Raw genomic sequence first — 288,358 nt, 5'->3', positions numbered from 1 at the left:
CCACTGTTTTTTATTTAATTAAACTATTATTTATCCTTACCAGTACTTCTGGTGTCATTTGGTTCTCCTACCACCTTCTGTTGTAGTAGATTACAATCTTGGCTACTCAAGTTCTGGAAAGGATCTGAGGTCCCCTAATGAAGACATCTCTGCTGAAGCTTAGGCCTTCTAAGAGGGACGATAGCTCAGTAATAGAGCACTTGCTTTGCATGCAGAAGGTCTCAGGTTTGATCCCCAGCATCTCTAGGTAGGGCTGGAAAAGCTCCTGCTGGAAACCTGGAGAGCCGCTGCCAGTCAGTGCCAATAACACTGGGCTAGATGGACCAATGGTCTGACTCCTTATAAGGCAGCTTCCTATGTTCCTTCCTATAATTCTGTGATTATGTTGTTGTTAAACTCTTTTATTTGTTACAAATGTGTGTTGAGGGTTTTTTTTCCCCTCCAGTGGATGTAGTTAGGTCATCTGTGCAGTCAAGAAGAGAAATCAGGTTATCCTTTGGCAAGCATAACAACGGAAAATGCAAACAATGTCAATAATGACCCAAATTAACAGTCCAGTTTTGATGCTTTGTCACCGGAAGATCTTCTAGCTGTGGCAACGCATTCCAGAATTAATTCCTTCCCAAATAATGACACCGAGCAAAGAAAGAAATGCCGCTTCTCTCATCCTGCTCCTTCCCCCTACAGTTTTAATAATGCACGTCTGACATGTTAACAATCAGGCACATGCTTGTTCATTGTAGCCTGATCTCAGCTGTCTGATAATGGCTTAAGAAGGATGTTGAGTGGAATCACACATCAAGGGACTTCTTTGTTGATGGAGGCAACCCGTAGGAGTGCATTTCCAATTTGCAGTTTGGAGATGAGGCTTCAGAAGCACTGTTTATGTTTGATACCCACTCAGTCGTTACCACCAAACTACCAACCTCAGAGGTCAAGGATTCTTTCATATTGGATATGTATAAGTGCCTAAGTAGATTTTCTTGAAATATTGGGAATTTCCATATAGAACGGGGGGGTGGTGGTGGTGGAAGTGTGGCTTTGGTTGGAGGTAATTTGGGTGAATCTGTCACAATCCTGTTTATTTGCATCCTTGTTTTTAGAACAAGGGTTCTCATCATAGTGACCATCCCCAAATCAAGAGAGAAAGAAAAGTCTGTGCCTCACCAACTCCAAAAAGGCCAAAATAAACTGACTGTGTAAAGAAATAAGAGACTCTGCAGTCTTCCAGGAACTCCACCACTTCAGACTGCTAGCATGGATTTGAATGACTGACTACTGCTCTTTGCAGGGGGGTGGGGGAAAACCTCCCTATAGGAATTAAAATAACAAGTCAGGTGGGGAAAAATCGTTCACCTTAGTTTATCCTGACTTACGAGTTTTCTTTTTCATTATTAAGCTTTTAGTATGATTTTAAAAAGCCTTCTCAAATATACTCATCTCTACATGCAAACCAATAATCCATAATCCAAATTTAGTTTGGCTTTATGTGCTGCATTGTTTTTGCCCTATGCTAGTGGTTTTATCTTGGTTTCATTTTGTCCTGTTTTTAATAATTGTTTATTGTCTGCGTTTTACATTTTAATTTACCTATACAGTGTGCAGAGAATTCCAATTATTAGACAGTCAACAAATATGTTAAATAAATAAATATGACCAATTAAACAAAGTGTGATATCCGTTGATGTATGAGCCTTATCGTCCCAGTATTCTTTAAACAAACTCCATTTCTGATAAAAGTATGTTCTGTCAAGTTCCTTCTTATTTTGATAAAGCGAGACAATTTTACCATAACAGAATATTTGTACGTTTTCATTTCCTACATCAGAGTTGTTGTTGTTGTGTTTTCTTATGGAGAAGCACTCAGACAGACAACCTCCATCTGTAGTTTTGAAATGATGCAGTCTGTAATGATCTGGTTCGCACATTATGCTAAACCACGCTCAGTTGTTAGGGTGGCTTAGCATGATGTCCAAACTCAGACCAGTTTTTCTGTTGTAGGGTGTGTGTGTGTGTATGTGTGTGTGTGTTTGTGACAACTGAACCAGGCAGGGCGATTTTATCTTCTTGACTGTTAGAGCAGTATGACAATGGAACCAATTATCTAGGGAGGTTGTGGGCTTTCCCGTGTAAGAGGCATTCAAGATGCAGCTGGACAGCCATCTGTCAGGTATGATTTAAGGTGGATTCCTGCATTGAGCAGGAGGTTGGACTCGATGGCCTTATAGGCCCCTTACAACTTTACTATTCTATGATTCTATGATCATTGTTGGGAATGGCTAGAGTGCTGGCTGCCAAGAGTGGTGAAAAACCCTGGCACTCCATGCAATCTTGCTAGCACCGCTGCCATCCTCCCCTATGCCTTCTCATTGTCCTCCACCCTGTGCTCCTAAAAATCCATAAGATAGGACACCAGAGAGCATCCTGAATGTGTTTGCAAGTTTTTGAATTTTATTTTTATTTTTGGTCCTGCACAAGTGCGCAGGAGTGAATGTCCACTACTAGAAAATTTGCATAATTTCATTATTCCAGGAAGCCTTTCCTTAATTTACAGCCACGGTTTACTGTAAATTTTGCTTCTTTTAAAATCTATTTTAAAGTGTTTTATTCTATTATTTTATCTTATCTTGTTCACCGCACTGAAATTTTCAATAGGGAGCAGTATATAAATATTGTAAATAAATAAATAAATAATTTCCCCCTCCATTTATTGCTCTGCCATGACATTTTCGCCTTAGTTTACTGCTTTGCCATGAAATCTGTACAATTTCCCCTTAGTTTTACTGCTCTGCCTTGAAATTAGTGCAATTTCCGCCTCCATTTCACTGCTTTGCCATTATATTTGCATGTGTTTACTGATCCCCGCTCACTGTTCTGTAACCCATATGTAGATGTGACAGGTAGCAACAGGGACCAGTGGAGAAGTGACAAAGAAGAGGGATGGGGGGGGGGGCAAAAGCAGCTGGCAGCTGCAGGAAAGAAGGAGCTTTAGGGGAGGTTGTTCTGACTTCAGTGGGATGTAAAGCAGCCTCTTTTTAAAGGGTATTTGCTAGCAAGGGAAACCCCAGTGAAGGATGAAATTGACAATGTCAATGACAAAAGGGAGAAATGGCTATGCTGGGCTCAATAGTCTTGTGGTAGTCACAAGAAGTCTTGTGGTTCTTGTGCATTTGCGCAAACCCTTTTGGGGGGGGGGAATTGGGGATGCTTTCTTGCATTCATAAGGATTCAAAGACTTAACTCCTTTTGGCAATCTGTTTTGGGAGGGGAGGGGAGGGTCCCCCAGTAGCCAGGAGACCAATTGCAGAAAGGGCGCTTACATAGGGAATGAAGAAACAGGGATTTCTGCAGCAAAGGCCTCTGGGATATGTGACAGCAGCAGCCGGGAGGCCTGAGAGGAACGGAGGGAGAAACGAACCATGGCAAGCTGCTGAGCAGGTGATTTTCTGTTGGGAGTAAAGGACAAGCCACTCACCCACCATAGCTTATTATTATCAGAGTGGCTTAGAAGTTACCGGCACGATCTACACCACTGGTTTATAACAGTGGTGACAACTATTGGGGCCCAGGACACACTGCATATACAGTTTTCAAAATGTTTTCAAAGTGTCATATCCTGCTTGGTGTAGATCTGGCCACCCTCTGGGCCACTTGAGATTGGCCTGCACACAAGCATTAAACCTGAACAGGGTACATAAACTCATGAGTAGGGACACAAGTGCCGACCCCTAAAAGTCAGCATTCCGGTCCCAGCCCCTCAGTTCCTGGCCTTGCCACATTGAGGTCTAAAGAGGGGTTTGCTTGAATGTGTGTAGAACTCTCTGCTTGATCAGGGATCCTGATAAAGCTCACTGAAAAAACAAAAACTGGCCTGGGGGAGAGCGAGTTGGAATGGGTTTACAGCTTCTCTCTCTGCTTCACTGACCGGTTCTTCACTTTCAGTCAGCTCTACTAACTCTCAAGTACTCCGTAAAGCTGCCTAAGAAGTTAGTTTACATATTTTCACTGGAAATGCAGGATAAGTTGCTGAACTCCGGCTTGGATATGAGCTTTGGGGTTTTCTAAAACTCACTTTGAAGAAGTAGCAAGTTGCACAAGGTCCAAAATTGTGCTCTGGCTCAGTTCAAAATCCAACCTGCATAAGAATACTTAGCTTCCTTTCCATATATCCCAGCAACTCTTGTGGATCCCTACAACATTCTCTCTGCCAAGGCCCCCATTCTACAACCTCCTGCCCTTCATTTTTAAAAACTTACTGGCCATCAGGGGAAACAGAGGCCAGGCATAATGAGAAAAAAGGAGGGAGAACTGTCCTTTCTGGGGCACCCTGCATGGAAGCACAGGAAGACTCTCAATCATACAGCTGCATGCATCTAGGGGCACCTTCCATATGCCCAACCATATGTGCAGAAAAATGGGGGGGGGTCAAGGACAGAGACTGCACCAGTGTCAGGGACATGGCTAGCCAACCTGCTCCTCCCACTGAATACATGAAGGAGAAGGGAACATAGGAGAACTTAAGAACTTAAGAAGAGCCATGCTGGATGGGACCAAGGGTCCATCTAGTCCAGCATTCTGTTCACACAGCAGCTATCCAGCTGTTGACCAGGGACCCATGAGCAGGACATAGTGTAACAGCACCCTCTTACCCATGTTCCTCAGGAACTGGTGTATATAGGCTTACTTCTTCTGAAACTGGACGTAGCACATAGCCATCAGGACTAGTAGCCATTCAGCTACTCCAGAAATTAATCCAACTCCCTTTTAAAGCCATCCAAATGGGTGGCCATCACTACATCTTGTGGTAATGAATTCCATAGTTTAACTATGGATTGTGTGAAGAACTTGATACATAGATTGCTATTCATTCAAAACTATTGTGGAGATGTGAGATTTCCCTTTGTATGCCAGTGTGTGTGTGCATGTTATACAACTATCTCATGCTGTCACTTAGAAATAATATTTCAACAAATCAAAATAAATAAAATCCAGAATTCATATGCTGGTGTAAATTCTACAACAGAGCTATTCAATTTATAAGTCTGTTGCTAATTTGTTACCTCAGTGGAAATTTGGAAATGAATACTGATTTTCCGGGGCTGGGTGGGGGGAGTTAATTGAATACCTTTGTTGCACTTTCAAGGATATAGGCTGGAAGGAGCCCATTGCATCAGTTTTACATTCTGAAGTCATCCCAACTGCAGAAATGCTTTAGAAGTGTAATCAAGACCTTTAGTCTTTTCACACGCCAAATGATTTATGCATAGCCAGGATGCCACTCATCCACCGAAGTTATCCTAGATGATAATAGTGAACTCATTCTCCAAGTATGGATCATTATGTAGCTAAAATGGCAACATCCACACAGAAGAGGGCATTGTTAGCAAGCTTGGGGGTAACCCAAGGGTACCAAAAAAAAACAAAAAAAAAACTACTTAAGACTCTTAAGTAGTCAGGAACCCAAAACAGCCTAATGAGGGTGGAGCATTACAGTGGCCATGGAACTCTGACTGACTGTTGTGGGGGAGATAAAAAAGGGTGGTGGTGAAATGGAATGGGGTATTCTGGAGGAAGACATTACTGACTAGCTGGAATTCTGAACAGGAGCACTCCAAAGAGATCTGTCTTTTCAAACAGACAACTAATGAAATTGATCCTGAGTCATGTACATATATATTTCAACTTCAGTATAATACATTGTTTAGTCAATAGTGCAATGTAGTTGGTTCTTTTTTTGTCATGTTCTGAGGGCAAATGATGGGCTTCTTCTACAGACAACAATTTACCAAGGGGTAAGCCTGTTGGCTGTATTGTTCAGCCATACTGGAAAAGAAACTTTTGCCATGCTTCTATGCCTGACCAGGTTGAATTCTGCCAATCACTACCTTGTGGTCACTTCCCACAGCATGCAAGTAATCACTAGGTAAGCTGTTATGAATTATCCTGCTGAGAGATGAGACCAGCTACATGTAGAGAGCTATGAGCTGTTCAAAGGAAGAGCAAGGATGTACCTATAAGAAATGATAAAATATTGGTGTCATCACTCCACTTTCACAAGTGATGGAGACAGAAGGATAAGGTTTCCAGAGTTTGTTTCATTCACTGGGCATTGGATTCAGTGCATTCCTTTTGCCAAAAAAGTTGTGTGTGGTTCCCCCCCTCCCAGCATTCTTTGTATCATTACAGCATTCTCTCTCTCTCTCTCTCTCTCTCTCTCTCTCTCTCTCTCTCTCTCTCTCTCTCTCTCTCTCTCTCTCTCTCTCTCTCTGTTTTCTAGCCACCTTTCAGGGCACAATTCCTTCTCAAGGTGTTTTTTCACGTTGTTGCCCACCCACATCAGAGTCATAAGAAATATCACCAGAATACAAATATAGCCAATAAACTACAAAATATCCGTTAAAAGCCAGCAACAGCTAGTTAAACAAACACGACCTGAGATAGACACATCTTTAGCATTTTCTTGAAAGCTGGCTGTGATGAGGCTATATTTCCCTAAGGAAGATAATTCCAGATGTGCGAAGACACTGGTGAATAAAGGCCCTGTGTGAGAAGAATAAATGCTTGACACTGGATGTTTCTCTCTCCTGAGCTTTTGTGCAGTCACATTTCGACTGTGTGACATCACATGACATCATCACATAATATTGCCATACCTTGCCCCCAGCCAGCCAGCCTGCCAGCGATGAGCCAGGAATGGCCTCCTCACCCCTTCCTGTTGTGTGGAACTTCCACTGGATTCTAGTGCCTTCCAGGGGGGTAAGAAGCACTTCTGTTCACCAAACAGCCAATCTAGACCCCACGCAATGGGTTGTATCCAATGTTGGTCTAACTTAAATCCCATTCATTTCAATGGGTCTATTCTAAGTAGGACTAATATTGAACATCTCGTTCAACCCTTAGTCTTAAACTGAAAGCTTTCAACTTTGGATCTTTATCTGTGCAGTTGATCTGTGGGATGGCATCTTTAATTTAGAGAACCAGGGCCAAAGTTATAGGACAGGCCAAGCAGTGTCAGGCTCTAGTGAGTCATCCGAAATGTCACGTTATTTGCAAAAGACTCCCCACATGGCAGGATTTTGTGCAATTAAGCCTTTCTGTTAATACAGACAAGGAAATGGCACAGAAAGAAACTGCTCTTGTTTTCCGATTGCAGGAAACAATCAGGGCACAGGGCCTGACAGTTTGGTTCATCAGGCTGAATAAGGGAGCAGTGTTAACTCTTGATTGCAGACCTACACAACTGACAAAGGTTGCCAGATCAACATTTCCAATAAGAAAGGACGCAGCAAAAGCTGTGGTGTTTGTTCTATGGATTTCTATAGAGCTACAGTGTTTTGAAATAAGGGAGGTCCATTATGTGTTGTGGAGATGTGATATTCCGGAATCAGGGACAGTTGTTTAAAATAATGGGTGTCCCTGAGAACAAGAGCCATCTGGCAGCACTAGCACTCAAATACTTTACCCATAAAAACAAAAGGGGCAGAATACAGCAATGCAATTTGGGAGACGGCAGTGTGGGAATGATGCACAAAAGCGTCATTGACGGGCCGGGGAGAGTATATGGTTCAATGTGATGTTGCTTTATTTTATTTTACTATTGCAGGAGTCAGGCGGTGTGAATTGGGAGAGATACAGTAAAGCACCTATCTGGCAATGGCTTCTCAAAGACAATAGGAGAAATGAAGGAAGTTAGTTACCCTTCACAGGCCTTTTCCAGTGGCCTCCCAGTGGCTGCTTTAAGAATCTGCGTAGATTAACATCCAAAGAGGGAAAGCATGAAAAATGCCACTCCTGGATTCTTGTTTCCACCCACCCCACCCCTTTATTTTACAAGGTGGATGACTGAAGTGCAAATGCGCTAAGGTCTGTGAGTGTTTTTCAGGAATATTACTTTACACTTCAGAGAGCAGATGCAAAACTGATGGGTTAATGCTTCTGTACAGAAGCCCCATAGGCCGACTCAACAACAACAACAACAACAACAACACATCTTGCCATTTACTCTAAACTTGGGAGTGTGCAGAGGCTCTCCTTGCATGAAAAGTTTCCTTATCCTAGTGGACTAGAGTCTCCCTGGCAGAATGAAGGAATAAGCAGTGATATCATGACTGGTGATGTCTCTTCCTGGGCAGCTGGGTGGGAGAGAATCCAGCCTCCATTCCTCCCCCCCACCCCACCCCGATCCTTACTCTGAACTGTGTACGTTCACTTTTGCTTTAGACCATTCCAGAAAGTTGCTTCCAATCCCTGCGGACTTGGGAAATGCTAAGAACAGTGCTGGAAAATGTCAGGTTGGTAGTCGGGCATCCCTCAGCAACTTTTAGATTAGGGGTGAAGAACCTCAGGGCTGCAGGCAAATTCAGCCTTCCTATGGTCCCAGACCAATCCTTCAGGTTTATCTTGAAGGCCACACCCCTGCCCTTTTCCCTGGCCCCACCCTTTTCCCCTGACACTAATCATTTGGTGGTTTCTCACCTTTTGTGCAGTTTCTTTCCCATTCTAAATGATTGAAATACTTCTCTTAAGGCTTAGTTACTGGTAGTAGATAGTCTGAGGGTCAAACTAGACATAATATGCGGAATTCATTTCTGGCACTCCCAATACATTTTTTTCCTTCTGGAGAAAAAGCAGCTATGGGTGCCCCTAATTTGGATCATAGCCATGGAATGGAGGCAAGGGGATGGGAATCTAATCTTTTGTCCCCTTTTGTCCCCAGTCCTAGTTGCCACCAAATCTTTTCTAAATCATGACAAGGAAAATGTTTAAATTTAATAGTGGTGTTGGGCCAAAGAGATAGATATCCTTCACCAGTGGCATGGACCTGATCCCAAATGACCCACCACCACCACCACTGCTGCTTTCTCAGACGGAAAAAAAAATACATTGGGAGCTCCAGACATGCAGTTGTGTCACATCAATTCGACCCTGAGAGTCATAGCTTTAATCAGTTTCTGTCTTTAGAAAGTAAGCAAAAGGGAGTGGAATAATTCTCTTTTTGCATGCTTCCTATACATCTACCTGAAATATGTCCATTTAACTTTTGTAAACCGCCCATTAACTTTTGTAAACTGCCCAGAGAGCTTCAGCTATGGAGCGGTATATACAGTAAATGTAAATAATAATAATACACTTATGATTATGAATTCTTTTCATAAATATAATTTATTGCAAGATGTGCTTAGTGTCATCTTATTCTGAAAGTAAGAGCAAGAAAAGGGGCAGAGGTTCAAATAGAACAAAAGGAGATCCCTTGCATGTTAGATCTCATAGATTAATAAACTTGAACTAGACAAATGTCCAGATGCATCATACATGCCACACCGCACAGCCATGGGCAGGCACAGTAAGCACAACAGACTCAGACATCCTCTTTTGCTGCTGGTTTGAAATGTCTGTAGTGACAGTGAGAGCTAATTCTAGATCACCAGGTGAATCTCAGTGATCACTAACCAGAGGGTTCTTGTGAGGATAAAATAGGAGGGATAGTATGTACCCTTGCTTGAATTCCACAGAGAAAAGGCTGGGGGCCCAAATGTCTGAAGGAGCACCTCCTCCCATATTATCTTGCCCATCTATTAACAATAACAATAACAATAATAATAAATTATTTCTTACCTGCCTCTCCCTCTGGATCAAGGTGGGGAACAACATTAGATACAAATACCATAAAATACATAAACTGATTAAAACCATATAAAACTGATACAATATTAAAATAACAGTCAAATATCTTAAAATTCATCTGGGTAGGCCTGCCACAAGAGATCAGTCTTTATAGCCTTCTTGAATTTGAAAAGACTATTTAGTTGACGAATCTCTCCTGGCAGGCCATTCCACAATCTGGGAGTGGCAGAAGAAAAGGTCCTCTAGGTAAAAGTTGTCAGCCTAGTTTTGGCTGACTGTAGTAAATTGTTCCCAGAGAACCTAAGTGTGTGGGGCAGATTGTACAGGAGAACGCGATCCTGCAGGTAACCTGGACCCAAACCATGTAGGGCTTTAAAGATAACAGCCAACACTTTATACTTCACCTGGAAACTAATTGACAGCCAGTGAAGTGATTTCAGAGTTGGTGTAATATGGTCACTCCTAGGTGTACCCGTGACCAACCTGTCTTCAGACGAGACCCCTCTCTGATACTATCAATGGGAGAACTACATGACACACTTACAAAAGAGAGGGACTTCTCTGTGGTGGTGCCCTGACTTGGAATGCTCTTCCAAGATAGTTATGATGGGTGCCAACTTTGCTTTCTTTTCAGCACCAAATTAAAACATTCCTTTTTTGCCCAGGCATTTTAATTAACAAGAAAGAAAGACTGGTTTGTTGGTTGCATAATATTTATTTATTTATTTATTTACTGTTGTTTTTATACTGTTTTTATGTTTTTTAAATTTTTGTATACTTTTAATGTTTACTATTTTTAATTGTTGTAAACCGCCCAGAGAGCTTCGGCTGTGGGGCGGTATATAAATGTAAATAAATAAATAATTTTTATGCCTTTTATTTTGCAATATTATTGTTTCTGTATTCTATATTACCTACAATGCCCTAGATCCCTTGTGCATGAAGGACAGTTCATCAGTCTAATAAATAAATAAATCTCTTTGTCAGCCCCTAGTTGGCTGCAGTTCCCATGGCATGACTTGAAAGATAAAACTAATAAGTGTTCTGTATATGACTGAGTCATCCTGTGCTGGTGTCTTTTTCTTTTCTTTTCTTTTTTAATAAATAATTGAAAAAACTTAGAATAGTAACTAGCATCTGGCATCAAGTCAGTCATGCTGTCACACCAGCAAAGTGGCTTCTGCAGCCCAGGTGAAACCGGTATAATATCAGGGCGAAATCCAGACAAGCCTGCTAGTCAGGTTTAGCTCTCCTATGAGGTTGAAGGCTGCTCCTCTCCTATTCTCCATTGCTGGATACCATTCAGCCTTTTTTAAAAAATGTGCAAGCATTCTGCATCCCCATAGTAAAGCTGTTTGTAGGCCTGTGAACTGCCCTTTCCTTTCTCATTGCACATGAAAGAGGTATTGCACTGACTAGAGGAGCATGGGGGAGCATCTTTGCAACAACAACGAAAAAAGAGAACGAATTAGACTTTGTTTAATCATGTGGAAAAGCCTTTAGAAGGCCTTCTATCTGATGTTAAATTCAAGATTTGCCATGGTTACAGCAAACACTACTTGCAAAGAATTTTTAGCATCTCTGCCATTGGAAGATGGTTCATAACCTTATAACAACTGCAGTGTGCATTTGAAGCAGCAGTACTGAAAATATGCTCCGAGGAAAAGGTGAGGTGGAAAGGCAGGTTGTGAACAGTGGAAGGTAAACCTGGTAAGGAGGCAGCATCCAGGTGCTTTCTGAAAGATGTGCAAGAAAACACTTTCCAATATGCCTTTCATCCACTACACAGACAAAACTAGATTTGCCACTGTGTGCGCACTTGTTAGACAGGTGATGTACATTACTGTACATTAATGGTGCTATATAAATAAATAATAATAATAGTGAGGCCAATCCTGGGTGTCAGACTACTGTAACTATATGTTCCCCATGTTTGTTCATTTAAGTTTGTCACATTCACACTTTACATTTCTAAACATGCATTTAAATGCTTGCTCCAATAGTTGGTGCTCCAATGCTAGTAATGGGGGGAAAGGGGACGTGTTGGGAGCAGATCCAGGGATATTTTGGGCCTGTCAGATCTAACGTTCTCCCATTACCCCAACACACACATGCCCCAAGAATGGGAGAAAATGTATTCCTGCTCTTGAACTGGTGAACTTTTCTCTACAGATGGCCACCCCTATGATCCACCATGATAGCACAAGCCTGTCAGGGCTATGGATCGCTCTGTCCTTTATGGACAGATGCGGTGGTAGAGAGTAGCTTAGATACTGTCAAAATGGATTTGAATACATTCATGAAAGATAAACCATATCTAGTTTAACTATGATAGCTAAATGGAACCCTGAGTTCAAAATCTGTGTACCTCTGAATACCATATTGTCGGCCAGGGTGGCTGACAATATGGGAAGTATTTCTATGCTCTCTTCTTATGAGCTTCTATGGCATCTGGTTGGTCTCTGCTGGAAATAAAGACCTAGATGGATGCTTAAGTCTGATCTAGCAAAGCTCTCCTTATGTTGTTCATATATGAAGAGGCTCAGGAAAAAAATCATCATCATCATCTATAAAATCTAGCTATCTGTTCTAGGTTACTTGGAAACACCAGGAAGAAAAACAAACCAAATGTAAATGAATTGTATAACAGCCATCCCAACAAAATTCCCAAGGCTTTTGAAAATATCAGTGCTTTAAAAACTTATATGAAAGGCAGACTTCTCTTGATACTTTTCTTTTTTAAAAGATAAAAGAAAACAAACAGCCTTTGTATGTGACCAGAGCAAAGAAATCAGTGATTGGGCTCAGCAGGACTGAATTAGCACTCATGGGAATGGAACTGTGCTTTTAAAAGAATTTTCTGTGTAAAATTTTCTGTGGCAAACATTATACAACGATGCCACAGGAGATTAGTGGGGAAACAAACAAACGTTGCTTCACAGCGTGCAATTTTTTCCAACTCAGCTCAAAATGGCTGCTGCCCAAGGCTTTAGTTCTGCATGGGCGTTCCCCAGAACTCCTTTCACCATGACCCACTCATGGAGGAGCACTTAGGCTCTATAAGCACCTCAGTGTCAGAAGAGAAACAGAAAGTAAAAGAGTGAGTTGCAAATGGAGGAGATAAAAAAAAGATGGGAGGGGGCTTCAGTAAATACTATTTATTCATGTGGCAGGGGAACAAGCACATTTCAGATACATATAAAGATCCAAATAATCATATAAGGACTAAAGTTAGAATCATGATTATATATTTTTTTCTTGAAAGGAATCCAACAGGTAAAAAGGTAAAATATTAATAATGGCAACAAGAAAAACAACATTTTGATTAATAAATAGGAAGCATGCTCAGAACCTGGAAGCAATGTTAAAATATGAAAGCTACAAATTCTTCACTAGGACTCAGAGTGAAGGTGGATGTATAGATCCATACTGATGGATTTGCAGCACAATCCCATGCATGCTTAAGCTGGCTCTTTATACTTACAGACTGCCAAAATAGAGGAATTGCATCATCAAAACAAAAAAGGGCAAAAGAGGACACCAATTTGCATAATATTTGCACAGGCCAGGGGTGGGGAAGCTCAGGCCCAGTGGGGCCCCCTCAAAGCTTCCTCAGAGACCCACAAATCATTCCCCCTAGCTCCACCTCTATTCCCCCAACCACACCATTTTGTGATTTCTTGCCTTTTGTGCAATATCTCTCCCCCCCCCCCCCATTCCCAACGGCTGAAATTACTGGCAGCAAGAACTTTAAGCTGCAATATGCTGGTTTGTTTTTTGTATTTTTCGTCCTATTCCTTTGGCCCGCCACTGGAATGCGACCCCTCAGAGCTTCTCCAAAATTGAATTTGGCCCTTGGGCTATAAGAGGTTCCCCATCCCTGGTAAGGCAAACATATATGCATTGGGTGGGGGCGGAATTCCCAAGGCAAAAACATCTTTTATAGAAGCAGAAATGGATGAAAAACTTTGTGGTATTTTTATTGGTTCATTGGGATTTTCCCTCCTTGAAGGATTATTTGGATTATTTCAGAAGCAATCACTAAACAGTGGATTTTAAAACTGACATGGGGAAACAAACGTAATGTCTTAAAAAAACGTACATATCCCTGGAACCTGGACTGCTTCTCTATCATCTCATCATATTTGGCTCTTTACACAGCCACCATATCTCGGTCTTCCTAAGCCACTTTTCTTTAGAGCCAATGACCCCTTGTTCTTCCACAATTGCTATAAATAGTGAAGAAAAGTTAATGATTGTATGAAAAGGCAATATTGCTAATGGTAGTTCCCCTAGGAAAGAACAGGACCAAATGGCATGTTGGTTGAGTAGATAAATGTTGTGCTCAGACAGTGGCTGAGTAATTCTCCATGGATTCAGCTAATGTACTAGTTCACCTGTATACAATACTAGTGAACTAACTAGCTGGATACAATGTTTTGGGCTGTGGTGTGAATCAATGTGGGTGGAGGTTTGAAGTGGGAATATGACTGTCACACAAGGGAGTTACTGCATTCTGTGTCCTGTAGAACCCTCCCCCCCCCCCACACACACCTTAACTCATATTTTCACCATGGCAATTTGCCCCAAGGTATTGTTTGTTATTATTTAGCACTATCAGGGTGCATGGATATCTTCAGGTACAAGAGGACTAGTCCCTGCCCAAAGGAGCTTACAATATAACATCCAAAACAGAGGAAACCACAGAGGAAGGGCAGGGAAGTGAAAGCAAGGGTAAACAGGGAAGCAATGGGTGATTGTTTCTATTGCACATATTTAGGCTGAGTTATAGGCTGAGTTATAATAGGGTGGGTTGTGCAAAAATGGCAGGAGGAACTTGGTATAATACTACTGAACTTCTTACATGGAGAATGTTACCACTTACATTTCCCCACAAGCACCCTTTCAGAATAAAAAATGAATCCAGAGCTTTTAATTAAAAAGGGGGGAAAGAAAAGTAGTGCCATTTACAGAGATTTTAAAGCTCAACTATTGGAGGCTATGTGTGGTGCAATTAATTAAAAGTGCAAATCAAGCTCCGTAGACATTAAAAAGCCTTTTTGGAATCAGACTGTGACTTTGAGCCCCCAGGGACAGGGTGATTGATCACTTCTGCAGTTACTTTTAATAATCCCGTAATATTTTTCATCACATAGAAAGTTGCTTTCCTATTTTGTATTCAAGCATGTTGTCACAGCACTCTGACCGTGTGTTCAGAATTTTCGATCTTCCACTCCCAGAAAGGTGGTGTCACTTTCTGTTTTAAGGGAAGAAAAATGTGCAATATAAAGTTTGTGTTTAGTAAGGATTTTAATCTCTCTCTCATATATATATATATATGTGCAGCATCGGCAGGATACTATAAATCATAGTTACAAGTTTCTCCGGAATGGTTTTATGGAAGTTGGAGTGGATAGATTGCATTATCCTGTAATACAGAATGCCAGAATTGTCTGTTCTTATTCTTCAGAGATATACTGTAACAGCAGATTACTCTTAGCAGAGTAAATACTGTGCACAAAACTGCCATTATACATGCAACAGTATGATGGCTAGAATATGCACAGAAACTTCATCACTTTTTGGTCTTTAAACTTTGGCTTTCTATTCCCCCCCCCCTTGCCAAAAAACTTGTTTATTTTCTATAAAAACTAGAGACACACAGATTCTCCCTGAGGGTATTACATTTTGGGAAACACTAGATTCCTTCTGGCAATATCGTTACAGAGTCATTTTTCAAGAATATTCACATAAAGTCAATACACAGATATGGAGACATGTTGGATGAAATATCTCTGTAGAATTGAAATGAATGCAGAAAACTCAATGTGTATTTACAACTGGCAAATAGCACAGCTTAAAGTTTCCCAAAAACAAATTTCATGTAAAAACTTGATTCCTTCACGGTTCTAGTAGAAGGAAACTAGTTTTGTGATTTTTGGAATGTTCTTCTATATACCTGAATTCCACTTCCATTTTGATTTGTGAATATATGCAATCTATCCATTCCAACTTCCATAAAATCATTCAGGGAGAAACTTGTGCCAGTGATGTAGAATATCCTGGTGAAGTTGCATGTGTGTCAACCTACTCTCTGGAGCAGAACCAATGGGTGGAAATTTTAGGGAAGCAAATTTCTGCTAAACATTAGAAGAAACATCACAATGGTAACACTATATGTTTGGAAGGAAAGGAATGGAATATGGGGTTGTGTGGTGCATACACTACCTTTTCCACTTCACTACTTGACTATTTAAATTTACAATTTCCTCCCTTATTCCATTTATACACAATGAATGTGAAACATGGCCATTTGAGGGCCTCTCCTTTGCATTAACAATTAGTATGAGTAAATCTCTCTCTCTCTCTCTCACACACACACACACACACACACACACACACACACACAGCGCGTGAGAGAGCTGGTGCTTACTGATTGTGAAGCTAATAACTTAAATGAGGTTCTGTTCTATTAAATTCATACTCTGATTTACAGCAATGAGTATTCCAGCTGGGCCATCAGATCCATGGGTCAGGCCCTCCTGACCCGTTCTACCCCACAGATCACTGTGTCCTGGTATTGTGCACTCCAGGACCTTGTCCCTAAACTGTAGCATTCACTCCCCCTGCCAGTGCGGTTGACAGAGAGTTTGGAGATGTTCAAGAAAGGTTTGAAAACCTTTCCCTTTGAATAGAGGGGTTTGGCCATTTGTTCCTGTGATAAAGCATGCTGGTAGTTTTTGTGGTGGTCACGATGCATTTTCTATGGGTTTTAATGTTTTATTCTTATATTCTTTTAATTTCAGTTAAGGTTTTTTATTAGAATTTTTGTATTTATTCCATTTTTGTAAACTCGTGACCTATTTTATCTCGTGTACTGCACTTCATTAGAAAGCGCTATATAATTTTTAAAATTATTGTTATTATTAAGTATACAAAGATGTGCAGACAAAAGATTGCTGACACAATATTCAGGATCCATCGTGGTCTAGGTTCTAGAGCTGTAGTGCATGGATAGGTTACAATTGCAGCCTTAGGCCACTAATCATTGAATACAGGATTGACTCACTTCATGAGCCAAGGATAAGATTGCTGCTGGCTTCAGTCCTTGAAGTGAAGCGACTTGAACCATGTATGAAATTTATGAACTGCCTTCCCAACTGAAGTTAGTTCATGGATATGTACCTGAATATCAAAACATTCATTAAAAAGCACTACTTAAAATTTAAACATTAAAACAGTGACACATTAAAGCATAACATAAAATCATAGAAGCATGTTGACAATCATAACAATAATTATTATGCATTTATTTTTATATGCAAAACATAGATGCAGCTAATTTACAATAACAATTTGCTAAAAGAAATTTGTAATACAGAAAATGTACTGAAGGCTGGATCTTGTTCTGGAAGATTTAAAACAACAAAGTTAAAAAACTAAGATGATAAAATGTTAAAATACTGGGAAAATAAGAAGGTATCGAAAGGTACCTGGCATCGAAAAGAGTATAATGTAGGTGCCAGGTGAACATCTCTAGGGAGCTTATTCCACAGCCGAGGTACCACAGCAGAGAAAGACCTCCTCCAGGTAGCCACCTTTCTCGCCTCCTTTGGCAGGGGCTCATGGAGAAAGACCCCTGAAGATGATCTTAGGGTCCAGGCAGGCACATATGGGAGGAGGCCACAAAGACTACAATGCTATTTAACTTAGAAAAAGGGTGAGTAAGGAGGGAGGAGGTGGCGACATGATAGACATGCATAAATTTATGCATGATGTGGAGAAAGTGATCATACTACAACCAGGGATCATCCAATGATGCTAAATGGTGAGAGATTCAGGACAGAGAAAATAAATATTTCTTAACAAGTATTTCTTCGCACATATGCTTACACAAGCTGTAGTGATGGCCACCAATGTTGACTGCTTCAACAGAGGATTAGACAAATTCTTGGAGGATGAGGCTACTAATGGCTACTAGTTACGATGGCTATCTTACCTCCAGTACTGAAAGCTGTATGCATCTATATACCAGTTGCTGACGAACATGAGCAGGAGGGTACTATTCCGTTCATATCCTACTTACGAGCTTCCCATGAGCTTCCCATCTGGTCGGCCGCTATAAGAACAAAATGTTGGACTAGATAGGCCTTTTGTCTGATCTATCGGGGCCTTTTATATTGTTACGTTGTTTTTTCCTCACATGTAGGCCACAGGCATGTATCCATGTTTGGAGGCAGGGCCAGGAATGTGGTCCCACCCCTGGTAATCATGTCATACCCCCTTCACACATTCTGTACACAGTAGCTTTCCTGAGGCTACCATTTGAATTAACTGTTGTGACAAGATTTGAGGATATATATACAGTAAAATAGTATTTTATGTACAAGAATAAAGTTAAAATTAACAATAGTGTTGCATTAAAAGTGCAATAGCATATTGCACAAAAACAAATAACGTAGAATAAAAAGGCCAAACGTGTTTCAACAAGAAGTCTTAGTCAGTGGCCAATGCGGGCTGCTGTATGCTCCCTGGAGATTTAATTGGGCTGACTTTACAATTCCCACAGTTATGTGGTAGAGGGTGTCACTCCCATTTGAAAATAATGCAGGGCCTCAGCCTTTTCAAACTGCCTAGGTCGTGGTCTTTAGATAAAAGATTTGAGACAAGAACATCCAAGCCACATTCTTTGCTACTATACTACCACAGCTCTAAATCTACACCTGGTACTGATGGACAAAGTTGTTCGTTGTGTACATGAGGAAGTGTGTCATATGAAAAAGTTTTATCACTGATTCCCCTCCCTTCACTCAAACTGGCAGACATATAGAATAGCACTAATGAATCCCAGCAGGAACAGCATTTATCTTTCCTGTAGCAGCCCTTAGAATGACTTCATTTGAGGCCTATATGACTAGATAAATGGAGCAGAGGATTTAAGCCACAGTCCTTTTAATGAATTCTATTAGAAACATGCTTTCTGAGTGGAAACTATGAGAGGGTGATCAGCTCCACAAAATAAACGCTTAGTGCCAACAGAATAACAGCCATGTGTGTAGGAAAGATGAGGATGTAATGTGCTCTAGTTTGCATAGGACATCTCCAAGGGACCATAAGAATTTCCCGGGGTGTGAATTATTATCTTAAGCTTCCAAATTGCCAAGTTCCTGAAGCATAAAGGGCTACAATTGCTCTCTGTGGCAAAGGGAATGAAATTGACAAATTCTATAATACCTCTGCCACAGAGTTACTTGGGTTTTCATAGCATTACTTAGGGCTGCAATTGTGTGTGAGCTGGGAAAAGAGCAGCAACGGAGTATTATCAGATTGTGAATGGCCTGAAATGTTGAGGGAGAGGCCTAGGTTTTCTGTGAATTATGCCACCTTTTATAGTAAGACTCCCGAAGGAACTGCTAAAGCTGCATGTGTGTATGGGGCAGGGTGGTTGGGGAAGGGGAGAGATGGCTCTTTTGTGATTTATTGACAGGTACTTAGCAGGAGGTTGTTATATCATCCTTATTTTTATACACAGCATCACAGAATGAATCCCCACAGTGAGGTGCGACAGGCTGAATGATATGTTGTTGAAGAGATTTCTTGTGTGACTAGCTGGCATTGAATGGACATCATTGTCTTTACAAGGGCTGGTCCAATTCACACAACCTTGAATGTGAAGCTACAGTGCCAGCTGCAAAGGAGGACAGCAAGGCAGCTAGGAAAGGACTGTGGCTCAGGGGTAGAGCCCCTGCTTCGCATTCAGACGGTCCCAGGTTCAATTCCCGGCAGGGATAGAAAAATTCCTGCTGGAAACCCTGGAAAACCACTACCAGACAATTTTGACAATACTAGCCTAGATGGACCAATGGTCTGATTCAGTATAAGGCAGCTCCCTATGTTCCTGCGGCTTCCTATACTTTTAGGAGGAAATAATGTTTATATACCACCCCCACCACCCCATTTCCAATGCATGCCAAGTAAGAAACTTACTTCCCCCCCCCTTTTGCAAAAAAATAGCTCTGGGGCCATTGAGTTGGTGTCCTCAATTTGAATTGGGTCCATGGCATGGCAATTAACACCCCCATCACCCCACAACAATTTCTTTATGAAAATTGTTCCCATAGCACTGCTGTTAGGCATGGAGAGGGGGAAACACACAAGCATAATATAAGTTTCACTGTATGCTCAAATCATCAAGCCTTGATTTTTAAAAGAGGTTGGCATTTTATCATTCCACTTGTAATGGAATTTTGGGAGCTTTTGAGACAGCATAATAAAATGTCAGGCTGCATTAAAAATGCATATGTAATAAAGCTGGCCATTCAATTTGCTGCAACGTTTCCAAAATTACTGTGCACAAAACATGGCAACAATACAGATAAATTCTGCCCATGTTAACTTAGAGCAAAGTCCTATACACATCAGAGAACAAGACCCATTGAACTCAATGGGACTTACGTTTGAGAAGACATGTATAGAATTGTGCTGTTAGTCTACATGTCAGCCTACAGAGAGGGCTAGATCTAATCATATAACTACACTGCCCATAACAAGCCACTGCTTCTCCTACCCTGCCTAAATTATGTTAGGTTTGTGGTGAATGGGTTTTTTGAACAGTTTGTTGTTAACACAAAGCATGATTCCTCCCTCCCTTACAAACCCTCCACCTACAAATGTAGGTGAATTTATAAACAGTAGTTTTGCACCCCACCTACAAATTAATATACAACTGGAAGGTTTGTGGAGGGGTGCAAAAGTACATTTCATATATTCATGACAGAACTATTCAGATTATCTGTTTCCAATTACCAGAGTACAATGCAGTGTGTGTGTGTGTGTGTGTGTGTGAATGGAGGTAGGAGAAAACCCTACCCATGCACAACAGGCTTTAATCCCAGACGCAAGGTACAATTTTTCACAGGGATCTACACTCTTTGTATTCTCAGAGACAATATCTTCTTTTAGTGGTTCCCAACTGAGGCCAACACTGAAATAGATTTCAAGGTGAGTTTACATATTATGGGTCTGACCGAATGCCATTGCCTATCCTACCCCTATACTCAAATCAAGTCCTCACAAGTCTGGGATCACAGGAATCTGATGGAGAACAAGAGAAATTTAAAATCCTGGCAAATAGTTCTTTACTGTGCCTGAGTAACAGTCCAGCAGACTTCTGACAATGCCTGCTTCGCAAAGCATTTGTATGGTCTAAAGTCTAGTCATGCCCCTCCCCTCAAAGGTGGGGAGAGAAAAGAAATGGGGAGTGTCTGATGTAAAAGGGCTAAAAATAAAAGGATTCCTGCGGGAGCATGGCTAGCTAGCATCCCGAGTGGGTGCACTAGTGCTTGTAAATAACACATACATTATCGATTTTCTACTTTCATTGATGATACAGCCACCTTCCTCTCCTTCTCTTCGTAGCCTGCGCTGAGATATAGAGCTGATGGAATGAAGTTTTGAACTATGGTTCCTGCCTTCCGCAGCTGAGGTAACACCTCCCCCGCAATCCACCCTGCAAATGAAGGTTGCAAACAATATTCAATCCAAGCTATTTGCTGCAACCACTCTTTACTGAGGGGCAAACGACACCTTGCACACTCCTCCCCTTAAAACCCTGCTTCATGCTGAGTGGCTGAGTTCGGCTTACCTGAGTTCTCCTGGAACTCAGCAATGAAGGTTCAGCCCAGTAATCCATATTCTTCCTGCTATGCCTCTGAGACATTTTGAGCGACTACTCATGATTTCAACAAGAAAGTTTGGGCCAGGGATAGTTGCCGCCACCTCCGATGGCTCACCTCTATCTGGAAGGGTCCACCTGCTCATACCACCCCCTCCCCTTGGGCTGTGCACTATTAAGAATCGGGCCCCGCGGGGTCATCCGAAGGGACTGAGCATAAATTGCAGCACAGGGGGGGGGGGAATCTGGGGGTAGGGGCACAGAAGGGGCAAAGTATATTTCTAAGGGTGCGAGATGTGTCCCATATGTTAAAACTTCTGAAAGAAGAAAAAAAAGTATATTTCACATTAAAACTTCCAGCCTAAACATATTTCTGAAATAAATGGGGGAAAGGGTTACTTGAGGCCTATACCACAGAAAGGAAATTAATTTTAATTTTGGAAAAAATAATTTGTTTTTTTTTTCTTTATTAGGCACCCTGTAGATAAATATTAAATTAAGCTAATTCTCTCTCCTGCATGCCAGATGTTTCCCGTTTTCCCTCAGTGTTTTGATAATATCTGAATGCACTTGTGAAAAGTGCCTTTCCTTCAAATTATGACAGTAGTCCAGTAATGGGGAGAGAGCAAGCTCCTTGTCTGGAAAGGTGCTTCTCCCGCCCCCTTCTAGTGCTACCCCTCAGCCTGGCTGCTCACACGTCCCCCTGGCTAAGCAGTCTAGATTTGTTAGACCCAGCGGTTGCTGTTTACTGTTTGATCCCCACACCACTGCAGGGGCGTGAATGAGAGAGGGTGCACTGGCTTCTCTTTCCACAAGGACCAGTCCTCTATGCTGCACTGCACGGACTGAGATGATGAAACAGGGAACAGGGCCGGCTGCTCCTGCTTTCTCTCTATGTCCAGAACGGGTGAACATAAAGGCCATAAGAAGAACCATGTTGGATCAAATCAAAGGTCCATCTAGTGCAGCATTCTGTTCACATGGTGGCCACCCAGCTGCCCATGGTGAACTCCAAGCAGGACATGAGTGCGGTCCTCCTGCACCATCAAGACAAGAGAAGGCAGGAGCAGCGACTGCCTTCTCTTGCGTCTTGCACGTTTCAGCCTTTCCTCCAAGCGGCAGAGCTCAGGGCCAAACGCAGACATCGCTTTAAATCCTATATAGAAGTTACTCCCCTATTTTCATTTTTATTCTAGAGTAGGCACAGGGGGCTCGATCTGGATTAGATCGGTAGAGGGGGAAGAGTTAAAGCTAGGGTCCTGATCTGGATCGGTGTCCTTGCGGCTACTCGAGAGTAAAGTTTGTGTGTGTGTGTGTGTGTTCAAAAGCTGCTAGATACGTAAGGTCTGTTTTGGCCCTGAGGTAGAGAACCCTGACTGGGCCGGGATTCCCTGTTTATTTCGAGGCTCTGTCTTGGGACAAGAGGACGGGAGAAGAGGACGCTGTTTATTGTTTGATCGCCTGATCAAAGGAAAAAAATGCAGATGATCCGCTGTTGTCCATTCAAAATAAAAATTACAGCGACAACGTCGAACACGCTTAAAAAAAAAGTGCTTAGGAGAAATTGTGGTACGGCTCCGACTCTCCGCACCCACTCCCCACTCCCCGTTTTGTGAAAATGGCTCCTCCTTCGGCTAATCCGCCGATCCGTGCAGGCAACCCTTTCAGCGTCCCTCGTGCCTTGTGCTCTTGGATGGTTGGGAGGGCGCTAGGACCCGGCCCGCAGCCCGGCCAGCCGCCGGCAGTTCAGGCAGCTCGGCAGACTCCTCCTTATCTCCAGTGTCAAACTTGACATCAGGCTGCGAGCGGAGCATGGTAACTTCTCCTGCAATCAGAGCGCTCACATCAGTGGCATGCTTCAGGAAGATATGCAGCTCGCGCTGCCCTCCTCTGCACCAGCAACATGGATTGTCACCTCTCCATCCTCTTCCATCTCCTCCTCCTCGGATCTGCTCTCAGCTGCTTTGGGGATCTGAACCTTCATCCTACCAATGAAGGTAAGCGCAGCCTTTCGAAAGCCCGGGAGTGCCAGAACTTGCCTGGATCCCGCCGGAGGAGGAAGCAACCTGGTCCATGGCTTTAATTTTTAAGGTGGTCCAGGATGGCGTGCTCAACACATATTTAAAACTCTCTCTTGATATTGCGCGTGGCTGGTTGGTTTGCATGCCCTCATGATCATGGCACAAGGGTGCCTGGATGTAACTTCATTGTTAGCTGCGATGGACGCATATCGGCAAAGTTAAAAAGAGAGAAGGTCGCTTTTTTCCGGGGCGGGGTGTTTGAAGATACCCTAGTAATGTGACAGTAGCCTGCCCACCCCTCCCTCTGTATTTATGGATGTAACCAGGGCGAGGATGCAGGTAGAGGGCACGGTCCTTGCGTTTTGCAGCAACAGCAGCAGCTGTTGCCAGGAGCTTGGCTCATGTATTTTGTGCAAAGTGACTTGGGTCCAGCTTATAATGAGCAGGGCGTGTATATTTGATTATTACCATAAAAGTGATGCCAAGAAGCCTTCCAGGGAAGCCCCATGTGTTTGCCGAGGTAGAAGGGAAGAAAGAAATGCATTCTGCATCCTTTAACTATTTTGTGATTGGAGAGATCTAATGAAATGAAAAAGGAATGAGTGGATCAGGAGAAATAGGGCAACGCTTATAAACCTATACTGGTTTTCTATTGACTTATTTTATTCAATAGCTATATTATTGGTTTTGTTTGTATTAACAATCTAGGTGACTAATTTACATCTGTTATTGTGACCTATAATTGCATTGAATGATTGTACTGGAAAAACAATACAACCTCATGGCTCACATTCTTTAGAATGTGCTTGTTACTGGGATTAATAATCCCTATATTTTATGCCATGAATTAATTTTGTTAGTTTGCATCACAAACTTTAGTTGTAATAAAAGTATAAAAGTCACCTGTGTTTGATGTGATTTATGACATATAGATGTTTATCTTTGTACTTACATAAATCTATTTTATTATAAAACATTTAATTGAGTTATGGACTATCATTAAGAATGTTAAACATTTCATGCATTTTTATGAGTGGGGGGAGGTATGGATATTTTTGTGTTGAAAAATAATTGAAAGTGTTTCTTTAAAAGGCACACCCAATAACTATGGGTGAAGTCAGACTACTGAACGTCCAACCTTTGACACAAGAGTGTTCAAGCACACTGACTTACATATAACATTTGAAAGCTAATTTTCATGTGGGAGAACGTGTAGTATCAAATAGTTGTGCAGAACCTTGTACCTGCTTGATTAGTACTACTTATTAAGCAATTCCTAATCACTTCACTTAGTAAGCAAGAATATTTAATAAACTACACAAGTAACACTATCAGTGTTTTATTTATTTATTTTGGAAAAGAGAAGGCAGTCATATTGATTTTTAAAGCATATTTTGGGGGCAAATGCAGATTTAAAATATTCAGCTGGTTTTTTCATCACAAAAATAATGAAATTATTCAGTATTTTCAGTTCTGAAAATAATAAATCATCTGATTTATGAATGCATATTTCATGGTGTCTTTTTTTTTAAAAAATGTATGGATTGTAGAATAATTAGTAGAACATGTGTTGCTGATAGGAAAACTGGTATTAATCTGGTTGTTATACTCTTCTTCTTCTTGGGTAAATAAAGCATGATTATCAGTGAGGCGAGTTTGAAGTATGGTGCAGGTCTTGGCAACTAAACTCATTGATAATGTGCACAATAGAGTAGTAATGCCTCTAGCACACTGCCTGGCAAAGTATACTGTGCATTAAGACAGTAACAGAGGCAATGTAAGATTTTCTGTATCTATTCCGATGTTTTTTGAAATCAACAGAAAAATATACTGAACATCACTGTCCATAAAAATATGCTATCTGAAGAGAAGACTTCTTTACTATCCAATCTGTGTTGTTTAATTATTATTATTTTTAAAAAGTTTCTAAACAGTTTTTCATTATATCACAAGCGTTTGGTTTTCTTGGCGTGTCTTTAATTTTTATTGTAGTTCACCCAGTGGTTTCAAACTGCCCGTCGTAAATAGCCATAAATGCTATAATTGTATAATTATGTAATTATAATTAAGCAGTTATAAGGAGACTTCGAAACTTAGAAAAAATTACAGGAAAATGTGTTTCTGTTTAAATATACAGAGTTTTCCTGAGCACCCTTAAAACAAAATGACTTTTTAAACTGTACTTTTTGAAACTATTTCAATATATTTGAAATGTATTTCCCTTTAAAATAATATATCTGGATGGATAACATGGACTTAAAATTCAATTTTCCATAACTTGTAAAAATTCAAACTGTTTGTATTTGTGACATGTGAGTATGATAGTGAATTCCTTACTGGTTCTCCAATTGTACACCCACTTATCTTGAAGTAGGCCCTATTGAATTCAATGGGACTTTGCAGACATGTATAGGATTGAGCTGTTAAAGAGTAGGTTAACCAGTCCTCTTCCTGCCACCCACTGTAACCCCGACACATAATCTTCAGAGAAAAATAATAATTTGAAGTTATAATAATAATAACAATAAGAGTAAACTCTTTATATGACCTGAATAAAACAAACTGTGAATTGAGGAGCTAATTTTACCTCATACAGAGTTGTGGAAAAGAACAAAGCCATTCCTCTAGCAGCATGATTTGGGGTATGTTTTTAGCTTACATTTATTTTTTAAAGATACTTTAATCATTTGGGTCTCAACATATTTTAAATGCTGTGATATTATTCAGAGAAATAATAATTGCCATTTTTAGATCTAGCATAAAAGGGTTACCTCAGGTTGTATTTAATGCATTCACTCTTGTGTTTTTCTGCTGGGGGTTGGGCACATGATGTGTTTCACTGAAGCTCCAGTTAAGCAGAGAGGTGATGAAACAGGTAATTTTCATCTAGGCAGTTTCTAAAGAGAAAATCTATCTCATAGTTGTGCATGTGTGTGAGTGGAGTGACACAGCCCTTTAAGCAGTCTCAACACAGTAGAGTTGTGAAGTGTGAGCCATCTATTCAATAACAGGAAAATGTCAGGAGGAATTAACATCTGAATAATGAATGGATTTTGCTCCATGCTGAGACTTGAATAGATTTTTTATATGTACAGAAATTTCGGGGCTGGAAGTATGCTGTCTTGAATTCATAAGTCACCACTTTATCTGTTTGGGGTGAACTCTTTTAAAGGAGGATTCCCTTTTCTTACAGAAGGTGTTGTGACATCTTTTGAAACTGTTCTTGCCGAATCGAGAACCAAATGAGTGATATCATCCTGCAATTTAATAGTTTTTTTCTAATCCATTTCTGTAATGATACTATTTGCCCCAGGGTACCAGCAACCTTAATTTAACTGTTTTATAACCTGCAACAGTTAACACTTGACCTAGGTCATTAACAGGATTATCAGCAAATTTGTTTAAGCTTTTACTGACAACCTGAATTGCTTCAATAATATTTTGACTGTGCAGACAGGAAACTTCTTTTAACCTCTCAAATCTCACATAAAGAATTTCTTATGAACACAACTACCCCAAAAGACACCAAGATTGTACATCTGTTCATGGTTACCTACAGGCTCCATTTTGGTAAACAGCGAGAAGTATTTCAGACGCTCTGTTTACAGTGTGCGAGTTTTTCCTTAAATGACTTCATCATTTCTTCTTACCATATCAGAACATTTGTTCAGTGGTTAAGTTACATCTTTTTCATGGCAAACATATTTTAAAAATTAAAAAATATTAATGTACTTTTCAGTGATGTCAGTAGCTGCGGCATTTTGAAGTGGATCGGTAGATAGACATAGTGCTCCGTATGCATAACTTTCCCATATACAATTGTAAGGTTTTATTCCTTGGTATAAAGTGAGCCTTAAAAATGATTATTGGTTTTCTTTTAATGACAAATGGCTTTTTACAAAACACAATTTTAAAAGTATTTTTGAATAAAACAAATACTTTCAATAAATGTTGTATGTTTTATATTTGTTTATGTACTTAAGGCACAGTCCTCTTAAAAGTATCTACACAAACTACACTGAAGTGAATTGGAGCAATACAAGAGCACATTAGTGTTTTGTGTTCTTATTAATGTTTACATTCATTTCAAGGAGGGTTTGCACTAGAGAATTTCTCAGGAGATTGTGCTTCTAGACTTTTATTCCACAATATTCTAAAAGCTTGGGGTGGTTAAAAGATGCTCCAAAAACAGACGTCAAAACTCTAAAAATATCACATAAATGACAAGGCAAGCATCTATGAGAACTCAGCATGATTAAAATTCCAGCTCTAGTTCCATCCACCCACTCATCCACTCACCCAACCCTTGCTGACGCCAGTTTAACCCCAGCCATTAAGTTAGCCTAAATAAAATGGGTTTACTATGCTTCAAGAGGAAGTTAGGTATGATGACATGACAAATCTTGACTTTTAATGATAAAATTCCTGGGGAGTTTAAAGTTTAGCAACTGTTACTTTAAACAATAGAACTCTAAATGTGTGTGTGTTGGGGAAATTGCTTTAAACCAAAATAAATTGCCAGATTCTTAAGGTGGACTTTAGACTGAAATAAAGATAAGGTCTAAATAGCTGCCTCTTATTCAGTGCTGAATTACTTTAACCTCTACTTATGTACTAAAAAACAAGTAAACCGGTATGCTCCATAATGTCCATTATGACAATTTTAATACAGTTATTACGGAACTAAAAAGTTATATTGATCTCTTAGTCTCATTTCAATACTTGATTGGTACATTGTAATGGTCTGAATATTTCTTTGGTTTGGTTTAATATTTTCTAATGAAAGATTGTTCATTGGTTAATCTTACAGTCCTGCATAATGACACATTTTTAATGTGAAGCCAAATTAAAGAAGCCAAATCATGTCTTACCATAACCTAGGTGCTTGTTCTTTGACGCATGGAAGAACTGGGTTAATGATAGTGAAAGAAATTAGCGTGTGCATATTTACACTTTGCAAGTACGTGGAACTTTAGAAACTGAGCAGCTTTAAATAATAAGCTTTCCCTGAAAACATGTAAGGATATCAAAGCACATTCAAAAAATTAGGCTGCTACATGAACAAAAATCTGTATGATTGGCATAACTGAATATTATCTCTGCACTTGTATTTGACAGAAATGTTGGGATTAAAACATTATCTCCCTGGATAATACCATGGTGGGAAAATGTTGTTTCTGTCCAGTATACTTGCTTCCAGTTTTGTTCCAAACTGTACAACGTTTCTTCAAGGCAAGTTACATAACCATTCTTGTTTGCGTAATTGTCATTGGATGAAAGGTTTAGCAATATAGATGCAGGTGTTTCTTCTTCTTCTTCTTCTCCTGTCAGCAATCTGGACTTTATCACCAGCGAGGGTCACTGCAGAGCTGTTACTAGAAGCAAGAGGAGAGGTAGGCAGAGTTTTTGAAAGTTAAGGCTCCTGTTATTCAGCTAGACACCCGTTAGATTACACAGCCTGAAAGTATATTTATATAACAGCCCATCCTTTTATTTTGTTTAGCTTTTCCTTTTTATAATGAAGGCTTAGATAAGCCGATAGGGTAAATACACATTATCACAGAAGAGCAGAAAAGGTTCAGTAAATAGGTATCAAAATTATTTTAGTGGGAAGTATCGAGTGCCACAGTATCTTGTACTTTCTATTAAAATAATTTTGATAATACTGCAATCATAGACCTTGGAGATCATCTGGTCCACCCCACCTCCCCTTGAAAACTCTGCACTGCAGGGTGCAGCTACAGCATCCATGGCAGACAGCTGTTCAGCAGTTGCTTAAATACCTCCAAAAAGGAGAATCCATAATCTCTTGAGGCAGTTTGTTTACCTCTGAACTGTTCTTTTCACTTTTAGGATGTTTCTCCTAACGTTTAAACAAAATTTGCTTCCTTGAAATTTCTACCCATTAGTTGTAGTCCCACCCTAAGGAGCAACAGGGAGCAAGACTGCTCCATCTTCTTCACAACAGTCTTTCAGATATATGAAGACTGCTATCATGTCTCTCATTAATCTTTTATTCTCCAGGATAGACATAACTAATCTTTTCAACTATTGCTCATTGGATTTGGTTTCCAGACCCCTCACATGTTTACTCAGATGTAAGTCCCATTGTACGCATTGGGTCTTACTTCCTGGGCCAGATCTATACCAAGCAGGATATAATACTTTGAAAACGTTTTGAAAACTTTATATGGAATGTATCCTGGGCCAGAACAGTTGTCAAAACTGTTACAAACCATTATAAAGCAGTAGCATAGATCCTGCCCTAGTAAGTGTGTTTACTTTTTTCTGTTGTCTGAGATTTCGACCACAATACTACACTAACCCATCTATTATAGAACAGTCCCGTTTGCAATAATTTCTTTGTATTTAAGCAGATTTACATGCCAGTCCTAAGTATATTTACTTTGAAGTCAGCCCATCCAAGTAATTCAGATTTACTTATACTGTAAGTAAATGTATTAAGATTGGGTGTTTCTATTGCTGTATACGGGGCTGGGGCTTACATGGGAATCCCCCATGTACACTTCTGTTAATAATTCTGCATCATGTACCCCAGTCATAAACACATACTCTGAAATGAAGTACCATTGATTTCAGTGGAGTTGACTTCCACATAAGTTAGAATGCAGATTTACTTCCATGTAATGTGTTCTGATTTTGCTTAATTAACTATTTATATACAAAGCAAATTAGCTACAATTTAGAATGTTAAATAGAGAAACTATATGAATGCAACATGTGTGTGTTCCGTGCATCGACAGCTGATGGAATGCTACACAGCAAAGGAGACATTAAATATCTCAATTTTCCTGTACCACAATAAAAACTTCATATAGCTCATAGCCAAGGAAAGAAAAGAAAAATAGTTCTGTTTCATTTTTTCCATAGGAATTTTCTTTATTTGCAAAGACAACAGTTTGGATAATCCCCAAAGTTTCTATTTCTAATAAGAATGCATTTCAATTCCATTGATTTCAAATGAGAAATAATTTAAGTGCACTTGAAAGCAGAACATTTAACAAATACACAGTAGTACTTAAAGAATGCCTTAATTTGGCTGGATCATGCCCACTGCACTTCCCAAATGTTAAACTGAAATGGGTTATACTTTAAAAAAAATGGTTAAAAGAATGACAGTGCAATCCTGTACAACCCTACTCAAAAATAAGTTCCCTTGAGTTCAGTGGAAACTATGGGACTGCAGCATAAGAATTTTTAAGAGCAGATTTTAATCTGGTCCTAGTATAATTAATGACCAATGCTCCTGAAATCGTATTGATTGAACTCTGCAAGAGTTGAGGCGTTCTTATATTTCAGCTTACTTGCAAAACTCAGCACTAGTGGATGGGTTGGCTAAAAGAAATGAAGATATAGAAATACAGATCATTGTGCTTGAAAGGAATCGTTGACAAAAGAATAAAAGGCCTAGCCTGCCAGGCCCTTGTTTAGGATTAATGAAACCACACCAAATTAATTCTTTAACGTGTGGAGACATTATTCAAGCTGATCCACTGTAAGTGAAAACTTTTAAGCAACTTTTCTCTTTCTTTTGTAAACTACTGTATATCCTGCTGTTACAGGCAGAGTGAGGAGGAAAATCCTATTAATCTGGTAAAAAAATATATTGGGAAAAGAATAAAAGCATGCCAAACAAACAGCGCTGGAAACGTACAAACAGTTCAACAGTGAAATAAAAGAGGGCTTACAAAGTAAGGTCCTATTTGGTAAGCTCAAGTAATATTCTTAATAATACTTTGGTTTAATTTTTAGAAACCAAATTTCAAAAGTTTTCCCCAGTTGTATTTTGAAAAGAAGCATACTATTCTTTGATATTAGCTTGTATATTTCATAATTTTATTCATTTTTGAAAAGAAGCATGCTATTGTATGATATTAGCTTGTATATTTCATAATTTTATTCAATTTGCTTAATGAAAGTGAGGCAGCTTCTTGCTGGAGTCAATTCATGCTGTTTTTTTCAGTGCCCCCACCGCTTTAAGAAGTATTCTATAAACTTCACTATGTAGAAATTTTAATGCACTAAAAATACTTAAATCCCAAATAGCAATTATTTCTTGAAAGTGCAAATGGTGTTTGTACTTGCAAAATTTACAATTGTAAGTTTTATAGCTGGGAGAAATAAAGGAAGACAGACAGAGACCAGGAATTTTGCTACCCCGTTGAAGTAACAATATTTATTTCAGTTTTGAATACTCTGCCGGTTTTAATAGCCGGGTGTAAGTAATTTCATAGAAATGTTTATGATAATTAGTACCAGGGTCTAATCCTGTGGCCATAATTCTCCCCGAAAATAGACAAAGGAAAGTTTTGGTTTCTCTAACATTTATGAAATGAAATGTTAGAGAAAAGGAAGAAGATGATTTGGGGAATATTGTGGGAAGATAAACTCCAACATCATAATCTCCACAGAAACCTTATTTGTCTCAGGTTTTGTACTGTGTTCAACTCTACAAATCCATGTTCAGGTCTACAAATCTATGCACAATACAACTTCCGCTTTTGAGTTTTCCATCTTATCATGCAATAGTATGTAGTCTCTTTTTTTTTTAGTATATTTTAGTCTTTCAGTTTCTGTTGTTTTAAATCGGTTACTGTATTTTAAATCGTTGCCTTGCTGCAAGGTTATATTTTGATTGTTTACTGTTTATATCTTTACTTGATACTGTAGTTTTAAATTTTTATATTGTATTTTATCATGTTGTATTTTATCGTTTTAATTGTTGTGAACTGCCTAAAGAGCTTTAGCTATTGTGTAGTATAGAAATGTAATAAATAAATAAATATACGTATCTTACTCAGAAGCAAGCCCTGTTGAATTCAATAGTACTTACTCCTATGTAGGTGGAGTACTTAGTTTTTCCAATCTCTATATTTCAATATACTGAGTTAAATTACAACAGCATTATGCAAAATAATAATAATAATAATAATAATAATAATAATAATAATAATAATAATATCTTTAAAAACCAACAGCCAAAACCAAGATATTTTTACCAAAGAATTTTTGTTTGATAAAATATTTACTCCTTCTAATTTTTTTTACTGCATTTACTGTAATTGTCTTCATTTATTGTTAAACGTTACTCTTGTATTTCACACTCATTCCTCCCTTTTTTGTAACAAGTCTTCTGCATTTATAGATTTTTGTAACCTTTACAATTTGTGTTCATTTGAAAATTGCAATATATTTTACAGATTTTATAGTTTTCTTTTTGTACACTAACATAGAAAAACTTTCACTTACTAATATCTCTAATATGTAGCTACCAAAACTACTTTTTCACCTTTGTCATAATTTAAAAAATGCCTTCCACCAGAATCTTGGGTAGAATTGTTGTTTCAAGAAGCAGTCACTGGGCTGGATCCAGACATACTCATACTTTGAGTAACCATTGACATTTGTGGGATTTAAGTTGGTCATGTCTGACTTGTCCCATAGATTTCAATAGGTCTGCTCTTAGTATGATTAAGACTGGATCTAACCCAGTGTACATAACTCTCTCCTCCCTTTGGTGCTGTCTTTTAGCACCATTACGGCTTTTTCTAAGACCTTATATCTTCACTGCTCAAATAAACATTTTTCACATTTTTGTTCAGATGCTGCAGCCCTAGAAAATTCCTCCCATCACTGCTGGATGTTAGCAGTGCGCAATGCTCATTGGTGCTGTGCCAGCCCCATCAGCTCTGCGCCCACACTGAAACACCCACAGGTGATAATGTTGGACGTGCTGAACTTTATGTTCCATTAGAGCCATCTGCAAATGCTTCATGAGTTGCATGGGTGAGGGACTCAGTTAGGAAACAATCACTTTGGGACACTGAGGTTGTCTTTAGGGTATTGTTGAGTTGTGGAGGAAATGGAATAAGGCAGAAAACACCTGCTCACTAGTGAGGGAAAACCGAAGAATGCACAGTGGGATGTATGCTCGCATACTATTTTTGGAATCTTAGAGAGAAAAGACATAAAATATGATGTATCTGTATTGGGACAGCAAGGTGATGGAGCAAGAGACACTTGACACACAGAATCAAGGCAGATGGGGTGGGGAAGACTACAGTAGCCAACGTTAGTGTTTATCTTATCTTACTTAATTAGTCTGTTTCCCATGAGGAAAGTGGGAGAGAATGTGTGTGAAATTTTGTATGGAAAGGCAGAAAATTAAGCTGGGGCAAATCAAGTTTTTTTAAACGAATACTGAAGCACACATGTTCTGAATTAATTACCTCCATAAATTCTGTTAAACAATAAAAATAGCTTCTTGGTGACATCAGCAAGTTGGAAAATAAAGCTGGATTCCTGTTTTCCTCAACATGACACTTAGTGGAGATTTCAGATTCTAGCAGCATGTTTTCTCTCCTCCCTGTGTTCCCACCAAAGTACTTAGCTACTTGCCCTTTAATTTGTTACGTATGAATGAAAAACCCAAGGACAAGCAGAAGCATTATTTTGTTTATCTGTAGCTGTAGCTGTAACTAAAAAGTTGGACCAGGCCTTGTAATGGTAGTTCTTTGAATTGAGTTAGGATAACATTTAACAGTTACTTCTAACATGCTATTAAAAACCTAGTGTTTATGCATAAACCATGTTTACTCTAGAGCAGTAACACTGTGGGTCTGCTCCAAAGCAAGTTCTTTGCAAAGTGTAGTTGAATTTGTGCAGTCATTAAAATCTTAAATCCCCTGAAATGTGTCATCTGCTGTTACTGAATACTATGACTCAATACAGAGTCATTTGATTATTAGACAGTAAGTAGTGACTAAAATGGTTGGATTCTTTAAAAAAGAAACTTGTTTGAAACTGATGTCATTGTAAGAATTTCCAGAAGGGTAGCGGTGTTAGTCTTTTGTAACAGACACAAAGAGTCTTGTGACACTTTAAAGACTAACAAATGTATTATGCCATAAGCTTCTATGGATTAGAGTCAACTTTGTCAGATAAAGTAGACTCTAGTCCATGAAGGGTTATGTCATAATACATTTGTTAGTCCTAAGGTGCCCCAAGAGTCTTCGATGCCATCATGAGGTCTATTGGAGAAATGCAACTGTGGACATCTGGGTATTCAAGACCATTGTGTTCAACAATGGACATTTTAAGCAAGTTCTGTAACTTTCTCCTTTCCATGCTCCAGCCTCTCTGGTCTCCCCTCACTCCCTCATTTTTGGGAGGGAGTTTGTTTGCTATTATTTAATACCTGTTCCATCAGTTTGTTGACACTGTTAGGATGCTTTATTTATTCCCTTTTCCTATCACATATGCCTCTCACATAAGTTTTGGTTTCCAAAGAGCTGCTCACCTATCTTCAAAACCGTTACGAACTGCTCACGTAAGGTGTGCCCTGTATTAGAGCCAAACCTGAATAACTTTCAGAGAGAGAGAGAGAGAGAGAGAGAGAGAGAGAGAATGAGAGAGCACGTAACAGTGACTAGAAGATTTTTCGTGAATTTGAGTATCAACCTAGGAGGTGTGGGGACCACTCATTATGTCTTGCAAAATAATTTGCATGGATAAGGAGTCAGATGTAGGAGTCATATACAAATGGCAGTCCTGTCTCAGACATAGGCTTCTTCTATTGAATATTAATGGTTATATTTGAATTCCTGAAAAGACAATAAGAGGGGAAGGAAGGAATGTTCCCAAAGTGGCAGAAAATAACAGTATTTTCTTTTGGTTTTGAATACAGAACAGTGTAGAAATGCAGTTATGTTACAGGCAATAAAATACACAAAAGACTACCTTAAAACAACTTTCTTTCCCAGAGCAATTGAGTGTCTCAAACTACTTCTGAATTGAAATCATTGGAATCTGAAATTATTTATTTTGGAGGGTTATAACATCACATACTTGTTTCTTCTTTCAATACTATATTAATATCATAGAAACAAATTTATATGTCTGCTTAAGTATATTTAGATTTGGACAAACATGTATATGGCAATGCAAATAAAAATATGTTTGATACTATAGGTTTTAAGCCATGCTCTAGGATAAAAAAAATCGTCTCTAACTTTACACCGGAAAGGTAAAACACTGGAATCTTATTCCAATTTACCTGGGTGTAAGACCTATTGAACTCACTGGGACTAACTTATTAGTAGACATATAGCATTGCATTGTTAATAAATTCAAGCATTTAAATTGAGTTTTTCCATATAAGAAGAAAAGATTGTGTCCTAGGCAACTATTTCTCAAACACCAGGAAAGACGTGAGCCAGATACTTTTGGAGTGCTTCATGCTGGTTCCTAAATCAAAGAATTTGATAATACTTTAGTTTTAATATAAGTGGTTAACTATGTACCACTAATGCCATTTTTTCTTCTCATAGCTGAGAAAGTATGATTACAGTGTGAGTTTGGGATCCTGATGTTATGCTTCTCACATGTGAGATCGCTTGTGTGGGCAGTTTAAACAACAACATGTCTGGGCTGCTGACATATTGTCTGAATTGCTTACAAGAAATAAAATAGAGGAACACAAACATGTTTGGGAGAAAGATCTAGGAAAGTTCTGTTTTTAACTGAAACGCTTAAAAAAGTGAAGTATTTTATGAAGAATCCAGTTCACCCAATTGACAACTGAAATCATGCAGACCACAAGAAATAACACGAAGTTGAGCTTGAGGACAATATCAATATATCCTGAAGCTAAGCATGCTTCAGATGTTTCGTAAGATCTTGTTCAGTGTGGCATTCAGTGAAGGAAATTCATGATGTCAATGGATTTACATGGGTTTTTTTTTTAATTACATTGGGGTATTTGGTGTGCTTTTAAACTTTTGGTGTGCTTTTAAACTTGTTGGTACCAAAAGAGAATTTTTGAGATTGGATGGCTTCAAAAGTCTGTATAAATAAATACATTTCCCCAAAGAAAGCAGGATCCTAGTTATGAAGTTGCTTTCATGTTTCCCAGTGCTAGCACATGCTGGTTGAAAAACCACCTACCTCCCACTGAAGTCACAGGCATGAAATCAACTTAGTCCTAAGTGTTCCCACTCTATTTGCTTGTGGTTCAGCAAGTTCAGCTTGCACGGGATTGGGCCATTCGTTATGGAAAGGCAAATGTTCATCTCCCTCCCCCCTCCCCCTCCCGCTTCATTTCAGCGCTTGAAAGCAGGACTGGATTTTTGTGCTTCAGGTTTGCCAAGAAATTGTCCTGACTTTGATTAAGCAGAGCCATGAAAATATTTTCTCATAAATGGGAGAAGAGGGGGTAGAAAGACTGGGAAGGGCAGGTGAAGTGTTGAAATAAAGGCAACAGGTGCGGGGTGGGTGGATGGGGGGAATTTGCTGAGACTCCTCATTCTTTCTATAGTGTTCCAACTGACTCTACTATTCCAGCTGCTGGTGCATTATATCCTAGTGGAGAAGGAGATTGCTCATGTCTTGCTACTTGGAAAGAAGGTTGAGTTTGAAGAACAAGTATTCTGTGCTTTGTGGAGTTGAGAACAGCCCGATACAGCCTTGCAGTTTGAGGCTCTAAATGCGCTCATGCACACTTAATGTAACAAGGGTTTCTCTTTACTTCACATCTTTATTTGTCCAAATCAGATGTTCTATTACAGTGCACAGTGTAGCATTTTTACTTTTGTATAAAGTTTCCAGATCATACGTTAAAAAAAAAAAAGGGTGAACATTTTTATTTTGGAATGCCTGAGAGCTCTAGCACACCTAATTCTTTCTCCTGATATGCACCCTCAATTTTGACTTCCATTTCATTAGCGGGGCAAGCGCTGGTCCCTTTCACGATTGTCGCTATACTCTCTTTTCACTTGTTTGCGTAACTTCTACTTGTATGTTCTATGGGGCTTAATTAGAATAAACTTGCAAAAAAAAATACAACTTGAACAAAATATGCCTTTAATAAACATCAGTTTACAGAAATATGCCACAAATTGGCCTTCTATGTGCAAACAAGCAAACAAAAATATGGATCTCTTGCTTGTAACCGAGTCCCACGTGATTCTGTATCTCCAGGTGCTAAGTATTTCAGAAGTCCCTTTTGTAGATTTTTCTTAACTTTAATTTCACAGGGCACTCCCAGTCAGTAACTCAACATTGTAGTTCAAAGTATTAGCCCTTATAAAAGGTGATAAGAGCCCATAATTAAACAGCAATCTTTCAGCAGAACAACTGGTTCTCTTTTTTACTTGTTTTTTCGCCAGCCCTCCCTCTGAGTGAGAGCCCCACCCAAGGGATTAAACCATCTACTCCATAGGGGTTACATTTGCTCTCCCGCTTTGCACCTGCCCCACCCCACCCCTTCTCCTTCCCCTCCAGTTCATTGGTTCTTGTTGGGTGATGGACATGGGCGCCTCCACTCTGGACCTGATTTATTTATTTATACAGAGCCTTCCCAGCATCAGAGTGACCACAGTGGTTAAAGTTTGGGGATTACCAGGCAGGACTTCTATATGTCATGGAAGTCCCCAAAGTGTTTGGGAAGCACTGGAGGAGGGAGAGTGAGGAGGACTTTAAGACAGGCACAGAGTCCTCCTGACAGCACAGGGGTGACTTTCTTCATCACCTCTTTGCTTAACGTCAAGGCAGCTTTCCAACTTTCACACACTCTTTTCCCCATGCCTTGTTGGAAAAGCATTGCCAAGCCTGCCCCACCCCTTTGGTGTCCCCCTTTCCCAACCCCAAATAATAACACTTAACAACATAGGATCACCACACCCGTTCTTCCCAGCCAAAGTCCCAACGAAACAATAAAAAACTTTGTAGGTAACCGTGGAAAATCCCAGACCCATCAGCCAGTGTGATGGATGTAACTGAAATGCTTATAGCTCCCTCCTCTTTGAAGATAAAGAGATGAAACCTGGAATTATGATAGGTCTTAAGTAGGGCTTTAGGCATGCCAAGTTTGAACGAGATCCCTTCATCTGTTGATTTTTTAATGATTTTTTTTAATTTCCCCCCTCAAACCATGCACCCACATAAACACACACAAACCTCTCTGATTCTGTTTTAATCAACCACTGCACTTTTATGGAGGGAGCTTTTATCCTCCTTAAATATCCTATGGGTTCTTCTTTCCTCTCCCCACTGAAAGGTAAGTCAGCTAAATGGCCTCAGAGGGTTGTCTAGCTGTTTTTTGCATTTTAAATTGGGAACCCGACACAAATTCTTCTCTGTCTTCCTCTTTCCTTGTCTGGCTTTTGCTAGCAGGGCATAGGATTGCACTCTTAAGGACTTACAGATTGTTCTGGCATAAGCTTTCATGAAAACTTAGGTGAGAATGATTTTTTAGTCTTTAACGTACCACGGGACTCTTTGTGGTTTTTGCTGCAACAGACTACCATGGCTGCCCTCTGGAAAATTTTGCTTATGGTTTTCTTGTGATATGCACTCCACTTTTCTCAACAATCCTTTAACTTGGGTCTGATTCTTCAAGGGCATATGATGAAAGGAGACTCTTACCACCAAGGTTATCTACTTCAATTTCAGCTCCTGAGAGAAAATGAAATTGCTGTTCTTCCAGTGTAAGAGTGCTGGGGAGGTAGGTAGCTGTTGGAGCCACATTGTCCTTTGACTGATCCACATCAGTTATTTTCATGGGCAATGACACAGTAATATATTGTATTACCTTTGTGTTAACCATTCTTTCTGGATTCATTGGGCCTGTTCAGAAGACACCTTAAACCCTGCTGGTTAAGTCTTTTGGTTAAGCAGCAGGGTTTAAGGTGTCTTCTGCAATGCGTTTTGCTAAACTCTGCTCATTCACTAACCACAGTTAGATTGTCTGCAGCAGGGTTAGCGGCTCTAACCATGGCTTAAAGTGTTGCATGTGACAGCACAGCTTGTGGTTAGTGCTAGAAACTACAGTTTCACTAACTACAGAACTTGGTGTCGTCTGAACAGGCCCCATGTAAGGCTATAGGATGATTCATATGGAAGAACAAGAGTTGGCATAGGATGGGTGTGTGTGATTTCTGGGTCAGGGAATGAGACTAGACAGGTGAGCCCCAGACAAAGGCAGAATACTATTTGGTTGATCCCTGTGGTCTGCTATGGTAATTGACTGCCATCTTGTTTGCTTGTTGAGCTGTCTTTGTCTTTTTTCTGCTGTTGGGGAAAAAGAGATATCAACTCTTTATGAATATTAATGAAGAACAGGTTACCTTGCCACCAAAGTAACAGATTTGATCGTCAAGTTTGTACCCAAACCATCTTTTTACAGGACATGTTGACATTACATAAAGTGAAATGCTTTTCTGTAAAATAAACTTTTGTTAGGTAGCTAGATGTCTGAATATAACTGGTCCATTACAATTTACTGACAGTACTGAAGATGAGTTAATACAGAATTCTTAAACAATTTTTAACTTTCTTGTTTAATAGACCAATACCATTTTCTTGTTTTTTATACCGTATCATTTTATTTTACTACTTACGGTCATACATGAGAGCATATTTAAAAGCCTTTTGAATTAAAACACATTTCCTTCTACATCCCTACATACCCCAAATATCAGATATGTAAGGAATTAAGAGGGAAAGAATGTACAAAATTCTGAGAAGCTGTTACTAGGATTTGTGCATGAACTCTATCACTGAAATGTATGCACACATGGGGAAGAACCATGCACATAGCTATGAGGATGCTTTGAAGTTTTCACTACAGTGCTAGCATGCCTAAGACACAAACCATTTTTTATTTTAAATTTTAATCACTGTATTTGTACATTGTCGACAGCCGACAGAAAGCTCTGGCGTGGGCTGGTCCATGAAGTCACGAAGAGTCGGAAACGACTGAACGAATAAACAACAATTTGTACATTGCCTGATTTTCTGGATGCAGGGTGAATTTCTCATATCCAGAAAAGGCTAATCCAACCCTCTCTGCAAAGAGGTTTTATCTCAGGCTTTGTAGGAAATAGACAATGGTCTTGTGGCATTGATGCTTTTTCTTGCCTGCTTTTCAGTTAAGCAGCCTTGTTGAAATCAAATTGCATTTGTCCCTTCTTCCACCCAAACCCAGTCTGCCAGCAGTCTAGAAGTATCTCAGAGCCTCCAAAATACTTCATGCTTCCGGAACTTGCTTAAAATAGTCTAGGGCTCATGACAAAAATCAGTTTCAAATTTTGCTGTCAATGTCAATGGATTAAGAGCCATAAACAGTCTACAAAGTGAAGAGCATGTTATTTTCTGCACCTCCGCATCCCTGACGTTTGGATTACCAGTTCTAATTTCAATAATAAGGCTGCAGAACTGTGGTCTTCCATAATATGGAATGTCCATTATAATACAGGATGTTTGATGGGCTGCGTTGACATATTCTTTGCAGTGCGGTTTGTTGGGAAGGAAACAAAGATAGAGACCTGGAGACTGGATAATTGTACTCAGCAAATATCCTCTGGTCATTTGTAGATGGATTATGGTCCATTTTGTGTTGTTCATAATGAATATGTTGCATGCACACTTGCCTGTTTTGAATGCAGGTTTGTGCACAAAGGGGGAGAATGGAGATTAGGGTCTTCTGTTACCTTCTTTTTCTTTAAAGGTGGTAATTCGGTGATGCTGAAGATGAGCTAGCCCTTTATGATGAAAAGCATGGTATAGAACTGTTTTTGAAACAATTTCTAGAGTTCTAACGTTCAGGATAATGTCTCTTTCTTTTCTTTTTTTTAAAAGAACCAGCTGGTTCTTGGTGGGTGGCTAGGCATGGTGAGGGACAGACATTTCAGAATCACAATGTCCTGAACGGTCTGGTCTCTTGGTTGGGTATACTTCTGAAAAGCACACTGTAGGTGCAGCTGTGAATTGCCGAACCTCTAACTCTGTTTTTTGTACTTGAGTTGCGAGTTGCCTTAAAAGGAGCAAACACTCAACTTTGATTGCATTATTGAGTGAATGTATTAAAGAAACCGGGTGCAAGCTGGCCCATGTGGTCTATAAATGTATATCAGCTTGTGAACAGTCTCCACGTTGTCCCACCCCAAAACCAAAGCCTGGCTGGATTTCTGCCTCAAAGTGCCTTCTGGGCTTCCCAGATTTGCATGACATGTTTCAATTATGGGTATCTTCATATTTTTTTGTCCTGGATAGCAAAACTCAGTTTTTCCCTTTGTTAGCATTTTCCCCCATATGCCAGTTAGTTTATGGATTTAACTTCCAAATTAACAGTTAGTTGCTTAACGAAAAAACCTAAACAGGTATTCTACCTTCCCTGCATTTTGAAATTAAAAATAATGTGTCTTCTTAGTGAATGTCTTGATTTTTTTCTGAACTAAAAAGGAATTCTTAATAACTGACTAAACTAGTGTTTTCAACTTTTTGGTATTGCACAACTGAAAAGTTAATCATTAGAAGGAACTTAAACAAGAATGAACTCTATGGTTCTGCTTTTACTCATTTAGATTTTTATCTCATCCTATCCTGCTTTAGGGCAAGTTTTAAATATGTAACATATGAGTTAGGTAAAGATCCCATAGAATCCAAGTTAGATTAACGTTCCAATAAATCAGGGCAATCTTTAAAAAATAAATAAATAAAATAAAATAAAATAAAACTTTAAAAAATCAGTTATAGTAACTCTTTAGAAATGAAAGTTTTAAATGAAATCCTAATTTAGTAACAAGCAAACATGTTAAAATCTACACTTAAAATATTTTAAAACAAAATCATGACCATCTATTATACAAGTGGAGTTACAGACTTCTTTGTGTGAAAAAGAACAACAGGGGGAAAATACTTGTTTTCAGAGGTTAAGCATTATAAAATGCACAATTAGGGCACAATCGTATACAAACTGCCCAGAGAGCTTCGGCTATTGGGCGGTATAGAAATGCAATAAATAAAAAGATAAATAAACTTGCCTGGGAGTAAGTGCCATTGAATTAAATGGCACTTATCTCTGAATAGAAATGTATAGGATTGCACTGTTAGTCTTGCATTGATTGGATTATTATAAAATTTCTACTGGACCTAGTAGGGAGTCCAAAGTCAAGTTATCTCAGGCATTTTACTCCATGATCACAGAGCCCATCTGCCCTGGTAAGGATGCAGCTATAGGCATGAATAGTGGCTTCCCTTCTGCGACAAATAGCAGTTTCTGAGAGAGGGTTATAGGCACAGCAGGCGGATTAAACACCCTTACCCCAACCCCATGTGCTTGATCTAGATTGAGCCCTTGCTCAGCTACTTTATATATATTTATACATACACACACACACACACACACACACACACACAAACAAACACACACACGCAAAAATCAGTAGTTCATTTAACATATTACCTCGTTTTTGTCTGGCTGACCTTTTCTTTTTCTTTTGGGGCGGGGTATTCATGCATTGACAGAAATGAACAAAAATGTCTTTTGTCTCTAAGATATTATAAGGGCCAAACTAGACATGATATAGGAGATCTGTGATCAGACTCCCTACGTTTTCAGTAAAAACAATAACAATAAGCAGCCTCATGAAGCGCCTTTAAAGGTTGGTGCTGGGGCAGGAAGCTTCACTCTTTTGACCTCTACTGTTTGTTTAATCGAAATCGTCCCGTTATGATCCTACAATTTCATGAATATATCTGAAGTTTCACCTAGTTTGCTTAGTGAATACAACTCAGAAATGGCTTGAAATTTCCAGTTACATATCTGAATAAACAGTCCTTTGCTCACTGCTTAGTAATTCCCAATAACAGATCCCTTGTTTATTCTGTGCTTTGGACTGAAATGCCATAAATAACTCACACAGGTTTTCAGTCCTGTGTGCTGTGTTTCTATTTCAAGATACAAAATTAGGCTTATTCTTATGACATGGCATAAACCTGTTTTAAGGCAGCTCATTATGGGTTCTCTTAAATGGTAAAGTTGGCTATTGCAGAGGCCACAGTAGCCTAGCTGGAAGCAGAACTCTTAGAAAAGGACATGTTAATAATAGGCAATGTTCTTGGTATGGCGCACTGGACCATAAATAGTGATGGTGTGCCATGCTGTGGGCAAACCTGTCTTTTAAAATTCTGTAATGGGAAGGAAGCCAGGTTATTTTCATTGCTGGATTTGCAATGAATGCTGCTCAATCCTATTCATGTTTACTCAGAAATAAGTCCTAATGATTTCAGTGGAACTTTCTTCCAAATAAGCACAGCTTAACTCATTTTTTGTAGGACTCCACAGTGAATATTTTGGGCTCTAAGTTTCAGATTTGACCTTTATATTATTTATTTACTTACTTACTTACTGTATTTTTGCATCCAAGGAACCCAAACACTCCTGTTCTCCATTTTATTCTCACAACAACGACTCTGTGAGGTAGGTTGGGCTCATGGTCTGTGACGTGACCAAAGTCACCCACTGAGCTTATCCTGTGAGCTTCCATGGCTGAGTGGGGAGTAGAACTGAGATATCCCGACTCATAATCCAACACTCTAACCACTACACCACACTGGCTCTCTCATTGCTCTAGGATTAACTGAGATGATCTTCTTTACTACTCTGGTACTATTCCTCACCACACAGACAATTTGAATTACTTCCTCAGATGATTCAACACATCCCGAATCGAGTAATCCCGTACGTCTATAGGCTTTAGATCACTATATTTTATATTTCTTCGAACTTTGATTTTTCAGTAAGAAATACGGCAGGGGTCCCCAATGCAGCACCCAAAGGAACCATGGCCCACAAACCTCTCATTTCCCTGCCTCCTTTAAAAATGTTTTAAGAAAGGCCTTGGAAAATGTTAGTGCAGCCATCTCTCTCTCCCTTCCTAACCTCTAGCTTTGCTTTCTCATGCCCCTCTAGCCCTTTGCCTTGCTGTTTCCCCTCCCTCCCAATCTCTAGCCTCACTATTTCTCTCCCCCACTACCACCTCTTTAGCTTCCTTTTAATAGCCAGGCCCCCATGGCAGCCATTATGTGACTAGCCACATCCTCAGTGGGAGAAACTTTACATTTTATGGTAGTGCCCACAGCAGTTTCTCAAATCCCCAAATGTGCCCATGTTGTCCTCCAAATGTCCTCCATTGCCCGGTGTGCTAAGTCCAATAAAGCACACAGGGGTGGAGGATCCAACTTAATTTTATTTTCTCGATCTGTGCAGAAAGGGGCATTCGTTCGCAAAGCAAGCACGCACACCTCAGCATGTATCATGCTTATATAGTCTCCAAATTCAAAAATACATTTACTTTTCTATTGGTTAGCTCTGCCAGTATACTTGCATCTAATTGGTTACAGATTGCTCATACAAGCTCCAGGTTTTTAACCCTTCATGTGACTTAAGCAAGTAATGCTTGCACAAGCTGTTTGTTGATTGACCTGTCTGGTGTCTGCTTCAAACGCCATGGAGACCTCTCTGCCTTGCATGTAGCAAGCATAGACAATAGGGCACGTCAGCAAGCCGGAAATCCCCCCCCCCCCCCGGCACACATCACCCATGTGTTCAAAAAGATTGGAGACCCCTGAAATACAGCATACATTCTGACAGTGCAGGCCTGACATTGAAAATCCTTCTCCCCACACTGCACTTCATGGTTGATTATCATGGCCATCGTCATTCCATCTGTTACAAGTGGGAGCTGCACCAAAACTTTGCCATGTGGAGTGGAATACTTTTAACAATTTTGATGTACACTTTTTGTCCCCGAAAAGTTATTCTGAGCAAGAAGACTTGTAGACTGGTATCTTTTAAAAAAATTATTTTCAAGCACAGAATATAATGTTTGGTAAGTTTTAGAATCCTTCATAATTTAGTCAGTTACATGTGAGGAAGGCATTGCATGTACTGTGAATAATACGTAGAATGTGTTTGGTGAAATTTACTTTTTTAATCTTATGATATCTGATCTTTGTATTATTATTTTAAAAGTTAATTGGTTCAGCTTTGCCAAACCAGAATGTTTTCTCATTGTAACATTGACCATAGATTTGTTAAAGCTAATGAAAATATTTAACTGTGTTTAAGTAATATATAGTGCAATTCTGTGCATGTCTACTCAGAAGTAAATCCTATTGATTTCAATGGAACTTACTCCTGGGCAAAGATGTATAGGATTGCAGCCTTAAACATTCAAATAACGGAATTATCATTACAGATTGTATGTAATCATCTCCTTGTTGTTGTTACTTTTTCAAAATGTATTATATAAAGGTGTATAATTGTTGCAGTACCCCTTTATGTTTTTTGTATAAATAAATACAAAACAAAATTAAGTAACACAAATATTTAATTATGTGGGTCAATAGCCTTTCTGTATTCTGTCATTTGCTATTTTTCTTAACCCAGTATTAATTGCTTGTAAAAATGTTTGTTTAGCCAACAAGTACTTAAGCTACATCTTTTTCTAGTTAATCCATTGTTGCCGGTAAACTTTGTATTTAGGTGAACAGTCTTTTCCTCAGATACTTAATACAATGATGGATCATGTTGTGACACAGTGTCCATTTATATCAATCATTTCCTCTTATGTGCCTTTGAAAACTCTATTGAGGTTGTTGGGAAAACTAATCTAATTGTACTACCACGATTGTTGTGTGCTGAGTTTTATGCAAGGTGATAGGAATGGGATCCAGGGATTCTCTTGACACAAATGGGAGCCCCTTATTGAGCAAAATATTTAGATTATAAAATGTTACTAGGGAAAACAAATTAGCTGAGCTACCCCTTAACAAATGGGTTAGAGAGATAATTCTTTTACCTAAGTCATATTTTTGGTATATTTCTTCAGTAATGGATATCTCTCCTCATCTCATCCCCGGCCTCTCCTTCAGAATATCAAAGCTAATATAATATACTCTAATATACTTTAAGAACACAGAGCCTCTTTAAAAAGTAGTCAACTCTGATCAGGTCCACATCTTTTCTTTTACCATTTTTATGATTTTTTTTTTTTTAAATTTACTCCTCCATTTAAAAGGTTTCTGACACTTGAAATTGATCTTGACATTCTTTGAAAGTGTATCTCTATGCATACAAAGATATGAATGGAATTCTGAATATTATACAAGTATTTATAGCATTTGGGTTCATATTTTTTTACGTCTTTAGGATTTACTCTCAGCAATTATATTGCATTTGTTCTTTGTTCTTTAAAATATTAAAGTCAGTACATAATCTATTAAATATGATTAGTTTTTAAAATTATGTAGCTGTAAAGGAAATTCTACATTTTAGTTGACTTACTCCATAAGAGATGATTTAGGGAGAAACATTTGTTTTGTAGCTCTTTGTTGAAAGAGCATTACTTTGTCCATTATGATAGGATTCTAACTTCAGTCGCTGTAGAATGAGAGTTGTCATAGCAATTATCTTCATGATGGTTCTAAATCTTGGCTCTAAAACTTAAATATTAGAGCTTAGAGAAGATCATTAAATCTTTGCATACTAAGATCAATAATTCTTATTGATTTGTGCCAGTCTGGAAACTATCACAATGATTTTTTTTTGCTGCAACTGTATTACTGAGTCAGTCCCGCTATTTTCCATTGAAAAAAGAACAAGCAGTTTATGGAATCATGTGATCATTCAACAGCAATCAGATCAATATGCTTATTGTGAGAAATTGCAGACACATCAATTTTTTTAGCAAGCATTGGCCAAGTGTAGATTTTACTGGATCTGTTTTCAACATTAATTCCAGAGTTTCAAAATGTACTTAATTGAATTTGCAATTTACACTTCAAACATGCCTCAACATATGAGATCTGGTCTTTCCTGCTAGAAGACTAGAAGACTGTTAAAAAGCTTGAGGTTATCTAGGAAAGAAAAGTCATATTTTAAAAGCTTTACTTGAAGTTTCAGGGTGGTGTGTGTGTGTGTGTGTGTGTGTGTTTTAAAAAATCTGTCTAATCCATATGCCATGCAGCAACTCAAGATATGCATAAATGAATTAGGCAGAAAGTAGAAAGGCAAAGCCTGGGGTCAGCATTAATTATTATACATCGCATTATAGTTGCAAAATATAAACTCTCTTTTAAATTACAATTTGAATATTGTTGCATCTCCCACCTGTGTGTTTACTTGTGCTCACATCTGAAACCAAATTTCAGATGTGTTAAGTGAGGGGGGAAACTGGCGTGTGAGAAGCTGATAAGAACTGTTTTATTTTCACCCCTGCTGAAATTAATTTGGAGATAGATCCATTGCATTGTTTTGCTTTGAAAGCTCTGCTCCTTGTGTACTTCTGATAGTTTAACGGAGAACCAAACAAACCAATTCCTTTGCAAGGGACTATTGCATGTAGAGGCTAACTGAGCAGAGGTAAACAAACTCAATACTCTTTATTTTGTCTTCTTTTCACAGTTAATCTGTTGGATTCAAAAGCAATTCAAGGAGAGCTGGGCTGGATCTCTTACCCATCACATGGGGTGAGTTCATTAGACTGTAAAATGTGGAAATGGTGCTATAGATCAATGTGCTGTTTAACCATTTCCCCCCCTCTTCAGAGAACACCAAACTAGAGATGGGGTTCACTTGAGTTTCGAAATGGTGGTTGGTTGGTGTGTGTGTGTCTCCTTTAATAATACATTCTACCTCTTAAAGCATGTGCTTGCAAGCATCCATATTTGCATGTGCTCTGTAATTCAGATATTGTTCAAGTGTAGCAAATGTCCCTTTCAACAGCATTAGAAATGATAGTAACTGTTTAAGTTGTCATTGCAGAATGTACTGTTTACATAATAGGTATTTCAAAAAACACGTTGGGATTTTTCACATGTGATGTTTAAGTTATGTTTGAACCTCCATCATATGGTGTCTGTGGAACTGTATGTATTGTTGTGGCAAAAGAGAGGAGGCTTTTTTTTAAAAATGTGAATGAGCATTCTGGCCAATGTAGGTTTTAAATTCACATTGCAAACATGATAGTAGCAAGAGCCACTTTAAACGAAGGCATCAACTTGAACCTTAACCAAAAGCTGGACTGAAGATTTATTTTCCCTCAAACTGGAACAGAATCTAAATTCTCTCTGTTGAACCTGGACTGGAACAGAACTGGGAGAGGAAATACAGGTTACCAGTTTGGAATAAAGTTTCAACCAAACACTTCATTAGAATAAAATTAAAACATCGACAGGATAATATATTTGTCAGAACCGAACCCCAAATTACATAATAGTCAGCAAGCTTCACAGGAACCTTCTTCAGGCTGGGTGTTATGCTAAACAAAAATAGCAAAAGGGGGGGGGAAAGGGGGGGAAGGGAGGACATGGTAGAAAAGAGTTGGGCCATTGTGTAATTTCCAAAATGAAGAAAATAAAATATTAAAACAGAAGCTTTTCTTTAATTACTCATGAGATTGCATGAATGGGATAAGGACATGGTAACTGTGTGTGTAGATGAAGGCTCCCCAAAATGATGCCCCCTAAATGCTCCCCTGCCAAAATGATGCTTTAGCCCTAATGTAAGAAACTTATTACCAGAAAATGTGGCAATCACCACTGGGTTACATGAGGCTAAGAGAGGATTGATACATTCAGAAAGGATGGATCTGTCAATGGAAGAACCTCCATGTTGAAAAGTAGTATATCTTAGAATACCAAATGTTGAGGTTGGACAGTGTAGGGGTGGGCAGGCAGTTGCTTGTAAGCATCCTAGAGACATTTGGATGGCCTCTTGCTGGTTTGATGAAGGAAGGCAGTTCTCATGTTCACAAAGATGCGTCCAGATGGACAGCTCCTAGTACTACCAATCAAAACACAGATTTTTTTGTGGCTAGAAACACACACGCAAGAAGCAGTGGAACAACACGGGAGGGTTACAAATGAAAGATGACACTTCTGAACCCCTAATTGCACAATAAAAGCCTTGTCTAGTAGCGTCTCTAGATTGCAGAGCATGCTGTGTCAGAGACCTTTGTTAGACACACAGGGGCAGAGGAGAATGACTAAATTGTTTTAGTATTTATTTTATTTTTTGTTAACTTCAGAAGAGGATAGCGGAAGGTAATAGCACATTTTCCTTGTGGAGATTGCCCCAATGCTGTCAAATGAGACTAATCTCCCACATTTTTCCAGCTCATCTCTTCTCGATAATCTCCAGCTGAGTATCTGTGTAATTTTGCAGAGGCTCAGTTTTGCTCTTTTGGCAGGCACTTTTGCTCCGCTCCCCTGCTTTGTTGGTCTCTCTTGTTGAGGCTCTCTTGCCCCAGATACCTATAGTAGCAAGAGGCAAAGCAGTTGGCATGGGCTTGAAGCGGAGCATTGTGAGTGTTGTAAGAAACAGACATGACATATTAACCCATTAAAAAGACCCACGCAGCAATTTGGCTAGGCTTTGGAAGACTGTGTTGATCTGGGTAAGTTTTAGCTGTGCGTGCTTTTCCTATCTACCAATTCTCATTTCTTCAGGGAACCAGCTAAGAATAAAACTCTGTACCCATGCTGATTCTGTAACAGGATAACAAGCTACTCGCGTTGAACAAGTTTTGTTTATACCAGGTTTTGTCATACCAAGAAAGGGAAAGAAGAGAGTGCTCTCCAGCTCTTATTGAATTTAGGAGCAAACCTGCATAGATTTTACGAAGCTGAGTGGTCTGGCATTTAAAACTCAAGCATAGAATAGTTCTTGTTCTTCTGCACTTGTGTCCTTAAGTAATTGTGCTGCAGAAGGAACTATTGCTAAAAAAGTGAAAAGAGCTAGGCGAGAAAGACAATGTTTTTATAGTGCTTTACTTCTACTATATTAATTAAAACTCTGAGGAATCTGCGTCTGTCTGAAACCTAGCTAAAATATGAACTTAAACTTCAGAGGGAAAGCATTATAATAAAGATGTCACATCATATTGAAACATTGCTAATAGTGCTAAGGTGATTTACAAGCCAAAGTTAATAGAGCTACACTCGAAGCTGTGACTCACAAATGAGGGTGTTGGTATGATGCCAGCCAAGTTCCAAGACACAGCAATATATTCCCATCACAACCTATAAGTGCCAATATGCTGAGGCAGGATACTTTATAAGTAAAAGAAAAGAGTGTTTTTTCCTTCCCTTAGAAGACATCCAATGAAGAGCTTTCCAATTCATTGTTTTGTATGAGCTTTATATAAGGGGTTAATTCAGGAGAGTGGGGAGACAGGTTTTTGTTCAGCTGCTTCAGGTTTCTTTAGACATTTTTCATTGCGATTATCTGACCTGATTTGCAGGTATACAAAATATTCCTGAATATTCATTTTGTGAGTTACCCTCATCTGTATTCCCAGATTTATGTTCCACTTGACAATTCGCTGATGTCAGTGGTTTAACCCTGGATTCAATATAATCATCACCCTCAAAGAATGTCATAGTTTCATCCTGCCCTGGCCCCTCCCCCATGCCTAGCTATCCCACACATTTATAATGTTTGCATTCGTAATACTAGGATCATCTGGTCAAGCTCATTCAAACCTTTGGGGAGTTTGGGCCCCTCCAGAAAGCAGAGCAACGGAACGTGTTTTTTTTTAAAAAAGTGCAATAACTACATTTATGTATAGTTGATTGCAAAATCCACAGAGATAATATCCTGCACCAACACCTGCATTTGCGCAATTTTCATACTGTCAATCAATCAAATTTGTGAAAGGGTCTGGGAAATGAGAGCCACTTAGTCTTTGCTGAGCATATTATTGATATGCTGATTAAGCATAACGCAACTGATTATTAACTGCAATTCACATAAATTACAACAGTACAGATGTGGAATGGAGAGGGGGGGAAAGCAAGTCACTTCAATCACTAATACGGATCTGAGCACATTCATACAGGATAAAAATCTTACAGGGGAAACCACACTTCGCTAACTCTCGTGAGAAGTTGCTTCGCTTCCAATTCAGTTCATTGTTAGATAAAAATAACTCAGATTGCAGGCACAGGGTTTCCAATAAGCATCGGGATTCTGCATTCACTTCAAATGAAAGTACAGCTCTGTGTGGACAAAGGAATAGAACTGATCCCTCTGTTGAATGGTGTAGGGAAAACTACTTGCACACTAGTTCCATGTATACATACTCAAGAGCTCTCTGTGTTAACTGGCACATGTAGAGCTTTAGACTGGCTTCATGACACTTTAATTCCAGTTTACATCACTGAACTTCTTCATGTTGAGTTCTTACTGCCTATCAGCCCTCAGCTCCCATGCTCACAATGATCATCATGGTAAGGGCATGTCCAAAGTTCTAATAACTACCATTTAATAACAGAAAGAGGTGGGAGCAAGGTCAGTAAGTGCCTTTTTAATGATGAATAAATGGGCACAATGGGTACAACAGTACAAGCTGCTTTACTGGGGATGCTTTACAAAAGGAGGCAAATCATTGGTCAGACAAGCTTCCAAAGTTCAGCATTACATACTACTGTATGTGAGTAAGCTGACCAATGTGCGGATGTGTGTGAAGATCTGCCAGACTGCAGGCTCATCTACACCAAGCAGGATATTGCACTATGAAAGCGGCATGAAAGCAGTATATGGTACATGTCATGGGCCCCAACAGTTGTCAGTGCACTTCAATACCGCTATAGAAGCAGTAGTGTAGCTCCTGCCTTTTAAATACCGCTTTCATACTGCTTTCATAGTGGAATATCCTGCTTGGTGTAGATGAGCCCGCATGCCAATGTGAATAGTCCTATAGGATCCCCACTGGTCTTGTACAATGCAGAGGAAGATTTCCATTGGTCTCACAATGTCTGTCCTCATAGACCATCCTGAGATAGTACTGTGCAAAGCCTTCCCCACATTGCTTGTTGCATGCAGTGCCTTCTTGAGTACAACTATGTCTGGATTGAGGATAGGATATACATATTCTGAAATGTTCTTTCCCTAAACCTAATGTGCCGTTTATCATGGGTTTAACTTATTGAGAAAATATTCAGAATTTAAATGCTTCCTGAAAATATCTAGAGGACGTCACGTATCAAAGGTATAACAGTGTAGAAGGAAAAAAAGTGGAAATCTCTTTTTAAGCATTGACAATAATTATGTCTCTTCCAAATGCTTTTAATAGAAAATGACCTACATGCAAGGTTACACATTTTTGCATTTGAGAAGTTGTAAAGGTTAAAATGAAAAAGTCACAACAGAGTGGTGTATTTTATTGAAATCTATTTCCACTTCATGTCCAAGACTGCAATACATATCTGAGTAAATCCCACTGAACTCAATGGGACCTGACTTTGAGTAAACCTGTATAGGATTGTGCTGGAAGTTGTCAGTTAGCTAGTTCTAAGCTTGACTGACCAATAATTTGCCTCCTTATCTAAAACACTATAAATAAAGGTTTGTGCTTATGGAATAGCTGTTGTCTCATGCCATACATCTTAGACACTTGGGGGTGCTATGTTTTAGACACAGAAAAAAGTAATGTGTAGGTTTAATACACTGGGTGTGTATATAGATGTGTATCCATCCATCCACCCCCACACACACACAAATGAAGTGTCAAGTACACCAGATGCTGGGGAACATGGGTGGGAGCGTGCTGTTGCACTCGTGTCCTGTTGTGAGTTTCCCATCAAGAACTGGTTGGCCACTGTGTGAATAGAATGCCGGACTAGATGGACCCATGGCCTGAACCACCATGCCTCTTCTTAAGTGTAGCAAAAATGAGAAGCAATCTGCAACACATCTGACCTTACTGCTCATTCTGTCTCCAAACTTTAAGAAGGTTTACCTCTCATCTTAATCTCTTATTCCATCTAGTTCTGTGATTTCATACTCTGTGTATCACTAACATATCATGACATATGTAGGCCCCCAAAAATCATAGTGCATATATGCTTACTGATATTGAGATACTTCTTTTTAATTAAATCACCAAAGTGAATGGACATATCTATCTGCTTTCTCACTAAATTGTCTTAAATCCAGGCATTTGAGCTTAACTGAATTGTGGCTGAAACGAATTATGGTATCTAAAATCTGTTTGATCCTGCTTGGCTATCATATTTACTTTCCTTGCCAAGAGCTTGTATGGAGTTAAAATGGGGGAACATGTTTACATAAAAGTGAAGTGTTACATATTAGAAAGAAGTACCAAATCCACAAGTATAAAATAGGGAATAACTGGCTTTCTAAGAAGGATTTAGGGGGTTACTGTTTGGAAAACAAACAGGAATATGAGGTGGTAACATATTGTAGTAAAATGACATAACCAAGCATAGATATGATCTCATTTGGAGTTCTCTGTTCCTGTTTTGAGGATTATGTGTAAGGAACCCTTTGATAAATGGTAAAAGATTCAAAGATTATGAAGATGGGTAGAGATATAGAAGGCAGGTTGTCTTAGAGAAATCTGAAGGATAATACATGTTCACAGATATATTTTTTCTTTTCCAAATTTTAATGAGAATACCCCAAAGAGGAAAAATTCCCCATGATATGTAGCTAATAGTGAAATCCTATGCATGTCTACTTAGAAGTAAGACTCATTGAGTTCAATGGGAACTACTCCCAGGAATGTGTGCATAGGATTGCAGCCTCACTGTGTATTTTCTGGAACCACTAAGAACATATGAATTGACTTGTTGGACCAATCCAGTCCAGCTTTTGGTTTCTGACTACAACCAGCCAGTTGTCTACCAAAAGTCACAAGCAGGGCATTACACTTGAGATATTTCACCTGAAATAATAGATATTGTTTTCCTGTTTAGCGTTGACTCTGTATCAAATTATAGATGGTAAGTTATTTATGCAGGGACCTATTTCTTATACATGGAAACATGCTATTTAGCAGTTGAGAGTGGGTATTGCGAGTTCCTACCACCAGGAATGTCCACCCAATGTGCGGCTGCTGTAAAGAAGGCAAACTCCATGTTAGGCATTATAAGAAAAAAAATTGAGAATAAAACTGCCATTATCATACTCCCTTTATACAAATCTGTGGTGCAACCTCACTTAGAATACTGTGTACAGTTCTGGTCACCACACCTAAAAAAGGATTTTATAGAGCTGGAAAAAGTGCAGAAAAGGGCAACTAAAATGATTAAGGGGCTGGAGCATCTTCCCTATGAGGGAAGGCTACATCAACTAGGATTATTTAGCTTGGAAAAAAAGGAGGCTAAGGGGAGACATGATAGAGGTGTACAAAATTGTGCATGGTATGGAGAATGTGAACAGGGAGACATTTTTCTCCCTCTCTCAAAATACTAGAACCCAGGGTCATCCCATGAAGCTGATTGGTGGGAGATCCAGGACAAATAAACGGAAGTACTTCTTCACACAGCACATAGTTAAATTATGGAACTCACTACCACAAGATGTAGTGATGGCCACTAATTTGGATGGCTTTAAAAAGGGGCTGGATAAATTCCTGGAGGCAAGGGCTATCAATGGCTACTAGCCCTGATGGTTGTGTGCTACCTCCAGTATTTGAGGCAGTAAGCCTGTGTGCACCAGTTGCTGGGGAACATGGGTGGGAGGATACTGTTGTACCATGTCCTGCCTTGTTGGTCCCTGGCCAATGGCTGGTTGGCCACTGTGTGAAAAGAGTGCTGGACTAGATGGACCCTTGGTCTGATCCAGCATGGCACTTCATATGTTCCTATGTCCTTATGTTCAGGATGTTTCAAGCTTTTGGACATTTTTTTTTTATCTTGCTGTTTTATAAAATTTGCACCTTCAATTTGTTTTTAGATACTTTTAATATATTTTGTTAGTGACCTCTTTGGTTGTGGTCAAAACTCTGTACACAGGATAGGATAAGAAGCAACGAATTTAAATTGCATGTAGGTGACATATGTATGTCATATCTAGGAGAACTATTAGTTCAGTGAAGAAGCAAGCAACCTACCATGATTGTGAGCATGGCTGGCAGAGTGGCCCCATTCAGAAGACACTTTAAACCAGGTCTTTAACCATGATGAATAAAGCAAAAAGCCTTATTCACTGTGGTTAAAGCCATAGTTTAAGGTGTCTTCTGAACACAGCCTGGCTTTCTGGCTTAACCGCCATGATTAAAGCCATGGTTTAAAGTGTCTTCTGAACAGGCCCAGTGTGGCAATAAACACAGGTGGCAGATATTAGAGGCAGCAGGAGCAACCCCCTGGTCACTTGAAGTGCTGGTCCAGTTTACTTCTGTGCCTGGAAAGAGGTGCTATCATTCCTTTGCATCAAGCAACCAAATGTCTTGGGACCATCCTAGTTGTGAGATCTTCTTCCTTTGAAGAATTTGCTAAACATACATCAACTAAGGATGCTTTAGGAGGAGTCAGGTGCACTTCTACAACAACCCCGACCCCAGTTTATTTAAGTGAGATCAAAATTGATTAAATAGTGTCAGAGAAAGAGGACAGGATGCCAGATGGAAAGAACTTGCTTGTATCTTTTGGTGATGCAAGAGTGTGTGATTTAATAATACGAAGTTTGAATAGTTAAAGACAAGGCAACTGCGACAGTGATTCTGTAACACCTTGAAAATAAAGCATTGTGTGGATTCTTGAAAGTAAACATCCAGTTATGCTGCCAACATTGACATAGCTGTGAGCAAGTTCCACACAAGTGACTGCTGCACCAGTTTTTCTTTGATGCAGCCTACTGGTTAATTTAAAACTGGCCAACTGCCCTCAAGCAAAGATACTTGCCAGACATTTTCTCATGGGTTGCGTCTAAGGTAGCAAGGTCTTTGCCATCCAGCCCGTGCAACTCCATTCCGTGCTCTGTTCTTGAGTTCTGGGAGGTGGAAATGGAAGACAGCCCTTTGGAGAAGTGACCCCAGGAACCAGAGAAGCCTAAAGAGCTGCTTACTTGGGCCACAGGATCCCTGGCTGCCTAAGCCACAGGATCCCAGGCTGAAATAATTCTAAGGATAACCTGGAACAAATGATGGAAGAAACCCAACTGGCTGATTTGTGTCAGTATTGGAACATTTGGTTGACATAAAGCTCTGGTATCTCCATTTCTGAGGAGAATGACAAATGGTATAGCTAGAAGTGGCAGGGTGTAGGACTTCTGATATATGTGGGGAAACAAAAATTCTATAATAAAGATATTAAGTAACCTTACTGGAATTCCTCCAGTAGATTTCAGGGGGATAGAATAGGGTGGGAAGAAGAGCACCCCCTTTTTGGGAAAGTCCTTGGTAGGTTGAATATGGCTCTATGATTGTAAACATGGAAATTAATTTTTCAAGACACAACTCACCCCCACTGCCTGCATACCTGCCTTTTGGAAATGATAACTTCATAAATTCAACCAGATTTTGAAATTTGTTTCTAACTAAATTTTAAGTTGATAATAACTCAAAGCAGCATGACAGAAAATATCAGATTGTTCCAATATAAACCACTGTTCCTCGACTAATCCTTGCCCACTTTTCATATTTTGAATATTTCCCTTTTCATTTTATGGCAGTGATCCTTAGAACTTTTGCAGCTCTGCTGTTTAAAATAATTAAAGCCACCACCAACTTAAGGAAAGCAGTTAAGAATATAGCAAGTATGCTGCCATTTCACATTTGAGGAGAAGGGGGGTAGTACTGAAAGACCATCTTATTTAATTACATATATAATCAATCATTCTGCCATTTGCAAAATAACTTGTTGCAGATTGAGTATCATTTTTCTGTGGTTTCCAGAAATGTACATTTCAGCTCCCATTCTGAGGCCTAAATAAAGATTTTATTTAGAACTTGTATGGCGTATGTTCCAGCTTCCCATTTTTCCTTTTAAGTTCGACGGTTAGAAACAGTATCATTTCCCTTGTGGGTAGGCATTTTATTTCTGTCAGTCTCTCAGCATAAATGCAGACCATTTGTGGAAAGTTATCGGAGATGAGATCACATTGGATGCTCCCTCCCCCACCTCCAAACTCTAAAAAGAAAAGCTTTACCGTCATTTCTGAGTTTCTCACTATTCTCTTATGTGGAATTTATTTGCATAAAATACTGTAGTATAAAATGCTGATGCTCACTTGGAAATAATGGTTGAATGGTGTCCTAAATGCAAATATCAGATACTTTGTTAGATCATATTTACGAGCCAGGAGGCCTTGGAGGAAATCATATTTTGTAACTCATGTGAACCACAAATACATTGGTTGTAAATTTCTTCCTAAGACCTCTTATAAGTGTTGCATTGCCTTATAATCCTGTGACTTTGATTTTTAGAAGAACTATAAACACACACACAAATCTGAACAAATTAGTTCTGAGTTTGCCCTGAGACATTTATTATGAAATGTGCCTCACTTCCTACAGTTACTGGAAAGGGAAGCTTTTGTTGTAAACTAACATACGGGCTCATATTTTTGGTGTTTGGTTATCATGTGGCAAAAGTTGCTGATTACTCCCTGAGTGTCCCTGAAAGAAGTAATAGCAATGCCCTGTATAATTTACAACTGGTGAAGGTTGATGAGTTGTATAGTGGAATGGAGAAGATTCCATTTACCAATTTCTCACTTAATGCACTTTTTGAAAATGGGCAGACTTGTTAAAACTATCAAGTGACTTATGATGTGACAAATAGTATTTATGTTAGCAGCTTAAAAATTAGCTGAATCTGTTTTTGGACTTTCAAGATTCTTAGAGCCAGTGTGGATTAATAGAGTATTGGACTTGGACTGAGAAGACTATCCTTCCTGAGCCATGAAGCTCAAAAATAACTTTCAGGCCTTCTATGAGTTCATACAGGCAACGATAAACACTTGTTTTCCAACAAGCTGTTGCTACTCTTCCATACACCTGACATCATGAGGGTGATTTTGTGTGTGTGTGGTTAACCTAAATAATAAGAGAGGAAATCCAGAAAGTTTAGAATAGGTAGCCTGAAATCCTATTGGCCTAGACTAGTGAGATACTTCTGAGTAGACATGTAAAGGGCTGCACTGCATGGTTATAATCTTAGGCCTTAGCTAGACCTAAGATTTATCCTGGGATCGTCCCTGCCTGCTCCCAGGATATCCTGTGTGTCATTTACATGAACAGGGATGACCTTGGGACAATCCCGGGATAAACCTTAGGTCTAGCTAAGGCCATATACTCGCTTACCTAGGAGTATGCCCCATTGAACTCAAGTCAATGGGACTTATTTCTGAGTAGACACATATAGGAATGCACTACAAAACATAGATTCTAACATCAACCATGCATGCAAGGCTGTTAGCAGCAACCGTTGTCAGTATAGATAACAGTCTTGTAAAAGGATCCAGTATGCAGACAGTTTCCCACCTGGTTCAATCACAAATAAACAGGGTTAAAAAACAGTACTTGTACCTCTTTTAGCACCTGAGAAAGTATTCTTTAAATCAGGGTTGGACAACTTATAGCCCACCAGATGTTTTGGTCTACAACTCTCACCAGTCCTAACCATTTTAGCCAATGGTAAGGGATGATGAAAAATTTAGGCTAAAAAATCTGGTGGGCCACAAGTTGCCCACCCCTGTTGTAAACCAACATTTACTGCAGCCTTTAAAATAATATTATATTTCCTCAAAATAATGATAGTTAAACTTTAATCCTTCCATTTTATATTTTCTTGGAATTTTTAATCTTTTTGAACACTCTGCCATTATCTTTCCAATTTTTTTTCCTCTTTAGTAATGAAGGCTAGAAGGTTAAACAAAAAACAAAATAAAGAGTTTCAAGGAAGTTAATGAGAAAATTATATAGTTTATATTCGAGACAATCTGTGCTCCAAAGATCCTGATTCTACATTATACAAAACTGCAGCAGATTGATTGGAAATATAATTGTGTATACATAACGGGATGCTACTCCAATATGTTTGAGTAATCTTTTCTCATTCTTTTGCCATTCTCTCATAATTTCAGTGTGGAGCAGAGATATTAAAGTATGGGATTATCAGAGGTTGGTTTAGGCTTTTCAGTAGTCACCTTAAGAGTGATTTATGTTTGCTATGTAAGTTAAGTACTAATTAAGGTTATGAGTTACAACATTACTGTTGATGTTAGGGTTGGGAACACCTTAACTGAACACATGAATTTCTTTTAGTTCTATGTATTTCCCAGGTGCCTGTGCTTTCATAGGCCAGAAGAAGTGGCTTATTCTTTCTAGTTTTGCATGCTCATCACTATGGCCATTGCTGTAAGTGGATGCACTGATGTGCAGAAAATCTCAACTGCCGTTGCCTAAGGGAACACTTCACAAGGTTTGATGGGGCCACAAAGGGCTGGATGAGACATCTAGCTACTCTGAATGCTGCAGTTTCTGAAACAGAAATCCAGTTGGGAGTTACAGCTGTTGAAATATTTTTAGCCACAACAATTCCAATGGGTATGCTGTCTGTCACTGCTGTTGCTTACCTTTGCGGGGACATGATCGACAGCAACCTTGCTCACAGATTCTAAGAGTTTTTGCTAACAGAACAGAATCAAGACATTTTACACATCCCAGAATGGAAGATTTTAGATTGTGTTCCAGGTAATGCAGAAATATGCTTGTGCCGAAAACTACACATGCAAGATACTCACTGCAGTATGGCTTACATAAGTACTCTGTTTGATCAGATCCAAGGCCTATCTACCTCTGCATGTTCATTGGCCAAAAAGATGCCTTTAGCAACCCCACAAGCAGGACTTGAGTGCAGTTCTGCCCCACACTCCCCTGCCTCCCGGCTCATATTAGCACTTGGTATAGAGAAGTGTACTTCTTCTAATATTGGAGCTAATATATAGCTATTGTGAGTAGTAGCCATCGATAGCCTTTCTTCCATGGATTTGTCTTATCCCCTTTGAAAGCCATTCAGGTTAGTGGCCATCACTGCATTATGTGGTACTGAATACCACGTGTGAAGAAGTGCTTTCTTTTTTTTGGGCAGAATCTACCACTATTCAAGCCAAGTTTCTAATATAATGAGAGAGGAAAAAATATACTGCCCACTTTCTCGGCACCATACATAATTTTGTACACCTCAGTGCTGGTAGTCTGATAATCCAAATCTAAGCATGTCTGTTTAAAGGAAAGTCTAAATGAGTCCAGTAGACTTCCATTATAGGAAGTATGCAGTTATCATTAAAGACTAATGTGAGAAAATAGTGCCAACTAGAGAAGCAGGTGGGCCAAGTCCTGTGTGTAATAAGAATTAGGACTCTGGGGTGCTTTCTAAGATTACATTCCCACCTGATCCGCCTCCTGTATGTTTGGGGGGCTGGGGATCAGTGATGGTTCTTTTTTATAGTGATATTTTGCTGTAGAAATGAAAAGAATAATGCAAGATACCCATAATTTAAAACCCCTTCGTTAGGTGTTAATTAAGATGCAATGTCTCACTAAGTCCCCAGCTGTGCTGAAAGAATAAAAGGGGCAGAAACTGCAAGGAGGAAGCTACTACTTAACCTTTCATAGAATCATAGAATAGTAGAGTTGGAAGGGGCCTATAAGGCCATCAAATCAAATCCCCTGCTAAATGAAGAAATCTACCTCAAAGCATCCCTGACAAATGGTTGTCCAGCTGCATCTTGAAGGCCTCTAGTGTGGGAGAGCCCACAACCTCCTTAACTAATTGGTTCCATTGTCATACTGCTCTAACAGTAAGGAAGTTTTTCCTGATGTCCAGCCGGAATCTGGCTTCCTGAAACCTGAGCCCATTATTCCATGTCCTGCACTCTGGGATGATCGAGAAGAGATCCTGGCCCTCCTCTGTGTGACAACCTTTCAAGTATTAGAAGAGTGCTATCATGTCTCCCCTCAGCCTTCTCTTCTCCAGGATAAACATGCCCAGTTCTTTCAGTCTCTCCTCATAGGGCTTTGTTTCCAGACCCATGATCATCCTTGTTGCCCTCCTTTGCTGAATAGGAATTACTTGTGAGTAAACTATTAGGAAGGATCTTGGCCATCATAAAGAGTACTGCTAAAAATACAAAACTCTGTTAAGTACTTGGAGAATAAACAGTTTAATTCTGCTTCCAGATTATTGGAAAAGCAGAATTATTCAAAAAACTCTTAACTTAGTCATCTTCACCACAACCTGCTGATGGTTAGTTTTGGGAGAATGATGAGATCAAGGTCCCCGTGAGCTCCATGGCTACTTAGAGAAAATGTGTTTCTGGGAGGTTCCAAAATCCAAACCCAACTGTAATCATGATCTACAGAAACCCTAATACTTACCATTTTAACTACAAAGAATAATATTCAACAGAATGTTGAAATGTGCCCTTGAAGGGCCATATCCAATTATGTAGTTTCAGAAACATTTGACAGGTTGCTAATTCTTTACATTTGATTTTTTAAAGAACTCTACACCTAAAATATTGCTTGTTTTTAATTATACTAGGTTTATTTTAATTTTGATTAAACAGCATCATCCTCTGGATATGAAAAAATAGCTAGATGTATTGGACCAGGCAAATATAAAATGTGGTAATATAATATTGAAGTGCATCCTTGGTCCTTCTGAACGGTCAGATGGAATTTAATGCCATTGGGAAAGGGCTGCCATATATATTTTTTTACAGTGTGTGTAGAATTTCTGTATAATTATGTCTGACATGTTTGGAAGTAACTTTTTAAAACCACATGTATTGGAACTAGTACTAGAAGGTATTTACAAACATTGGTAAAACATGATTTGGGTGTTTGTTTAGCCTGCTTTAGTAGTTGAGTTAAATGCATCCCTTTTAATTAATGTAAACAAGTTTGGAATGCAGTTGTAGTGCTTAGTATGTAGGAAATTGGTTCATTTGGTCAGTTTGGGCCTGGTTTTCATCTATCTGGCTATTTGTCATTTATCAAAACTGATGGTTACATACAATCTGATTTCCTTGGGAGTTCTTAACCCAAGGCAGGTCTTTCTGCAATTAAACATTCACACAGTTCCTTTTATGCTCAAGGACAAGATATTAAGTCAGCCAACAAGCAAAGCATATCCTGCTCCTAATTTTCTTTGTGCTGTGAAATTCACAAATGGCTGCGCTTATTCTGTTATATTTGTACTAATTATTTTCTCCTGGATGACGCCTGCAGCCTTTGGAGAGAGCTCTCTCCATGTATAAGTGTATGTGTGTAGATTTTATTCCAACTTTCAAATGAACATCCCCTAAGGATCTGTATTTGGACCAGCGCTTTTTAATTTGTCCATAACTGATCTGGAGTTAGGAGAGAGCAGTTAGGTGGACAACTTTGCTCATGATGCCAAGTTATTTAGGGTGGTTAAAACAAAAGAGGCAGTGAAGAGCTCCAAAATGATATATCCAAATTAGTGGAATAGGCATTGAAATAGTAAATGCAGTTCAGTGTAAGCAAATGTAAAGTGACGCACACTAGGGTAAAAAGTCTTAATTTTATGTGTATGCTGATGGGTTCTGAGCTGGTGGTGTCTGACAAGAAAGGACATCTTGGATTTTGGTGGATAGCTCAATGAAACTGTTTAATTAGTGTGTGCTGTTGTGAAAAAGGCAAATTCTGTGTTGGGAATCATCAGGAAAGGAATAAAAAATGAAACTGCTGATATCATAATGTCATCTACGGTTCAACCACACTTAGAATATTTGTACAATTCTGGTCACACACCACAAAAATCTCTAAAACGTTTAATGGAACACAACTTATCTTTGCATAAGCCATGCTTATTCTTCTTTAGAACCATACTGCCTTTAAACGTGGAAATTTCTTTTAGCCCAGCAAGGCTAATAGTCATTTGTAGAGTTATCCTTCATGATGCTCATTCCGTGATGCCACCAATGGAGGTTACGACGAGACCTAATACAATAAACCTTATTGTTAAGCAGGGTTTTTTAGACCCAGGCTTGCCATGTCCAAACCCATAACTATTGTCCTTGCACCAGACATGTTCTTCATAGTATTCATGCTTTTTGGATATGACTGTGATGAAGACAAAAAAAGTATAGTATTTTTAGGTGGAAAATTGATATTGGTTCTTAAAGGCAGTTAAAAGAAAAGGCAAAGACAGAATTAAGTGTCCTGAGATAATTTATTGGTCTCCGTTTGCTGTAACGGCAATTTCTGTAACAGTATGATGAACATGGAAGAACAAAAAGCCATCAATGATTAATTGAATAAGCAACATAAAATACAATGGGTGATTGAAAGGTTACAGGATGGTTAATAATATTATTAAAGTTGTTAATAAAGGAAGAGTGTAGAAAAGGTCATAATAAAGAGTACTTGTATTAAATTACTTGAGGAAACCATGGTCAGTGAAGGAAATGATGTAGATCTGATAATGGCAAGGATTGTTTAAAGCCTATAAAACATTGCTTCAAACAAAACCATTTTGACTCCATTTTTGGAGTGCTTTGGTCGTGAAGGTGACTGTGGAAGAATACATTCCTGAAAGAATAAAAGAAATAATTAAAGATGCTTCTAGATTGAGCAATTGCAGTCCAGTTCAATGTTAATCAACTTGCCTGTTGAGCAGTTTTTAACCTTGGGCAGAAAAAGAATGGAGTCAAACGTTACAACAAACTCAATATCATATTGTATAGACTAGGCCTGTACAACTTGTGCAGCCAAACAGCACACCAACCAAGTGTTGACCCACCAGTGTCCCCATAAATCTTGTATTTGTTCAGCCAGCCCAGGCCTGCCAAGTGAGAGGAGTTGCCAAGCACCTCTTCAGCCATATTACATGGCTGGTGGTCTGCTTTTGGCTTGATAGAGCATAAGTGTCAGGCCTCCTGGTCCCCCAAACAAGCACACATTCTGGCAAACTGACACGGGACACCCAATTCAATGAGACTTCTTTATTGCAGGCAATCCCACAGCAAAAGCTTAATGGTTACACACTTCAGAAATTCATATAGCTGATGGTCAGACCTTTAGGCACCTAAAAAATTCAAAACAGTCAAAAGTTAATCACTAGAATAGCAACATGGTATCCCTGTTGCCATCTCAACGGTTCCATAAACAAGTTCCAAACCTGGACAAGGGAGATAAAAGATTCCTGATATGTTCCCTCAGGCAATCACAGGGGGAAATTCTTGAAAGGCTTAACAAATCACCCAAGGGAGCTAGTCCAACCGTGGGTCATCATTGGTAACTTGAGGGAACATGGTCAAAGCCTAAACAAGATCACAGGGAAGGTAAAACCTTAGGCACAAGGAGTCCCATCCTTCTGCTTTAGCACTGGGAACTCCCCGCCATCTGATTCAGCAGAAGAAAAGTTTAACAGTCATAATCAAGCCCAGTCTGCCACTACACTGAGTTGTTGACAAATAAAAACACACAATCCACACCAAACAAAAGTTCAAGTCTATGAAAAGCTTCTCACTACTTTTCATGGCAAGTTCTTAGTAATCCAATCCAAAGCCGTGCAGAGTGTGCAGAGTGCTTTCAAAGTCCCAAATGGTGATGGATCCAAACAGGGAGGCTTTTCCAGGAAATACAGCACAGATGTTTCTAGCAAAGGCCCCTTGCCTTTGCTCCAGTTTAAAATGGGAGGCATAGGCCTATTCCAGACCACTTGACAGCAATGCCCCTGTCCACACAGGGTGGCACTGCTCAGCCTACCAAGATGACACTTCAGCATGGACAACCCTTCTGTGTGTGGAATGTTTGGGGGAAAATGGGTGGGGGAGGTTTAATCGTCTCCTGGACAAGATGGTCCCAATCCAAAGGGAGCTGCATGTGCTTACATTAGAGTAAAAAAAAATAGTAAGCCTCAGCTGCATGGTATGCAATTAGTGTAAAATGTAGTTTGTCTCTTCAGTGTGGAATGTGGAAGTTAGCGATCAAATCCTAGCTTATTTTCCTGGTTTGTGAAGTGGCATTAAGCCCAAGTTCCCTGGTTTGGATATAATAGGATATAAGAGAGAACTCTGGCTTAAGTCAACACATGGTCTTTGCACCAAAGCCTGTGTCAGACACTATGGGGGAGGATGAAGAAGGGCAAATGGGGAGAGAACACTCAGCCCCAATGCTTATAACTGGCTTCATGAACCATAGCTTTTGAAGCCCATTCTTTGGACTAGGCCAATATCAATGCAGCAACAGAAAGTATAAAACTCTGGTATAACTGGGAGTAACTTGTATTAAGCTTGCAAGGCCAATCGTTTTTATTGATATTAAGTTTCTCATGATTAATGATGCTAACATGAATAACAAATTAATTTAATAGCTATTGATTCCATACTGTTATATATTGACAGTGTTGTGTGCACTGTTTTTCCTCAGCTGGATTTATTCCTCATCTTTTGTAAGACATAGGGAAATGTTTACGTAGCGTTAGATCCAAATCATAGGGTTGGATCCAAAGAACTGTGAGTGAAAAGAAAATAGTCACAGAAGTTTTACCATATAGAGGAGTCATTGCTTAGTGGTAGAGCACCTGCTTAAAACACCTGCTTTGCATGCAGAAGGCACCAGGTTTGATCCCTGACATCTCCAGGGAGGTCATGAAAAACTCCTAACTGAAAAACTTGGATAGCCACTGCCACCAAGCTTTGACATACCTGGGCTAGATGGACCAACAGTCTGGCACAGTATAAGACAGATTCCTATATTGTTCTGCAAATGTTTAACAGCTCACGCAGTGACCAGGTTCTCACAATCACGCTGGGAGAAATAAGCCATGGTGACTTATTCTCCCTGCCATACATTCTGATGGAATTTGTTGGTGTGGGTTGCCATGTCATGCAACCCAGGATGCATGGGTTGTTGAGAGTGGGCAGCAACCCTCAAGTAAGCCATGGGGTCTTGTTGGGTTGCTTTCCACTCCCAACGAGCCATGCAACGTGGGTTCACATGATATGGCAAGCCACAGTAAGCCAGGCACCTGTGGACACCATACAAAAGTGATGCTCGCGGGTGCCTTGCACATTGTGATAGCCCCCCGTGGCTAAATTAAGCTATGGTGGCCTGTGGTTTCATGAGAAATATCCCAATGCTACATATAATTTACTTCTCTGATTGCGAAAAGGTGTTGCACAAGCAGAACAAACCCTTTGGATTGAGTTTTAACCTTTCTACATAATGCTTTTAGTGAAAAGTGTATAATACCCATTCCATAAGCAGAAGGGCACTTTCTGTCAGACACCCCACTGTGTCTGACTGATTAATTTTCCAAGAGACACTATATACAGGTTTCAGGAGTAGAAATGTAAAATTTCTGGAAATTTTGAAGCCATGGGGGAAAACATTTTTTTTTCTTGGGGGCAGGGGTTCGGAAAAAAATAGAAAGTTTTGGGGAAATTGAAAAAAATGCAATATTAGCACTTGCTTGTCCTCAGTGCAGAGAAATTGTAATAATCTGAATCTGTACATAGTTTTTAGAAAGCATTTGGAGAAGTATATGAAAGCCTTGTCTTAAACATCTTATTCATCATGCTAAAACAAAACATTCCATAATCCATTTTTCCTTCATCCCCCCCAACATTTTTTTTTCAATTTTTCAGGGAAAAACAAAAAAGGCTTCAGAAAAAAATGGGGAAAAATCTCCCCCCCCCCGAATTCCCCCCCCCCCCAGCCTTCACATCTCTATTCAGGTGTGCACATAGCTTTTTAGGTTATGCAGGCGTCTGCTTGGTGTGATTTCCCTTTGAGTCATTACTGTTATATTCCGAGAAGTGGAAGTGCAAGGCACATCAACTGGAGCACTGTGGCCAGTTTTAGCATATCAACAAGCTGAAACGTGTCTAAAGGAGGGTGGCAGAGTTAGTGAGGATACTGGAGACAAAATCCAATGAGGAAAGGTTAAATTTGTTGGATATTTTTTTATCCTGGAAAAGAGACTATTAAGAGGTGATATGATAGCCATCCCCAAATATTTGAAGGGCTGTCACATAGATAAGGGAGCGAATTTACTCTCCATGTTTCCACGGGGTAGAACCCAAAGCAATGGATTCAAATTCCAAGAAAGGGGACTTTGACTAAATATTAGGAAGAATTGTCAATGGTGGAACAACATACCATCTTGGAAGGTGGAGGATTCTCCCTTGTTTTTAAGCAGGCAATCTTTCAGGGATGGTGTAGCAGACTTCTTGCATCAGCATGGAGTTAGACTAGAGGACCTTCAATAAGCATGATTGATTGTATATTAAAGATAAAGTAATCAAACCATTCCAGCTCTATTACTCAAGAAGGTAGGACCCAAACCAATGGGTTCAAATGTATGAGAAAGGGATTTCTATGATCTATCTGTTGGTTCTTCTTGCGGGGTTAGAAATTGCTTTTGACATGTATGCATTTGAAGTGAGGTGTCTATAGTTGCTGGACTAGACAGACCCTTGGTCTGATACAGCACGGCTCTTATGTTCATGTGACTGTATGAGACACAGGACAGGGCCTCTCCTATGGCCATGCATAGATTATGATGCACCCTGCCTCAGAATAACCACTTGATGCTCTCTCTCTCTCCCTGTCTTCTGGAGTCGCTGGTAACAAAAACATTTTTACACTGGCAGGCATTTGATCTGCCAAGTTGGGGAGTTTTACTATTTTAAGACTACTTTTATCTGTGATACTTTGCCTCTGTTTTCCTGTTTTATTGTGATGCTATTTTTTTATTTATTTAGTATTTTTTATATATGGTTGTAAGCACACTGGGAACTGCCTCTGATGTGAAATGGTTAGGAGAGAGATTTTTCTAAACCAAATGCCCCAGCAGCAACAACAAAAACTGATGAAATATCATAAAAACACCTACCAATAAAGCAATATAAAAACTTAATTGAACAAAGATGGCAGTTAAAACATCAATTAAATTAAATGACAGCAGCCAGCAAAGGTATCGTCTGACCTATGAATCTCTTCAGATGCAACCTGGAGAAGAAGATCTGTTCCCCAAAGTTTTCATAGGGGGAAATAGTCATTTTATTTTTGTATTAACTTAATATTCACCCATGAAACTAGCTGGTAAATAACAAAATATTATTTGTTTTACTAAACTAAATCAGGTGTCCATCTCTCTGTTGAACCAATTTTCATGGAGGGTCCTGGGTTCAAAGTACCCTTCCCTTGGGCAAAAGGTGGGATATAAATAAATGCTATAGTATATAAAAAAAGAACCCTTCCCTCCAGAACCAATGACAGTGACTAGCAGATTTCTTGGAATCTTTGTATGTAATTTTGTGTATTTGTATCCATGGAATGAAGACCTCACCAGAAGGTATCCTTTTACAGGCCTTTGAGCTACTTTAATTACACCCCATTGGGACAAAACATATGCCTAATTAAGAATATGTAATTTATTCTGCTATTAACATTGTCACTGGCTTTGATAAACCAAGTTTGTAGTGTACGCTTAATATTTTGTTCACACCAGTAACACTGGAATTGAGATATTTGTTTTAATGAATTGAGAGCATGATTTGGCTTCCACACGTAATATTTCTCTCTGTTTGGGTTTATTTAATCCAGATGTTTTGCAATAAATAATTTACAAGATGTTACTTTACACAGGCATCAAAGGAATCTCAAGGGTACAATACTGACAGTAGCATAAACTTCCCTGATCAGACAACGAAGGGGAGAAAAAAACACATTACTGACTAAATGTGTTTGAGTGGATTTTATTGACTGCGAATGTAGATGCCATTCTTAGATACTTAGAAGTCCTGGGAGTTATAATTCAACTCACATACAATATTTCTTCTATACAACATTCAATTCAATGGATTTCTGCTGCTGGGAACTTGCATCATTATACAGATCGTAGTAAGTATAAAATGTTCAAAACAAAAGTACTGGTTTGTTATATTTAACACAAAAAGAGTATTGAATAAAAGAAAGGATGGAGCTACATAGTCCATAGGTTGGTAAGTGGTAATGATCAAATAACGTTGTTCTTGTTTTTAAGTGTTGTATGTTTTGCAAAATCTAAACCTAGATTCAGGAATCAACTGAGAAATGCAGGCATTGGTAGAAGCTGATGAATAAGTATTTGAAATAAATCTGAAATAAATCACTGAGTAGTAGACATGTGGAAGAGCGCAAGTGTGCACAGCTTATTCCCAACCATTCATGTCTGCTTTACCAATCTGTATTCACAGAGGTGGATTGTCCAATTGACACCTAATGGTGTACAAATTATATAGTTGATTTTTATCAATTGTGCAATTTGTACATGTGTAGGCAGCAATTGGATTATCTGACCCTGTGTGTACAGCATGCCAGGTGGACAGGGAGGAGCTCCACTACTCTACACATTGGGCCGGGTTGGAAAGAGAGGTATTTTCCGAACTGCCCCAAAGATAGGTATGCCTTTCTCTTTCCATACTCAATGTGAAGAATTATGCCCATATTTGTTTGTTTAAATTACCTTATACCTATTCTTTCCTGTTAGTCCATTTATGTGTTTAGTTTAAGGATATGCACATTTGTTCTAGCCTCTGGCAGCAAAGCACTTTTCATTATATAAACCTAATGACTTGATTGGAATAGGCTGCAAATCATCATGGTTGTGTGAATTAGTTCTTTCTCTTGCTGAGGACTGGGTGTTAATGTATATTCAGAAGCAAACATATTTAAAACAATACTACTATACAAGTTTCAGGGGGAAGATTAGAAGTGATGGATAGGATAAATGAAACAAATAAGTAAGAGAGAGGAAAGGATTCTTTTCTTCTTTTTTGATATAAAAAACTTGAATGAAAATGTTTCCCATGACTCAAATTAAGACTTTCCATATGCATGTCCAAGATCAGGACCTTGATTGGTTTTGATAAAATGGAAAAGTGCAATTACTTGCAGCTGTCTTCTCACATAAAATTCAAAACCAACAGCCCAGATAAATAAAACAGAATTATGAAGCAATGACCAGGATATGTTTATGCCTATCAGAAATGGGTGTTTACTATATGATGGAAGGAAATAGCTGGTGTTTGTGGGTTTTTTTTAATCACATATGAATTGGTGAACCATTGCAACAAGGGGTTTTGTGTAGTTGTGTAGAGAAAGGAATTTTGGTAGGTGCAGCACTTTGTCATATTCTAGTATGGCAAGGAAGAGAAAAACTGGATATAGGCTTAAGTCTTGGTTGCATCTCATTATCGTACTGTTGGAATTGAAAATTCCTCTTCCCCTACCACTTTAATATTTAATTTATTGTTGTTGTTGGACACAGCTTTTTTAAGTGTGTGTGTGCGCACACTCACGCATAGATATGCATTAAAATATTATTTCAGTGTATTTAAAATAGGAGGGGTTATCTGGAAAATGCAGTACTTCCCAGTAATGTTTAAAATCTCAGAGTGGATTCAGATTCATGGACTTGATGGTTGTTTCTCCAGGTCAACAAAAATGGAAACGATGGTAGTGTGCAAACTGTCTCCACATTAAAATGTCCCACACATTCCTGCTACTAGTGGGGTTTTCAGAAGCATCTGTCTGGTCTCCCATGGAACTAGTATGTCTGACTAAATCACTAGAGACATTCATGAGGCAGCATCTGTCAGGTATGCTTTAAGGTGGATTCCTGCATTGAGCAGGGGGTTGGTCTTGGTGGCCTTATAGGCCCCTTCCAAATATACTATTCTGTGATTCTATGATTCCTCAACTTGGTGCCTTCCAGATGTGTGGGGCTGCAACTCCCATTATTCTTAGTTAGATGGACCGTTGGTCTCATCATCAGGGTTCTTGTAACAACTGTATAATCTGCCTGTTCAAAACATTTTTCATTTGTGTTGTCATTGCTACAGGCTTAGATTATATCAGAGCACAGATCTCATTGCACTTGAGAAATTAACATTGATTTGTCACACTATCCTTTGCTTTAAAACACACACACACAAACACCAGTGTTTGAATGTGGGTGTAATCAAATTCTTTTGGTACTATAACATACAGTCTTCTCTATCTCAGTAGTCTCATGACAAGAATAATCTGGGACAATGGATAAGATGCAGCTGGTATGCGGAAAGTCTGTCATAAGATAAGTGTATGGTTGACTCATCCCTAGTATTTGTGTCAGGTGTTGTGAGCCTCAAACCCTGGCACTGGCTCTTTACGCTCTGTGCTACTGTGACAGCTGCTCATATGAGGAAATTGAACGCCAAAAGCTGCGTCCTGAAAATCAGGAGCTGAATTTGTGGAGGGAGGAAGACATGTGACCATCCCCAGCTCTGATGGCACACCACTCTCTTCCATCTACTGCCTGAGCAACCCATCACACAATCTTGGCCAGGAGCCATCTTGCTGCAGTGTTGATCTTCCTTTCTAACTTCTCCGATTCCTCCTGAACCTTCCATAGCTGGCCTTTATCACAGAGGGTCTTTCTCTGTGTCTGAGCAATACTTGGTTGTGCACGTTGCCTGCCTGCTGCTGGGATCCTGTGCAGTCTGCTGACAGTAACTACTGACTCGGAGAGAAACAAGTCGCAGTGCAGCCTTACAGGTTCATTTTCTATTTTAATGTCCCATTTTTAACAATACATGATTTTCAAGAAAGACGTAGAGTTGGCCAAATATGGGAAAGAAATGTTTTTGATTCTGTACAGCCCACCACAGAACGTGTAAAACCATTGTCTGGAAATCATCATTGAAATCAAGAAGAGAAGCAGCATGCATTTAACAGATGAAGAACCTGTCTGCTGCTTGTGTTCTCTTATTCTGTTCTATCTAAATGGTTCCCCTTTATTGTGCCTGATTAAGTACACATCAAATAAATATAGTAAAGACAGTGTTCTGGGTCTTTTCTTTTTCTTCAATGCATTTATATGCTTTTTACAACACTTTGTACAAGTAGTGGTATTGCAGGAGTAGAGCCAATGGACTAAAACAATCTACTGTAAGTTATTTCCAGCATAAGGGATCGGCATCCACTTTAAGACATTGAAAACGACTTACCACTTGCTGGAGAAACTGTCTTTTTAGTTTTAGAAGGAGGGGATTCTCACCACAAGGTCACACACAGTGACCTTGTCTCTGCAGGATTTATCCTATTAGTGAGTCTGAGAAATAAAAAATAATAATTTTAAAATAATTTTTAAAGCATTTAAAGAACCGGAAAGCCTGTAAGAGAGCCTTCCTCAAACTTGTGCCCTCCAACAGTGATGGACTAGAACTCCCGTCATGCCCAGCCATGGTGGGAATTGTAGTCCAGCACATCTGGAGGAGACCAAGTTGGGGATGGATGCTCTAACAGGAGAACTGAAGGACTACAGCAGTTTGTTTTTTTGGTTTTTGAATTGTTTTGTTTTTCAATCTTGAACTAATTTGAAGTCTGAAATTAGTGTGGCCCACAGGTGGCAAGTAAAAGTGTTAATAATAGACTGGCCCAGGCCTTGAGGTAAATTATGCATAATTATTCATAACTGCTATTTTTGGCTTCCCTGCATTTGTCCTAGACCTCTGCTGGAGGAAACAATTTGAAATAATTAGTGCAGTGGCGTGTTGACAATGATGAATGAATCAAACATGTCTGATGCCAAACATGGAGCTCGATAAGAAGCAGATAACTTGGGTAACTGTGGAAATCTTGTTTTGAAATCTTCAAGACTGGAAACATTTAGCACATTGTAGTAGGTGAGCAAAGCATAACGTGCTGGTTTACTTTTAAAATCCAGTGTGCTGGAATCTGAGAGGCAGCAAGCATGGACTACATTTGCCTTATTGGAATATTCAATGCTTCCAGATTTCCTCATTTTCAATGTGCTATGGTATGTTTGTATTTTTATAGGTATGGTCAAATATTGTGTCAAGATTGTTTTTTAGATTTCAGTTGCATCTGGAGTGGGCAAACTGCTGTTGGACTGGTGCTTTTCACAGAAAATATGTTATGTGTGAGAATAACAGACGGATATTCAGAGGCCATAGCTAGATGGGGCGATATCCCAGGGTGATCCCCGGGTTCTTCCCTGTGCGTTCACATGACGCACAGGGGATCCCGGGATCAGGGAGGGATGATCCCTCCCTTGCCCCGGGATTTCGCCCTACCCTTTGAGCTCGGTTTTTCCACGGTCCCGGGCTGTGTGGCCCAGTGTCGCAGTTTGTCCTGGTTTCTTGTGGTTACTTGCAAGGAGCCAGGACCCGTGCATGGGGCACAGAGCTCCTCAGGAGCACTGTGCCCATTGGGGGTGGGGTAGCGGGAAAAATAAGTTTTTTTTTTTTTAAAAAAAAAACCTTATCTTTTGCGCACGAGCTCTCGTGCGCATCTTCCGCTTTATGAAAAAAAATGGCGGGCGCAATGCCTCTCCCTCTGAGGTCATCATGCGCCACGTGTAAACAGAGGGGGGATCTTGCGATAAAAATATTGCGAGATTTTCACCCCTCCGTTGCGCAATAACAACTAGGTCTAGCTAAGGCCTTACATAATTCAGGACTCCTGGAGGGTTTAAGAACATATGGGTTATATGTATATTTTCTTGCCTTGCTGTAGGAAACACCACACCAAAACTACTGTTGGGCCAAAAGTTTGAAAAGCCAATAGTTCAGGTTGAGTTGGGAAGGGGTTCAGTGGCAGAAGGAGGAAGTTAAACTGACCTCCATCTTTCATAATTTTGTAGGTAGGGGTGCAGTTTTGGGAAGAAACTGATTGCCATTTTTTGTGTGGTGGCCACTGTTCCCCTCATCCCAGTGCCCTTTGAAGTAGGGCATCCTGAGATGTTAAAATAAAGAGTTTCAGCAATTTCTTCCATCGATCACCCGACCTAGCTGAATGTCAACAAAACAGAACCCCTACATTTCATGGTGGATGGGGCTTCAAACTTGTGTGTGTGTGTGTGATTTTATCTAGCACTAGTCATTAAACAATTGTGATGTGATATGCAGAATCACTGTCATCATAGATCAATGTTGTGTAAGGGCACTCCTGAAACTTGCTCACGTATCAATACACAGGGGCAGCAATTATCCAGACTTTTTCTGCGTTGCCTAAGTGGCATCCTGTAGTTGAACATGGTCGAAAATACATCGAGCAGATGTGGGAAACTTAACATTCTGGGCCTAACTACACTATACAGTTTTAACCCAGTATAATTGTTGTGTCTTCCCTGAAAGAATATGACAAATTTAGTTTGAAAGTGTTGTGAATTATGTGTTAGATATCCTTGGTCCCACTCCCAGAATTATAGGTCCCTGGAGATACATGTCAGATTGGCTCGGAATACCTGCCTGAACCATAAGATTGTCTTCAGTGGTCCTTTCCTGGGAGCCCCTGCTAAAAGAAGTGAGGTGGGTGAGGGCCTTTTCTGTTGTGGCACCTGGGCTGTGGAATGAGCTCCCAGAGAGGCTTGCCTGGTGCCTCCGTTGTAGTCTTTATGGCACCAGGTGAAGATCTTATTTTCCCAGGTATTTCAGTCTTTCGGTTACAGTGGTTTTAAATCTATTAAATATATTTTGGATCTTTGCACTGATGGTTTTATTTTGGTTTATTTTTATTTTATACTGTGGTTTTAAACTTTTATATTTTAATCATGTTTTATTTTATAGTTTTAATTATTGTGAACTACCCAGAGAACTTTGGCTGTTGGGCGGAATAGAAAAGTAATTAAATAAATAAATAAATAATCACATCTACTTCCCTAAAATTCTCCCCCAAAAGTGAACCTTATAAGTCCCTGAGACTTGTATTTCCCAACCTGGAAATATGTGTCATGGTGACATCACTAGTTACAAGTATGAACAAGCTGGAAGACAATTGCATGCCAAGAAATGAGTCAGGGCTGCCATGTGTGCACGAGCTCTAAGACTCTCAAAACTCTTAACACATTTTTATGGTGTGCGGTACTTACTTACACACAACAAGACGAGAGCACTCTGTTCCCTCTCTTGGTACTACACCACACAGAGAGCACCTAGCATTGCTTCTTGTTTGGGGGAGCCATTGACAATACTTTAGTGTGCATTCTTAACTTTGCCTTATTTATTTATTTATTACATTTATATACTGCCCCATAGCCGAAGCTCTCTGGGCAGTTTACAAAAGTTAAAAATAGTGAACATTTAAAATAAATATACAGAAATTTAAAACCATCAAAAGCATAAAAACAGCAATATCCATTTAAAACAACCTTTTTTTAGGGAGTAAGAAAACACCATCATTTTGTTTATTTCTTTCAAATAAAGCCATGTTGCTTAAAAGTAGAATATATGTATATGTGCCTTTATGCTTAATGTTTCTTTTAGTGCAAAATTTGATGTGGATACAGCAGGAACTCTTTGTTCATCCTTAACAGAATTCCTGCAAAGTTGGGGAAACAATCAACTTCCTGTTTGCCCACTAAATTCAGTAGAAACTGCTTCAAGTCACTTAGGTCATTAACTGTGGTGTAGAGTAAATCTCCTCCAGTTAACACACAACCAGGTATTTTATCTCAACAACTTTGATGTTAGAATTATAAACTTACCCATACAAATTCTTTATAGAAGTCGATTGTTGGTCCATGTAAGTCAAACACAGTATTTTATGTTGATTATTTATAAGGTCACTTCCTTGTGGTAGAGATTAAAGCACATGAGCAATGTCAAATGCCTGTTGCCTTGGCCAGTCTGTTTTTACAGGTAGGTCCCCGGCAGCTTTGATTTCATTGTGTCACAACATAAATGCAAACATCAGTAGAAACAGAAGCAACTGTCGAAAATGATCAAGTGCCGCTAATCAGAATTAATGACAGGTTTTGAGTGTCAAAAGTAATGAGCACTGCTGTGCAGGCTAGTAAGCAGTGTGGTTTGTTCCCCCACCCCCCAAACGTTGGAAAAATGCTACACTAATTGGTGTTTAGTTCTTAAGGAATTTTTACCAAATCATTGATACCAAAAGTGGATTTGCTGTAGTGCACTTTGAGCATTTCCACTGTCTTGTTTCTGTCAAGTTTGTTGTTTTTTGAGTTGGGAAAACAGAGAAGAGAAAAAAACATGATTCCATGAGGGAAAAAACACTAACATATATCAAATGTTGGATTAAAACACACGGTAAAGTCAGCAGACCATCATGGATGTAAACAATCTAGTAATGAAGAGATAATCAATTGAAAGATGAATCTAAAACTAACCAGCTTTTCTACTGGAGTGGAAAGTATCATAATTATTCCATTCTACACACACACAGCCTGTTTTCCTTTCACATGCTCACATAAAATTGTACATACTGGCCAGAATCCAGCCATTTGGAACCACCCATTTTGTCTAAAGTGAAGGACCTATAACTCTGGAGGAAAGTTTCTAGGAGAGGCTTACTACATCTTCTTCACTGGGACCTTTTACAAGCTCCAAGTGTACACCTCAAGATTTTAGTTATGGCATTTAAGGAACTATACATTTGTCTTTATTGTTTTAAAATATGGTAGTATTTTGGGTTTTTTGGGGACACCCCTTTGGTTATAGGCCCTGCCTACCTCTGGAATGCAACTCCCAAGAGCTTCTCTGAGTCCTCTTACTGAAAGTGGTTCTGCATGCTGCTATAAGAGGGTCAAGGATCCTGTACCTGTTTACCACCATGCTTTATTTCACTTAAGTGTTCAAGCTACACTGCAAAAATAAACACAAAGTGATCATCTCTTTGACAGGATCTACACTACAGCTTTATAGTGGTATTGAAGTGCACTGATAATGGTTGGGGTCCATTGACACATCTACACCAAGCAGGATATAACTCTATGAAAGCAGTATATGGCATATGTCAATGGGCCGCAACAGTTGTCAGTGCACTTCGATACTGCTATAAAGCAGTAGTGTAGATCCTGCCTCCATATACCACTTACATACCACTTTCATAGTGCTATATCCTGCTTGGTGTAGATCTGGCCTTTGTCAGGACTGATGACCAAGACGCATACCAGCCATGTGCTGATCCATCTATGTTTGGTACCCCAAAGCAAGGTTGCAGAACTGCAAATAAATCCAAGTGAGAAACTTGATTGAACAAGGGCTATTAATAGATGGAGGCTTTATGATGCTTTGCCTCCAGACACCCTTCCCAAGCTTTGGCCTTTGTTCAAGTAATAGAGACTCTTAAACACTTGACTTGGAGGCAGTCACTTCTTCTCCGCATGGTGGCCTCCTGCCTGGCATGCTTTCTACATTGTGTTGGGCAGGCATAACAGGGCAGAAGGCACTTGGTCCTTGAACAAAGAGGAAGGAAGGAGTTGTGTGGTTGTGGAGGCTCTTCCTTGGCTGGCTCAGCATCAGGGACCTTTTCCAGCTCTTCAGCCAGTGGCTTGGCCAGCCTTTATTACAAGCTCAACACCGGGGCTATGATAAGGTGTTTAATAGCTGTAGGCAGCATTTTCTAAACAGTTGGCGGCCTCTCAGCCTGCCTTGATTGCTCAGACTGAAGAGCTTGATTAGACACTTCAGTTGTATAAGGTCAGGTGGGGACCGTATTGCCTCTCCTGATCCTGCTGGGTGTGAAAGCTGCAGTACATCCTCTGGCCATCTTCTGTTGTACACTAGAAGAGATCAGGCCAGCAGTTCCCTTTGTTTGCTAGCCAGCAGGAAATGCTGGATATAAGCAAGCTGTGCTCCAGTGCCAGAATCCCAACTTGAGAGTGCTGACACCATTGATGAAGCACAATTTTGTTCTACACTGGGAAGAGGAGGAGCTGTGCCCTTTACTAATACGTGTGTGTGTGTGTGTGTGTGTGTGTGTGTGTGTGAGAGAGAGAGAGAGAGAGAGAGAGAGAGAGTTAGAGTTAGGCAGTGGGACATCAGTGTTCAGGGCCTGACATTCAGTGCTGTCCTTCCCATGGATTGCACAATTATCCCCTTGCTTGTTGGAAGAAAAGGATGGAACACAACACCCTAATGAATAAATATATTTCCAGTGTGTGATCTAAGACAGACAGACAGACATCTATAATAAGCATGCATAGCTTTATTGCAAGACATAAAGCCAAAGCAAACAATGGGATGGGGTTGGCTATCAATTATGCCTACATGGAACTGTGTAGGGGAACTAACCCTAGCCTGCTGCTTTGTTATTGATACTATCCCACACTGGCTGCAACCCCCCCCCCCCAGCCCCCATACCCTGTTTAAACTCCCAAGTCCATTTGCAATCAATGGCATGGCTTAATAGCTGGCTTGCAGGTTATTAGCATCTTGTTATAAATGTTAATGGCCACAATGATGCCGAGGATGGCTCTTTGTTGTGGATAACATCATGACTAAATGGAGAAATCTCCCTATTCAGCTGGTAGCCCTCTTCTTTATTCAGTTGTCAGAGGCCTATTGTGGAAGGAAACACTATCAGACCTTACTCCTTGCTTAGTAGCAGCAGCTTGCCATTGAAGGCTGGGAAGTGGGAGGGTAAGGATACTGGCACCAGCCACCAGGTGGTGGCCAACTGGCCGGCAGCTCGCACACATTTGAACCTAAAACAAGCTACATTGGTTCTGGCTACAAAAGGCACACATGTGTCTCCTTGTAAGCTTCATTAACTCTTTTGGAGGAGACGAGTACCTTTCTGACATATTAATTAGTTGCTGCGCTTTCTTTACTCCCAAGTTTAACCTTTGCAGTGGTCACTTGATTCAAATTACTAATAATTGCAAGGCTGTTAGAGCCCTATTTATGCAAAGTGCAGTGAAAGCTTTCCCAGGCGGAATGAGGATGTGAATGTTTCATATCATTGTAAAGCTGATGGGTACTGTTGTGGGGGGGAAAAAGGCGGGGTGGGGGGAGGAAAAGGAAGAAACAAGAAGAAAGAGTAAAAAGAAGGGGAAAAAAGGACAGGATAACTAGTATTTTAAAACCCAATAGATTAAAGATATAGCTACCCAGAAAGCCAGTCTATTGGAGTAAAACCATGGGAGTTTAATAACAATAGCACTGGTTTTGTTTTAACATTGATTTTTTTTATTTTTAACTAGATGCATAAAATTAGCTATTCATCATGCTTAGCATGTACACCACCTTGATGACTGTTAAGCAGATAAGGCAGTATATAAAAGTTAATAAATTAAAGTATTTGACTCTGTAATGCCAACAACCAACTTCTTTGGTGGCTCAGTATCATTATCCCTATACTTCACAGAGTAGGGTGACCATATTTTGGAAACCAAAAAGGTGGACAACATGGCCACCCCCAAGGGAGAGTGCCCACCAACATGTCCAGCCCCCGAAGGGGCATGCCCACCAACATGCCCAGCCCCCAAGGGGTTTTTCCCACCCAAACATAGCCTTGGTCATATGTCTGATTTCACAGCACACAATTAAGACAAACCTGTTCTACATAACATCTTAATGTTAAAATCACTGGAATAAAGAACAAGTGAGACATTCAATGTATCTGAAATTAACTTCACTTGTTCCTACTTTTGTAGCTTTTGCTGTACTTTGAAGCTTTTGCTATACTCTGTGTGATACAGTCTCCCCTTCCCTCAAATATCTTTTCTGACTGCAAATCCTTCACTAAATGACTATAGTCTAACCTTTCCTAACATTTAACACTCTTTCCCCATCACCTTTCTCACATCCATACTCAAAGATTCAGCATACTCCTACCATTGAACAAAGGAAGCAGTTGATAAGTACCGAAAAATCTAGTACAACAAACAAGCAACTAAGCATTCAGAAAGAGTATAAACTACTATTACCCTGAAAACATTAGCTATGGAACATAATGGACTAAAGGCTAGCACCTCTTAACTTGTTTCAACTTCAACCAGACATAACAGTCAAAACCAACAAAAACACACCTACCTCATTGACATAGCAATACCTAATGACAAAAATGTTGGAGAAAAGGAAGAGGACAAGAGAGAAAAACATACACCACTGGCTATGGAAGTTAAAGAACTATGGCAACAGGAAAAAGTTACAATTATTCTGTTAGTCACATCAGTCACCAGCATCACATCAAATTTTTAATTGTGAATTGTGATTTTTTAAAATTTTTTACAGAAAACCTTCTGAAATTAGGCCTACCGAAATACATGCACGCCAACATCCAGAAAGCAGCCATACTTATTATTATTTATTACATTTCTATACCGCCCAATAACCAAAGCTCTCTGGGCGATTCACAGCAAATAAATGCATCCTAAATAAAATATAAAATTTAAAAGCTTAAAACTGCAACATAAAAGTACAGACCACAATAAAACCAAGCAATAGTGAAGACATTTAAAATACAATAACAGATTTAAAACAGCAGAGCTAAAAGACTAGAATGTATACATACCACCACCTATTGTTATCTATGTCTAAAAAGTATATGGCTTCAAATCCCAAGAGGAAGGGGCTAATTTTACTGCCTCTACAAGTCCCCCCCACAATTAAGACCCCCACATAAATTAACATAGAGCTTAGCATATTCCAATTTTATGCACGTCTGTGTCCTCTTTTGTTCTCTTTTTGGATGACACATTCCTATGTCAATGCGTAAGAGGCCACCTTAGAGTAGGGTGTCCAGATACAAGAGAGACCACAGCTCCTGTACCTTTAGCAGTTGTGTAGAAGAGGGAATTTCAGCTTGTCATACAAACTAGCTATGCCTCCTGAAATCCCCTCTTCTACCCCAGAGATAAGCAGAAGGGAGATCAGGATTGATTGGTAGATCTCTGTGTGGTTTACAATAGAGCTGCAAGGATTTCTGACTTCCCATAGTTTAACAAGAGCAACAACAAAATGACTCCCCACCCTCCTCTCCTCATATTAAGACTGCTAAAATGAAGAAAACCTGCTGGGCAGGCAGGATAGGCAGGAGTGGATTTTTATGTGGAAACATGTTCAATAGTCAGGAAATATCTGAATCGGTAAAAGACAGCGTGACTTGGCAAAGCCCATCATGTTCTTCTAGAAAAACCACCATGAGCAAGAAAAGAGAGATAAGTGATGATGATGATGATGATGATGATGATGATGATAATAATGGCAACCCTGTTATTTTTTTAAAGGTTTTTAAGAAGGATGAACAATTACCAGCAATTTTTACAAAATATATGTTATGCCAATTATATCAAACGAATTGGAGAAGAAGGTCTATGGGTCAAAACACATTATTTAATAGGAATATCACCTCCAAATCATCCCCCAACTCACACACAGAAAACTACAGCCCTCCCCCCACACACACACACTGCTAACATGCACATGCATCCATTCATAGTCAAGCAACCAGGCATCCCATTCAGACATCATCACATCAATACACTCACACACTCAGGATCAACCACTCCAAAACACACATCCATTATTCACTCAAACAACCATGCACCGCATTCACCCATACACTCTCTCTCACACACACCTCAGTCTTATCTCCTACTTGTTTCTTCTCTTGCTTCTTCCTTCATCCTCCATTCCAGCCCCCACCCCTTGGGCCGATCTGGGCCTTCTCGTTGGCCGGCGCGATCTCCTTGGCCTTTTCCCTGGTAAATTGGGGTCCAGCTCCAGTTGCCCCAGAGAGCCCCGTTTTTCCGGAGGTCTCTGGGTCATCTGGTCACCCTAACAGAGAAGGATCTGACGCTGAGAGATGGTGAGCTCATGACAGTAACAAGATTTGAAGCACTAGCCCCTGGGTTTCACATAACAGTCTCTAAGCCACTACAATATCTTACTATTGTCTGATATATTCAAATATAACAAGAGTACTTGGGGGTGAGGGTATTTTCCAACTTGGAATAGTTCATGTATGTATTATATGATTATATGTATGTATAATCAAAGTAAAGAAAGTTTGTCATCTCTTTGTGTGGTCCATACTTAGGTTTTCTTGTGTCTCCCTCTTTCACAGATTTGTATTTCTTTTTACATTTGTCATGGCATTCTAGCTCAGTATTGAAATGTGAAAGGACACGTGGGAACTGCCGCAAATTGTAGCAGAGTGGAGTGTTGCATTCCAAACAACCATGCCCTTTTGCAAGAATCTCTATTCCATGTTTTTGTCGCACAGGTTTTGGGCACGTGGGAACTGCAGCAAATTGTAGCAGAGTGGAGTGTTGCATTCCAGCCAACCATGCCCTTTTGCAAGAATCTCCGTTCCGTGTTTTTGTCACACAGATTTTGGGCACAATTACAATGGTTTGGATCTGGAGTTTGTCTTCCAGACGTGGGATGCCTCTTACATCCCTGGAACACTTCTGATCCAGTGGAGCATTTTCAGTGGTGGATCAGAAAAAGAGGTGGTCTTTGCTGATTTCTCCTTTATCCTGCAGTCCCCTATATCTCCCCAGAAATCTGGTCTGCACTGCTAGGGGATCCTCCAGAACGATGTGGGAGGTGGTGCTGGGGTCTCCTAAGGAATAGGAAATTGGCCCCCACCTTCCTGCTGGCCCAAGCATCCTGAGTGGAACTCCATTCAGAGACTTCCTACTACTGGATGGAAACCTTGAATCCAAGCCATTGCTTATAGACTGAAAATTTACTCCTATTGCGGCTGTCTTCAAATGGGCCAATCTGAAAATGTATGTATATATTCTGCCTCCAATCCAGAACATCATAGTTGTAAAAAATGGTATTTGTATATTTTCTAAACTTGGCTAAGTGATGTAGAATGAATCATGGGAACACTTTCATACATGGACCAACAGCAGAGATGAAAATAGTACATTTGAAATGAATCACAACTGTTACTCTATAAACTATTAGACATTAAGGTTATAAAGAAGATTATACGCTGTACTACAATCTTTAAAAGACTGCAGAACATTCAATATTTTCTGTTAAGAAACTTGATACATATTTTTGGGGTGTGTGAAACTTAGCTTTTTTGAAAGGCAGAGGCAATCAGCAAACTCCAAATGTCCTGTTTTATTTATTAATGTGGAATATAAAATACATAGAATGTTCAAACATTGTGAGGCACATAAATTAGAGAATTCAAGCATCACAACATCAGCGGCTCCAGAAGAGATGGTTGAAGATACCCCTAAGTTATGGCTGATTCTCATTTTACGTTTTGTACTTGGCAGGATTGTATCTTCTTCTTTTCAAACTCAGAATCAACAGTCAGAGACAAAATCATATTGCTGCTTCCAACTTTTTAAAAGAGACACACATTTAATTCTGTGCACGCATGCCCTCCATGCCTGACAGCACAGGCATGTATATTGTACTGGACATGCATCCTCAGCACAGCTCGAGTCGGCCCTTAATAGTAGTGTGCCTGGTGCTTAAAATCAATCGATTGGCATGAAACGTGTGATCTAAAATGAATACAATTGGTTATTTTGTTTCTATCTTGTTTTGTTTTTGTTTTTAGTACATAGTGCTGTAATTATAAGTCTGAAATGATTTCTTCGTAGCTCTGCTTGGCGACATCATTTGTTCCCAAATGGATGAGAACAAATGATGTCGCCAAGCAGAGCTATGAAGAAATAATTTCAGACTTTGAAGCTCTGGGAAGGAAACTGATGAACTTTGGGGCCCAGGTAGTTTTCTCATCCATCCTCCCGGTTCTTGGAAGAGGATTAGAAAGGGAAAGAAAAATACTCTGGATGAACGACTGGCTACGAAGGTGGTGCTGACGTGAGAGTTTTGGATTCTGGGACCACGGGCTATGCTACTTGGAACATGGACTGCTGGCAAGGGATGGGTTGCACCTCACAAGGGCTGGAAAGAATGTGTTCAGCCACAGCATGAAGAACTTGATCAGGAGGGCTTTAAATTGAATCTTACAGGGGCAGGCGACATAAACTTCGAGGCAACAATGGATGAAGGCCAATGCACCATAGTACAGAGAACAGCACCAACAGTGCCCCAAAATAGTGTCTGCAACAATGTAGGAACAAAGCCAGACTATAAAACACATGGTCTTTGATGTCTATATACTAATGCCCAGAGCATGGGAAACAAACAGAATAAACTTGAACTCTTATTACATGAAGGCAAATACGACTTGATAGGTATAACTGAAACTTGGTGGGATGACTCCCATGACTGGAACATAGCAATTGAAGGATATAACTTGTTCAAAAAGAACAGAAGAAATAGAAAGAGAGGTGGAGTTGCACTATATGTTAAAAATACCTATTCCTGCACAGAAATATAGGTGGATCAGACTGGGAGCCCCATTGAGAGCATCTGGATTAAAATAAATGGGGCAAGGAATAAAAAGAACATGATAATCGGAGTTTACTACTGACCACCCAATCAAGGAGAAGACGAGGACGAAATCTTTGAGAAACAAATTGCCAGTGTTTCAAGGAAGCGTGATGCAGTAGTGATGGGGGACTTCAATTACCCTGATATCTGTTGGGAGACAAATACTGGCAAAAGCGGCCCTTCCAAGAAATTCCTGACATATATGAGTGATAACTTTCTCCTACAGAAAGTGGAGGAAGGAACTAGAGGATCAGCAATCCTTGACTTGATATTGACCAATAGGGATGACTTAGTGGATAAAGTGGCAGTTACGGGAACTCTGGGGGAAAGTGACCACGTCATACTTGAATTCTTGATTATGAAGGAGAGAAAAGTTGAGTGTAGCCATACACGTACTCTGGATTTTAGGATAGCTGATTTTAATAAACTCAGAACTATGATAAGTAAGGTCCCGTGGCAAGTGAGCCTAATGAGAAAAGGAGTGCAGGATGGGTGGGAGTATTTTAAAAAGGAAATTTTAAAGGCACAGTTACAAACAATTCCAGCAAGGAGAAAAGATAGAAGACAACAGAGGAAACCAATGTGGCTCCATAAAAAGCTTAGAGATGACCTGAAAACAAAAAAGGATACATATAGGAAGTGGAAGGAAGGCCAGGCTACAAAAGAAGAGTACAGACAGGTGGCACAGAAGTGCCGAAATGGTGTCAGGAAGGCTAAAGCTGAGAATGAGCTGAGATTAGCAAGGGATGCTAAAAGCAATAAAAAGGCTTTCTTCAGATACGTGAGTAGTAAAAGACAGAGGAAAGAAATGGTGGTTCAACTGCTTAATGAAGATGGCAAATTGATAACAGATGACAAAGAAAAGGCTGAAGTGCTCAATTCCTACTTTGCCTCAGTCTTCTCCCAAAAGCGGGTCTATGACCCCCCTGGAAAAAGTGAAGCAGAAGTTGAGGGGGCAGGATTGCAGTTTGAGATTGATAAACAAATGGTCAAAGAACACCTAATTTCCTTGAATGAGTTCAAATCTCCAGGGCCCAATCACCTGCATCCTAGAGTAATGAAGGAGCTAGTGGAAGAACTCTCAGAACCTTTGTCTATTATCTTTGCAAAATCATGGAAGATGGGTGAGCTGCCGGACGACTGGAGGAGGGCTAACGTTGTCCCTATTAGGGGTGTGCACGGACCCCCCGCTCCGCTTCACTTGCAGATCCGCGATTTTCGGAGCGGGCCGCTTCGCCCCGCCCCCGCTCCGCCCACTTCCGCTCCGCTCCGCTCGGAGCTCCGGATCCGGATCGGAGCTCCGTTTTTCCCCCCCATAGGGTTGCATTGAAAGCTAAAAAATTATACAACTTTTTTTTCTGTTCAAGTTAGAAACCTCATGTTTGGCACCATGACACCTCATGGATGTATACACATGCACGCCAAGTTTCAAAGCAATCCCATCATCCCCTGAATTTTGGGGAATTTTTGAAAATCGGGCACCCCATTCACACCCCTTTCCATAGCTCCGTCAATTTGCACGTTAGAAACCTCAAACTCGCCACCAGGACAGCTTATCCATGTGTCCACACGCATGCCAAGTTTCAAGCAAATCCCATCATCCCCTGATTTTTGAGGAATTTATGAAAATCCAACACCCCTTTCCATAGCTCCGTCAATTTTGCACGTTAAAAAAACCCCTCAAACTCACCATCATGAAAGCTTATCCAGGGATACATACGCACGCCGAGACTCAAGGCAGTCCCATCATCCCCTGTTTTTTGGCAGGGCTTAAACCTGCAAAATTTGGAACTTCCAAAACTCCAAGTGAGCGCAGGAAGGACTTCTCCCCTGAGTCAAAGCCACACACACACAACATCCCTGCAAGGTGGGCGGGGAGGAGGGAGGGAAGGCAGGCAGGCAGGCATGCAGCTGGCATTTCTGGGGGCATAAGGAAGTGAGCCAAGGATAAGCCAGTAATGCATATAAAATGGAATAAATAAACAAATAAATAAACGAAGGAGGGGTGGAATTAAAAGCAGCAGTGTTGCTGAATAAACAGCAAGAAGAACTTTTTTAAAAAGGCTATATCTATCTGTCTTTTACCAGCAATAGGGGGACGTGCCCGGGGCAGAGGGAAGCAGCTGCCAGTTCAGCTCAAGAAAGCCATTGCTTCACCAACAGCTCTGAGAAGTAAACGCTCACTTCAACTCGTAACAGGCATCGCTCCACCGTTTTACTCTCTTTGGAAGGCTCTGATGGCCTTCCAGTGCAGGAGAGAGTGGGGGCACGTCCACGATGAGATGCCCTAGGGGAGCTCATCCCCTTGCACCACATCTTTTCAGTTGTTCCCCAAAGTTAGGGTGGGGAGCAGTGCTCTCTTATTATTGGCTTAGTATATGATTTCAGGTTGTGTTTGTGCATTTGGTGGGGCTACTGTTTTAAAAAACACTGGGAAAAGTCCGTTCAGATTAAGAAAGAGAAGTTTCCCAGAATCCCAAGTTACCCGTTTTGCCTATGCCCTCCTCTGACTTTGGGATCATGTGATCATGACCGGGAGCTGACTCTGCCCCTCAGCCCTTTGAAAAAGGTATTTTTCCCGCCGATTTTTTAAAAAATTCTAGCGCGCGACCCGCACCACGCAGAGAGGTGAGAGTAGTCTCAAAATGACCCCCATCCACGACTCTCTGTGCACAAGAATTTTCAGAACGATAGCTTAAAAATCAACCCAGTTATCCCCGATTGTTTTCCTCAATGCAATCCTATGGGCGAAAACCGCCGTTTGACCCGTGCTGTCCGTTTGTTGACCCGATTTTTAAAAAATTCTAGCACGCGACCCGCACGACGCAGAGAGGTGAGAGTAGTCTCAAAATGACCCCCATTCAAGACTGTCTAAGCACAAGAATTTTCAGAACGATAGCTTAAAAATCAACCCAGTTATCCCCGATTGTTTGCCGCAATGCAATCCTATGGGCGAAATGTTTCAAGATGGCGATCGGAGCGCTCCGCCTGAACTAGGAGCTCCAAAAAATGGCCGCTTCTCTTCGCCTTGCTTCTAGGGGTCCGCGGTCCGCTTCTACTCCGCCTCTGGGTAAGGCGGAGCAGGCCAATCCGCTACTGCTTCTCCGCTCCTAATCGGAGCGGAGCACATGCCTAGTCCCTATCTTCAAAAAGGGCAAAAAGGAGGAACCTGGGAACTACAGACCAGTCAGTCTGACATCCATCCCTGGGAAAATTCTGGAGCAGGTTATAAAGAAGTCAGTCTGTAAACACCTTGAAATCAATGCAATGATTACTAGAAGCCGACATGGATTTGTCAGGAACAAATCCTGTAAGACGAATTTGATCTCATTTTTTGATCGGGTAACCTCCCTTGTGGACTGTGGGAATGCTGTGAACGTCATATATCTTGACTTCAGCAAAGCTTTTGACAAAGTGCCCCATGATATTCTGATTAACAAACTAGCTAAAAGTGGGCTAGATGGAACAACTATTAGGTGGATTCACAGTTGGCTACAGAATTGGATTCAAAGAGTACTTATCAATGGAACCTTCTCAAACTGGGGAGAGGCAACGAGTGGGGTACGGCAGGGCTCATTCCTGGGCCCAGTGCTCTTCAACACTTTTGTTAATGATTTGGACAAGGAGGTGCAGGGAACGCTTATCAAATTTGCAGATGACACAAAATTGGGTGGGATAGCTAATACCCTGGAAGACAGAAACAAACTTCAAAGTGATCTTGATAGGCTGGAGTGCTGGGCTGAAAACAACAGAATGAAATTTAATAGGGATAAATGCCAAGTTCTACATTTAGGAAATAGAAACCAAATGCACAGTTACAAGATGGGGGATACTTGGCTCAGCAATACTACAAACGAGAAGGATCTTGGAATTGTTGTAGATTGCAGGCCGAATATGAGCCAACAGTGCGATATGGCTGCAAGAAAGGCAAATGCTATTTTGGACTGCGTTTATAGAAGTATAGCTTCCAAATCACGTAAGGTACTGGTTCCTCTCTATTCGACCCTGGTTAGGCCTCATCTAGAGTATTGCGTCCAGTTCTGGGCTCCACAATTCAAGAAGGACGCAGAGAAGCTGGAGTGTGTTCAGAGGAGGGCAACCAGGATGATCAGGGGTCTGGAAACAAAGCCCTATGAAGAGAGACTGAAAGAACTGGGCACGTTTAGCCTGGAGAAGAGAAGATTGAGGGGAGACGTGATAGCACTCTTCAAATACTTAAAAGGTTGTCACACTGAGGAGGGCCAGGATCTCTTCTCGATCCTCCCAGTGTGCAGGACACGGAATAACGGGCTCAAGTTAAAGGAAGCCAGATTCCAGCTGGACATCAGGAAAAACTTCCTGACTGTTAGAGCAGTATGACAATGGAATCAGTTACTTAGGGAGGTTGTGGGCTCTCCCACACTAGAGGCCTTCAAGAGGCAGCTGGACAACCATCTGTCAGGGATGCTTTAGGGTGGATTCCTGCATTGAGCAGGGGGTTGGACTCGATGGCCTTGTAGGCCCCTTCCAACTCTGCTATTCTATGCTTCTATGATTCTAAGTAAATAGGAAATAAAATTGAGCACTGCAACCTCACTACTTTGTTATAGTTATGCTTCTTAGAAGTTTGGGGCGTAGGGAAAGGAATAAAGGCACTTTAAGTCCAGGTTAGATTTTCATTATTCTTTTAAAATCTACTCACTTTAAGTGTGTCTTGAGACTTTAGAGCAGGGGTGGGGAACCCATGACCCCCTAGATGATGTTGAACTATAATTGCCATCATCCCCATGCTGGCTGGGGCTGATGGGAGTTGGAGTTCCAGCAACATCTGGAGGATCATAGCTTTCCCATCCCTGCTTTAGAGACACAAAACTGGTAATGTTATTAAAGTCACCCAGTGTTGGAGAACAAAATAATCTTTCAGGCTGTTTTGCAAGGAGCAGTCAATCCAATCACTTTGTGCTTTTGTGTCTTCTTCTGTGGAGTGAATGCATGAACCGTTCTTCAAATCAAATTCTTGAAACATACCCAAAGTCTACCATCTGACCCTTTTCACAGGCTCTTTTCTTTCCCGTGCCTACCCTTTATTTGATTGTTTATGGTGAAAACCAAACAAAGCAGTTGCAAACCAAACAATGCTTAATTAACATGACAGCTGGACTGACTTGTTGAGACTTCCCCCTGAGTACTGACAATCAGTTTGTTGTTGTGTTCTCACCTTGCATCCCCTTCCCAGTAAAAACTTACACATCCCACCCTTGTTACATGACAAAGGAAGTTGTGATAGATGGCCCCAGACTGAAACCAGTAAATGAGAAGTCCCAGTGGAGCAGTTGTGGCTGAGGTTCTGCATAAGATACTGCCCCTTAAAACTCTATGCTGTAGTGTTCTCCGCAATATTCCTAGTTTGAGACCATTTCAGTTCATGTTTCGCCAGAATTTACCCCCCCCCCCCAGTTCACATATCCCAGATCTGAATACAGACCCTAGCACAATCTGCAATCAAATTTCCATTGCAATTTGCAGAAAAAAAATTGTTCAAAAAGTGCAAACATTGGAAAATACAGCATGAAAAATGTGTACTTTTGAAAAATGGATGTAAAGATGTTTTCATAAATGGGAGAGAAAAATCATAGATTACAAAAGTGTGCAAAATTGATGTGTATATATGGAAAAATGTACATGACAACATGCATGCATTTTTATGCAAAAGTCCCCCCCAAAAACATCGCAATCTGATAAGGACATGCATCAGAACAGGTTTGAGGTGGAACTCAGAGAAACCCAATAAACTATCCCTGCATTAGTGGACCTGGCTCATTATGTTAGAAATGCCATTTCACCAGCTCGTGTCACTGTTGTGGCATAGGAAAATACAGTCCTGGGTCTAGAATTGGGTCTAGAATCCCTATCCCCTATATGGGCTAACACAAATCTTAGCAATTAAGTCTGTATAAAATTGGCTGGGGATGGTAATTCTGGAAACACAACTAATCATAGGCTGCTGTCTCAGTTGAAGAGTCACAGAGCAATGTGTGAGCTAGACAAGCAGCTACAATTTGAGGCCATAGCTAGACCTAAGGTTTATCCCTGGATCGTCCAGGGGTCAAACCTGTTCATCTAGGTGACACACAGGGGATCCAGTGCTCAGGCAGGGGTGAACCCTGGATGATCCCAGGATAAACCTTAGGTCTAGCTGTGGCCTATATCACTCTTTGCAGGAAAACATGCAAGTTTTTTCTTTGGACATTACTCAGAAATTTGGAAAGAGGATATACAAGATGCTTACACATCCTCTATTTGCTGCTTCTAGGCAATGAATTCTGCTCCAAACCTTGTCCAATCTAGCTTTGATGCTTCACTACTAAACCTCAAGTCAGCATGGACTGAATATGGATATGACATGGCTCTCAGGGAGCACAGTTGGACCATTCGTTACTTAGAAGCAGCAAACAGAGGATATCTGATCTTTTCAAAATGTCATACATTCCAAGATTAGAGATGTCTTTGGAACCAGGCTCGGGTCTCTTTAAAGCCTACTTCAAAGGAAAGCTGAGCTTTACAAGATCCTGATTCTTATTTGGCTCTGATTAAAATCCAAGCCAGAGAAGAACTGGCAGCTTCCCTTGCCTCTCCATTTCCCCCTATTGACATCACTCCATTACATTCAGTGGGGGAAATTAAGATATTGCACAGGCAAAAAATATGATGTAATGCAGCCACAATACTACACACACACACACACACATTAGGAGATGTCAGATAATTTCTGAGTTAATCTAAAGTGACCCTAGGAGAGTTTACCCATCTCTAGTCAAGATAGGGGCACATTCATAGTACTTTTCCTGTGCCCACACCTGAAATTTTCCAAGAACATGGTACAGAATTATTCTCCATGTTACAGCATCATCACATGGAGGAAAATCACATTTGCTTACCGTTGCTTCTCTGCCCACGAGTGTGTCCCTCATTACTTCCTCATTTGAAAGAGGAAGTAAACGTGCATGTGGCCCATTCAATGGGCCGTTTTGATCGTGTTGCTTCTCCTGCACACTGCAGGAGATAGCGGCAAGTTTCATCTTTAAAAATAAGTTGAATTTATTGGGGTGGGTTTTTTTGTTGCACAAAGAAGGCCAGAAGGGGCAGGAGGTGCTCAGGAGGCAGACAACATTTTGAGACGGACCCGCAAAAATCTGTGAGTGCCCAGTAATGAGCATGCAATAAAATGCTCGTCTGATGGAGCTCTTAAGATGTCTGTATTTCAGATTTCCCAATGATAGCCATTGTGTGATAACAGGTACAGCCATTGTTTTGTGAGCCTTGGGACATGTTCAAAAAACCAACACAGATTGGTTAAATCCAGAATGCAGTAGCAGGAGGGCTTTCTTATCTCTCATCTGCTTGGATTCTTTCTAAGCATATTCTCCTACCTTATTCTACTTTTTAATTACATACTCAGAATGGCTTTTACAATAGACTGGCCAGGGAAGTCCTGCTGGCTGCGTTTCCTTAATGGCAGCTTCATTCAGTATAGATCAGGCTCCATTTTAGTTAATGTTTACGCATTATAAAAACCTTCTCTGGCTTTCATAAAACACATCAGGGACTCTGCTGAACATGCCACCCATAGAGTATCAGAAAGAAATAAGAAATAGATTGACTAGGAAACAAGGCTTATATTGTAGGAACAAAAGGGGAACCCAGTTTTCAAAATCATAGCTAGACAAACTACATAATTTTACGTTGCAGCCACTGTCTGATGATACCCCAAGTAGCACCCACTGCTGGTGCAACAGGAAGGTAGTGCTTCCTAAAGCACCAGAAATAAACCAAACCAGCAAGGAGCTCCACTGCCCTGTCCTGTTTTGGAAACAAGTGCCTTGGATTGTTTCTGGGGTTGCCCTCAGGAGTGCTAGCTTCCTATTTCTCCAGCAGTGGGTGCTGCTTGGGGTATCATCAGACAGGGGGAAATCGCGTTCCCTTACCGTCGCTCTTGCTTCCTGCTGCTCTTCCACTATAGGGACCAGAAGAATCATACAGGAGAGAAAGAGAGAAACAAGCTGCAACCATGTGGCTCATTCAGTGAAGTGGGACAGCGCCCTCTAGTGGGCATTTTAGAGCAAAACTTTGCGGCACACGGAAGGAAATGGTGACTAATTTTGTTATAACTCAGGAGAGTCGCATTTTGTTTGGACTATTTTACTACGAAAATAATGGCAGAAGGAGTGGGAAGCCAGTGGAAGTTGCGCAGGAGGTGGACGGCGCTGTGAGAGAGACCAGTGAAAATCTATGAGAGCTCAGTAACAAGAGGGCTATAAAACACTCGTCTGATGATGCTCATAATCAGTGGAAGTGCATGGACATAGGTCTAGTATTACATAGCCTAAAAGGAAAGTTAAGCAAATGCTGCAGGATTTTCCCATTCTTTGTGAAAAGTATCCCTCTCGAGGTGTTGTGATGAGAATCCAAACTAGGTATAGTGTGGGAAGATCTGGATTCTTCATCAAGAATTTTGAATAAGGGTTCTTACCATCTGAACAGTGAGAGTCACATAAATCAGGGTTCCTACTCCAAAGAAACTAGAAGAATTCTTGACAACCTGAAATGCAAGCTTTTGGCATGTGTCTTTGAACTGTAAGCATTGTTTAAGGAGAACAAGTGAGGAAACGCTGCCATTTCAGAGAGAGAGAGAGAGAATTATGCACATGCATCTTTTTAAAGCATTTCTTATCTTACAGTATACAGGGCTCGCTCCTGACATCTGAGACTTTAATTCAAATCAAATGAGTTTGGTGGTCTTGTCTCAGGCCCCTGAGATTGAGTCGTCTTTATCAGAAACACAAATAATTTGACGTGTAGTAACTCACAGGCTAACCTTTGGGCCAGGGAGATCCCATGAGACTAAGAGAGTCTGAAGGTTAAACCTCCTCCTATCCTTGGAGGAGCGTTCCTGTTCTGGTGCTGAGGTCATAGGCAGGGCAGTGTGGAAGATTGCACGGTTACCTACAAGAGCTCTGACTGGTGTGCAAATAGAGACTTTCATTATGGTCTTGTGATGTCTGTAGTTTTGCCATGGAGGTACAATTCATCAAAAAGTCAAACAATGAAATCTTTGTGTGGCTTCCTCCTTCCCCAGTGCTCCCTTGTGCAGGCTCAAACACAGAGGAAAGAGTTAAACACACTTGTAGAAACATGCTCCCAGCAGGGTTACAGATTTGTTTAGAGCTGTGTGTTAGTGAAGGGGAGGTGGGGAATCTCTGGTGTGCAGTTCATTTTTTTTCTGACCTTGATACAATATCTAATCAGTTTCTTAGTGAGAGCAGATTAGATGTTTTTTAAAAAATTGGTGCGATCCAATATATGGAGAACTTTGAAATATGAATCCCACGCCCCAAAGAATGTTTTACTTTTAGCCCATTTTAGACGAATTCTCCCCCTCAAATTGTCCACCTTAGCCTGAAGTATTTCTACAGGCAGGGGAAGAGCCTGCTATTATTTCAGGTGAACATTTGGCCCAGTTTATGTTGTAATGCAGCTGGTCACTTCTGCTTTGTATTTGTTATGTTAGGCATTAGGGCGAGGAATAGTATCATTTCGATGTGTTTTTGGTATACTGTTCCATTGTATATTGTGGGTTGACTTTGTGCTTTTAAAGTTGTGTTGAGCAAGTTGGGTAAAGACATGTAAAGATATTGTAAATACATAAAATCATTCTCAGTACCATTCTTGAGTCCCAGAGTTGGACAGTAACAGGGCCAGTGAAGGCTAGTGGATAAATGAATATGGCCTTCAGCGGCCTAGATTCAAATCCCAGCTGGTGGTCCATTATTATGGTGGAAGTGTGCTTTATGCTGACCCACCTCTCCCAGATAGCATCTAATAAAAGAAACATATAGTAAAAGAAACATTCAGTAGGCTGAACCCAATTTGCCCTTGCATGAATGGAAAGTCCATGAGCTGGCTCCATATTGAGAAGGGGGGGGGGGTAAGGGAGAGAATTTAATTTTGTTGATGCCCCCTTCCACCTGTAGCCCCAGCACTTCCTCCCACACTATTCTAGAGCAGTTTTTCAGGGAGCACAGAGGGAGACAGGTGAAAGGAAGAACCAGTGAAAATTGCCTCTCACCCTTTTTCCAGCAAGAGCATTCTATATGTAGAGTTATGCTCATAGAGAGTCTGGATCCAATCCAGTGTTTCCTTGCCCCTGCTAAAGAATTGTAGTGGCAAAGGGAAATGGCATCAAGCCTTTATTTTAATGGATATTGTTAAAGGAATGCCTTGGGACGTGTAGATGTTCTCCCAGAACATCTAGTTAAGCCCTGAGACATAAATCCCTTCATATGTTCAAGCTGAACATGCTTGGAGGGGGTGGAAGAATGGGATCTCAGCAACCATCCCCATGCCCAAGTTTAAATGGGACTTGTTGCTGATTTATCCCTTTCACTCCAAGCACATTCAGCTTGTGTGCATTCAGTGTCTGATGAGGACTTCATGTTTCAGTTTCTCAATCTAAAATGGAAATGTAATTCACAGGGTTGTTTCGAAGGATAAAAGACACACGGATGCCAAATCATTTTTCAGATTAATAATTTTACTTAAGCAATTAATTAAGCAGTGTTTAATTTTCTTTAAATATAAACTCTGCTTAAAGGAGCCTTTTTGCACCATTAAAAACTGAAGATCTATTTCATTCTCCATACTGATGTCCACCCAGTCCCTTTCTCTGTCTGCCTGACATTTCTCAACATCTAACTCCCCACTGATTCTTCTGCCGCGAAACTCCTACATCTGCCTCTCTCAATCCATGCATTTCTTGCTTCTACTTCATTTTCCTTTATCCATTTGTAATAATAACTTATTTCCTTTTTCCATAGGCTTGCTGAATTTAGGTTTGCTTGCTAATCTTGCCAGTCTAGCCTGCAGTCCCTAGCTACTTTTTCCACCTTCTGAAACCTTTTGTTTTGGAGAATAGCTGTTCATTTGGGAGAATGGCCTAGATGTGACTCTCTTCTCCCCACTTGCCAATAGAAGTGGGTGAAGCCAATAACCCTTCCCACACTTTTTTAAAGGGCTCTAATATGCTTAAAGCTAATAAGTTGTATCCAGTGGTTACACAAGCCTGTACAGAAAGTTGATGCCACTACAGAGAGTTTGGGGCCTATAAGGCCATCGAATCCAACCCCCTGCTCAGTGCAGGAATCCACCTTAAAGAATCCCTGACAAATGGTTGTCCAGCTGCCTCTTGAATGCCTCTAGTATGGGATAGCCCACAACCTCCCTGGGTAATTGGTTCCATTGTCATACTGCTCTAACAGTCAGGAAGTTTTTTCTGATATCCAGCTGGAATCTGGCTTCCTGTAACTTGAGCCCATTATTCCGTGTACTGCACTCTGGGATGATCGAGAAGAGACCTTGGCCCTCCTCTGTGTGACAACCTTTCAAGTATTTGAAGAGTGCTATCATGTCTCCCATCAATCTTCTTTTCTCTAGGCTAAACATGCCCATTTATTTCAGTCTCTCCTGTGTTTGCAGACCCCTGACATTGCAGTTCAATGTGATAGAGCCCACACAGCTTAATAGGGCCTCCAGTACTTCACAGAGATAGAAGGGAAGGATTGGTTGCAGAAGCTGCCTTCCACTTAAACCACCCAGAGAGCTTTGGCTATGGGGCAGTATATAAATGCAATAAATCAAATCAAATCAATCAATCCATTGGCTACAACCCAATATTTTCAGCAGAACCAAGTGTATGCCTCTATTTTTGTCACCACTGACTGTTGTTCCATTCATACTCCCAAACATAAACTGCATTTATTTATTTATTTTGGCTGCATGGTAGAACTCCATCAAAGGTATGGGGTCATCCTGACTATCCACTTATTATCTTATAAGGTGTCTATTAGATTAGAGCGTACAGATGACTTCCATCTGTCCCATGTCATATGAGAATATGAAGAGTCTGGCGGTGTCTGGTGAGCCTGTTTCCTGGTGCCGTGATAGATCCAGACAGAATGCAGACATGGAGGTTTTGAGACTACTCTATGAACAAGTGGTGGTGGAGGCTGTCTTTCTGTGAACAAGTGGAGAGAGATAGAATTGATGAATTTGCAACTGGAAGCATCTCTTGATAGTCTGCTGAAATAGTTTGATGACCTTTTCGTTTATTAGCAGCACAGTCAGTGAGCTCTTTAATTCTTTGTGATATGGCTTAGATTATTTTGTTACTGAAGCTATGTCAAATCCATACATTTTTGTCTTTATGCCTTACTTGAGCAAAGCAGTCATTCATACACACACATCCATACACAAGCACATATACTTAGGTCCTGATTGAGCCTGGGCAGGAAAAATAAGAGCCAGTTAAATTTGCAGTTGGGAAGGATTTTTGAGCATATTTGTGTTTGTGGCTCTTTAGTCATAGGACTGCTGATTATATTTATTAGCTCTAAATATTAAACAGCCGGCAGGATTCCATTGTATATAAATAAGACATTTGAGACCTGGAAGCAAGCCATTACTGATATAGCCAGCTGGTGCTTTTTAACAGTTTTATTTCAGCACAGCATTAAGGAATCTCACTGTACATTTGATGCTGTTTAAAATGACAATAGAAACATACCTACTCATTTGAGATTTCTGTAAGGAATTCCATTGTGTATTTTCAGTTTGAAAGTAGGTTGGATGAAATATATGTTGTGCACCTGTTTGATGTAACTGCATCCTTCTTTTCAGTCAGTAAGAATATCAAACTCTAAGGTTTTTCAAATGTGAAGTTTACAGCCACATGAAATTGTGATCATTTTTTTTATTTTGTCCTACAATCCTTCCATACTTACTTGAGTTTCTCCCTCAAAATCCCCATTAATCAATGGTTTCATTTAGCTAGATTGACATCTTTCTTAAGTACTGGAAATATTAAAATTGCCTTGCTATACCTAAGGAATGCATTGCTAACCTAAGTACACGCTTCAATGTACCATAAAATTAACCTCATTATAAAGAAGAACAAGGAAGGAAGGAAATTATATTCATTTTCCTTTTTATTACATTTCTTTACTTCAAGCTGATCAATTTAAGGGGTTGCAACCCACTTCAGAAAACTAAAAAATGGGGGAGTATATTGGCAGGATCCAACAATCCATATATGTGTGGGGAAGTGCTCCTGTGCACACACAGAACATTTCTATATGGCAGGAGTACCTCACACCTCATTGGGTGCCACTTTGGTGCGCTTCTCGGAGGGTATAGGGATCTGGAAACTCCTATGGAAGAAGAAGGACACCATACAGAGTATTTGGAAGTGGGACTGTATATGCTTTCAGCATTATCTAGTGATAAAAATAAGCAGTGTGTATTAGGATCTCTGAGGTTTGTGAAAGCATGTATATTATTGATCAGTGTTCAGTGTTACAAAGGTCTGAATTTCTCTACCAGTGGAACAAAACCAACCCATCTGTTCTTGATTTTGTGTTGAGGTGCCCACCTGTTGTCTTCACCTCTGACCCTGACATCATGCATTCATTAGATCCTAGCACAGCATTGTCTCCGGCATTCATTGCAAGCTGCCCGGCAGCTCATCTGCAAGGCGTTTGCACCCCTCTGGTGGGTCACAACACAGCATTTCGGAGTCACTGTGTTAAAGGGTTCCATGTTTTTTTTGTTTACCATTTGTTAGGGCAATTGCTTGGCAACAAAAAAGTGATACGATTGGTTCTTTTCTATTCAGCTAGAAAAATCATGATGTTCTCATGCAGGGCGTCTGTAATGCGAAATTCCCTTTGGAGGTATCGTACCATTTTGTATAGGAGAATTAACTGAGTAGATGTCAAAAGGCATAGAAATACAGATAAGACTGAATCTCCGCTCAATCCCCATTAAAAAAATCCTATTGAATGATATCAAATAGAGTGGGAAGAGTCATAATTCTGAATGTTATCAAGTGCTCTTTACTGTGATGTTTCTGTAGCCTGAGTGAGTTCACAAGGTGATGTAAAGTAATTAGATTGACAACAAGAATGCCATGCAATCCCCCCCTCCCCCGTTGCCTATTTGGAATAAGTGATGATATGTCTACTTCCAACTGTGTATCTGGAGCTTGTTAGCGCATGTAGCAATCTTCATATTATATCAATATCTTCCCATCCGATTGTCATTTTTCTTCTGATATTTTCTCAGCCGCATGTTCACAGTATGTTTTCTATGAATGTGTCAGGTTCAGTTAAGTTCAGTCTATATTTTGTCGCCAACTGCTTTCCGCACATAAGTCTGAGATGAGTATGGAGATAATTGGAAGTAAGTCATTCTGTCAACTCAAAGCAACTGAACAATCCTCTTGCAAGGAATTCTGTGTTTTGAATTACAGTTTAAATCTCTCAGTTGAAAAAGATGTACTTAAGCAAATATTTATACTAAATACTAATTGGAGTTGTGCTTTCCTATTTCAAAAAAATACCAGGAGTATTTTAAACATTTGTGATAGCTATTAATATTTACCGTTTCTTCTAATTATCTACACCAGGGATGGGCAACCAGTTTTGGCCTGAGAACTGAATTGGCCCCTTGCTGGGATATCGGAGGCTGTATGCCAGCTGTGGGCGGGGCCACTACTCAAAGTGGACATAGCCCCTGCTCTCCCCACATTTTCAAAGACACACATTCTCTTTCTCTCTCACACACACAATGCACTCCTAGTCGGCCTTGCACCTGGCTTTCCTGGGTGCCAGCTGTGCAGAGAGCACCCAAGAACCCACAAGGGCTGACCCACTTTGGAGGGAGGGCAAACTTCACTTCCGCTTTAGTTTGGAAGTGAAGCGGCCAAGCCCTGAAGCACCCCAAGTTGAATAGGGGCTGTTTTGGAGGCTTCAAAATGTGTTTACAAATCTGAAATGTGTTTTGGTATTATGTGTTGTCCCATTTGTAATTTTTTTACTATTAAAGATACGCCCCCCCTGAAGATGGCCCTCAAAGGGACAGGCTGGAATATGTTGCACTTTTTGTCAATAAATGTATTCTTGCATCCTGAGAACATGTTTCTTTTCTTGGTGTACATTCTTGCAAGGAGAATCAAGGCCGCCACTGCCCCTTTCAATTCTTCTCCTCCACTGCCTTCCCCTGGCTCAGGGGCCAAAGGGTACAGGTGGCACTGGCAGCAAATACTAATTTTCCCACTGGGGACTGAGACTACAAATTCCAAAATCCCCTGCAGAGCATTATGCTTTTCATTAGCTTGAATCATAGCTACATAGCTACTTAGGAAGCTGCCTTACAGTGATTCAAGACCGTTGGTCCATCTAGTCTAGTATTGTCAACACTGACTAGCAGCAGCTGTCCAGGGCTTCAGGCAGGATTCTTTCCCGTTCTACATAGAGATGCTGGGGATTGCACCCAGGGCCTTCTAGGTGCAAAGCAGGAGCTCTACCAACTGAGCCCTGGACCTTCCCATGAGCACTTACCTCTTCGGGTCAGTCTAGCACATACTGGGATCTTACCTTCAAATCTGGATATTCAGAACTAGGCTACATATGCTAAAAAGTGGTAGGGGCACATTTTAACCAATCAGTTTTAACCAACTAGTCTGTGCTTTCAAGACTGTGTACAAGGTTTCCCCTCGAAAGGATATTAACAAATGATCCACACAGTCATAGAATGTAGACACATTGATTGCAATTATTATACAATAACGGTGACAACTTTATCACTTCTTAATCTGAAGTGGTTGCTCAAGATAATGCTAATATCTCATCTCTGGTGATGTGATAGTAGTCCATAATACCAGCTAACAATGGTGTTGACAACTGTTGTCATGATGATTAATTTACTTAGTTTGTCCTCTAAGTATATTTTGCTAGACTTGAATTGCTTTAGGGCACAGAAAATTGATTCAGTCTGACAATTTAGCATTGGACGTGATCACATGGAGTTCTTTCATGAACTATGCAGTTATAGAGAAAGATTCCTGTGCTATCATTATCCATTCAGGCTCGGCACCACCTTTTCTGGAAGGAATCCCATCTTCAGCCAGTTATGAGGATTGTGTGATTACAACCTGATCTATGTGTACTTATTTGGTCCCATTTATTTCATTTCAGTAGGGTTTAGCATAAGTTTTCCTCCTAACCCAAATATGGTCCTTTTATGTAAAAAAAAGTCGTCCCTTTAATTACATATGTGTCAGATTAGTTTTGGATTCGTTTTAATGGCTTTTCTATTACAATTTTAATCGAGCTGAGCTAACCAGTTATTTTGCTTCTTACTATTTAAAAACGCTTGACAAAGACAAATATATTCAGATTGTAACAAGAAGTTGCTACAATGAAAACTTAGGAGGAGGGGTTATCTAAATATATGTGGAAGTTCAAGATAAGGATAAGGAATTCTAAGGAGTTGCAAGTAAAGTCAAGATTGCTGTGAGATAACCTAGACATCAAAGGAAGCTTAGTTTTTATATTGGGCCTGTTCAGAAGACAGGTTAAACTCTGCTGGTTAAGACTTTTGGTTAAGCAGCAGGGTTTAAGGTGTCTTGTGGGATGTGTTTTGCTAAACCCTGCTCACTCACTAACCACAGAGCCTGAAGTGTCATCTGAACAGTGTTTGTTTGTTTTTTATGTAATCATTGCAGCTACCATTTGATTGCTTCAGCATGTGATGGCGACATCATAGATAAGCTGTTCTTGACCCTACTCTCATCACTTCAGGCATCTACTCAGTGTTGGTGCACAAGCTGGCAGGTGATACCTGCTTGTTGCCTCTTTGCTGTCAGTGTGACTCTGAGAACTCACCCCACCTTCCACTTCATTCTGAATTTGTGACAAGAGTTCTATACCACACTACATCCAGTAAAACATCCAAGCGGTGAACAATACAAAGGGGAGAAATCATCCTCATCGAAATACAGATTTAAGCACATATATGAACATCAGCTTCAAGTTTGCAGTCTTTTATCAAAGCACACAAGTTCCTATGCATATCAATAAAAGGCCTCACAAAATGGTTACTGGTGCAATCAAAATAAAATGGCATTTATTTAATGTTTTATTAATCAGTACTTCTGCATTGGTGATGTAAAATGTGAAGAAGCCATGAATGAACTGAAGGATCTGAAAGCTCTGGCAAACTGCATGCACATTGTACAAAATTTAGAAACCAAAAATTGGAAATTTTACTTCAAAAACATACCGCAATAATTTGGAGCACCAAAATCCAGAGATAAATTTAGATGAATATAATTTTGGAAGTATCCCTGTTGGTTGTATTTTCAAATAGAGCTGTGCATGCCCACCCCCTCCAGATCCGCTCTGGATCCTGATCCTCAACTTTTGGATCGCGTTCGCTCCACTTTGGGATGACCTGCCTGCGCTCCGTGGCAGATCTGGATCTGGAGCTCTGTGTTTCCCCCCCATAGACTTGCGTTGAAAATGTCAAATGCCTATAACTTTTTTAGTGTTCAATTTAGAAACATGAAAATGGACACCAGGAGAGCTTCTAAATAGATCCTTAGGCATGGGCACTTTGAAGGAAATCGGATCTTTCCCAGATTTTTGGTGAATTTTTAAAAGATTTCCCCCTATTTACAGAAATGCATGTATCTCTGTTATTTTTCCAGATACACACATGCAACTGCCCACCAGGATAGCTAATAAATACATCTTTATTCATGCCGATTTTGAAGGAATTCGGATCATGCCCCAATTTATGGTGAATTTTCAAAAGATCCCCCACATTTACAGAAATGCATGTATCTCCGTCATTTTTCTAGATACACACATGCAACTGCCCACCAGGATAGCTTCTAAATAGATCCTTATCCCTGCCCATTTTAAAGGAAATCTGATAATGCCCTGATTTTTAGCGAATTTTTAAAGTTAAACCTAAATCAGAATCTTCCTCTCAGGTAACCACATCAAAAATGAACACAGGGAACTTCAAGATAGAAAATTATTAAACTGGGTGAGCGTACAGCACATAGCTGTTCATGGGATAAACAACTCAGACCTTGCGTTGCCACACTTGGGTCGCAATACTTCTAAAAACTTATCAAAGTGCTATAATGTGTTGGTTTTCAAGATGCACCCCCCCCACACACACACCCCTCCGTCACAGTTCACACACTCCAGGATATGCCCAGCCAGTAATTGTAATAACAATAATAATACTAATAATCACAACAACAAGAAGAATTAGAACAAAAAGGCTGTCTGACTTTATTAACGATAAGGGGAAAGTGGACGTGCCCAGTGGACTGTGCCAGGCCACCAGTCGTTCTGCTGGTCCTGTCTAGGTACCTGCCTTTGAGAAGCCACATCACACATCAACTCATGCAAATCATTGGCTTCCTTCCACTGGTTTCCCTTTGGAGGATTCTGATGACCCTCAAGGGCAGTGGGCCATGGGCACGTCCACATGCTGTACAGCACATTATCCACTTGCACCTCATCTATTCAGTTGTTCACCAAGGTTATGGTGGGTACCTTGCAGTGCTGTGTTGCCTATCTATTATTTTACTTTGTATATTATTTAAGGTTGCGTGTGTGAGTTTGCTGGGTCTACTGCTTCACCAATCCACTACAAACTGAAAAAAGTCAGAGCCAAAGACAAAGAAAGAAAAGTTACTAAGTATCCCGTTTTCCTTATTCCCCCCCCCCCTAACATTGGGATTGGAGGATGCTTCACATGGGCTGATCACTTATCATGATTGGGAGATGAACCCATCAATCATCGCTAAAAAAAGAGGGTCCACCCTCCCGCTTTACCCATTCAATAAAAATTAATTGCAAGCAAACCGCACGACGAAAAATTCTGAAAATCAACACAAATGACTCCCAATCTTGAAATGTTTATTTGTTGTTTCAACCGTCATGGTCACTTCAACTTTACAAATGCATAGGTAAGTGCACACAAAAACTTTACAGCACAAAGAAGTAAAATACAAAAGATACTAAAACGGTTTTTATTAAAAGGTGCCCACAAATATGTAAAAGTTAGTTTTAATACAAAGAATTAAAATAAGACACTAAGAAATTACATTAAAAGGGCCATAAATGTATAAAAGTGAATACTACTGATATATTAGAACATGTTAAATTTCATCATTACAGTTCACTATATTGACCTCTATGAATCTTCTTCTCAATTTTTGGGCAGCCACTGCGAATCTTGCAACTCTGTCTGTCACAAATTTGTCAGTATCAGAGAGCAAATATATAACTTTAACTTGATCATCACTGTTAGATATATCCTGTAACAGATTCAAAATATTTTTTTCCTGGGTTCAGAATACAGTGAGCAATATAACAAATAGTGGTTGAGGTCCTCTACTATTTATTTATTTATTCATTACAATTCTATACAGCCTAATAGCTGGAGTTCTTTGAGCGGGTCACAAAAATTAAAACGTTCAAAGTATGAAACAACAGTATAAAACCATAATATAAAATACAATATAAAAACTCAACCAGACAAAAACAGCAGCAATGCAAAATTACAAATTTAAAACACCAAGTTAAAATTTATTTATAGACTGTTAAAATACTGGGAGAATAAACTGGTCTTCACCTGGCATCTAAAAGCATATAATGTAGGTGCCAAGCGAACCTCCTGAGGGAGCTCATTCCACAGCCGGGGTGCCACAGCAGAGAAGGCCCTCCTCCTGGTAGCCACCTTCCTCACTTCCTTTGGCAGGGGCTCACGGAGAAGGACCCCTGAGGATGACCTTAGGGTCCGGCCAGGTACATACAGAAGGAGGCGTTCCTTCAGATAGCCTGGCCCCAAGCCGTTTTGGGCTTTAAATGTTAATACCAGCATTTTGAATCGGGCCCGGACCTGGACTTGAGCACCACATATACTTGAGCACCACATATACAGTACCTCTGTTTTACAGGTATTTTACAGTAACGGCCCTCTAAGTATTTCGAAGGCATAGTTTGGAAACGCAATGCCAAAAATGCCTTTCTAAAGGATGCTACTGGTAACTATATAGATAGTGCTCAAATCCGTGAGTTGATTTTAAAAGACGCAGATGTGGCAAAAATGATGATTTTTTAATTACTTCTAGATCACCTTGGGAGTAAAACTCGCCCACTTTATTTTTTATGTGTCTCTGAATCTGATCTCTGGGCCATTCTTTGAGAACCTGGGGAAAAGCAAACTGCATGACAAAAAATTCTGAAAATCAACACAAATGACTCCCAATCATCAATGTCTAAGCACAGTAATTTTCAGGGATCTAGCTTTAAAAACAAAGAAGTTATAGGTGTATTTTTGCCCAATGCAATCCTATGGGGGAAAAGTCCAAAATGGCGGGCAGAGCCCCGAAAACACACGGAGCACTCCGCAAATGACAGAACCGCTCTGCATTGCTCTGCTGCCCCCCAACCCACTTCACCTCCACCAAAGGCGGAGGCAAAGCAGGTCGCTCCGCTCCCACTCCTACGAAACGGAGCGGAGCACAGCCCTATTTTCAAAACTATGTCTGTCTTGAGAAGCATTCTAAAACACTTTCAAGTATCTGTAGAAAAATAGTCTAGAGACTGAAGTCCAGCAGTCATATAAGATTGCTGTGATAGTGGAACATTTAAACAGTAGGGTCTCCCAAGTATGTCAGACCAATTGATCAAATAGTCACCATTGTGTACCAGGAGGCAACATGATTGAAAGTGCTGCTAGGGTATGAAGCCTCATAAAAAGTCCTATCAATAATGAATGAATGTCTCCTCATAATAAGAAGCTGTAATTTACATGCCTGTAAGTCAATTTCAGCATTAAGAACGCTAGGATCATTAACAGGCTTAAAAGTCTTAAAAGCTCTTTTAGAGTTTACAAAATTATTTGTGCACCATCTGAATGGGAAACAGACACAAGTGTAAACTCTCTATTACAGATAAGATCAGAACCTTGTGTTGTATTTAGCAATGCTTCAATGTTAACTGCTAGTTTAGGGTGTTTTGCTATCTGTGCAAATGCCTGAAATCTCATTCTGCTATAATTTAACAGGCAATTTGGTCTTCATTACAAATTAATGCAGTGATAATAGCTCATTGCTACCCTTTATGCAGAACTTATAGTGGTGGTATTTGGTGTATATGCAATCCATATCTTGATATTCACCTCCTCATGTCAACTTGGCAAATCTAAAGATGTCAGGAACTCATATATATTTTAGTGTACATCAATAACATTACTCTATAGTGTACCCTTATGCTGATATAATAAAATAACTCTAAATGAAATTCAGTTTTGATGTATTAGAAAGCTAACATGGGATGCCTGTTTAGATTTATTCTCAGGTATAATTGCTCTCAGAAAATAAATAATGTACAAATGTGTTAATATCAAGAGATACTTGCAAGCTGCAATTAAACTCAAAACATGGAATCACTCAAGCAAGGGAAAACACTGGTTAGCAAGTGCTTAATAATTGCTTTAGAATATATTTCCTTGAGCCTCTTGAAACCCTGACTGAAAAATAAGATTGCACGTTCCAAGGGTGAGTCATCCAGCCTCAGTCTACTTCTCTGTGGGTAGGTCAGTATTGTGGTCCTGCCATATCAACAGCTGCAACACTATGGCTAATGCTAGCTGACATACTCACAATCCTTTGATGCTCAACCAGCATCAAAGTCAGAAGCACAAAAATAGCTGCAAAAACAAAAAGCAATGCAGCAACCAACACACTTGCCCAGAACCGCCTGATAACTCCACTGCCACCAATCAGTCACAAAGTTCCTTGCCGACTTCATGCCTCCATGTTAGCCATGCAGGGAAGACAATAATTCTAAACAATGGGTCTCAAATAAAACAAGGGTTAAGCACCTCCTTTGATATTTGCTGTCTCCTCCTGCTGCATTTAAATGTAAAAAATAATAATCCACAATCAAAAAAGCAAGGAGGCTGCTCAACCATCATCAGTGCATCATCTTGTTTGGCCCTTAGACGTTCTGTGTAACTAAAGTTGCAATTCTGTACCCATATATCTGGAAGTAAGTCTCATAGAAGTCAATGGAGCTTACTTCTGAATCTTATATCAGAATACAGTACTCTAAGGCTTATTACTAGAGATCTACCAGACAGATTTTGCTCGTCTTTGTTTTAAAGTGAAACTTAAGTAGTATAGATGTGCAGAAAATTTTTAAACTTCTAAAAAGTTCAACGGTCAAGCTTTAATAGCAAAATAGTATGTTTATTTGCAGTGGAGGCTCATGGTTTCAATTTTGGTGGGGGCTGTGAATCCATTCTGGGTTTCAGTCACAACCAGCCAGCTAACCAAGCTCAACCTATTTTAGGGATAGGGTCCAGCACTTTGGATAGCTCATTTAGAGCTCTGGCTGGTTCTGACTAAAACCCAGAATGGATTCACAGCCCCACTGAAATCAAAGCCATCAGCCTTCACTGTTTATTTGCTCCATGCCAAACAGCAGCCTATTGCTCTTTGGTTCAGTGCCAGTTTATTTGCTCTGTGCCATATGGCACCTGATGTGACATCACAAATTTTCAACCTGAAGCTTAATGGTAAATGATATTTCTAAAAATAACATCTCCCCCCCCCCTTTGCCAGGTTATTTGTGTACCAGACATGTGTTGCCCATTTTGATTTTGTTTTCACCTTTGAAAAAACAGGATTCAATGCTGGTTTTCTATATCACAGATTAAGCTCATTTTTGTTTTGTTTTCTCTCATTACTCCACCCCATTTCATTTGTGTATTGGATTGATTTGACTAATTTTTATTTTGTTTTCACTTCTTTTTTAAAAATATATATTTTTGTGCCGGTTTTGTATATTGATTTACCAGCCGGATTTATCCCAACATTTACCCCTTATATTGTCTTCCCAGAAGTATTACAGTAGCTTTATTTTAAACTTTTGTTTTAATGTTAATTATTCAGTTTATTTTAAAAATTACATCAGCGGATCCCATGTAAAGTTGTTCCAGTCAGAAGAGAAACAGCCAAACATATTTTCATCCAATCATTCTCAGACTACTAGCACCTGTGGTGACAAGTGCTCTACACTAGTAATATACAGGATTGTGCTGTAAATGCATTTTGAAGGCCACAACCCAATACTGAGTTAAGTAAGTTTAAACCCAGGCCTTAGCTAGGCCTAAGGTTTATCCCGTGATCATCCCGGGGTCATCCCTGCCTGCTCTCGGGATATCCTATGTGTCATTTGCATGAACAGGGATGACCCCGGGACGATCCCGGGATAAACCTTAGGTCTAACTAAGACTCCACTCAGAGTAATGGATCTAAGGTTACAATCTTGTACCTACTGTATTTACCTGGGAGTAAGCCCTATCCTATATAGCCTCGCGTGGCGCAGAGTGGTAAGCGGCAGTTACTGCAGCTGAAACTCTCCCCATGGCCTGAGTTCGATCTGGTTCTCAGGCAGCCGGCTCAGGTTGACTCAGCCTTCCGTCCTTCTGAGGTCGGTAAAATGAGTACCCAGTTAGCTGGGGAAAGGTAACCGCGACTGGGGAAGGCAATGGCAAACCACCCTGCTACAAAGTCTAGCAAGAAAACGTCAGCGAAAACAGGCGTCCCTCTAGGAGACAGCAATGACTCAAGTGCTTTGCAAGAAAAGTTCCTTCCCTTTTTTTTTAAGCCCTATCCAACTCAGTGGGACTAACTTTTGAGTAGACATGTACAGGAGTGCACTTATCTCAGTGTTGGATCTTGGCCTTCTAATTAAGAACTGCATAAATGTTCTCTTGTAAAAAGTATTCAAATACGTTGTCTGTATGACAACTGGTAATTCAGGAGACTTGATTGTGGACTAATTGTACCTGCTTTGGATAGAGAGAGTCTATTTTAAGTCTCAATTTATGTGTAAGTGCTTTTTTTAAAAAAAAAAACACCACAAAAACACACACAAATGTTTTACTTTTCTGACTACATTGAATTTCAGGAACGTACCTTTGTCATTACATTGTAACATGCAAGAATGAACAAAAATAATGTAATTCACTCATGAGAGAAATAATTGAGATTAGTGGATTATTGTTATTAGGACTGTGGTTTAAGTATAGCTCAATGGTGGGTTCATTGGTTGAAAGATCCAGTATGAAAAAGGGATGATGAGGAATTCATTGTTTACAAATTCTGATACAAAGTGACCTGAACTGTGAATCAGGATGCAATTATCTTTTGAATTTTTCATTTTTTCCAAATTTTGTGATGCAACTGTCACATCAAACAACATACCAATATATATATATTTAAAAATGTGTGTTTTAGGATAAAAAACATTTTAAAATGTGTACTTTGTGGTGTTTATAAATTTGTACTTTGAGAGAAAATATGTCCTCAGAGAGAAAATCGCTCTGAGGACACTTGGTGGAATGGATGTATGAACAAACACGTACAAAATTGACACCAACCAGAAGTAGACTGCTCCACCCATCCGTAGTGTGAAATTAATATTGATTAGGCTCCACATAATGTTGTTAGATTTATGGAAGAACTAACCAGGAAGGAATTTCAATTTATTCTGATGACACTTAATTCTATATAATTGCAACTTTTTTTTTATTTTCAGGAGTTCCTTTTAAAGGTTTGTATGGTGTACTGTATTTCATGTGTCCATTGTAATGTCTTCTAAATTTTGAATCCTTTTGCGTGACAGAGAAGTATTGAAGATGGACTTTTTGTAGCTATAAGATGAGACCAAATACTTTGGCATTTGGTTATATTATTAGAGATAGATGAGTTCTCCCAGCTTGTTTTCAGATTGAAAGCAGCGTTTATGAGCAAAAGTGAAGAAGACTTGGGTGGGGGGACTTCTTTTTTGTTATTGGTCATTCTACATTTGTTCATTGTTGGCGTTCTCCTTCTTCTCCCTCTTTCTCTGGCATGCTCAAAAATGCAGGGTCCCCCCACCCCCGCAAGTGGGACCTTGTATTCACATCTCTGTAGGAGGGAGACACATGTAATGTTATCCCTGTTTTAAATTGAGTATTATGAATTGTTGAGTTTATGTTCCAAAGCAAGGAATTATGAAACAGCAACACCTATCTATATTATACACATTCAAACAAGTTGAACTTCTTTTAAGTCTATCCAAATCATTCTTTCAAATCTGGGGCTGAGACAGGGAACTCAATGGAACTTAGATGTAACTCAATGGAACTTACACAGTAACTTATTGGTTTGCAATGTAAGTCTATAAGGAGATGGTATTACTAAAATATTTTCTAGTGTTAAAACAACCCGTGAAGCAAATACATTACTACTCATTGATAGCTAGGAAAAGAGCTAGGAAAATTAGACATCTGAACAGCTAGAGAGGGTTCTTTTTCAGACACTGCACATTGTCACTGTTTTCTACTATGCACTGTGTGGTAATCCCAATACTCATTGCTAAAAATAAGCATGGATAAGTCAACATCACAATTGCTTTGCATAGGTTAGCCAGAGGAGAAAGTTGAGAATGAGGTGAGAGACAGTACTAGGTCCAATTTTTTAAAGATAGTATTATATAAAATATTGTATGCTTTATTTAGGAATATGCAAAATCGTGAGAGGAATTTCATTCCTTCTTACCTTAGACAGTTAAGAAATGCAATGGAAAATATTTATATTTTGGTGAAAATCTTCAGTATTCTATTACATTTCTTTATTTGCCAGTCTGCCTAAGACCAGATAAATGGGAACTTCTGTGAGCATTTGTGTACTACAAGGGAGCAGGAAAATATCCACAACCCTTTTTGTTTCAAGATGGTATCTTCTATCACTTTTGTCCAAACTTACTCCCTCTATTCAAGTTTAAGTAGAATGGTTCAATATTCACAATGTGCCACAAGCCAAGAGCAAATAAAGGTGCCCCCAAACAGATATCTGTTTATCTCTTGGTATTATATTTGACTGTAAAGTGACTGTCTTTATATTTATGTTCTCAGTGGGAAGAAATAAGTGGTGTCGATGAGAACTATACTCCAATCCGAACATACCAGGTTTGCAATGTAATGGACCATAGTCAGAACAACTGGCTGAGGACAAACTGGATACCACGTAACTCAGCTCAGAAGATCTATGTGGAGCTCAAGTTTACCCTGCGGGACTGTAATAGCATCCCACTAGTCCTGGGCACTTGCAAGGAGACTTTTAACTTGTATTATATGGAATCTGATGACGATCATTCTGTCAAGTTTAGAGAACACCTGCTTACAAAGATTGATACCATTGCTGCCGATGAGAGCTTCACTCAGATGGATCTTGGGGATCGAATACTTAAACTCAACACAGAGGTTCGTGAAGTGGGACCTGTCAGCAGGAAAGGATTTTACTTGGCTTTTCAAGATGTGGGTGCTTGCGTTGCCTTAGTATCTGTGCGAGTGTACTTTAAAAAGTGCCCTTTCACTGTAAAGAACCTGGCCATGTTTCCAGACACGGTACCTATGGATTCTCAGTCATTGGTGGAAGTGCGAGGCTCTTGTGTTAATCATTCCAAAGAGGAAGACCCACCCAAGATGTACTGCAGTACAGAAGGAGAATGGCTAGTTCCGATAGGGAAGTGCTTGTGTAATGCCGGCTACGAAGAAAGGGGCTATGCCTGCCAAGGTAATGTTTGTCTAGTACTTTTTACCTTTTCACAGTGTTTGATAATTGTGTTGTCTGCTGTAAAGTGCTTTGACAAGCAAGTGAGAGGATAAGTATGTGATCAGTTGTAAAGGGAATTATCATAAATCAAATCTATTACTTCCTAGAAGTCCGTAGCCAAAGAATTAGCTGGTTAGTTTAAATTAATATAGCAGATTTAGCTCCACTGCTGCCCACCACTTCATATTCATTCTGGGCTCTTTTATCTCTTTATAAAAAGCCAACAAGGGAATTTCCATCAGGGGTCTAGACCAGCCTATCCCAACATGGTGCCCTTCAGATGTTTTCAGTTAAAGCTCCCATCATCTCTGACCATTGCTCATTTTGGCTGGGGCTGTTGGGAGCTATGGTCCACACATTTCGAAGGCCCTGTGTTGGCAAAGCTGGTCTCGATCCCAGACATTGATCTAGCTCCCTAGCCCACAGTCCTCCAAATTCCCTTGTTCTTTGATAAAAGATTCATTCTAAAATATGAATATTTTCTGTGTGTAGTTTTGTCTCATTTCTGCTTTCTCCTAGACCACACTTCTTTCTTCAATCCCATGTTTCTACCAGACATTGTGTCTTCAAATGCTTGCTTTTCATCCTGTTGCTTCCTTTGACTTCCTTGCATTATTTTTGACCAGCCTCTTCAGGCTTTCTCTCTCACTTCGCCCTGGTCTCAAGTGGTGTAGAGTTTTTCAGAACTCCATCTTTCGATTAACCCCTCATCTTCCTCAATTCCCTGTCTTTGCTGTCCTTTGCCTTAAGACTCTTTACCCACTCACCCTTCCTTCAGGATCCTTTTTTCTGTCTGTTTCCTACTTGGCATCATTCCTTTATCCCCTTGCCAATGGGCTCCTGGACTCTTTGCTTCTCAACTTCCAGGATCTCTTTCCAGTGCTCAGTCAAACTGCCAATTCCTCTTCCCAGAGACTTTGAGCATTCTCTGCTACTGTCCCAGTTCACTGCCATAAGTGCTGTACAATACAGGTTATATTATATTCTGTGACTGCACATGTGTTTGTCTCAATGGAACATACAGAATGTTCTACACTAAATTCCTTGTTTAGTTTCTAAATTCCTTCTACAGTTGTACCTGCTGTTTTTGGTTCTAAATACATGATGTTTAGTTTGATCAGCTTGTACACAAAGGCAGGATCTACACTACTGTTTTATAATGTTTTATAACAGTTTTGATATACAGTTCTGGTCCAGGACACAGTTTTCAGTTTTCAGTTTGTACACAATATACAGTTTTCAAAACGTTTTCAAAGTGTTATATCCTGCTTGGTGTAGACCTGGCCAAAGATCTGTGAGTGGATATTGTGCAATAGAGCATTCCTTCCCTCATTATGCTCCCCTTGCACTATCAAAAAGCTTCTCCTAAGGGTTGAGGGACCCTCCAAAATGGCTTACAGTGAAGCATGAGGGGGTCACAGCTGGGGGAGTAGTTCACAGAAGTTGGAGACCTAAAGAGAGAAGTTGGAGTTCCCACCCTCAGAAGAAGTACTTTCCACTCACACTCGTTTGTCTTAGGATCCAAGCCACAGTTCCATAAGTCATTGTTATCTTTATCTTGTAACGTGTACTGTAAATGTCAAAAGATTTAGGGCATGCTCCTTTTCAAGCTACTATCAGTCAGTGTACTTGTACACTGTGACGAAGTTACCCGAGGCCTGAGAGCATCAGATCACTGTAAGATTCCTGTAAGAGAGACAAAGGACCTTGGATTATCAAGACTATATCACACCTACCTATGGGTTATGGATGGAGGGGGAGGGTCACTTTCCCATTATTTAGGAACAGAGCAGTATGCAGCATAATCCCCTCTTATGATATAATTGTAATCAGTTTCAATTTAAATACTTATATTCTTGAAATGTGCCCTTTGAATACTTTGACAATGTGAGATGGAGGGTTTTATACTGTAATCAGATTTAGGAGTTGTCTAGGGGACATCTTTTTGGATGTTGATTTTTTCCTCTTTCTATCTATTTTATAAATGATAATTCCTAATGAAATTTAGATTATTTGTATGATTTCTTCACTTTTGGATCTTACCAGATCACCAAAACTGCCCCTTCTACTACATTGCTGTCCACCCCTCAAACTCCTGCTGTTACTAGCCTGCCAGACCGGTTGTCTAACTCCTGTGGCCTTGAGCGTCTCTGATCTAACAGCAGCCTTTTATTCATGCAACTAAAGGCAGAGCTGTCTTTTTTTTTCCTTTTGAGAAACACAACATGTAGACAAACTTCACCCTCTTCCAGAGCTGCTACAAGTTTCTTTGCTGCCACAAGTCAATTATAAGAGTCAGTGTGGTGTAGTGGCTAAGTTGTTGGACTGGGAGTCGGGAGATCCGGGTTCTAGTCGCCACTTGGCCATGGAAACCCACTGGGTGACTTTGGGCCAATCAAAGACACTCAGCCCAACCTACCTCACAGGGTTGTTGTTGTAAGGATAAAATGGAGAGGAGGTGTGTTGTGTACGCCGCCTTGGGTTCCTTGGAGGAAAAGAGATTGGATATAAATGTAATAAATATTAAAATAATAAATAAATAATGTGTGATCTTGTGTGCTGAAGTATAAAAACAGCTGTGTGTATTTCACATAGCAGGACTTATATCAAAATAAACATGCCTGGGGTTGGGCTTCAAATGATCAGCAGCTGATCATAGGTATGTCTATACCTAGGGAGGGAGCGGGGAGGATCTCACGATATGCTGATCGTGAGATCCTCCCCTTGGGTTCACACGCAGCACACAACGTCCAGGGAGGAAGCAGATGTCGTGCCCACCAAAGTAAGTAACCCCCCCAAACCCTAACCCCACTCCCAACCCACCCCCAATGTCCCTGGACTCCCCCCATCCCACTCTTTCCCTCTGCTGACTCCTGCTACACACAGGGAGGAGGGAAGAAGCTGGGATGGGTGTCCACACTGTCTGTGGTCCTCGGGATCGTCCTGAGACCGCAGGAAAAATGGGCTAAAAGTTTTCACGGATATCCCAGGGAAATGGAGGGATCATCCGTACCTGCTCCCTGGATCCCCTGTGCCTCATGTGGACACACAGGGACGATCCAGGGACAATCCCACGGATAAAGACTGGTGTAGACAAGCCCCATGATAATAGTTTGTCATTTCGGTCATGGTGTCTGTTGTTTCTTTGCTTCCTCCTATTTGTCTATATCTTAGCAGCGAGTGTAGATCAACAGGACCTTGATTTTGTCTGCTGGAATACAGGGGACACCAACCCAACCCCAAAACTACCTCTGTGCATGCCTCCTCCAAAAATGCAGTCAGCCTAATTTGCCTCTGTGTTTGGATGGGGCCTTCCCTCTTCTCACAAATCAGAGTCAGATCTAAATGGTTTCCCTTTGCCCCCTACTGATGTGGCTTGCTGTCCAATGCCTACCACTTGCATTACAAAACTAGCTCCCAGTGGAGTGGTTGTTATTGTTGTTGTTCTGCGCATTGCAAATAGCAGGCATGGAGGGCCCAGTTGAGGTTGGGGTGGCAGTAGAGGGCGAAGTGTTAAAGCTCCCTACACCCCACACCAGAGGGTTCCATTTTGGATTTATTTTTTCTAAAGGTTATTCGTACAATTACTGATCTGGAAATGTGATTCAAGGAAGTGGTTCTACAAGTTTTGTTTGTTTTTGTTGCAATTATCAGAATTTAGATAAAGAGACACAATTTCAGATAACCCAGATTTCTTTCTTTTTCAGAGAGGTTTAAAGCTGAAAGTCTCATTCTGAATTTCTGAGAAATTGTAAGGAAATAATAATACTAAGGGTTCCAGTCTCCAGGATACAGGTCATTTTGGTAGAGAGAAGAAAATATGTTTTGAAAGTGCAGTCCCATATAAGCAAGGCTAAAGTCATTGCTCAAACATTGATTTGTTAAAAGTGTCTGTATGAAAAGGAGGACAAGCATATGGAGTCCTAAATGTTTATAACACCGGATGAATCCTATTTGTAGACACTGCATAAACGTGCAATTCCTGCTGACTTCAGTCAGCAAGAGATTACTTGTGACCATGGATGTAAAATGTAAAAGCAGACTCTGATCCTGCAATCATTTTTTGGCATCCAGTGGAGCTGCCCTGCTTTTTTCATTGCCATTCCATTTGTTCATCAAGAGAGCATTGTATGAGCAGACCATTAACAAAAGTGACAGGGTGTTCTGGTATGATCTGGTTTTACATACAACGTCCTGCTGTCCTGACAGCTTTTATCAAGACCCAAATTTGTCAAATATTTTCACTGGGGTGTGATTTAAGTGGCACTTTAAAAGCAGTTGGTAACCCAATCCCCTCCCTGCTGTTGACGTCAGTAACACAGCAGGAATCGGAAGGCTTAGAACCAAGTTCAGTTTTTCACATACTTCTTGACTGGTCAGCATGGCTCAGCATGGTTCCTCCTATGCTGTTTACGCCCTAAAAGTCGAGATGAATATAATTGTGTTTCTTTATGCAGAGAAGGCAAGAAATGGGCATGCAATCATCACAGTTAATTATTAAAAGTTTGTCATGAGACAATATTACCACGTAACCCAGGTGCTCAATGAGAATCACTGGCAACAGAAAACATTGCCATCATATCTCACTACCACTATGTACCTTTCTGTAGGTATTTTTCCCCTTTAGCTCTCAACCGCATTTATCCAATTTTGCATTTTTGTACATCCATCTTTACAAGGATCATATGGCACATTCTCTAATTTAAACCAATTAACGTTAAAATAAGTTATAAGGAAATATCCATAGAATGTGGGCGTGGGGGTGGAAAGCAATATCAGTATCCAGAGCCAGTTTTCATATAATCAGGTTATGACCTGAGGATTGGCTTTCTTAATCCTTTTTAAGAATTAGGCATTGTGATTAGTCCAGGCTGAGAATAATGGATGGAACTTAGAATTGTATTGAAAGAGGGGTATAAAACAAACTTGGAATTTTACGTGTAGTTCTTTTATTTTGTTGCGTTCACTCAACTTTTGAGGGACATTTGTTCCTGATTTGTAACAGCCTTCAATAATCAACAACGCTAGCATTTTCCGGTTTAAAAATAAACGGTGTGGGTTTCTTTCCTGATATTTGCTGACAACAATATAATTTTGCATAAAAATCAAAGACTGAGATAAAGATATGTTTTCAGGAGAAGTTTTTAAATTGCCCAAGCTGTTATTAATTGCCTGAAAGCCTCATCGCCACTTCTCATCATTGGAAAGCATTTTGCAACCAGATGTATCTCTGTTGTAAAATGTCTTTTAATCACTTGGCTCCTCATTTAAAATAAAATCTTAGCATTCTGAGCCATGTTTTCAAACTATACTGGATTAATCTTTCCCCCTTGTAAATAAATAAATAAATATCTTCCAAGCATTTGTAGCTTATCTGTTCGCATGTCTTCAGAGCTTAGATAACTTGGATGCAATTGGCACCTTTAATATAGTCAGTTTTCCAAACATATTATAAAATCATTAGGTATGCAAAAAATAATAAATTCATTATTTATTTATTTATTTATTTATTACATTGTTATACTGCCCAATAGCCGAAGCTTTCTGGCGGTTCACAAAATTATGTTTAATATGGTGTACTAAACATAAATTCTGTGTTTAGTACACCATAATGCATATCAGTTTGTTTGGACATTTATTCAAAAATCTGTTTTCTGCAAATGTCTATCTGATTGTTTTAAATGTCAGGGTGGATAACGAATATTTGTCTACTTAGTTGAATAAATTGAGATAATATTTTACGTATGTTTGTGTGGGTGGAGAGAGAGGAAAAGGGTCAGTCAGACAGATTTATAGCCTATTGTGAGTTCAAATTACCAAACACTGCACATATGCTCTGCAAGGCACACATTCTGGATCAAAATATAGACTTCTAAAGAACTTTGGGATATATTTGGAGTCTGTCAATAATGAGAATTTCAAATAATCTTCAAATAAACACTTACAGTGGACTACATGGCCCTCACATCTCCAGATGGGTTGGATTACAACTCTCAAAATCCTAGCAGTACACAACATAATAGGTAGTTTGGGAAAAGTTATTTTGCTAATAGGTTTGGATAATATTCTGATCTATCAATAAATACAATTCTTTACTACATTAGTCAGAATTGTGTGCGGAAAGTTGTGTTTTTGAGGACTGTCAAGACACTTTATGCAACAGAGATTTAATGCTTATTAGAACACTAACCTATTCCACATTTGTTGATCTGGCGTGCAAGCTGAGACTTCCTTCTTGAATTAATACAACTGTTGATTGTTTTACAAATATTTCCCATGGCAATGCCAAAAATATCTCAAGATCTTATGATGAGGCTGTGTCCTAAGTAGTTTGGATCTTTTTGTAATCACAAAACAAGCTGCCTTGGGGCCTTTTTCTAGCTTGGAAAAGGCAGGATATTAACTTAATAAATAATAAATAAAATCCCTGGACAAATTTAAACAGCTCAGTTAGGAAAGTAAAAGAGAATGTCCAGGGCATTTCTCAGTACTTTGTAAAAGAGAATATTTGGGAAGGTACTCAGTACTTCCCTGCCTGCACAGCAGGTGGTTGTCCAGCTGCTTCTTGAATGCTTCTAGTGTGGGAGAGCCCACAACCTCCCCAGCTAATTGGTTCCATTGTCGTACTACTCTAACAGTCAGGACGTTTTTCCTGATGTCCAGCCATAATCTGGGTTCCTGTAACTTGATCCCATTATTCCGTGTCCTGCACTCTGGGATGATCAAGAAGAGATCCTGACCCTCCTTTGTGTGACACACACACTGCACATTTACTTTTTGGTGAGACATTCATGGAGCAGAATCTGATGCTACTAGGAGTGAAGGAAGGCTAATTTTTGAAGCGAATTGCATTTTTATTGGGGTGTGAGTGGAAATTGTCCTGGAGTGTGCTATGCTGTAACTTGATTGCACCATGATCTTACTAAAACATGTTTTACTGAAGAGACAAAAGACCAACTGGATCCTAAATCATTAGACATGAAGTGTGTGGCTCTCCAGTTCTACACACAAGTATGCTTTTAGTGCTAAGAACTGGATGTGTAGTGGATATGAAGTGGATTTTCATTATATTCAGAAGGCTTAATAACTAAGTCATGGCAGGCACCGTGGGGAGACAAGCATATGGATGTGTAATAATGAAGATCAAAGCTATAAAAATATGAATGAAGGAGCCAGATTATTTATTCATTCATTTATTTTAGATATTTAATCCGCCCTATCCCTGCAGGGCTCTGTAATATTAAAAATAATAATGCAGCATTTAAAGGAAAAATGTTATATTTAAAGGATGATGCACAATGTTCTCAAATCAAATGTCTGATCTGATTTGTTGTTTTTATGATTGTAGAAATGGTTTATAAAGTATGTGTACGTGTTTTCAGGAGCAAAGCTGCATCAGTTGATAGACTGGTAAAGATTTTCTTGTGATAGTTTTGAAATCATTTTTATGGGGAGCTTTACTAAGATTTTAAATAATTCTGTATCTGGTTTTTCTTAGTGTTTTGTAACAAGAAAAAAGTCTACAGAAGCAACCCTATACCAACTATGAATAAAAACCTAAGGTTTCAATTTCTTCTTCTTTCTTGTTTCTAATCGCAGTAGCTTCAGTTTTGTCATGCTGATTTTGCTATGTATATCAATCCAAATCATATATGAATGAGCAGTGGTTCTGAATTGTAAAATTGTTTTTCTCAGAAGATACATTTATGCAAGCTAGATTTATGATTGGTTTGGATAGGTGGTTTGCTCTTGCTGTGAATTACTGGAATGTATTCTACAAAAACCAGCTGTATCACCAATATGTTTGTCCTAGTTCATTCAATAAAAACACCAACAAAAGCACACAATTTTTTTCTTGGAAGAGGGAAGTAAAGTTGGTGATCAGCCATTATTTGCTCATTTAGGGAAAGGGGGAGGGATTGTTCATTAAAGTACCATGCATGATGTTTTTATAATGGTAATAATTATACATTTTTAAACTGTATAAGGTACATCTCCTTCCAAAAATGGATTCCATGGCAATATACATAAACATTTGAAATAGTCAATACAGTGTTAAACCAGCATAAAGCATCAAACAATAATACAAGAAAATCGAGAGTAATGAAACTATTAAACTAGCTGAAAATAAAATAATTTGCACATTGTATATAGAATTTCACTCAGGATATTTAACCTGTTTGTAAAATAAATACTCTTTAGAGAATCACTTCAGAGAATCATTTCCTTTCCCTTTTATCCTAATGGTAAGAATAGTGGACAAATCAGTCAACATTTTAAAGTGTCAAATTTGTATTTCCAAAACCATATGCAAATTCAAAAGTAGTTACCCTTCATATTTGCACTTTTCCAATTTTTGTGATCCAGTTCTCTGCTCAAAATTTGTATACAAAAATGTGTGTATTAGGAAGAAGTGCACACAAAAATGCATATAAGTATAAACAACAAAATTTACTAAATTGGGGGAAATTGCCTGCAAAATGTGTATATTAGGCAAATTACATACAAAAATGTGAGTATTAGACATGCACATGAAAATATCTATGAATTTCCATGTAGACATGAAAAAATTGCAAACTAGTGCAGAAACAGGATGGAATGAATTTAAGACTGAAAAAAGGCAAAAGTAGTGGAAATGAAAATTGAGATATTTCTCCATTTCTACTTGACAATGCTTCTTTGTCTTAAAAAAACTTTGACTTTAAAAGTGCAATCCTATATATGTCTACCCACAAGTAAGCCCTATTGTATTTAGTAGTTCTTAAATCAATACATGCGTACACAATTGCACAAGTCTAAACTTTTTATGTTTGAAAACATTTTCACTATTTGAGGTAAAAACCAAAGAGACTGAAGATTAAGATGTGAGATAAAGTTCATAGCTGCACTAAGGTTGCGTTGAGTCATGCAGTTCATGCATCGTTGTGCTCTTCCCCTTTCTAATAGGTTCTTCCTCAGTTGTGCCTATGTTTAGAGTTACTGGACGATCCCTCATTAGTTCCAGTATGGAATGTCTAGGAACTAACAAGGGCTTGCATTACAACATTGACAGCTGTTACAAGACTTTGATAGAGAGTGATTGTAGTGAGCAGTGTATGTTTTGATAATTAATGAAAATGCTGTTATGGTATGAATTGTCTTGAAAGATGAGCACAAGTAGGTAAAGTATTTCCCTTCTGCTCCTTGCTTGAAGTACATAATGTTGTTGAAATTTGGTGTTGCCAGACATCTAAGGCCATAGGTAGACCTAAGGTTTATCCCTGGATCATCCAGAGGTCAAACCTGTTCATCTAGGTGACACACAGGGGATCCAGTGCTCAGGCAGGGGCGAACCCTGGATGATCCCAGGATAAATCTTAGGTCTAGATGTGGCCTAAGTAACCTAGAACTGTGTTGACTCTTCTCAGGATAACTTTTTTGGTGTAGTCATAGGACTGGGAGGGGAAGCAAAAAAGTAGGAGAAGGGGACATATATTAGCAGTCAGAGACTGTGGCACCATCAGAAACTTCTTGTTAAACTTTCCCCCTTTCTTTTAAACAGTTTTTGCAGCTACTTTCCAGTAGTGGGAACAATCCTCTTCATCAGGGGCCACTGCATCCAACAATGCAATTGAAAGTTCCCCTTCTTTTATATCATACACTTTGTGCCAATATTGTTCATTAATGGAATAAGATGAGTATATAATTACTGATCAATTTATCAGATTTTCCGACAGTATCAGACTAGGTGACCTGAGATATGTTTGCAGTTCCACCAGTAAAGGCTAATAAGCTTAATCTTCTTTGCAAATCTGTTTGAGCCTTAGCTGAATGAAGATGGAAATGTCTCTCAAACAAAAGCATGTACAGATCCTTTGAAAACCATTGAGAAAAGGTATCTTATTGACATACATCTATGGGTTTCGTGGCTGCTCACTGTAAGGTTAAAGTTTGATGTGATCAGTTAGAGCAGCTGCTCTTTGACAAGAAGATCCACTCTCAAGAAAGAAAGGAAAACATATGGTGACACTGAGCATGAATGAGAGAGGCTAAATTTCATTGATGGTGTGGATGAAGAATCACCCATTAATTGCCGCTGGTGTTTTCAGTCTTTTGTATTGCTAATCCTGGTATCATGTCTGCTATGCTTCTCCTGAGGTTGTATACACACAGGAACATATTTTGGTGCCTGATTTTATCCAAATAAACTTAAAATCAGCAGGGCAGGGAGGAGTTCACACATTCCCTAGGAATGGCTTACACTTTAGTTGTTAATCCTGTCACGACACAGAACGAGAACCTTGGGACAATGGACTATGGGAATTCTGGGGCTGTAGACCACAACACGATAAGATAATGCATTTGAAATGAATACAGCTGTTTTAGTGTGGCTGGAAACATAAATTAAGATGTGTACAAACAGATCCAAGATTATAGAGGACCATCCAAGTTTTCCTGGCTTAGCATATGAAGCAATCAGAATCTCTGGTTAGAGTCTCTGGCTTGATATAGAAACCCGCCCACGGAGGGTTTTTTATATTATTATTATTTCCCCAGGCTTTTCATTTTTAAATGTTTTAATCTGGGGAAGAATTGTTTTAAATAATGCTTTTATTTTTCTGTTTATTCATTTTTGAGTTGTTTTTAGTGTACTTTTTCTAAGCCACCCTGAAAAAGCTTTGTTTTTTGTTTGTTTGTTAGTTTTACATTGAAGGGCAAGGTATAAAATACATTTATTTAATCAAGCACTTTTTGATATTTCTTGTAGGGATTTGAGGGTGTTCCCCCCGCCAAACAGCATTATGAAAATATGAAAATAAAAATCTTGAATACATATCAGAGAAACCCTGCCTCTTTTAAGATATCCTATCCACGTTTATACAAAAGTAAATTGCATTTTCTCAGACTGGGATTTACTAGAGAGAATTGTAACCTTAGGCTGCAATCCTATACACATCTACCTCAATGGGATTTACTTCTGAATTAACAGGTACAGGGTTGCACTGTTAGATATCATTAAGTACCACAAACCAGAAAATGTGCCTGTTATATATTTAGAATTTATACACCCATGTGAAATTAAGATTCAAGTTTATCACTGTATGGGAATTTGGCTCATATTTTGCCAAATTAAAAATGGACATAAAAGATGGATATTTATTCAAAGGGGCTTGTAATATTTGAGTAAAACTATATTAATCAATTCTTTGTAATCAAATATATTGCAAGTTTGGACAGTAATCATTTCTGAAGGGTCACTATGTCACTGTTTAGGTTACTGCCTTAATACCAGACATGTCAGCCATCCAAATTCTTTCATAATTAGGGATTACTGCATAGCACATCAGTTACCCATCTGTCAGGAAAACTGCCATCTTATTTAAGAAATTGTTACAAATTCTTGACAGTAAAGATTTAATGAAGTTAAGAAACCCCCAGACTAAAATCAAGATAATTTGTACTTTCATTTTTATAAGACATGACATATTGGACAATATAATACAGTCCAGCCTATATTAAAATTGTGTGATTTCTTTACAAATGTTTCCCTGTTACTTGATGAAGAAACAAATTGCAACTATATTTTTGTGAACCGTCCAGGGAGCTTCGGCTGTTGGGTGGTATAAGTCAATTGTACCCAATCTATTCTACCTTTTCTTATTGCTAATGAACAGGTTACATAACATACTCATAAAAGAGTATTAGTTTCAAAAGGGTGTCTAACGTTCCCCATTTAAGTCCTGTGCTGATGTAGGTTGTACAAGAAGCGTGCCTAGGATACAGTTGTTCCGAAAAAGACTGTGGTTTAATGACTCAATATAATCCTCCCCAAATGGCTCTGTCTCATTTTTTATTTTTTTTTAAAAAATCTGGACTGTACTTTGGGTAAGGTGCAGGTGTCATATCAAGCTCGCCTTTCAATAACTGAACTTAAATTTCCCTATTAGATTGGGGGCGGCCTGATATATAATTTCTTACCATTCCTTCTTTAAATGGGCTTTATTAGTGCAAAGGTTCAGAGGATTCCCTAATAGACCAGCCTTATGAAGCCAATGGCAACTTTTTTAAACTGATGTTCCTAACAGTACATGGGTGGGCTGGGGTGCAACTAGGGAGGGAAGGGATACGCCTCCCTCTCCCTGCATGCTGTGCTCTGCCACAAAACAATCTTCCTACACCTATGATTAGTTGTAGGAAGGTAAAGCTGCACACTGTGGCCGCTTTTACACCTGCCTTTTTTCCAGGGATTGTCCCGGGATCATCCCTGTGCATGCAAATGACACACAGGGGATCCCGGGAGCAGGCAGGGACGATCCCTCCATTTTCTTGGGATAATCCTTAAGTGTAGAAAGGGCCTATGTGTTTTTTGTTTTTGAACCATCTTCAGACCTGAAATGAAATATTTATCATCAGCTCATTTGATAAACTAACAGAAATAGGTCTCCTATTGACCAAGCATTAATCCTCTTCTTAGGCTTTTAGTTATAGATTACCCCAGAGCCAGCTTCAAGTCAGGCTGCCAACAGCTTTAGTCTGGTTCTGTCACTATATACATTTTTCTTTTTAGTATTGGGTTATCTAAGTCATCCTTAGAACGCATGATTCAATTGTGTCTAGTCTGACATGATATGTGGTTTAATTAATGTAGATGTATATCCTATCCTTTCTGTTTCCTAAAGTTGGTGGCAACTTTTCCTTAGCATCAGCCTCAGAATAAAACTATGATTAGGTGACAATTGTACCTGTTTTATAGATCGTAGATCAAGCAATCAAAACTTGTGTTTAGATGGCATAAGATTTAGTAGAGGTAAGTGACTTTCCCTACTGAAGCCAAGCTTGCACAGGACTTAAGGGAAAATACAGTGGTTGTCAAGGTTAAAGGTCATGTCCCCCCACCCCTTTGAATAAGGCAGTTCCCATAGGCACAAAATGCTGTATAGACAAGGAATTGTAATGTGACACAAACTGTATACTGCTCATATTTTTATTCTATTTGTTTTCTTTTGGGGAAAAGAAAGATGATTGACAGTAGAAGATAGGGTTTCTATGGTTTTGCTCTGAATTTAGCTACCGTCCGGAAGTTTATTTTAAAGATTCATGGATGAGAGGATTTGGGGGAGGGGGCTGGCATCTTAGCAAGTAAGTATGTGTTTACTCAATCTGTTTGTAAGAAACTATTTGCCAGACAGCTGAAACATAACCCTGACATTGATGTGAGACACCGTGAAGGCCATTGCTTAGTGAACTGTTTTCCCCTTGAATGATTTAAAGCTGGTTTCTGAACTGAAATAAGGGACATTAAAAGAGTATTTTTCCTAAAAGACCCAGGATGTTTACACTTTCTCACTCCCATGTTCTTGCATCATGATGTTTCACATGGCTAAGTTATTTGCATTCTACTAATTGAATGAGATGGGAAAGGAGTGAGGAAGATCTTCCTGTTTGGCCAATAGCTTTTGATTGAGATCTTCTGCTTTCCCATGCGGTGGCCAGGCCTTCCATAGGAGCCAGTTAGCTGAGCTAGGTGACTTCTGAGGCAGTGACCTTTTGAACAGATTAGAAAGAGAACCTTTCCTCTCTGGTCTTTTCCTAGACCTTTGTTTTCTTTCCAGCTCATCTACCACTGGCGTTTATCACTTGTTACCTTGCTATTGATAAAAGTTCGTCACAGCATTGGTTAGGCTGGTAAGGAATTTCACTTGTATTCCTGACTGGCGTTGCAGTGATTATGGTTTGTCTTCAAATTGTGTTGTTACATTTTCTTGTTGCAACTTTTTGCTTGGTCTGGATCCTTAGCAAGGGTCAAAAAAGTAAGCTCCCTGCTTCTTACCCCATTCTGGGGTATCACTTCAAGTCTCCAGTTTATCTCAGGTGCTGGTGTGCCTGCTACACATCCAAATCGCAGGAGTGCCTTATAGTATTGGTATGTGCCCTGAGATTCCTGCTGCTCCCACAAGTGATATCCCAGCATGCAAACTGGGGTATTATAGGTCAGCAGTCAGGCTGCCCAATATTTGGATCCTTACCCTGTGCCGTGCCACAACTCAGAACTGTAACCAATAAAGTTTTCGCCATTTTAATACCCTTAAACCTATGCAAAGCCCTTGCCCAGATGCCCTGCCCTGCTCTTCAGTTAATATTAAGAATCCACAATTGAATGCACAAAGCGCAAATGTTAGCCACCTAAACCAGGAAAACACTAGCTCCACAACTCCTCCCCATCTCTCCCTAATATCTAGTACTACAAAAACATGATGCATCCCTGCATTGTGAATTTTTCCTCTCCTGCAAGCAACAGATCTAGAGCAAGGAAACTTGTGATATGACATGACATCATTCCATTTTATTTCTTAGTATAGATGTTACAAGGGAAAGATGGGCAGGAGGTGTGGATCTGCTGCATACATACAAGATCAATAACAACTAGTTTCAACTTTAGATTTTTAATATTTAATTCTCTGGTATGTTGCATGCCATTTCATAGTTGCTACAATGGAAATACAAAGAACAACTAAGAGAGAAGTGTACCTATTGTCTAGAATATTGTAGAAACAGACAGCAATGCACCTGTGAGGAACACTGCTGCTTATTTGTTTATTTAAGAAAATTTCATCCAACTATTCTGGTGTTGCTAGAATAGCCCTCAATGTAGCCAACACAATACTGTCACAATAAACCATTAAGAACAAACTGAAAAATAACTGACAGCAGTGGGATGTTGGAGGAATCTGGTTTGGGGGTAAAACTCAGTGTGTTTTTTCTAGCTTGGCCTCCCAGACCAAGCTAGCTCGGGGATCCCTGTGGTGGCTTGATTCGGCACGTGCTGATATGAGCAAGCTTGCAGATTCCCACTTTCTTAAAAAATGTGCAAATCAGGATTTGAGCAAAATTGCAGCTTGGAATATTTACAGAAATCAGGATTTGTGCAAAATAGCAGTAATAAATAGTGCAATTTCCACAAAATTACAGGTGTAAATGGTCCTTTATACCTGCAATTTAACACAAATTACTCTTATTTATAGCTGTGATATTTTACAAATCCCAATTTCTGTAAACATTCCCAGATGTGATTTTGTGCAAATCATAGTTTGTGGACCAAGCAGCAGCAGCAGCTCTTACCAGGCGCCTGCAGACCATCTGGCCAAGCGCAAGCAAGATGTGGACGAGTTCGCCCATCCCTAGAAAAGAGCATCAAATAAAAATCTTAACTTATGGGTACTTTCAATTGGAAGCAGGCAGTCCTTTAAATAGCCTTCTTCCAAACTGTTTATCTACATGTCAAGGGCAGAGGTTTAAAATTTGGCCTGCAAACTGACTGTACTGTTTAGAATCTGTCATTCTTTTTAAGCTACTTCTTGAATTTATAAGCAATTCTAACTTAACAGGAAGGTTTGATAGTACTTAAAAGGTTGTCACACAGAGGAGGGCCAGGATCTCTTCTTGATCATCCCAGAGTGCAGGACACGGAATAATGGGTTCAAGTTACAGGAAGCAGATTCCATCTGGACATCAGGAAAAACTCCCTGACTGTTAGAGCAGTGCGACAATGGAACCAATGGCCTAGGGAGGTTGTGGGCTCTCCCACACTAGAGGCCTTCAAGAGGCAGCTGGACAGCAATCTGTCAGAGATGCTTTAAGGTGGATTCCTGCATTGAGCAGGGGGTTGGACTCAATGGCCTTATAGGCCCCTTCCAACTCTACTATTCTATATGATTCTATGATGATGCTATTGTTAAGCTATTGTTACAGCCACAGGAGCAGGTACCTGTAAAAAGTTGGCATCCCTATGCTGAATGTTAATGTCATTGGCACCTTAGCATGCATCTAGTAGATTGTTCGTGATAGGCCAAAATTCATCAGGACAAACTTTCCCTGTCTGTAGATGCAATGATAGCAAAAGCTTCACCAGTGGAGTTCCTGTCTGCCAAAGAGCTGTAAAAGGTATAGGAGCTCTGGATGAATGAAAAGATGGCAGCTCCACACCAGATTTTCCCAGCATCTCTACAAATTAACAAAAGCATTCATTCATTCCCATAAGTAATATATCTTTCTGTAATTCTCCAATTCCAGCTTAAAGATATAATAATAAAACAACAGCAAGATAGACAGTATTAAAATAATATCAACAAAACAAAGTCCAAAAGGTTGAAAAGGCCTATGAAGAGAGAAATTCTTTTTTCCCCCTACCTCTTTGGGACAGGTTGGACCTAGCGATGGTCACACTCACCATAGTCCGGGTTGCCACTGCTCACTGCCCCTCCACTGGCTGCCCTTCCCTGGTCTGTGGGTGAGTGGCGCATGGCTGCCCAATTCCTCGCAGGCTACCATTTTGCATAAAATGGCAGCTCATTCTTTTTCGTAAATGCCCTTTAATTTTGTGTACATGGCCCCTTATGGCCGCCAATTGTGTAAATGAGCATTCATGAAAAAGGATGAGCCATCATTTTTACACAAAATGGTGCCTTGGTGGACCAGTGGGGATCGCTGTGCTTGCCCGACTTGGTACATGCTGATAGTCCAGGAGGCTGAGCAGGGGAATGTTTACCAAACTCCACCCCCTTCATGCACTCCTGTTACATCCCTAGTTTGATCTCTCTTGGCAGGCAGTTCTAGTGATTTTAGACATCACAGCTGAAAAACCTCTGTCTCTAGTATTACACCAATTTATCTCTGAAAGCAGGGGACTCAGAGCTAGGGATGGATGAGAAATTTGCTCTTTTTTTTTGCTTTTAATGGATTTACCTGATCGACACCACATGGCAACAAAGATAGAAACAGATGCAATCTGTGACCAGAAATCTGTGTATTTCTAGCCTTGCAATACATTCAAAGAAAAAAATGTGCAGCATTTGAAAAATGTGCAAAAACTGCTGCGTACATTTCGAATATGTGCACCAACAGGCTTTAGTCAATGGGGCATATGCCCTTTAATGTTTTATTTGAAAAAACACATACAATAATACATCCCGTGTGTGTGTGTGTGTGTGTGTGTGTGTGTGGAATATGCATGGTACCAGCTTGAGACAGACATGGAGGTGGGAAAGGAGAAAGTCTGCACAAATGGACTTCTCAGATTAGCCCATCCTTACCTGGAACTCAGGGTGGGTGAACTCACCTGCGTTCACCTTGCCACCGCAGCCATCCGTCCCCCATGCCGAAGAGGCTCACAAGGCCTCAGTGAGCACTTGGCAGCCGCCTGCACAAATGCCGAAATTGTGCACTTCCCCTTCCTGTATAGTGATGGCCTTGCGAGTGCTTGTGTGTGGGATTCTACTGGACTTAAAGCTCCAGTCTGAGGTTCGTGGCATCCCAACCCGGAGCACAGCTGAACAAAGCTGCCAGGCATGCATATATGGAGGTAGCCACAGATGATCACACTCCAAACAGTTTCAAACCACACAGTTCATCACGGCCTGGCACTTCAGTTTCTCACTGTGGGTTTTAGCTACTGTGGCACAATTCTAGTACCTCACCTGTTGTAGTGTACTTTTGATAATGAATTAACTGACAATATGACAAAGTGCTTAGGCTTCTCCCACCTAAACTCACATGAAATGTCACTGTGTAGAATAGATATATTGGCATGAGCTGTACAAACCATCAATGCATATTTTTTTATCAGGGAGGTGGTATTTTAAAGGGGGGGGGGGAAGAAGCTGAAAAGATCGAATATAACTAACCAGATGTGGCACTTACTCAAATCCTGTTCATTGAATGTGAGCTTGCTGTATTCAAGTGAATGCCTATTTTGCTCTCTCTTTCTCTCTGTGTGTGTGTGTGTGTGTGTGTGTGTGTTTTAATGGGGGAGAATGTTATACCGTGGGCAATGTGACTTGTATTAGTAGTTATTCATAAGATCAAAGCATTCCTTCTGTGCTTTGTTGCTGTTGACATGACTTCTTACTTCACCTTCTCCTGCTGTTATGGACCTTTGGACCCTGCACAAGCTGCTATTTTTTCTCAACCACCATGATGCTGTTTGGTATGACATAAGGAAAGGACATAGTGGTAGCGGCAGGAGAACCCTGCGTTTTTCTTTCCTGATAGCTGTTGCTGGCAAGGAATTTGACTTAGGATTGATGTTCAGATGTTTAAGACTGAGATGTTTAGTTTGGGGTGGGAGTTGGAGGGCCCCCGCATGAATAAGATAAATGAGTGCAGGTTAAAGTCCGTCAGCAGGAAAATACCACGAAGTAAGATATGGGGTTTTCCCCATGCCCTGTTTTCCATTCTCATTCTCCAAAGTGAAAAGACGCAGAACTTGATTTCCAAAAACTGCTTTTCCAAGGTTGTACAACTGATCATCAACTGTTCAGATTAAAGTAAAGGTCCAGCTGTTTTTGCAAAATATTAGGAAGTAGCTATTTTAACAAATGGCTCCCTGACAGCCAAACATTTACACAATAACGTACTAAATGAGACTGCTGTTTGAGATAGTGTAAAAGTGTTGTGAGCCCTCATGCAAGATATGGTGAATTTTGTATGGATAATGATCCAGGTAATGGGGGTTCTAACGTATTAACCTTTCGAAATAGGAAAGCAGCTCTATGCAACGAATATGGAGGACAAAAGCCATTTGCATAGGATAATTTCTGCCTCTTGCCTTTTTAAATAAAGATTTATTGATTGGTCTTCAGTACAATAATGTTTCATCTGCTTATCCTGGAAGAATAGTATCAGACTATATTCCATTTATAATCCAAGGAGGAAATTAATTGAAAACTGGAACAAGTTCTATTTCAGGATAATAAACCTATGCTTGCAGTCTGAAGTAATAGTGGAAAGTCCAATTTAAATATAAAACATGAAGCTATTAAGGGGCACATAGGGCAGAAAGATGGGAAATCAATGTTAAAATGTAGTTTTTTCTGTCTTATGAAGCCCATAACAATCTTCTGGTTTCCAACAAAGAATGTTTGTGTTTACCTTGACCCTAATTTAAAATATGATTCAATTATGTTCACTGTGGAGCAGACATTTCAGCTCATTTTACTCTGCTGATGGTTTGTTTAACAATAATCATTCATATAGTACTTTGAATTACCACAATGTAAGTTGTATAAATGGCTTTCATTACTGCTTCAGAGATCGCATGTTTTCCCTCTTTTTCATAAATTGAATATTTTCTTTTTCTTAGCATTCTAAAAATAAGTAAATAAATTATACTTCAGCATCTTTCTAGTATGAGGTATTTCATTCATCTGAACGTTTTTGAGGGCATTGTTTGGCTCTCAAAATATCTGGGATAATATGATGATTCTAAGAAGGCAGCAATGATGTCACAATGGCATACGATTCTGGAAAGTGATCCATACTTAAAAACAGTTAATTAAGATGTGTTACCATTAGCACATTGAAGCCACTTTCTTTTACAGTCAAGGTGATCAGACTAATGGCAATGTGGGGCTGTTTACCATGCTTTTCAATATATGTTAATAGGTAAAGAGAAATTTCCAGGCCACATTATTTGTTCCAAATTAGCACAGTTCCAAATTAACAGTTGTTCCAAATTAACACAGAATATTATGTTCCCTTGTTTGCGCCCTGAGAGTTTTTACTGAACAACAGCAGAGAAATCTTGAAAAACTAATAAAATACCATTAAAAGTGTGATCTTGTGTATGAAGCACGGAAGTGGAGAAAGAGACAGAACAGACAATTTTGAACCACAATAACTGCACTGGATTGCCTATTTGAAGTGGTGAAGCCGTAATGGTGTGTGTGTGTGTGTGTGTGTGCGTGCATGTGTGTGCATGTGTGGTTACTTGGTTCATATGAAGTGGAGTGCAAAAACTGCATAAATCCAAAAATTGGTAGACGGTTAATCATTCTGAATGAAATAAGTTCCAAATGCAAGTTCCACACTCATAATTCTTAACTTAGATACCTACCCCGTGCAGTGTGTGTACTGAAATAATAGGAGGAAAGCCACCTTTTCACCAATCTTTAGCTGCAATTCTAGTTGTGTGCACAATAGGTGGTGAAAGGTATTAAGTAGTATAAAAGCAATTTATATGATCTTGAGTATGCCCATTAGGCTTTCCTTGTGATGTGGGAATAAATTTTCCACACCCTTCTCTCTCCCCCACACAGACTTGCAAGGCTAAATGTGTTCAACATAATACCAAATTACTACTGTAATTAACACCATTTAAGTACCTGAGGGAGACAACTTCATGCAAATTGTCCTGTAGCTGAAGTGTTGGTTCTGAGCCCACCTACAACATGTTAAACAAATTACTAAGAAGGGGTGTATTGAGCAACTTTGATACAGTTAAAAGACTTTGCAGCTTTCCAGTCACATCTGGCCCAATGATGTCATTTCTGGGCTTAGAGAGATAGCCATTAACTATGATCTACGTTACTTATAAACACAGGGCTTCCTTTCTTGGAGTCATGTGAATGCTTTACATATAATTGTGCAATTAACTTTATATAAGACAGACATCTTTCAGGCCCCCCACATTGATGCAAGGCCATACCAATGCTATAACTTCCCAGAATGCATGGATATGAAAGAGAAGAAAGAACTCACTTTCACTCACAGAACATAGTATAGCTCATGAAGCCATATAACCAGGTGTCTAAAGTTATTATACCATTCAAAATCAAAATCCTGCGGTAAGAGACTTAGCATGCATTGATTCTCAAAATACTGTTTGTAACTAATTCAACCTCCCCCACTCTCAAGAATTTGGACACTTTATTGCTGTCTAACAGACAATTAGAATCAGCAGAACACTCTGGTCTCTTGAGCCATACAATGCGATCCAGTCTTATTGTTCTTTTGGGTGCCCCCCCCCCCCCAAGATCACAATGAAAATAATAGCAAAAATCTGGAAGTGGAGGAAATTAATTTGATGTCTCCAACACATGGTATAAAAGCGGCATCCGACTTTTCAGTTTAAATTTATGTATCTTTAGCAGTATAAGTGACTGCAATGGAAGTGTCAGAGAAAGCCTTCATTGTCTGGATTTGTTCATCATGCATGCATATATCATTGGTGGAGTATTGCTACAAAGGGAAATCTCTGATTATTTTTAGTTTTTTTAATAGTTTATTTACTGTTTATAGCCTGCTTATCTATTAAAATAACCAAGTCTAGCAGCTTGGAGGCCTTTTAAATGCTGTTTTCCTAAATCTATTAGTTGATTGTCAGTTGTTAATGGACTATTTGTGTTAATATTTTAAATAAAAAAGATAACTTTTTTATATAAAACACATGGTTCTGCAGAGCCATGAAGCTAGCTTGAATGCTCTGGTGGTTTATAGAGAACAAGCAAAGCACAATAGTGGTCAATGCAACAAAGTTTGAGAACCGCCGATCTATAAATTGTGGGAATATACAGAGATTATATTGCAGTGAAAGTGCTTTTTGGCATAATTTTAAAATAAATATAAGATCAAAGATTTGTCTTCTTGTACGTTCTCCAGTTACTTGCTATTCTTGGTTCCAGCAGTTTTGCCTCAGTTGAATATGTTTTATTGATGTGGTGTTCTCACTGAATGCCAAATTGGTGTATTGCATTAATCTACATCTTACAAACCCGATTTATCTCAGGTTTTATATCATCTCCAAACTAGCCAAATATGTGTAAAACTGAACATCTGGATCTGTAAATTTCAGGGCCAAATTCCAATTTGATATCAACATGAAACTCCAGTGACCTGGGTTGATTTATGGGTATTTAAACCAGGTGTCACTTTGGAACTCATAGTTTAGCCACCCACTACTACTAAATCTTCAGCCTCAAAGCACTATCAATTTGGTATTTTTAAGGTCCATAAATAAGATTGCACCATCAAATGGTACTAACTTAATCACAAGGAATGGTATTCCAATATGGATTTAATTCAAGTATAACACATGGTAAAGAATTAGAGAAATATTTTGGGGAATTAATGTGTCAAGGGCTTAAGAGGAAACAAAATAAATTAGGTAATCACCTGTCAAATTCTAATACCCCCAGTTCAAACAAGAATGTAGCATAGGCCAGAAAACCTCGTGGTGCACCATTGTTGCAAATATGGTATGCCAACATTAAAGACCAATATTCCAAGGCAAATGTTTTGATCAGAGTACTTTTAGTTTGGTTCTGCTTCAGAACTCTGCAGTTGCATACGCTCAAGCAGATCAGTGGTGTGAAAGCTACCACTGCTACATACTAGCCTTGAGTTATATTGTTTTTCGCTGGCTGTTCACTGCTCTTTGTGCATAATGACTTTGGTTGCAAGGGTTAACTTCATAACACCTTGTATATGATACTGTTTGTATTTCAGTGTTTTTAAAGATAATTAAATAAAGAGTTATTTAAAGTGAAAGAAATTAGTTTGCCATCAAAGAGCAATCTTGAATTCCAAATCCTGGATAAGTGGGCTCACAATTGTTGTAATATTATTTCCTGCTTTGTGACCCTTTAGGTACAGCATCATTAATGAAGGCAATGTTTTCTGGATAACATATATACACAGAGTAATTTTTCCTTGTCTTCTCAGTAACACGGCAGGTTGTTCAGCCTGAGCTTCTGATCAGGTGCCCCATTGACAGACAGTTTCGTATTCCAAGCCAGCCTTTCTATAGCCAGCCTAACTTGATTTATAATAGCCGAGGTAGGGCAAAATTAAAAATTAATTAATTTGAATGAATCTGTAATCAAGTGGACCGGACAGAGCTATAGAGATGCTAATAGGTCTATTCCCTGGCCTGCTTTGGCCAGCTGATCCCCCCTACATGCATATATGTCAGCTGCAATAGGCAAAGCTGACAATTCAACATTGCCAAGGCGAAGGGTCAATAGTTTTTGCTTTTAACCCCAAACAAGGGAGCAGTTCCAGCTTGGCATTTAAAATCATGGAGATAACTAAAATAATGTTAGTGTTGCAGTCAAGGGTGGAGGAATACTGCCCTCCCTTCAGCAATGGCCATTTTTCTGGGGTTTTCAGATATGCTTAAAGAATTTCTCCCTGGACAATGGCATTATTATTAATGTTTAGAGGTATTATGCTATATGATACTGTCCTCCATGATTTTTTAATCGAACATGGCATTTTGCGATAAAGTATGTGAGTGACATAGAACATTTGAGAGGTCCTTTTGTGTTCACATTCTGTGCAAGTCATTCATGCTGCCAGCAGGGAATTGAGCTCATATATTATATGAACCATAACCCCTTTCCTGCCAAATGGGGTAAAGCGGAAATTTCATTGAAAGGTGCCAAACATGCTCTGTAATAGATAATTAGAACTCTTTTCAAAAACGCATTTGGTTTAGTAATGCAAAATTATTTTGTTACACAGCCTTGCTTTGCTCTCTTATTAACTTATAGGCAGACATTCATGCAACTAATGCAGGCTTCCTCTAAAACTGCCTTATCTGATGCAGTAGTTCTAGTGCCATGCTGATAAAGAATGGGCAAGAAGAAAAATAAGTAAAATAAAAAATAACCTCTGGCGTGAGAGAATAGCCTTCTCACTCTTATTTTCTCTCTCTCTTCTTAACTATTTATCATTAGGTGCACAGTGTGAAATCTATCAAAGCAAATATCATAACTTGAGATTGCTGTTCGATAATATTTATTTCATCAACATTTCATAAATGTTCTCATTTCTGCCAGAGTCAAATCCAATAATCAAGTCTGACGTCACGTCACCACTAGCTGTGGTGGGGCAAATACTAGTTTCTAGTGTTCAGTCCCCCTACCATTTTTTTTGTAGGGTGGCAGGATGGTAGCACTCAGAAATGAAGTGCCATACAAGGCTGCAGTTGACAGCCATCTTCATTTTCCCTGAATTCTTCTGATTTACTGATACTGATTTACACAAATGAGTATCAAAAAATCATAATAGTATGGTGTACCAGTTAGAATGTTGAATTGGGACCTGGATTCTATTCCCCACTTCACCATGAAGCTCACTGGGTAACTTCGGGTCAGTCACTCACTCTCAGCCTAATCTACTTCACACTGTTGCTGTGAATTTCAAACGGAGAGGAGGAGGACTGTTAACACCTTGGGTTCCTTGAGGAAAAGGCAGGCTGTAAATGTAATATATAAATAATACATAATAATCTTATGGCTAGATAGTTAAATGAGAGAAAAGCCTGCAACAAGTACAAGAAGTCCAAGGATTAAGGGAGAAGAAAATTGGGAGACAAGAATTCAGCAAGTGTATTTCTTTGACATTGTTATTTAATTTTAATTGAATGACTGGTACACAAACCTGCTCTTGTTATGATTCTTTGTAATAATTCTTTGTCTTGAACTCCTTTCAGATGAGACTAGTTTGCAATCCTATACCACTTGGGGGAAAGCCCTAGTAAACTCAGTGGCACTGGCTTCTGAGAAGACATGTATAGGATCCAAGCATAAACCATCCTACTGTGCTGCGCTGCAACTCCCATGTTATGGTGAGGACAAAAATCATTTTCATCAATCTTTTTTAAAATAATCCTTCCTTAAACATGAATCTATTAGGTGGTAGCTCTGCCTTTGATCTCACACTACTGAACACGTAAGAAAAATCCTCTACGGTCACAGCATTCGCAGCATTCTTGATCACTGTCCATGCTGACAGAGACTTTTATGAGTTGAATGCCAAAACATCTAGAGAGCTACATTTTGCCAGCCCTTGCTCTAGAACAGCATTCCCCGATCAGTTTTCCAGAACCATCACAGTCACCTCTCCACATGTTTGAGAGTACAAGTCACAGCATTCCTGTCCATGGGACATACTGACTTGCAATGATGGGAGTTGTAGTCCAACACCTTTGGAGGGCACCAGGTTGGGGAAGGGCTGCTCTAAACCGCCCAGAGAGCTCCGGCTATTGGGCGGTATAGAAATGTAATAAATAAATAAATAAACAAAAAAAGAGAAGTAGGTTTCCCTAAGTTGTTCGTCATCAGTTTTCCACAACCCCACAGTCACCTCTGCATATCCTATTCTCCATCCTGTCCTCATGGTTCATATCTGCTTTGGGAGAATGAGAATTTCATTGGCACTTTCTGCCTCCTTAGGGAAGATGTGGCGTTATAGGCCTGTGACCCTTAACTCCCAATTTCCCTGCTTTTTGGAGTTTGGTTGAAAACTGTAGAGCCTTTAACTTTGTTTTGTAAACCTTAGGTTTTTTGTTTATTGAATTACATCTTTGCCTTCCTGTTTTGTAGTTATTTTTTAGGGTGAATAGTGCCTTCCTCTTTTCATTAATAAAGTAGACCTCTAGAATGGTACTTCCTCCCACCCCGCCCCCCCAAAATCCATTGGAAAGTTTTGTTTCCATAATTTTTGAAGCGTTTTGACAGTGGATCAAGTTTCCTTATCTGATGGAAATAATATTGAACATCATATTGAAACCCCCTTCACTGATACAAAACTTAGCAGGTTCCGCAGCTTTTCCCGCTATGCAGCTTACTCGCAAGTAGCCGGGAGAAGCCGCGTACTGGGCACAGCGCTCCTATTGGGCCGGGGTCGAGGGAATCGCGGGAGGAAAAGATGGGGGCCGGGGGGTGAGAGGATGGGCAAGTGGGCAAGAGGGGGGAGTGGATGAGCGAGCAAGCGGGCGAGCGGGGGGCAGCAAGCGGGCGAGTGGGGGGGGCGAGCGGGGGGCGAGCAAGCGGGCTAGCAGGGGGGCGAGTGGACAAGTGAGTGAGCGGGGGCAGCAAGTGGGTGAGTGGACAGACAGGGGGCGAGTGGACAGGCGAGTGAGCAGGTGAGTGGGGGGTGAGCAGACAGGCAGGTAAGCAGGGGGAGCGGACTGGCGAGCGGGGGGCATCAGACATTGGGGGGAAATCGGGGGCAGGGGAAGCAGGGAACTCTTTATTATTATTATTTTTAAAAAAGCCTTACCTTCTCGTTGGTGTGCTCCTGCGCACATGGCCCTTTAATTTTTTTTAAAAATGGCTGACGCGACGGGGCTTTCCCTTACCCCGTTGCGTGTTACATCTAGCTAGGGGCAACGGCCCATACTAGCTGCAGCGTGGCCTCACCCCTACTCCCCACTGAATTACCAGGTAGGTCTAGCAAGGCCCTCAGTTTTCTAGTGGCCTTTCTGCATTTCCTCTTTCACTCGCTCCCCTCAACCTCTATTCTTGCTCTCCACAGGTGTCATTTAGCTATTTCTAGTGATAGTAGAAGATTTATGTGTTGACAAGGGGTGAGGAGAAGCAGTGGTTAAAGCAGAGGTGAACAGATATGCCTGATCCCAGTGGGAGTTGCTGGCAATCTTCCATCCCCGCCCCCAACCTTGTGAATTACTATAAATTACTTTCTAGACAACATTTAATGGAGGCTAATATCATCTCCATTTAGACTTGCAGATTCCTGAGGTGCATGGTAAAGGCTAATCCCAGAAAACATATACTTAGCGGAGCCTGTAGTGTTTTATCATTAGATGGTTTCTAAGCTTATACAGCCTAATCAGTGCCACTATTTATACTAAAAATGCATCATAACATCACTTTTGTATTCATATCTCAAAATGCTTTTCTTTACTCCATTTCCTTATTTTTCTTTTCTTTTCTAGAAGGAAAGAATTGATCAAAATTGGCTTATAATTAGCTAAAGCTACAGCATTGGTGGTTATTATTTTTGTTGTTTATTCGTTCAGTGGCTTCCAACACTTCGTGACTTCATGGACCAGCCCACGCCAGAGTTTTCTGTCAGCCGTTGCCACCCCTAGCTCCCCCAAGGTCAAGTCTGTCACCTCCAGAATATCATCCATCCATCTTGCCCTTGGTCGGCCCCTCTTCCTTTTGCCTTCCACTTTCCCTAGCATCAGCCTCTTCTTCAGGGTATCCTGTCTTCTCATTATGTGGCCAAAGTACTTCAGTTTTGCCTTTAATACCATTCCCTCAAGTGAGCACTCTGGCTTTATTTCCTGGAGTATGGACTGGTTTGATCTTCTTGCAGTCCAAGGCACTCTCAGAATTTTCCACCAACACCACAGTTCAAAAGCATCTATCTTCCTTCGCTCAGCTTTCCTTATGGTCCAGCTCTCTTAGCCATAGGTGACTACGGGAATACCATTGCTTTAACTATGCGGACCTTTGTTGTCAGTGTGGTGTCTCTGCTCTTAACTATTTTATCAAGATTTGTCATTGCTCTCCTCCCAAGAAGTAAACGTCTTCTGATTTCCTGGCTGCAGTCAGCGTCTGCAGTAATCTTTGTGCCCAGAAATACAAAGTCTGTCACTGCTTCCACGTTTTCTCCCTCTATTTGCCAGTTATCAGTCAAGCTGGTTGCCATAATCTTGGGTTTTTTGAGGTTTAACTGCAACCCAGCTTTTGCACTTTCTTCTTTCATCTTTGTCATAAGGCTCCTCAGCTCCTCCTTGCTTTCAGCCATCAAAGTGGTGTCATCTGCATATCTGAGATTGTTAATGTTTCTTCCTGCGATTTTAACTCCAGCCTTGGATTCGTCAAGCCCAGCATGTCGCATGATGTGTTCTGCATACAAGTTGAATAGGTAAGGTGAGAGTATATAACCCTGCCGTACTCCTTTCCCAATCTTAAACCAGTCCGTTGTTCCGTGGTCTGTTCTTACCGTTGCTACTTGTTCATTATAGAGATTCCTCAGGAGGCAGACAAGATGACTTGGTATCCCCATACTACCAAGAACTTGCCACAGTTTGTTATGATCCACACAGTCAAAGGCTTTAGAATAGTCAATAAATCAGAAATAGATGTTTTTTCTGGAACTCCATAGCTAAATTAAACAATAGAAAGAGCACATATTGGAGGCTAAAGGGTAACAATGACATTTTAATGTATTATGGGAAATGATAAGGGCCAGGTTTCATGGTTTATTTAAAAATATAGCTTCTTGCATGTCAGGAAAAGAGAGGGGGATTCAGGGAGATTACAGGATAACTTCCCTGTAAGCATTTACCTTGATTGGTAAAGGCCATGCCGTGTCTCCAAAGAGTTGCGGTTTCAAACTAGTTTCAATGATTTGCTGATAGCAACAAGACAGAGATTCTTGGAAGGAATAGCAAACTAGGGGGAAATTCAGGGCAGGGATGAATAAGCATCCAGTCAATGCATGGCTGAATAAAGTTTGAGATTCATTGATTCCCATCTAATGGAGCTTATCGGACAATTTTATGCAGGGCAGTTTTGTTTTTCTATTTAACAAAATAAGAATCTAAAATAGAATAAAATATGCTTTAAAAAATGTTCTGCTTTTGGATAAAGGGAACATGTGAAGAATATTCTGCCATTTACATTCCAGAATCTGAATTGTTGGCTGGAATCAAACCAAGGTGAAATTAACCTGGTGTCAGAAATCTGGAAAACACACACACACACACACACACACACACAGAGAGAGAGAGAGAGAGAGAGAGAAAGTTACTGCTCTGTTGCATTCATCTCTGCTTTTAACATATAGAGAATGAGTTTTCTACGCATGTATTCCCAGCTGGATAGGAAATCACGTATGGGATGGGAGCTGTGTACACAATCCTCCATCCTGATAAAACAGCCAGAGCTGCATGCATGTAACCCTTAAAACAAACAACCCCCTCTAAAATCACACCAACCAACTGCCCTTTTCACCACACACAAAAGAAGGCAGGGTTCCTGCAGCTTTAACTGTTGTGCTATAGAGGGAATTTCACCAGGTTCTGCATGCATACCAATGACACCTCCTGAAATTCTCTTTTCTATACAAACTGTTAAAGATACAGGAGCCCTGTCCTTTTCATATGGTGACCCTAGTTATATTGAGCAGCCGTTGCTGTTGTATCAGGCTGTGGGGACTGTATGCATAGATCACATTAGTGTGGCGAGTTCCCATCCAGCTGTGAATACATGCAGGGTAGACTTGGCTTTTTATGAAATCTTAAATTAAAAAAATTGCAAAATAAAATTCATCAAACAGTGCTACAGAATGACCACCATCCCTTTTCTCTACACCCACATTTCAACACATGAAACAGATTATGAATGCAAAAAAAAGTAATTTAAAAAAATCTTGAATACAGTTCAAGATGCCAAGTATTAAAACAGTAGATAAAACAGCTGAGTTTGTAAATTGTCTGATGGACCATGTATATAAGATCTTGGCAATGTTTCTGTATGTATAAGATGTTGACAATGTTTCTATTTCATACAGGTCCTTATTTAGCTTTTGAAGTCAATCATTGGTAGCTGACCTTTGACATCATTATTTAAATATATAAACCTTATCAGATTTTTAGAATGAAATTCATGTCCCGTCAGAGTTCTTAAGTGTTGCTTGCCACTTGAATATATTAATGTCCTTTTGCTGAAACAGAAAAATAACTGATCTCCCCCTCTCCCCGCACCCCCCCAAAATGGTAACGGGTTGAAATGAAACCAAATCAAACATGTAGCAGAAAATTAGTGAGAACTAAACTGGATCAGGAGGGAATGTAATCTAATATTTTGAAAGCTGAAATGTGAACACTGTAGCAAATATTACAAGTAATTTAACCTACTGGTAACTAGTGTTCCTGTTTGCATTGTAAATGGATTTTGAAAGAAAACTGGCTCAACTATAGACTGTCTTCTGATACAGCATCTTGAAGTTTTAATAGGCATTATTCTACGTATTTTCTAAAAGCATGTAATTTAATTGTCTTTGGCTAAATTGCACTGTAGCTTATTTTGATGCTGAAAACCCAGAAAACTGGAAAGTACTATACAATATATTCAGTTGTGTTGTAGTATGGATGATGGACTAGAAGGCCCCAATAGGTCTTTTCAGTCTAGTTTCTATGATTATATGAAACAGATTTGTGTAGGCCACAGCACAGTTCACATTTTTAAAAAGTGAAGAGTCAGCAAGATTGCCTCTTGGTACAAAAACTCACAACAGTCCTGCCATTCCTGTTGGTATTAAGAGTGTGGGATGTTAAGATTGTTGGAAACATTGATATGAGATCCAGTTATTCATTTTAGATGCTGTAAGAGCTTTTTCAGCAAGCAGAAATACACCTCAAGGTTCAGTGGGGGAAATAGTTTCATTGTAATGTCATTCTAAATGTGCACAGAATTATAGCCCAAGCCAAAATTTGATAATTTGAACCAGGTCACTAGGATGCAAAATCCAGTCCAAAATAGGCATGTGACTTATTCCCTTCATCTTCTCCATAAAGACCCCCAGACCCCTACGTTTCAACACTTGACACAGGTTATGAATGCAGAAAATTGTTTAATATTCAAAATGGCAATGGAACATGCCTGGCATGTGCCCTAGCAAATTGTGAGTTAATTGTGGGTTAACTGGGTCACAAAGGCAACCTTGGACAAAAGCCTTTAGTCCCCTCTTTTGTTATCAGCTTAACTATTAAAGGGTCTGTTCAAAAGACACCTTAAACCCTGGTGGTTAAGGCTTTTGGTTAAGCAGCAGGGTTTAAGATGTCTTGTGCAATGTGTTTTCCTAAACACTGTTCACTCACTGATCACAGTTCGACTGTCTGCAGCAGGGTTAGCGGTTCTAACTCTGGCTTAAAGGGCCTGTTCAGATGACACTTCAGGTGCTGTGGTTAGCGAAACTGTGGTTCTCTGGGGTTAGGACTAACCACAAGCTATGCTGTCGCACACAACATTTTAAGCCATGGTTAGAGCCGCTAACCCAGATGGTCTGACTGTGGTTAGTAAGTGAACAGGGTTTAGCAAAATGCATTGCGCAAGACACCTTAAACCCTGCTGCTTAACCAAAAGCCTTAACCACCAGGGTTTAAGGGGTCTTCTGAACAGGCCCAAGTGTTGTGTCCAACAGCATGGCTTGTGTTTAGTGCTATCCCCAGAGAACCACAGTTTCACTAATCACAGAGCCTGAAGTGTCTTCTGAAGAGGTCCAAAACAATTTTAGAGCAGCTATATGTTCTGTTTTTCTTTTGTTTAAAAAAGATTAATAAATCTAACATAAAAGAAAGGAGAACTCTTTATCTATCTAATCCTGTCTTATAATTGTCTCCTCAAGCATCTCATTTTTTTATTATTTTGTTGCAGGAAAATAAAAAGTAGTATAGTTGCAAACACATTTTTGTAACTTCTTAAACAATTTCCCTTTCATTGTTTGTACCACCTGGTGTGTCACATGTTAGAATTTATTCTAATGAATAAATTATTGAATTTTATTCCTCAGACTTCAATATATAATATATTTGTAGCATATTTACGGAAATTAGAATGCATTTAAGCATATTACAATTTTGACAAAGTCCTGCACAATTCTGAGCACTGTCGCCTTCACTTTTCAAATAAGTCAGGCACCTTAAAAAGTATCAGTAATGGGGGTACCTTATTTTTTATCAAGGGAGCCGATTTTACCTAGGCTACCCAGGTAAGATAAAGTGTCCTAGTGATCCTCCATCTGGTACCCTCCAGATGTTTTGGACTTCAACTCCCATCAGCACCAGCTAGCATGGGCAATGGTCAGGAATGGCTGGAGTTGTAGTCTAAAACATCTGGAGTGGAAGGTTGGGGAAGGCTGAAGTACCACAAATCTGATCTCCCAGAGCATAACATCACTTGAAAAACACAAGAACTGGAAAACTGTTGCAACAATGATAGCTATGCCATTTTACATGTCCTTGAACTATCTGTATTTGTTTAAATTCTGAAACACATAGATCAGACATTGATTTTATTTATTTATTTACAATATTTATATACCGCTCCCCATTCAAAATTTCGGAGTGGTGTACAAGATAAAATTCAATAAAAACAAAATAAAACACCTTAATCCATTAGGACTGTTCTTCTGTGTAGTCACACATATAATCAGATCTCAAAGAAGAAGCTCTTTGCCTGTAATAAACTTCCTTTTGTCAGGATTATTATGGCTATTTCATAAATTACATATTTCCTGGATAAAGGAACAATCATCAATGCAACGTGCGGTTGTTTTTTAAATTGTCGGTATGCCACTTCTGTGTTTATCCAAGACCATGAAGCAGAAAAGTGGAAAACTCTATGGAAATAAAAATATACACACCTACAATGTACACATGTTGTCCTACCTTGAGATAATTACCATGCAGGGGAAAAGTAGCACACAAAGTACCGTGCAGAAGATAAACAGATGGTTTTGGGAATGGAGACAGCAGGTCCAACAAGCAACGACCCTCTTATAATCTGAGGTTCTATTGCAGTCTACTGCCATGATGGTGGGCTAGTATTTAAATCTTTTCTTTGGATACACACAGTTTTAGCCTCCAAGATTGTCAATCTGTTAAATTTCACCCTTGCTTTATAATTATATGTAATAGACTTGTATGTTTGTATTTGAAGACCTTGTATGATTTTATGGCCAGAATAACATTTTACTTCAGAAACCCTTCTAAAGAAAAGTTGTAAGTCTTATCCAGACTGTTTTGCCTGCCTTCTTTCAAAATTCCTCAGATATTTCACCCAAGAAGGAAGTTTCAAATTAAGGGAAATGAATAGCCCCCATAAGAAAATTCTCACGTTTTATCGAAATTGTTTTGGCTTTCCTCAGAATTTCTCAGATATTTTGCCTGAAGGAGAGTCCTGGATCCTCTTTGGTGTTTTGTTTTATTTTATAGTTTTGAATTAAATATAGGTTTTAAAACGGTGATACATGTAATAGTGGTGATTGCTGCAAACTGGCTTTTATTCACCAGATGGGGCATAAGGACCAGGTTGCAACAGATCTTATGCAACAGATATAATGTGTGGTTTACTGAGTGGAAAGGGACAAAACAAATAGTGGCCTAATGTTCAAAGAAATGATATTTTAGGACTTTTATATGAAATAGGGTGTTTCACACACAGCTTTATCAGTAAATGCAAGCATAAGTGGTAGCATTTACATGGTTAAAGGTAATGGTTAAAATCGGATATTCTGTTGGATATGGCTCCATATCTAATCATGGATAATTGAATCATGGATAAGGCTAGAAGCTATTTTAGTATTTAGAATAACTGAACATATGAAACTGATTTATGTTGATTCAGACCATTGGTCCATTGGTCTCAGAGTGACTACCCTGACTGGTGGCATCTCTTCAAGATCTCCAGCAGAGGCCTTTCCCAGCTACTGGAGATATTATTGACTGAACCTGTGACATTTTGCATGCAAAGTAGTGCTCAGCTGTTTACTTATGGCCCCTTCCTGGGCTATCATAATCATGGGTACTGTTGCCTGCTGTATATGTGGTCTCACAATTTACAAGTTATGTTTGTGCATGTGACACCTTCTCAAAGACTGTTGGGACTACTTGTACAAAAAAGTACTGTGTGAATCACCCAATGACAAATTGAAGCTGGTTCGCTAATGTATGCTATGCTCATTCTTTCTTCTATGTTTAATCTTGCAATGTTCAATGTGCATATAAATTAAAGTGCACAGGAGCCAAAAGCAGCAGAAGAATTATATAGCACCACTTCTATTCTTGGATGTTGTTTGAAAAAGGCATCATGAAAATCTTTGATTAAGTGAGAGAGTCTTAAGTTTTACGAAGCTTTCTATGTTGCGGATAAAGATTTATGACACTATGCTGAATGGCTCTCTCAGGAAGCCAAGGTTCCCACCGAATCCAGGAAATGATGTATTTTTCTTTCGCACTAAAGAGCACATTATGTATTAAAGGAGGATATCGGAAAGTCCATGCTCTTTTGAGGTAATGCAGCTGCAGTGTTAAGTAATATAGATTGCAGCAATTGTGTTGAGAGGTTGAATCTTATGTTGAAGAGAAAGCTGAAACAACAAGTTTTTCCAACAAAATATATTCATTTTAATTAAGCTACCAATTTGGTGGTCATTACATATGATTTCTTTCTGAAAGGATTTTTTTTAAAAAAAATGAGCTGGGGGCATAGGTTTCGGTGCTGGAAACTTCAAAGGCCACTATGGTGCTTTTAGTGCCACACAACAAGCTTTTATGCGCCATGAATACCTGAAGAATGTGAAATTACATGCTCATTTTGAGAAATGCCGTGTGCCCTTTCTTAATACATTAATCTTTCCATCTTGTGGGTTTGGAATAGAATCTCAGTAGATTACTCCAGAGCTGAGGTTTAAGTATGCCCTGGTTCTTAAGAGAAGGTTTCAGCTTTGACATTTGTAAGATTTACTAGTTCAAAAGATTATGTTTGTAATAAAACCTCTTACTTGTGCTCACTTCATTTCAAGAAGTGGAGCACAACATCCAAAATGCAATGTTTTAGATTGATGGGTATGATTTTCTCATGGATTTAAGAATATCCATTATTGAAATTTGGAAGTTCTACCTATCTGTTTATCTGCATATCTATACAGATGGCAAATAAAATGAGTGAGGTTAGAAATCTGGTACATTATAAGAGAGTGCAACAGTTTGAACTTAACACTGAACTATAATTTAGCATTACAAGCTGCAGCAATCTTTGGGCTCACATGCTTTCTCAACCCACCTCCTCTTCTGGCATGGCAGCAAGGAGTTCAGAAGCTTTTACTTCTGTTTTAGATTAACTGGCTTGCTGTGCTATCTATAGGTAAGAAAAAGAAAGCATGCAAAATATATTCAGTGAGACAAAGGCTGGTTTCAGAAGGTCATGGGGGGATTTTCCTCCACTCGTGCTGTGCATGCAACTGCTATTTGCATAATTACCTGTGATACTGCACGAGTTGACATGTGGTCCAAACCCGCCACTGTGCATGGCGGGGATGGCAACCAGCGCAGCGGCGTGGGTAATTATGCAAATGGCAGTTGAGCACATGGCACACACAGGAGCAGCGGAAGAAGCCACGTGGCTTCTTTTTCTCCCATGATCATCCAAATTCGGCCAAGGAGATGCAATCAGTGCTTCTAAGAGTGAATCAGTGTAAATAATTGTCTATTGAGTTGTAAACTAACATGGTTTAGTGGTCAGATTCACACAATTGTTTGGGAAATGCATGAAAAGTTTGAATGGGAAGCTTGATTTAAATCCTCTGCAATGATGTTCATTCTTACATGAATGCACAGAAGTATAGATGAAAGGGAGCTGTGTCATCCAGCCATGGCAATGAAGGAGAGATCCCAGGTGGCAATTCCTGGGGGCCATCATTCCCCCACCCCCCAGATGGTCACCAGGAATTGTCATACCAGGAATCCCTCTTCCATTGCCACTGACAGATGGGGTATTTCCTTTTTATTCATATTTCTGTACATTGGTGTGAAAACAATGAAAATTAAACCGAGTGTGTTCAGTTGTGTTCAGTTTTTCATTTTCAAATGAATACACAACTGTATGGCCTTATGAAAATAAGGGGGGGCCAATGTACACTACAAATTTGTTTATGTTTATTTCGAAGTAAATCCACCTATACTCCATGGATTTACACCCTAGTTAAGTGTGTTTCAAATTGCAGGTTTAACAACCAAGTAGACATAGCATTTAGTCACATGTATCTTTTCTCCAGTTTAAAACCAAACAAACCAACAACCAAAAGTTGCCTCTGGAGTCTACAAGACTGAGCAGGGGAATGGCAGGAGTGACAAGCAGCTTAGTATTTCTCCTCTGACTCTTTTCCCTCTCAAAAATCATCCCAGTGGTTTTTCAGCTTGCAGGGGGAAGATATTGGTAGTATGAACAACATAGGAATAATCCTAATAGAGCAGTTTAATGTTTCATTCATGCGTCTACATCCTGGATGTAGGACAAACTTATAAAATAAAAATGAATGATTAATAAAATACAATGGCATTGACTAGTAGTAATAGATAGACTTTGGCAATTTGAAGTTTAAAAGATACTATTTGTGTCAGAATAGATGCCCTAGGTTTATTCTCTCTTATCTCGGGCTAAAAATTGCTAAAAATCAGACAATAATCCAGAGTAAGTTAGTCATTGCTTACCTCCCTTATAAATGATACCTAAATTAATCAGTTAACTTGTCCCATTGATTTCAATTCAACATTAGTGAAACTTTTTTCTGTATCAGGACCAGAATGTACAAAAAGAAACCCTAGAATTGTAAATCAGTGTAGTCTCTCTGTCTTTTTTCTCCCTTTACTTTTAACTCTACTAATACTTGTTTTATAGTCTGCTTAGAAGAGACTAAAACCTTAATGCAGAAAAGACTTTGAGAACATGGTTAAATCTGGCCAACTTTAATCACATATTTCAAATTTATGAGTTACAAAATCCATAGCCAGGCTTCACAAATTGTCTTATTTTTCCTGAGTTGTGGCTGAACATTGTGTATGAGTAAAGATTCCTTAATTATACTGGATGGTATCAAATGTATACACAAAGAGGGGAGAAAAAGAACAACATACTAAAAGAAAAAGCATCAAGAAGAAGTTAGGTACAACCTATACATTTAAAACATACATGACATGCTTTTTCTAGCCTTTAAGAACACAAACTTCTCTTGAAAATTACAATTATTTAAAAGGGAGAAGGAGGAAGACAAAAATCACCTAAGATAGTGCTTGCTGTGTCCATAAAACAAACAGGTGCACTGTGACACCAAGAAATGTGGCACACTGATTTTTTATTTTTTATTCATCTAACTCTGTTTCAGACCTATATTTTTACATCCAACCAAGGGAGTAAATCAAAATTGTTGTTGTTTTTCCTTTTGATTACTGAAAGTTTCAGTGATACTATGGTTATGGCTCATTTTGCTACAGGCTTAATCACATCCCATACTGTACCAGAAGTTTGGCTGCAGCTGCTTTTGTAGAGAAAGTTCACGAGTTTTCCCTTGATCGTATTTCAGTTTTCCTCTGACAGTGATCTTCACTTTTAGAGGCCACAGGATGACTTCATATGCATTTCTATACTCTATACAAATTGCTTATCAAAAGGCATGGTTTATAATATCCCTGAGAAGCCTTTTAAAAATGGATTTGAGATGCTTTTCTGCTAAATGAGAATTAATCTGAAAGCTTGGAGGTACAGTGGGGTGGGGGGAATATAGTTTTTTTCTGTTCACCATTTATTTTTTGAAAGATTTACAATATCTACTCAGAAGCAAGTCTTATTGAGTTCTGTGGGACCTACTTCCAGGTAAGTATATATAAGAGTGTAACCCTAGGCATACTAGACTACTGTTCAGATCAGTAGCTCTTGGTTCTTCTTCGTGGTCTCTATGCATCACACATATGGGCTTTGCGCCTGCGCAGAGACCAGACCGGAACCTTCTCTAGCTGAGTGGAACGTTTTTGGCGGGAACCCCTCCCCCCACGCTACCGCGCATGTCCATGGGGTTCCCGCCCTTACCTCAGTTCTTCGTCGTCCGCCGTTGTGCCTAGACCGAAAAACTTTATCTCTAGCGTTTTCTCTGTTGATCTATTTAAAATACTTTTCTAGCTTACCTTTTCTTCAGCTTTCTTCTTTTTCGTCCTTTTTCTCTCTTTATCTATATAAAAAAAAAAAAAAAAAAAAGATTTTTGTAGTTAGATTTCTCCTCAGCGACTTCGGTCGTGTGAGGCCTTTATGGCAATCAAAGCACCATTTAGAAAGTGCGTCAAGTGCGGAGCTAAGCTCCCTCCGTCTGACGGCCATTCTTTGTGCATTATCTGTTTGGGAGAGGGACATGTGGTAGAGACCTGCCACCATTGTATGTCTTTTACCAAACAAACCAGAAAACACCGAGCAGACCGACTCCGCTCCGTACTTTGGGAGAAGGCTCTCAAGGCCACAGAGGCCCCTTCGATGGAAAGAACGGCGGTTCATAAGTCTGTTGCCCGTAAAACGGCAGTTACAAAGACTGTTGCGGAGAAACCGTCAGACCATAGCACTGAAGTGCAGACCAGAGCAAATAGGGCTGAGATACCCCTCACGCCTGGTCGGTCTTTATCGAGTTCTATGGCTAAGACAATCCATAAAACAGCCAGAACTCTGATATCTTCTTCTGAGCCGGAGAAGAAAAAGAAGAAGAAGAAAAAGAGGGATGTGGAGAAATCCACCGTACCGTCACCTCGACATCGGGAATCGGCCAAGAGCCATTCCACGCCTCCTGCCGTACCGACCACTTCGATACCGAGGTCACCTTCGGTACCAAGATCTATGTCAGTACCGACGGCCACGGTACCGACATGCCCTCCAAGTTTATCAGAGGGTGAAATTCGGGATTCAGTGTCGGTAACGTCCGCTCGGCAACCTATGAGGCCGCAAGAACTCGTACAGCCTTCCCCAAGACGGACCTCAAGAACAGATTGGGACAGAGCATCGCAGTACTCTGATTCCCAGCCTAGATATTATGACTGGGAAAGATACCGTCCTCAACAATATTTTCAAGGGGATCAAGGTTACTACCAGCAGGAAGGTTATTATGCACAACCTCCTCCAACAACAAGAGTCTGCCAGTTGCCTCTGCCTTCTCCATCCGCTCAGTTAATGTCGACGGTATCGACGCCTCGACACCGTGCACAGCAAGCAATACCATCTGCTGCATCCGCTACTGTGCTACCGCAAGATGATCAACATGGTCTGCAAGTGGTGACGTTATCCTCACCAGAGGATAACTATCCTTCCGATTCTGAATCTGAACATTCAGTTGCTCCAGCTGCCCCTTCACCTGACGATGTAATCGATGATACAGACCCGTCCTCTCCTTCGGACGATATGGTTCGTTTTTCGGACCATATGCTTAGGATGTCCAGAGCATTGGGACTTGACATACAGGAAACAGATGAATCGGTAGTCGACCCAATTTATGATGTCTTTCAGTCGACAACGAACCAACGTTTGGCCATTCCTGTTCCTCAAGCCTTGAAACAAACGGCTCAACTGTCATGGAAAACCCCTGCAGTGACACAGGCAACATCAAAGAGATTGGAGACACTCTATAAAGTTAAGGAAGAGGATGCACAATTTTTGCTTCAACATCCTAAGCCGAATTCCATTGTAGTGGAATCGGCACAGGGACAGTCACAAAAGACTCATTCTGCACCTGTCGATAGAGAGGGGAGGAAATTGGACCAAACTGGCAGGAGAGTTTACTCGTCCTCATCTTTGGGCATCAGAGCATCGGTGTACGAGGCAACGATGGCGAGATATCAGATTTTCCTTTGGGAAAAGATGGGTTCTCTATGCGAACATCTTCCGGAGGATAAGAAGGAGCTCGCAAGAGTATTCCAGAATGAAGCGACAGCCATAGCAAGGCAGCAATTGTCTACCGCTCGACATCAGGTGGATTGCCACTCAAAGTCGATGATGGGGGCCATTTCTTTGAGGAGGCACGCTTGGCTTAGATCAGCCAATCTTACTCAAGAAACGAAAGGGAGGATAGAGAGCATGCCATTCGATGGCGAAGGTCTATTTAATACAAAGACCGACGAGACGCTGGACTCTATCTACAAGGCGAGAACAACAGCCAAAAAGATGGGGTTTACTGCTCCTCCTCCACAGACTCAATACCGACAGAAGAGATGGATAAGACCTCCTCCACAACAACGGCCCCAATACCAGCAGCCAAGGCAGCAGCAGCAACAACTTCAAAGGAAGCGGCCTTATCAGAGCCGTTTCCAACAGGAAAAGCGTCAGCCCGACTTCTCTAAGAAGCAGCGGGTTTGACTCCTCGGCTCCAGATCCACCCCCTTTTGCGAACCGCCTAGCACCCCATTACCATCAATGGGAGTTAATAACAACAGACTCCTGGGTGCTCACTATCATCAACTCGGGCTATGCCATCGAGCTCGATGCCCTCCCTCCTTTTTCCGGCGTGAAAGTAACGACTCCATCCCCTCCTCTGCTACTCGAAGTACAGACTTTGCTATCGAAAGGAGCCATCTCTCCCGTGCCCGCAGAGGAACTCAATCAGGGATTTTTCTCTCGTTACTTCACGGTCCCGAAGAAAGATGGAGGTCTTCGACCGATCATGGACTTAAGACAGCTGAACAAGTTCATCACCCCGAGGAAGTTCCGTATGACAACGGTTACTTCAATTCTGCAGCTTCTACAGAAAGGAGTTTGGTTTGCAGTGGTGGATCTGAAGGATGCGTACTTCCACATTTCCATCAGGAAGTCGCATCAAGCTTACCTTCGGTTTTCGATCGGTGCATCCCAGTACCAGTTCACCGTTCTTCCGTTCGGGTTGGCCACGGCGCCGAGGGTCTTCACGAAGGTCATGGCGGTGGTATGCGCCCACCTAAGGCAAAAAGGCATCTATGTTTATCCATACCTGGACGATTGGCTCCTCGTAGCGGACAGCAGCGAGGCGCTCCAGTCGGATATACTAGCCACCCTCAACCTGTTGGACTCGTTGGGGCTGTGGGTCAACCACGAAAAGTCCATTTTGACTCCACAGCAGAGATTGGACTTCATAGGGGTAACCCTATCCTCTCGAGACGGGAGAGCATACTTACCTTTAGCCAGGGCAAACACCTTGCAGCAGTTAGCCATCGACATCGAGAGCCGGCGGAAAGTATCGGCTTGGACAGTCCAGAGACTATTAGGCCTGATGGCAGCCACTACGGCAGTCATCAGGTTTGCAAGACTCAGAATGAGGGTATTGCAGGCCTGGTTTTTAAGAACTTTCGATCTCAGGCTCAATGCTCGACGAACTTACCTTTCGTTACCGAAGCAAGTCAGGGCATCGCTGAAATGGTGGTTCTCGATGTCGACTCTTCTCGAAGGCGTTCCATTCCAACAACAGGCGCCTTCGGTAACGATCACCACGGATGCATCCTTAGAAGGATGGGGAGCCCATTGCAGCTCCTTAACCTCTCAGGGTCGTTGGCCTCGATCACAGACGGAGCATCACATCAACCATCTCGAACTCCTGGCAGTAGAAAATGCAGTAAAAGCATTCGCACAGATGATCGAGGGCAAGAATGTCTTGATCGCGACAGACAATACTACTGTAGTGGCATACATCAACAGGCAGGGTGGAACAAGATCACACCCCCTGAACCGTTCTGCACTCAGGATATGGAACTGGTGCATAAAGAGAAGGACTTACCTGACTGCGATCCATGTAGCCGGCAAGGAGAACGTCGTTGCGGACTCTCTCAGCAGATCCTTCCATGTCGACCACGAGTGGGAGCTCGACGTAGAAGTGCGGGAAAGCCTTTTTCGGTACTGGGGCCGTCCTGTTGTCGATGTCTTCGCTACCAAAGACAACGCAGTCTGCGCCAAGTTTTGCAGCAGGGCAGGAAAAGGAAAGCGCTCTCTAGGAGACGCTTTCACCAGGACTTGGAGAGGAAATCTTCTGTACATGTTTCCTCCCTTTCCACTTTTGACAAGAGTGATAGCCAAGATCCAGATGGACAACTCCGATTGCATCCTGATCACGCCGTGGTGGCCTCGACAGACGTGGTTCTCCCACGCTCTTCGGTTATCGAGAGGGGATTACATCAGGCTCCCGTCGACACCGAAGTTACTGTCTCGACACCAGGGCAGGGTTCGACACGCAGATCTGTCGACCCTCAAGATGACTGCATGGAGGATAACAGCAACTCCTCCTCTGCAACTAGAACTTTGACTGTGGATCACATTATATTGGCAGCGCTAAAGCCTTCCACTAGGAAAACTTATGCAGCAAAGTGGCAAAGATTTCGGAACTTTGCTTCAGTACAAGATCAAACACCAGAATCTTGCCACTTGCCCTTCATCCTTAATTATTTATTGACACTTTTCCAGCAGGGACTTAAGCTCGCATCCATCAGGGTTCACCTTGCTGCGATTACATCTTTTCACCAAGGTATAGATGGGTTTACACCTTTTACCCATCCAACAACCAAGAAATTTCTAAGAGGTCTGAAGAACACGATACCGACTGTGAAGAGTATCGTGCCGCCATGGAGCCTGTCAGTTGTGCTGCAAGCACTGACACGCAAACCCTTCGAGCCTATGGCTTCGACAGACCTTAGGCTACTTACTTTAAAGGTTGTCTTTTTAGTAGCCATCACATCAGCAAGACGTGCAAGTGAGCTCAAAGCTCTTAGGATAGATGTTCCATACACTATCTTTCATAAGGACAAGGTTGTGCTACGCACAGACCCAGCTTTCTTGCCAAAGGTAGTGTCTACTTTTCATCTGTCCCAGCATATTTCTTTACCTGCTTTCTTTCCTAATCCAACTACACCTCTTGAGTCTTCTTTGCATACTCTGGATGTAAGAAGGGCTCTTGCTTTTTACAAAGACAGGACAGAGACATTTAGAAAGACAAAGCAACTGTTTATTTGTTATGGTGAGCCTTCTAAGGGACTCCCTGTCTCCTGCCAACGACTGTCACGCTGGATAGTGGAGACAATAGAATTGGCCTACTCTATTGCTAAATTAGAGTTAGTGAAACCTGTAACAGCTCATTCCACCAGAGCTGTTTCAACGTCGGTGGCTTTCACCAGAGGTGTTCCACTGACTGAAGTCTGTAGAGCCGCAACGTGGTCCACTCCATCCACGTTTGTCAAGCACTACAGTTTGGACACCCGTGCGAGGCAGGACTGCTCATTTGGGAGGACAGTGCTTTCAGAGATCTTCAGATGATGCACCAACCCACCTCCAAAGGTATGTCAGCTTGCTACTCGCCCATATGTGTGATGCATAGAGACCACGAAGAAGAAATGCAGGTTGCTTACCTGTAACTGTAGTTCTTCGAGTGGTCATCTATGCATTCACACAACCCACCCACCATCCCCACTTGGTGGTGTGAGACTTACAAATGACACTGTTTTATTGTGGAATGTACCTTATTTTATTTACACTCATGTTTATGGGGGCACAACGTCGGACTCCTGTAAACTGAGGTAAGGGCGGGAACCCCATGGACATGCGCGGTAGCGTGGGGGGAGGGGTTCCCGCCAAAAACGTTCCACTCAGCTAGAGAAGGTTCCGGTCTGGTCTCTGCGCAGGCGCAAAGCCCATATGTGTGAATGCATAGATGACCACTCGAAGAACTACAGTTACAGGTAAGCAACCTGCATTTATTTCTCTAATTTTAATATTATATTAATAGGTATGGTGTTTTCCTTAAACTTAAAAGGAAACTTAAAGGAAGGCAACACTGACCATGTGGTCTCCTTGATCTAACTGCAGCCTTTGACACGGTTGATCATGATCTTCTCTTAGATTCCCTCCATGACCTTGGATTTTGTGGCTCTGTCTATAACTGGTTTGCCTCCTATCTAGCGGGTCACTCTTTCAGCGTGTTGGCTAATGGCACCTCGTCTTCCTCCTTTCCCCTTTCAGTAGGGGTTCCGCAAGGCTCGGTGCTTGGCCTGTTGTTGTTTTCCTTATACATGTTGCCCTTGGGCAAGCTTATTCAATCTCATGGCCTCCAATATCATCTGTATGCCGATGATACACAACTATATCTCATCTCCGGAACTTTCTCCTGATGTTCACGATTGTATCTCGGCATGTCTTTCAGATATCTCAGCTTGGCTGCTTCATCGTCGTTTGAAACTCAATATGGCAAAGACTGAATTGCTCGTTTTTCCTCCTAAACCTTCTCCTCATCTCTCATTCTCTCTTACTGTCAATGATGTTACGCTTACTCCGGTCAAGGAAGCTCGTAGCCTTGGCTTTATATTTGACTCCTCGCTCTCCTTTATTCCTCATATTGAGGCAGTGGCTAAATCTTGTCGATTTTTCCTGTATAATATTGCCAGGATTCGATCATTTTTGTCTGTCTCTTCCGCCAAGACGCTTGTTCATGCACTGGTTATTTCACGGTTGGACTACTGCAACCTTCTTCTCTCTGGCCTTCCTTCTTCTCACATCAGTCCGTTGGTTTCTGTTCACCACTCTACCGCAAAGATCATCTTCTTGGCTCGCCGCTCTGACCATGTTACTCCGCTTCTGAAATCTCTTCATTGGCTTCCAATTCACTTCAGAATCCAATATAAACTTCTCCTGTTAACCTTCAAAGCTTTTCACGGTCTAGCTCCTTCCTATCTCTCCTCTCTCCTCTCACACTATTGACCCGCTCGTGCTCTTCGCTCCTCTGATGCCATGTTTCTCGTCTGCCCAAGGGCCTCTACTTCCCTTGCTCGGCTCCGTCCATTTTCTTCTGCTGCCCCTTACACCTGGAACGCTGTTCCAGAACATTTGATAACTACAAGTTCAATCGCAGCTTTTAAAGCTCAACTAAAAACTTTTCTTTTTCCTAAAGCTTTTAAAACTTGATGTTGTGCAGACTTTATACTGTTAGTTTTACCCTACCCTGTGCCTGCTTACCCTACCCTGTGCCTGTTTGCATTCTCTTCCCCTCCTTATTGTTTTACTATGATTTTATTAGATTGTAAGCCTATGCGGCAGAGTCTTGCTATTTACTGTTTTACTCTGTACAGCACCATGTACATTGATGGTGCTATATAAATAAATAATAATAATAATAATAATAATAATAATAATAATAATAAATGGTTACACAGTAGGTGGTTACAGGCTTAGGCAGTCCATTTTTTCCAGGTGTCAAAGCCTCCTGTCAGGCTGAGTAATGGGTACACAATTGCTCTACTGAATTCATAAAACGAAATCATTGGGAATTACATTCCTCTAGATTAATATGTTGCCACGGTGCTATCTGTGGTTGTTGCAGTTTATGTGAATAGTACAACCACTCATGTTTGGGACTGATCATCAGAGAGGAAGATGTTGACTTTGTTTACCCACCCAGTGGGTCCTGGTCACGTCATTTTGGCTTTCACACTGTCAAGAGCTGCTGGACCTGTGTGCAGCTAAATTGCAGGTGGTAGCAGCTTCCTTGTGAAGTAGATTCTACCATCTACTTCAGGACTCTATTTCAGGACTGACTCTAACATCCCTTGCTGACCATTGCATCCTCTTGGACAGGAAGAAATATAAGAGGGCTTCCTGTTCTATTGTACTTCACTTAAGCAACAAGGTCGTCCTGAGGTGGAGTGTGATCCTTGGTTATTCTTTGTCCTTGACTTCTGTCTTGTGCTTTGCTTCTGTCTCCTGGAGTTTGTCCTTCAGTCCTGAATTCTGCCTTGCTCATCAACCCTGCCTTCAGGTTTGTCCTTTGCTTCTGACTTATTCTTCAGTCCTGCTTGCAGGCTTATCTCATAGCTCCTAGCTCACTTCACACTGCTGGCCACAGCACACACATCACAGCTGCTTAGGACACCACCATGGAGAAGCAGTTCTTTGTGGCTTGTGCATGTGAACAGAGCCTCAGGCATCGAGGATTTAAAGCACATATACTAAATTAAAATAATTGTACATGTGAGAAAACCTCACTGGTTTCTGTGAGTGATTTCTGGAGTACCATTATATCACAGCACACCTGGATTCTTGCTTAATGGGGTTGTACAAGGATGAAGACCACCAAAATTCTCTTCTTGCCAGCTTGAAGTATTACTCTGTGGGCCCGTTCAGATGACACTGAGCCAAAGTTAGTGCCACTAACCCTGCTGCATAACAGGGTTAGTGAAGCCGCCCATGATGTGGTTAACAGGGGCACCTGGTTAAGGAAAACACATTGCACATGACACCGTTAACCCTGCTGCGTAACCAAAAACCCTTAACCAGCATGGTTAACAACGTTGTCTGAACGGGCCCTCTCTCGATCTTTCTTGGCATGGTACTAGTTTACGTTGTTGGGAAGGATCCAATGGTATCCGGCCACTTGTGCTAATGATGTTGCCAGGGCCAGCACTTTGATAAATAGCGCCCTGGGCGAGAGTCAGTTTTGTAGGACTACCCAGAGAATTTATGGGGCCTGGTGCAGGTGTGATGTCCATTGAAAATGACATTGCTAAAAACTTTAATCTCTCAGCCACTTTGCAACACTTTGTACAAGCCAAAGTTCGAAAAGCCACATTACAATCAGTTCCAGTGCCCTGTGCAACCCTGTAGAACTATAACAGCTTTTACTTAGAGCAGTTTTTGCTTTGCAGCAGTTCCTATCTTTTGGTAATTATTCTTTATTTTAGAATAGCCATTATTTTTATCTTTAAAAACAATAAAGAAAAGTTATAAATAAAAAAGGTATCCAGCTGACCTCTTACAGCTTCTGGTTTTATTTTATTATTGTTGTGTCTGTTCTGTTTATAGTACTTGAAGTTCTAACTGCTCAGTAATGTTCCCTGAAAGTAAAACTGTGTTCCACTGATTTTTGCCTAGCACAAATGACATCAAAGTGGAAATTTTAAAAAGAAACGTACTTTAAAGCTAATTAAAGGAAGATCATTTTTGTAGTTAGCAGCCAAGCAACCTGTAGAACCTTGAAAGAAAGGTTACAAACATTTGCTTTTTGTCACTCTAGATCACTGCAAACAGTACATTTTTTAAAAAAACAACACCCAAGAACACAGCCACGGAGCTCAGCTCAGCATCCTGGGCCGCTGTCCAGTTCGCCTATGCCTAAACCTGGCCCTGGATGTTGCGCTAGTGTAAACCAATACTTGCACAATGTAACTAGCAGCAATTTGCTACTGAATTTCATTGTACTAGTTACATTGCGCAAGTGTTGGTGCAAGTGCAATATCGTGCCTGATTGCCACTTGTTTATAATAAAGTCTGGAAAGAGTCCTTCACATAGAACCTTCCCCTGCCATCATGACTCCTGCTTTTTCTGGAGTCCTGAAGAGGAAGTCCTCCACGAAATCAGTTGTACGTTCCAGGCTCTTTTTTCAGATTTTATGATGACTCCATAGAGGTCAGGTACATGCGATCCAGCTCTGTCTACCCATCCGAGCATTCGTATAACATCTGAAAGGCTGTACAGAGGGGAGAGGACAATAATAATTTTTGCTACATGGACTAACAATTAGAACATTATGAAATAACAAGCCATTATTTTTATGTACATCTTAAGAAATGCATATGAATGTGCTGCTCTGGAAAATATGTCAGCGTTCAGCTGCTTTTTTATCCATCAAGGAGAATGTTAAAAGAAGAAGAAAGGTCACTGTGGTACAATTGCTGAGCTATAATATTTACAGTTAAAATTCTGGATAAGAGCTCATTTATAAAAGAGGCTTTCTGAGCTATCTACAATTAATTAATGTCATTCTTGCCTTTTATTTAGCTGTCTAGAGATAATTGGTTAAGGTCTTAAAGATTTGTTTAATAAATGCCTAAGGTAAATGGAGCTGAAAATTCAGAGAAATGGCTCAATTTGCTTAGTATTCAGTGAAGTAAGCTGGTCTGTCACCCATTCATACATGGAAGCTTTTTGGTTAATTGATTACAAGTGACATCCCACTGTTTCTTAAATGGGGCAATTCATCTTCAAAAGACTTCGCTTAAAATGTATACTTGGTGCAACATAAGAGTGTAAGTAAGTCGAGACATTGTGCATTGTCGCCTCTGCTTTTAATACTTAATAAGGAGCAACTTGTCAGTGATAAGTAATGATGGTAAAAAGAACACATTTAAGAAATCCTTGATATAACTGCAATACTGGATTGCAAAACAAATTCATTTGAATCCAGTTTGTGATGTGTTGCACAAGAAGACTATACTTGCTGGGATATGCTACAAATTGCTTAGTCATAGATAATCAATAATATTGCTGTTCTCCCAACATTAGCTATATTTCCAAGATGTAAATTGCAAGTAGCCTATTCCATTTCCAGTTGCTGTATTGGGAAAGCAAAATCAATGAAAATTGTGTTCCTTCACCCTCTGAAGGTGTGCTCTCTTATTTCATATAGTATGGATTTAATAAAAAGCAAAGTGGAATAGATTTGGATATTCAGACTCCAAATAAGAGACATTAAGAGCCCACCTCACTGATTTGCAGTCTCGGGGAATTAAAAAGTGTTCCTTTTTCCTTTTCTGAAAACTGCTGCCAAGATACTAAAAATGATAGGTCAAAGGGGAAGATAGCAGTCTATTTTCACAGGCTGGGGGCAAGTGCTGGGATAGACAGTCAGTCTGCATCTCAGTGACAGTGGCAAAGAGAGAAAGCTTCTCATATTTAACACTAGATCGATTGGAAGGCTGCTGAAGTATGGTGAAGAGAACCAGGGGGCATATTGTCAACTTGCCTCTACTGCCTGTTGTACTGATCATACAAATCAAAGTGCCTCAGCAGTGACAAGTGATGTGTCTATTCCCATTGATCAGGGATGGATGAGCTACTCTGGAGGGGTAGGATGGCAATTCATAGAGCCGAGTAGGCAGTCATCTGGTTTCGGATGTGTTAAGAACTCCATTAGTAATGGCTACAGAAATGGTTGTAGTGCTTAAAAATACATATTCAGAAACACACCTTCTCTGATCAGCAAAAGAAGACAAAGAGATCAGCACTCTGGTCTTAACGAGTTATCACATGCTGTAGTGAAAAATCCAGTTGGTAGAAACTGATGCAAGTTCCAAAGACATAAGGTTGAATTCTGAGCAATTTAGGGTGGAATCCTATGCATGATTAGGCAGGAAAAAAGTCTCACAACTCACAACATTCCCCATGATTTGTTATTGGGTTATTCAAGGTGGCTTGTGGTGTCCAAAAATGGCATGGCAACTTCCTCGTGGGTAGTTGGGAATGGGTAGAGAGTCACCTAGCAAGAGTGGCAAGATCGCCATGCAATCTCGCTAGCGCTGTCACCATCCTCTCTCATCCCTTGTCACCGCCCTCTGTCCCGTGTTCCTGAGAATCAAAAACAAAGGATCCTGGAGAGTGTCCCAAATACATTCACAACTTTTTTTCTGGTTTTGTACAGGTGGGCACATTTGAATGCCCACTTCTATGAAATATGTGTAATTTCTCCTTCCGCTTTATTTTTTCTGATCCCCCTTACTCCCTTGTCTGCCTTAGAATTTGTGTATCTTTACCATTCCCCATCACTGCTCTCCCTTGAAATTTCTTCTGTAACCCATATGTATATCTGACAGCTTACGACCATGGAGTGAATTGACAAACATGAAATGGCTGGTGGCTGCAGGAGAAGGGCCTTTTCGGGCAGGTATAAATACCTTTAAAAAGATGTCTAGCAAAGCAGGGATGGAAGTGAAGGATGAAACTGACAAGGGCATTGACAAGAGAGGGATATTGGCATGCTGGTCTAAATAGCAGACAGGTTATTGTGCAGGACCCCAGGTGAAAAAGTATGTGAATGCATTGCCATAAGGGCTCAGAAAATGATTTTCCTTTTGTGATCTCATGGAGGGGTGGGGTGGGGGTTCCCTTGTGAGCCAGCAACCCTGGCAGACCCATTGCAAAAAGGTGATGATGAAGGGAACAAAGAAATGAGTTGTGGTGCAAAGACACCTGGGATACATGCCAGGAGCAGGTGGGAGAACTGATGGGGAAACAGCCCATGGCAAGCCACACCAAGCCTGATAATCTGTCAGGAGTAATGTGAGTTATCCAGCAAAAAAGAAAAAAAAGCAGCCTACTATGGCATATTTTCAGGGGATCCTGGCCTACTTGGTTCAAGGTACTCAGAAACCAGCAAGTTACGTACAAGAAAGGAGGGTCAATGCAAGTCCAACCTCAGGGCAAGTCTGGTCACATCCAATCAGGTCAGGTCAAATGGATTCAAGTCCAATACAGCAGGTCAGGTCAAGTGAGGTTATTCCATGGCATCAGGTCAGGTTTGGTGTGCTGAATTGCAAGAAGGTTTAACCAGGCAGGGTCTTTCAGGGCCTTGGCCAGCTCCAAGTTGGCTGAGACTCAGTGAAAGTGAACTGTTGACTCAGCAACAGTAGAAGTCTTTCTGAAGTCTTACACTGTGAAAGCCAGCAGCTCAAGATCTGCAGTTAGCTCCACCCCTCAGGGAAGCACTTTCTTTCTTAAATGGCTACTGCCAGATTTATAGCCGTTGGCTCCTACAGGATGGGGGTAGTAAAGTGTGTAATGGGAAGTTTCCTCTTCATCTGTGGAGTCATGTAGAGGAACATCCTCTTGCCTAGAATGCTCTGGCATAGCAGAGATTGGGTTAATGGTAGTGATGGGCAAACTCATCTGGATCCGACTTACGCGATGCTCGCCCTGCCACCATTTGCTCCCACTTGTGCTGTGCAAGCTTCTTTGACAACTCGGTGAGCTTCTGAAGAATGCCCAGCAGTGGTCCAGAAGCTCCATTGTGCGCCGCAATGGAGTCTGTTGAAATTATGTAATTCACCCTACTGCATAAATGGCAGCTGTAAAGGCCCAATTTATGCAAGAGTAAAGGCACGATTCCTCCTTTCAGAAAAGCACAATATAAAATCAACAGTGCACTCCTAAGTGGGAATGGGAAGGAGCCAAGTGATGGATTTTTCATCTCATATCAAGCCCTGCTGGCTTGTGGTGGCCACGGTAGAAAGGTCGAGTGCGGTTTTGCCAGAATTTTAAAACTGGGGTTCTTTTTTTTTATTTTAAACCCCATCTCCATTGACAGCAATGGAGTAGGAGTTGGAATTAGCTACAACAGCTTCAGGATACTAAAGTTAGGGCCTCTCTTTAGGGAAGGGAGCACATTAATGTTCATGTTGCTTTTTTGATGCTGTTGTTATGATGAAAACGTCTGGGCGGTTTAGTGGTTTGATTATTTATTGATTGTAAGTTGTTGGAAGTTGTTCTGGGACCACTGTGAGCAGTCACAGATGTTTGGAATGCGTACTTTAATAAAACAAATATGAATAAAAAGAGAACTTACATCCATACTTAATCTGTAACATATTAAGCAGCAATGTGTAAGGCATGAGCCTCCCAGAGCCTTTATCTTTCTGCCCCCCTTCCATCAGAATGAATGTAGAGGTGCTGATTTCCAGCTGTCCAGGTGAGGAGGCTCTCCGTTGCCAAGGACCAAAACATCTGGTATTACCTGATCCTGGCTGCTAGGTAGCACGTATTGGGGAGAGGGAGCCATTCTCCCTTACACTCACCATAGAACCTCTGTAGAGCAGCTGTTTGAACAGCTGTAACAGTAGCAGCAGCAAAATCAAAGGCCCAGAGAGTGGATGTTTTCCATCACTGTCCTTAGTCAGCATTGCCTTTAAAAAAACAATCTTTTGTTTATTGTGTATTATCTTTTAGTTATTGTCAGCCGCATTGGAGGCCTGTTGTCAGGTAGAAAGATGGGATATAAATATTTTTAATTAAAAAAATTGATACTGAAATATGAAATAGTATCTTCTTAAAGCAGAAGCTAGTTGCTACTGTGAATGATGAGCAGACCATTGAAATATTCTGTCATGGCATCATCCTGTTGAAAGGCCTCTTCCTACTTCATGACCAAAGTGTAAGTTTTGTGCAACCTATATGGTTAACTAATTCTTCCACCACCCACTTCTTGTAAACATAGGCATCTTTTTTATTATTTATTTTCATTGATAAAGTAATATGCATTGACACAGTAGGAATCCTAAGAGAATTCTGTCTCTGGATTTTTGACTGACTTTATTCTGAACAAAAAAGGCAACAGTATATCTACTGATTTTTTCTCAAGCCAGATGGCCTGAGATAAGCATAAAAAGCTCACTTAAAAATAGTAACATTAGTGGAGCAATCAGCTAGAAGAAAGGCACACAGAGATTTCTTATTGTAGAGAAAGTCATAGTTTTATCACTGGAAACTTGCAATATGCAAGAGGGGCAAGTGAGGGAAAGCCTACAGCATCATAAACAGTTGTATTATACAATAAAACATAAATTCACAAGCCAACTTTAAAAAAAAATGGACCAGCCCGTCTTGTAAAGTTAAACTTTAATAACATACTACCCAATGGACCCAAAGTGAAAATCACTCTGGACTAATGGATTCACATAGGGACTATATAAATACATAAAGATCCAGAACTATGTATAATATATCCCCAACTTAAATGCACTATATGACAATTTACCTGTGAGCCTGCACATTTTTACAGTTTGATGTCCAGGTGTTGATGGATAACTTCAAGGGAGGATAAAAGAAGGCAGGAATTGATGTCTGTCTAAATGGTGTATCAAGATCATCTAAAGTATTGGACCTAGCAGTGTGTGTGTGTGTGTGTGTGTGCGTGCGCGCGTGTCCATCCTATTTTGGCTCCACTTCAGTCAACAAAATGTCTTCAAACAGTGCTGGGCCATGTTTCAGGGAAGAATGACACTGATGGCATCTTTCCCCCTAGATAGGATTCCAAGATGGTGTATTGCAAGGGAAAAGCAGCAGACGAAGGAAGCCTAAGCATACCAACATTTCTCCAATACGTAACAGAATGGGGATGCTTAGTTCCATTCTGTCCTAGTCCATACAATGGAGAAGGAACAACCAGGTTCTGATAGTCCTGTTTGTTCTGCAAAGAACACAAGAGTCTCATAAACTTTCGGCTCTGGTATATTTCTCTGAAAGCAATCTCAGTGGCTGCAAGGTAACATTCTCACCCATCCTGTAAAGCAAGGGTTGATATCTTGTGCCCCCCCCCCCAGATGTTCTGACCATTAATTGGCTATGCTGGCTGGGGCTGATGGGAGTTGTAGGCCAAAATATCTGGAGGGTGACCAATTTCCCACTCCTGCTGGAAATCAACCAGAATCTGGCATGAGATTTTAATCTCAAATCAAAACTTCACCTGCCTTTTTCCAGGCCATTGGGACTCCAGAAAATACCTTTACTACCCCTATACACGTAGTGGTGTAGTAGGAAGGGGGGTGTATTTTAATTTAATGATATTTCTTGTTATATTTTCAAAACAGTGTTGTATCAAGATTTGTAACCATTTATTATTCATGGCATTCTTGTTTTTTCCCTAAGATTTCCTGTTTCCATGGTGTGTTTTTTTTTTTTTTAAGTGAGCTTACTAAGGGGGGGGGTGTTTTAAAAAATGAAGTAGTGAAATATGCCTAGGATGTTGGATACACTTGTCAGAAATGATCACATTATGCAGTTTTTTGGTGGTGAAAAATAAAATAAACTGACAGATTAATATACTAGGAACTTTTATGGAAACAGAAGGTTTTTTTTGATTGGCACTTTTCTTTCTCGGTCTTCTGGAATGGAAATACATTAGAGACTGCTGAAGTCTGAGGCATGTAATGACATCTGTCACAGTACATTTATTTTTGAGCAAACAATCTGTGCACAAAAAATATGCAGAATCCCATCAAAATATATTTTCCACAAACTGTACTGTATCAGGTATATGCTCTTGGTACTGCGGGGGAAAGAAGTGGGCTGAACTGTTCACATGAGAGCACTATTTCACAATTGTAATTTGAAGTCTCAAAGTTAATATCACCATTCTAATCCAAAAAGAGAACAGTTCTTTTAAATTCAGGTTTATTTCCCCCCAATTCAGTGTATGGAAATTATAATAGCCTCCTAGGAGTCTTGTAAATAAGAAAATATATGACCATTGTGTAATTTTGTTAAATCTAACTTGGAACCAGAGCAGCTTGCTCGGATTTAGATGGAAAGGAGAGAGAGAGTTGGGTGTCATCTCCAAACTCCACATGCAAAACCGAAAGAGATGAAAAATGGACTGATCTGTCCATATCTATTGAGGGGGAGGGATGTAGCTTAGCCAGCCAGCAAGAGCAATTGCTTACTGACCAGGCAAGCAGCAGCTACAATTTTCCAACCCAGAAAGATGCTCTATGTACATTAGAAAGATTTGACTTAGGTAGGAAAATGGTAGGATTTCTGGCTTTGTTCAGTGAATTGGGCTTTACTTTTGCCAAGGTGTATGCTACAAGAAAATGTTAGAACAGTTTTTTGTTCTTAATATGTCATAGCAAACCAATTAACAGCTAGCTGCCCATATCAGTGGGGTTATCTGCAGGCATCTGTACATGAGTGCACCATTAATTGGTTCATTGGGAAACTGTAATCACCTTTTGATCTAATTTGATAATACAATTACAGGGTTATCTGACTGGAACCCACTACAATGCTGTTGGGCCTATGAGCAACTATACAATATAATTTTGTGTTATAGCACTCTATTCTGAATCTCTTTCACTGTTAGTGTAGGTATAGATACAGACAACCATTTACCAATAATGTCCCATGGTGTGCAGATAACCACATGATTCCCTGGCTGCTTGTATCATCCTGCCTACTGTTAAGGTGTTTTTTTTTTAGCACACATCATATGTTGGGCCCATTCAGACGACACTTCAGGAGTTGTGGTTCTCTGGTGTTAGTGAAACTGTAGTTCTCTGGGGTTAACACTAACCACAAGCTGTGCTGTCACACACAACACTTTAAACCACGGTTAGAGCCACTAACCCTGCTGCAGGTGGTCTGACTGGGGTTAGAAAGTGAACAGGGTTTAGCAAAATGCAATGCATACAACACTTTAAATCCTGCTGCTTAACCAAAAGCCTTAACCAGCAGGGTTTAAGGTGTCTTCTGAACAGGCCCGTTGATATATAGTGAAATGTGTCATAAAAATGGCCACTCCTTTACTGCTTTATAAGATTCCAAAAGTTTGCTGGAAGTTATCACTAATAAAACTGTTCCTGCAATAATTTGGACACATCGAATAAATTCTTTCAAAATACAATATTGACTATGATTAACAACTTGCTCTTTCTGTATTTCAATAGTTTCTCATCTTCCCCTGGGACTCAGCTGAACTGTTTATGCACATACTGATTGGCATGTCTGAAAGCTACTTACTTTGGGTGATCCATACAAAAGTGGGTTTGTTGCTGATTCGTTTTGAGATACGCATTGTCAACAATATAGCAATCTCTAGAAAATTAATATGAATACAGCTTCGTGCTTTCTTGTTAAATCAAGCTGGAGTACAAAATGTCCAGCAATTTCCTAACCTTACTTTGGAATGGACATGGAATTGGGTTGAAAATTAACCTGCAGTAGTCAGTGGAACGTGGCTTATCTCATAAACCCAGAGTGACTGCTCATCAATGTTTTGAAGAATACTAGATACTAGTTAGTTCTTTAGGGTGCTATTAATTACCTGTGTACAAGTCTGAAAGGGATAATGATGTATGAATAACGCTTCAGGATTGCATTTCTATAGGTTAAAAACAGTTTGAAATTTTGTTTCCATACTAAATCTTACAGCTGATAGATAAATAAATAAATAAATAAATAAATGTCTACTCAAATGTAAGTCCCTAGCTTACTCCTAGGAAAGTGGATACAGAATTGCAACCTTAAATTATGTTCTGTATTAAGGGAACAAGAAAATAGTCTTTTGTTTTGTGGTGTTCAGTATTATTTAGCTTTGGTGGATGTGTTAGACAAGTAATGTATAGAGGCTGCTGTCATTAAGAACATTTGCCATGCAAATATTTGCAGCATTTCTTTAAAAATAGCTAATTATATGAGTTAAGAATGTATTATTGTTTACAGTACCCAACATACAATATACGGCATCCATTATTAGTAGTCAGTGTGAACTTCATAACTGGTTGCTGAACCATCTGGTGTGTTGGGAATAGAACAGCTCTCTTTGATTGGAACTGAAATGTGTTATGGATTTTCAAACTGTTCTTGCACGGTTTGCCATGAAGCACTACCATTGTTTTGTTCAAGCCAGTTTTAATGCTGATAGTAGTCAATGCAAGCAAAGGGTGTACTTTCTTGATACTTCGGTTTGAAAGCTTTATTTTGTGTACAAGTTGCTCATTCTTCAATTGATAGTTTCAGTTCAGTAATGGAGAAAAGAGCTGCCTGGCTATGTGTGTGAGAGAAAGAGGGAGAGAGTTTACAGACATGATCAATACAAGTGGATAGTTTTGAAGTACAAGTTGAGGAATGAGCTTTCAGAGGAAATAATTGGATATGAAGAACTGGAAGTTACAGAAATAAGTGATTAGAAGATTCCCATGATCTTGATGTGTAGCTGGATGGAATGCTCTATGAAGTATATGACGATCCACTGGGAGATTGTGGAGAAATATTATTGTTGTTATTTATTAATACTTACATTATTAATAAAATTGAATATATTTATACGCCACTTGTCAGCTCAAGACCACTCTATGGCTTATATCAATAAGAAACATAATATAACAATTATAATACAATTATAAAACAATATAAATTAAAACCAACAGAATCTAAAACAACAATAAGTAAGAATCCTTTATTTAAAAAAAACCCACAGCAGCAGAATCATACAATAAAAGTCTGTTGAAATTAAAACATCCAACATTTCTGTGTTGAAAGGTAATAGTGAAGGAGCAAACTGAATCTTAACATTGAGAGTATCCCAGAGCTATGGTGTCACCACTAAGAAGGTCCTAATTCAGTCAGTCAACTCAAGACCTAGGAAGAAGGAACAATAGGTGGTACAATCTAAATAGATTTTAACAACAACAACAACAACAACAACAACAACAACAACAGGAAATTAATGTTGATCTTAAAACATTTTTTAAAACCATCTTAAAACAACCCTTAAAAACTCTTCAAATGCCCAGAAAAATCAAAAGACCTTCACCTGGTGACAAAAGGAAAGCAAGGTAGGAGCCAAGTGAGCCTCACTGAGAAATGCAGAGACCAGCTGTTTTGGACTCAGGTTCTTGATTGTTTTCAAAGGCAGTACAATACATTGCGTTGATCCAAATGGGAGATTACCAGAGAGGATAGATAACAGTAGCAAAGCTATCTCTGTCTAGGTAGTTTGTATATCACTCTAAGCTGATAATAGGTATTTCATGTTACTATGAGCACCTGTACCTCCAGTGACAGCGACCAATGTAGAAACATTCCCAAATTGTGAGCCTGATCCTTTAAAGGGAGTGCAGCCTCTTCAGGAACAAGTAAAAGACCACTAAACTGGACAAAAGAAGCACCTAGCAATAGCATCTCCATCTTGTCTAGCTTGATTCTCAGATTCCCCCCCCCCCCCCATCATGTGCAGACAGTGATCCAGAATATACATTGCCTCACCTGAATTAGATGAAAAAGAGGATAGAGCTGGTGACACCCTATTCCAAATTTCTGGATGAGAGCCAATGTGGTGTAGTGATTACAGTGTTGGACTAGAATTTGCAAGACCCAGGTTCTAGTCCCAAATCAGCCATGAAGCTCACTGGGTGACTTCAGCCTAACTGTCATGATCAAGCTGATCTCTCTAATATGGGGGAAGGGGTTTGGGGTGGTCAATCGGACTCAGAATCTGAAGAAGAAGAAGAAGAAGAAGAAGAAGAAGAAGAAGAAGAAGAAGAAGAAGAAGAAGAAGAAGAAGAAGAAGAAGAAGAAGAAGAAATTCTTTACCAGCCAACACAAAAAGCAGGGGAGGAGATTCTCCAAGACTCTTCAGGAGTCAAGGATGAATCTTCCCAGGGGCTTATTGATGAGAATGCAGACGGCTCATAGCCAGCCCCACACACATACTCCTGGGAAATCAGCCTCTGTTTGAGGGGGAGGGGACATCAGAGTTCACAGATACCAGAGTCCATTGCAGAGTCAAACAAGGGGAGGGGAGGAGCAGTGAGAGGCAGTCCCTTAGGGTAGCAGATTGCGAGAAGCTTCTCCAGAAAGACCCTCCCTGAGTTAAAGTGTCTGTTGGACTGTAAGAAACAGTCCTCCTTTAGTTGAAAGCAACTGTGTAGCTTTGTTAGCCAAATTAAACTTAGAAAATAGCTCCTAGCATTCACACTCCCTTCAGGTGAGGAGAGATATTTATGTATTGAATAAAGCTTTGTAGATTACACACAGACGTCTTTATTGTCTCACATCAGAGGGAGGGCTTAAAATCATGACACTAACCTACCTCACTGGGTTGTTTTGAGCATAAAATGGAGAAGGAGGAAGATCATGCCTGCTCCCTTGGATTCCTTGGAGAAAGGCAGGATATAAACATAACAAGTCATAAATACTCATCCAGTGGCTTCCTGTAAATGCTAAACAGCATGGAGAATAAAACAAAGCATTACAAAACCCTGTAGCATAACTGTCAGGGGCAGAGCAATAATCCCCCAGCATCATCTTCTGGAATCGTTCATCCAAGTAGGATTAGAAGCACTATGGTACCCTCATATCACCACTCAAAAAAAGAATACCATGGTTGAAGTTTTGAAAGCTGCTGAGAGAGGTTCAAGACAATCAACAGGGTCTCACTCCCCATGTCTCTGTTACATTATAGGTCATCTCACACAGAGTGACCAAAGCCGTTTCTGTTTCAAAACCAGGCCTGAAGCCTTACTAGAATTGCTTTAGAAAATCTGTTTCATACAAGAGTGTCTGGACCTGGCTACCAGTCACATGCTCTGTTTAGATATGTATAGGGTTGCATAATTAAAGCTCTAAGTTGAATGGAGTGGGACTTGCAACAAAATATTGCAGAGTGGAGAGCTTCTGTTCTGGATTCCAATCATCCAGCCTTCTCCAGTCCATACTGACCCCAGTGTTCAGCCCCTGCTTCCTTCCCCGAATAGACACTGTTGACCTTGCTCATATATGCTTTTGTAAAACTTGGGATTCTTTGAAGTCTCCCTCTTGTGTATGGTTGGTGCCATTTTGGCTACATAAGGATGAGCACTAGGATAATTAGATCTCTATTAGTGTGTATTATATTCTTAACTGGTGACTGAAGCATAGTTCAAAGCCAGCTGGAACTGAATTATAAGAACTCTTAGGAACCAAGACCTTGACAAGATAATTGTCCATGGCAAGCACTCCACTATGACCAGAGTGATAGAACCATTAGACCAACCTTGTTCCTAAATTTTGCTTCCTGTACTTTAGGATTTCATTATTTTCTGAGCTTTCTACAAGGCCTGGCACCTAAAATGTGCTGTTGATACCTAGGGAATTAGTATGCTTTTCTACTCCTACATGATACTAACCTTGCTTATATATCTATATCCACTGTCTAGATAAACTAACATATTTGAAATTAAGCTGATTTACTCTCACTGTTTACTCTCAGGATCCATTTGTTGCCGTGTTAAAATCAATTGTAAAACTACTTAATTAAAAAAATCAGACTTGCATGCCTCCAGGTAAAAATGATGTCCTACAAAAGCTGAAGTTATTATTAAATAAGAAAAAACAGAGAGTGCTATTTCCATCTTTCAGTACTAGACGTTTGTTCATTTCTTTTTGTGAGCCTATTCTATTCTCACAGCCGGTTGTTTCTTTTGTCTCTTTTACTGTATAGAACATCACCCATGGCACTCAGTATATGGTATTTCCCTGTATATTGTCATTGTAATTGCATCCAATAAATTTCAGGGTAATCTTTGAAAAAGGACTGTAAAAATAATATCCCATTATATCATGATGCCACCCTCCATGAATTTGTGTAATCCATTGTAAAGTGAATTTTTTTGAAGACACAATCCACCAGGAACTTCCTTTGTGCAAGCCCTTTGGAATGTGTGGGAGCAGTTGTGCATCTCTCATTCATTTTCAGTGGGCTTGTTCAGGGAAAAAAATCTCCTTCAAATGATAGATACATATGAACACATAAACTTCTGAGGTTGCAGAGTCAGACCCTGTACTGTCCACTCCCAGCTAGCCATGGCTTTCCAAGGTTTTGGAAAGAGATATTTCTAAGCCCTGCTACCTGACGTCTTATTGGAGATGTTTGAATTGAAGAAGGGACCTTCTGCATCATCGTCATCATGAACAACAGCATTTTATATACTGTCTTATTTTCTAAAAAGCGACCAGGGGAATTTGCAACAGTTTCAAACAATTTTAAATAATAAAATCTTAATGGTGGTGGTGGTGGGGGGGAACCCAGGAACATTAAAAAGGACATTAAAACATCAAAACATCAACAGAATTTAAAAGACTAAATTTAAAAGACCTGCCTTCACATCCTATTTAAAGGAATACAAAGCAAACACTTGACCAATGAGCTGTAGCTTCAGGAGCTAAGACCCCAAGTAGAAATTCGGACCGTCCAGTTATTGTCATTTCATTGTGCTACTTTTTTATGCCAAGAGAGACTGAAGTTCCCTTAACTGTCACTTTCATTTCCGTGGTGATTTGTCAGGGCTTTGGAAGTAAATATTCAGCTAAGCGAGCAACCAAATGAGACGCTCAATTCCCATTACACACTAGAGGACACAACCATTATGTCCCTAATGTTCATTTATTGGGCATGTCTCATTTAAGTTAAAATAAGCTTTTCTTTTTTAATAGCGTGGTATTTAACTTCTACCAGTGTCCTTGATGAACAAAGTTATGAGAACCCTTCGACTTCGTGTTCGCAAAGTATGCTTAAGTTAGAGGGAAAATTGCAGCATTCCAGAACTGCAGAACCCTAATTACATAAAACAGTTTGGAACAGTTTGATGTATATGCTGATGCTGAGATGTTTAAAGACAGTAATGAATGCAGTTCTACTTAATTTACTCTTGAGGAAAGGCAACTGGCTGGGGATGGGACTGTGGGGGAGAGAAAGTTATTTACAGAGTATTTGAATAATAAGATCAATAGGAGATTGCACATCTAATATGCCTCATAGGCAATTTAGGTACTTAAGCTTGAAGAATTATTATTATGGTCCTAACTGAGGACCTTGAAGTGCACTGTTGCATGAGATTATGTGCAAGGATCATTTACTCCACTTTATAACTCTGTCACTTACTGACAGGAAGAGGAGCAAAACTTTCTGTCTTGTATGGCAAAAAGTTTTGGCTGATTTATGCAACGCATGTGCCAGTCTGGCGTGATGTATGAAAATGTCTGTTCTCTTGATGAACCAGTTCGTGTTCCAGATGAGGTTCGATGTATTTTGGGCAAGTTTACACTGTGCCTTATGACAGCTTCGGTACCCAGTCAGTAGAGATAAATGGGAGGTGACTGGCAGTCAAATTCTAACAAATGTGCTGACATCCAAGCTGAGCCACAGGCATCCCATGTGATTGATTTTGTCGTCCTTTGTGAACAGGGAAACTTGCTGTCACTGGAGGTTCCACTGTCCTGTAAATCTCCTGAGACAAATTCTGTTGTTTTGATTTACGACCAAGAAAATGACATTGTATTCAAGAGTAGCTATCTTTCTGTAGTGAATATCTGATGCTCCTTCCGTGAATGTTACTAACTCTCCCTTAAGCATGTAGCTTGTGTTCATAGGGCAGCACAATGCAATTATCTTTGCACCAAAGAGTGGGCTATTCTTGTGAGATTGTCCAGCTCCTAAAGGACAATCCATGGGACTGTTAAATTGACAGATGGGAATGTGCAAAACCTTTCCTTTTGTTTCTGCTGCTATTTCTAACCTTCTGAATGCTGCTGCCATGGGTTTTGGACACTTACGCTGTTTTCACAATGGAGATATGAGTCATTGCTGTACATTATATGTGTATTACTATTCACAATTGGCTTCCATGTTCACAAAGCGCAAGATCTGTTGAGTATCACATCTACAACTGGCTAAATTTTTCAACAGCTTGAGAATCTAGTTGGTTCTTTTTCATCCCCCGCAATAATATTCTCAAACCTGCTGCATGTGTCAGATATGTAACTGCAACAGCAAATCTGTGGGTTCAGATTGGGAATGGAAAGGCACAGATATCCTGGATCTCTATTGTGAACATGCTGTATTGGGGACAATATGTCATGATTGGCCAGTGTGAAGTAACTTTTAGGCATAGTGAGAGAAGATGAAACAAGACTAACGTTTTTTTGTTAGACTCTCAATCAAGCATTTGGTTGTCACTACATTAAATTATTCTTAAAACGTGTCTTAAGTTGACAAACTTTTTCCAAAGAACAAATGCAGAATGGTGGCTGAAAAAGCATTAAATAGAGATTTGTGGGTAAGGGATCGTTAAAGGGTATACAGTTCATTGCTGAATAAGGATTCTAAATGGGGAGAAAGCCCAGATTGCACATGCACATTTTCTTGTGAGTGGAAAAGTTAGGATCATAGAGTTTGGAATGTGTAGCTCTTACTTTATATAGTATTTACAAAGACCTCAACATATTTTACACTCCTTCTTTTGGAACACAGGAAGCTGCCTTATACTGAGTCCGGCCATGGTCCACCTAGCTCAGTATTGTCTACAGTGAGAGGCAGTGGCTCTCTATGGTCTCAGACAAGAGTCTTTCCCAGCCACACTTGATGCTAGGGAATGAATCTGGGCCCCTTTGCATGCAAAGCATGTAGGTTATCTCTATCACCGTTCCCTATGGCATTGAGCTACAGCTTTTCCTTTGCTTCATTTCAATACCATCTTTGGTACATGAGAGAGCACTTTCTCCCCTAACAACCTGCCCAGTCACTGAGGTCATCTGAGGGCACGCTCCTGGTGGTTCCACATAGACCCATCCTCCGATTGGAGTCCACCAGGGGAAGAGCCTTCAGCATGGTAGCCCCCCTCCTATGGAATTCCCTGCCTCTGGAGGTCAGAAGGCGCCAACTTTGTATTCCTTGTGGCGCCTCCTAAAAACGTCATTATTCCAGGAAGCGTTTCCTTAATGACCAGCCACAGTTCACTGTACATTTTGCTTCTTTTAAAATCTATTTTAAAGTGGTTTATTCTGCTTTTATTTTATTTTATCTTGTATACTGCTCTGAAATTTTCAATGGGAAGCGGTATATAAATATTGTAAATAAATAAATAAAAATAAAAAATTGTAGAATTTAATCGTGGACAGATTCTTTGCAGACAGAAGCAAGCATTGATAAGAGGAGGAAAAACCCTTACTTTCCTTGATGATAATCATTTCTACTTCTGCAAGGTGATTAAAAACGATTTGTGCATTACAAGGCCTGCTATTTGCCTGCTAATTGAGCACTTGGGGCCCTTTCCACTTCTCCAGTTGGGCTTTTTGTGTCTGCGTCTGTCTGTGCAATGAATGTATATTTAGTTCCCATTTGTACACAATGCTCACATCCGGGGAATTAAGTACCTACCAGTCTTTTCTAGTTCTTTTCATACTAATGTTGGCTGCTTTAAACGTGTCTTGCCTCAGCCTCTTGAACTAATGGGATAATGTTTAGTTTTTGAGATGGCACACTGTGGGCTAGTTCAAACAAGCAGTGCTTCTTTCTCCAAATAGTCATGTACCAAATGGAATGTCCACTTAGCTGAGAACAACCACATCCATATGGGCAGCTGGTGTTCCTGAGAAAATGATAACATTGTTTGTCTGAAGTGGCAAAAAAAGATACATTCCACATTTATTTATTTATTTAGACATTTTCACTCCGACTTTGTATTTATATTGTTATTCAGCCTATTTCCATAATTGGTGAGAAGTTCCAGGGACAGTGCTATCAGGTTTAGTTTTGTTTGAATGAGACAGCTCTGGAGGTTTATGGTTTTGTATTATTTAGTTTATTTACAAAGAAACAGAGCATGGTGGAAGCAAAAAAGTCATATAAGCAGGCATTACAATAGCTAATCCTGAATCAGTCCCCAAGAAGACCTCTCTCTACCCCCACCGCCCAGCTAAATCACAAAACCAAACTACAAATTCTATTAAACATACCTTCATTTTGGTGTATTATTAAAAAAAATGGAAAGAAATGGGAGCAGTAAAAGACACCAACCTAGATTAGGACCATGATGCGTATTGATGGTGGCATAATCTACTTTTAACAGCCCTCACCCAATTGCTATTTGCCCCTGGAGTAGAGCTATTATTGGCATCAAAAGCAGCTTCTCTCCAAGGGAAAATAGCTTGTGACTGGCATGGAGAAAAAGCATTAAACCCCTTCCATCTCCATTGTGGCCCAATCTGGATTGCCTGCATAACTGCTGTTTTAAAACAACAACAACACAAGCAAATCTGAAGACATTTAATGTAACATATTGCTTGTCCCTTAGTTTCAGCTAACTTCATCAAGCTCTTCCTTTTTCTCCCTTATCTTCTTTCCATTCAAATTGTAAACTGGCTCCATACTCTTTATCTGACTGTTCCCTTAGCAGGAGAGTGTCAAACATCTCCAGGTTGCGAAGAGAATTACAATCCAGGTCTGGAAACAGATTCATAAGTACCAAGGAACAGTAACACCATTTGGTTAAGGCTCTAACTATCTACTGAATGAAACGTTGGCCAAAATTACGGAGATTGATCCATTAACACTAATCAAGATGGCAAACTCACAAAAATACAATAGTCAAAACATTTTATATGGAACGGCATTAATGAGCTAATAAAATATGTCTGTCGTCAAATCAAAATCTGTGATTGTACTTCACAGAAGTTCTCATCCAGGGACCAGCATCTCTCCACCTCCTCCTTTTCCAGTATCAGCCCCGTGTCGTGTAATTTATATTTGAACCCTTAAATGAATGATGTACATTTTAAATCTGTATTGTCTTTGACAAGGTTATGTAGAGATGGTATACAAGAAAGAAAGATCACAATGCTAGGCACCCATTTTATCCCCATGTTGCTCTGTGCTTTCTTTGGAGCTTGTGGATGTCGTCAAGAAAAGGTCCAGATTAGATTAAGTGTCCAGGTAATTACAGGATGATAATCAGTGAAAGCTCAGGATGTCATGTGCTTTTTTTCCTGGCACCAGGTGGGGATACGAGTTCTTAATCAGCTCCTCTGGCATGAGTTTGGCTGCCCAGTGCCAGATCTGTGGAAAGCTGCCTTGATCTTACTGTGCGATGTCAGTAGAATAGATCATAGTAGCACCGACATCCTATCAGTGGAACATCATTTCACATTAGGTATGATTTAATATGATATTTCACTAATGCATTATGACAGTGTCTAATAGTAAGGACAGCTTTCTCTTGCCTATTGTAATTGCTTATTCTGCACTGATGAAGACATGTTCCTTTCTCCTCCTCCTCCTCCCACTATCAGTATTTCAGAGCATAATATTTTATTTCAAGGCTTCAACACATCTTAGGTCCACATTGTTAACATGTTTATGGAGTGCCTGAGTTATCAAGACTATATTTGCATGCAAGGGACTTGAGTAGTAACAGGAACATCTGCTGTGGAAAGGACTTTTTAAATACTTCAAAATAAGTATTTTTAAATTTGTGGTGTGTTTTTAAAAATCCATTGAATCAGCACTGCCATATGTTCAGCAGAATGATGACATTCTAAAAAAAATAATCTTTAAAATGTTGATAACAATGTGCAGGAAGATAATTTCAGTTTTAAGCATTATAAAATACAATTGAGGACTCGTTTTTCAACTATGTATGAAAAGCTTGTTAAAGCCCAGCATAAGCTAGGGTTTCGCATTTTTAAAAGTGGCAATAGAAAAGGCTTTTGCATATGTGGCATTTATAACTTTAAGAGAGCAATCCTATGGTCCATAGACAGTCTGGGGTGGTGGGTGGAGATAGGATACTTTGGATTCCTGGATCCGAGGTCAGACGCAGCCCTCGGACCAAGGAGTCCACGCTCCCCTCCCCCTTGCAGCCAACATGGAGAGAACCACATCAGCTGTCTGTCCAAGATTGCACAGGTGACCTTGGAGAGACAGAAAGGGCCGTTCCTGTGGACAAGGAGGGATGGGGACTGGGGAAGCAGGGATATTTCCTGACACCACACCTGGATGAGTGAAAATGCCCATCCAGCTAAAATGCAGAGCAGGGGGAGCACAGAGGTGAAGATTCCCCCCCTCCGCTCCTCCCTCTCTGCATTGAATGGTCATAAGCCTCTGAGTTCAGAGACTTATGGCCATCCCCATAGAATTGTGCCCTAAGAGCATATTTTCTATATGTCTAGGGGCCCTAAGAGCATCTTTTCTATATGTCCCATAGGAACATAGGAAGTCACCTTACACTGAGTGAGGCCATTGCTTCATCTAGCTTGGTATTGTCTAGACTGAATGGCAGCTGCTCTCCAGGGTTTCAGGCAGGAGTCTTTCCCAGCCCTAGTGAGAAATGCCAGGGATTAAACCTGTAACCTTTTACATGCAAAGCATGTACATGGCCACTGAGTTTGGGACCCTGGACTGGCAAGAGGCGTAGGCAAGACAATGTCCAACAAAGTGGTCCAATTCACACATCACAGTTAGCCATGGATTGTTGTTGGATTATGCCTTTGGCTTGCTTGGGGATAGACAAGACAGTATCCCTGATTCAGACATCATAATAAACAAACCAGAGACAGAGGGCCTGTGGTTTGTTTGGTCGCTCCTGCTGGCGGGAAAAGCCAAGCAGGAGCAATTTGTCAGCATTGGGCGGCTGTTGGGTGGTATAAAAATGCAATAAGTAATAATAACAACAACAACAATAATAGAAACTATAGGGTTTAATTCAGGTTAAGGTTACTGTCCTAAGCACACTTATCTGGGAGTAAGTCCCACTAAACACAGTGGTACTTATTCGGAGTAAACATACATAGCATTGCACTGATAGTTTCATGTAGTTCCTATTGAAATCAGTGGGACTTAAGGCTGCACTCCAACTGAGTCTGGATTCAACCCAATATTCTGTAACTGTTATGGTTTGGCAAACACACTACTCAGGGCAGACTTTGACTTTTGAAATTTTTAATACTTTTAATGGCAGCCTTTTCATTTAAAAACGCATGGCAAATTTTTTTTAAGACTACTTTAAATTAAGAATATTACTTCTTTTATAGTCAAATAAAAATGCTTCTGTATTCAAACGACCTGCTATATTTTGCTGAGGGTTAACTGTACTGGCAAGGCAGTAATTCCTTCTAATTTCCTGCATTTGACATACATCAATATTACGCTATATTACATACAATCCTTATAGCTACAAACTGTCCTGACCCCATCAGATTCAATTTGGGCAATCTTCTATTATATAACTTATTTTAATATCACGTTTCAGCATTAAATTTCATAAGGTGACCTCGTCACAGAGAATATAATAATTATAGCAGTTATAACAGAAGCAGTACATCTTATAAACGAATATGATGTATATTTGAAGTGGTCGTCATGTAAGAAATGTGAACAGATGGTAGGGCAGGACTAAAACTCTTCCAGATTATTCCCAGAACAAATATTTTAAACAGCAAAATTTAAAGGCTGAAATTCTTGGGAAAATAAAAATGTCTTCACATGGTGCCAGAAAGAGCACAACATGGATGCCAGGCTCATTCTACCACAGAGGTACCACAGCAGAACAGGCCTTTTTCCTGGCAGCCACCTGGGTTCAAAAATAATGACCCAGTTTGCATGATTAAACAAACCCTGGTTTTGTTAACTGTGGGTTGTTTTGGAGGGTGTGGGAGTGAACAAATGCTAGGTTCCAACTGCTCAACCACTTCCATTTTGCTAAACAACCCAGGTTCTATGAGTCAAAGCTGGTGTGCCATAGGACGAAGAAATGGGAGAGGCACGGGAGGAGTTCTTGGCCTGAGTGATTGTCTGAACAGCCTCACTCAGAGAAACTAATGGCACAGTAGTACACACATAGGATTGAAATTCTACAATTTAACCTGTTGTCACAATATGCATTATTTTGTCCTTGCTGAAGCACCTTTTAAAACTAAATTATTTTCCATTATTACTGTGGTAATGTTCTTTATAAAGAGAGATACAAACACATGGATAACTATAATGTGAAGCTATTATGAATTACAGTTGAAAAAGCACACTGTTGTTCCCCCGGGTTGCAGCTATCTCTTATGTACATATAATTAATATGTCTGCCAGTAAGGGTTATTAAACAGAGGGGAGGGATTGTTTCTGTTGAATAACCTGACCTGGGACTAATGCCAATGTAAAAGGCATGTGATTAAAATGTTAAGGTCACCGATCAGTGTAAAATATGATGTGTGGGAAGTAAATGGCAGAAATTCACTCATGGATAAGATTAAGAACAGTTGGAAAGGTTTTCCTCACTGACAACCATTTTCAAATGTAGCATATGCAATGTCACCACCCTCAAGGTGTTCATCTTTTTGTTTCACAAAATTCTGAAATGTCAAACTATGCATATGCTGTGTTGAATATTTATACTGTATGAAGCAACTAACAACACAATCCTATGCATGCCTACTCAGAAATGAATCCTTTTGAGTTCAGTGGGACTTACTCCCAAATAAATGAGCATAAGATTGCAGCCTAACCCTATCATTACAGAACAAATCATATTGTTGGGAAAGGGTAGGCAGCCGATTTAAGCTGTCAGATTTTGGTATGCCATTAAAGGAAAGCAAGTTGTGAATTACTTAGTTTATTTTTTATATTTTTACCACCATGCAGGTGTAATTTACATTTTCTACATCCAGCACCAAAAAGTCTTCAGTTGCTAGACTGGAAGTAGGACTGTCATATTCTTACAGATTACAGAGTCTTGAGGATGGGTAAAAGCCAATGCAGCAGAGAATGCTGAATATTGTATTCTTTATCTTAGCTGTGCCGTCAATCTTCTTCAGTGTGAAGGATTTCCTTACTCCTTTGAATAAAAAACCAATTGAATTTGAGCTGAACTTATTTAATGCTGTGGAAAGTGCAGCAGAACAGTATCTGCTTCAGTTTGTTAGAACCCTTCTCTGAAAAGCAAGTATGCTGAAGCTGCTTCATTCTTCCGGCCTTGTGCTCTGCCCTTGACCCTCCTGTTTGCCAAAGCCAAGTCGGAAATGTTAAGTCTGCTATTTATTGAGGTGTGAAACAAATGTTTCCTTACAAGGTAGCTGGGGGGGTGGCAATGCAGGTGGTTCAGAAAAAAAAGAGTGTCATGTTAGTGTGCAGCTGCTGTTCAGTAAATTGTGATATATATATATATATATATATATATATATATATATATATATATATATATATATATATAATGAGGTCTGTTGAAAAGTGTTCTGCAGCATGAAAATCTGCTTTATAAGACATTCTCGCTGGGAGCGATACCTTGTAAGAAAGGGGTAAAGAGCTTGGGGAAAAGGCGAGTAAGGGGAGATGTGATAGAGATATACAAAATTATACATTGTGCAGATGATGTGGATAAGGAGACAATTTTCTCCCTCTCTCAAAAATACTACAACACCCAGTCATTCCATGAGGCTGATTGGTGGGAGATTCCGAACAGATAAGAGGAAGTACTTCTTCACACAGCACATTGCTAAACTATGGAATTCACTACCACAAGACATAGTGATGGTCACCAGTTTGGATGGCTTTAAAAGGGGTTTATACAAATCCCTGGAGGAGAAGGCTGTCAGTGGCTACCAGCCCTGATGCCACTATGCTACCTCCAGTTGCAGAGGCAGTAAACCTATGTACAACAGTTGCTGGAGAACATGGGCAGGAGGGTGCTGCTACACTCATGTCCTACTCGTGAATTTCCCATAGACAGCTGGTGGAACAGAATGCTAGATGAGATGGACCCTTGGTCTGATCCAACATGGCTCTTCTTATGTTCTTAATAACTTGACAGTGTGAAGTGACTCCTGCTAATGCATCAAAGAATTTTTCATTTGCTTTTTCGTTTGCTGACCTTGATTATGTAAGATGGATCCTTTGGGGGTTACATATCCATTATTATGATTTTCTTTAATCAAGCAACTGTATTACTTTCCTTCATTAAGTACTTCATTTCTTCCAATCCAATTCTTCCAGTGCAACTCATCTGTTTTGCCTTTGGATACACTCCAGCCCAATTCTGGTGCAGCTGCTGCTCATGTAGAATCTCAATAGGCTCAATAGAGCCAAATGTAGATGTAGTGCAGGCTTATTCTCAGTTGTTGAAATGATGGTTGTGATGTACTCTTCCTTTACATCTTAGCCTATTTAACTTCCTGTTTTCTGTTTTGTTCTCAAATCAGTAAAATGAAGCCTACCACAGCTGTTGGGATCCTATGAATTAATTGAAAATTGCTTCTAAACCCATACATTATATCTCATGATAAGGATCTTCTGGCCTAAACCAGAAAAGTTAGGTGGAAGAGAGACAGCATAAGTTCTATGAGAGAAACTTTTAAATCCATAATGCTGTAGGATATAGGTCAGTGAAAATGGGGGAGTTGCTGCAAAAGTGAAAATTAACCCTAGAAATAGAACAGCTTGTACTTTGTTATAATTACCTTGGCTTGGTAGACAATTCAAGTGACAGAGCAAACCCAAACCAAAAATGGCAAATTTCCTGAGAACTGAAGAACACGAAGCATGAGTAGTATCTCTTGAACATTCGGAGTAATTTGTAGCTCAACTCCAGTCTTGAGGCCCAGTGCCTTGCTGACTCTAATGAGATACGGTGCATCTTATAGTCTCTACTGTTGCCCACATACTGTATGCAGACATCACTGCAGCTATGCAAGATAATTGTTCTTCTACCCAATCTATGATTGCAGAACATTATGTTTTACATCAGCAACATAACAGAAGTGGAGGATCAGCGCACTAAGGAAGATGTCAGACTACTGTCAACTTGGCAACTAGTAAATGATGCCTTGAGAGAGAGATTTGATGCTGGTATATATAATGACCAGATTTTTTTTTTTAAAAAAGGCATTGGCTGTCTCAACAGTGATGCTCCTTATATTTTCCTTCTGGGTTTTCAGTAATAGCAATTTATTTCTTTGAACATGTTAAAAATGTGGACAAGCACTTTCTAATTTATCTGATTATGTTGTCTATTTTCGGGGGGGGGGGGAGCTTTCTGGTGATATTATCAAATGGCAGCCTGATTTCCATAAACTATAGGCTAATCTTCCCCAACCTGGTTCCCTACAGATATGTGGGACTGCAAATACCATAATTCTGAACCAGCATGGCAACAGCTGAGAATTATGGGAATTACAGTCCAACACATCCAGAGGGCACCAGATTGGATAAGGTGTTAGAGGGATTTGCTTGAATGTTCCATTCCCCCTTTCTTTTCTTCTGCAATGTACCCTATTTCTTCGATTCTAAGACACACTTTTCCCCCCATATAAACATCTCTAAAAATGGGGAGCGTCTTAGAATCGCGGGTGTGTCTTAGGTGTTTTTTTTTTCTGTTGGTGGTACTGAAATTAGTGTGCGTCTTACAATCGATGGCGTCTTACAATCGAAGAAATACGGTATTTTGAAACTTAGCAGAATGTGAGCCTTACTCAAATTCCACTGTGTAATCACCTCTCATCTGAGTTAAGGCCATGGCTAGACCAGGCGATTTCCCGATGTTTGCCCCGGGATCATCCCTGTGCATCCACATGATGCACAGGACATCCCGGGAGCAGGAAGGGATGACCCTTCCTTTAGCCTGGGATATTGCCCTACCCTTTCCCCCCATTTTTTCTGCAATCTTGGGATGATCCCAAGACTGTGGAATGTGTGGCTGGGCATCACGAGTTGTCCCAGCTCCTCACAAGTAACCATGAGGAGCCGGGAACTGGGCATGGAGCTCCTCAGGAGCTCTGTGCCCATTGGGGGGGGAGGGTTGTTGTTTTGTTTCAAAAACACACCCTTACCTTTTGTTCAAATGCTTGCGCTCCTTTTCCTTTTTAAAAAAATCCAAAATGGCAGCTGCGATGTCACGCGCCACGTGTAGACGAGGGCAACAATCTCACGATCATAAAATGGCGAGATTGTCGCCCTCCAACCCCCTTGTCTAGCCATGGCCTAAGTCATGCTTCTCTCCTTTTGTCTATTCACAATGCTCAGCTACTATTACTTATCCACAGACTCTCCAATTGAACAGATGCAGACCAATTCATTTTCATCTTATTTCCCCCCTTTTTAAACAATGTGAGTTTCATCCCCATTCCAGGATTTTGTTGTATGTCTCCCAGGACTATCTACAGGGAGTAAGACTGGGCAGAAAACTCTCACCTGATGCTTGCAAGCCTGTTAATCTCTGTTAAAGTAGCAGAGATGAGGTGGGAAAAAAAATTCTGTGGTTCAGACAACACACTAAGCCAGGTTAAGCCACAAGTCTTTTGCAGCAAATGGTTAGTGAACGTGTTTAAACCATGGTTATGTAGCCACCATGGTTAGGAATGGTTCACATGACATGCTAAGCCATAACGTTTAGCTCAAACTGCTTAACCACCGTGGCTTAGCGTGTCATCTGAACGGGTCTATGAAAGTTTGGGATATGGGGCTCACCTTAGTTTAGTACTTATACAAGGTGGTTGTGGATTTAATTTATTTTAATTTGATGACATAGCATTTTTACCTGCCCTCACCACTGTTGGCCAAAAAGATGGGCTAAAAGACTCTGACCAGTATTAGCCAAAACTGGCTTGCCACCTGCCCTTCCTCATACATTTTGGTACCCACTATGTCTAGATGTGGGACACCCCATAGAAAAAGAAAGGGGGGGGGAAATACTTTGCAATGGCATACCCTGTAGTAGTTTGTAAATTGGAATCTTTTTGTATGTTTATTTTCATCTAACAAGTCTGAAAGAGTAGAGGGCAAAGTAAGAGTGATGGTATGCTAATGCAATTAGACTATAGGTGAGAATGTTATGAGCTTAATCATGTACCAGCAGTTGTGTGACATACATTAAACATCATATTGTGTGAAGGGGACTGTTTTGCATGTGTTTTATATGCATCATGCCTTTATAAAAGGAAGGAGATCATTGGAATACCACATTTTAGTATCTATACAATGTTGCAAAAATAATTTGAAAAAGGGAGCCAAATTCTATTCTGGTCTATTCTGTAACATTCTTTCTTTCTGTTAACCTGTAATGCACAATTGTTGGTTCTTTGCTACTGGAAATTGCACATCCATGTGTGAAAGATCATAATTTTGCATGCAGCCCCGTAAGCTACGATTAAACCAGAAAGTTTCCTATTTTGTCTGATCCAAGCGAAAGGCTTCTATGCATGAACCAAGGGCTGAGTAAATTGAGATAAGCTCATCCAAACAGAGTCTGAGTCTTTAATTAAAAAATGAGCCATTTTATCCCTATCACAATTGGTTCAAATATTTGGTAGTGTACTTGTACAGGAAAGTGGTGTGAGAATGTAAGAACATAGAATAAAAAGTGCCATGCTGGATCAGACCAAGGGTCCATCTAGTCCAGGGAGTGGCCAACCAGCTGTTGGCCAGGGATCAACAAAGCAGGACATGGTGCAATTTTCTTTGCTCTACAAGTATAATACCAAAGTTATTTCATATCTATATGAATCCTCTGGGAGCAGTCATCAGGAGATTTTGGGCAAGGTGTCACCAGTATGCTGGCAACACCCAGCTCTACTTCTCTATAACTTCTGAATCGGGAGAGGCCATGTACGTTCTGAAATGGTGCCCGGATACAGTTATGACCTGGATGAGGGGCAAATAAACTGAAGCTGAATCCCAATAAGACAGGGACCCTGTGGCTTGGTGGTTCCCAGTTCCAGGAATTGGGGTGTTTGCCTGTTCTGGATGGGTTGCACTCCCTCTGAAGGAGCAGGTCCATAGTTTGTGGGTGCTCCTGGATTCATCCTTGTCATTGCAGGGCCAGGTGGCATCAATAGCTCAGATTGCCCATTATCAACTTTGGTTGGTACACCAGTTGTGCCCGTTCCTGGATAGGGATAGGCACTGGTAACCTCACAATTAGAATATTGTAAAGCACTCTATGTGGGGCTACCCATGTGCATGGTTTGGAAGCTGCAGCTAGTGCAGAACGCAGCAGTTAGGCTGCTCTTGGGGACAATTAGGCCCTTTCTACACCTAAGGATTATCCCAAGAAAATGGAGGGATCGTCCCTGCCTGCTCCCGGGATCCCCTTTGTGTCATCTGCATGCACAGAGATGGTCTTGGGACGATCCCTGGAAAAAAGGCAGGTGTAGAAACGACCTTAGCTATGCTCACATAAAACCTGTGTTAAAAGAATTACACTGGCTGCCTGTTAGCTACTAGCCACATGCAAGGTTATGTTATTATCCTATAAAGCCTTAAACAACTTGGAACCAGGATATCTAGTACACTGCCTTCCCTTACCTAGCACACCCAGACAACATTTATGATCTTAAGAGGAGATCTTGCTAGTCATTCCAAAATGAACGGAATATTGCCATGAAGAACCATGGCAGTGGGCCTTCTCTGTAGTGGCACCCACTATCTGGAAAACCCTCCCTCATATGGTTCAGGAGACGGAAAATGCAACATCCTTTGAACACCACCTGAAAACATATCTTTTCACACAGGATTTCCCTAGACTGTAACTTCATTGGTTTTATATAGCATTTTTAACTTTTGAAGATTTAAATTTATTCTGACTTGTTGTGTTTTATGGTTTTAACTGTGAACTGCCCAGAGAGCCTTGGCTATTGGGCAGTATACAAATGTAATAAATAAATAAAAATTCTTGGGCTGTTGTCTTGTTAAAACATGTAGTAGGAGGAGAAAATATCTGTATGAGGTATGCAGGTCAATTCCCCTTATTTTTAAATCACTGGTCTTTAAATCAGCTGAAGTATTTTCCCCCTGATCCCTCCCCTCCTTTTTTAATTGAACACAACACAAGTAAACATAGGATCTATTTGTACTTCCGGTACATTGAAATGCTTCAAATTTTGCCTCAAAATATTGTACTTCCATTTGGAACACAAAGCACAGAGTTCCTGTTGGATCATACACACGGCTCATTTCAAAAATAAACAGGCTTTGACCTTGCACAGAGAAGTGGACCTGGAATAGCTAATCCAGGAAATCATCTTGTTTATGTAGTGCTGCTTCATGTCTTTAGTTTGTATTTACAACTGGCATAGCTGATATTGCTCTTTCTATAAAAGGCCAAAAGCTAAAAGGTGGTTCATTTATGACAGGTGCAAACCGGAGAGTATTAGGAAGAGGTGTGGTCAGGTGCAAACTAGAGGGAATTGAAATAAGTGGAACTTAAGTGCTTATTCTCCAGTTAATTCCCTTTAAGAATATAAGAAGATCCTTGCTGGATCAGATCTAAGATTTCTCTAGCCCAGCATCTCATTTCCCTGTGTGGCCAACCAGATGCATATGGAGAAACTATAAGCAGGATACAAGGTAATAAACCGTCCTACTCTTGCTTTTCAGCAACTGGTATTTAAAGCAGTGCTGCTGCTAATCCTGGAGGTGGAAATTAAGTTGCAAGTTAGTCATGACTGATTTAAGCCCCACTAGTCTCAGTGAGAGCCACATGTAGCTTGTTGTTGTTTGTTCGTTCAGTCGTTTCCGACTCTTCGTGACTTCATGGACCAGCCCACGCCAGAGCTTTCTGTCGGCTGTCGCCACCCCTAGCTCCCCCAAGGTCAAGTCTGTCACCTCCAGAATATCATCCATCCATCTTGCCCTTGGTCGGCCCCTCTTCCTTTTGCCTTCCACTTTCCCTAGCATCAGCCTCTTCTCCAGGGTATCCTGTCTTCTCATTATGTGGCCAAAGTACTTCAGTTTTGCCTTTAATACCATTCCCTCAAGTGAGCAGTCTGGCTTTATTTCCTGGAGTATGGACTGGTTTGATCTTCTTGCAGTCCAAGGCACTCTCAGAATTTTCCTCCAACACCACAGTTCAAAAGCATCTATCTTCCTTCGCTCAGCTTTCCTTATGGTCCAGCTCTCGCAGCCATAGGTTACTACGGGGAATACCATTGCTTTAACTATGCGGACCTTTGTTGTCAGTGTGGTGTCTCTGCTCTTAACTATTTTATCAAGATTTGTCATTGCTCTCCTCCCAAGAAGTCAACGTCTTCTGATTTCCTGGCTGCAGTCAGCGTCTGCAGTAATCTTTGCGCCCAGAAATACAAAGTCTGTCACTGCCTCCACGTTTTCTCCCTCTATTTGCCAGTTATCAATCAAGCTAGTTGCCATAATCTTGGTTTTTTTGAGGTTTAACTGCAACCCGGCTTTTGCACTTTCTTCTTTCACCTTTGTCATAAGGCTCCTCAGCTCCTCCTCGCTTTCAGCCATCAAAGTGGTGTCATCTGCATATCTGAGGTTGTTAATGTTTCTTCCTGCAATTTTAACTCCAGCCTTGGATTCGTCAAGCCCAGCACGTCGCATGATGTGTTCTGCATACAAGTTAAATAGGTAAGGTGAGAGTATACAACCCTGCCGTACTCCTTTCCCAATCTTAAACCAGTCTGTTGTTCCGTGGTCTGTTCTTACCGTTGCTACTTGTTCGTTATACAGATTCCTCAGGAGGCAGACAAGATGACTTGGTATCCCCATACCACCAAGAACTTGCCACAGTTTGTTATGATCCACACAGTCAAAGGCTTTAGAATAGTCGATAAAACAGAAGTCATGACTGATTTAAGCCCCACTGGTCTCAGTGAGAGCCACATGTAGCTAACTAACTGTTATTCTGTTTCAAACCCATATTAATCAAACACAGGCAGAAAGTATTTTATGCAAAAGAGATCCTATATATTACGTGTGACAACTGCTCTAAATCTGCCTGACTTCTGGTTCCTATAGGCCTTAGCTAGACGATGGGTTAGCCCGGGCTGATACCCGGGATAGCCCCTGTGCATCCAGGTGATGCACAGGGGATCCTGGACTCAGGCAGGGGTCAACCCTCCCTTGCCCCGGGGTAATGGGCACCACTTTTGGCCTGGTATTTCCCATGGCCTCGGGCTGAGCCCGAGACCGCAAGCGTGTAGACCGTTCCGCCACTTTTCCCGGCTACCGCAATTACTCGCGAGCGCTGCAGCCATCAGGGCTGGGGTGGGGGGAACTGGGAAAGCCATTAACTTTTAAAAAAAACAGCCACGTACCTGAGCGCAGGAGCATTTGTGCGCATGGCCCCTTTAAGATAAAAAAATAGTGGACACGACGGGATCCTTTCTTGACCTCGTCGCACCTGAGGTGTAGACTACATCGAGAGCCTGCGATAGTTGCATCGCAGGCTCTCCCCTCCTTACCACCAGATTATCAGGTAGCTCTAGCAGAGGCCTTAGATTCTTCTCTCTTTCCCCTCTTCAGCTGGGAAGTGCATATTCCCTCTTTAGCTGGGGTTTTATTGTTGTAAGCTGCCTTGTGAGGACTTCTGGCCTGAAAGGCGGCCAAGGAATGTTTTAAATAAATAATGAGGGCTTCTTGTAAAAAAAAAAACTGCAGGGAAATCCAAGATTTTACTGTAGCTATGGTTAGAAGGGCATCCCCCTCCAAAATGATAGATAGCAAAGACCAGAATTCCTGTATTTGGCATTCAATGTGAACTTGGACATTCTTCTAGCTCCAGGCAATGTGGTATGTTACTGCAGTATTATCCTTACAGATTCAACAGCCATCAACATTCTATGAATCCTGGTAGCTCAGTGGGCCTTGTTGTTTTAGAATGTAGAACTAGCATCTCATTTTTGGGTGGGCCCATTTCCCTTCCAAACTGATAGGCATTCAACCACTGAAGTGGGTTAACTGAAGATATTATTATTTGCAGCCTGTAGTTAGATATTTTGTGGTGATGAGACCTAAAGGGAAGGAAATCATTGCAGAACAACACTGGAGTAAATACAGATAGCTATAAGATTTTTTAGCTTTACTATTATTATTTATAATAAATAAATAAATGGCCCTAGTACTCATAACTTATTCCACTACATAGCTCCAATAAAAGTACAGTTATGGGATGACAGAAACCCTACCTATATTCTGTGGCATGTTTGCATCACTCATCATTATGGCACAAGTCTGCGTAGCCAAAGATTCATGGGGTTCAAGTGACAGGAATATCTTGCCAATAAGGTCTGCTCGTATTATACTACCGAATGGCATTGTATATTGGTCAGAGTTATAGCATAAGTTATTGTGGGTGCTAAGAGTTTTGGCTGTATGTTTTATCAAATTTCTTAACCCCCTTGTGCCTGTGTGCCACTTCATAGGTTAGTCAGATGGCTGGCTGGGGAATCCTGGAAGTTGTAGAACTTTTTTCTTTGTTAACATGCATAGGATTTCACCTGCCATTACAATTATAAGCATACTTAAAACAGATGGAAATGTTGATATCTCATAATCTACTAGCAAAATAAATAAGATAAATCTCATCTCTCTATTCCTGCAAAATAAATATGTATTCAAATGAAGGCTACCATTCTTTCTTGCACCTTACTTTTTTTAATGCCGAGGAAATTTGGTATAACCACCTTTTCAGGCTACTCTCCTTCCAGAGTTTAATTTACAATATAATTGCCTGCTTTGTTTTTCCCCCCTCCGCCTGAGGGCTGTGCCACTGAATAATCTGACGTTCACTTGACACGCAAAGATAGAAGAAGTGCAAGACAGCCTGAGGGGAAGATACAAATCAGAATCGTCCCACTAGGGCATGCTGGGACAGCAGGGTTCTAACTAGCTCATTTCCCTCAGAGCTGCTACCTTCACAGCACTGTAGTTGAGCCATGCAGAAAACATAAAGACATTGCGAAGTTTTTGCCTCTGGAGACAACAAACGGGCTAATCTGGCTTTATTGTGATGTTTCCTACAATGTTCTGCTTCACTTTTTCTTGTCTTCATTAAGTGAAGTCTTTGGACAGCTCTATCCCTCTTTTTTTCATTTTCCACCTATGCTCATTTGTTTATTCATACATATATTACAAAGAAAGAAACACTTATTTCGACCACACATTTCAGTACTCAAAACAGTTCTCAAGGCGGTTTACAATATCAAAAGTATACAATGCAAAGCTAAAACCAGAAAATATTAAAACACAACCAAAGCAAAATAAAAAACAACTCTGTTTATTATTCAAGAATATAAAACAAGTTAAAGGCCTCATATAATAATAATAATAATAATAATAATTATTATTATTATTATTATTATTATTATTATTTAACTAGAAGTCATCAGTGACCTAGAAGTCAACAATGAGGAGCCAAAGCAGAGCACGCTTGGGATGTCACAGTTGAGATGGAAAATAGTATTATAGGACTACAAGCTGTGATGCAAACTGTTCTGCATGAGTCATTACAACTTAATTAGGTGGGTTTTGCTTCCACTAGTTCTGCTAGTTCTGATAACAGTTATGCAACTGTTAGAGGAAAAAATGCCAACTCCTGTAATTTTCCTGCTATCATAACCCATAGCTTGCATGCTGTATTGCATTAATAAGACAACTCCATTGCCTGTTTTGAACCTGCAATCAAGCTTGAGAGAAAGACATGAAAAAGAGGCCAGTGCTTTCACAGTGGCAGGCAGACAGATTTCTCAAGCAAACTTGGAACAGGCCAGGGCAAATAGCCTTACATAAATAAGTTCCTCTATCCAGTGCACGTTTTCTATCAGTCTGTGAAAGAGAAGCTTCTCTGCTACTATCCCAATCTTTTTGGAAAAGACGCCATATGCGGCTTGTGCAATTTATGGCCCAAGTGTGTTGGGGGCTTAGCAGCCATTTCCTTTAGGTGGAGCATGGGGATGGGCTTCATCTGGTTTGTGTCAAGTTCAAGGATGACCCCAGAACCAGTTCCTTTACATGACTTGTGCCCAGGTGTGACATGGAACTAATCCTTGGTCAGTTGCACCTAGGCTGAAATAACTGTGTGCAGATTGCCTGTTTCCAATTTTAAATAAATAAGAGATATGCATTGCAGTGCTAGAGAAAGAGAAGTCTGCATTATTTGTTGTGAAACACCCAGTGAGCTTCAGTTATTGGGCAGTATAGAAATACAATAAAGGAGTAAATAAAATAAATAAATGAAATATTCAAAAAGGAAAAAAGGACGTAGGACAAAGGACAGAAAATGGCACTGAAGGCAATGCTTTTATACAGGATGAAACAGTTTTATAGTCTTTTTTTTTCAAGAGGTTGCATAACAACTCATCTGCTTGAGTGCAATAATGGGCATGATATATGACTCTGTTGCTGTTGATCATAGTGATGATGAAAGCCAATATCATGTTTTAGGTATTGTTATGGGGAGCGGCTTCATGTTTCTCATCAAGAACGTGATAATCATGGTCACTCTCAAACCCTTGCACAACCAAGTGAAGCAAGTTAATATAGCTGTTTTCTCCAGATAAATTATTCCATAAAGAAGGCTCCTAATAAGGAAGAGTTTATCACAGAGCAATATGTGACAGTAGCAGTCCTGAGTGACCCTATGTCCACTCTCTGGTCTTATCAGTTAGCTACTGTATATTGTATTTTTGCAAGTTAGTGGCATGTAAATTATTTGCAGATCAAGTCGTACACACTTTTTGCTATGTATTAACACGATGTGTGTGGTTCTGACTCAATCTGAGCAATGGGGAACACTAGAGGAATGTGCCAATGTTAATGAAATACCACCACCTGGAGTTTGTCACCAGCAGATTTTATAAGCTGAAGCATCATGCCTAGCAGCCTCTGTTAATGCAAGATCAATTATTGTAGCATATATTGTGAGATAATTCACATTATAACCAGAAAGTGTCACTCTGTTTTTATTTCTATAGATTTCCAGAGCTGGATGAGCATTCCACTGCTCACATTTTGTTTAAGTCTTTTTGTGTTGCTTGGATATCCAGAGATCAAACCAAAATGTGGTTGCTCATCCATCCACAAAGGAAAATCTTTTGGAGAAAAAGCGTAGAGTTAAATTCATGATAGTGCTAGTATATATGATGAAATCACGTAAATCTCTGAAAATGTATAACTGGCAATGTTCTGTAATGCTAATACAGCAAAGGATTCAGTTTCTAGAGATGGGTTGATGGTTCAGAGCTTGCAAGCCCCATGATCTCCAGCTGGAGAAGACCTGCATGGAGCTTTCACTCTCCTGCAACATGTGGTTCCTCCCTTCGCCAATGCAGAAGGGCTGCTTGGAAACACCCATCAAGGTTTTTCAAGGGTTCCGTTTAAATACTCAAGCAGTTTATTGGGCCAGTTGAGCAGATTATTGAGTCAATCAAATGGCTGTTCACCCATACCTATTGGGTTTGATGGACTTCACACTCTGAGTCCTGCAGATTAGATATTGGCTCCCTGCCCAATTTTTGGTCATAGGAGTGAGATCAGCTGGAGGAGTGAGACTCATGTCTTGAATGTTGACTAACAATATAGGGCCAATCTCTTGCCCCTAGCTGTAACTAAACCTTCTGGTCCTTTTAGGAACATAGGAAGCTACCTTTCCTGATTCCCATTTGAACTACAACTCCCAGATTCATGATCATTGGCCATGCTGGCCAGGGCTGATGGTATTTGAAGTCCAAAACATCTGGAGGCCAGATGTTGGGGAAGGCCGGTCTACACTGACTAGCATTACCTTTTTAATAGGGATGTGCTCCGCTTCTAATCGGACTGGCGAATTAGAAGCGGAGCGGGGGGCTTCGCCTGCCCTTAAGGCGGAGGCGAAGAGGATTGGGGGGCCGGCGGAGCGTGGCGAAGAGGATCGAGGTGAAGGCGGATCCTTCGCCTCGATCCGGAGCTCCGCCGGAAAGGTAAGTGGGCTTTACCGGGCCCTGCCGCAGGGCCCGGTAACCCCCCCTCCTCTCCCTTACCTGCATCCATCCGCGGTCCGTCAGCTTCTTCAGTTAAGCCCGCAGTTCAACTTGCAGCCCAGACTTCCTGGTTGAACCGCGGGCTCAATTGAAGAAGCCGACGGACCGCGGACGGAGGCAGGTAAAGCCCCCCTCCCGCTTGGTCCCTTACCGGGCTCTGCCGCCGTCGCTGCACAGGCGGCGATGGCGGCAGGGACCGGTAACCCCCCCGCCTTCCTCTCCCGGCCTTACCTGGTGCCACTCCCCTCCACTGTGGAGCTCCGATTCGGAGCCGGAGCTCCGCAGCGAAGAGGAGCGGAGTATGGGCGGAGCGATGCGGAGCGGGCCTATCCGAAATTTTCGGATCAGCCCGCAGGGCGGAGCGGGGGGTCCGTGCACACCCCTACTTTTTAAGATTTCAGACAGGAGTCTTTCCCAACCCTAACTGGAGGTACTAGCAATGAAATCCAGATCATTGTACATCCAGAGCATATGCTCTATTGCTGAGCTATTGCCCTACCCGCTCTTGAATCTGAGTGCCTAAACTTCCATAATAATAATAATAATAATAATAATAATAATAATAATAATAATATAAATTAAAACTAAAGTAACAGTTCTAAGTGGATGGATTGCCAGGAAGTTAATTTAGAAACAATATTTTTTCCAGCAAGCCCTACGTAGCTAGCATAGCATGAAAGCCCTCATCATGATACTCAGAGCAAGGCAAGAAGTGCCACTTTTCTGCAGCATATTCCGTTTTTCCATATGGACTTAAAATTCCCTTATGGCTGTCGTACCACAGAAACCATTCCACATTTACTTCCATGAAGGGAAATGTTAGTGACTGTTACCTATTCTCAGAAAAAAAATACATAAAAAAATGACAGAACTCTGTTCTATGAGAGATTGTAACTTAGCAATTGCTATTCTTTTGCAGCTTGCCGACCAGGTTTTTACAAAGCCTTTGCTGGAAATATTAAGTGTGCCAAATGCCCACCCCATAGTTCTACGAACATGGAGGGATCTATGAACTGCAAGTGTGAAAAGAATTACTTCCGATCGGATAGAGACCCTCCATCTATGGCTTGCACAAGTGAGTAACCTCAGTATGATCACATCTGTGCTAGTATTTCACTGTCTGTTGTAAGTATAGGGTCCAATTTTGTTTCTGCCCCAGTTCTTTTCACAATTAAAAATTAGTTTCATTTGAAACCAAAACTCTTTATACTATTGTATTCTAGTCTTCTTACGTTGCTTTTTGTTTGTGTACATTCTTGAACCAAAAAAACATGCATGTAATAACAACTTCATAAATGCATGGTTTTACATCTTTAGAGTATAATGTTTTTGAAGCAAGGCTTATGTCTTTTTTGCTGTTGCTCATCTTGCACTGTAATGTGCCTTCAACATTGATTGTGCTTTGTATTATCATTATCAACAATAGTAATAACAGCAGTAATAATGATCAAGCTTTGAAAACTGCACTGAAAAACAGATGAATTGCATTCGCTTTTTCATACTGGAAGTCGACATTTTCAGTCACTGTTGTGCGACTTCAGTAAGTCAACTGTGGGTCTCTATATCCAAAAAATGTAAGACCATGACTTTAGGATCTGCTTTGTATTTGTTCTTTAACAAAGCACATAGCATGTTTTTTTTACATATTTTTCTTACTTCTGCTTCCCTGCTGTTTTCTGTCAAATATAATGAGTAAAAGATATCGACATTTGTAAAACTGATACTAGTCTTTTCAAACCAGTATTTCATGAGAGCGTTTGTGGGGACTAGCACATTGTTTTAAATGCCTTGAAAGAGCAGTCATAGCTTGAAGATTGTTACTTTGAATGAGCATTTGTTAAAAAAAGATATATTTAGAAACACTTATCTGCCTTTGAAAATATGAGACAGATAATAAAAACAATATGGTGCCTACCATTCTCAAATGCATGTTTGAATGGCTTTATTGTCTTACTAAAAACAGAATAAAAAGTATTCGTTTGGTTTGCATTTACTCTGCAGGACCACCTTCTGCTCCCAGAAATGTTATCTCTAATATCAATGAAACATCAGTCATCCTAGATTGGAGCTGGCCTTTGGACACTGGGGGCAGGAAAGATGTCACTTTCAACATCGTATGCAAGAAATGTGGAGGAACTACAAAGCTGTGTGAACCATGTAGTGCTAATGTAAGATTCCTTCCACGTCAGATTGGACTCACCAACACCACTGTGACTGTAGTGGACCTCCTGGCTCACACAAATTACACGTTTGAAATAGATGCAGCTAATGGAGTGTCTGACTTGAGTACCTTCACAAGACAATTTGCTGCAGTTAGCATTACAACTAATCAAGCTGGTGAGTATTATAATCCCATGGTTCTTTTACTATCTGAGCCTGAGAATTGTTCCAGGCTTCTTTCCTGCATTCCCTTCATCCTTCATAGTCAGCCTTCCATGTCCCAAAGCATCCTATTTGGCCCAAGGTGTGGGGTCTTGTCTTAGTCAAATGTTCTTGTTTATAGACAATGGTTTGTCCTTGACCTCATGCTTCCTCTTTGAAATAGAGTATTTATTTCCTTGATTTGTACCAACACCAAAAAATGGCACTGAAAGTGGCTTCAAGGCACAATTAAAATTGACTAAAACAATAAAACAATACATTAAAATGCAATAAAAAGTAGTGCTGTGCTGAAAATTTCTTCCACGAAAATTTTGACCATTCTCATTCAATTCCACTATGTGGAAAAGTGTCTTCATCAGTTTAGAACACAATTCTATGTGTGTTTAGGTAGAAAAACGTCCTACAACTCCCAGCATTCCCCAGCCAGCATGGCCGGCTGGGGAATCCTGGGAGTTGGGAGTCTTTTTTTTTTTGTCTAAACACCCATAGGATCGCACACTTAATTTCTTTAGCATAATGTACTTTACTGCTACTAATGTACTTTAGTGAAAGTGAACAGCATCCGATCTTCAGTTGTTGGATAGTTTTATTGCCAAGGGGTTTGGCACAATAACTATTCGGATTAACTCCTACTCCCCAGTCAGCAGTGTCAAATAACACTTTAGTGTGTTGCCACAGAAAGAATGTGTTTTATTAACAAAATCAGATTTTAATGAAAGGCTCATTCCAGTAATCTCCAATATAAATTACGGCGGTCATGTAAGTGATTAATTTTGATTTAATAGAAGTGAAGAAAATGAAGTGCTTTGATGTTAGACATATAAAAGACTAACATTGGCACTACAAAGGTTTAATAATGTTATGGATTATATTTTCTGCCCCTCCATGTTTCCGCCAGCAAGTCCTGATCACCAGCAGTTTTAAATGGATATTGATTTAAAGTGCTTATTCTGCAATTTATGGTGTTCAGATGGCCTTAGTGAGCCCCATTAATGCCTATGGGATTTGCATTTTCTGTGCATGGACAAAGAATATATGAAAAGTATAATTTTCATTTTCAAAAGTTCAATGTACACATAACGAGGCTCTAGAAAGTGCAGTATTATTTCTTCAAGAGTAGAAGAAGACTGAACTTGAATTTATTTTGGTTGATTTTAAGTTTAAGGGAGAAAAGTCATGTGTTTGTAGCAGCCATTTCCCAGTCTGCATCAACCCAGAGCTGTCTGTTTTCTTCAGAATGGAACTTCAGTGCGTGCTCTATTAGTTTGCATGCTGTTTTAAAGTGTGTTGGTTTGTTTAGATTTCGAAACTGTCCCTTCTTGAAGATTTGTGAGGGAAAAAGACCAATAAAACCAAATATAATAAGCCCTAATTGATACATTTTTGGGGCAGCATGATTGTGACCCAGTGTGGTTGGGTATTCTTTGGGTAGCTGGCTGCTTTTTTAACATTTATTTCATTTAAAAACATTTTTATAGCGCCACCTCACCATTTCTGGCATTGTGGCGCTTTACAATAAAACGTATGACTAGTTTGGTGAATGGGCAGTTCATGTAGTGCTAACTGGCACTGGATGAAGGGGAGGAAAAAGAAGGGTTTTGAGTTGGTGGGATGAGATTGCTGCAGCGCTGCAGATGGGTCAGCATAGAGAGCCCTGAACTTCCACCATGCTCCTAGCCTGTTGTTATTTCAAGGTGTTACACATGCCGGTGGTATACTGTGGTACATCCCAGCCTATAAATTGTGATGTTCCCGTTTATGTCATGTGCAACTATGGAAGTACAGGGTTTTGTAAATGAACTGCACCTCCAGAGCGTAATGAAGGAATAGCATGATGCAATTGTACCCATTTTGCAGATATATGTACATCTCATCCCATAACAGTGGGAGCTTTTGGTCAGTCTGTGTTGACTTGTGGCCATTAGGAAACCACATAGAAGAGGTGGATGAAGGGCTTATGCTACCCATGAATTAGTGGGAGATTCAGGACTGATAAAAGGAAGCACTTCTTCAAACAACCCGTAGTTAAACTATGGAATTCACTACCACAAGTTGTAGTGATGGCCACCAATTTGGATGACTTCAAAACAGGGTTAGATAAATTCTGGAGGAGAAGGCTGTCAATGGGCACTAGTCCTGATGGCTATGTTCCAGTATGCCTATGTACACCACTTGCTGGGGAACATGGATGGCAGGGTGCCGTTGCACTTGTGTTCTGTTTGTGGGTTTCCTGTGCACAGCTGGAGTATGGTTCTTCTTTTGTTCTTACCTCTCTTCTCAAGGGGGGTGAATTGGTGTGTAGTGTAAATATATCATTTTCACACATAGTTTCTTAATGCCAGACGTTTCCCAGATGACATAGGATACCAACAAGCAGAAGCACCCGTGATGATACTTATTCGGATAATGTAAGACCACACATCTTTTTCACACGGAGCCTGGGATGATTTGCCTTTAACAGTTACAATACTGCAATACTTCCAGTTGGGTTTTATTGTCACTTGTGACATGGAGTCAGCATTATCCTTTGCTTTCAGAAGCTCATATGATCAGGCTTCCACCAGTTTGCTTTTCATTACGTTGTTAAAGAAGAGGCTTAGAGCTGCAGTTATCAGGCATGCTGAAGGGACCGCGATTTCATCTCAGCTCACAATAATATGTTTTCACACAGATGTTATCTAATAACACCAATCAACCCTGCTTAGGACGGGTCACTGACTGCCACAAGAGAATTGTATGAAATTCACAATCCCCTGAGGCAAGGTGCTAATTATGAATGTGTCATGGAGAGAGTTGGACAGCTGTGCCACTCTGACAAGCTGATATGCAGATTTCTCTGATCTCCTTGGACAGTGTTTACTTAGTAGCTGGGTTTTCAGATCAGATTTTTAGTTGGTTGTTATTTAAAAAGAATCCATAACATGTTTAATTTGATGTCTTTGGCTTTATATGTAGCTGGATCCTTTACTAAATATCTGGCATGATACTGACCTTGCTCCGTTTCAAGATCATTGTAGGGAAATAAAATTCTGACTGAAAACAAAGAAGAATAAAAGGGGAAGTGGTTTTTTTAACTGCTGCTGCAGTTTCCTGCAGTATATTCAAGACTGAGTGTAGATTTCTGTATCCTTCAATACCAGAAATCAAAGACTTGATAAAGACTTCCCAAACCACTTTTGTCATCAGAAATAAATAAATACATAAATAGTTCTGCAACAAAAATCCAGTAAAAACATCTAAAATTATATAATTGTTCACATTCAAAGATGATTTAATTCAATTGTTAAGCCAGAACATGTCTCTCAATGGTGCAAATCACTGAATAAGAGGCAAAACCTGTTTTCAGATTCAGCCAGGAAAATGTATTGTCCGTAGGATCCAGGGTCTAGTGAGAGCGTATATGTGGCATAAATTGGATTTTTTTAGAGTATTAATAACTTGCAGATTATGTAGAAATGTGTAAAATATTTCTAGTTAAATTAAAAAGAACAAACATCTGATTGAAAAATTATTGGGGAACATAGTTGCATTCCATGAACCCACTGAAGGTAACACAGAAAAACTAGTAACTCTGGCTACAAGAAACAAGAACTATGAAGTGACTGCTTAACCATTTAGTTTAGAAATCAAAGAAGCTGATTAACTACTTGAGCTGTAAAACCAGTCAGTGGTTTTCCTGAAGGAAAAGAATCTAAAAAGGTTCAAGACAGAATGGATAAATGTGTGAAGGACATCATGTGCTTCCTTTACTCCCGAAGTCTCAGGGGTAATCAGGTGGATCATGGAGGTTTCCCAACAGTTTCCATCTGATCATGAGGCCCCTCCATGTGTAAAGTGAATACATACCACTCCTCATATTTGTGCATTGAACATAACAGCATAGGAACAGAGGAGGCTATTGGTCCATCTAGCCCAGTACTGGCGACACTGACTGGTAGCAGCTCCCCAGGGTTTCAGGTAGGAGTTTTTCCAGCCCTACCTGGAGATGCTGGGGATTGAACTTGGGGCCTTCTGCATACAATGTATGAGCTCTTCCACTGAGCTATGGGTTCTCCCCATTGCATGGGAAAGGGTAGTGGTAAACCTGTCTTCATGATTACACATCCTGTGCTGCTCAGCTGATCGGCAGAGAACAGCTGAGCAGTGGGACTTCAGATAGCGTTCACCTTTTTCTGCAGCTCAGCTCCCTTTCCCCCAACTGTTCAGCTGTTCCCTGCTGATCAACTGTGCACCACAGGGCAAACCATTTGGGTAGGGGAGGTTTAACAGCATTTGGTTATGTGCCATTGCCAGTAAAGCTAAATGGAAGCTCATTTAAAGTGAGGACAATTTACTTTGGCTTCTTCTTCAACAGCTCCCTTGCTCTTAAATTGCAAAGTGCTTTTAAAACTCAGTAAATTTGCCATCCCATACTGGTATTATAGCTGCCTAACATCAAAAGCACAGCAGTACTGTGCTGAGATGCATTGCTATTAGATTATCACATAGCTGATATCTTTCATTGACTAGCCATGATTACTGGTGAATTTAAAATGTTATACCGTGCTGCTACATGGCATTATAATTTGCCTACAATAATGCAGACATTAGATCAGGAATGACCAAGAAATCAAGAAACAAATTTGTATTCTGTTGTTATTTCATTTGGATTGCTTTTTTTTCAATTGAAATGATAAAGCATAAAATCACATGCATTAAACTGAAATACTGAACATTTGTGTTATGGACACCATACATATAACTTTATGAAAACACACATTCTTTCCCCTGCTCCATCTGGGAAAGCCACAGCACCATAATTTGTGGTTCCTGAAAGTGAATATATTGTGCAGCCTGTTACTTTTCAAGTGGACTTGGCATATTCTTGATTTATCACACACATGTTCAACATCAGAGAAACACGTCCATTTCACTCACTTTGTAGCTCTGTAAAAGAAAGAGAGACAAGATAACAGCAGGTAAAAGACTGAAAGAAGCCAAAATTTGCTTTTAATTTTAATTGTTACAATGGAAAATTAGCACCATTGATAGCTATGTGTGAAAGGAGGGGTGGGGAAAATAAATAGATGTGGCATATATATATATGGTATAAAAATGCAGACCAGGTTTACTGAAAATCTGCAAGGGGGTGCCCCATCTATGCCGGCAAATATATATCAGGCAAAACATTCTGTGCCTGCTGAGTGGTGTCCAAAAGATTGCCACTCCTGAGGACTTACCCAATGTTGGGAAGGTAGGCCTTCTCATGTCACCCCCTCCCGAGCCACAAAACACCAGATGGGTGAGGTGAGTTGGTCTCACAGGTAACCCTTATCCTTACACTGGGACCGCAAAACCCTGAGTGGGAGGCTTCGGGCATCATCTGTCACCAAAACGGTGCCTCAGAATGCTCACCATCCCTGTTCAAACGAACAGCGCCCACCCTACTAGCCTATCTGCCATGAAATGCGACCAAATTAACCTAACAGTCGAAATGCAACCAGATTTCCCTATAAAACACACCTGCCTCACTTACAGTGTGAAGTAAACAAAAGGCCTCATGGCCCTAACCAATTAGACTGAGCCAAAAATCCCTTCTTGGCCTACAAAAGAGCAACCAGCAGAGCCCACATGGCATATAGGGAGGGAGGGAGCTAGGCTTCCAAAAGACTGAAGGGAGGGGCCCTGGAGACTGCAATGCCTCAGGAGCCAGTGGCACTATATGGTGAATGCCAATGGCGATTGCCCCTTTCTCCCCTTCCCCCGGCAACGGCCTCCCCACTGTCATGCAAGCTGGACGTGGGGTAAGGCATTTCTTGCAGAGGCAGCGTTCAGACAGAAGTAGTTTGCCTCTGCAATTGGCATGAAGTGACTAGCTGTTGTGACGTTCCTGCCTCCAGGTTATTCTCCTTCCAGTTTCCACCCATAGGAAATTGGAAAAAAACCCAGGATGTCTGCCTCCGCTTTGGTTGGTTGTCCGCAATGAACCCCCAAAGCTTCAGCCCTTTTACCTTGTGTCAAGGAGACACTCAATGGTTTAACTGATTTCCTTCAACCTATGTAAAGTATAGTAGCAGGAATATAGATTTTTCTATTTCGTAGCATTAACAAATCAAGTTGACGTGGAATTATATAAATAATAAAACAAACAAAATTTTATTCTTTTCAAGAAGGTTTATAGTGATTGTTATTTAATCATCTTATACTTAGTCCTAACCTACCTACCTACCTGCCTAGTACCTATCCCTTTTGAACCCATCGCCCAAACCACTCTCACTAGTCGTACATTAGCTGAAGCCCTAAAACCTATCTGACCATTAAACTGTCATCACTCTGCTTTTAAATCCCTTAGAATTCTCTTCACTCACAAACCCTTCCCGCCTATCACTCACACACCAACATTACCTTAACTCTGTCTTACTTGGATAAACCTTACAACTCAAACACAAACATTTGTACTGTTCCTTGCTTTCTTTTTTGCTCTGAACATCTTTACCTATTTTTATGCATACTTCATACATTGTGGTCAAGGACTTTGGCACACTAACCTTTAGGGCAATATTCAGTCATATAATACCACTTGGCATACATTGAGAAATTAAAACCTATTATGGTTTTAGGGGGAGTTCACTCCCTAAAAGAAGGATAGTTTTAGGGTGAGTTCACATATGCATGTTCAAACCATTGATGAGTGTGACATCATTCATGACTTTCATGTATGAAACAGCCTACAAAATGTCAACAAACAGCTTTTGTATCTCATCACATCACTTCACAACATTGTGGTAAGCCATACGTTCAGCTATGACTCATCAAGTGTTAACTGAGCAAGAGTTGAAACATTGTGATAAAAATGTGGACTTTTCCCCACTTTCTTAATTTGTTTAATAACTAACAGTGAAATAATTCACTTAACAAAATGGTGTTTGTGAAATTTTCTCTTAAATTACAAAGCATGAAAACTGTGCTTATAACTCTTCATAGTTCATTTTAAAAAAGTCTGGGTTTGAATATTAAATTATCAGAAAATTTAAAAATGCTTTTTAGAATTATGACCTAAACAAGACTGAGTACTGAATTGGATGGGTACTAAATTTCCTTTCTGCCAAGTCCACATGCTTTCCTTTTAACACTGTTTCTTAGTAAACATATCAGTATACTGATTTTACTTGATCAAGATCTATATTATTTCCCTAGAATGCTGCCTTCGTTGTTGTATCAAATTTGAGCAAGACCAAGAAGGTAAATTAAAATACTGTAGTCTTGGATTTTGACATTGAGGCATCATTAAATTCATCTTCTGGTGAAAAGGGTCAAGAAGGAGAATCCCATTGAATTAATCATGTAATTGCTGTAGAATTAGATGGTGTTTCATGGTATCTCATAGTTTACACATTATTTTCCTGATGAGAAAACACAAGGGCCCTTTCTACACCTAAGGACTATCCCAGGCAAATGGAGGGATCTTCCCTGCATGCTCCCGGGATCCCCTGTGTGTCATGCACAGGGATTATCCCAGGGGAAAAGGCAGGTGTAGAAACGGCCTTGGTTTCATTCTGCCCCTAATCAAAGCTTCATTCTGCCCCTAATCAAACCTGCCTCCACCCCCACCCCCCATTCTCCCAGTAGTGAAAACCATCAAGAACAGTTGGAGAGGTCTTCCAGCTCCATTCTCCCCTTCACTTTCCTATCATTCTGGCAAAAGTGCTGTTGCTTCTCACTCACTCTCTGCAGGATTAGCCAAGAATAAATGAAGCCAGCATTGAGGTACTGTTTTCCAATAAACCTGGCTGTTTTGTTTAAGTGTGAGTGAGTAGCTTCAGAGAACGTGAAAGACAAACAGAGAAAGGGAGCTTGGGAGGGCCGTCCAGCTGTTTCTGTTTGTGTTAGCTGATAGAAAGGAAAGGAAGTTGCATACAGGCTTGAGCTTACATTTCCTAATCAAGGGGGTAACATCTGAATAAGTCCCTATCATAATATACAGTATATAGAATTTTGGGTCACGTTATTAGAAGATGTCAAACATAGCATATTAATTCAATTATATATGCAATATTCAGATGCTGTCTAAGTTTATTTCAAGTGTAAAACATAGCAGGCCATTTCGTTATTGTGATGAAGGCAATTAGATTAATCTTAAAAGACATTTGTTGCATGCCTTCCATCTTTTAGCTTTATGGAAAAAATGTGAATGGAGAATAAACATGGATTCTGGGAAAAGAAGTAGTCAAGAACAAAATATGCATCAGTTCATAATGAGAGGATGTTTATAGATATTGTTGGGCCAGATGTTCCACCTGTGCCATTTCACTTGTCAGATAAACAAATAGGAAATTGATGGACAGTGGTCAAAATTACAAGAGTTCAATTGCAAAATGTCTTTGCATCTCCTTGTTAAAAGGTAGGGCTTGTCTTTTGAGAGGAGTCATTGTTTACGAAAGGTGTTCTACTGAGATAAATACAATGCAATCAGCTATTTGTCCACAAAGAAATGGCAGAAAGGTAATCCAAAATCCCCATCGTTCAAATGGGTCTTCTGTACAGTGAGAATGTAGTCTATTCTTCATGACTTGCCCTCTGTAGAGATGCTCCCAGCAGGGATTCAATCATAGTTAAAGTTGTAATTCTTTTGATTTTGAAATCAGTCATTTGTGAATTGGACTGTGAGGCACCACTCCCCAAGACACTTCATACAGATCACCAAAGGCTTGCCAAAACAGTGTGTGTGTTGCTTTTTTACAGTGTTTTTTTGTAAACAACAGCTGGCATATTAAGGTGGAATAGTCCAATTTTCATTACAATTTCCCTCAGCGACATGACTTTAACATCTTAAGAATACTGTAATTAAAATGTATATTTGCATGACAAACTGGAGTTTTGTTCATTCAAAGGTCACTCACAACAATGTGGAGACTCGGTGGAATAGAGCACAGGTCTCTGTGTAGAGTAGGGTTGAGTGTTCATACAAGGGAATACATAAGCAAAAAGGTCACCAGCTTAGAAGCGACTTGAAAACTCAAGGCTCTGATGCTTTAAAACCCCATTGAACAGTTGTGCTAGTTTTTCTTCTTTCTGTGGTAACATATGTATGTATTACCATTCATACAGCATTTTATGCATTTTAAAAATCCAATTAGCCAATAAAACTAACCCATGTAATAATCAGGAAGCTGCCTTATACTGAGTCAGACCATTGGTCCATCTAGTCCAGTACTATTGACACTGACTAGCAGCAGCTTTCGGGGTTTCAGGCAGGATTCCTTCCTAGCCCTACCTGGAGATATCAGGGACTGAATCTGGGACCGTCTACATGCAAAGCATGTGCTGTACCATTGAGTTACAGTCCCTCCCGAAACATATTAAAACGAATACAATGAACAAGCAAACGTTAAAGCATAAACAACAGCAGTATCTAAAAGACATAAGAACAAAACATAAAACATAGCAGTCAGATATATCAGCAGTTCTCAAAGGCTTCAGTAAAAAAAAAAAAAAAGTTTACCAAGCTCCAGAAGGACTACAGGGAGGAGGCTGAACTTTCACCTTGGTGTAAGACACAGATTTCTGAGTCGGCCCGGATAATTTCATTATCTCCAGCTTTACTAATATAAGGACTGTCATATTTTTCTGTAATTCTGTTCTTTGACAACTCAGGAAGCTCTTTTGCGGAAGGAAAGAGGAAGATCTGAGTTACAGATGATATTTATGTTTCCAGAAATGGAAAGCAAGCATTGCTTCTCTCTGCTAGAATGCATTGCTAGGTTTAGTCTGATACCTGTTACGCTTCCCAAGAACTCATTCATTCAGTCTGCAAATCTCTATTTTGCAGATCTCATGGTTTGGCCAAATTTAGGGGTTTTACTATTTTTTCCCCTGCCCTCTACTTTTTTGCACCACCTAGCCTGAAATTCTGGAGAATTCAAAATCTTTCACACTTTTGTGGATTTTTTTGTTGGTCCAACAATGTACTTGTATGGGAACAAATGTTCTCTGGTGATCATTTTATGGGAATCATATGTTCTTTCGGTATACCTAAATCGTAGAAGCCACTCTCGATGTGTATCACCAACATACACCACAAAGATGGGCAGTTCTGATGTCACCATAGAGGAGAGCCATGTGGCAACAACGATACTAAACAGGGTTCTCATGCACCACTTTATATGCTATGTACTACCCACATAACAAGTTCAGTGTACAGTATTGTAAGTATAGGGAAAACTCATACATATGAACCTCTGAGATGCTTTTGATCTGAGTATACAACACCATTCTATAGTTCTGCTAGAACAATTAGTAATGGCTTGGATAAGGTAACTAGTGTTAGCGAGTGCAGCATATACATAACACAGGGATGGCTTGGGCAATGTATTCATCTGGAGCCCAGTCATTCATGTAATAAATGAAAACAATACACATGGACTTTAAATCAATGAGGAAATGTGTGCCCAACTGCTATTAATCTAAAGGAAAAGGTATGATATGCTAGGGTCATTTTCTCTAGCAAATCAATTTTAGCAAGGTAAATCTAAAATTATTGTGAACAGTTCAAGTAGCTTCATGTTTCCTAAATTTGGCATTTTAAAAAGTTACAAGAAGAAAGGTTTTTCCCCCCTTCTGGATTTCCCTTCAGTGCCTCCACAAGAGTTTTAATCACACAAAGAACATTTGTTTATCCTTATAATATTTTGCTGCTTCTTAGAGTTCCAAGTGTTGGAACAATCCAGTTTTTGGCCTCTGCGTGAAGTTCTAATGTCTTAAGTGCTGCTGTTTATCCTTTGTTCTAATGTCTTAAATGCTGCTGGTTATGCTCTAATCTTTGATTATTTATTTTCTTTAATTATTATATGCGGTGATTTTATTGGCTGACTGTATGGATTTGTCACCAGCAACCATGTTTGGTTTCCAAAGGCAGCGGACATGAATTTCCAATGGACCAGGGCCCACAGCAGACTATTAGCATTGTCGTCTTTTGAAATTAAACATTCTGGTGCCTGGATGGAGAATGAGGCAGCTGCAGTAGTCAAGCCTAGTGGTTTCTGGTGGGTCTAGAGGAGAAGCAAATGTCTGTTCAGTCATATAGTGCAAATGTCTGTTCACTCACCTGTTTCTGCTTTTCATGTCCTTACAAGTGCAAACCACCCATACATATCACAACACAGTCCTGGCTACAAAAGTACCACAGTCAGTATGGGGGAATCTAAAAAAAATGTCTGTAGAACAGAAAAAAGTTAATAAAGCCAAATAGCTCAGGTGAAATCACACATTATGTAACATAACTTTGTGTTATCTAAGCATACAGAAGACATCATATTTTACAGATGGACACAAAAAGGGAGAGAAGTCTCAGGATGCTATAGGAAGGTTTATTATACTAAAGCCCAATGTGTTTCAGCCTGTTGTTTTTTAGGCCTTCTGCAGGGGGCTGCAAAAGTACATATAAAAAACAAGAATGAGACAACATAGAATTTTAAAACCTGTTACAATTATAAGCGCACACTGCAAGCACAGCCTGTGCATACATGTAAAAAATAACATAATTTCAGAAAAAACACTTACAAAGTTTTTAGGGCATATTGCAGATATATTTAATAATATAAAATAGTTAAAATATTACATACTTGTTATAATGTCTGCTGAAATTATTAACAACAAATTGTCTTGTGATGGCAACAAGATGGGATGTACTGAAGGCAATGTATTTTATATAGTATTAGACAAGTTTTTCTTTAAGTTCCTTACAGGTGTTATAGATGGGCAGTAACAAGGCTGAGACAGTGAACTTTTCACAGAGAACTCAAAACATATCCAAAATACATAACAAGAAAATGAACCAAACCACAGACTACAAGTAAAAATACACATTTGCATTATCTGATCAAGGACTTAAGCAGCCAAGGTATCTGTGGCTAAACACTTTAATGTGTCATCCAAATAAGCTGATCAGAGGGCCCATACAGAAAGGGCAGGGGCAGGCAACCTTTTGGGCCTCTGGGCCCAGTTGGCAATTTGAGAAACTGTCCTGGGCACTACCACAAAATGTCTCCCATGGGAGGCATGGCAAAGGATAATTAAACAGCCCAAAGCAGTGAGTACAAGGTACAGGTGGCAGCTGAGACTCAATGCACTAAACAACTCCTTTGAACCCACAGTTTTCGGCAGCGACAGAAATCTTTTTCACAGTAATGTCAGCTGCTAGTTAGAATAAAATCTTAAATTAAAAGGAAGAAAGTGGGAGATATAGGGCACCTTGGCAGGTGCCAAGAAAAGAGCCTGGGGACACATGTTGCCTACCTCTGAAAGAGGGCATCCGAGAAACAGGGCACATGAGAGCCACTACGGATGCTTGAGGATTTTGTTCAGGCTGCATTTTAAAGTGAACTGCTTAAGTGAATCGCATTTTAAGTGATAAATTGTGTACAAAATTACATATTTTGTGAAAAAAATACTTCCAAAATTAACACAAACTTCAGTAAAGTTTCCACCCCACCCCCAAAACTATTTATATTGAGGTGGAAATAGGGCTGGACCGGATGAACACATACAAAATTGGCACAGACCAAAAAGAGACTAATCCATTCATCCCTAAGAAGTACAGAGAATAAAGAGACACGAGAGTGAAGAAAAAATAACATTACAAGAGAGGCAAGAGACAGATACACAAGCGACAGAGAAGCTAGGTCAGAGAGCCTTAAAGTGGGCACAGAATGATGGCACAGGACACACAAAATATGACACATGGGAAACAGAACAGATAGACAGATATACATACACACAAATGCAGGGTAGAAGCAGTTGAGAAATGAGGCCAATCTACAGCTCTTGAGCTTTTTTTTTAAAACTGCTCACCAGTTTCTCGCTTCAGATGGTCAGTGCAGGCTGGTACAACTGACAATCTTACATTTTCTTTCCAGCCCAACGATGTAATTCTTTGAAAGGCCTACAACATGTTTACTGTTTTTAACTGTTGTAAACTGCCCAGAGAGCTTTGGCTGTGGGGCGGTATATAAATGTAATAAATAAATAAATAAATAAATAAATAAATAAATAAACAAACAAACAAACAAACATTCTGCTGTAGGCTGAAATTGGTGTAGAAGCAGGGTACGCTCACCAATTCCAGGGTTTGCACAGAAGAGCTGTGCAGACACAGAAAATACACTGACAGTATCTTTGTAACTACCACACATTTTTTTCGACCATGCATTAAAACAACAATGTTGAAATAGCCATGGAATATTGACTGTGTGTGTGTGTGTGTGTGTGTGTGTGTGTGTGTGTGTGTGTGTGTATGTGTGTGTGTGTGTATATATATATATATATATATATGTTTGTGTGTGAGAGAGAGAGAGAGCCAACAAAACTCTGGCTATGTAGCTCCACCATAACTCAGCTTTTGGGAGTTAATGGAGCCTGGTTCAAGTAAGAAAAAGATGGCCATGACCCTTCAATTGTATATACTTTATATTTGCATTCATTTAATAGCAGTTACTAAAATTGGCCCAGACTGCTTAGGCCAGGAAGTTGCTTCCATTCAGAAAAATGCAAACATGTCTAGTGTTCAACATTTGGTAACTTTATTAAATGTACAAGTGGATAACTTGCAAATTCTAGCTTTTATAACTGCAGCATAGATTACTACACTTAAGCCAGCCTGTACACATAACTTTGTTTAGCACACGACACACTGGCAATCCTTCTAGCATGAGAATCATTCAGAAAATCCAGACCAAATATTTGATTGCTCTATATATGTCCTTTTATTTATATTTTGCCCTTTCAATTCTAGATGCAGGTATTGATAAGCCTTATGTTGAACACCCTTGCAGTATGGATCTGCAAACAAATTAGCAGTAATCCTATGGCCCGGCTCAAATTATAATATTTCAGACATTTGCCTTGCATGCACAGTCCTTTGCTCTTTACTTCACAGCATGAGCAACAAGAAGCCCCTAATTAACCATAGTTTAATGAACCAGGAAACTACTATTGGCTTATTAAGCTCAGATGTTATCATCCAAGCATGGTGAGTGAGTCAATAAGGTCCAGGCTGCACACTACCTCTCCTCTGTGAAGTCTTCTTTCTGATCCTGCCTGAGCTGACTGTGTGCTCCTCACAATAGATATGAAAACAGCTTTCATTAGTGCACATGCTCTGTGACTCCCTTGTTCCCAGTATCAAGAGTGGTTGGAAACACGTTTATTTATCACTCTTTAATCACCTTTGCTGGAGTAAAACATCAACCCTTCTGCATAGTAAATCAAATAGATAGCCAGCTACTTTAAAGGACAGGAATATGGGTTACACAAACACATAGCTGGGGCATGATGGGAGTTGCAGGACTTTTTTGTCTAAATATGCATAGGATGCATCCTTAGTGTCTCAACACAACCCTGAGGTTGTGTTTCTGTAATAGCCAATATCTAAAATGAGATTAAAACATAATAAGATGTACAGGAGTGTTTTATTTCAAACAAAAAAACCAGAGGTTTAAATTATGAAGAGCAAACTTCATATCAAGTTCATAAACTGTCCATGTAATTGAACTTCCTGTGGTTGAAATTTTAAGTGTAAAAGTATTGCTCAGTTTCACGATTAAAGTTCAGTGATTTTCCTATTATCATGTTCACTCTGCTCAACGTCTCACTGCCTATCTATCCACATTGCGGTGCAGCATGTAATATATGCCAATTTACAATGCCGCTCTGATTTCAGCAATTTGTAAGGTGTGCTCTAAGCCCTTAGGAAGGGGAAACAGATCTGTAAATATATTTCCGATCAATTCTTAATAAGCTAGCAAACATTGTTTGCAACTCCTAGAGAGATTTGTAGAAGTTAAACTGAAAATATATCTTTTTTTTAAAAAAAGTGCTTACAATTTTTCTGAAGCAATTGCTACCATTAATATTGTTTAGCCTTCTCTTATCAGCGTGATATTGATTGACTTTAAATCAGTATTAGTATGGGTGGGAAATAATTACTTTTAATGATTTATTAATTACTCATAAATATGTATGAAGGTTATCTCAACATGGATGCTGTTTTTGTTATGCTTGAAAAATGCAAAATGGAGAAGACAAAGCGTAAATTAAAAGTATGTAAAAATGACTTATAAAAGTCGCAGGCTGGAGGATTATGCATGACATACGACTCTCTATTTGGGAAGAGCCATAGGCAGCTCAGGATGTAGAAAACATGTTTTAAATCCAGAAGGTCCCAGGTTTGATCCCCAGCATCTCCAGGGAGGCCTGGAAAAACTCCTGTCTGAAAACCTGGGCCCTTTCTACACCTAAGGATTATCCCAGGAAAATGGAGCGATCGTCCCATGCACAGGGGACTAGGGATGTGCTCCGCGTATGGGCGCTTCTCTTCGCCGTGCTTCTACGGGTCCCCGGTCCGCTTCTACTCCGCCTCTGGGCAAGGCGGAGCAGGCCAATTCACTTCTGATGCACATCCCTAGTAGTTAGTGATGCCCAAATCTGTCAGTTTCATTCTGTCCCTCAGTCATTTTTTTTTAAAAAAAACAATCTCAAATTCTTTCTGGCCTTTTTTAATGAAGAGGTTGTGGATTTTGGTAAGTTCTTATTAAACCAGGGGCTCATCTACACCAAGCAGGATATTCCACTATGAAAGCGGGATATAAAAGACAGGAGCCACACTACTGCTTTATTAGAGGTATTGAAGTGCACTGACAACTGTTGGGGACCATGACACATACCATATACTGCTTTCATACTGCTTTCATAGTGTTAAATCCTGCTTGGTGTGTTGGTGTCATGGGCTCCAACAGTTGTCAGTGCACTGCACTACCACTATAATGCAGTAGTGTAGGTCCTTCAGTGTATTTCAATACCGCTATAAAGCAATAGCATGGCTCCTGCCTTTTATATACTGCTTTCATAGTGGAATATCCTGCTTGGTGTAGATGAGACCCAAATGAACCCAAGGAATTTCTCACCCATCTACAACAGCCAAATTAAATGGATGAAGCTATTTCTAGCATGGAGAAAACCATATTGTACTTGCCTGCTGCATACCTGTTAAAGATGAGGAGCTTTTCAGGAAAAAGTGGTGGCGGCCCTCATTGAGCACCTCATACACAGACAGGGATTCAAACCCAGGGCTCAAAGCCCTGCTTTGGATAAACAAATCTGTCTATTTCACTTTCTTCCACATTCAAATTTTTAAAATCTCAAGTTCTTTCCATCTTGTTTATGGAGAAATGTGTGTACTTTTGTTAAGTTATTATAAAGAAAATAAACCATTCTCACCCATCTCTACCAGTGATGCTAGAAGATTGGAGCCAAGCACATGCTGTAGCTCCACTTCACGCAAACATTGCTTCTGTTTCTGGAAAATATGATATTTCTATGCCAAGGAGCTGCAGTGTGGGCTCTTTCCATAGGTCCAAAGTCAAAGTGTGGCCGTCCAGATTTTTGTTGGACTGCAACTTCCATCAACCCTAGACAACGCAGCCAATGGTGGGGAACGATGTCAGTCCAACAACATCTGGAAGGACACACATTCCCACCCCTGGCCTAGATCTTTCAAAATTACCTTAATGTGTAGGAAGAGCATAAGCTGCAGCAGCACCCATATTTTTTAATGAGAGATGCTAACCCTAGATTCAGCTGTCCCTAATTAATGGTTGGTCATGCTCATGGATGGAACCTATATTTGAAAATAGTGCTGGTGATCCTATGATGAGGAATTCCCACCAAACTGCCTTTTGCCACAATTCTGTATAATTATTCAATTGTATCATAGATCATAGATCTACCATTTATTTGGGCAGATGTGGGTAAATTGGCAGACCAATCTTCTTTTAATTTGAATTATGTCTTCTACTTATAACTGTAAATTGTGCATTTACTTCATTCAGGCTCGCCTTCACCAGATAATATGAGTTGAGTATAAATGATAAAATGCTTTGTCACCTTGAATTTTTGTGCCAGCTGTACCTGTATTTCTTAATTGTGTAAGCAAAATCATCTGTGCTTTGAGAAGAGTATTTTAGGTTGTGTGTTTTTTAATAGATATGTTTGGCTAAGCCCTGTAGAAAATTGTAAAGGAAGTGGGAGAAATTTGGAGGGGGAGGGGACCATAGAGAATGTCACAGAAAAGGATACATTCAACAGTACACTGATTATTATTATTATTAACGATGGACCTCCTGGGACTCCTTGTCCATAATGTATTCCAGTCCTGTCGTATGCCTGAAATATGAAAACACTATCAATGAGCTGCAGAATCTGGTAATAATAATACTGCAACATCACAATAAATAGGCAGAACTCCTTTTTCTTTCTTTTTTTCTTTTTTGGTTCACTTTTTAATATATCAAATGTATTTCATTGCTTACATTATAGTAGCAGATTAGAAACATCTGCTCATTTGCCACCAGTCTTCTAGCAACAGAAAGTCTAACTCATTTTCCTTCAGGCCATCCTGCTTCAAGGCTTGGGTAAGAAGTCTATAATCCAGCTGCTGAGTGTTGATACAGGTCCAGGTTTATACTCAGGAGCCCTTCAAATGGAAACACCACCTCCTTGCCAAGGATTAGAACAGTGATAAACTCCATTTGCTTTTCTCACCCCTCCCTTCCCCCCCTTTCTACTCCAGCTCCATCCCCTATTACAATAATTAAAAAAGACCGGACATCTCGGAACAGCGTGTCTCTCTCTTGGCAAGAACCTGAACATCCTAATGGGATCATCTTGGACTATGAAGTCAAGTACTACGAAAAGGTGGGGAGTTATGGTAAAGTGAGACGGGGAGGGAGGGTGCACTTCAGTTTGGTCACAGAAAGTGTAAGATAAGAAACTGAAAAGAAATGGAAAGCTATGCAAAAGTGGTTTCAGATTCATATCCACATTCTTCAAAATAATCTCAGCTGTCGAAGCTGTGAACAAAACATAGAACAACATTTACATTCTTTTAATGTATCATATTTAGGGTAATGCTTATAGAGGCTATTTTTTTCACCTTTCCTTTCAAGTTCTATTTATGTAGTTTGTTCTTTGGAAAAAAAGCACTTCCCAGGTAAAATCATGTTAGCAGTGAATTATAAGGCTTGTTCAGATACTATTATTGCCCATGCTAAGGGTCAAATGGCTATTCACACAACTTGCTAACCCACACTCAGTGTGGTTGAGTATGGGTTATTGTTGAACTGTTGTTTGTTGGTTGAACTGCATTAGGAAGTTGTCCGAACCCAGGACATTTTCTGCAGGGTCACTTGTTAACTATGCAATGTGGCTTATTTTTCCTCAAACAACCAATGGGTTGTTGTTGAGTTGTTCAGGGTGGTTAACACACTGACTTACAGTTCAAGAACAACCCACAACCAGCCACTGACTGTGGGTTAGCATGTTGTGCAAACCCAGTCATTTATACTACCATTTTCTTAGCTGGTGTTTTGGGAAGCAAATGTTCCATATGTCAGAACTTCTCCATCCTGTTACCATTTACTGCTGGGAAGAGACGAGCATTTTTGAAGACCATTTCATGAGTAGGAAATGTTCCATGTAGAAATGGAAAGTTGTCTTCACAAGTGGGTAGAAATCACAAAAGTGAAGTATTTGGTAGGGCAAAATTTCAGTTAGGAAATTATTGCTACCACTTTCTCAGGTGTAGTTCGGAGATTAAATACTCCATCCAACCTTCTGCTTTCCCCACACTTACTCAAATAAGTGTATTCAGCAGTGTGTGTGTGGGGGGGGGGCATAGCTAGACCTAAGGTTTATCCCTGGATCATCCTGTTCATCTAGGTGACACACAGGGGATCCAGTGCTCAGGCGAACCCTGGATGATCCCAGGATAAACTTTAGGTCTAGCTGTGGCCTGTGTGTGTGTGTGAGGAGAGAGGGAAAGAGAGAGACTGGGTTCAAATAACACGATAACCAATGGTGGTTTAAATAGTTGACAGTTGGTTCTTTAACCCACCATGGGTTATCATGTTGTATGAAGGGGTGTTTTTTTTTAACCAAAGATTGGTTATTTGGCTGAAATAACCAATACAAATAACCAATCCTGTGCAGAGTTGGCTATTTGAACCACCGTTGGTTATCATGTTGTGTGGATGGCACTGTTGGTTATTTCCTTGGCCACCACTGGTTATTTCATCAGCCACAGAGCTGCAAGGCAAGAGTGGTCAAAGCAGTGGCTGCCACTCTAGTCCAGCTGGCTGAATATATTTTCAGCATCAATGGCTGATGGGATGCTAGCAAGAGGACTGAGGAAGGAGAGAGGGCAGGGGATGAGTGTGTGAACTTAGTGTGGACTAATAGTCAGCTCAACGCTGATCCTAATCCACACTGCAGTTGATTATTATCCTGTTGTGTGGGGAGTATCACCTGGATAAACAATTCCATTGACAATTGTGTTGACTAAACACCGCCAGAGTGTTAATGTCAAGGACTTTTACAGAGTGGAATCTGAACAATCTCTAACGTCACAGTCCTGTGCATGTCTAGTCAGAAGTAAACATCCATTGAATTAAATGGGACTTTTACTCTCAGGTAAGCAAGAATAGGATTGCAGCCACAATGTATATTAGCAGTACTTTTCCATCATGCAAAATGTAGTCATTACATATGCCATTAGCTTTTGTGGCAGATAATATAATATTAATGGCAGAATTTCTCACTATCAGATATGGCTTTTGTCTCAGGAAAATTCTCTGGCAGATTCTTTTTATTGGTATTTTATAGGTTTTGTTATCCACTAGCTTTCTTTTGGGATTAAAATGGAAATATTTAGAAATATTCAGGGGGGGGGAACTCTAATAGACTTTTCTTTAATTCATTATCATGTTGGATATATGATTATAGTTCTGCCTAGTGTAGGCTTCCTTTGTGTATGTGTGTGTTTTTAAACATGATGGATAAAATATAGTGTTTATGAAATTCTTTTCCTCTGCTATGAAAAATAAACGTAAACTATTATTCTACACATATTTGCCATGGAGTAAGTCCCGTTGAACTCTTGAGTAGACAAATATAGGATTGCACTGTGAGGCTGGTACATGAGAATCTGATTATTATTATTATTATTATTATTATTAACGTAAGACTGGCATATTAAACAGAAATTACTATCCTATTAAGATACATTGTTGCTTAGCATTATTATTATTATTTTAAAAAATTGAATAGCTTTGTTTAATAGTAAGAAATATCACTCTTACACAGACACAAAATATCTGTTATGCCTTCACAGTCATTGCATCAGGTTGTTTTGGAGAGTGCAGGACCTATATGCATTCTCACATTTTCATCCAGTCCTCTTTGCAAGTTACTAATTTTCTAGGAAGTTGTGCATGGTGGTCTGTAATACCTGTAGCTCAGGCCTGCCTGCCACCATCTTGTTCTCAGTTCCTCTGTCCCTGAGCCAGCGGGATTTTGCGCTTATGTGTATGTGATAGAAGTTGGATGCAAATGAAATGTCCTTTGTGGGAATAGACTGCATGAAATGAATATATTCAGATAAGGTGACCATATGAAAAGGAGGACAGGGCTCCTGTATCTTTAGCAGTAATGTAGAAAAGGGAATTTCAGCAGGTGTCAATTGAAGAGGGTGAAATTCACTCTTCATCACAACAGTTAAAGCTGCAGAAGCCCTGCCTTCTTTTGTATCTGGCTACTCTACTATAGCTAGTGTAGCTTTAACCGTTGTGATGAAGAGGGAATTTCACCCACTTCAACTGACACCTGCTGAAATTCCCTTTTCTACATTACTGCTAAAGATACAGGAGCCCTGTCCTCCTTTTCATATGGTCACCCTAATTCAGATAATGTTCCCCAACTCCCTATAGATGTTACTGAGACAACAGATAAAAGTTCTCTTATTTAGCCTTAGTGCTTAAGTTTACCCCTGCAGAGCCCTTTCAGCATCAGTATGACAGAATATTCTGCCACACTGGAGCTGCATAAAAAGGTATGAGTAAACCAAACCCAGAGCGATACATCTGCTTCAGTAAAACCCTGATGCTCAGCTTCTAGCGGCTATGAAAAAATGAATGTATGCAGTGTACCTTTCGGTATGTAGGCCGAAAACCTATACTTACTTACCTGGGAGTAAGCCCCACTGAATACAAAGAGGGTTTCTTCCAGGCAACATGCACAGGACTGTGCTGTTAGTTAATCAAACTACAGAAATGTAACTTTATAAGAGGTTTACATGAGTCCCTGTGAATGACAAAGGGATTTCTCATAGCTCCATATGCGCATGGCTACCATCCAGCATTTTTTTTCCTTTCAGGGAGGGAGAACAGCTGCCATATTAGGAAGTCGAAATTTAGTCTCATTCAGCAAAGGATAGCTTTATACAAACGCTATACTGCACCCTTGAGCCCAGATGGACTACTTAAGACATAATCCTCTCTGATCACTGACAAAACTAAGTCATTTTCCCAGCAATTAGGAATTAACTTTTAGCAGTGTAATTCAAGGTACAGTGAAAGGCATAGCCACATTTGCTGTACTAGTAGTTTACCTTCAAGTGTGGTGTCAGCAGCTAGAGTCATTTAACGGTAAAGCTGAGAGCCAAAATCATGTGGGAGATCTGTGGTTGGGGCAGGATCTACACTACTGCTTTAAAACGGTTTATAACAGCAGTGACAACTGTTGGGGCCCAGGACACACTGCATATACAGTTTTCAAACCGTTTTCAAAGTGTCATATTCTGCTTGGTGTACATCTGCCCCAGGATCTCCTTAAGGGTTTTCCTTAGTTCAAAGCAGCCGAATGGGCCCGCAGTCTTTTACTCCACCATTTTCCTCATTAGCCCACCACCACCACCACCGCCATTGCTGTTTGCCCATGGGAACACATGCAGATACAGACTTCACATGTTTTAGTAGGACATTTAGATTCCTTTTTTATTATTATTTATTTATTACATTTATATACTGCCCCATAAACAAAGCTCTCTGGGTGGTTTACAAAGATTAAAAATGTTGAACATTTAAAAACAAATATACAAAATTTTAAACCATAAAAAGCGTAAAAACAGTACATACCCACTATCCAGGGGTTAGTTAAAACACTCAACTTACGTTGTTAAATGCCTGGGAGAAGAGAAAAGTCTTGACCTGGCACCAAAAAGATAACAATGTTGGCGCCAGGCAAGCCTCGTCAGGGAGATAGTTCCATAATTGGGGGCGGGGGGGGGACCACTGAAAAGATCCTCTCCCTTGTTGCCATCCTCCAAGTTTCCCTTGGAGCAGGCTCCCAGAGGAGGACCTTATATGTTGGGCGTAGTGTACGGGTAGGTTCATGTTGGTAGAGGCGTTCCGTCAGGTATTGTGGTCCCAAGCCATGTAAGGCTTTATAGGTTAAAACCAGCACCTTGAATCGGGTTCAGAAATGTGCAGGTAGCCAATGCAAGCACGCCAGAGTCAGTCTTATATGTTTGAACATTCTGGTTCCTATTATCAATCTGGCCTCTGAATTTTGTACAAGCTACAGCTTCTGAACCGTCTTCAAAGGCAGCCTCATGTAGAGCGCATTGCAGTAATCTAAAGCAGATAGACAACTGAAGCCAGGCTATCCTTGTCCAGATAGGTGCGTAGCTAGGCCACCAAACAAAGCTGGTAGAAGGCACTCCATGCCACCTAGGGCTCCTGAGCCTCAAGTGACATGATTTTGTTGTAAACCGCCCAGAGAGCTTCGGCTGGGGGGCGGTATATAAATGTAATAAAATAAAATAAATAAATAAATAAATTTTAGGAGAACCCCTAAACTACGAACCTGCTCCTTCAGATGGAGTGCAGCCCCATCCAGAACAGGTTGAACACCCTCCATCTGGTCAAAAGAACCACCCACTAACAGCATCTTAATCTTTACCTTTTCATTAGCAACCATAAGGTCAAGAGGTTTGCTAGTTTGCAAAAGAATATCACATTTTCTGAATCACATCAGAAAATACAAGATTTCTTTTTTAAAAAAATACTAAGAAAAGAAACACTTTATTTAACCTTTCCTCATAAGCTGTTAGGAGGCAAAAGCCTTAAGGAGCATTCCAAAGCTGCAAAGGGCAGGATATGGGGCTGTAGAGGAGCCAAACCCTTCTGTGTCCTCATGCTCTCAGCCACAGACTCTGAGCCAAAACAGACATAACTTTAAATGTGAGTCTAGCAGCTATGTCTTCTTTTCATTTTTATTCTAGTGGAAGTGCAGGGGACCAATCCAGATCTTAAAAAGTGTCCCTATCCCCTACACTAGGGCCCCAATCCAGACTGGGGCCGCTCTTCTGACTCCTAAGAAGACATAGTTGCTAGACATGACACAATTTAAAAGTAATATCTGTTTTCTTCCTTTCCAAACAAAGGGAGGTGGTGGGGTTAGATCCTGCTTTTTCCTCTGTTTGGGATTCTATCATTTTGGTCTTTCCGAGGTGGTCAGATAAAGAGATTTATTGTACCATATTTAAAAATCTCAATACCCAAATGAAATTCTAAGAATGGACATCTTTGATTGCATCAAAAATAGAATCCCTTTCAGCATTCTGGCAAAGGAAGATAACATGCATGTGAATACAATTAACTTACACTTTAAATGCTGTTTACACAGCCAGAATAATATAGGAGGGAGCTGTTGTGTAAATGAAAATAAAACAATATGCCAACCCAATTGGCTTTGAATATGTTGGATTTTAATGTGGCAATTTCTTTTTCTAAAGCAGGAACAAGAGACAAGTTACACCATTCTGCGAGCAAAAAGCACCAACGTTACCATCAGTGGCCTCAAGCCAGACACTACTTATGTTTTCCAAATCAGAGCCCGAACTGCTGCAGGATATGGGACCAACAGCCGCAAGTTTGAGTTCGAAACCAGCCCAGACTGTACGTATTTGTAAAAATTGGATTTAAATGTTTTCCTGCACAATTTCAAAATTATATGGCTGGCTAGTTTTATTCCCGCTCTAGTTCAGCAAAAGTGATTCTATATTTATGATCTTCCTTTCCAGCTAACATGCCTATAAAATTTTATATTTTGTCATTATTTAAAAACATGTTATGAGAAATAAACCATAAAATGTGCAGGTGGTATCCCTACTTTCTCCTGCCATATCTTATTTATGTTGCCAGAATTAAATGAATCCTGAGCTAGACGGCAGCTCCTGCCGGAAAAGAAATGTAAAAGATCCGCAGTGTCATAATATTCTGACGTTGTTTGACCTTATGGATTCAAAAAACTTCTGAACTCCAAAATAACTAGAGTTTATTTTCTTCTTCTTCTCCCAAGTCCGCAGGCTGGCGCATTATTTTCATTAACTCTAAATACAGCATTTTTTCCCAAGTCACTAGGAATGGGAAAATAGCTTTTCATACAGATTACAGCCAAAGCCATTAATTTTATATTCTATGACCTTGATTACTTCTACACAAGGGTGCAAAGCATTGCTTTTTCTCAATCAGGTAAAAGTAGAACGATGGTTTTATATAGTACTTAATATAGTTCTATATTATCTGCTAATACTTGTCTTGATGGCCATGATCCTTTGATATTGTTTACTCAGAAGAAAGTCTCATTCAGCAAAGGTTGCCTGCAACATTAATTGCAAGCATCCAGCATCAGCTTTCTGCCCCTTCCCAGCTTCCCTTGGGAGAACCTTTCAGAGCTGTGAGCCACCACCAAGAGAGGCCCATTCTCTTGTTTGCATCCTCTGAATCTCAAAATGTGGGGGCACTTGAAGAAAGGCTTCCTTGAATGACCTGAAGGTACAGGCTGGTACTTAGGAGAAGAGATGTACCATCAGGTACAGAGGTCCCAAGCCATATAGAGCTATATGGGTTAAACCCAGCACTTTGAATTGGGCCCGGAAACTAATTGGGCCCAGTACAGATAAGTGTGAAACAGTGTAATACGATCATTAATTTTGCCACACACACAACATGCCCCTCCCCAGAAAACATACAAAAGACAGATTTAGGACTTGTTTCTCAGACATCGACAATCGTCACCTGATACCACAGGACCGCTTTTGAAATTGGGAGAGACATTGGAGTCAGTCATCTCAAGGAGGGAATGTCAGGCATTCTACTGGGCAAGCACATGCCACTTACCTCAGCTTAAGTATCTCCTCGGCTGGAATCCAAGGGGGTGCTTAGGCCCCTACCGATTCCATTCTGCAAGCTGTGGGTCCCTCCGATTCAGTTGTACAAGAAAAAAACACCACTTAGATAAAGGAGGTTTAGCGCTTCCTAGAGGAAGCCCCAAAGTGAGCAGAAACTCTCATTCGTGGGACAAGGCAGGCGGTTGGAACTCCCTTATGAAAGCTCCGCTGACCTGCCTCCATCCAGAAATAAGAGTTTCCACTTGTTTCAGGTTGCTCCCAGAAGTGCTCATTCACCGTTGCGCAAGCAGTGGGAGCCACTTGTGCAATGCAATTGCGGGACAGAAGAGAATCAGTGGGGGCATAAGCACCCTGTTGGATTCTGCCCTTTCTGTCCTGACCTTTTTATAGGGAAAAAACGGGCTCTTTTTTTCTTGCAGGGAATCCCCCAAAAAGACAGTATCTAACCAGAATATTCTGGTTAGTGGGAGTATTCTTGCTCCCACTTAAGATTAACAGACATTTTTAAAACAAAAATCATCTCAGGCCACCAGACTCTTTGAAATCAGACCTACACCAAGCAGGATATAACACGATTTGAAAACTGTATATGGAGTGTGTCCTGGGCCCCAACCGTTGTCAATACTGCTATAAGCCATTCTAAAGCAGTAGTATACCGTATTTCTTCGATTCTAAGATGCCATCGATTCTAAGGCGCACCCCATTTTTAGAGATGTTAATTTGGGGGAAAAAGGGCATCTTAGAATCAAAGAAATACTTCCCTCACCGCCCAGCCAACCTCCTCCCCCCCTTCCGCGCTTTCTTCTAATGGTTGTGTCCTTTTCTTTTTTCCCTCTGTGAGAGAAGAAACTGCCGTTTGCGCGGGAAGAAGGGGGGGCGTTGAAACAAAGAGTAAACTTAACTCTCCAGTCCCGCTCTTTACTTGCCTCTGCACCAGGGGACGACGACACGTGAGTAAGTCCCATGGAAATCGATGGGACTTACGAATAAATTTGCTTAACAAAAAAACAGGCGCTTACCCAACCAGCTCCTCGCTCGCATGGCTCGAAGCTGCTGCAGGAGCTTCCTCTTTTCCTCTTACCATATTGCTTCGATTCTAAGACGCCATCGGTTCTAAGACGCAGTCCATTTTTAGAGCTGTTAATTTAGGGGGAAAAGTGCGTCTTAGAATCGAAGAAATACGGTAGATCCTGCTTGAGATAATAACAATGCTATCCTATGCACACCTATTCAGAAGTAAGTATCATTGAGTTCAGTGAGACCCAGTCCCAGGAAAAATAGCACTGTAGCCTTCATGCTCTATTTTAAAGCTTGAATGGTTATCATTTGGCTCTCTGAATAAAACCATTAGCTCTGAGACCCTTGATAGTATTATTGAAAATATTTGAACAAGTTAACATTCAATCTGTCCATCTCAATGATAAACATACACTACAACTCAAGCAATAATATGAAGTTAGCCTTAATTTGTTGGACATATGAGGAAGGAGGGAGGAATTCCAAAGTTATAGCATAACATAGATTATACCACAGATATTGTAGTGGTAACTTTTTCTTACAGATTTCTCATAGGGCCTGAGTGTCTGAAGTTTAAGAAATGTTCTGTTTGGAAAGTATAATGTCTCAAAAATAAACAGAGAAATTTAGCAGCAAGCCAAGCAGTCTTGCACTTGACATGTTTGAATTTTTGAGATTTGTGAGCTTTTAAAAATTCCAACTCTTTCTCATAATCAGCTGAGCTCCCGGTTTTAGTTAACAAATAGCTATTGCAGTGATCTTGAGCCTATGGTATATATTCTATGAGGCACAGAAAGCATAAAAAACCATTCATGGTATTCTTCATTGGAATATATGACAAAGAAATATGTTTTTGTTTGGTGTTACTAGAATACACATGTATGTATATTGATGCTTGGCAAATGAATAGCATGAAGGTGTAAAACAGATAGCAGACTATTATTCTTTATTATCCTAATATTATTCTGGAACAGATTCTAATTGGTAACTTTACAGTCATGAATTGGATTTCAATATACTTATGTTTTAAGAATTTTTAGAGTTTGAAATCATAGCCCTTGCATAGTATTTGACACTTTGGACAAGATCCAGGCAATAAGCACTTTTAAATCCCACTGGCTTTAGAGGTATTTGTGGCAGAGAAATGGACAAGACGTCAAATGTGCAGCTCTTGTAGGTTTTTCATTTTTTTTCATTTGTGTGAGGAATGGAATTAAAACAAAGCTGAGTTAAGCCTCATGTATGAAAATGCTCTGAGCCACATACTTTACTAATGAAATTTGCACATGAAATATTGGCCTGTTTAATCTATCATATTTGACATCTACACCTAAATTCTTTTTAAAACATACTTTAAATCATCTGCAAAAGAAATCATCATCATAATGGATCCAAAGTTTGGATCCAAAGTTGCACAAGGGAGGCCTCCTTTGAATTCTACTGATTTCTGCATCTCAGTACAGCCTCCACTGCTTCATCATTCCATACTTTGTTGGAGGTCCAGGAGCTACAGTGGGGAGGCAGAAATCAGGAAAGCCTTGTTGTATGAGCAAAGTTCTGCTTGCACTTCGTTGTATCCAACCCAATATAATTTGTTCCTTAGCCATTGCAATTTGTAAACAGGACCTTCTCTTACCTTTTCTATTTGGTAGAATATGCTTTTTTTAGTTTAGAACTAGGTCAGGAAGTCATTCCTAAGTTAAGAACAAAATGACACTATATGATTTCAGTTATCTGCTGCCTGCATTTGTCAGCGATGATGTATTTAATGCTTTTTATTATTTCCTTATATTTTCTAGCTTTCTCCATCTCCAGTGAGAATAGCCAGGTTGTAATGATTGCTGTTTCAGCTGCAGTAGCAATTATTCTGCTCACAATTGTGGTTTACATCCTGATTGGGAGGTCAGTTCATTATTTGTTTTGTAGAACTATTTCCATTTCTTCAATGGCATGATGGAATAATAAGCACGGTCACTGACACACTGTCAAGAACAGTGGCTAGTTGGAACACCGTTACCTTTTGGATTCAGCACTTCTTCAGTTTTTGCAATGCAATTCTCAGCTCAAAAATTGTACCAAAATACCGATAAAATATCATAAAAGTTAGATATGCTTAGACATTTAGATACGCATGCTTAGACAGAAAGAACTTCCCCAACTATGCTGGCTGGGGCATATTGGGAGTTGTAGGACCTTTTTCTGTCTGAATATGCATGGGGTTGCGCTCTTAGAGATGCATTCTTTGAAAGAAAATTCTTTTAATGTATTTTTGTAAGAAGATCTGTTCAAAATGTGCATTTAAATACAGGTTTTGGTGCAGATTTTTAAAACTCACAGGTTTATGCAGAAGGGAAGAGAGTTATGAATGGATGTACGAGAAACTGACACAGACTAGAAATAGACGAATCCAGCCAACCTTAAGTTTTCAGCTTCCACTCAATCTGTAGAGCAGGAAGTCATGGCAGAGCCATGCACAGTAATGAGCCTGCTAACTATAGTAGCACAAGTCCTACAGAACTTGTTAAAAACAGCTATAAACACATTCTCAGGCAATTGTAAAACTAAACTGGAGGGGTCAAAAATCAACATATCGTCTCATTAGCCAATTTCCTCAAATTCCCTCAGAACATATCTCAGCTCTGTAGGGTTCAGAGAATGTAAACGGTACTAAAGTTTCTAACAGGTACTTAATTGTTCAGGGAACACATTTCATTCTGTTTTTACATGCAAGCAGTGTAGAAAATGTTGGGTTACTGATATTTTGGCCTTTTATTACTTGTAGATTCTGTGGACATAGTAAATCAAAACATGGAGCTGATGAGAAGAGGCTGTATTTTGGTAACGGGCATTGTAAGTTACAAAAACTACATCATGACTTATTGTATTAACGAAGTTTCTATGTACTCTGAACAAATTCATATTAAATTACAATTAATGAGATGGAATGTTTTGTGGTAAAAGAGGTCTCACTAATTTACACTTGATTCAGCTTCTTTTTCTTTACTCCCCCTTTCTTCAGCAACAAGAGGTTCTTCATCGTGGTCTCTATGCATCACACATATGGGCTCTGCGCCTGCGCTGAGACCTAAACCGGAACCTCCAATAGCTAAGCGAAACGCCTTCGGGCGGGAACCCCTCCCTCACGCCACTGCGCATGTACCGTGGGTTCCTGCCCTTACCTCAGTTCTTCTTCATCCGCCATTGTGCTTAGATGTAGAAACCAACCTCTTCAACCTCTTACCGTTTTCACCGTTTTTTCCTCAATCTTCCCTTGTAATCTTCTTCTACTAAGTTCCTGTGTGTTCATTCATTGGGACTTACTGCCTTGTAAGTGCCTTTATGATTGCAGCTTTAGATTCATTGGATGAGAGAGCACTGGAACCATGAAGTGTCTTTGCAATATCTAATTTGCTTTCTGTCCCTCACAGGCTGGGTCAGACTCAGCATTAAGGTAATTGAGGGTCAAATCCAAATGCAGGTCAATAAACAGGCATAAGTCAAAGGCACAGTTTGCCAGGCAAGTAGGCAGTCTCCAGAAGCAAGGTGCAGCCAAGGTCAAATTCCAAGAGATTGAGGAAGTGAAAACACAGTCCAAAAGTAGGGTCAGGCATTAGTAGCATGGAGAACCAAGTACTAGGCAGAATCAATGAAACAAAAGTACAAGTTGCTGCTGAAAGCTGAGGTAAGGTGTTGTTTCCCAAACCTCTCAAGTTCCAACCTAAAGCTGATATAGCCAGAGCTTCTAGAGCCCCACCCAGTGCTCAGCTGAAGTTAATCACAGGGTTATGTAAGAAATCCTCCATAAGAAATCCAGTTGCTGTGGTTTCTGAGGCATGCACTTTGCCTCCAGGTGGTGGCCTGTGTCTCTACCTTTTTGTGCAGGTGTATTCTAGAGGTAGGTAGATGCTTGACTTCCTTTTCAGCTTCTATGGAGGCCCTCAGGGGCCTCATCAAGTGTCCAGCAGGACTGAAGGACCTGGTGTAGCTTCCCTGGAGGTGCTAGGAGTGCCAGTGTCAGGATGATGCACCGGGTCATTGGACTCTCATCAACCAATGAGTCATCCTGGCCTTGGTGAAGCATGACAGCTGGGAGCCTGACACTTCCATATATACAAGCACAGTGTATTGGGAGTAAACCAACATTCCTACAGGAAGCAGCAAACCCATTAATCATGCATCAAGTCCCAAAATTCATCTTCAGCCAAATCACAGCTCTCAACTCTCTCTCCCTCAATCCCTCTCCCTCATTCTCTCTAAATTCAAATCCAAACTGTTTTTCTGCTTCCTCTGAAGATGGGTGTCACATTCCAAAAGCTGGAACCATCAAAGAATTTTAAGATGCTTTTGTCAAATCCCAGACCCTGTCATTGGACACTTTAGATGAAAATCTTAGCAGCAGGTACATTCATGCTAATCAGTGAAGCTTAAGTAATAATAATAATAATAGTACTTTTAAACATTGCCTACCTTCTATGGATTGTATCCAAAAGTGGCTTTGCTTTTATCGGAAAGTGCTTTTGCTCACTTGTGTCAGTGCACTCGATTTTTGGTGATATCTCCTACCTACCATAGCCTTTCATGGCATATCCCATTCTGTTCCAGAGGGTCTCCCAAACCTCAGAAGCATCTTGTCATGGGGGGATTATTAATATTATTAATATTTATTTATATAGCACCATCAATGTGCATGGTGCTGTACAGATAACACAGTAAATAGCCAGACCCTGCCGCATAGGCTTACAATCTAATAAGTAGTAGTAAACAATAAAGAGGGAAGGAGAATGCAAACAGGCACAGGGAAGTGTAAACAGGCACCGGGTAGGGTGAAGCTAACAGTATAGAGTCAGAACAAACTCAATATTTGAAGGCTATAGGGAAAAGAAAAGTTTTTAGCTGAGTTTTAAAAGCAGTGATTGAGTTTGTAGTTCTCAAGTGTTCTGGAAGAGCGTTCCAGGCGTAAGGGGCAGCAGAAGAAAAAGGACGAAGCCGAGTAAGGGAAGTGGAGGTCCTTGGGCAGGCGAGAAGCATGGCATCAGAGGAGCGGAGAGCCCGAGCGGGGCGATAGTGTGAGATGAGAGAGGAGAGATAGGACTTCTGTAAGTAGGGGGATCAGTGAACGGTGGATGTCCTGACTTGGGTGACCAGAAATGCTCTCTGCTAAGGAAAAGGCACCTTTGGCTACAACCCTACATCTTTATTATCAGCTACCATGCTTCTAGTTTTTTAAAATGTTGTCATTTCATGACAGGTATTTTAGTTCAAGGAAAAATATGTTACTTAGAATAAATCATCCACTAATAAGCCTGATCTGAATTGTTCTCAGTAAACTTGGGAACAGTTTCTCAAAACAGGATTGCCTGCTGAGTATGGCCTTGTTTTCTGGTATCACCGAAGGCTGAGCAATGTTTCTCACTAACAAGCCTCAACAGCTGGCCGCCTTGCAGGATTTATCTTTGCCCCCTCACTGTGCAACAACAGATGATGCCTTATACTAGTGAAGGACCGTTTTCTTATACATTAAAAAGATGAATTTCATTGAATCCTGTGAAGAACATTTTTGGCAGCAACCCCAACCCATTGTGAGCAAAGTAAAAATATGGTGATCGAGTCACATTTCCAATCTTGCCTCTAGTAACTTGAGCACCCATCTACAGGTCCTTCACATGAAATACTGGGGCACATGTATATTGCTGCATGCAAGGATCCCTAACAGATGATGGAGACTGACCCCACCTTTGCCCAAAGAGGCCCTCACCCGCTGCTGAAATGAAGATGAGGGCTGCTACAATGCATGCCATCTGTTCAGCAGTTCATACGTAATGCTGGTTTTGCATTCCACCTTTTGCATTCATAATCCTAGGTATCACGTGGGGTTTCCTCCACATAAAGACACACCCAGCATTCTCATGCTGATTTTGACTACCTCTGGATGTGTGTTGAACAAATGTGCTTAGCTAATGTTAGTCCATAAGCATGCTGAACAAGTACAAAGGGAGGGATGGGCGGGGAAAGAATTGGTATGTCAGTAAAGAAGGGCTTGGGTGAGAGTCCTGTTGCCTGATCCTGATCTTTTAACTTTACTTAAGGGCCATAGAAGGTTACATCTGCACCAGTGCTTACAGTCCAATCTACAACACAGATTGCTTTATAGTACTCATAACTAGTACTATATCCCGTTTATAATGCTTCTAGGGGTAGCATTATAACTAGATCCCGTTTATAATGCTACTAGGGGTACCGCAAGAAATTCAGTAGGGATGCTTGAAACTTGATCTCTACAAGCAAAACAGGGGCAGGAAGGTTAACTCACTTCAAGCAGGCCTTCAAGTCCTGATTATGCTTGTACATGTACATGACACATACCCTATTTTCTTACAGCTTTGATAGGGGAGAGCCTTCTTCTATGTAGGGCAGGAGAAATGAAGGCCCTAGAACTTGGTGGAATTTTGAGGTTTGAGTAAAATGATTGAGGGCCACAAATTCATTTTCAGGTCAAGGAATGGGATACTCAGAGAGCTTCGGCTATTGGGCGGTATAAAAATGTAATAAATAAATAAATAAATAAATACTCACGCATTCCTAATTTTATTCACATAGCAGAAACACCGTTGCTGGATTGCAGAGCTGTTATCTGCAACTCAAATTAACGTTACCTTCTATGTGGCTTGCATGTGGTTGCAGAAATTAAAACCTCTGCCTAATTACAATTGTGTCGGGGCAATTGAAACTTCAGATTGCTTTTTCCTCTAGAGCCTTTCTCCTCAGGAGCTTGCCTGGACTTTCTTTATTGTGAGCATGCAAGCTGTGATATCCAGCTACTTAAGGCCGCACACTGACAGTTAACACACTGGGCTTAAGCTATCCATTTAGAAATATGTGCTCCACATCATGAGGTCTTCATTATTCAAATTTAATTAGGTTATAAAACAGAAACAGCCATTTTAAAAGTGTCATGGACAAATAACAGGTCAAAAATTGTTCTCCCAACCTTCATCCAGTGGAATGTCACAATCACTATTTCTAAATTAGTCACAGTAGTTAAATTCCCATGGATTGGACCTCTTCAGTTTTTTTCTGCTTCAGCTTGCTAACATTTGAGAAAGAACCGTTGATTCTCTGAGAATGAATCCCCCTGCCCAAAATGAGCTGTGGATCAGAAAAACCATTGCTGTTAGGATATTTATGATTTCTGGCAATATTTCTGCACTATTTTTAAACTCCTAATTTAACTCTTATTTTATTCCCATGGTACCTTCATTATTAAGTATTCTGCTCCTGGAGCAACGGTTTCATTGTTGATTTAACAATTCCTGATTTATTCACAGAGTTTATTTCATGCCAGGATGGAAAGTAGGAAAGTATGTTTCTAAAGTGAGAGCTTCTGATGGTCAAGAATGCCTGGAAGTCAAACTGGAAAATATGCCCCCCTCCCTAATATCAGATGTGTCATGATTAGGTTGGACTGTTAGGTGGTGATAGAAATGTACTCTGAATATATTCAGAGGTGGTCCTCTTTATTACTACTCAATAGATTCCAGGGCAAAAGTCTGACATTCGAAACAGGTTTCTGAACAGGTTTGATTTGATTTGGTGAATCCTGGTTCAAATCAAATCCTCTGTTGATCTTCTGTTTCTTTTCAGTTAAAAAGTTGTGTTGAAGCTTTTGCGAAGGTGACAATACTCAGATATGTTATTTATTTAATTATTTAAATCTCATCTTTCCATCAAACAATGGCACTCAAGGCTGCTAACAATAAAATTAAAACAAAACAAAATCTTAATTAAAATAAAACTTTAAAAACAAATAAATTAAAATGTAATTAAAAATACAAGAATAAAAAAAATCCAATAATAATAAAAGCACCAACCAATTTAAAAGCCCGTCAGGAATAGACCAGTTTATATGCCAAAGGCCTGCCTGAATAAAACCTATTTCCTGCATTAGTAGTTAAAGTGTATATCCCATAACTATCCACACTGTTCTTTTGGTGTGTGTGTGTCCCCCCCCAACAACCCCCCCCCGAATGTTTGGTGCTATTTCTGGACTCGCCAACACTAATTTATTTTCCCCAAATTGCCATTAGGGAACTGTAAACCCAACAATACCAGGCACTCTTCTGAACTTAGTTGGTGCAGCACTGGTAACGGCACATCCAGAAAGCAAAATTCTCCTGGGCTAGTGGCAACAGGATAAAATAACTTCTGTGACTGCAATAAACTTTCTGCACTTCAGTCCATGGCAGCTGGTTTATTTCAGTCCGTTGATTCTGAATTGCTTGAGAAAGAGCCTCAGCCATGAACTGTTCCCTGCAGCCTTATTTCAAATCCTATAATATCACTTCAAAGGATCAGAAATATATTTCACCTCCTCAGATCATCTGTTTGCCCACGTCTGGCCAAGTCCTTTCGACTCCTTCGCTACCCGCAGGGCAATTCATGCTGGTAAAATGGAAATGATGATGCTTGCACAGAAGGAGCTGTAAAGTAGTGCAGCTTAGCACGTGCTCATGTGTTTATTATCTGCTGCTCATGACAGAATCTACTTACTATATGGACTGCTCTTGAGTAATTGGTGTGAAGAGATTATTCTCCTTGTAGCCACCGGTCACCTGATAACACAAAACCTCTGGGGGTCAGCATAACAAAAAAATCAGGGGCAATAGTCCCCACTGCTCAGCGGTTTTAAAAGTGCTGTGGGGATTTCTATTTAATTATTATTATTTTATTAGGGACAGGAGAGAGTCTGTAACCTGCAACCTGCATGAATGGCAGGGAGCATTTACGAGATCTTTAACCTATAGCAATATATTGCCAGTAGGGGTGTACGTGTGTGTCTTAATTGTTGCCGTTGGTTGGTAACTTTTATTGTGGTGGCTGTTTAACCAATCACAGTCCTGAAGGAAACACTGTCAGCATGTCATATTGGGCAAAAACACAGCCCCTCTATTCTGAAAGGAATCCTTAAATTGTGTCAGAGGCAATTAGTGCTAGAACTTAGGGAGTCAGCTTCCGTGATTTGATTAAACTTTTGCAGCAGTTGGCCTGGTAGATGAAGTAAGAGCAGAAAAAAGAGCCCTGCTGAATCAAAGGAAACGTCCACGGAGTCCAGGCATAGGCCACTTGTGGCCTTCCAGACGTTTTAAGCCTACAATCCTCATAATCTCTCACCATTGGGTATGCTCAGGGCCGGTGCCAGGCTTTTTTGCGCCCTAGGCAAGGTGAGCTGCTTTCAAACACCCCCCCCCCCACCGTATCACACGCTCCACGCGGCCCGCTCACCCCGGGGCCAGGGACGGGGCTTACCGTTGGCAGGCGGGCGGCTGCCGGCGCCCCGATCCGGCCTGAGGCGAGCGAGCTGGGCAGCAGGAGCACTACACGCGGCGCCCGACTCCTCTGGCCGCCTGGACGCGGCGGCAGAGTTTCATTGAGGGGCGTCGAGGCGGGCTGCTGCCCTTCGCCTCCGTCCTTCGGGTTGGAATGGCAAGCGGGAGGCTGGCCACATGGCCGGGTGGAGGGAAGGGAAGGCGGCAGGGAGGAGGAGGAGGAGGCAATCACGCCGGGTGAAGGAGCCGCCGGCGCCGAGCAGGTAAGGCGGACTGTCACCCCTCTCCACCAGGCGGCTCCACGTTCTGATGTCCGGCGCGCGCCGGAACTCAGAACGTGGAGCCGCCCACCCCCCAGTGTCCCAGGTTGGCTTCGGCTGCTGGGCGGGCGCCCGGCTGAAGCCAAGCCAGGGACGCTGGGGAGCAGGGCGAACGGCGCACCCGGAAGCTGCCCTCACTTGGTCAGAGTGGCTCTGGGAGTGGGAGGGCAACTTCCGGGGGCCCCGAACTTGGCGCTCTAGGCCGCCGCCTAAGTGGCCTTAATGGAAGCACCGGCCCTGGTATGCTGTCAAGAACTTGTGGGAGATGTAGGCCAAGCGTCTGGAGGTCCACAGGTTGTCTGCCCCTGATTTAATCCATCAACTTGTTTCCATCAACCAATGGCAAATCAGGTGCTTCCAGAAACTGGTACAAAGAAGATTTGAATGGCAGCCCCTGATGTTTGTCCCTTAGCACCTGATATTCAGGGGTATGCTGGGTTGGAACATTGACACTCTGTTCAGCTATCGTTGCTAATATCCATTAATAGACATGCTTTCTCAAATGTGAAAGACAGTGGCCATTACCACGTCTTATGGTAGTGGATTTCATCAAGTTTATAAATTATGTGAAGAAATACTTTATTTTAGCTTGGTTAAACATGATTAGGGGGCAAGAATGTGCATATAAGACAAGCCCCAATGTTCCTGGGTCCTCTAGAAGCCTTCGTACATTGATCACAAAGTTCTTAAAATGGGTTTTGAGTATGCTTGGCTGAACATGCTTAGCACCCTTGTCACATTCAGAAATCCTGATAAGACAGGGTTTCTGGTCGTGCAGAGGTGGCTAGGTCTGATCAGATGAATATGCTTAGAAACCATTTTCAGAACTTTGCATTAAACACGTACAGATATCTAGAGGAGCCCATGCCTGGTGACATTGAGTGCATGCCCCTGCTTCCTACACCCTGTTAGCCAGCTCATGCTCAGGTAAGCAATTGATCAAGGCTTTTGTCTGTCCTGAATCTACTGTCAATCAATCTCAAATGGATGACAGTATTTTCTCTCTATATTCATTTTCTTCATGCCTGTCATGTCAGGGCCAAAACAGAGGAGATGCTAAAGATCCATAAACAGATTTCCTAATAATTATATTTTCTTTTAACAATTTCTTTTAAAATTTATAATGAATGTAATACATTCACTAGATTTTGTGTATATGATGATCACTTTTATTGATTTTGTACTTGTCTCTCTGGGTTCCTTCTAAACAGTAAAGCTCCCAGGCCTTAGAACGTATGTCGATCCACATACATATGAAGATCCCAATCAGGCTGTCCATGAATTTGCCAAGGAGCTAGATTCTTCCAGCATAGCAATTGACAAAGTTGTTGGGGCAGGTAAGAATACTTATAATGTCCTCTCTAATGAGAACCACTGTGCCATTCCAGCCTATCCACTGCAGCTGGACCTTTTAAATGCAGATATTTTGGATAAGAAAACTGGCTAAGATGCAAAGCAAATAGTTATTGAAAGGTATTTATATTTGCATGCTGAATTAGGGAAAATCATCCTGAACGACAAATCCCAGGCATCAGAAAGATCAACTGTGCTCTTCAAATCTGCCTGGATTGAAATAATATTCAGGGGTGTGCACAGACTTCCCTACCAACTTTGGAGGCCGATTCAGTCCCAATCCATTTTGGCCCACCGTATCTCACCTGCTCCAAATCGAGATTTAGATGCCCGAAATATCTGGATATCCGATGGGCTAGATGGATGGCTGACACCTGGCTTTCCTGGATGCCTGCTGAGCAGCTGCTCCAACTGGTGCCCAGCCCCCCTCCCACACACACACATACGAACCTCTTTTTCCTTGCCTGGATCTGCTGTGAGCGCCCGCTGCTGTCCGAGCATCTTCACAGGAGTTGCCATTTTTAAAATGGTGACTCCCTCAAAGAGGCTTCTATGGTTGAAGGTGTTCACAGCAGGTCCAGGCAAGGAGAAGGAGGTTCGTGCGGGGTGGTGGGGGTGGTGGGGGTCCAGATAAGACTGAACCACTCTGAAACCCAGAGCCTACCTGCTCGGCTCGAAGTCTGCCTACTCAAATCAGCCTGCTACAGCTCAAAATTTGCACAGCCCTAATATTCAGGAAGTCTTTTTTAAGAACCATGTTTATTATACACAAAAAGCAAAGTTAGCCGTATTGGACCATGAGACAAAACTCCAAACTTGACAGCTGGATAATAGCTTCATTGGGACCAACCAAACTGTCATAAAATAGTGTGCAAGCTTTTGAGTTCTCCAGGGTAGAGTATACCGGGGTGGGCGGGGGGGGAGAGAGAGGGAGAGAGAAGAAGAAGAACAAGGAGAAATAGGGAATTCCAAAAATTAGTCCAGATTTGAGGCCAGGAGGTCTGCATTTTAGGCTCAGGCTCAAGATTGCAAGCTGGAAAAGTTAGTTATTGCAGATATCAAGCTACATGTAGGATTCTCGGACAAGGATGCAATGACTTACCCACATTCTAAGGATAGAGAACAGCTGTTACCTTGGGCAAAACTCACAGGTTCCCATTTTTTCCTACATAGAATCATAGAATAGCAGGGTTGGAAGGGGCCTACAAGGCCATCGAGTCCAACCCCCTGCTCAATGCACCCTGCTCAATCCACCCTAAAGCATCCCTGACAGATGGTTGTCCAGCTGCCTCTTGAATTCCTCTAGTGTGGGAGAGCCCACAACCTCCCTAGGTAACTGATTCCATTGTCGTACTGCTCTAACAGTCAGGAAGTTTTTTCTGATGTCCAGTTGGAATCTGGCTTCCTTTAACTTGAGCCCGTTATTCCGTGTTCTGCACTCTGGGAGGATCGAGAAGAGATCCTGGCCCTCCTCTGTGTGACAACCTTTTAAGTATTTGAAGAGTGCTATCATGTCTCCCCTCAATCTTCTCTTCTCCAGGCTAAATATGCCCAGTTCTTTCAGTCTCTCTTAGGGCTTTGTTTCCCGACCCCTGATCATCCTGGTTGCCCTCCTCTGAACATTTTATATGTAAAATCTGTAATTCATGAACCTGACTCTGTGCCACTTTTGCATATTTCCGCCATAATTCTGTTTTGTTTCATTTCCATTATAAAATTATTATTTGAAAAGAGCACCTTCTCAAAATAAGTATTTAAATATGCAAGTTGATGTTTTTACACTGGTGAGAACTCTGCAGTAACATTAAGAGAAATGCAAAATCTGGTGGGTAACTACATCCAAGAACTCTGGATCAGGTCATTTCGTATAAGAATCTGTAAAGATCAAATTCCTTAAGCATCTCTACCTTTATATACTGCTGTTGTAAAACATAACATAAAATGAGATCCATTGCTTCATATCTATGGTCTCTCTTAATCACTGTCTCTAATAGTGATTAGCCCTACATGTATTATTTGTGTACATCAACTAGTAACAACAACAATACGTTTTTTGCTCAATCCACAGATTGTTGCAACACATACAAACTTGACATTTTACTATACTACATATGGTAAAAATTGCATATGGTTATGTAAAATTTTGGAAATTTGACAATGAAACTGTTTCATAGCACATTTATCGAAAAGTGATTGAATTCCTACAGAGTGCAGTGGAATCATGACAGCACATGGCAGTATCCCATCTCAGCCTGTTGAGTGACTAGGGGAGAACTTTTCCGCCCACAGTACAGCAGAGATCAAGAACTTTCAGTGTCCACTCATTTGATGGGTCAATGTATTCTTCAGGAATGCAGGATTTGGAACTCATGTAACACCAAGGGGTTGACTTTTGCGTGAAGTCTGTTATGACTAAGGAGATCACAAGGAAACTAATATCAGAAGTAGGGATGGATCAGTTTGGTTTTGATAAGGATTTACCAAAATTTGCACAGTTCTCCATATTCAGGACAAAAAGAAGTTGATACTGAATAACTGGAAGGTGGCAGAATCCGAAACTGATAGATTTGTCCATCCAGACCCAGGGCTTTGACTGCTTAGGTCTTAAAAGTTTGAATTTCTGTATATTCAACCATGTTAGTGTTTAACTGGGGCTCGTCTCCACAGGCGCGTTGCCCCTGGCTTGCTTCTGAGTGGTGGCTGCATCATGTAGATCACCTGCTGCCACTCCGAAGCTACTTATTTAATCTTTAGATGTGAACCTTCACATCTAAAGATTAAAAATAAAAAAACGGGTGTGGGGAGAGGAACAGGGCAGCCAGAGCGAGTTCAGAGGGAGGAGAGACGGCTGCCCCGTTCCTCCCCTTTCCTAGTTCTGCCAGCAGCAGGAGCTGCAACTCCGATTTCACACTCGTTCCCATGCAGATGCTGGGAAGGAGCGCCAATTCAGGAGCCCAGGCCCTCGGGGCGCAGACCCAAGGCCATCAAGACCTGGAATTTCCAAGTGGGGTTGCCAACACTGTTCTGAAAAATCAGTACAGCCATTTCACTAAAAGTAACAAATCTTCATGAGGAAAGCATAACCCCCACATGCTAGACAACATTAAACTAAATTTTGATTAGTAGCATTATACTAAAAAATCCCTTCCGATTATTACTGAGACTTTTCATGGAGTTGTGTTTCATCTGTACTTAAAAATGTTAATCAATTTTTCTTTTGCCCTTAATTCTTAGGACAGAATCCAACTGGGCACTTCCTGATTCCCTGCTAATTACCTTCTGTAAGTGGTGGCTCCCACAGATTCTGTTGCACAAGCAGGTCCCATCACTTATACAAAGGAGATTTAGCATTTCCTAGAGAACGTTCCAAAATGAGTGGGAACACCTGTTTCTGGAAGGAGGCAGGTTGGCGGAGCTCTCTTATGTGAGCTCCCTTGACCTGTGTCCTTCCAGAAATGAGTGTTTCGGTTTGTTTTGGGTTGCCTGGGATGTGCTCAATTGCCATTGCACAAGTGGTGGGGACTGCTTGCCTGACAGAATTGGTGGGGCATAAAGGAATCAGCAACAGCACAAGCGCCCTGTAGAATTCTGCCCTTACTGTTGGTGCCTGTAAAGGGTTTTTTTTTGCTCTTGTTTTTGAATGTGCAGAGATTGATCAGAATCTGAACTGAAATCTCAGATTTTCGTTTCAGATAGGTTACTGAATAGCCATCAGTTTGCAGTGATGTTTGCTCAATAGATTGATTTTCTTTTAACACAGCATTTGAGTTACTTCCTTAAGAGCAAAAGGCTTCTTGAGAGATTGCAAATCATCTGAGCAATAAAGATACCCTGAATCCAAGTTTGTTGCAAACTTACCGATTTCCGAAGAATCAGTTCCTGATATGCAGGATTACTGTACAGCATTTGTATTTGTGCTTTTAACCTGTTGGTTGTTTTATTATAGTTTTAATTTTTGTGAACCGCCCAAAGAGCTTTGGCTATTGGGCGGTATAAAAATTTAATAAATAAATAAATAAATAAGCAGAAGGACTTGGTGGATTGTGCCCAAAGACCGTAATGTTTCAAACTTCTATTTTGGATATACCCTAACAGCAATTAAATACACTACTCAGGAATAAGTACAGAATGGGTAAAATCCAGAACAGTGGAAGTTGGAGCAAAAACTGCATTTTCATTTGCATCTTAAAAGTTAGGACATTTATTTTGGCAGAATACTATTTATTTTATTTATTTATTATTATTTATTTATTTATTACATTTTTATACCGCCCAATAGCCGAAGCTCTCTGGGCGGTTCACAAAAATTAAAACCATAATAAAACAACCAACAGGTTAAAAACACAAATACAAAATACAGTATAAAAAGCACAACCAGGATAAAACCACGCAGCAAAATTGATATAAGATTAAAATAAAGAGTTAAAACAGTAAAATTTAAATTTAAGTTAAAAGTAAGTGTTAAAATACTGAGTGAATAAAAAGGTCTTCAGCTGGCGACAAAAGAAGTACAGTGTAGGTGCCAGGCGGACCTCTCTGGGGAGCTCATTCCACAACCGGGGTGCCACAGCGGAGAAAGCCCTCCTCCTAATAGCCACCTGCCTCACTTCCTTTGGCAGGGGCTCACAGAGAAGGGCCCCTGTAGATGATCTTAAGGTCCAGGCAGGTACATATGGGAGGAGGCGTTCCTTCAAATAACCTGGCCCCAAACCGTTTAGGGTTTTATGGTTCAGGTTCTGTTATTGCTTTCAATAACCCGAAGAATGATAACAATGGAAATATGAAGGACATACCAGGCATTTCCTTCACTATTTCAAAGGGCACTTTAATATTGTCAAATTGCTTTAATTTAGGTTCCTAATTTCTACCCAATATATCTGATCCTGTTTTTAAACTAAGGTGTTATACTTGCCATGTACTGCAGCATGCACTTTTAAAATCTTTGATGTAGAGATTTATTTACTTTTTCTAAATCAAATTCTTGACTTTAAATATACCTGGGGATGGCCATCTCAGGGAAATTCAGCCATTTAGAGGCTCACCTGAGCTTCCGGCCCAGCTTGCATTTGCGAGCTGACCCGTGGCCTTTTTCTAAAATCAGAGAACTCTTCTCAGATTCTTTTTTCTTCTTCCTTGCATTTATATTTACACAAATTGCACATACAATTTGCATAATTGAGCAGTTTGGGGCATAATTTGCTTAATTTTCTGCAAATTGCAGGAGCAATTTGTGCAAATTAAGCATATTGCAGCTGTAATTTGTTCAGATTAAGCACGTTCTGGGCAAATTTGTGCAAATTTTGATTTAAAGGGAGGGACACCTGAAAACTATGAGCTGAGCTGACTTGATCTACATCGAGCCAAGCCAGTTTGTGGGTAAGCAAGCCAAAGTCTGGAGGGCCAAGCTGATGAAAGCTTAGTGAACTTCATCCCTCAGATGGAGGCCTCTCCGACATCCCTATATATACCATTGTTGTCAAAGTGAGACGTGGAAGTTCCTAAGAAAGGCATAAGAACCTCTTCCTGCTCTGCAATTCCAATTTATTTATTTATTTTACATAAATGCTAACTCAGACGGGAAGCAGAAACTGGAGGAGCATTGTGTTTTTCCAGATCATTGCAATGTCATTTCATTTATCCTCTAGATACTCAACTAGGGATGTAAAAATCAGCAAAAATTCAGCTTGTCGGGGTTCTCCAAATTCCACTTTAAAGCTTGCCTTGACTCAAGTCCGAATCAGATTACAAGCTTTTTTCCCCTTTTTATATGAAAATTTGTAAATATTTCCAGGCACATTTCTAAACATATGCAACAACTGTGCACATTTTTGGAATTAAGCATTTTTCTCTCATTAATTAATTTTTTTTTTCAAAAGTATGCATTTTTCCATGTGCATTTTTCAAAACAGTGAGTACACATGCATCTTCCACTCTGAAATGATAAATGTATAAGAAAGTATACATATACAGCGGTGGCCAAAATTGTGGACACTTTTTGAAATTTTCATGTTTTATAAATTTGCATGCTTATAGAAAATGTTCTGTTTTACAATTTTCAAATGTTTATATATCAATTGAAAGAGAATTTAATGCTGAATTCAACACAAAAAACAGAATGCAAATATCTGCTGTATAAAAAATGTTATGCTTACTTTAGTCTAAAAATAAACAGGTGTGATTGAGTGAAGAAGCAGATTGGAATTGCAAACCCTACTGGCCAATCACAGTCCTTGTTCTGGTGACCAATCACATGGCAGTAGCTGCGATACATCATGTTTCAAGTTGAGGAAAGTCAGTTTTGCTGTTTGTTCTGTAACTAAAGCGCAATTGGAGATTGTGTGAATATTTGAAGTATTTCTCAAATTATTTTATTTATTTATTTATTTAATTACATTTATATACCGCCCCACAGCCGAAGCTCTCTGGGCGGTTTACAACATTTTAAAATAGTAAACATTAAAAGTATACAATTTAAAAACACACACACACACACACATAAAAACAGTATAAAAACAACAGTATCCATTTAAAAACAACAATTGTGGGGTCCATTAAAAACAAACTTAACGTTGTTAAATGCTGTTAAAAAGCTGTTAAAAAGCTGTTAAAAATGCCTGGGAGAAGAGAAAAGTCTTGACCTGGCGCCGAAAAGATAACAATGTTGGCGCCAGGCGAGCCTCATCGGGGAGATCATTCCACAGTCGGGGGGCCACCACTGAAAAGGCCCTCTCCCTTGTTGCCATCCTCCGAGCTTCCCTTGGAGTAGGCACTCGGAGGAGGACCTTAGATGTTGAGCGCAGTGTACGGGTAGGTTCATGTCGGGAGAGGCGTTCCATCAGGTATTGTGGTCCCAAGCCATGTAGGGCTTTATAGGTTAAGACCAGCACCTTGAATTGGGCTCGGAAACATATAGGCAGCCAATGCAAGCGGGCCAGAATCGGTGTTACATGCTCAAACCTCCCTGTTCCAGCTATCAATCTGGCCGCCGCATTTTGCACAAGCTGCAGCTTCCGGACCGTCTTCAAAGGCAGCCCCATGTAGAGGGCATTGCAGTAATCTAATTTGGAAGTTACCAGAGTATGGACAACTGAAGCTAGGTTATCCCTGTCCAGATAGGGGCGTAGCTGGGCCACCAACCGAAGTTGGTAGAAAGCACTCCGTGCCACCGAGGCCACCTGAGCCTCAAGTGACAAAGATGGTTCTAGGAGAACCCCCAAGCTACGAACCTGCTCCTTCAGGGGGAGTGCAACCCCATCCAGAACCGGTTGAACACCCCCCATCCGATCAGAGGAACCACCCACCAGCAGCATCTCAGTCTTGTCTGGATTGAGCTTCAGTTTATTAGCCCTCATCCAGTCCATTGTCGCAGCCAAGCACCGGTTCAGCACATCCACAGCCACACCTGATGAGGATGAAAAGGAGCAGTAGAGCTGCGTGTCGTCAGCGTACTGATGACAGCGCACTCCAAAACTCCGGATGACCGCACCCAACGGTTTCATGTACATGTTAAACAGCATGGGGGACAAGACCGATCCCTGCGGAACTCCATACTGAAGAGTCCACGGGGCCGAGCAATGTCCCCCAAGCACCACCTTCTGGAGCCGTCCTGCTAAGTAGGAGCGGAACCACTGCAATGCAGTGCCCCCCACTCCCAACTCAGCCAGACGTTCCAGAAGGATACCATGGTCGATGGTATCGAAAGCCGCTGAGAGATCAAGGAGAATCAACAAAGTCACACTCCCCCTGTCCTTCTCCCGACATAGGTCATCATACAGGGCAACCAAGGCTGTTTCCGTGCCAAAGCCGGGCCTGAAACCCGACTGAAATGGATCCAGATAATCAGTCTCATCCAAGAGTGTCTGGAGCTGGCCCGCCACCACCCACTCAAGGACCTTGCCCAGGAATGGAACATTTGCTACCGGCCTGTAGTTACTAAGATTTTCCGGGTCCAAGGAAGTTTTCTTCAGGAGTGGTCTCACTACCGCCTCTTTCAGACGGTCTGGGACCACTCCCTCTCGTAGAGAGGCATTAATCACCTCCTTGGCCCAGCCAGCTGTTCCATCCCTACTAGCTTTTATTAGCCAAGAGGGGCAAGGATCCAGTACAGAGGTGGTTGCGCGGACCTGTCCAAGCACCTTGTCCACATCCTCGAGCTGTACCAACTGAAACTCATCCAAGATTACAGGACAAGACTGTACTCTGGACACCTCACTAGATTCACCTGCTATAACACTGGAGTCTAAGTCCTGGCGGATGCAAAAGATTTTATTCTGGAAGTGCCTAGCAAATTCATTACAGCGGGCCTCAGATGATTCTACCGTGTCCTTGGGACCAGCATGTAATAGCCCCCGGACAACTCTAAAAAGCTCCGCTGGGCGGCAAATTGAAGATTTAATAGTGGCAGCAAAGTATTGTTTTTTTGCTGCCCTCAGTGCCCCTGAATATGCCTTACTATAGGCACTTACCAATATTTGATTGCATCCACTAGGAGTTCGTCTCCACCTGCCCTCAAGCCTTCTCCTATTTTGTTTCATCGCTCTCAGCTCTGGGGTATACCACGGAGCCGTACGAGCTCTACTCAGGAGAGGGCGCTCAGGAGCAATCCTGTCAACCGCCCGGGTCATTTCTGCATTCCACAGATCAACCAGGGTTTCGACAGGAGAGCCAGCCCTATCAGCCGGAAAACTCCCCAGAGCCCTTTGGAAACCATCCGGATCCATTAGTCTCCGGGGGCGGACCATCTTAATAGGTCCCCCACCCTTGCAGAGGGGAAAAGCTGCTGTAAGTCTAAACCTCAGCAAGCAGTGATCCGACCATGACAAAGGGACTGATGTAAGGTCCCCCACTTCCAGATCACCATCTCCGTGTCCAGTTGTGAAAACCAGGTCAAGAGTGTGCCCCGCTACATGTGTTGGGCCGATGACATGTTGGGACAGTCCCATGGTTGTCATGGAGACCATGAAATCCTGAGCCGCCCCGGATAAGGCACCCTCGGCATGAATGTTGACATCCCCCAGAACTAACAGTCTGGGGGATCTCAGCATTGCAGCCGAGACCACCTCCGTCAGCTCACCTAGGGAGTCTGTTGAGCAGCAGGGTGGGCGGTACACCAACAGAATCCCTAATCTGTCCCGCTGACCCAACACAAGGTGCAAACACTCCAGACCAGTAGTCACATGGACAGGGAGCCTGCAGAGGGAGATAGAATTCCTATAGACCACAGCAACCCCCCCTCCCCGGCCCTCAGGTCTACCCTGATGCTGAACCAAGTACCCCGGTGGGCATAGCTGGGAGAGACTGACTCCTCCCTGCTCACCCACCCAGGTCTCGGTTATACATGCCAGATCGGCTGCCTCATCCACAATTAAGTCGTGGATGAGGGAGATCTTATTATGCACCGATCTGGCATTTAAAAGCAGCATCTGGAGGCCCGAGGGCTGGCTGATAGAGCAACCAACAGACCTGCGGGTGCAAGGAGGACCGGAACATGGCACAGCCATTAATTGTCTGGGCCGCGTTCCCCTTACCTGGCACATCCTCCTCACAACACCATATCTCCCCCTACCCATCACTACACTAATTGGGGCCCCCTCAGATCCCCCCTCCCAGCTCTGTATCCTCCCTCCCAGGCACATATTTTAGAAACCCCAGAAAACAACAACAAACAGGCAGGCAGGCAGGCAACTCTCCTCTCCCCGGAAGGTACAGATGTTGGGTTGCAGGCTGCCTTGGGTCTTTCAGTGGAGAGGGTGGGCATGACACTCTCCAATTCTTCTCCCAAAGCAAGATGATTAGCTTCCTGCCCACGGCGGAGAGCCTCAGGCCGAGAGCCCTTTTGCTCTCGCCCTTCGGCTCCCGCCGCAGGCTCGCGCCTCCAGAGCTCTCCAGGCTAAAATACCTGCACAGATGGGTGGGGCAAACAAACACAGTCAGCTGAAGCAGCAGGCCACACCTCCCATCACTCTTCCAGCCCTCCACTTTCTTCCAGAGCTCTCCAGGCTAAAATACCTGCACAGATGGGTGGGGCAAACAAACACAGTCAGCTGAAGCAGCAGGCCACACCTCCCATCACTCTTCCAGCCCTCCACTTTCTTCCAGAGCTCTCCAGGCTAAAATACCTGCACAGATGGGTGGGGCAAACAAACACAGTCAGTTGAAGCAGCAGGCCACACCTCCCATCACTCTTCCAGCCCTCCACTTTCTTCCAGAGCTCTCCAGGCTAAAATACCTGCACAGATGGGTGGGGCAAACAAACACAGTCAGCTGAAGCAGCAGGCCACACCTCCCATCACTCTTCCAGCCCTTAAATTAAAAGTGTAACTATGTACATCATAAACAGCAATGGCACCAAAGAAAAGAGTTGATTGGACACTCAGGAAAAGAAGCAGGATTGTTGTATTACGTGAATCAGGTCTTTCAATTGATATATAAATATTTGAATTTTGTGAAACAGAACATTTTCTATACGCATGCAAAGTTGCAAAACATGAAAATTTCAAAAATTGTTCACAATTCTGGCCACCACTGTAGGTATGTTTATAAGTATATATGCTTTTCAGGCCCTGGTTCTGCAGCATAACTGAATTTAGGCTTATATATCCCTTTAAATAAATGGTCTTAACTGATCCTTCCTTGAATGAATACTTTGCTCAATTCAGCCTGAGCTACAGAGCTATCTTGCCTAGCAGGGATGGATTACCTAGTTCTCATTAATGAGGGCTTCAGCACAGAACGTTTAAGCTTACATGAGGCATTTGTCATATCTGAACAGGAAACGCAATGTCAAAAAGGGCCAAATGCATAGCAAAGTTGTGATTTAGAGCATACCTAACTAAGAGGAGGCAACAATTGCATCTACAACTCATCTGTGTGCAAATTCTCAGCAAAATGCAATTGACTGAGGCAGCAAGTGCCTAAATTAATAGAAATGTCCGGTATCCCCTGAGCAGATTTAAATCATGTAAAGTTGCTCTAGTAATATCTATATGTATCCTTCTATTCCCAGACAGTCCCAAAAGTTTAACCTCTGCTGTGTGCATGTGAAATTAAAGCCTCGTGTTTTTCCCCCAAGGAGATCCAGCTTTGAACACTCTGAAACCATCCATATGCCTATTTGGATGGTTGGGTCATGACTCTCTTAAGATCATTTTTATTACTCTAATTTTAACCTGTGATAATAGAGCACATTTCTTTGAAAGCAGGAAAAAATATGGATGTTTCTATTTTCTCACACATCTTCATAACAGCCGAGTAGTAGTACAATTCCCTTTCACGAATAGTCACTTGAAGTTGACAGATAAACCAGATCAGATTGCACACTTATCTGATTGCAAACCTTCCCTGTCCATTCACCTGGTGCTCTTTCCCACTTCTGATGCTCCTGGCATGTATGGGGCTACCATTTTAAAATCCAATGCACAATACCAAGATCACATAGGCAATTCCCAAAATTTATCTGTGATAACATCACACATTATAAGCTTAAGTGCCTTGGGTTTTGAAGGAGTACATCATCTTCAAATAGAATGTCTGGGAAAGATAAGTAGAAAGGGAAGGTGCTGTCTCACTCCCCCGCCGCACAAACAGCTGAACAACACTGATCCAGACCAGGAACTTCTCCAACTCTATAGATAAGAGGGTTCTTGGCTGAACTGGGGTCCCCCAACATTCAATCAACTGAGCAACACTAGGGCCTTAGCTAGACCTAAGGTTTATAACAGGATCGTCCCGGGGTCATCCCTGTTCATGTAAATGACACACAGGGGATCTCGGGAGCAGGCAAGGACGACCCCGTGATGATCCCAGGATAAACCTTAGGTCTAGCTAAGGCCTGAGTTTACTTTCACTCTTCTTTTGCCACACCAAAGGACAAACTACCCATGACTTTGAAGACTCAGGTGCATCTTTCTTTGTTACTTTAAATTAAGCACATTGGGGGGGGGGTGATCTAGATTTTGACTGAAGGGGCAGAAGGGTGGGTCTGTGCTTTGACAAGACAAATGGCCACCAGCACTGCGGTTTTTCTGTCCTGCTAGCCCTTACCTCTTCCTGCCCTCTAACTTCTCTGCCTCACAGCAGCAATGCTGCAGGGTTTTGAGGTAATCAGATACTAATGTGCCGTTGTATAGACACCCCCATAGTATGCGTCACTTGGTTTCATTTGAATTGTAGCAAACTTTATAGAATTCACTGAGCTTTGTGAGTATGGATTACTTCTGAAAATCAAGGTAATGGGCTCCATGAAACATAAACAAAAATAATAGCTTGGGACATGCTTTTATTTATCAGTGCCACTTATTTTCTGCAAAAGTTTATAGCAGAAAGAAGGAGGTAGTCCTTTCTTCATGGAAACCAAACATGAAAACCACTGGATCCTTGTAACTGTTCTCAGGCAAAGAATTCCTTGGTTTAAAAGTTTAGGTTTTTGTTTTTTTAAAAACGTAAGTAAAAGCTCCTCTGGCTGTCACACAATGGTAAGTATAACAGACTGGCAGCTTATAAAACCATTAAGGTACATAACGGGGAAAAGAGAGATTTAAAAAATACAACACCAAGCCTTCACAAGATTTATTGCAAACTGGGCTTTTTACCCCTCCAGTGTTGTGCTTTGATTTTCTACTCTCAGGGTGTCCTAACAGTATCGACCTAATGGTAATATTTGAATAGAAGTGCTGTTTGCCCTGAGTAAAACATGCTGGCAGATGTGGTCTCTTGCAGAGGTCAGATTTTTATTCATAGGAATTCTTGTTTCAGCCTGTGTAGTTCCTTCAATTCATGTTAGCATCTCTAAATTGTCAGTTTAAAAAATAAATGCAAAAAACAAAAACCCAAAACACCTTTCTAGACAGAATGGCCTTTTTGACCTACAACTGAACAAAGAGAAAATGTAACACAGTGCAATGTATTTGAAAGTATTTCCTTCTGCCATGCTTTTCCATACCATTTTAATGCCATCCCATGTTAGCACTTTTTTGTAATGTCAGTAACAGAGACTATTGGTGGCTTTTGGAGATACTGGCTTTTGAAATTGTTGGTTCTGTGCATGTTTGTCAAGATGAAAAATTGCCAAACTGTCGTGTCGCACATGTTCTTCTTGACCTTTGCACCTAAATTAGTTATGTATAGTTATTTACAGCAGATAACACAAGAGAAATCTCAGCTGATGTCACTACTTCCAGTCTCTGAAGACCATCCAGGGATGTAGAGAGATGTGTGAAGAGTGACTGACCTTTTGCTCGAAATTTGATTCCTAAAAAGAAGGCACAGTGATGACTTGTGAGCCTTTTAGCACATGACTGTCAGTTCCCAATCTAAGTGAAATTATAAAAAGATGTGTCAAATAATTTTATTTATCTATTGCATAATGTTATTTAGCATAATACTTGTGAAATATGAGTTTCACAAACTTTCTTAAACAGCCATACTGCTACGGCTACTTGAAAAATTTGGCATTCCTGTAGAATGCTACTCTAGCCCTATTCAGGCATTTAAGAGAACATGTGTGGGCTTAGAGTGTACTGAGATGAGGCTGTCCATGCTAGACCCTCCCCCTGCTGGTCCCACCCCACCCCCTCATTTGAGACTTGAGCATGAGTAGACTTCTCACCACAATTTGGGATCTTCTTTATCCACACGGTTCAGCACAGTAAGGTCTGAGATGACTGGAATTAAGATCAGCATGCACTGAGACATAGCGAGCATGGCCAGCATCTGTAGCCGCATTCCAGTACACATTGAGCCCTTGCATATTCTCATGAATGTGTGAATAGGGCTTCTGTTACAACTATAAGGTAGGTAATTCTCATTACCAGTCGTTTGTATTGGAAAACACATAAGCAATATGAATGTTTTAGGGTTATCCCAGAATAGACCTGAGTAAGTCTATGCCATTACTGTTTGAATAGAAATGCACAATGTACAGTATATAGACTGAAGGTGCAATTTTCTAAATCTTTTGTCATGGAACTAAGAGCTCAAGGTTTCCCATACGTTTTATTTTTATTTGACAGGTGAGTTTGGAGAAGTCTGCAGCGGTCGCCTAAAACTGCCTTCTAAAAAGGAAATTTCAGTGGCCATCAAAACACTGAAGGTTGGTTACACGGAGAAGCAGAGAAGAGATTTTCTAGGAGAGGCAAGCATCATGGGACAGTTTGATCACCCCAACATCATTCGATTAGAAGGAGTTGTCACTAAAAGTAAGAACCTAAGTAGGCTTTTTTAAAGAACGGTTCATTTGAAATGGCTGCTTGAAAAATCAGGCATTGCTGTGGAATGCTGTTCTAGCCCTATTCAGGCATTTGAGAGAATGTACAAGGGCTTAATGTGTATTGGGATGGGGCCGCCCATGCTGGATCTGCCTCTGAAGAGCATTCAGAAGAGACAGCAATTGTTTCAAGTGAAAGTTGAAGAGAAGAGCTTTTAAAGCAGTGGTGTTGAACCTCAGGCCCGTGGACCAAATCCAGTTTACCTGAGGTTCCAGGTTCCAGGATTCCACAGGTGGTCACATCCCTTCTTTAGTGGTTTTTCCTATTCTAAAAGGTAGAAATCATAGAATCAGAAGGGGTCTACAAGACCATCGAGTCCAACCCCCTGCTCAATGCAGGAATCATACACGGGGTTCCTAGCTAGTCACCCTTCCAGAAACTGACCAGGCCTAGACTCGCTTAGCTTCATGAAGGTTGCAGCCTTCCATGCCATCACATTTAGTTATTTCCAGTAAGAGCTTTAAGCTAAAATATGCTGGTATTTTGGCCTTACCCATTTTGCCTCGGACACACCCACCACAGGAATGCAGCCACAAGAGTTTCTATGAAATTGAAATATCCCTTGGGCTGAAAGAGATTTTTCTCCCCTGATTTAAAGAAAACTCCATTGCATGATATGCATCATGAAGAGTGATGCATTTCTTGCAGAAATATTTCAGTCTTGCTTCTTTCAAAATGCTGATACGTGTTGTGTAGAAGATAGAACACATCATCAAAGGAGATGCATCTGATCAAGGCCCCCTTAAAACCCTCCTCTTACACCTGCTGCTAGACAAATCTAATACTGTCATGAGAATGCCAGATTTTGCCTATGTGCAACAACAACCTAAACCTGTCTTTGAACCAAGTTGTAGAAAAATTGCATACATGTGCTGCAAATGTCATCTGTCTGTGGCCAATACTTTTCATTGAAATGCTTGGAAACTGTTCAGCTGACTTACAGCACCCGCTATGTGTAAATTGAAAGCCCACAGCCTGTTGGCAATATTTAAATGGTTTGTGAAAATGTGATTCCTAAGTATTGCGCCTCCCCCTCTACGTTTTAGCTAGATGTTTTCACCCGTCTAGCAGAGGTGTCAGGGAGAGGGAGGGATGAAGACTGGAGATGTCTGGGGATAGTTCATATCCCCATGCCCTCAGGCTCCTATCCCCCACACACAACACACCCTTTTTCACCCCAATACGAGCTCAAATTTGCAAAGTTATTAAAGCATCCTGCGCGGTTCTCTCCGCAACAGCTGTGAGGGGGACGGACAGATGTGCAGCACAGTTTCCTGGCTCTGAAGGCAGAGCCCTGCCTCTCGCCTTAGATCCAGGAATCTGTCTGGAGAGCATTGGATTGCTGGCTGGGGATTGCTGGGACGCTTTTCTGTCTAAAGATGCATAAGATTGTGCCCTTAGCTGCCTAGGCTATCCAGCTCTCAACCTTAGATCTCTTGGTCAATACTAGGCACAGAGGGCTTGGCACTGCACTGCCAGATGACACTTTTAGTCCTTAAACTGTGAACATGCTAGTGTTGGATGATTATAATTAGTGATGACTCCTGAATAAGAGGATACTAATTATCATTGATGACTCCTGAACATGATGACATTTGCCAGTTGTTTAATATGGAGAGAATATTTCCTATCCAAGGAATGTACTTCCAACTCTAAAGTTTGGGAGTCAAATATATCTTAAAGAAACTATTAGTCCTGCTATAAATCTCTTCTAGACTTTGCAGCTTTGGCGAAGTCTGTACACTATACACCCTCCTGTGGCGATAATGATGATAATGCTTTACTGTTGCCATTCAAGATGAGAAAATATTGGATTCTGTGTTGAAATTGATTTGCTCTTAAACAGCTGCAGGCATTCTGGCTTCAGGCATTCTGGATGAACTTCCAAAACCATACTGCACATTACCTCATGGTGTCAGCATCTGGCAAATATTTGAAAAGCCACAATCGGGAAGCAAAAAAACAAATAAAAAATCATGTGGTAATGCTTGGCCCGTGTAATAACTTATTTGTTTCATTTATTACCTGGGTCTCTATATGTACTTTAAAAGGCGTAATAACAGTTGAAAGAAGGACTTTGGCAAAGATATGCTCTTAGTTGGTAAATGACCAAAAGTACTGTTGACCAATTGGGACCATTGTAGATTTTGCTATCGCCATGTGGATGGTAGTATAATACCATTTTTTAAAACCTGAAATGTAAAAAGGTTTTAAAATAGATATTACTTATTAGAGTTATAACCTACCCTATCCAGATAGGGTGTTTTCACTAGAGTTGCTAAGAACTCCCCCCACCCCCAAAAAAGCTAATCCTTTTTTATGAATGGTAAAAAAAAAGTTGGAAGATCTTTTCATTTCAATGTACTTTCTTGTCAATGTAATTATATCTTCTTATTGAACGCGTTCAGATGACATGCTAAACCACGGTGGTTAAGCATTTTGAGCTGCACATTATGTCTTAGCGTGTCGTGTAATCCATGACTTAGCATGTCATGTGAACCACTCCTAACCATGGTGGCTACAGTTTAAACATGCTCGCTAACTATTTGCTGCAATAGCGTTAGTGGCCTAAATATGGTTTATCTTGTTGTCTGACCAGGCCCATTGAGTTGTTGAAGAAGTCCCAGTTCATCCAGTTGTTTCTCATACACTTTTGCTTTGTTTCTATATTATTTTGGCGAGCCTTCAAATCTCTCTTGTCATTGCCATCAAGGCCACCATACAGCCCCTTCTGACCATAGTTTCCCCCCCCCCCCGCCCACTTTCTTCTTGGTCCCTTTCAATTCAATATCTCTATCACCTGTCATTTCCCCAATCTCTGTTTTTCCTTTCAAGCCAAGCCACTGCTAGTCTGTTCTGCTTCTGTCAGCCAGCCTCTCTGCCTGTGCAGCATTTTTGCCTGCCTACCCATTCCTTTCTTTGCAATAATGTACAACATCCCTTATTCTTGGGCCCTGTGTTTTATTTTCCTATATCCACTGCCCTTTTAATTGGCCATTTCTGACTCCATTCTCTGGCACTGTTCACACATGTCCACAAACAATCAATGTATGAGAGGATGGCAGGGTCTCTGATCTTGTGTACAAAGTACAAGTTGCCTGTACATGTACAAGTTGAAGTATGGCCAATTAAGTCCCATTGTTTTCAATGGGTCTATTCTAACTATGGCCCTTTCTACACCTAAGGATTATCCCAGGAAAATGGAGGGATCAGCCCTGCCTGCTCCTGGGATCATTTGGATGCACAGGGATGATCCCGGGGACGATCCCAGGGGAAAAGACAGGTTTAGAAACGGCCTTTGACGAAATCTGGATCCAACCTCATGTGTGGAGTCAGTGCGGATCCTGATCCTTCACCCATATATGTTGATTATATATGGGGATTCTGTGTGAATATCCCTCTGCCCACCTTTCTCTTCCTCCTTTCTCTATCGCTTTCCCCCAGGTTTCTGCTTCTTAGCCCCACTGCATCATCTGTTCCCTTTCTTAACTGATCCAGCCTTTGGACCCTCTTTCATTTAGCTTTCTTAACTCTTTGGATTTCTTCCCACTTAGATTTCTAGTCCTTACCCTTTCTACCTACTCATATAGCTCATTCATCCAGTATTAGACTACATGAAGATTTTTCCATCTGTAAAACTGCCGTTTCACTTAGATACTTTGCAGACATCCTAGTATTCACAGTTTCATTTATTCAGCAGTTACGTTTGTTAGCGTTCCATGAGGTCAGGACAGCGCAACCAATCATGGCCTGATGTTTTACAACCACAAAATTCCTAAGTGCATTAGAAGATGGGCTTGTTTAGAACAAGGAATAATATGAGATATTGTACAGACAAAAGTAAATACTTTTTGCTGCAGTTGACATTTTTACGATAAGTGTTCTCATCATTTTTGAGTGGCAAATTTGCGTTATCACTGAAATTGCAAAAGCTAAGTATATTTTTCTTTTTGCATTAATATATTTTAATAACAAATCCTCCAGTGCTTTTGAATTCTATTTTACTGGCATTTATGTAGTGCTTAACGGTAGACTGGACAAGTTTCAAGGAAATAGAAAAAGGTTGTATATTATCCATGGGTGTTCTTTTTGAGAAGAGTTTGCCAAGCAGACCTTCCAATATATATAAAACATATGATAAATAGGCACTGGGACCCTTAAGTGGCGAACCAAATTTTGATGGATGGCTCTTACAAATGAACTGACTATTCATGCTGATTGGATCTTATGGGCTAAATCCTTAGAACTTGCATGGCAAATGTCTGTAAGAGACCGTACATGAATCCAGAGGCACACATCCTGCTTAGGGGCAGTGTAGCTTATTACTCACTAGAGATGTGATAAGGTACAGAGGCTAAATAAGACCTCAGTCCATTCTTCCAACATTGAATTATTCCCCTGTTTCATATTTGTTTCTATGCTGAACTTTCCTTCCACGTTGGTCTCCAGGGTGCCCTATAGGCAGCAGTCCTAATAGCCAACACATATGTTCTGCTTAGTTTACTAATAATTTACAGCAATTTGTAGCATTTTAGTGTAATAAATTTTAGAAACACTGTTGACACAAGTTGTTATCATGTAAATGGCTGCATTTTGATAAATGAACATAGAATGTTTCTTTAAAAATATGGAACTTTTCCTTGGAACATATGTTTCTGATTGCATATACATTTCCAGCTCAATGTTAGTAATATATATATATATATATATATATATATATATATATATCTATCTGTGTTCAGAACTGGATAAATAGGACAGGAAATTTGTGCTTAATGCTTCGAATGGCTTTTCCTTCTTTACTAATTTTACACTCCTGCCAGATTAATAATGTGGCTAGCAACATTCAGATTATAACTAGGTAACTTCTGCCATGAATAAGATGATACAGTGTTTTCAATTGCATTATTGCATGAATTCATCAAATAATCATCACTCTACTTCTTTCCTTTTCTTTTTTGGGAACTGAGAGTTTTAAAGCATACTAAGGCCTTTGCTAGACCTAACTGAAAATCCAGGGGAGAGGAGGGGGGACCTGATGTTATGAATAATGAGAGATCTTGCCCTCGTTTACATGCGAGTCACAAGGAGCTCAAGAAGAGAGCCATTGCGCGCGTGCCATTTTTTTTAACTTTTAAAGGGCCAGCTGCACGAGAGGACGAGCGGCAAGGTAAGTGTTGGTTTTTTTAAAAAAAACAACCACCTAATTTCCCCGCTCCCCCCACCCTAGCCCCGATGGGCACAGCCCTCCTGAGGAGCGCTGCACCCCGTGCACGGCTCCCAGCTACGTGCGAGTAATCGCACAGAGCTGGGAAAAGCTAGAATGTAAGCCTATGCGGCAGGGTCTTGCTATTTACTGTTTTACGCTGTACAGCGCCATGTACATTGATGGTGCTATATAAATAAATAATAATAATAATAATAAATGGGCCACACGTTCATGGTCTCAGGCTCAGCCCGAGACTGTGAGAAAAAGTGGTCCCAAAGTGTAGGGCTTTATCCCGGAGCCAGGGAGGGATGATCCCTCCCTGAGCCCGGGATCCCCTGTGCGTCATCTGGACGCACAAGGGCGATCCCGGGTATCAGCCCAGGATAACCCCTGGTCTAGCAAAGGCCTAAGACAAATGCGAGCTGTGATAAAATGCTGCCGTAGGAACTTAAGAATCTGCCTTATACTAAGTTTGACTATTGGTCTTTGTTGACACTAAATGGCAGTAGGTCTCAAGGGTTTCAGGCAGGACTTTTTCTAGCCCTACCTGGAGATGCCAGGGATCAAACCTGCGGACTTCTGTATATAAAACATGTGCTCCACCACTGAGCCACATCCCTTCCCCATTAGTATGTGTACACATAAGCCATTTACAGCAGTAAGTGGCTTAGGTGCATACAACTTACAGCTGTAGGCTATTGAAGCCAGTGAGAACCCAGTATGATTATGCTTCCTGCTAGCACAGAGACCCTACAGATCTACAGTTACACATCTATCAAGCCCCTTTTTCAACATTTAGTTCAATGTGCAGGTATTGAGGTGGGGCCAGTGGGTGTAGTTCCACTGCCCCTCCATATATTAGCTATATGTGTGGAAGAGCTTTTGTAAACAGCCTTATGTCTCCTTATGCATTTGAGACATGCCCAATCACCACCCAGCCGGTATAGCTTGGACGGGGGATGTTTTTTGCGGGCAGGGGGGAGCAAGGAATAACGAAGGGACGCTGCGTGTGCTCCACACGCGAACAGCCTCGTGATGTGGGGGCGGAGCCAAGTGTATAAAGGCTCGTCCCCACGAGGCTATTGGCCCCTTTTCAATTTCGGCCCCACCCTAACTCCCTATAAACCAGTATGGGAATAACCAGTCATCCTATTTGCAGAAGAGGCTGAGTAGGAATTTCCCTTGTCATTTAGTAACATGCAGGTTTTCGCCTACTCCATACTGAATCCGATCTGTAGAAGTGGAGGATAAAATAGGTTAATTATAAATGGCAAGGTTGTGCGGGCATTTTGGTAAGTCTGGATAGGGAAGGTGAGCACTCTGGCACTTTTATGGTGATTCACAATCCAGAGGTCCTGCTCCTCGGAGGCTTTGCAGCTTTCATGCCAGGATATGGTTTGCCTTTGTGAACCTTCTTGCCTCATCTACTCAGCTGTGCAGCCTGAGTGGAGATGACGTGGGTCGGTCTCACCAAACACGCAAGTGTAGTTGAAAAGGGGGCACCTGACTCCTGTTTTCAGCTGAGTGGCTCACCCTGGTGGGCAGGCTAGTTGCCTGAGGAAATAAGCTTGATTCCTGCACGTTCATGCACAGATCCATGGAGGGGAGAATCTCCATGTGTAAATAAAGATGCCCTATTTAATCCCAAGCTCTGGTGTCTGTGTATTTATTTCTGGGACTTCCTTCTCTGCTCGCAAGAGGAATTGCCACAACGAAGGACAGGATTTCAGGCAGGATTCTTTTCCAGCCCTAGCTGCAGATGCCAGGGATTGAACCTAGGACTTCCTGCATGGCAAAACATTTGCTCTGCCACTGAGCTATGGCTCCATTTGTCCCCATTCCCACAAAGGAGGGCTCCTGCTCATAGTTCCAGTCATGACTGTGGAATAGGAGCTTTATTGTGCTGTTCAGGCTTCTCAGGACTGGGGAGAGAAACTACTTTCAGAAGTAGGAAGGAATTCTCCCTCTATTTTATTTATTTATTATTGCATTTATAGCCCACCTTTTTTCCTCCAAGGAACCCAAGGCAGCGTACATAATCCTCCTCCCCATTTTATCCTCACAACAACAACCCTGTGAGTTAAGTTGGGCTGAGAGCCTGTGGCTGGCCCAAAGTCACCCAGAGGGTTTCCATGGCTGAGTGAGGACTAGAACCCAGATCTCCTGACTCCCAGTCCAACACTCTGTCATTTTATTTTAATTGACTAACTTACATACTTCTGTTCACCTAGGTCATCATCTAAGAATGTAGAAACCGCTACCATAGTCTTAGTTAGTTCCATTTTCCTGACAGGGATTGAACAATCTGAATTTGCTATTAGACGGTACAATTGGGATGTGAAACAAAATGTTGCAATTTATTCTCAGGGGGGTGTTTTATGTTTCTTGCTAGCCACTCATGCCTTCTTCTGGATACTAAAAGCTGTAAAAAGTCTCCTCGGTTTTGTATTTTCTTCCTTTTCCAATTGACAGGCAACACTCTACAGCTATTGAGCATGTTCAGAACTCAGTAGGCTTTTGGTGATCCCCCCCCCCTTTTAAGGTTATTTTTCCTAATGTTTTTTTTAATACTCTGTAAACCTTGCAATTTCTCTGAGCATGTACTTATCTCCCTTTTGATTCTTAGTGGCTCTGTTTGGGCTACAGTTGCATTCACCAGCTGTGTTTGCTATTAAACTGATAACTCTAGATGGGTTCCTAGCAAAATAACTATTAGGGTTGCTTACGATTCATTTCATAGTGGTATACATAAAGTACCTTTGCCATTTAGTCATGTTGCAAACAGGATTGCTGCTGAGCCAACAGATTATTCAGTAAATCTGCAAAATAATCCACTCTAAGATCTGAAGCCATCTATTATATTCATTGGGATAAAATAAAATATAGTGTATTAACCTTTGCGGGGAGGGGAACAGTAGTATGAAATAAAATTGTGCATGATGGTATGACTAAAGAAAGATGACCCCTGTTTTCTGGGAGCTTTGGCACAAATTTTAATTCTTTAAATATAACATGAAATTTATCCAAAGAATATTGACATAGCTTAAATACCCTTATAATACAGAGAATGTCTGAAAGGTGCTAAATCTACTTTGTGTGGTTGTGTGGCATACAATGCACATGGCAATGTATGAATCAGTATTTTTTACTTTAGCCATGTGTCAATATTGGATGCCTTGGGCTAAATAACCCTGGGGTCATTTATAAAATGGAAATTGCACAGATCACCACAAAAATAGTGGTGAAGCACATGATTCTCGTACCTGATGAATTATTTGCGGCTGTAATGTGGTTATTAATAATTAACTAAATGAATATTCTACTAAATTCTGATGTATGTATTGATTATGAAGTGAAAGCAGTGGTGAGAATGAACATTATCCCCAAGGGGTTAAAGCAGTTGCTAAGTGGATTATCCGGTTTGGGGGGAGGTGTCTGATTCCCAGGCCATAACTCATGTCAGACCTGACCAGAAAGATTTGAAAGACTGAGCTTTGTAAAGATTCATTGGAGCGTAAGCCTGGCAGTGCTACTCCACAAAGGGCAAATGAAAGAACTGTGTCCAATTGCCTTTAGGCAATGGAAAGGCTGTGAGGTTATTAGGTATGACATTCTATTCCTGAAGTATTTAACACTTGTGATAATTCATAGGGAAGCTAGATGATACTCCCTCGCCCTTACATGTCCAGAACATGTGACCTCTTTCCCCGACAATGTTTGTGTTTGAACCACTGGATCGTAGATGGAAATTTTCTTCTTTGTAGTACTATGTTGGCGGAGAACTGGAACTTTAAGACCAGAACAAGAAAAGAGGAATTTAGATATTTATTTATTTTCTATATCTCCCAATAGCTGAAGCTCTCTTGGCAGTTCACAAAAAAATTATAATCATGAGCAGCGTTCACAGTACACACGCCTATCCACTTAGCAGCACAGGGGTGGAGGACCTCTTTTAGCTTGAAGATGGAATTCAGTTTTGGAGACATTCTCACAGGCCACATTTCAGTGGTGTATGGCACCAATGGTTAAAAAAAGTGGCTGGGTTGACGGCAAAAGAAGTTGGGCCAAAATACCCCTAATACCAGCATGTTATACTTAATGTTACAAATTGTTCTGAGGCCTCTCCAGCCTCCTTCACTCCGCCTCTGAAGTGCTCCACCTAGATGCGCAAAGAGCAGAGCAGCAGAAGTGGAGAGGTGATCATCTGCATTGCTTGTAAGCCGTGTTTGGAGGCTTAGGAGCATCGAGGGTGTGAACAATAGAATTGCCCCCTAAGTGACAAATGTTGCTTTATCCATGAATATTTGCTGTAATTTACTCTGCTCCCTTGGGATCAAGGATAAAATAGATTTTGATGAATTAGTTGTGACTAAAGAGCCATTACCTACTGGAGAGTCATTACCTAATGCACTTCTGAAGTGCTATTATTGTACCTGCTTCCTAGATACCTAAAGTCTAGGGAGATTACATTTAGCTTTGCTGTAATAGGAAGTCAGAGCTGTTGCACATGTTAACCTAAAATTCTATCACTGACAGTGCTGAGTAACAGCAGGTTCAGAGAAAATGTATGAGATCCTACACTGAAATATGTATGTTCTAAACCAGGAGTAGATCCAGATAAATCAAGTTATATCTGGATCTACTGGTAGATCTCTGAGTGTTTACAGTAGTTTGGCATAGATTTCTCACTCATAATTGTTTAAGAGCAGCAGCAACAGACTCTTTTCCCACCCTAAATTTTACTCCTGAAGTGAAGAGAACTTGGGGTACTTAAGAGTGGATTTGTGTGTGGAAAGGCTGCTCTTCATTTAGTTCTAGTACTCATAACAAATTCCTGGGCTTAAGTGTTCGTCTTTTGCATCAGGCTTCCACTGGTAGATCTCAGTGTTCTAGTAAAAAAACCAAAGTAGATCCTGTAAGCCTGAGGTCTGCCCACTCATGCATTGAAGCAGTATATACCCAACCAACTTTTCCTGTTCACACCCATCTTCTGTGTTAAGGAAGCTTTTAAAATGAGAGAGCATTCTCTGATTATATTATCTACCAGTAGTTCTACTTTAAAATATCTATCTCTGTTTTGTAGAGCTTACTTCTGGAGTTTGATTGACTTTTCTGGAGTCACGCCTACGTCTATTGACTCTTCTTATTTAATATATTTACAGGCAAACCTGTCATGATTGTTACTGAATATATGGAAAATGGCTCTTTGGATAGCTTCCTGAGAGTAAGTATCTTGTTGATAATATGGTGATCATAATATGGTGACCATGTCTCTGTTGTGTAGCTCTCACAGAACACTGCTGTGCATGTGATATCATAATAACTATGATAGGTCCGGCTTGAACTTTCAGTACTTCTGATGGAATTACATTATTTATTTAATTATGTATTTCTCATTTTAATTATTAATTGATTGTATTTGTTAGTCACCCAGTGATGTAGGTTCTGTGGGCGATCTACAATTGAACAATTTAAAAGAATTAAAACATAAAATATAATCAAAATATGCAGTAGAAATCCAACAACACAGACGCCAGAACTAGAATAGAGAAAATACAAATACTAATTCCAATCATGTAAACTGATCGCAGAGAGCAGAAATAATCTAAAAGGGAAATCATATCCCAAACATTATAAAAATTGAGGCTATGATATATATTTTATCTTACTTTTATTGTAAAATTTCAACAAAAGAAAATAAATGTGGCTACATAGATTGAATATATCAATTTCAATGTAAACATATGAAAGTGAGGGCTATAATATTAATATCAATATTTAATATTATTGTTGAAAATGTCAAGAGGGTGTTAAAAGGCTTGGGAGAACAGAAATATCTTTGCCTGGTGCTGAAAAGACTATTACACTATTTTCCTTATAATAGTGATGCTATGTCACTCCTGGCTTAATTTACATATAACTCCTAGAGAAAGTCCTAAACCAGGAAGATAATTGGGTGATCATAGAAGGGAAATTGCAAACAAATATTTATCCCCCACCCCCAGTCTCAGTAAACTTTAACCTAATCTATACCAAGCAGGATATTCCACTATGAAAGTGGCATGAAAGTGGTATATAAAAGGCAGGAGCCCAGGACGGCTTTGTAGTGGGGGGTTTTATTTTAAATTTTTATTGTGAATATCAACAAAAACAGAAAAGAAAATACATCGTAAAAACGAGGGGGAAAACTCCATACATTACGTATATAAGATTATCATCATTTTCCATCATATGTATTGTTCATTAAAAAAGTGGGAGCGGGGGGAAGAGAGTTATACAAAAGTTTCAAGAAAAGCAGACCAGATATCCACATATTTATCAACTTACAAGTTGTGTCTATATAACACCCATTCAAAAGTTGATAGTGTTATTAGGTCCTCAATCCATTACATTATGGGAAGTGTGGATTTGTCCTTCTAATGTGATAGTATAAGTCTTTTAGCTGTCGTAAGGACTCTGAAGATCCATCTGCGCTGACCATATGTTAACTTCCAAGAAGCTGGTAGGTAATTTAGGAGGACATGCACATTATTCCATATTATAGATTGTTTCAATACAATGTTCATCCTTACAACACCCACCCAAAAAGGGGTTACTATTGGGCATTGCCAAAACTTATGAGTTAAAGAAGCATTAGATGCATTACATCTCCAACAATTGTGCAAGTTAGACAAACCCTTGTTGAAAAGGTGTTATGGAGTCCAATGAACCCAAAATAACACTTTTTGCTGAATAAGGTGTAACCTGAGATCCCTAGAAGCTTCAGATACAGATGCTGAAGCGACCGTCCATTGGTTAGGCAAGATAGGGCACTCCAATTCTCTATTCCAGTCTAGTCTCAAACTATGGGTATCATATTTACTTACAGCTATTAAATACTTACATATATGGGTCATGGATCGATGTGTCAGTTCAGGTGTTATAAGTGTTTCTAACAGTGCTGGAGGCTCTGAAGCTGTAAAAGCAGCTGGACCAAACCTAGATTCCAGCAGGTGTTGCAATTGTAAGTATTGCCATTTAGCCACAGCAGGTAAATTATATTTAACACACAAGTCTGAAAAGGACAAAAACTCATTGTCTGAGCCTATTAATTATAGCAGAATTGAAGTGCACTGACAACTGTTGGGACCCATTGGCACATACCATTTACCGCTTTCATTCCGCTTTCATAGTGCTATATCCTGTTTGGTGAAGATTAGGCCTGAGTGTGCCTAACCTCACTCCACAAGGCCTATTAGACCCATATGAAGAGTAGATTGCTAAGTCCAAGGAGCAGAGAGTATAGAAAATACATCGTGGTACTACTCTATTGTTATTATGATTTTATTGATTTATAACACACATTGTTATAAATTGTTTATAACAATTTATTGTTATTATGATTTTATTGATTTATAACACACATTGATTTATTGATTTATCAACTGACTCTAGCATATGCAAAAAAGACAACTCAGATTGCTTTTTTTTAAAGAGTTAACAAGTAGCATGACAGTTCCCTAAAGCAGGAGAGGTGAAAACTCAAGCTAAATCTATTGCTTCCTGAAGTGAAATCCAACCCAGATGGCCAAACCCTCTTCCCCACCCCTTTTGTCTTTGAGCTCACCCAAAAGCTTCTCCAAATTGGATCCAACTTTCAGGTTCCCCATCCCTGCCCTACAGGTGCAACTATCACTTCCCCAACCCAATCTGTTATTTGTGTATTTCACACTATTGGCATGGGATGGATTTATTGCACAAATGCTAAAAGTAGTGATGGGGAAAATTTGCCATCAGGCTTGATATTAGCCTCTGGTGGGGAAAAGAATTTTACTAATACTGAGGATTCTGAACCCAAATAGGACCCTGTCACACCACCAATATTTGGGAGTGTGATAGGGTCTGATTCCTCCCCTCCCCCTTCAGAGGATTCCAAACCCCTTTCCCATCTCTTCCAAACCCATTTCCCCTTTGCAGTCTGCACTAGGAGGGGATTTTTAAAAAATAAATAAATAAATGTGGGGTGGGAAACTACTCCATAATGCTCAGTGGTGCTAAAATGATCAAAGCTGAATTTGTCTGTTTTAGTACTGTGTAGTCACTACAGGGTATCACATATGTGTGCATGTAAGGGGGGGTTCATTTTGCCAGGCATCAGATAACAGCAAGGTCCGTATGCGGCCCACAAGCCATGTGTTGGCCACTCCTGAATTGGGTCATCAGTTGCGACTGCATGTCGAAGTTTATTAAATGTCTTTTAAATGCTAATTTTAGGGTAATTTTAGTTCTTATAAAATCCAATAGTGATAAGTTTATTCAGTCCTAGTTTCACACATGCTGACCAATCGGATACTGTTTTCACATGAGAAAGTTTTGTTCCATGACAACTGCTCTGATTGAACAGGGTCTAGCACAAAGTTTTTAAAATCCCCTAACTAGCAATTATATCATCTGAATACTTTTTTAATACTTGTAGTGTTAAACTTGCAGTAGTATTACAAGTTTAATTCTTGAATTAAAAATGCTATTGGAAGTAAATTAACATTATTTCCGCCTCATATGGATAGTTGTAATGTGAAGATTGTAGCTGAAAGCTAGAGAGCTTTGGTCTCTATTTGTGGCCTACCATTTTATGTGTTTTCTCCATCTCAAAAAGAAAAAAAAGGAGTTATGTTGCACCCTTGTCAGCATGGTTGCTGTTTTCCACTCTGTTTGGTGGATGACAATTTAAGAAAGCCTGCTGTATAAGACACATGTGTAACAAGGAAGGATCTGTATGAGTTTTGAGAAAAGGAAAGAATGAAACAGCATTATCCATACAGTGAAAAATAATATTGAGTCAAAGATCATGTTTAGTTAGAGTGTGCCAATTTGAATGCATTCTATGTGTAATCTTAGGTTATCAGCTTTCCCATGTATCCATTTAACTTGGGAGAGCCATCAGGTAATTGAGAATTAAAGTTTTCAACAGAATTCAGCATCCACACTCAACTGAGAAAACCCCCCACCAATGTAGACATAATGTGTGTTTAAGTATAACAAAAAGAAAGAAAGAAACGAAGAAAGGGACAGATGAGATTACCCAAGTCTCATTTGGCAATACTTGGGACAGTTTTATTCTCTATTTTATTTTAAGTGGTTCATTTTGGCATTGTATTTTCACAAAGCAAGTTCCCACTGATTTTCATAGAATGTCTGTGGATATGAGCCTTGTGTATGCTGAAAGGCTGTTGTAAATGTTTTACAGAAACATGATGCTCAGTTCACAGTCATCCAGCTAGTGGGAATGCTTCGAGGAATTGCATCTGGCATGAAGTACTTGTCAGATATGGGTTATGTCCATCGTGACCTGGCTGCCCGAAACATTCTCATCAATAGTAACCTGGTATGCAAGGTCTCTGATTTTGGCCTCTCCCGTGTTCTAGAGGATGATCCAGAAGCTGCCTACACAACAAGGGTAAGTTTAGTGACCTCTGAATTATTACTACGAAGCGAGAGATATCTGAGAGTCAAGAACTAGATCATTCCGTGCTTAAAATGTTTATTGTGTTTGCAACAGTTCAGTATAACTATGCAAGGAGCATACTCAAGGTCATCTAACACAGATTAATACCTCTTTGATGCCCTTTAACTATCCCTCCAAGATCACAATCACAGTGGTAGAGGTGGTAAATCACTCATAATTGTGGCTTTTAAAATGTTCTTTTTGTAAAATGTTATTTCTTTTATGCATTCATTCATTCTTTCATTTGAATTTCACTATTCTTCCAAGAAGCTCAGGGCAATGTACAGGATCCTCTCACCACCACCCATGTTAGAAGCCATCAGTTACAGCCAGCTTTGGAATTTGAGAACAGTTTTAAAAATATTTTTAAATCTAGTCACATTTCCTTAAATGCAATCCTATATATGTCTACTCAGCAGTAAGTCCTACTGGGTTCAGTAGGATTAACTCCCAAGTAAAGGGAGGAGCAGGATACAATGGTGTCCTTGCATGAGCATTCAGATCTGCCTGTCCTGGTGTGCGCTCAGACCCAGCCACTGGTGGCCATGATGTGATTCTGGGGGCAAGTCCCCAAAAGACCAGAGATGCTGGTTACTGGAAGGGCTGCAACCTCTCCCTTTCAGAATGAGCATTTCCAGTCGTTTGGGACTTGCACTTGGAAGCACTACATCGCAGCCAGCAGCAATAGAAGTTGCACATGCACCAGGGTGAGCAGAACTGGCCTCCTGCTCAAGGGCACCATTGGATCCTGCCTAGGAGTCCAGCCTACATCTAGCAAAATTGAGGGGAAATTCCAGAAAGACCTCAAATGACACTCAGTTCAATAAAGGCAAGTCCTCTACAGTTCTGTGTATCATATTAGTTTTCATTTTAAGAGGATTATTTAGACCTGGCAAGTAAAATTGAGGTATATATGGCTTCCAATGGAATCTAGAACCATCACACTACGATTCCCATACCAAACCCTTTTTCTGATAGGGGTCCTAATAGGTATTAAGAGGTGAATGTCTGACAATGACTTTGTTAGAACATCACATGAAACTGAAGTTTAGAATCACACAAGTGAGCCACAGCAAGCCTCAGGTTTATGCCTTCCCCTCTCCACTTCCAGCAGTGCTGGAATGATGAGGACTTCAGAAGCTTTCGCTTCTGTTTTTGCTTAATAAACTGGTTCCAAGTTGGCTTGTTTCAAACCATAATTTACATTAACTATGGTTTGTGTCAATTCGGATGACACAACAAGCTGTAGTTAAGCAAAAACAGAAACAAAAGCTTTCAGACTCCACCTTGTGGCCATGCCGGAGGGAGAAAGAGGAAGAAGCAGGCTTTGCTGCAGTTCATTCTCATCATGCTTAACTATGGCTTAGTATGACATCTGAAATGGACCACCGATGTTATGAAACAACTACAGAACTGTAATATTTGCCATTGAGGCCCTATTCCAGATTATGTCCTCTAGCAAGGTAAGATTATCATATACTTGGAGCAAGGCCTTTCTTGAGGTGGCCCCAAAATCTGAAATCTACTTCTCTGAGATAGTTATATGTGTTCTGTAAGTCCTAGTTTCATTTTAGAGAAGACTTTATTTCTGCTAGGCATTCAGAAACCAAATGGAGATTTTTATTGTTTTATCTAGTTTCAAATGTTTATTTTAATAAATGCAAACTGTCCTGTAAACATATTTATTGAAAGTAGGCTAGAAATGTGATAAATAAACAAATACTTGCATCATTGCAGATTATCATCACAGGGCTGCATGTTCCTTTCTTGAATTATACTCATTCTTTTTTCATTTACATTTTCAATGGGTTGGAACCAAAAATACTCTTCGATTCACAGAAGAAGTCCTTCATGCCCCATGACTGGAAGACTCCTTCTGTGAGTAGAAGGGCACCTTTGGGTCTTTAACTCTTTTCAGTATCTCTAACCCATCCCAGATTGTTTTCCCCATTCTCTTAAAGCATGTTTTACTAATACTCCAAGGAATACAACTGCTAACTAACATAAAATAGATGTGTGCATCATGGTGTGCATGCCATATACTGTACATGTCTTTCCTGTTTGGGAAGCAGTTTCCATGTAGGAATATAGTCACGTTGAAGTAGAACTTACTTAGATCTCTTAATAGTGAGACTAGCACAGAATTTCAAAAGGGTTTTGCTTTGAGGCATAAGTAACATTCGTATTCCAAAAAACAGTAATGTTTTGTGTTTTCAGATTTTTTAAAAAATCTAGTATATTCTAAAAGACATAATGTTTTACATCATTGCTATGATATATGATGCTTTGTACTTATAGGGAGGCAAGATTCCAATACGATGGACATCTCCAGAAGCCATTGCTTACCGTAAATTCACATCAGCCAGTGATGCATGGAGCTACGGGATTGTTCTTTGGGAGGTGATGTCCTATGGAGAGAGACCATATTGGGAGATGTCCAATCAGGATGTGAGTACATTGAATTACATTCTCAAGTTGTGAGAGGAAGCAAAGCTTAACAACACAAACTGATCCCTAATTTTTCATTATTATTGCTATTGGTTCACTGTCATTCCATAAAGAAATGTTTGAACATCTTTCTTTTGGCTGTGAAAACTTTCTCTTTGCTGGAGAGAAATTAAAGAACTGTTGAACTTTTCCAGAATAGAAAAGGAAAGATTATTCAAATAAACCTGAGAAAAGACCACACATTCTTTTACATTAGTTAGAAGTTTAAATAACCTTTATAGAACCTTATTAAATGTATGATTCTTTTTAGTTGTATCTCTATTGAACTTTCCTATGAGTATACCAAGCCAATTAGAGCTGAATTGCCTAAAAAGAGCATTTATATTTAAGATTTGAAACACATAAATGCCTTTGGATGCAGTGAACAGATAACGTGAAGTGACTGTGATTTGTTTAGAAGTCTCTTACACAGAGATTCATTTAGATAGCTTTGAATTTATTGCTGTCCAACTTCAGTAACTTAAACAGATCTGCCATCTTTTTATGCTTCTTAGGAATATAGTATTTCCCCAAGTCCTTCTTTAAAACGTACCATATTGTTCACTTGGTTTAGCCTAGATTTATTCCACATGAGCCAATTACAAGCTACAGACGCTGACTACCCCTTTACTTGTATTGCAAAAAAGAATAAATTTTGTGTGTCATATTTTATGTCCTAAACAAACATATGGTTAAGACCAAATGGAACCAGGCACTTTCAGTTACTTAGTTTACAAATGGTAGTATAATTGCAGAATATGTGTTCTCATCTACCAAGACTACTGGCTGTATTGCAGTGTAGCAAATCATGTTCTTCATTGCTTTAAAAGAGTTGCTGTGATGTTTTATTGACCAGTGCAGGTACCAAGTTTTCTAGTTCCTTAATTGTGGTGTACTCTGTCCTGTGTGAATTCTACCCTGTCCCTTTTCAGCATTAACCATGATATAATGTCCGTACCAATGTTAGTGCAGTATGAAGGCAGTATGAAACCCCTGGTTAAAAGTAACCATGGTAATGTTAACATTAGTGTATCTTAGTAGTTTTAACACCAAAAAAGGAAGGAAAGAAAGATTCTTGCAGGAGAGGGAGAAGGATCTCCAAGCTTCCCATTTCTTAGCTACAGTGGATAGATCAGAAAATGTTATGTCGGCACTGGGCCACGGTCTTGGGCTAATAAATAGTATTGCCTAGCTTGCTGGTTTAGAAATAGTTAATATCATGACAATTGTTCTTCCTAAAATGAAAATTAGGAACCAGAGTTTTTTATGATGTACCACAGGATATTTTTTTAAAGCTGTCTGCTACTTTTCAGTCATTTTCCAAAGGGAATTATAGGAAGCACAAAATCTGGTTGATTTCACACACACAAACCACACAACCACAGTCTCTCAAGCCAAAACCCAACAGGACTGGAAATATGCTTGTTACGGCAATTATTGGCAATCTAGCTTATTGCTACTCCATGTACTTGTTAGGCCCTTAACTCATCTGTCAACGATCATATAACTCAGGGAATATGCAACCAACTCTGTTGAACAATGCAGAAATATGGGTATTTTGGTGTAGCTGAATATTTCTTGAATTCGCAACTTTTCGATCTTCAGCATATTTCATTTTAAATGTCTCTTTCAAACTATTTTTAGTAGTACAAGGAGCACCACCTCCCTGCAAAAGGAAATGGGCTGAAGAGTTGTGCTAAGCCTACTATCTCCCAGTGGATACTTTATAGCTGAATGCTGCCCTCTCTCTGTGAATCAGTGTGTGTGTGTGTGTGTGTGTGTTACATATATAGTTCTATACCTATAAATTAGTACTATAGAACCCTGTTAGTCTCTGTGTTACTAGACACTTTGCAAAATATAAGATCTTATTTTAATTGTAAGATTATCATTAAAGATCTTGTAATTTAAGATCTCATTGTTAGGGGGAGGGCCATAGCTTGGTGGCAGAGTACATACTTTGTATGCAGAAGCTCCCTGTTGCAATCTGCAGCATCTCCAGGTAGGGTTGGTAAAGAAGCCTGACTGCATCCCTACGAGAGCTGTGGTCAGTCATTGTAGACAATGCTAGATTAGATGAACCAGTATAAGTCTGGTCCATCTAGCTCTGTGATCCTATGCTCTGTGATCTCAAATAGTAATTCCTACAGGCTTTTAAGGAGGGGCAGGAGTGGGCAAAAGCAATCTAGATGTTTTCTCTTTGGAGCAATTAATCTTATACTGTAGGAAATTCATTAAATTGGCTTGTATTCGGTCTAATGAAATTTGAGCATCAGAGAAGATTGAGTATCACCGTCTTCAAAGACTTATAGGTTATATCCTTTGCTCCCTCTGCCACTTTCTACATCTCCATTTTGTCAGGTGGCTTATTTTCCAGATAAGAAGGAAGATGTCTGTTTAAAACAATTGGAAAATAAATACATGTGTTTAAATGCAAAGCCTCCACAATAATGGAATGGATATCACTTGCAAAACCAGAGGGGACAACATTCACTCAATGTCCTTCAACTTCTACAATCTCTTCTCCTTGTGCAGGTAATTAAAGCTGTGGAGGAAGGATACCGCTTGCCACCACCCATGGACTGCCCAGCTGCCTTGTATCAGTTGATGCTGGACTGTTGGCAAAAGGACAGAAACAACAGACCGAAGTTTGAGCAGATTGTCAGCATCTTGGACAAGCTGATCCGTAATCCCAGCAGTCTAAAAATAATCACCAGTGCGGCTGCAAGGTGACACAATACATTCTACATCTTGCACACTGAACATGAATGTGTTTGCTTTCTCCTCCTCCAGGAATTATAATATGTTTGCTCTGTCCGCCACTCACTTCCTCAACGACACCCATTACTTATTAGCAGCTTGCCTCTTAGGGAGGGGAAAACTTGGCTGCTATCTACTGATCTTCCTCTAAACAAACAGAATACTTGACTGTTTGGGCTGGTACAAAACCCAGCTGGTAAAAGAGGCAAATGAATGTCTAGTTTCAAAGTCATACCGGTTATGAAACGACAAGCTAGAGATAGCCCAGTTCAGTAGAAAGCTGTAGGTGCTTAGTACCTTGGGGATGCAATAGTTTAAGAAAGCGAGCATTATCAGAACAGTGTGTTTCCCCTGACTGCACTGTTGTTCTGAACATGCACAGAAATATGAGTGGGAAAAGAATTCCTCCTGAATCTCGCATTTCACTTTAAAAAACAAATTTCTAGCTTCTAAGACATGAATATAGGCTTGAAAGTATGTCAGCAATGTGTAGTGAAATTCCCAAAACTGGACCATGCAGGGTTATGATAGTGGAGATAAACAGGATTTCCATTTATTAGGGCCCCTGCATGCCTTTTTGCCCCTCTCTCTGACTAATAATTCAGAATAAATTACCAAAATAAGCCTTTACGTATGCAGGTGGGGATGTTTATATCACTTCTCCACTCCAAAGCAAAATGTTTGAGCTGTCTCTCTCTCTCTCTCTCTCTCTCTCTCTCTCTCTCTCACTCTCACTCTCACTCTCATACACACACACACACACACACACACACGTTTGTTTTTTAAACACGGAACAAAAAGAGATAGCAAAAAATCTAAAAGAGACACTGCATTACATAGGAGCTAAAGGAAATTAGAGAAACATAGGAAGCTACCTTATACTGAGAGCTTCTCCACACAAGCGATTAATTGCACATGGTGATTGGTCACTCAACGAAATTTGCGGGTCCTTTCCATGACTTCTGAAAGCCTCGTGTGGCGCAGAGCAGTAAAGCAGCAGTTTCTGCAGCCGAAACTCTCCCCACGGCCTGAGTTCGATCCCAGCGGAAGCTGGTTTCAGGCAGCCAGCTCGGGTCGACTCAGCCTTCCATCCTCCCGAGGTCGGTAAAATGAGTACCCAGTTAGCTGGGGAAAAGGTAATAACGGCCGGGGAAGGCAATTGCAAACCACCCCGCTATAAGACCTGCCAAGAAAACATCAGCGAAAGCTGGCATCCCTCCAAGAGTCAGCAATGACTCAGTGCTTGCACGAGAGGTTCCTTTCCTTTTCCTTCCATGACTTCATCAACTTCCAGTGCCATTTCCCCATTTTCAAGCAGGAATCCATCATTTTATAAAACCATGAGAATGCTGTAATAAATCAAAATCATGCAATAAAACAGTGCCAACCATTGGCGGTATAATTGAAACATAGGAGGGAACTGGCAAAAACAAGGGGGTGGGAAGCATGTGTATTGTGCTGATCGTTAAACCAACGAAGATTCCAGAAGAAGCCCTGGTAAGGCTGCAGGATTTTTGCTAAATGTGGAGAAGCCCTGAGTCAGACCATTGATCCATTGAGCCCAGTACTGTCGATACTAGCTGGCAGTGGCGCTCCAGGGTTTCAGGCAGGAGTTTTTCCAGCCCAACTTGGAGATGCTAGGGATCAAACCTGGGATCTCCTGCATGCAGTCACACTGGTCAGGCCACATCCCTTCCAAAACAAACTAAAAAAGTTTTTGGGCAGCAGCAGAGAATCAATAATGACCCTGTTCAGATGGCCCGCTAAGCCACGGTGGTTAAACATTTTGTGCTAAACATTATCACTTAGTGTGTCATGTGACTTAGCATCTCATGTAAACAATTCCTAACCATGGTAGCTGCATAACCATGGTTTAAACATGCAAAGGTTAGCTGCCTAACCATGGCTTATTGTTTTGTCTGAATAGACCCAATGACTACACAAAACTTCTGGGCTAAGAGTTTCACACCCGGGCCAGCACATCAGATCATTTATGTGTGTCAATTAAATGGTCTTCATGGTCTTTTCTTCTTCTTCTTTTCCTTACTAGGCTCATTTGCAATTTACAGCCTGATTTTTGTAAGCAATGGTTTGTGTTTTTTCTAGTACAAGTAGACTTCTTTTTCTAGAATATAGTGTGAGAAGCCTAAGTTCAACATTTTAAGTTTTGCTGAAGTTTAGTTTATGGTTCTGCCAGAGAATTGCATAACCTAATCATACTTTCCTTGACTTGTCTCCTGCAGTTTTGTCTGGGTGTCTGAGCATTGTTAACTTTTGTTCCCCTCTAATTAAATCTGTATAATGTCTAGATTGTCTTTATTTTCTTTCTTTTTTAGAGGGAGTTCATAGTTCATTTATTTTTGATCACTTCTATTATTTTTCTAGTTCAGCTAATTATTCCCCAGCCCCTTGAGTATTGTTTCACAATTGTGAATATTGGACTTTGTTATAAAGCAGATGGAATGAAACTCAAAGGAGGCAATATGCTGTATTATAGGAACTTGCATCCTTACTGGCAGTATAGACTGGTGTGACTGCTTTTGTGACATCAGCAGCCAGTAGATCAATCCCCTTCTGTCTATGAATTTGCATGGTTGCAGCTGCTCTAGCTTTGACTGCCAATGGTTTGGTAAGGGTTAAAGGAACAATGTTGTGGTTCAGGAAGGGTCCAAGGAATGTGATGGGTAGAAGCAAGTAGGCTTCAGAAAGAAGACATGGATGAGTCAGATGATGTCGAAATGCAGAGGAGATGTATGCAGGGAGAAGAGAAAAGAACTGGAGCAAGATGAACTGCTCACTCTGTGATTTTTATGAAAGGCAGGATATAAATAGAAATAAATAAGTAAGTGCATGGTTTGAAGGTGCACAAGGCAGCCACCTTGATGAAGCTAAGTAGATCTGAGTCTGGTCAGTGCTTGGAGGGGAGATCACTGGGAATCCCATGTAGTCACTTTGAGTTCAATGAAGGAAGAAAGGTGGAATATAAATGTAATAATAATAATAATAATAATAATAATAATAATAATAATAATAATAATAATAATAATTCACCAACAGCTGGCCATCAAATTCAACCTCATCAAACAACCTACACCATACTATACATACGCACCTGAAACAATCTTGGAAAATGCAGATTATAAAATATACTGGGACACAATTCATACAGATGAGACAATACCCTGCAACTGACCAGTTATAGACAAAAAAGAAAAACACATGTACCTCATTGACATAGCAATACGTAATGACAAAAATGTTGTAGATAAGGAAGAGGAGAAGAGAGAAAAATATACACCATGGGCCATGGAAGTTAAAGAACTATGGCAACAGGAAAAAGTCACAATTATCTCGTTAGTCACATCAGTCACCAGCATCACATAAAAAAAAAACCCTATACAGAAAACCTTCAGAAACTACTTTAAACATGCTCAATTGTGGGAATGTGCCTCAGGCATTACCAACCACCGCAACGGTGCCTTTGAATGCTCCCCGACCCTAACTTGCTCAAGATGCTTGCACATACCTGCCTATCAGCAAATGCGACCAAATTGTTAACACTGCAAAATAACCTAATTATTTCTCCATGCCTGTCTTACAGTGTGAAGTAGGTGAAAAATCTCATAACCAATGAAAGATTATGAGCAAAAAATTCCTACTTGACCCCTGAAAGGACGACCAGCAAGCCCACATTGCCTACAGGGAGGGAGGGAGGGAGCCGTGCTTCAGAGAGGAGAAGGGCAGGGGCAAGAGCCAATATATGGGCTCAGTTTTCCCCCTCCCTTCTCCGGTGGCACCACGGGGAGGCTGCCTATGGCAGGCCTCCCTGCCTTGTCTCCCCACAGAACCAGGCTGTGCTGGGCATGGGCATCACGCATTTGTCAAGAAATTCCTGAACCAGTAAAAGACAGTATGACCTGGCAAAGCCCGTCATGTCTGTCTAGAAAAACTGCCATGAGCAAGAAAAGAGATGACGACGATGATAATGATAATAACAACAACAATAATAAATAAATCATGTGTGTAATAAGAAATGGTGGGGAGGGGCTCTGTTGAGCCCTATGATGATCCTTTGTGCTTATGGCCATGTTTACCCAGAAGCAGTCATGCCCTAAATTGGCCCATATTTAGTGAGACGTTCCCATGCTGGGGACTTTATCAGTCATGTGAATAAAACAGGTTTTTTAGAAAAATAGAAATAAGCATGGATTTAACTGTACAAGTAAGACTCTTACATCCAATTGGGCTTGTCCATGATAATCGAAGAGCCAGATCAGAGCTGACTTACTGCAGCTTTCTTGATATTACTCAGAATAGTAATTCTGCCATTTTTTTTTACTTAATTTAGTTTTAGCACAATTGTATACATCTCTACTCAAAAGTAAGTCCTGTTGAGTTCAATGGGGCGTACTTTCAGGTAAGAACATAAGAATAGCCCTGCTGGATCAGACCAGAGGCCCATTTAATCCAGCATTCTGTTCAGACAGTGGCCAACCACTTTCCTCTGGGAAGCCCACAAGCAGGATATGATTGCAATAGCACCCTCCTCCCACTCATGTTTTGCAGCAACTGGGAAGTCCAGAAAATACATCTGGGGGTAATATATAGCCATTGATAGCCTTGTCCAGCAGAAGAAAGTGGGCATAGAATTGCAGCCTTTATCAATGTATCATTAACAAAATATCAAATACAGATACAAATACATGAATACACATTGAACATCAGCTGAAGCATAAGAGGAAACAGAAACAATCTGAATGACAGATGTGTGGGAGAAATTCCAGTACAGTTGGATGTTACTGCAGGAAGAATCCGAGCATGCAAGAGATTGAGTTCAATCAAGCTGGAGGCAACGTGGGAATGCAAGGAGGCATCCCCTGCCACTAAGCCTTTTCAGTGTCAGGTTCGCAGATGTGATTGCTTGCCCAATTGACAGTAGGGATGCCAGAGGAATCTGGTTTCAGTGGCAGGGAGATCAGTGAGTTTTCACCAGTTCAGCTCTCTTCCTCCACCCTGACACCAACTTGTGAATCCCTCAACTGGCTTGATTCGATGTGTGGCAAGTCGGGGAAGCTCATGGTTTCCTGCCATCATCATCATCATCATCATCATCATCATCATCATTATTATTATTATTATTATTTATTTTCAAACCCCGATTTGTGCAAATTTGCAACATAGAATATTTACAGAAATCTCGTTTTGCTCAAATTCATGGCCATGAATAGCAAATTTGTGCAACGCTGCAGTCAAATGTCCCTTTGCACCAGCAATTGTATGCAAATTACACTATGTGTATGTCCACAAATTTGCACAAATCGGGATTTGCATAAATATGCCTAGCCGTGGATTTGCACAAATCGCAGATCGTGAACAACAGGAAAAAAGATGCAAGCTCTCGTCGAGCACCCGTGGACCGTCCGGCGGCTCACCCTGCATGCACGCTGGGATTGGGCAACCAGTTGGGGTCCAGCAAGCAGAGCATGAACAGGAGGTGGGGGAGTTCGCCTATCCCAAGGTCTGTGAAAAACATCTGGAAGCATAGATGGACAAGCCTAGTGGCAGCATTCAGCAACGAGTTGCCCATGCTGGGGGGGCGGGGGGCGTGTACAGCAGTCTGTTGAGTTAGACGTCCAATTGTGACATAGGATTGGCTCTCTGGGATTATGTGATTCACAGGACCAAGAAGATTCTGTACTGTGGGATCTAAGCTTCCTCTGTCCAGTAACTTTAGCGGTGCAAGGAGTGGGGAGTTGGTGCCTGAGCAGCAGAGATCCCAGCTGACACCCTAGTAAAATCAAACTGGGACAGCGAGAAGGGGAAAGTAAATCTTGTCCAGTTCCACTTTAATACTCACTTTAAGTATTCTTGATTAGATCCAGACTTGGTCAGTCATACTTTACTTAAAATGAAATCAATAGAGATTAAAGCATGACTTAATTTAGACAGGATCCAACTCTCCATCTCAGGTTCTATAGTGAAATGTCAGATTTCCCAGAATCCTTACTTCCAGCCATAGCAACAACTCTCTTTCCCCCACACCCCAAGGAAGGGAAGTATACAACATTTTTTCCAGCTTTCAAAGTAACTGGAGTTAAACGATTTCTCTTTAATTGGTGCGGGGAATGAAGTACAGCTATTTTTGAATACCTCTGGAACCTCATAGTATTTTGCAACCTGGGCCTACTCTACATGAAGCAGGATATTGCACTATGGAAGTGGTATGAAAGCAGTATATAAAAGGCTTTATAGGAGTATTAAAGTGCACTGACAACTGTCGGGGCCCATTGACACATACGACTTACCGCTTTCATCCTGCTTTCATAGTGCAATATCCTGCTTGGTGTAGATTAGGCCCAGGAGCCATTGGTAAAAATATAGCATTGAACAAGGGAACACATCAGAGCATAGCTGTTCAGCCCTCAAGGCTAGTAGGGATGGATCAGTCTACATCCAATCTGCCTCAGTTTTGCATGTGTGCATTCATAAGTTCATTCTGTCCTGTTTTTATATTGTGATTTTTTTTTAAAAAAAAAAAAAAAACACCAATGAAACCTGGTCTGTTGTAGGGTTATCGGAGGGTTGTTCTCCCCTCCAGCAACCCCTGCCACCTGGGTTCAGATGACACAGCAAACTATGCCATACCGCAAACAATGGATACCACACATCGCAACCCACTGTGGTTTAAATAAGCCATGGTAGGCTGCTGTGAACTTGTGAATCAGCCTGTTATGTCATTTTATCTACAGAACAACTCTGTGAAACTGGTTTAACTGTGAACTAATATTTGTGATCCAGTCTCACAGAAGGCAAATATTTGACCACATCCAATCCTAATATGCTGGATCAATACTGGAATACTTGAAAATGTTACTTCACTACAACCCAAAAGGATGATTCATTCTTCATCTGCCTGACACACTTTCCCTCTCCCTTTCCTTGCATGAACATCTCAAGCCCTCCCATAAGCTGAACAGTGCTCATAGGATGGCTGTGGCAAGTGCTAAATCATTGTTATTTATTACTGGTATATTATTATTATTATTATTATTATTATTATTATTATTATTATTATTGTATATTTATGGTGCTATATACATAATAACATTTGTTACTCATAAAGTGACCCAAAAACTAGGAGCTGTATAGCGGTTGAGTTCAAAACAATGCTCTGTCCACAAAGTAATAACATAATAACAATAATAGCAATCCCGATGAAAGAATTGTAGTTGACGTTATACTTTCAAGGGCATACATTATTTTCAGTGCAGCTTTGGGCTTCTGAAGGCAAGAAGTTCAGAAACAGCAGTCCTTAGACTAAAGAAGTGCTTTTGGTGATTGATATATGTCTATATCTAGATTGATATATGTCTATATCTGGGCCAGAAAAAGCTACCATCTAATTATTATTGTACTGAGAAAACTTGATATGAAAAAAAAAAACAACCAAGGGAAACCAACGTGCTACAATCTAGGTCAGTTTTATTTAAGAACAAAGTTACTAATTTTTACCTGAGTGACTCTTTAAAACTACCATAAATAGCTGTAAAGGCAAAGATTGTACTCCTTGCGGTACAGAGATAATTAAAGTCAACAAACTGTCTCAGTGTCTCCTCAGTGTGTCATTTGTTTTCTGGTCTCCTGTTGGGAAGAGGATATATCCATGCTTCCGTTTGGCAGCAAAGATAATATTAAACACACACACATACACACACACACACACTTGTGCTTGCCTAAGGTTAGAGACAATAACTATGTTGATCATATAATTAGTCTAGGATTCTGGTTCTTGGCTTTATTTATAAGCCATAAACGTCAGGTTTCAGCTCAAAGGAAACTCCAGCAGGCTTTTATATAAGCAAAAAATACAAGTATTTAAAATGACTAGCTTGACATACTGTAGATGCTCTCCGATCTGGGGGAATTCAAGAGCAGCACAGGAAAATCAGCTAAGACGACAAGTAAAAATAGACCTGGAAGCTTACAGGGTAGAGAGTCCAACATTTCTCTTAGTAGCACAATGCTACCTCTCAAATAGTAGCAGTGCTTGATGGTAGTGGTTACAAATTGAGTTATCTCTTTCCCACTGGACAGCTGGCACACTCAGAGCAGCGATTTGTAGCAGCGGGAGGCAGAGCTCCATCGCTATTTATACGTTTATATCGAGACATGATGTGGTGTGACAGAAAGTTCTTTGCAATGTGGCAACATCCATCTTAATGACAGCAAGGCTTGCATGCGAGAAGAAGGTGAATTCCAGCTGTTAACATAATAGGTCAGTCCATAAAAGCCGACTGCAAGAGGCCACTGGTGGAACACAGGCTCCAAAATCTCACTGCTGAGTGGGTTGGTGTCCGTTTATTTATGAGAGCCATGTGCTGACGCATGCAGCCTTCCAGCCATGCGCAGTGCCCAGATGAGGAGCTCTGAGGGTTCGTTTGTTTCTGTGCCATGAAATGGACAATATTTTTGAAATTTAGCTGGAGACAGTGGGGAGTGGCAGAAAACAAGAGGGGCGGGGATGGTGCTGGGTGAAGTTGTTTCACTTCCCCTGAGCAAACATGTAATTTTCATGATTTCTTTTTAATGACTGCACTCTGACGCTAGCAGGACCTGATTTATGAAAAGCTGTGAAAGATCAGGTGGAACCCTGCAGGACGTCATTTACAGCTGCATGGATTGCAGTCCATCTAATTTGTCCAGTAAAAGTGTGAGCTTATGGCGTGCATCACCCAGCCCATAAATTTCTTGTTTAGACCTGCTGTCTAGGGGCTGGGTCAAAGGGAGAGGGGCTGGAAGCCAGTGAATGCAGATGCTCTGAAACCTCAGCATTCCCTTGATGCACATGAGGAGACATCACAGACTCTTCACAGCGAGAGACAAATTCCTGTTCATTGATAAACTGTCCAGATGTCCTCTCCAAGGAGGAAAGTAACTATTTTTTTTATTATTTGTGTGTGTGTGTGGGGGGGGGTAGTTTATGCCTGGAATCCTACAAGGAGGAAAATGATACTTTACAATGCTGCTTATTCTGTGGTTCCTTGTATTAAAATTAGTTCATATTTTTGTCTTCATTATACCCTTGTCTCAGCAAGAAAGCTTTACTAGTCTTGTCCAATTTGTATTCCTGCTGTTCTGCTCTGTTTCAGGTTGTTTATACATCACCTCTGCTCCCCCCCCCCCCAAAGTGGCTAAGTCAATTCCTCTTTTATTGGAATAAAGGAGTATGTTGGATTGACCAAAGAAAAGCAACTTCTCCATACTTCATATATACTTTAATAAATGCCTTGGGATCCTAGAAGATAGAGAGAAAAACTATAAATTACAAATGTGGTCTTCATGAGACAAACGGAAGTTAGCTAGGTTCCTTCAGTATAGCTATCAGCATGTATTTTGGATTTATTTTTTAAATGGACATTCGGTGTTACAACTGGCTGCAATTGAATCCAAAGAAATTCTATGCAATACGTGAATGAGAACTGCATAAATGTTGAGAGTTTTCTTTGACAATGTTTCCCACAACAGCTCAACAGAGGCAGCCATTAAAGTAACAACACTGAGCATCAGATCGCTTCTTTTCAGCATCCAGGGGCTTTTCCACATGAGGCATTTATTGTGCACTCACGGTTGTTTACTAGTTCTTTAGACTGTGTCGTGACTGTCCAGTTTCGCTTCTGTGTCTAAAAAGCACTTTTGATGAGGTTTTTTAGAGCAGGGGAAATGTGTGTTTTTAATGGTAAAACTGAAAGCAAATCTTTTGTTTTTAATTTATGTATTTGTGCTTTACCACTATACCACAGTGCCACCTAGAGCTTATGTAGCAGAAAAGCAAGAAAGGAAATGCATCCCATGTAGTGCTTGGCTCTCAGTTCTGTGATGAAAACACAAGTAGATTAACAGCCTCTTGTAGAAAAGCTCTAGATTAACATGAGTGCCAACAAAGCGAGTGTCTAATTGTTGATGTTAGACAGGAAACGACATGGTTTTGTTTCCAGTGCCTGCTGAAGACATTTTCATTTATACAAGCCTTCTCTGACTGACTAGCCATGATTTTATTGGCATAATTTATTGGCAGAGAGCTTCGGCTATTGGGCGGTATAAAAATGTAATAAATAAATACATAAATAAATAAATAATTTGAAATTAAATATTTTAAACCTGTAGTTTGTTCCTTCTCTCTCCCCGCCCCCTCTCTCTGTTTCTCATGCTCTCTCTCTCTCTCTCTCTCTCTCTCTCTTTGTTCACCATTCAGGAATCGTATTAGATAGGTACATAGATAGATTCAGTAAATAAATAAATAAGAAATGTCAGTTTGTTACCACAAGGAGAAACATAATAGTGACAACAATCTGCACATCTCAAAATGAATGTCTATTTATTTATTTATTTATTTATTTATTTATTTATTTATTTTGAGGGATAGGGAAGGGAGAAGACTGGGTGAAGAAGAAACCTCTTGAGAATTCTGAGGCTTGTGAGATAGCGCAATGCTTTTGGGTACTTCTCTAATATGTCAGCATGAAGGAAAAAAGGGAACTCATTAAGACAAATTAAGGTTGCAATCTTATTCCCAATTACATGGAGTAAGTGTAGCTTCCTTCTGAAGAGAAATGTACAGGATTACACTGTTAGGCAGTAAATTCTGGATCGTTACCGCCTTGTGAATCCATGGTGATTTCCAACAGTTGCAGAAAAGTTTTACTTGAATGATTCTCCTGACAGATTGAAATGCCAGGGATTTATCTGTGTTTGGGATATCTGCATGGGGATTTCTGTCCAGGTATCAGCCATCAGTGGCGGCTGGTGGCTCCAGTTTCAGCGGGGCTGTGAATTCATTCTGTGTTTCAGTCAGAACTAGCCAGAACTCTAAAGGAACTATCCAAGATGCAGAACCCTATTCCTAAAAGAGGTCCAGCATCTTGGATACCTCTATGGATGTTCTGGCTGATTCTGACTAAAATCCAGAGTGGATTCACCGCCCCACTGAAATCGGAGACACTAGCCTCCACGGTTAGTCATATATTCAGTGCACATCGTCCCTGTAAGCCCTCTAGACTGAGCCTGTGCTGGTTGGCTTGGAAAAAGATCATAATAGGTGTATGGTGGTGCTATCAGGGTAGGACGTTGGGGCAGTTGTCCAAGATGCCACATGGCAGAATGAGCAAGAGCATCCCCAAATGCAGCAGGACTGACTAACCTCATTTTGAGCTAAGTGAGGTGATAGACATCACCATATAGAGAAAGGGGCCATTAATCCCAGAGTCTGAAATGATGTAACTGCATCATTGCTACCACAGGCTGCACTGTTTGCATAATTTAAAGAGCAATGTTGGCTCAAGGTTCTATTTTGCCTCACTGTATCTACTGTGAGAATCCCAGGAGAGGACAGAGATCGAAGGCGATGAAAGCTCCTGAGAAGTGGGGTGGACGGGTGGGTCAATGGCAGGAACAACAGCCTGCCTTCTCCATCAGCAGTAGAATTGCTGAAAATCGAATGAGCTGGTTTTAAAAATCCATGGTTGGGACCATTCTGAGCACTGTGAGTTGGAGATGTCAGAGGTTGCTCCCAGCTGCCTGAAGCAGGGAAAAGAACTTTGCTAACAGTCAAGTGTACTGTCTTTGCCCCTCAGTGGCCTGAAAGGCAACGGGGCAGGTGATAGGAAAGAATCGGGCTACTAAGCCTCTAAGGCCACCTGGGGGAGTGAGAGAGCTTCCTTAGCCAACAGGACCAATTTTCCTTTCCTCTACCTGGTAGCCTGCCAGGTATATAACACTGGGGTGAGGGGGATTTGTATCTCGGATTTATAGATAGATTAGGGTGACCATATGAAAAGGAGGACAGGGCTCCTGGATCTTTAACAGTCGCATAGAAAAGGGAATTTCAGCAGGTGTCATTTGTATACATGTCGCACCTGATGAAATTTCCTCTTCATCACAAAAGTTAAAGCTGCAGGAACTATACTGCAGCTATACTGTGACCAGATTTAAAAGAGGGCAGGGCACCTGCAGCTTTAACTGTTGTGATGAAGAGGAAATTTCACCAGGTTCTCCATATATAAAAATGACACCTGCTGAAATTCCCTTTTCAATACAACTGTTAAAGATACAGGAGCTCTGTCCTCCTTTTCATATGGTCACCCTAAGATAGATGGTAAAGCAAGAGTGAGGAAAATGTTTGGACGTGCTCTTATCAGGAGTGGGGATAGTAAAAAGGGTGAGCATATGAGACTTACATTTTAATTTTTAGAAAAATAAAAACTTTGTTAATGTGTACCTACACCAGCTCATACACGGAAGGCCCATTTTCCATGAGTAAAAGACAGATGCTGTTTTAGTGCATTTAGTATGATTGTGGAAACTTGGACATTAAAGCACAGTTGATTTGGCTGGGGTTGGGGAGTAGCTTTTCTCCTCAAAAATCCAAGCAGCTGTTTTAAAAATGTCAAAAGCAGGAATAAACAAAATGGGAAACACCCAAACAGGGGTATTGTAGAATATGTGACTTTTGGGGGATGAATCTGTACTTCTGTATTCCAAAGTTTCCACACACCAACATAGTGATTTTATTAGATTGTAAGCCTATGCAGCAGAGTCTTGCTATTTACTGTTTTACTCTGTACAGCACCATGTACATTGATGGTGCTATATAAATAAATAAATAAATAAATAATAATAATAATAATAATAATAATAATGATGATGATGATGATACCATGGAAGGTTAAGCGTTGGGTTCAGACTTGCTCATACTTCAGATAGACCCAAAGGAATGAATGGGGCATAAGTCATATGTTTTAAACTTCCCTTTTTAAAAGTGCAGCCTTAAACACTAGTAAGGAAGCAAACAGGTGTGTAAAATAGTTCTCTACATCTGTCTCTGTGATTTATAAAATGTAAAGATCTCTCGTATTTTTTGCTGATGCTCTGGAGCTGACAACTGATGCAGAATGTTTTCATTTTGCAAAAGCATTTAATGTTTTCATAGTATTTGTTGCCTGTAATTTGAGCTACCAGCTCTTAATAGAATCATCAAAAAGCTTCCAATCATGCTGCAGTATTTGAAATGATCACCTTCTCTAATTTAAGCCATCAATTAATAAGGTACATAAAATTACATGGCGAATCAGAGGGTCAATTTCTTTATCAAGCAAGTTTATCACTGCTGTGAACTAGTCTCTTATTTGAGATTTGTTTGTCAAGTCACATAACTCTGCAGTGAATTAATTCAGCTTTGTGAAATAGAAGTCTGTGTCATGGATGGTATTGGCAATGCAACAGTAATTTTAAGGCATGAGCTCATTCACTTGCAGTGCAATATTACACATGTTGACCCAGTGCAATATTACACATGAGTTCAATGGCGCATACTCCCAGGTACATGGGTATAGATGGCAGCCTTAGGCTCTGGGATTACATTGTTTCCCCCCTAAAGCAACCACCTTGAACAGATGAGATCTCTGCAGCCATTAAATTCCACACATGAACAGGCAACCTTCAAGTAATCTGGTTGCTGCTGCTGCTGAGGCTGATGTTAAGTTGAGATGGAAAGTGAATCTCAGTGTATAACTGCTCTCTTACTGTCATCACATTCATTTTATTCCAGGCCATCAAATCTCCTTCTGGACCAAAGCAGCATTGAAATCTCAGCTTTCCGCTCAACAGGTGACTGGCTCAATGGCATTCGGATAGGACAATGCAAGGACATATTCACAGGAGTCGAATACAGCTCTTGCGATACGATAGCCAAGTTTTCCTCAGAGTAAGAGTTCATCTTAAAATTGTATCCTTGGTTCATTTTTCATACTGTTTCCCAAAGAGAGGGTTCCACTTTGTCTGCAGTTAGACATTTAAATAAATAATGCAAAGTCTGACCCAGGATTGGGTCATGCATCCCAAGCAGACCACCACATCCTCCTTTAAAACCACTGAAAATGTTATTGTTGCTATCATTATTATCATTATCATTTTTATATTCTTCCCTTCCGCCCAATGGAGACTAGGGCAAAATTAAAAGCATCAACCATAAATGCATCAGTTATACATAATTAAAACCATCAACCATAACACTAAACTAAAAACATAAAACATTGGAGTAGCAAGTTTCCAGGGCCCATTTACATCTCAAAAGTACGAGTGAACAAATATGTTTTTAGTTGTTGTCTAAAACACAACAACTAAACAGACTCAACACTACTGAGAAGGCCCTTGTTGAAGTATACCGTCCATATATCAGCTCCATGTGTCAATATCACACATTAAAGTGGTCTCTGTGGCAGATCCACATTTCTGCAATTCCTTACCCTTACGGGCCATGTAAAATCCTAAACTGAATGGTGGGGAGGGGAGGGAACCACTGTATAACTTTTCTGTTTGGATTGACATTATGTGGTTGGAATTAACCTGGTATTACATGGGAGAAAATTTAGATGCAGGTGAAAATATTATGGTGTAGTTAATAGATTTTTTTCCCACTGGAAGAGACTTCATATGTATGAAGTGGAACCTTTTGATATCTCAGGGAAAGGTTATGTTCTTTGCCCAGTTTTGGCTAGGCTGAACGTAGGAGGAATTATTATTATTATTATTATTATTATTATTATTATTATTATTATTATTATTATTTCTTACCCACCTCTCCCTCTGGATCGAGGCAGGGAACATTGAATACAAAAATATAAAATACATAAAACTGATTAAAAACATAAAACCAATACATTATTAAAATCATAATAACCTTTTAAGACATTTTAAAATTTGAATGGGTATGAAGCTTTCAACTCTCATTTGCTCCACAATCGTAACTAAAAGAGCCAATACAGTGGGGGGGGGGAGTTTTAGAGTCCCCCCCATCATTATTCTGGAATAGGTGTGGGGAACCCAATCCAGATTTTGAAAGCCTCCCCATCCCCCATGCTGGGGTCCCAATCCAGATACCCACCCCCTGTACCTACTTTAGAATCAATCTGAGGTGGGGAGGGATACGTAGGGAGGGATCGATTTAAAGTACTGTATACCTTGGCCTCAAATGACTAAAAATCCCTGAAACCCAAGCTCAGTGGACTAACCCTTTCCACTTGATAGGATCCTAAAAGCCAGTAACTGCTATCAGCAAGGCTGACACTGGGGAATCACTATGTAAGCTGAGTTGACAGTAGCCTTTGACAGCCAAGGCAGTGGCCCTCCCTTTCTACCACACATTTTATGGCCAAAGGGGTTAAATCATCCAAGATCTGAACATTGCTGTACAGGTCTGGCAATTTTTCACAACTCTGAAGATATTTGTGTTGCTTCCTTGGGGAAAGGGGGTCTCTTTCATAGCTCCATCTTGCCCAACCTGGCACCCTCTAGATGTGTTGGATTGCAATTTCCATCATTCCCAGCCAGGATGGATGGTCCCAGGTTAGGGAAAGCTGTCTAAGATCTTAGAAATTTCCTTCACTTTTGCCCATCTGAAAATATTCTAGCTACCACCACCACTTAGCAATATGTAAAGAAAGGTCATCATTCTTACATTGTGAATTATGTGTATAGGAAACATGCGTCACCAACAACAAAACTCATCAGCTGTGTTCTGTATTTTTCAGCGACATGAAGAAGGTTGGCGTGACGATTATCGGGCCACAGAAGAAGCTTATTAGCAGCATTAAATCTCTAGAAATGCATACAAAGAATAGCCCAGTGCCTGTGTAAACTACCAAAATGTTGACACTCAGGACACAACAAGAGGAAGCAAGAAGAAGCGAAGGAAAAAGTCATGGTGATGAGCGAGGAACTGCGAGATTTAAAAGGCACTCTTGTAACAATGTGGGAAACATGACATTTGGGTAGAATTTCAAGCCCACTAAGAGACTCATATGTTGAGTTAAATTGCCTTAAAATAGGAATGAAAAACTTTTTTTTTCTATCCCTTATTCTTGAAGGAGGGGTGCTTTTTTCTCCCTTGTAATAATGGACTGCTCAAACATATAATGCGTTTGAAAGAAAATGTTTAAAATGTTTTTAAAATCCTTCCATGTAACTTAGAGCCATTCAGATGCTAATGGACTGGATACCATGAAAGGCAAACAAATCAACTGTGGATGTAATGCTGTGTTTTGACCAAATGTCAACAGCAACAAGGAAAAGAAAAACCCTTGCAGTATTTTTTTATATGCCGAAAAGGATAGGTGACTAGTATTTTATTTCTCTAAAATGATTCCTGTAAGAATATTTGGGGATAATACCTCAGACTTGTCTGGCCATATCTGTAACGATATTCTTGCAATATTCTGTTTCAACTGTGGAAGGAAAACATGAATAATATTTGGGATAAAATGGAGGCAATAGTTCACAAATAATATTTGTCATGGGGCTAGCTTTGATGCGTGTGTTCTTTTTTTTTTAAAAAAAAGTCTTTTTTCTATATAAAAGCATATTTATTTCCCTTTCAATGCTTTCCTGCTGTTTATATTTATATATGTTTTGACTGGGATTAATGGCTGCCATGTGCCAAATTCTCTAGGCATAGGCTGCATTCCTAGTATTTGGAAGAAAATTTGGTGAAACCAATGAGACTTACTTCCAAGTAAATAGGCCCCAATCCAGAGGTCTGTCAAAAAAAAAGGTCTGCACTCACACATATAAATGTATACAAATACGAACATGTCCAAGTGTAATGCTCTGCATAGTGCAATCCAGGGAAACACACAATCATTTTTATACAAGGACCATTGCCTTGGGATGCTGTTCATATGTTCTCCACAAGCTAGCACAATCTTGGATAATTGCACGTACTTCAATATCGGCAATATGCACATAGTGTTGGATTGTGCCACATTTTTAACAAGCTGTATGAGGTGTTACATGGTGGCAAAATTACTGTGTATAGTACCCTGGGCTCCAAAAATGGGGAGAAAGAAAAACCTTTTTCCTAGTTCTTAAATTGTTGGTATCCACTTAGCATCTAAGGTTGCAATACTAAACACACAAGGGAGTAAGCCCCACTGAACACAGGAACTTACATCAGAGTAAACATGCATAGGATTGGACTGTAAGGATTTAATGGTCTTGCAGGACAGTGTGTGGACAATGTGTATGGAACGATCTCTAAATCAACGTGTATCCTGTACTTATATTCATTTTCTTCCTTTGGCCTCATCTGAGCACTGTTCCCCACCATAAGTAGCAGCATTGTAAGATTAATTCAAATGGAACTATGCTAAGAGTCACAGACCTCACAAGGATCATGAAGTCTAAGACACTATGTGATCAAATTTTAGAAAGCATAAAATAGCACTGCAAAATGCACCCTGACCATGCTCATTAGCACTGGTGTACCTTCCTAATGCACCTTTGTAACTTCTATGTCCTCCAATACAATACCATGTTCCACTGCCGTTGCAAGAAGAATGCACCATGTCACGTCCAGGTTCAAGTTCTCCAGTAGTGTTGTAAACACCTCCCTTCTCTCTGTATTTGATCTTTGTTTCGAAGTGCAAACATCCATGCTAGCAGGAAGTAATTTTAAAAAATTATAATTTGATTAATATTCTCAGTAGCACCATGTGGAACAAATTGTCCTAGAGGCAACCTGAAATGACTGTAAAAGAAAGAAAATGGTTCATTAGCATGATTTCAGAATAAATTTTAGTCTTACCTATCCTTAATTATCTCTCAGTATCTAGTAACATCATGGGATATTATTCTGAGTGTGCTCAGTACTAAGGTCTTATTTCATTGTTTGTTCAGGAGGAAGTTCATATTTTGCAGAAGGTTTTTAGTCTTTCTTACAATTTTGTACTGTTCAATGGCCCCCGATAGCCCATATTCCCTATCTCCCCCTGTACATATGTAAACATAGCAGCGTACAATTCTTAACTGTGGAGTAGAAGAAATAGAATTTCTGCGGCCATCTTCCTGTACAGGACCTGACTTTGATTATTATTTACATCAAACAAGCCACACAAAATCTTCACAAAGAATATGTACCATATTATTGATTTTGTATCTTTAAAATATTGGGTTTTTTTTACATATATTATTTATTTCTCTTAACATATAACATAGTCTCTGCTGTATGTTAGACTCCTATAAGCAATGTATAGATGTGATTTGGACTGGCAAATCTACATTTACTTTTAATGTTTATTTCAAAGCATTACTTACTCAGTTAGTTAATTATGTTGTGCAATTGTAGATGGCCTGTTACTAATGTAAAATGATTTGTAGTGGAAACATTTATATTTTTATAATAAACATAATGAAAGTATTTTTTACATATTGGAATGCAGAGACGATTGCTTTGAAGCTCAGACAAATTTAAAGACTTTTGCCTTAAGTCTGTGATAGTATTTGGAACTAACTTCTGAAATTTAAGATACAGCTTCATTAGTCTGATATTAAAGCGGATGCACCATAATCCAGCAAGGGCAAGTGTGCAGACTCCTGGCAGTCCCAGCTGGATATCAAATCTTCATATACAAAGAGTGTTGCATATGGAGTTCCCAGGGCTAGATCTCTGCATCTAGAGAGTGTGGTTCCTGCTGCTAGATTGGAAACTCATGCCTAATAGATTTGATTGCACCAATCAGCTGTTTACAGGAATTAATCCAGAGTAATCCTTTACCACTCTTAGGTTGATTCACTCTCACACCCTTCAAACACATAATTGCCTCTGTGAAATCTAACAGCACAGGCAACCTAAATACATCTATCAACCAAGTAAGTATATAAGGATCAGAACGTGCACACTTCAGATCTACATGTTCAGCTTACAGGACCCTAGTTTTAAAGGGAGATTTAATACAGATTCATGGAACCACATATCAAATTCTGGCTCAGCATCAATCACGTAACTACCGCCAAATGCTGTCTTAACACCGCAGTTATGCCAGCCTGGTGGCCTGTTTTGTGAGGTTGCTAATCTGGAAAGTGTTGGTACACCTTGTCCTATATTCTGTGGACTTTTGAGATCAGACAGTAAGCAGACCATTCCCTGCTCATCGATCAGGACTCAACAGTGGGTTACAAGAATTGTGAAGACTGTTGATTCCATGTAAACTGGGAAATGTTGGCATGTACTATTGATTATATTTAATGGTGTCCCTACACTAATGGTGATGATGTCTGCATAATAAAAAATTTGGCATTGACACCAAATTTCAGTGGCAGATTGCCATTTTCCCCATTTCATTTGTTAGGGTATGCAAGCAGCGGTTTATGCTAGCACAACATCTTTATTGCTAGTGCTGGGACACCATAAGATACTGCCCTATGTTTCATTGTATGTTAATAAGGCTACTAAAGAAGGGTAACCATGGGTTTCTTTTTACTGTAGAACTAAGCTACCTTCCCCCTGTATAACAAGGTCAATCTAGCAACTGAGCATTGACTATGGAATCTTCATTCATTTCAATGAATGGCCCATTAAAATGAATGGCCCATTGAGGTCAATTGAAAGGTGCACAACAGCAGCTTGTGTTGGAATGCATCTGTTCCCCTATAGAAAATGTACTCATTTTACTTTCATCTACTTCTTTCTTCTTCTCACAGTGGTGCTGTGGAAAAGATGACCAAAGAGACCAAGCCTTAGCTAGACCTAAGGTTTATCCCGGGATTGTCCTGGGGTCATCCTTGTTCATGTAGATGACACAGGGGATCCCGAGAGCAGGCAGGGGCAACTCTGGGATGATCCCGGGATAAACCTTAGGTCTAGCTAAGGCCCAAGTGGGGTAGTTCTTCCCAGTCAAGAATATGCATTTGTCAGCATTTTATGAGCATTCTATGAAAAAAGAAAGAAAGACTGGGAATCACTGGTTTTAGCATAGGACAGCGAGGAATTCAAATAAAAGCTTGTTTATCATAATATGGGCAAGAAATGAAGTCTTACAGTTCAAAGGTGCTGGATCTTCTCTGATAATGACAGCTTGCCCAAACACTCCAAAAATTCACTCTTCATCCTTATAAGACGAGTTTTATTTATTGTCCTTTCCCCCTCGTGATTATTCACCCCACCCCACCCCTGCATTTAAAAACATCCTGCAATGCTCGTTTCCTTTGGATGTTCATAACAGGAGGGATAATTTATTGTCTTCTCTGTGTCTTAAAGTTTTATGTGACTTTCTAAAGCAAGGACCATTTTTAAACACCAGTGCGTGGAACTGCTTTTGCATATTAAGTACTGTCTTACAAGAAGAATGAGTGGACTGGGAAATGTTCTAATCCTATATTTAAAATTAAGTGAGAATGATGAAAGGCATCCTGCTGTATTTTCACACAAGCAACCTACATGGTACATATATTTTCATTCACTGTCTTTGACACTGTGCAAAGCAAGCTGTTCAGAAAAAGGGAGACAATAGGGCAGGAATATCAAAATGGTACAAATTCAGTCATCCTTTGCTATTAATATTGGCAGGTCCATCATCAGCCCTGCTCTACCTCAAGGTCCCCTGCCTTGGACTCACATTATATATTTTTTCCAATGCTACTTTTCCATGTTTACGGAATGAGCCCTTCTAAAACATGAATGACAAGGGAAAAATTGCTCTGATGCTAGGATGGCAGGTGGGGAGGGAACAGGCATACTTCCAAACCAGGGCTTCCAAGAGCAGGTATGTGAGAAAAGCTGCCTACTGAACCACTCCCATGCAGAAGTCCACACAGGAGTCCAGAGAAGGGATGCAGACAATGCTTTGAGTGGGATATTCAGGGCAGAGAGAAATACAGATGTGGGCAATGATACCAGCGCAGGGAATCTCTCAAATGAAAAAAAGGTCACCAGAACTGGGCACTTACAGTCTTAGAATCTATTTGAGGGGTGGAGCGTGGTGAGTTTTTGCTGGCTTGGCCTGCTGGACTCCAGCTCAAACATCCACAAGCTGGCCTGACTTGGTGCACAACGAGTTGGGTCAAGACATGAAATGGGGGTGGGTGCAAAAAGCACAATTTGCACAAAATTGTGTCTGTAAATGATCTGGGGACCTTGCTAGCCCTACCTGATAATCTGATGGGGAGTAGGGGCAAGGCCGCGCTGCAGCTAGTGCAGGCAGTCGCCCCTAGCTAGACGTAACACGTGACGGGGTAAGGGAAAGCCCTGTCGCATCGGCCATTTTTTCCCCAGCTTAAAGGGGCCATGTGCGCAGGAGCGCACCAACGAAAAGGTAAGTCTTTTTTTTAAAAAAATAAAGGGTTCCCAGCTCCCCCTGCCCCCGATTTCCCCCCCCCACAATGTCTGATGCCCCCCGTCCGCTCACTTGCCCGTCTGCCCCCCACTTTCAATGGCTGTGAGATCCAAAACATATTTGGGATCTATGGGTCATATCCAATGTTAGTCCTACTTAGAATAGATCCATTACAATGAATGGGACTAAAGTTAGACTAACATTGAATACAACCCTAAATTGTAGGGTGTAATTCAAAATAAGTTGTTAAAAGCATGCAGGGTCAGGCACAATCCTTCCTCACAACACAAAATCAGTGTGGTGTGAGGAAGGTGGACTGTCAGACTTCAGATCCATAGCAGAATCCCATAAGCACTCCAGGAATCCTCTAAATCTGGCAGTAGACTCTAAAATCCTGGGTTGGATTCTAGTCCACGTTAGTTGGTTATACCAACACAACAAAATGTTTTGTGGCACTTTAAAGACTAACGGAAATATGTTGTCATGGACTAGAACCCATATCATCATTTCATATATCTGATGAAGTGGGCTCTAATCCACAAAAGCTTTTTCCACCGTATATCTGCTAGCCCTGAAGAATCCAACAAGCCATGTCATTGCAATGAACCTAATGAAATAAGACTATTGTCCATGAAAGCTCTTGTCACAATAAATCACATTTTTAATCTTTAAAGATGTCGCAAGATGCTTTTTAGTGTTTGTTGTATTCTGGTTATTTCTGCCTTTTAAATTTATTTGTGATAGTGAATATAGTAAACAGTTAAGGAAAATTTGTAGTGTGTGAGTGTATGAATCTTTGAACCAGCCACCGCTTTCCCACAAACTTTACCCTTCTTTTCCCTGAGTCCCAAAAATCTATGAACCATCTGAAATTGGCCCCCCTTGTGCTCCAAAAAAAGTCTCCCTATCTTGTACTTTCCCCCACATTTTCCCAACTATTTTCATTCGATTTGCTAGCATAGAAATTGCTTTTAGAACATGTGTGGCCACTGGGGAGACTGACAAGTGACAGAGATGGAGAGATATGAAATATATAGTGGCAGGGCAGGGGGATGACGACAGCATCCTTGGCCACCTTGTTATGATAAGGTAAGATAAGAAAAACCAACACAAGACATTCTAAACCACCCTGGAAATAAGGCAGAAGTGCAGAAGCTTCTTTCACAGCGGAAGGAAACTTTTGATAGATTGAGAGTTTATTTATTTATTTATTTATTTGTTACATTTATATACCACCCCATAGACGAAGCTCTCTGGGCAGTTTACAAAAGTTAAAAACAGTAAACATTAAAAGTATACAAAATTTAAAAACATAAAAACAACAGTATAAAAACAACAGTATCCATTTAAAAATAACAGTTCTGGGGTCCGTTAAAAAACAAACTTAGCATTGTTAAATGCTGTTAAATGCCTGGGAGATTCTTGGAAGCGGGTTGCATGTAAGTATTTTGGGTGTGTGTGTGTGGGGGGAATATGATGGCAGTGGTAAAGCAGCAGTTTCTGCAGCTGAAACTCTCCCCACAGCCTGAGTTCGATCCCAGCAGAAGCTGGTTTCAGGCAGCCAGCTCGGTTCGACTCAGCCTTCCATCCTCCCAAGGTTGGTAAAATGAGTACCCAGTTAGCTGGGGGAAAGGTAATAACGGCCGGGGAAGGCAACGGCAAACCACCCCGCTATAAGGCCTGCCAAGAAAACGTCAGCGAAAGCTGGCGTCCCTCCAAGAGTCAGTAATGACTCAGTGCTTGCAGGAGAGGTTCCTTTCCTTCCTCCTATATAGTATTACTGTCTCTTGTTACAAAGGCAGTTATCAGAGTAATAACAAAAAAGCAAAGCAGAATGAGCATTTACCAGCCCCACATGCACACACAATAAAAGAGTCCTCACCTTCCTTTTTTTGGAAGAAAAGCTTTACTCATGAGTATTCTTGCACATAAGATGCAGGCAGAGTAGAGCATTTCAAAACAGAGTTTGTT

The 288,358-nt window shown here is 40.4% G+C and overlaps 1 protein-coding gene across 4 annotated transcripts; it reads left to right on the top strand.

Moving 5' to 3' along the window:
• Window positions 1-47,591: 47,591 nt before the first annotated feature.
• On the top strand, window positions 47,592-281,363 carry EPHA3 (EPH receptor A3). Of its 4 annotated transcripts, XM_063126826.1 has the most exons (17): window positions 47,592-47,652; window positions 109,952-110,612; window positions 192,487-192,642; window positions 193,569-193,904; window positions 211,552-211,676; window positions 217,612-217,774; window positions 221,826-221,928; window positions 222,809-222,876; window positions 230,881-231,006; window positions 245,032-245,217; window positions 255,658-255,719; window positions 259,722-259,931; window positions 261,819-261,857; window positions 262,278-262,427; window positions 265,002-265,195; window positions 278,830-278,985; window positions 280,811-281,363. In XM_063126826.1, the coding sequence occupies exons 2-17, from the start codon at window positions 110,018-110,020 to the stop codon at window positions 280,914-280,916; spliced, it is 2,775 nt and encodes a 924-aa protein (XP_062982896.1). In that variant the 5' UTR covers window positions 47,592-47,652; window positions 109,952-110,017; the 3' UTR covers window positions 280,917-281,363. The 4 variants fall into 4 exon arrangements, with proteins under 4 accessions (XP_062982896.1, XP_062982897.1, XP_062982898.1 ...); XM_063126827.1 differs by lacking the exon at window positions 261,819-261,857; XM_063126828.1 differs by lacking the exons at window positions 47,592-47,652; window positions 278,830-278,985; window positions 280,811-281,363 and having other exon boundaries at window positions 109,957-110,612; window positions 259,900-259,931; window positions 265,002-265,077.
• Window positions 281,364-288,358: the final 6,995 nt, after the last annotated feature.

Source organism: Elgaria multicarinata, chromosome 5, assembly GCF_023053635.1.
Source record: "Elgaria multicarinata webbii isolate HBS135686 ecotype San Diego chromosome 5, rElgMul1.1.pri, whole genome shotgun sequence".
NCBI lineage: Eukaryota > Metazoa > Chordata > Lepidosauria > Squamata > Anguidae > Elgaria > Elgaria multicarinata.
Note: the sequence above shows the minus strand (reverse complement) of the source record. Positions and strands in the feature narration are given on the sequence as shown.

Bases quoted from the DNA above. Each gene is read 5' to 3' on its own strand.
- EPHA3 (XM_063126826.1), top strand. From the start codon at position 110,018: ATGGACCATAGTCAGAACAACTGGCTGAGGACAAACTGGATACCACGT. The intron at 193,905-211,551 runs GTGAGTATTATA...TTTCTACTCCAG, and splicing joins CATTACAACTAATCAAGCTG to CTCCATCCCCTATTACAATA. The intron at 259,932-261,818 runs GTAAGTTTAGTG...TTCGATTCACAG, and splicing joins AAGCTGCCTACACAACAAGG to AAGAAGTCCTTCATGCCCCA.